This window comes from Neopsephotus bourkii, unplaced genomic scaffold (assembly GCF_033783945.1).
Source record: "Neopsephotus bourkii isolate Nb327-2 ecotype Australia unplaced genomic scaffold, CSIRO-AGI_Nbou_v1 NB_1358, whole genome shotgun sequence".
NCBI lineage: Eukaryota > Metazoa > Chordata > Aves > Psittaciformes > Psittacidae > Neopsephotus > Neopsephotus bourkii.
This window is the reverse complement of record NW_026901837.1, coordinates 3773095-4010961: the sequence shown is the minus strand read 5'-3', so window position 1 is coordinate 4010961 and position 237867 is coordinate 3773095. Positions and strand designations below refer to the sequence as shown.

The window sequence follows — 237867 nt, the reverse complement described above, 5'->3', positions numbered from 1 at the left end:
GTAAGAAGTTATAAATTATATGCGTGTAGAAATGCCCGGGGAGGGCATGTGGAACTCTGCCACACGGGAGAGGCAATGTCTGCCGGATGGAGCGGGTGCGTGTGCGGGTGCAAAGATTTAACTACCGCCAGTATTTCTTGTATCTAGAACACATTGTTGCAGACACCTTTATGGTCGTTTAAAACAATTTTTTTTTCATCTATATATATACATCAACGCGCATCAATACTTTATAGTTCAGAATTGCAATACTTCATCGTCCAAGAGAGGAACAGAAAGTACTATCTGCCCCAAGGAGCTTACAGTATAAAGCACGGGACAAGCAGCAGCAGATGGCTGAGGACAGATGAATGAGTCCCTGCTAGGAGACAGTGAGATAGTATCAAAGAACATAATAGGCAGTGGGCTCTGTCCACTCTGACTCACTGAGTCCTTGAGTCATTCCCAAGGCAGCTGGATGTGAATCATTCCCTAGGTGGCTAGTCTCCACTGCACGCACTCCGAGCACAGCCTTACAGCTGGCAGAGGAACATGTCCTCCAGTCCTGTGGTTTCACTGGCTTTCATTAACTTGTTACTACCATAAAAAAGGTCTTCCGTTTATTTCTGCCTGCACGCTGCCTCCTTCTTTTTGCCGATACGAGCACTTGTGAGCTACATAGGGGACTGCATCAGGTTTAATGGGAACTACTTAGTTTTAAGCATGGTTAATAGTTTTTAATTGTGATCAGATTAATGTGCATCAGTTTCCCAAGCTGATTCACATCCCAGCTACATAAATGCTCATGTTGGTATAAATAAGAATTTATGCTTGGACATGCACAAGAAATTATGGATGGGGAGTGCAGGACCACTTGTTTCAGTAGCCACGATGAATTATAATTGGCTTAAACTGCTTATGAAATTACAGTTAAGAGTTTGTAGACTCTGTCCAGCCATATTCCCAATTTTTTTTTAATATCAGTCCCCCCCATCCTTGTTTCTGGATCTGTAACACTTGTTCCTAAGTCCTGTGTCCTGCTGCTTTAATGTTAGTCTCTGGTTTTCACTCAGGTACTCAGTCCTGCTTTCTGCTTGCAAGTGATCTGTGTGTCACTGCCAGATGTCTCTTTCTTATCTTGGATCCTGTCTTATATGGAGTCTCTGACTTCCTGATCTTTGACTGTAGTGGGGTCTCACCATGTGTCTTGGACTATGTGCACACAAACTTCAGCATTTCCCAAAGTCTGGCTGTGCTTGTCTGCCCCATTTTAACTACTGCTTTCCCTGGCTTTTCCAATTCAGGACTTCAACCTCCTCTCATGTGCTACCAGCTGGAGCAGGCCTCACCTACTAGCTGTTACTGTTGTCTTGTGGTTTTAAAACACACCAATCATGTTTCTAAGACATTCCAGACAAGGGCAAGACTCAGAAAAACGAAGTCAGTTCTTTTTTATCTCTAGGAAGCATCTTGGTATGAAGGAGAACCTATGGAATAGTGTGAAGTACTCGTCTGAAAGTTTAACAAGGGACAGTATAGCCCAGTTATCATCAGCTGACATGAGCAGGGAAATGATCTCAATGTTGAGTAAGATGGAACAGTGAAAGAGTTTGAAAACAAAGACAATTACTTTGTCTGATGTGATAGAAAAGTAGCAGGGTGATGTAGTGTATTTGGAGCCAGAGAGTATGGCTGTGAACATCTAAAAAGAGATTTATATTAATGCTGAAGGCTGCAGGCCTTCCTTCATGAGAGGCTGGGATGCTGACAGATACGCACAAAACAGGTGGAGGAGGGAAACACTGAAAGCTCTTTTTTGAACTTGACTGACAACTAGACATGAACAAAGCATTGTCCGAGAGACAGGCTGAGGTTTCAGGAAGGACAGAAGGAGATTGTTGTGGATTAGAGCGAGGTTCTGTGAGTCATCGTTGGAAAGATGGTTGCTGAATTCATGTTTACAGCTGAGATTATCCAGGGATAAAGGGCAGAACAGGAGCTGAAGGACTATCAGGTTTGAAACTGTCCATTCAAAGGGACTGCACTAATTTAACTAGAACAGTTTTAAGACTGATTTAATAATATTAATCAGACGTTTGAATCTGGATGAAGGAAGGTTTGGGGGGACAGGAAGGCTCAGATATCATCATATGATTGTGAGACACAGAGCCAAAAATTGTTTATGATCTAGTTCCTTTGTAGTAAATTGTTGGCACAACAGGTACATTGCCCTGTGCGCAGGAGGAAATTCCACATAGGAAAACAATTTTGTAACTACATCAGCTCCGTTTGGCATATTTTTGTGTTAGGTGTGTGACCAAGCCCAACAGTCAGAGCAGTTCAGAGTTCCTGCATGCCAAAACAGAGCTTTGGGACAGTCACAAGTGGGATGCAAGCCTGTATGCTGCCAAAGCTGCTCCCCATTTTAATTGCTAAACCAGCTGTGGAACACAGAGCTCGTGGAGTTTGCATGAAGCAATATTTGTTCTTATCCATGTTCTTGAACAGGGCAAGCTTGGTGTCAATAAATAATCAAGTCCAGAAAGAAAGATAAGAAAGTATGAATGTTTTCTTGTACTGAAAGGACAATGATGAGTCCTGTATTCTTATCCAGTCTCTTTACACTTTCCCAGTAGCACAAAGGTGTCGTAGAGTTATTGAAATTTCTCCCTTGGGAATACTCCTTCTGTAGAGGTTTCCTCACTTTGAACAGCTATTTTGAGCTGCTGCGATGATCCATAGGGGGCTGTGGCAACAAAGTAATCTAGAGGTGCCAACTTAGATGAGAGGCATTGCCAAGAAAAATGAAGATTCAAATATGGAATACAGCCACCTTTACCAGCCCTCCACCCAATGGGCAGCAAAGAGTCGTGCTTGCAATTTGTGAAGGGAAACATTTATTGTTAATATTTATGTAAAGTTTATGTTACACTAATTCTATGCAACCCCAGTGTGGGATAGTGAGAAGCAGAAACTGCACTGTGCTGCGAGGAGGAGCACTTTTGCTGCCTTTCTCAATTGTTTTGATGGTTGCTACAAAAAGAACAGAAAAGCAAGTTGCTACAGAGACAGCGTAGGCACAGAGAATGCATAACTTTCAAGGCATTTTTTTTCTCTTCTTTCAAACCCAAAAGCACTAATCTCTAATATTGCCAACCTGGCACTGCTCCTCAGTTCCCATTCTAATTTACTTGCCCCACTTCTCAGATTTCTGCTTACGAAGACGACAGCAACCACAGCCAACTTCACAGTTCAGAGTCAAAAGTTGTGGAACAGAATTTCTCAGCAAATCTGGGCTGTTTTTCTACATGGTAGAAATCCTAAATTGTGTCATAGTAACAAGCAGCAATGACCTCAAGCTATTTTTAGTTCAAAATAGTCACTGCAGGCACCTTATATGATTATTTTCTACCAAATAAATGAACTTACTGTCTACAACCAGCCAATATCCTTCTAAATTGAATGAGGAAAGTAAATACAAAGAGTTGTCCTTTTCTGAAAGCCTTTCAGGATGCCATTATCTGAAGTTTTCTCTGCAGTTAGTTCAGATTTGACTGATACTTTTAAGTGTAGTACTGCCACACAGTTTATCTCCTGACAAATGACAATTGCTGACAAAAAAATTGACAACTAAATAAGTCCTGTAAAATTCTGTGTAAGTTAAATCATGGGAGTAGAAGTAGCATACATTTAATACTTGGACATTTGTATTATGTTTTATTGGAAACATGAAATCACCAAAGCTTCTCAAAGTTTAGCTCTCATATCCATCAACAAATATTTGGCAAATAGAATAATCACTCAATTACATCTGGAAAAGGTGAGTGAAATAAAAAGGCTAGGAATTTCAATTTTTGCCTAAACTGTAATTGCTATTAGTTCATGTGTGTTCTGCAGGCCTGGATGTCGCAATGATGGGCTATAAAAACACCACTGCTGGAATGAACTGCATTTTTGGTTATAGGTGTGAAATCTGCTCCTCTCCATTCACCTGGCAGCAGACCCATGAGCTCATGTGCTAATTCCTTTCAGGAATGGGGTGGGGAGGACGTGGTCTTTTGGACAGGCTGCATTCATGCTCTTGAGTTCTGCTCTACCTTTGTTCTGAATGATGCTTTTCTGCACACTCCTGCCATTATCTAAACTGTCTCTGGTCCCATGTACAGTCATTGAACTCATTAAAAAGCATGGCAAAGTATTTCTTACAGATCAATAGGGAAGTGCAGTTTATGTTTTGCCAGGATTATCTTCCATCTGTCTTGATTTCATATTCCATAGCACTACAGTCCTTTCTTTTAATGTCTTTTGTTTATGGGGATGAAGAATCTTTTTTGTTGTTTACTTTTCGTACCTTTTTGGAAGTCTACCTCAGTTTGACTTTTGGCAGTTTTCACTTTATCCTTCCTTTTCTTGATCCTTTAGAGAGCATTTCCTTTGTGCTTAATCATTTTTCCCATTTTGTAAATGTTCTGGCGTTTGCTTGTGGTTATTTATTCAACTAACTCTCTTTGACAGAACTTTTCCTGCTTTCTCGAGACACAAAGTCTGCATACTTTTATTCCTTTCACTTAATCATATTATCCTCGATATTTGAATTCCTCAGTCCCTGACTTCACAAGGGAGTTCCTTTGTTTATTAAAGCTTGTCCTTTTGAAACTGAGAATATTGTGTACTTTTGGAGTAGAAGATCTTACTATGTTTCCTTAAAACAGTTTTGACCTGATTGAATTGTTTTGTATCTGTTGTAGCCCTCTTCTGTCATTAGTGTTAACTTCTCTTTGTTAGGCAATGACTATCATGCCTATACACTCTTTCATATGCATTTGATTAATTAATACAGTGCACTGAATGGAATAATGAATGTCATTTATAATGTAAGGATTACAACATACAATTTTTGTCTTTTATCTGCGAAGTTTACTTATAAATTCTTTTAGTTCAGTTGCAGTTACCTTCACTTTCTATTTGTACCTAATGTATTATTCAACCATATTCAAAATAAGCTACAGGTGATTTTCAAAGAGGAACTTCCATCTTTTTTCAAGGAAAGAGAATTGGGTAATCCTGATTGTTTTCTCACTGATGTTATTTTTTCAGTGTTCTAAAAACTTGCGCCCATCTCTGCATTTGAGTAATTAACAAGACCCACTTAAACTTCCCTTATTCTTCCCTATGGCATCAGTTGCATTTTTTGAAGCAGTATTGATTCGCAGTCACTAATACAAATAAAGAAAATTACCATTTTTGGTCCTAAAAGTATCAAAGATTGCCTTACTAAATGAGGCAAATCAACTGCTTTCCTGTAGCAGTGTTTCTGTGGCACTTGTAAACAAAGCTATCAGTGAATAGAAAGCAAAACTCATGCTTTCTCCTCTTCCACAGTCTCTAAATCCCCTGGTAATCTAGGTAATTTTAGTCCAATCTAAAGGAAGTCAATACACAAACAAAGGCCTTGCTCCTGCAAAGATTTACATGTTTAACTTTTAAACTAGTTTTGAAGTTAATCATAGCACACAAAATCTATGAAGCTATTCATGTACAGAAGTATTAGTATGCATGATGGAATGAGAAAGGCAGATTCCTCTTAGCTCCTTTGAGAGGAAGAAAAAAAAGTAGTTTACAGTGTTATACATTGTCATCTGTTCCCAGGATACAGGATGATCAGAACTGTCTTTTGGAGAGGGGTTCCAGGGAGGAAAATGAACTGTGCCCTTGGTTCTTATTTATGATGGTTTTTTTACTTTGTTTTTTGTCAAAACACAATGTTATTCTCCTTATTTTTACAATAGGAATTCAGATTCTGTTCTCTCTACCTTCTCCCCTCCATTCACCCCTGGTGAGAGAGCAAGGGAAACATCACAAAAAATTAGATATTTGGTTAAATTACATCATTGCATTGTCATGTACTGTAGTTAAATACTGAACCAACACATAAGAGATCTTTAATAAAGTTTCTGTGTCTCGTTGCCTTGATGTAGATTGTTAAGAGTTCATGTCTGAGACCTCTCCGTTATCTTCTGATAAGCAGCTAAACCAAGAAAGGTGCATTAGGCAAAGGGAAAACATATTATCTGTTTCAGAAAAATAATTGTTTTTATACTTTAAGGAAAAGACAAAACCCCATCTTTTCAAACACCCAAACTGGACTGTATAGAAATTGTGATTTGAAGGAGCTGACCTGGAAGGCATGTGATACCAACTACACAGAGGAGTTTTATGTACATAGAGTAAACAAGATGCAACCCTTTTTTTATGACCCCATGTAGAAGGCCAATGGTCAAAGCTAAAAGGATTCTCAGGGAGACAACACTGTAATGCTGAAAGCCATGTTTCTCCCAAGAGTGCATAGGTATATCCAAAGTTCAGTTTAAAATTATATTCTTTTCTATTTCATTTGGTCTGTCTGGGAGGTAAAGCATGTTCTTTCCTTATTGACTTGATTGAAGAAAGCAGGCTGTCTCTCCTTTATACTGGTCGCTTCTGCAGGGAGTGATTGTGATTGATTTACAATCAGCCTTCCACAGGGAAAATTTCATCTTCTTTATGACAAAAGTAATGAAAAAATATTTGTATATCTTGTAATTGCTTACATTGTTTCTAATTGCTCATTTATATAAAGCAAGGATTTACACTGGTTATATTATTATAAATTGTAATAAGCCTAAGCATAAAAAATCACTAGTTAGGTCTTAAGCTAATGAGATTTGTTAAAAAATAATGAGATTTCACACATTAATAAATCAGGATTTGACCTCTGGGGTATTTGTCAATGCGTACATTCAAAATTTTAAAACTCTGAAGCTGAAGCCAAAAGAAAACACGAGGCTATCACATGGATAGAAGTACAAATCTTAAAATGAGACACTGGGAGATACTGATATGATAAAACCAAAATGGCTATTCATATGGCTTTATGCATACTGCTGTGTTTCATCCATAGCAGGAAAAACCTTTCTTATAAAAAAAGAGGAGTAGATATAAGATTTAACATATAATTAACTGGTCTAGAATTAAAATAATTTATTCTACTCTACCGTGACAGTGTCATTTAAGTCTCTCTGTAGTAGTGTTCCCTGTTGACAATGCTACAGCTGAGCTGGTGTCAGCATTTCAAAAAGAAAACCTTTAAACATAGGTTGTGACTCATTTCTGAAAGTTGCTCTGGGATAAACTGTGAGAGAAAGCATAGTTTTGGGTGTTTCAAAACAAACTCTAGCTGTTCTGGAGACTGGAAGGCAAAGCTTTTACACAGAGTTCTACAAAGTGGAGCTGATCATAACATCCAACAAGGTGCTGGCAAAAAAATACCAGTTTTTCATGGTTGCCCTCGTTTTTAGTTTGCTATGGACAGCATTAAACCGGAGTGTAGTTTGGGCCCTCAGTTTTCATACATATTTCCTTAGTAGTTTAATACTACCCTTGCCTCTGTGTTTTCAAAATACTTGCTAAAGTCTGAATTGCACAACTATCTTTGATTGCAGCTTTGAATCTGTGCACCAGCTAGGCCAACTGGTAGAAGACACACACTGAACTTTTATACGCTTACTACTGACTGCAAGTGCAGGAGACAGACATTTGACCAACGAAGTATCTCTTACTATTGGTTTCATTCTGTGTGCGATCATAGACTATATGCTGCCTGATTATGAAAAGAAAAGCAGATCTTAAGCAATATATTCCGTTTAAACACAATAATTTGATTTTATTTTTTTTAAACTCAATACATGCAACATATAACATACGTTGATTGTACATTTGAAATAAATAATAGCTTTTCTTCTCCTACCTATCATCCCTCTGGTCTCTTTAATCCCTGCTTCAGCAAGGTATTCAAGGCTTTTCATCTGAAGAATTCTTCTTAACTGGATATTCTACCCACACTTGCATCCAACAAGGAAGCTCAGTCCTTGTAGCAAGAGTGACATACATGAACAGCGGTAGGAGATAGGTACTGATTTTCTTGGTTCATAGTCACACAACAGTTGGTGTACAAGACGTTAATGACTTCAAAGTAGTTCTTCAAATTATAAAGCAACCTGTACAAACATTACTCTAGATTTCTCTTATTTACAGCAAGAAGTTAATTTGGACAATCTCTTCAATCTCGTAGTTTTATAAGGGAAATGGCAAGATTTAGACAAGTAACCTAAGAATTTATTTATCTTTCTTTGTATCCAGGCCTGTTTACATCAGGAAAATAATGTAAATCGGCATTCAAACACTATGTCATTTGAGGTAACCACTAGAGTGATAAAGTTTATTGTTTTCTCAGTTTAATTTTCTAGCCTAGGACAGGGTATATTTCAGTTTGAGGAACTTTCCATATTGAATTTTACACTGAAAACTGGAAAATTCTCTTTATCTAGACCCTCAGTCAGTTCTCTCCAGGTTTTACCTGTTTCCTCTGCCTCAGATTATCTGCTCCAGATCTCTCCATCTTTCCTTGCTGATGTATGCTTCTCAACCATGTCTGTGTGCATTTACTTTGTGGACAGTTTTAAGACTCTAATCATTCCACGGCAAAAAGATTAATAAAAAGGCTGATCAGTATTTTCCTTTGGTCAAAGAACTTTCAAGTCCTTCCTTGGCTTTCAAAAACCATATATTTGAGCTCTTTGGAAGGTGTCAGATGTTTCATTTTTGTCTATGAAAAATGCCTGAAGCAATTACAGACACCACCAGAGAAATTAATCTCATTTAACTTTTACATATGCAGTGCAGATGTTGATAACTAAGATGTGTCACCCAGGGCTTCCCTTGGTGGTCAATGCAGAAGAACAGGTAAGTTTAGGGCATGAATCACCTGACTTATTTTAGACAGGGATTCATTAAATTTTCTAGGTACACCAAAGGGTCTACTTGTTCTACTGGAAGAGTAGGCATAAGGGTGGCAGTGAAACTATATGGCCTATCTGGGAAGAGTGAGCAGAGAACTGAACTGCCTGTGCAGCAACACCAAGAGCTTCATTACACATTTCCAGGAACACTACAAACTATGTTATAATAAATAATAACCTATGAAACACTTTGTTTAATTAATATAATTAAACTGCTAGGAATTTTGCATGAAGGCTCCTTGAAACGACTGCATAAAAGCATGCCTTTCTGTTTCAGGGATTGAAAGACTGATGCATCTTTACTGCAGAGAAAATATGAATAAGTTTCTTAGAAAAAAATTAAAGAATGGCACAAATCCCCCTGCTGAACACTGATCTATGAGCATCTGTCTTCTGTCTTTACAGCATCGGCACTGGAATTTGTATTATCTCACTGTAGGTGTCTGCAGTACTGATGTCTGCGTCTGAGCTAGTTCTCCAGACTTTGAGTCAAAGCAGAGTTAACTGACAACCCCAAGGTTTCAAGATATGACTACATGAGAAAGTATGCTCTCAGCTTACAACTGCTGACACTGCAACATCAGAGTACATTCATACATAGCTGCTCATCCCGACACAGCCCAGCTTCTCCAAGTGTGGTTGTACTGGGTGGAGTCACACCAAAATCTGAGGAGGTCTCCCTGTGCTAACTTACACTGCATTCCTCTGTGCAGAATTGTTCCAGTGTCAAGGTACTGGAATCAGTTTCCCACAATTCTCCACTGCAAAGTATTTTCTAAGGTACAATTTTTCTTTCTTTTTTATGTTTATTTTTAATAAAAATCCATACTTCACAATTTTCTCTGTGCCATCAGCATGCATATGCCATCTGTAGAAGGTAATGTATCTTACATTTCTGGTTTGCATATCTTTCATATATGTGGAACTCAAGCGAGTCCTTCTAAAATGGTGATTAGCGATGGGACAAGAATGATGACATTTTGGGGAGGAGGAAAAAATAACTTCACGCTACTGAATAATGTTTCTAGGCCAAAAAACCAGCAGAAGGTGAAATAGTGTGTTGCAGGTTTGGGATGACTAGCAGTGGATGAGGTAATTCATACTGAAGAAAGCCACATAAATGAAATTGTATGCTGAAGAGGTACTGGCCCCAAACTTCATCAAAGAGACACCAGGGTGAGAGGCACTTTGATGACAGATAAGCAAATAGTGTTCGTGCTCTAGAAGTTAGCAATACCAGCCTGCTAACCAGATAGTGGGCAGCCAATGGGGCTGGAAAATCCCCAGTGAAAACAGTTGTTGTACAGGTCTGCAAGATCATCAAGCATCTCCTTCTTTCTTGAGATTATGAATCAGGGTGGTGCCTGGGGAACAGAGGAATCTGAAGCAGGGAATGGCAAGTTTGTGGTAGGGAAATAGGTTGGATACATCCTGAGTCTGCATCCTCTGATGACAAATGGGCATGTTTGATTTGTCCATGATGTAATCCTTGGTTGATCAAGGAAGATACACAGTATATAGAGGAAACACTTTTCTTTGACTGTTTTTTTATTGAAGCATGGGTAGTGAAACTTAGCCTTTGCTTCCCAGATGCAGAAAAACAAAAAGAAGAGGTTCAACATTTGTTCTAGCAAATGCAAGATGAATTTGGATTACTTACTTAAGATTCACAAGTAACACATTATATTAAGCGTAATCTGAGTGAAATAAGCATGCTGGTTGTAATTGTTGCATACTTTCAAGTCAGGTTTTGTGAGGCCTGCTTTAAGCAATAGAAAAGCATGGCAGTAGGTTGGCAGGTTGAGTAGGCAAGCAGCTGGTTAGTTACTATGGCATTGTTTGCCTAAGGAAACATTAGGGGGTCCTTGTAGAGCTGTGTTCTCAGAAGGGCTGTTTGCTCGTGGTCAGTTCTCCCATTATTGACTTTAGAAATAATAATCAGTTTCAAATTAACTACATTCATTACTGAAGTCTCTTCAGTTTGAGGTCAGAGTCCAGAGGCTGAGGAAGGGTTTGGAAATGTCCAGGAACACCAGGACACAGTCAGGAAGCAAAGAGAACATGCAGCACCAGTGCAGGGTACTTCTAGAGGGTCATCCCCTCTCTGACCCACACATGATGCACACCTCTAGGCATGGATCTGCAGAACAAAGATCTTCCACACCAAAATACTGATGTGGTTGCACTCTCTATATGGCCAGAATGTTCTCCCCAAGGCTCCCTCTCCTCTCTCCAAGCCTCCAGGAGTTCATCACTTCAGGCTTCGAAACCCCTTGCAACAACTGACAGGGGAGCAGTGTGCGGGAGGGGCCAATGGCAGGAACCATTTTACCTGCAGGAAGTCAAGAAGGACAAACAAAGGGCAAGACAGATTGGGCTGCCTGGAGTTAGAGCCGAGGTGTTTGAGGATGGAGTCAGGAGCCAGAACTGAGGGCCTTAGGCACCAGGGTGTTGTTACAAGGACTTGCGTGCAAGCTGGAAATGCGAGTGTTGTTATAGAAACTTCTGCTATGCAGTTAGCATTGCCATCACAAAGAGAAACCTATTTTTTTTTTGCTAAGGAAGCTGGTGGGGTTTGATTGCTCTTAATATTGGTAGATGAGCACTCAGTGTAGTGGTAGTGTACTCTGCAGTTTCCCATTCTCAGGGAGGAAAGCTGAACTGGTACTGCAGACAACTTCACAGGGAGTTAACTTTGTACTTCAAATATTCTTACTGAAAGTAAACAAAAAATCAGTGATTGAGTACCTGTGTGATCAGGAATTGATCAGCACTTTGTTGGGTTGTTGGATTAATGGATTAAACCTGATAGTGTGCTACTAAGGCAACTGTGTCTTTTCTCAGCTAGCCAGGATTGTTTCTGTACAGGTAATCCATTTTTTTCCTGGTTTCCCTGGCTGGGTGGTCAGGCTGGTAAGGAGGTTGGCAACAGCTGCTGTTTGCAGCTCTGCAGCCATGGATGTTTGAGAAATTCCAAGGAGGAATTTGAGCCTGAGGGAAAGCTTGTTTCTTTTGCTCCTAAACTTGTTGTCTAGAGAACTGATTGATAACAGATGCACCTATCTGCCTTTCTGTTTTTCTTGAAGCATGTTGGTTTCAGCAACAGGATTTTCCCTGTGATCTCCTCAGGATATTTCTCCCTCTACTGTGTATGCTCCCAGTCAGGTCAGCACTCTGTGTGGAATAAAGAGGCTCTGAAAGTGTATTATCCTTTGTTTGACCTGTTTTTCCCCTTAATATGCATCAGTCCTTCAGCAGTTAGGGAGGCTGTGTTTTTCCAGCACCCTCTGTCAAAGAAGAGATTGTTAGATTTGCTTGGTAACAGGAAAGAGAAGGAATTTGGAAACTCCCGAGACTTCTTTCCCCGCAGGAAGGTCTGTGTCCTCCCAGGCAGCTTGCTCTGGGTAAAGACATTGCTGCAGGGATGCAAAATTGCTGGGGATTGCATGAGTCTTATGAAAGGGGGAACTGATATAGAGGATCTTAATTCATGAGCACTGGAACAGTGTAGTCAATATAAAGCTTAGTACAAGCAGTAGTGGTTATGACCACCAGAATGTCCCCAGCAGTGACAAAGGCCCACCAGGTACACACTGTTGCAGGTTCCAAACCATGTATCTTGGGAAGATCCAAGGGCATATCTTCATGCAGTGAAGATAAGAAAAGCATAGGAACCTAAGAAAATTATGTGGAAGAATCAGAAAGGATCCAGGAGGATAAAAAGGCCATTTTTCTATACATAAAATATATGTTCCGAGGAAATCAGAAGTCTTCCCTTGTCTGGAAACCAAAGAAAAGCAAGCCACCATTAAAAGCCTGTTCCTTTGTTATGCTACGCTGCATAGGAAAAGTATGTTCCTTTGAAGAGAAAGAAGTCAAGTTCAAGTATTGCCACAAAAGAAAAAGCAGACTTTTTACAGTAAAATGCAGTAGGATATCCTTGAGCTTCTGTCCCCTTTCCTTACTGTACTCATTTTAACTATTTGGGAATGGGTCTCTAATCCCACACCATTTCAAATAATCTCTCCACACTGGTGCCTGCCCTGCCTTAACACTCTGCTCTCTGCTGGCTCTTCAGAGGTAGGGGTTTTGTTCCATTTCAAGTGTGTGGACTCTTGGGGAATTACATTATTCAGGCAACACGAAAGCTTAGTTTTCATTTCAGTTTGGTGGTGGAAATGTGGATAAATATGACACAAGTTAGCACTTTAATTGTGGTACAGTATGCACATTTTCATTATAGATTCAAGAGAATAAATAAAAAGCAACTCAGTGCTGTGCCATCACTATGAAGGTAAACCAGCAAATCATTCTCTCTGCAATCTTCTCTCATATGTTTTCATTATGATATAGTAATTAAAAGCAAATAGATTTATGATCAATAGTCTGTAGGTCATGGAAAAATAAATGGTAGTCCCTTCCAAGACCTGCTGTAGCAGAGAAATAAGAGGTACAAAATATTCCTAAACCTAAACAAGGTCTTTGGCTTCTAGAATTACATCCAGCTTTAATAGAAGCTGCAGCTATTAATGGGCTCTCACATAATACAACAGAATGACTTGAGCAGGATTGTTTATTCCCAATCCTACCAACAGCTCTGAGTGAGCCCAGTTTAGTCAGGTGTTAAATATGATTAACTGCAGTGGCTTTGGGTGGCTTAACATTTTATTTCCAACACCTAGATTCTTACAGTGCTGCAATACATGAGGCAATCTGAAGATAATACAGCTATTGATTTTTTTAAAAGGACACGAATGCATAAAAATACCACTATAAGAAAAGCGAGAGTATGTATGATTATTGTCAGTATGTAAGATGACGTAATAAATGTAACACAAAAGTAGCATTCCTGGTACAAGACTAAAGCGGCTAATTTTGCCGTGTAATTACAACTGATCATATGAAGACTATACAAAGGTTGAAACCATTCTGAAAACCTGCCCCCACACAGCTTAGGTGTTACATTGTATCAAAAATCAATAGACACAACAAATTCCTTATTCTCTGATTTCACCCTAGTTTTCTGGAAGTCACAACTGGCTCCCCTACAACACCTTAAGCCTGTAAATCGAATAACAGACTACCTTCCTGTCAAACCCTACCTCCAATGGGGCTCCTTTCATGGAATGGTAAAACTTGTGCATAGATTTGGTGCTCTGACATTAGGTTTGTTTAGCCTTCTGGGGCGTGTTGCTCCTTGTACTGGTTTAACGCAGTCTGTGAGACTTTATGCAAACAGCTACCAGGTATTTATGTGTATGAGGGACACACCCTGGACCAGCTGCTGTGCGTTCCCGCATTTTCTGCATAAATGTCACTGCAGTAGCAGATAGGCATCTCACTGGGATAATGCGAAGGCTCAGGGTCTGTGGTCCCTGGTACAGAACAGCCACACGTTGATCTACTTGAACTCTGGGCAGTGAGAAACACACGTCAAATGTGCCAGGAGTTGAGATCATCTGTTTTGAAATAAAGGGATATACCACTCCCTTATTTTCTATCAACAAATGTGATGGTACAGAGTGGCCTCTACAAATCACGAGAGTGCAGTGATGATGGGAGCTGCTGTAGCCTACTCAGAGTACCAAATGGTCCAGTTGTTTTGAGCTGCTGAGCAATTTGGAGTCGCATTCTGTCAAACCTTCTCTGACACAGTGTGCGTGCCAAGGTTTATTTTTGTCTTTGCTTTTAATTTGAAGTGCAATTTTTTTGCTTCAGGGGTAGTTCATCTTCAGGGTCCTTATTATGGGTTTCTGATTCCCGAGCTGGGAAGACATGTACATTTTCCATCAAACTCTCTCTGACAGACTTCATGCAAACGGATACCAGGGAAAAACAGGGAAGGATAGTGGTAATCTCATTAACTCCAGCAGGATTAAGTGACTATTATGCCTGTCACTGTCCAGACCCAGGATTTACCTCTACTCTGGGATACCTTACACAATGCACCATCATTATCAGAATGTCAGCTCCTGATACCTCTTTTTGGTACCTGTCAAAATGTTTTTATTCCAGTAAACTGAATCTTGGCTAGAAAAAATAGATAGATTCATGTCTTAAGACATCAGAAAGATCATACATTATCTAAATTGGTTTAATTCTGTATCTAAATAATTCAAATAAAGAAAGGAAGCTTCTTTCCTGCATATGCTGGGCTTGCTATTTTTTGTATTAGCAGGCTCTTTCTTTTTTGTATTAATTACAGTGGAGTTTTCAGAATGACTTAAGCTTCAAATCTTCTGACTAAGAAAGATATCAGAGTTTGCTATTTTCATGCAGAAATTGCCCCACAGGATAAAATGATTGGATTTGGATTTGTTGTAAGACTACAAAGAAGGAACCTCCTACCAGGATGAGTGTGCTGCAAAATATTTGCATTCCTAAGATATGTAGAGTGCCTAGGTGGAGCTTTTACTAAGTATTAAGTTTGGAGTCACTAACTCTTGTTCAGTAATGCTGCCTTTGGGAAGACTGTCACTCGGTTCTTACTCTGTTAAGGATTTGGGTGTCTGATGGCCACAGTATGGAATTACTTGCCTACCATGTGGCCACAGGCATTGGCAAGTACTTGATTATACACTACTTGTCTGCAAGTATTGGTTCTCCAGGTCTGCTGTACATGTATATAGCTTTACAACTCACCCCACTCAGCAGAAAGTTAAGTTCTGAGGAATTCATGATTCAGGTGAACTGAAAGGGAAGGGCAGACCCTTACAATGATATAGAAACACACAGAAGGCATGGTGCTAAAATGCACCTGAAGTTCACACTTCAAGCAATAATTCACCAGTTACAAGGCTCGTAACACAAAATGCTGTTATAAGGCACACCCACAAAGTAAATGTACAGGTAGAAGAATGAGGTAAGCAGCCTTACCATGTTAATGCAATCTTATGATTAGAAAAATATAATAATTTTACATGCTATGTATTTATGCATATAGTAATGATTTCTGGGAGGTTTCTCAAGGCAGATTTTTTTAAATAAGGAGCCTAATTTAGAAATATATTGTGTAATAATTACAATGCTGGGACTGAAGGATTTTAATGTCAAAAGTTATCCACTTAATCTGCTGGTTTACTTGGTTTCATGTTGTATCCTTTCAAGTGCCACAAAAAAGCATTCAGGAGTCCTGGCTACAGCTGAAGCCATTAGCACCCCTCAGTGTGGCACACTCCATGCCACTTAGCACGAGAACAATATGGTAATTTACAGCCTGTGCCTCCCAGCTCTGCTGCAGTTCATTTCGCTCTGCTCAGTGGGTTTTTTGGTGTTTTCTCCATTAAGCTAATAAAGGCCTCCTAGAACCACTTAAAAAGTGCACTACTTTACATTACAGTATAATTAGATAAAATTAAATTAAAATGGGCTTGTGAGAATGATGAAGAAAAGATGTAGATAAAGATCTAATCTTCTTTTGTGCTTACATATTGGCTCAGGATGCAGCACAACTTCCTGCTGTAGATTATGATAGAATAGCTATTGTATTAGAGATAAATTTATATGGATATCACATCAGTTAAAACAAACCCTTTAGAATGCTATAAATATGTTTGTACAAGGGGGTTTCCAGGTTAGCAGGATTTTCAAATCCATATAGCAAGAACAGTACACAAGGCTGTATGCAATCAAGGTTTTAGCATGGTTCCGATCTGTTTACACAGGTTTAGCCATCAGCAGGGCAGCAGACTGCAGTTTCCATCCCAGCATTCCTGGAACAGATGAAGATGACAATGTCTCACTATTTGTCACCATCCAGCAGCAGGTTACTGTACCCATACCTATTTTGTAGGTGCCCTTTGGACACTTCACTGAAGTCACTCACCAGCCTCACTGGCACCGAGGGACCCGTTTGAGCACAGGCTGGCAGAACTGTAGGTGGAAGTGGCTTTTTGCAAAAGGTCATTGGTGAGCAGCTGGCTGGGGAGTAGTAACGACTTTGAATGAAGCAACTGTTTGCAAGCTTAATTCATGTTTATGGTCTAAATCTATTGTCATAAACCTGACAGCTAAAAATAGTTTTAAGTCAATATAAGAGAGACCACACCAAAAAATGTGAGCTAATTCAGTTAATATTGCTTGAATTAAGTCCATATAACTTCTGTACATAGGAAATATGGGATTTGGCCTTCTGAAAGCTCTGCAGTGGCCACAGCTCTGCTTCTTATATGAACGGTTTGATCTGGGAAATAAAATTTCGCAAATTCTGTGGTTTTCCTCCATCTTTTATCCTTATTTTCAATATTGTTTCTCATATAGACGTGCAGAATTTCTTCATTAGCTCCTTCCTCTGTGAAAGTACATTATGTGCCCTGCTGCCTGACCAATACAAGCTATAGTCTCTGCACTACTGCTACATCAGTAACTGAGCAGATTTAGTCCTTGATTTTCACTGTACCCAGAACTGGTATACCAGTTAGATAGCTTTCAGGCATTAAGATCTTCTTAAACCTCTTTTTGACACTAGATGGCTTTTCCTAACATTTCAGTGACCCGACTTAGTCTTAATGAAATCTGAATTATTGACAGACAAAAATAAGTTCATTTGTAATGTCACTCAGTTCAGTTCATATCTTTGTCTTCATTCCATCATAGTCAAATCAAGGTCAATTTGACGTCTGCCTTCCCCCAGAACTCCCTTGAATGTGTTCTGGAAGGGATAATGATGACATGTGGTATCAATATTTAAGTGATATAAAGGAAAAAGAGATTACACACAAAAGAAAGCATGCAATTTTATCAGACTTTAGAACAGGTATCATGTTACCTGCACTGTGCCCAACCCAGTTCAGTAGTTTTTTGTATCTGAATTTAAGTCCGATACAGTCTACGAATTTGGAAATGTTAAGAAATAATGCACTTAATGTGAGGCAGAAAATCAAATCATACATACACAACCATATTATTCTTATCTGTGGATGCTCAGGTAGTAGATCTTTCATATGCAGGAAGTCTGAAAGGCAGTGAAAATACTGCATTCAGTAGAGTTGTGTGGTATGGACCTATGAGTACTTTAAATTTATTTTATTTTTATTTTATTTTTATATGTCCCCTCTCCCCTTAGGCTCTGACAGCAAACTACAATTTTATAGGTTTGGGAGATGATGCCTAGCTGCTTGGAGCAGAAACACTGAACAAAGGCTCATGTTATGCCTGTCTGCCAGGCTTTACTAATTAATGTATTAATCCAAACAACTCAAAACTACTGTATTTTTTTCTGCTGTGCTGCCACTAAATGCCTTTGGAGATCTCTCTTGAATGTTGTAAATGATATGGAAGCTCCCAAGACTGATACTTTGCATATTAGTCAGACCTTTCATCCTCAAACCTTGTTCATGAGCTGCTGGGAATTGTCTCTGTGAGCCTCAGGAAACAGGGTTTAGGTGATATGCTGTTTGCCTACCTATCATATCAGACACCCTTTAATAACTTTTGAACCCGTAAGTTCATTTCAATTACATTTGATGCAGAAACTTCAGGTTATGAAGTTCCTCCAAGTTTCATGAAATGTAACAGCTCAGTAGAGGAAAGACTATTTCCTTCAGATTACTGTGACTGAAAGGCTGTTGCTGGAGCTCTAAGGTTATTTATGATGTTTAGTTTGGGGGCAGCCAGTATATACCTAACTCAAAAGCAACCATATCTCCTTGTTTCTCACCCACCTGGTAGCTGGGAGGCAGGAGGAGGGAGCTGTGAACACAGGGGCAAAGGAAGACTCATGATGGGCAGGGAGCTGGAGCTGTGGTCACTGGGAAAGGAGGAAGAATGGAAACCAGGGCTTAATTTCTGCCATCTCTTAAGAATACAACTTATTCTCTACCTGGGAATGACTTGAGTCAAAAGTGACACATCAAAATTAAGCAGACTGAAATGATTAGCACCCAAAGTGCATTCTTAGTCTAACCAGCACACCAGCACAACAGTCACCATTTAAACAAATTTTCTTTATATTTGTTTATCTTCTTTTCCATAAGCATCCAGTTCACTACATACAGTGTTCAGGACTTCACTCCTGAGAACAATATGGTAATCTGATTATAGTCTACTGCTATTGTTTCTGTTGCCATTGATATCATAATTATTTCTACTTCAAGCATGCTTGCTTCTAAACCAAGCATACTAAAGTTACAGCTCCTTGTTTTGTGATACAGACTCCATTGCAAGTGATAGACTCAATAGGTTATTTGAAGAAACTTTTGTTTATGCTAGCACCTATCATTTTACAATAATAAAGTAATAGCAATAAAATAATGGTTAATAATCAGAGTATCCAAAGTTACCAATTAGATTTCAGATAATCCATGAAGGATATCTAAATGTTATTACTCCTACTTTATGGACCCAAGAATTGAAACACTATGATGTAATTTTTCTGTTGGTAACAATAAGGTTTTCAACAGACTCGGGATAAACATGGCTCCATTAAGTTACTACTGAAGCTCCATTTGATTTAAAGAGTGTATGGATTTCACTAAAATATAAGTCTCCTTACTATAAAATAGCAAAGAAAAAATCCATGTTTTTTGCTTTCACACAATCCTCAAAAACTCATGCATCTGTGGAATCCAAATTCCTACAGTTTCTCAGAAGTCACAGAGTTACTGGAAGAGTCTGTTTTGCCTTAGGTTTACCCAATGGTGAGAAAACTTCAGTCAGAGGAAGATTTTGGTTTGGCTCTCATGATATCAAACTGTGGCTGTGCAGTACCAAATACAACAGTTTCAGACTGAGGAAGAGGAGAGATTAACGCTCAAGTTCATGTGACATCTTGTCACACACACTAAAGAGAGCGCAAACTCTGTAAAATGACATTACAGGATGCTGGTAAGCATTCTGCTGGAGGGTGGACCTGCATCCAAGGCGATAGGGTAACGTTGGCTTCAGCAATGATTGTTTTTTTTCTGACAGCTGGACATATAGAATGTGCAGGAACTTCGTACTTGCACTGCCTGCTCTTTGTCATATGGTGTAGCTCTTGCAGAAGCCACACACAAGCTTCATAGGTTGCCTATGCCTGCATTAGATGTTGGATGGAGCAGCACATTTTCTTTGGTTGGTGCACACAAAAGGAAGTTATCACTTTGTTAATCCTTTTCTAATCCATGCTGTCTTCTTGCTGACACTAGTAGATGGAGAAGAGAAAATGACCTGTGACTTCTACCCCGTCCTAACAAAAAGGATTTGGTAGTTTCCACATACAGAGTAGAAAATGAGAGGCATGGCAATTAGCCTAGTAAGTCGCATCCCATCTCATTCTTACCCTAGAGCTTTCCTGCAGGTGGTGGGTTGACCCTGGCCAACAGCTAAACACCCACCTAGATGCTCACTTACTGCCCCCAAAGTGGGATGTGGGAGAGACTCCAAAGGGCAAAAGCAAGAAAAAATGCATGGGTTGAGATAAAGACAGTTTCCTGAGTCAAGAAAAGAAAAAAAGAAAAAAGAAAAAAAAAGACAAATAAATGATGGAAAGCCACTCACTCGCCACCTGTCACCAGCAGACTGATACCCAACCAGTCTGCAAGCAACAGCAACTGCAAACCCCCCCCCCCATTTTATCACTGAGCATGATGTTACATAGCATGCAGTATCTCACTGGTCAGGTCGTGTCAGCCTACTTGCTGTGGGGGCAGGATGAGAAAGAGAGAAGGCCTTGATGCTGTACAAGCACTGCTCAGCCATAGCTAAAACACTGGTGTGTTATCAACGTTGTTTAGGTCACAAATCTAAAACACAACACCATACAGGTTGCTATGAAGAAAATTAACCTCATCCCAACCAGACACAATATACTATCAGAGGCTACAGGGAACCAAGGGCACTTTATCCTTCAAAAAAACATTAACATGGCAGTTGAAAGTACTTCAGCTTAGAATTAAAACTAATTGAATAGTTTTGATTGCCTTAATTTTGCTGTGTAAAATTGGAGTGAGGAAAAGACAGAAACTAGTGACAAGAAGTCTTACTCAGCATCAAGGGCACTCATGTTCTGTAGTAAGAGCAGCTAGTGATTTTCTCTGTGTGCATCATCCCCATATTTCTCTTCCATCAACCCTTGTTTCTCCGCCTTCTGTGAGGTCAAAGTCACAGTCACCTTTTCCATGGTATTTTACCCAGCCAGCAGCGCTGTAGGGGTTTGACAATAACATTTTTGATGTCTGTGGTAAGGGTGTAAAGTATTTTTTGCTTCAACAGTCAGTGCTTAGTTTTTTTTATATATGACATTAGCACTAGGTATTTCTCTCCGGATAATCTCTTTTTTTTTCCAAGTTGTACTGACAAGATCATAGCCTGAAGTACAAAAAGATTTTGGTCAGTTTTTTTTTTTGAGGCTGAAATTTGGCTGACTGCAAATTTTTTCTGGTCAATGGACACAGCTAGTAGAGCTAACCGATATTTTCAGTAATACTTTAATCCAAAAGTTTTCCTAAGGATGTAGAAATATTGTGCCTTACATTACATATAGAAAACCTGGTCCTCAAAGAAATAAAAACCATGTAGGACAATGGAACTCCTGTTCCTCCTCTTGTTAAACCATCTGGCTTTCCTTTAAAATTCAGAGTTGCTCAACTTCTTCAGCTTTGTGAGCCAACAGCCAATGCTGTCATTTCCTACTTGGCTGTAAGTACAGTTCTGGAATCTAGATAATGTAGGATTTTGCCACTGAGGCAAGGATGGAGTTAGGAAATAATAAAATTAGGGTGGAAATAAGAAAACCAGAACTTCAGCAAAATATTGAGGCTTTTAGCCTCAATATTTTCCTAGGTTTTCTTGAATCTAATTCTGCCATAGTTTCACAAAGCACAGAATCATTCACAGGCAGGAGGCATTCAGCTCTTGGATCACTCATTTTCTCTGTTAGCACATCCATCTCCTCAGATTCTAACAAACTCTGTTCTGGTGAATTCCTGATCTGGAAGTTTCCTCTGGTACACAACAGCCACAAATGACACAGCATTAATTAAATATGCCTTTTGGCTAATTTTTTTTTTTAATCATTTATCACCCCCCCCCCCCCCCAATAACTTATTTTCCCAGCTAACAAATCCAAAAGTATTTAGCCTCTTCTTGTAGGATCGTAAGAATGGCTGTAGTAGATGAGACCAGGGGCCCATCTAGAACATGATGAGAGAGTATACAAAAAGGGCAAGCAGACAGCAACTTTCTCTTCTGTGTGCCTTCCCAGCTTCCAGTAATGTGAGTCCTTCAGAAGTACTAAAACAGGGACAGTATTTTGTATTTAAAAGCTGCTAATGTATTTGTATCCCATCATTTTGCCATTTAATATTTTTGAGTTTTAGTTATTTGAATGTTACTAATCCTAATTATGGATTCTGAGATGAGGTGACTACAACTGAAAGCAATATGCAAGCAGTGCACCACAGTTGTATGTAGTACTGTGGTTTATGTTTCTTTCCTTATCCTTTTTCTAAAAAAGTTTACCTTTCTTGTACTATCAACCACCTCTGAGAACTGAACCTTTTTTCATACAACTGCTCACAGTGACTTCAAGAGTTTTAACAACTGACACTAGCTTTTAGAGGTCACAGTCGTATCTGTATGTTTTTCCTCCATGTGTATTACACTGCACTTTGGAACACTGCTTTCCAACTATCACTACTCACACAATGCTGTGGGAGCCTGTGTATTTTCAATCAGCATTAGATCTGAATTATCAGATATGTTCTTCAAATTTTGTCACGTCATCATTCATTCCTTTTCCCAGTTCACTTACACACTGTAAACAGCTCAGCTTTAAGTACAAATCCTTGTGGGATAATCCTTCTGTCACAAAACCTCGTGGTTCACTTCTGTCTTTTGAGTTTTGTGTTTTAACTGATTATTCCATGAAATGAAGCTTCTTATGTCATATAGAATAACAGACTCGCCGAAAAATAGGGCTGGAAAGAAAACAAAGATATCCAATTTCTCTCTACTCTCCTCATCATGGTAATGCTACCTTACCTACAAAACTTCTAAAATAGGTTTATCTAACTTTTTCTTAAAAATATGTAATTATTTCAGTTTTAGTCTAATGATTACACATTATCTCCAGATAATTTTATTATATAACTGTCTTTATCACTCAAAGTTTTTCTTATGTATAAAGTGCACTTGGTATAACTGAAGTTTGTTATTTCTTGTACAAAGACAATTTATTAAAGCGCTTTTGAACATTTGTTGCTGAGAACACTTGTAATAAAACATCACTATTTGGCTAGGAGCAACACTAAAGTATAATAGTTCTCTATATAAATTATATATGTTCTATAGACTTGTCATGAAATACTGTTCTATAGCCATGGCTTGTCTTTAGGATGAATTTTACTGATAAAGTGATATAAAACATTATATCCAATGGAAAAAGTTGGAAGCCTAACAGTAGAACTTGATATGGTTTGGGTTATCTGTTTAGCACAGTTCTGTTTCTTCTGTGGGAATGGATTTAACTTCAGAATGCTATCAGACAGTGCAGTTTTGATGTATCCTCCTTTATACGCCTCAAGCAAACCATATCCTGGGCTGCATCAAAAGAATAATGACTGGCAGGCCAAGGGAAGTGATTCTCCCCCTCTACTCTGCTCTCTACTGTGCAGTACTGCATTCTGGGGTTCCCAACACAAGAGGGATGTGCAGCAGTTAGAGAGAGACCAGGGGATGGCCATGAAGATGCTCCAGAGGCTAGAACCCCTCTCCTGTGATGACAGGCTGAGAGAACTGGGCTTATTCAGGCTGGAGAAGAGAAGGCTCTGGACAGACCTTAGAGCAGCTGCCAGTGCCTAAAGGGACCTACAAGAAATTTGGAGAGAGACTTTTTACAAAGACATGGAGGGAGAGATGCATGCAGGGATAGGACAAGGGGCAATGGTTTTAAACTGAAAGAGGGTAGATTTAGATTAGATATTAGGAAGAAGTTCTTCACTATGAGGCTGGTGAGGCACTGGAATAGATTGCCCAGAGAAGTTGTAGATGCTCCATCCCTGGAAGTGTTCAAGGCCAGGGTGGACAGGGCTTTGAGCAACCTGGTCTAGTGAAAGGTGTGCCCGTTCATAGCACTGGAGTTGGAACTAGATGGTCTTTAAAGTCCATTCCAACCCAAACAAGTCTAGGAATCTGTATATCAAAGAAACATCATTCCTTTTCCATTACATGCTATTGATTTTCTCATTTCATGGAAAAAGATCAGTGGATTCTACAGGCAAATTTAGAATTATTTTAGCCTCTTATAACCTTAACAACTAGCAAGGAAATAGAGCAGGTGGAACATGGTGGTGCTAGAATAAGGATGCCAACAATGCAGGTGGATTGAAAGCATGTATATCGTCAAAGCCAAGGAAGCTCAGTTACACCAACAGTGCAGCTTCAAAATATGCAAAGTTTGGCTGTTATATTCAGAATTAGAGTTTATGCTTTCTCCATAATGGGCAACATCTACATTTTTAGAAATCCAGGTTTTCTCTACATCTCTGCTTTGGAGGTATTGACTCTAAACCAGCTGTCACGCTGATTCTCAAATGGGAATGCAATGGCATTGGTTGATAGTATCTTCTAGTTATTTGGATTTTTTTCTGGCAAATTTAAACACTACACTGCATGCTATATGGCAAATGAAATAAGCTCACGCATCTTGCTTCACGATTCACAGGGAGTAGGTGATATGCTAAGAAAGATATACACGTGGCTACACTTAGCTGATCAGCGATCAGCTTGAGTTGTAGTTGTGCAAAGATGAACTGTGGCACACCATGCAATGCAGGATTATTTCACTTCTACTTTGCTGTGTCCTACTGTTTTTAGTCGCTAAAGGCTGAATTCCATTGGTTATGTTATGTAACTGTTCAGTCTGGCCAGTCCATAAAGAGAAGGTAGGTAACGGCTTTTGTGATTTCGTGAGGGTTTTATTTTTCTCAGGAAAAATCATGAGGAAAAACAGTACAGCCTATTTTGAGATCAGGTTCTTGGATTACACTCAAGAAAAGCAGTACAAGGTTTCTATTTTAGTACTATTTGGATTATGGTGCTATAAAAATGAATTAAAAAACAAAAACAAAAACAAAGCTAGCCAAATAATTATATAATGAGAGCAGAAGTCAGAGCTCCAATCTTCTGTTCCTAGCATGCTCTCTAGATTTACTGTAAAATCTTGGTAGTGCCCCTTAGTAAGGTACTTCGTTTTCTAAACCTGTAAAATAATGTAAATAGTTTTATGATAGGTGTTTAGAAGTTAATGACATAAAAGATTCCAAAACTCAGAGTTTTACTGGGAATGACAATGTATGAACTTACAGCCAGTAGAAGACTTTCTAATCCACCCCTATGAGAAATTGTCTGGCATACTGTCCCACTTTTATTAGGCTCTTCACACTCTTACATTAACATGTTTAAAAATTAGTGTATTTATATATTAGTATATAAAATTAGTATATTTCTACTTTTATTGGAATAGAACTGTTAGTATTTCTCTGCTTCTGTAAAGATGATAATACAGTTCATGTAAGACCCATATTTGTTCTGAATTTCTCTAGTCTTATTCCTCAGACTTCTGAGATGTATTCTTTCATTCTTAAGTGAAGCAACATCAGCTTAAATGTGACAGATGTAAGTAAACACTGTTTGCATATGTTTATTAATGTCCCATTAAAGATCTACTGAAAAAATGCTTTATTGATCCATAAGAGTTCCAAATTTCCCACTGGATTAACAAGTAAAAGCTTATAGAGAGAGTAAGTTAAGAAAAGGTGCAAATACTTCCAGATGTGGCTTAGAAAAATAAAAAAAACAAAACCAAACCAAACCAGACCCCCCCCTCCCTCCCCCTCATTTTTTGGTCCCACTAATATATGAAGAGAGAATGCAGTGACTTGACATTCAGGAGAAATGGTGAATTGAATGAGCAACAGCCCAGCATATTCAGTTAGGCTGTCAGGCTGAAAAAAATCATGCTTGCAATCTGCAAGCCTGTCATTTTCTATTTTCTTTGGTGGGGCTACTCAGACATTCTACATCAGCACAATTAACAAATGATAGGGCATTAAGTATTAAAAACATCACAGTAATTTCCCTTCTGACTAGAATTGAATAATACAATAAAACACTTTAAAAACCTCCGTGAATGCTATTAAATATGTATTACCGGCGTCATAACCATTCTACAAACATGGAATAGCAACGGCAATATCATGGTACTGTTCTGCCTCCTTCTCTCAGCCCATTTGCCACTACTCAGAGATTCATCTGTGCTCTGTAAATAGCTGCCTGTCACTGGCCCTCCTCTGGGACCCACCTGGAGAGGAGATGTCAGGAAGCTGTACTTGAACAGGCCTGACACCATGTGCCCACAAAACAGTTTTCTTCACCTTCGTGAACTTGAAGTGGAATCCTGCCATGTGCTCCAACCTAAAGAAGAAACAAATGTGCCCATTTTCCATCTTTTAACCATGGATTGATAAAACTTCTGCATTATAAGAAGGCAGCTTCATTCTACTGGCCTCTGAGATGGCCTCCACTTGGAGCTGCTTAGTTGGTTCTACACTTTCAATGGCTTTTATGCGGCAAATGTAAGGATTCAGAAACCAGAAACAGGGCTTTGTCACAAGACAAGGAACCAGGGCACAGATCATGTTGTGTATTTTCCACAGTTAGCTTTGCATCAGTCCAGCTTCTGTTGGGGGGGCTCATGAGGGGAACGAGAAAAGCATGGCTTGTTTAGTCCAGCAAAATAAAGGCATGTGGGGATGAGATTGCTATCTATAAATACTTTTGGCAGGGGATACACACAGGAGAGCAAGAAAGGCTACTTCAAGACAGTACTTGCAGAGAAAGAAAAGATGGATGTGGACTGGTCACAGGAATTGTAGGTTTGAAATTTTAAAAAGTCTTCCAGCTGTTAGAGAGGTTTCTCTCAGACAGCCTCCTAGCAGCAGCAGCAAAGGCCAAAACTCACAATGATCAGTTTATGGAGGAAAGGATAAAATGGCTGCTTACAACACTAGGGAACTGAGTAGCATAGCTGTCTTGGCTTACAAATGCCAGCCTAGCTGGGCTTCCATAACCGGGGGTGCCGTTAAACCTCTCTCACCTGTGCTGTGGACATACAATAAATTACAGTGAACAACAACCTTTTCATTAAACGTTGGAATTGTAAGAGTAGAAAATGAAAACCTTAGTGATGAAAATGGGCAGTAACAGCTATTTTTTTTTTTTTTTTGTCCAAGAGGGCAAGGGGAACTACTTGACGAGTTTATTATTACCAACTGCAAGGTAGTCCTTATTCCTAATGACTTTAAGACTGAATTAATATATCTGTGTAGCATAACCTTCTACAGCTACATGCTTGCCCTTCTAAGTCTGTGTCCCTTTCTTCTCAGTGTTGGCTTTGACTACTAGGGGATCAAAGATGTGAACACTTTGCAAAATTTAAAGCTCTAACTTTAGCAAATATATTTAATGTTGACACTGAAAGATCAATGGTGTTCTCTCTCCTGTGCTCAGGAAATTTGCCAGATCATGATCAGGCCTTGTTCTGTACCTGCAACTGCAGAGAAAAGCTCTTGTAGTTCTCTGGAAAATATTATTTTGATAAAGGAGCGATTAAGTTTTATGAGAATTTAGGTTGTTATTTACCTGGCAAAAGGGACATTTTGAATCATCTATTACTTTCTGGAGGAAATAATCACTTCAAAATGGCTACACTCCCTCTGCCTTTGCTTGAGAAACAAACTTCTGGTTAGGACCTCACAGCTTAGCTATGCACTAGTAATCATATATAGTACCTTACCTCGTACTGCAGCTGACCCCTCCCTTTGCTTTATCAGCACTGACAGCTTCTCACCAGCTCGCCAATCCCTCCCATCCAGTGTGTCAGGCAGCGGGAGAACTTCCCATTTAGGTAACCAATGCTGGCTGAGCAGGTGATGAACCGAGATGGTCTCTGTATATGGACAGCTTCTGGTTTTACACTTTGCTTCTCTGATTTCATTCTGTTTCACTTATTTGCTGCTGTTATTAGCCAAGGTTGAATAGAGAAGGTGGGGATTATTACTTGCTTGTATGACAGGATATAACCTTGGTATTTTGTTAGTTCTGTGTGGTGCTTCCATAATGCAAATACACTTGCAGAGAGTGTTGTTTCTCACCAAGAAAAACCTGAGACAGACATAATTCCAAAATGCCTAAATATTTCTATCATTTCAAAATACTTAGCATGAAATCTGAACCTGAAAGTAACATCATGTTTGGCTAGAAAACTCTTTATGGGGCTGAAGGGACATAGCTTTGCTGTATTGAAGTAGAAAAGCCTCAGCAACAAGACCGAGCTCGTATTTGGATGCAAACACTGTAACCTGCCCCTGCGATCCTCACTTGAACGATCGTTTTATTCAGCAGCGCCTGGCTACATCCATCCGCCTTGCGAGGATCCTTGTTTCCAACATGGAACGGCAACCGCATAAAGGTTACTCCCGCTTTCCACTCCTCCTTCCCGTTTGCCCCAAACGGCCGTGGGCCTGCAGTGCAGCACCGCCGGACCGGCACGCACGGGACCGGGCCGGGCAGAGGCCCCCGCTCCGATGAGGAGCCGTTTGCTTTGGGCGGGCCGTAGCTCGAGAGCTGCCGGCCCTGGACGCGGCCCAACCGCCGCTTCCGCGCCACTTGTCACCAGTAGCAACCATCGCTCCTAAGGCCACACCAGCCCCCCTCAGCCGAGCAGTGGCTCTTCCCCAAAGCCGCAGCCCCACCGGGGGCGGAGCGAGATTGACCAATCAGAGGGCAACATCCAGCACGGGGGCGGGGCCGAGCCGTGAGTGGCAGCTCGCGAGATAAACAAGGTGCCGCACTATTCAGAGTCCCACAGCATGGTGCGCGTTGCGAGGCCCAGCGGTGGCGGGCGCGCTGTCTCCGTCCCTCCCCAGTGAGAGACCGGCCGCCCTCATCGCTGCCGCCCCTGCCTACAACGGGAAGAGTCAGCAAGTCCCCAAGGGCCGCTGAAACGCTGTCTCCCGGGAGCGCAGTGCGCCGACGCCGCTTAACCGGGGCGTCCCGGGGCATGCCGGGAGGTGTAGTTCTGCTGCCACGGCATCTCGCCCTCATCGCCGGGGCCGGCTCCCGCAGCCGCACTACGACTCCCGGCATCCCGCGCGCCGCGCCGCGAGGAACCCAGTTGAAGCGGGTGGCGGCCGAGCGCGCCCCCTCCCCCCGCCGAAAAGCCCCAAACCAAAACAAAAACAAACCGCCCCCCCTCTGCCCGCCCTCCAACCCCTCGCTCGCCCGCCGAGCCCCGGAAATGGCGGCGCCGGGAGGGGGCTCTGCCAGCCAGGGGTGCTGATCCGGCCGCCGTGTCTCCTGTCCGTCCCTCCCCGCCCATGGGTGAGACATGGACTACGAGTTCAAGTCGAAGCTGGCGGCCGAGCGCGAGCGGGTGGAGGACCTGTTCGAGTACGAAGGCTGCAAAGTGGGCAGAGGCACCTACGGGCACGTCTACAAGGCCCGTCGCAAGGACGGGTAAGGGCCGCGCCGAAAACGGCCGGCGGGACTCCCCCCTTCCTCCCGTAACCCCCCCTCCCCAGCCCTCCTCTCGTCTGTGCCCTGTCCCTGTCCCCTTCCCCTCCGCGGAAAGTTTCTGGCAGCGCGCAGGGGCCGGAACGCGAGCCTGCCCAGGCAGCCCCCGCCCCGCTCTGGGTGCGGGCCGCCGATGCCCTGGCCCCGTGGTGGGGGGAGCGGCCCGCGGCTGTGCGGTGCGTGTGCGACCGCCGGCGGGTGCCCCCCGAGCCCTGGTGGCTCGTGAGAGGGAAGCGGAGCTCGGTCACCCCTGCCCCACGGCTGCCGCGCCGCCCCCAACCTGTGCCCTCCATCCCGCCGGCCGTGACCGAGGCCGAGGTGGCGCGTCGTCTTCTGCACATTTCCCCCGCTCCTAACGCTGGCGTAGCGGGCAAGGGGTGCTGTGGCTGTAGGCTGTGCCGGTGGGATCGCCTTTGGTTTTCATACCAGGCTTCAGGTCATGGCTTTCGTCTTTTGTGTGACTGCGTTTGTGCTTTGGCGTTCTGATCTGAGAACTTGCAGGGCATTGAGAAACAAGCAAGTTTGATGCGAGGAGCATCTGGCTGGCCATCACCTTTCCCTGGGTTCTCCTGTTCAGGCCAATGCACCCAAGTGGTCCAGGAAACCCCTGGGAGTGTGTTGGTCACTGGTCTGGCCCCAGGTACTAGGCTGGATGGAGTCTGGCAGGCTTGGCTTGGTGATCTGTATGGAAGGCTCCAACAGGCAGAGCTGGCAGCACCTGTCAGTACCTACACAAGAGGTGTGTCTCCATCGGAACCTGTTTCACCTGTGAGAGCATGGCACTTGTCCGTATCCCCCAATACCTGGCTACTGGCTAGATCCTGAGGTTGTTTAGCCATTAAGCCCATGTGCGGTGGCTAAGCTACACTTCCTTCTTTTCCTCTGGGAGAAGACAGCTAGCACCATGGGATAGGTGTCCCGTGGATGGCTTTTTCTCTGTACTCTGGTTAAGAGAGCAATGGAGAACTCAGACTGTAATTTGGGATTGCTTGGCCGGTGCAGCTGTTGAAGAGGAGCAGTCCTGAGGCCTGCGTAAGGCTCTCAGGCAGGTGCAGGTTCCAGATACAACCCTTTTCTATCAGAAGGCCATTAAGCACTTTTTCACTGTTGTATGTGGACTGAAAAAACACGGACTGTATTTATAGAAGTGTTCTAAGCATACTTTAAAGTTTGATAAAATATGCTTGCAAATTGGAGGTATTACTTTTCTAACAGAAAGCCAAAGAGCATCTGTTGTAGGCAACTGAAAAAGAAAAGATCAAATACAGAAAAATGGCATTTTTTTTTCAGTAGAATTCTGAAACTGGTTAATGACTGCTGCTGTTTTAGATTAATAGAGAAGTCAGGGATTTTTCTGTAGGAGTAAATTGCATTCATGTGTGTCTTCAAAATTTAAACTCTTGAGTTAAGAGGATGTAGTATCAAGTGATTAATAACTGAAGGGTAGCACACTAAGTCAGGTGGAGGATTAAATGCTGAAAAATGAGCTCTGATTCTGACTAGCTTGCTTTGCAACCTTAAGAATACTAGAGCATAGCTAACTTGAAAAGGGAATGTTAAGTCTTTCATGGGTATCACAGCTGCCACTGAGGTCTTCTAATATTTATGGGTTTAGTAGTCATGTCCTTTTTTTAAAGTTTTCATTTATTTTTATTATCTACATATAAGAGAGGAAGTGGTAATAAAACCACCCAAAATGCTGGCTAAATTTTATTTTTTTGTTTTTGCTGTTCTTTGATACAGTAATTCTAAAGTTACTGCTTTTAAGAACATCATAGAAGAGGAAGAGCTTTGGGTTTACCATTTTATGGAAAAAAAATAAAGATGTCAGTTTCTGACATATCTGTTTCATTTGCATCATTGGCAATGGGAAGCCGTTGCAAGAATTGCATTGATACTGCAGAGCACCATAAAGGACATGTCTTCAGAATCCCTACATTAATAGTAGTGTTATAAATGCAAATGGATAATAAAGCAAAAGTAAATATGGTAAAAAGATAGCTAATCTGTCAGGGCTGGGAATAATCAAAGGGAGACCTTGAGCCATAACAAAACTGTCTGGTAAAGGAAGTGCAAAGTTTCAGTAGGCGGTATAGATTGAAATGTGATATGATATGGCATAAACGCAATTGTACTATATACTCAGTTTTTACTTCATGAAGCTTGGAAACTAGGTTATTCTCTCTTCATTTGGGTTTTCTTTTTATGGCACTGGTGAGTTTGCTCTCAGTTGCTTTAGTGTAACTTAGGTGAAAGCAAGTTGTGAGCAAGTTAGATGAAAATTAGAAAACAACCTGAATCATTGGGGTAAGGTGATTTTCTTATGAAAATATCCAGCTAAAATATCTCTGTGGGGTGGAGGATATTTAGTATAAGTTCTTCACTTTAAGGGGTCTTTAGTGGCAGAGAGAAACTTTTTCCACTGCTGGCAACAGAAACCTAGTAATGCTGCATATTTATAGTGTGCTGATCACTGGGGGATTTTGAGCCTCGTGTAAAGAAATTCTTCCTTGTCCGATCATAGAGACTGTTTTAGTATTTCAAGTTTGCAAAGCACTCCTGTGTAAAAGAAGAAGATCCTGGCTACTTGCTTCTTACAGTCAATTTACAGCATCAAGAGGGCTGAGGGCAGTAAGAGCCCCGTAGCTCTGCAGAAATTCCACTGAGAGCCTGTCACTTTGTGTTTCAAAAACTTGGCATATAAATTTTATGAAATAGTAAAATGTGTTTATACAGAGCTTGGCAAGCTGCTCGGTAAAATGCTTGTAAAAAAAAATAAAAGTGGTTGCATTGCTTAGATCTCCGTGAATGGCTTGGGCATAAAAGCAGTTTTTCAACAAAGTAACAGCTGAGTTTGGCTTTTTCAGCCTGGAGTAGAATATCACTTGAGCATGTTTCTAGTGAGCTGATTGATTTCTATGACAGTTTAAGATTATTATTCTGTTTTTTCATAGGCAGATTTGAACAGTGTTGGTGTGACATTTGCATGCACTGCATGAGCATATTTTTAAAGATGCTGGGTACCTGCAGCTTCCATTTATTTCAGTAGTATTTGTGTGGTCTGATAAGGTCTAGAGGTATTATCTAAATTAGGCACCTGGGTTTACAAAAGTAAGTATCTCTGTAGTCCAGAAAGAAAAAAAAAAAAAAAAAAAACCCAACCAAAAGCCCCACCAAAATTTATTTTGGTGTACACAGAAACTGGACCAGAGGCTTTTAGCAGGGGAAATAGTGATAATCAGCCTCATGATTCCAGTTCAGTAGTCAGTGTGAAGTTTCCAGCTTTTTATGTAGCTGAAAATCTTTTCGAATTTGTGTGTGCGCTGTCTCAAAACATCGTGTTGGTTTTCACTAACTTTTTTTGACGCTTGTTCACATTTGTCCAGTAAAAAAAATAATGCATTTTTTCCAGTCACAGTTAGGAAAATGTTACTTTTGACCTCTCCTCATGAAGTTTCTTGCCACTTCTTTGATCACAGTTTAAGTCCAATGTTGTGCTTAAATGTTTCATTTCCTTTATCTCCTTATCATATGAGAGGCAATTTTTAGGATGAAGTAAGTGTTGGAAATCCTGTTTGTTTAATGCACATGCATGAATTATTTCCATTTACTCTTTGGGAAAGATCAGTCTGTCAGTCCAGGCCACTACAGAGTATTTCTGTTCCTTGACCAGGATGTCAGCTCACCTGCAGGATGTTTGGATGAGTCAGCAAGCTGAAAAGATACTGCTGTTGGCTAGTCAGGAGTGCGCAAGGAATAATGGGATGCACAGTCAAACAGAAAATAGGCCACTCTGTTCCTAGTTCTGTAGCAGCAACAGCAGATGTAATGCTTGCAAAAGCTGAAATCTTCATGTGAATAATACCTTTCCAGTTATTGCTGCTTTTGCTTACCTTTAAACAAACAACTGAGCTGGTTGTTTTCTCTCACACTATACTATGGCTATGTGATATCTTTCTTTGACTCACACCTGGGATTTAGTTTATTAAAATAAAATTGCCTTTTTTTTTTTTTTCATTTCCAAGTAACTATGTAGGTAATACTTTTAATCTGTATATTTCAAAGTGCCTTTTGGAAAGCAGGTATGTGCTTTTTAATGTTGTTATGGGGGGAATGAGCAGACTTACCGAGTGACTAGCTTCCAAGATGATGGAAGAGGCAGGAGTTGTACCCTGGGCAGCTCTCAGACTCCTCTCCTTCTCAGCAGCTGGTGCTGCCCTGACAGCGATTCCTGACATGTTATCTTTTGGCAAGTATGAAAGGTCTGGCACTGCCCTGTGTTGTGTAATGTATCAGCTGAATGAAGTGTGTAGGTTTCTATGCTAGAATAGTAATATACTTCATTAAAAAAAAAAGGCATTATTCGTAACTGCTTGAAAGATACAAATACATTAACAGTGGAGTAATCGGACAAGAGAACTGGTATAAACTAGACTTCACCTTAGCTGCCAAACATGGAATTCCCTTTTGGAAATTGAACAATAGTAATGCAAGTCGGAAAACACCACTGTAAAGGACAGGCATAAGAGGGGGGAGACAAATGAAATCTTCTTTCCCCCTTTTGCCTCCAATTTTTTGAGTACCAAAAGCTTGCAACTGAAGAGGAGAGTCTGTTTTCCTCCTTGGACTAATACCAGTGTGCAGAAGCATTAATGTAAAGTTCTTAATGTGGATTTTAAGTCCTTAGAGCATCTAAATCCACACATGAGTTGAGTGAAAGTTAGAGCATGGGAAGAGAAACGAAAATGAAGTACATAGCCAAGGCAAGTGTATCACTGAACCTAGGAATGACTGTGGTCCTGGCCATGTAAGCTTTTGATTGTTTTCGATTTTTTGTTTGATGAATCTTATTTTTTGGAACAGAAGTGGAAAAATATTGATTAAAAGAGAAAAAGTAGTGTACTGTGAGGCATAGCTCTATTGGAAAAACGGGCTTTCTCCAAGGGCGATTTGCTGTGGTTGGGGTTTCTGCTAATATCGTTATGTTGTTCAGAGGTTGCATCTGGTCACAGTTAACTACTAAGATCACTGTGGTGGTAGAAAACTTTGAGTGTAGAAGAGGCAAAGGTAATCTGCTTAATCTCCTAAATCAGTATTCACACAGCAGTAATTTGTGTATTCTTCTCTCCAGATTGTTGTTCTACAGAACTTAAATTACTGAAGTCATCTAGCGTGAGTGTGTCAGGAAATGAAACTTGCACTCAAGTTGACTAAATGCTGCAAATGAACAATGTTGGTGGTAAAATCACAGGGGAATGGTTATGTGAGTACTGCCATTACATTTACTGTTAAGAGGGAAGCAACTCATTGATGTGGCAAGGATTATACTCTCTTGAATGTGAAACTGGAGTGTACCAATGCAAGTTCATACTTGTAAGATATTTAAGATTCTATAATACTTTATGTATTTACATCTTATTTCCTCTGAGATTGTCTTGACTGTCGGTAATTTGAGTTTGCAGCTGTAGTTGCTGTTTAGTAATGTATTCCTGTGACAGACTAAATTATAGAAATATTGACCCAAATCAGAAAGCAATGTATTTGATCCTGAACCTTTCTCTGCAGCAAAGTTTTAGAGCAGATTCACCTGGAAAGCATGCTAAGGCACATGAAAAACAACCAGGTGCTTGGTGACAGCCAGCATGGCTTCGCTAAGGGGAAATCCTGCCTGACCAATTTAGTGGCCTTCTATGATGGTGCTACGGAACTGATGGACAGTGGTAGAGGAGTTGACATAATCTACCTGTGCATTTACTTGTGCAAAGTGTTTGACACTGTCCCACATGACATCCTTGTCTCTGAATTGGAGAGACATCAATTTGATAGATGGACCACTTGGTGGATAAAGAAATGGCTGGATGGCCGCACACAAAGAGTTGTGGTCAATGGCTCAATGTCTGGCTGGAGACCAGTTACCAGTGGTGTCCCTCAGGGATCGGTGTTGGGATTGATCTTGTTCAACATCTTCGTCGGTGCACCCTCAGCCAGTTTGCCAATGACACCAACCTGTGTGGTTCGGTTGATACGCTGGAGGCAAGGAATGCCATCCGGAAGGACCTTGACACGCTTGTGAGATGGGCTGATGCCAACCTTATAAAGTTTAACCATGACAAGTGCAAGGTCCTGCACCTGGGTCAGAGCAATCCCAGGCACAGCTACAGGTTGGGCAGAGAAGAGATTCAGAGCAGCCCTGCAGAGAAGGACTTGAGGGTGCTGGTCAGTGAGAAACTGAACATGAGCCAGCTTCAGTGTGCACTTGCAGCCCAGAAAGCCAACCGTATCCTTGGCCGCATCAAAAGGAGTGTGACCAGCAGGTCAAAGGAGGTGATCCTGACCCTTTATTCTGCTCTCGTGAGACCTCATCTGGAGTATTGTGTGTAGTTCTGGTGTCCTCAACATAAAAAGGACATGGATCTGTTGGAGCAAGTCCAGAGGAGGGCCACGAGGATGATCAGGGGACTGGAGCACCTCCTGTATGAAGACAGGCTGAGAATGTTGGGGCTGTTCAGCCTGGAGAAGAGAAGGCTGCGTGGAGACCTCATAGCAGCCTTCCAGTATCTGAAGGGGGCCTATAGGGATGCTGGGGAGGGACTCTTCATTAGGGAGTGTAGTGATAGGACAAGGGGTAATGGGTTAAAACTTAAACAGGGGAAGTTTAGATTGGATATAAGGAAGAAATTCTTTCCTGTGAGGGTGGTGAGGCACTGGAATGGGCTGCCCATGGAGGTTGTGTATGATTCATCCCTGGCAGTGTTCAATGTTGGTCACGGCCTTGGGTGGCATGGTTTAGTGTGAGGTGTCCCTGCCCATGGCAGGGGGGTTTGAACTTGATGATCTTAAGGTCCTTTCCCAACCCTATCTGTTCTATGATTCTATGAAAGTCTCTACTAGTGATGGTGTCTGAATAGCTGTATTTCTTCCTACTTTCTTACTTTTTTTTTTTCTTGATGAAACTATCTTGAGGAAGGTAAAATGGCTGAAGGTGTTCAGACTTCACTGTAATGTCTCAATAGTTAAGTAAACCTAAATACTAGATAAACCTGCAAATCCTGAAAACACTTGTTACCACTAAGTGCTCATGTGTGAGAAGGAGCAGCAGAACTAACCCGAACCTGTCTAACTAGTTGCCTGCAATGAATTCTAATGAAAATACTAAGTCTAGGAAGAGATCATTAGTATTTCATAACTGCTTTACTGAGAGCTGCTCGTGCAACTATACTATGGCTTTGCTTCCTGCCCAAGAAGATATTGCAAGTGGTGATTGAGTAATTTCTCACAGACTCTTGCACACGACCTCTCCCATGGCTATTTTGTCCTTTCTTCTGTTATTCTCCCTGAAACTGAGTGCAGAAATGAGCCCCATAGCCTTTCAGAAAGGAAAATGCATTCAGCTGGTATTTTGTTTGCTACTGTGGGAAACACAAAGGTATTGTGGTGGTGGTAGGAGCTTGAGGAGAAAGGAGGTGAGTGTGGGTGATGAGACGTAAGGAGGTTAGATTTGAGAGGGGATCAGATAAAATTTTTTTGCCAAGCTTGCAGAGGAAGACTCATGCATAAATTAGCACATAATAAGCTGTGAGGCAAAACCTCTCAGGATTTAGTGTTTTGTTTTGTTTTTTGTGTTGTTTTTTTTTTTTTAAGAGATGAAGAGAATAAGAAATTTCCTGCTACAGTGTGAGGGGGTTAAGATTTTTCTAAATAGTGCTGCAGGAACAGGAGGTAAGAGCTTGAGGGGGAAGGAGAGAATCCCTTCTCCCCCCCCACTTGGTAAGAGGTTGCAAAGCAAGGTAGAACAGGGGCTAGTTCATGTGTGAACTACTTGACACAAATTTAGTATGTTGGTGTACTTCTGGGTCATCTAATCTGTTGTATTGTAGGTAGAAGTGTTGTAAAGTTTCATTCATAAATTCATGTTCAAGATGAATATTTTTACATCATGCATGATTTAAAACAACAAAAATCCCCAAGCCCCAGAAAATGCCATTATTCAGAATGCTACAGTTGTGTTCGCAAAAGTAACCAGAATTTCTGTGGTACGTTCTAACCAAATTTCACTAAAGATTTGTTAGTAACATTAAATTTCCCCATATCTTTTGGAAATACCTACTGAAATGATGTGTTTGCATCTTCTGTGGACTTAATCAAGGTCATGATTTGCATAGATGCCTTCTGACCCAAGTCTTTCTCCTCTATTTTTAACTGCCAAGTTCTGTGTTGTAAATAAGATTCTGTTTGCATGTGCTCAGTGCTGCTTAATGTACGGTTCAGGAGATGATGTGGTCTATAGGTATGATCAAGGAAGGGATTGTTAGTAGAAGTGATTGGCAGTTTTTACATTTTGCTTCCAAAGATGATGTTGTTTCTTGAGCTTCTTTGCTGGCATTTGAGAACTGAAACTGGCTGCAACTTTTTATTCTCTTTCACTGAAATAAAGTATTATAACTTGAAAAAGATTTATTTGTTTCAATAACAGCAGGAATGCTGAAACTGGTCCAGAAAAACTGCTTTTAGGATAAATTGGCTAACTCAACATGAGACTTTAGGAAATGAAGAACAGCTCTTGTTCTACTTCTATAGCAAATACAAAAACTGACAAGTCTGTTTTGACTTAAAAGTGTCATGCATCTAGATAATTAAGGTTTATAAAAGACCTTCCAGCTCTGGGGACTTGGTTTACATGCATCGCTTGACTGTAGGTTATATGGCTGACATATAAAAATGCTACTTGTGATATTAGAAATTATTATACCTCTTGTGAACTTCAGCTTTCTCAACGGCTTCAAGAAGGAAAAATACAGCAAAACTTTTAAATCAAAATCAGCTGTTAACAAAAGCCCTTGAAAGTCTTCAATAGATACTTAACTTCTGTATCTGAATTTCTTATTAATATTTTCTTAGCCTTGTCTGTGGGAGCACAATTCTTTCATTCAGCAGTGGGATTTTTTTCTTGAGAATTTATGAAATATTAGTATATTTAATAAGACTGTCTGAAAGGGAAGGAATGTTGTAGAAATAATACTAATTCACCTTTGCAAAATTGCTGTCTGTAAGTGTGGGTTAGGTTTTTTTGTTGGTGGAGGTTTTTGTGGGTGGTGGTTTTTTTGTTTTGTTTTGTTTTAATTAGCGAGCAGAAATTACTTTTCTGGTTGTGAGAAAGGTTGGAGATGAGATTACTGCAGTAGTAGATCTCTGAAGGGCATTATTCGTGTTTGCTTCTGTCTTTCCTCGGATTAGCAGTTTTAAATAAATATTTTCAGATGAGGCTATGCATAACTGCTTGTTTCTCCGTCAGTTGTCATCTGTTTTCTGCAGAGTTCATGATCTTGAAGTATCCTAGGGTTATTTATCTTGTAGATGGAGCCACACTGACCTTAGGCTTTCCAATAGGCAAAGCAACAGCTATAGATTCCTGCCTGTGCTTCCTGTGAGTATTCGACTGCTTGCTTAAGGATAAGGGTTCTGGGCTAACAAATAGCACAGATAGGAAATGGGGACAGTCTCAGACAGTATGGCTTCAAACATGTGTTGCCATAAACTTGGTCTTGTGTGATATGATTATTTTTTTGTTCATCCCCTGCTGACTTCAGTAGAAGAGGCTGTGGATTTCATTTTATAGTCAAGTGACAATAAGTGTTATAGGTAATTGACTTGGAGGCAGGAGCTAGATCTGCTAGAAATGCAATTATATCCAGAGGTGGTTTTCATTATTCTGAAGCAGTGTATCTGGTTTCCTCATGCGTTAATTTCAGGAAGAGTAAATCCTTTTCATGTGGCCAGAAGGTATTCTGCCTCATTTGGCCCTCCTTTCTTATCCTGTCCTTACTAGAGCACTTGGAATCATTCACACAGGTAATGCTGGGACTCTGCTCCAATTGCAGTTGTCCTTGTTTCTCCCATCTGTTTGGTATTTCATGGGGTCCAAGTGCCTGAAGAGATCTAATGATCCAAAGGCCACTCATGTATGGAATTCTACCAGCATGAGATTTATCATTTCACTCCCAAGGAGTTTGTTTTGAGGGATGCTTGCTTCTTATCTCATGAATTCTGCATATTCAGCGGTGTTTAGAGAAAATTCTTACCCCTATTAGTACTTCCATGCATTATCATAGATTCATGTTAAGATACAACACCTTGCTTACTCAAAATGCCATGTTTGTTGCTTTGGTTAATTATGTTAGTGCAGCTGACAGTGGGTTTTGAGTGTGTCTCTTCCTGGAACGGAGTTCCTGTGTGAGTTGTTGCCGTGTTCTCAAGGGTGTTGTAGACTTGAAAGTTAGCTTTATTTTCATACCTTTTAATTAAAACCACTCATTGCAGAGGATAACAAGTTGTTCCTTTGCCCAATTCTGTCATGCTCCAAATAAGGAACAGAGGCAGACAAATTATGAAATTTAATTTGATCTTCAGTTCTGAACAACCAAAAGACTGTTACATGTTGAATGCTATTTATTCTACCTTTACCATGATTTCAGTGGTGGGAAAAAAAATCAGTGTAAAACTTCATCCAAGTGATGCTCTTAAACTACAGAAGGAGCTTGAGAGGGCCTATTCTGACTACGGAGCATGCAGTTTTAAAGTTCAGAGGAAGTGGAACATGGCTTGCATTCCCTAGGAACAGATACGATGATTGCTAAATAAAGACCTTGTTTATTGTTGGAAGGTAGGAAGACTCTGTTAGTGGCTGGAATAAAGACATCTGTAACTTCATGAAATCCTGTTCCCCTGGCATTGAAATGAGGGGAAAAAAAGTGGAGATGTTGATTAGTAATTAAGTTTTTTTCAATTTAATTTTATTTATTTTTTTCCTCCACCATTGCAGAGTGAATTCCATTAGACCTCATGGTAACTCTGTAGTATTTGATTCTGCTCCTTATTCCTTCTTGTGAGGGTGTTTTTTCAACTCTGCAACTTTCCAGCTATAACAAATGTGCTCTGTCTCACTCTGCCTCTACAGACTGTTGGGTGTTGCTTGTTACTCGTGTTTTGGGTGCCAGGTTTTGTATCCAAAGGCTAGTTTGTTAGCTAAAAATTACATCCACATTGTGTTGGTGAGCTTTCATGTAGGTCTGGCCACAAGAACTGAAGATTTCACACCAGATCATTTGAGTTGGGAAGTCTGAAGAAAAAGAACAGAAATTGTGTGACAGATCTCTGATAAATCTGGGTGTTCAACATGCTGTGTAGGAAGCATTTGATTATGTTATGAGCTAGAAAAGAAAAAGTGAATAATTGTGTTTTTTAGGCCATTGTCCTTCTGATAGGTCTTGCATTGAGTCAAATTTTATTTTTTTTCTGCTACTGGTGAACCTAATGCTTGATAATGGTTTAGAAAAAACACCTGCATTTGGTGTTTCAAACAGGTTCTTACCAAAAAGACCCCAAAGAAATACAGGCTTCCTAGTATTTGATGACTTAATAGTAATTTTCTGCCTTTTGAAGTTGCAATACTTAGCCATGGAGAAAGGGATGTGGCGCACATTAAGCTGGACTGTGTAATTACGGTATGGTTTTACAGTATGGCTTTAGGATCTATCGCTATAAAATGACTGAAAACAGCTAATGTTCTTGATGTTTATAGTTAATCACAAACATTCTTCTTATAAGTGATTTTATAAAGCAACTGGCAGATGCTTCTCTGGCATAGTCTAGATGACCATGTGTCTGTGGCCTTGGTACATAATTCACTGATAAATAAACGTTTGTTTTGTCTTATTTCAGAGGTGTGTTTTTTTTCTTTGCTGCTGCTATTCCTTATTTTAGAGTAACAAATCCTTGGATGCAGTATTATTTCTGGAAGGGGAGGTATTTCCTTAATCTGTTAATTATCTATAATCAAGCCTGTCTGTAAGATTGAGTACAGCTCTATCCCCTGCTTTAATGTAGCAAATGCTGGAAGAAATTACCTGGAACAGCAGAATAATTTTACATCTTTCAAGGTTTAATACAAACGCTTCAGCTTTTACCTTTATAGATAGGCTGTCAAGTCTGCTTATGCCAATCTGTTATAAAATAAACCCATTTGTATGAATTTCACAGTTCTCAGTCACTCAGGGTATTTTAGAGCTAGTCTAATTAAAGCAATGGCAGCAACCATGTAGCTAGTTGAAGCTCCATGAATCTTCAACAGTAGGTTTGGGGTGAGGGTGCACTGATTGAACTTGAGTTCTCTTCTGTTACAAATGCATTTTTTTTTGTTATTACAGTGCAAATTTTACCACTAAATTTCCGTAAGATTGAGGTTAGTAAGATTGCCAATGGTTTGATACTACAGAGATGTTAAAAATCTGTGGTTGTGACTGTGAAATAGTCTGAAACTGTTGCTAACAGTTAGAAGGTATCTGTGCTACAAAGATTAGCTTTTAAATTTCTGAATTAGAAAGTACTGGAAAGATAGAAGACTACATAGTTAGGTTGTTTGTAATGGTTCTGGAATAGTTCCAATCTTCTCGTGTTGCTGTTAAGAGACCTATACTTCCCACTCCCTATTTATTGAAATTATAGCTGGGTTGATTTTTCTTTTAATAACAGAAAATTTTAGCTCAGATTCACAGTTTTGTTTTATTAATCAGCTGTCATCTTGTACAGAAAGAACACATCACCTACAGTAGGTAAAGATTGGATGGCATTTTAAAAGTATTTATCATCTTTTCTGAGACCGTGGAAGCACACAGTATGAATGTGTTTAATGGCCAGTAGCTTAGCATCACTTTAAGAACATGCACAATTCCTTCTGTTCATAGACTGGTTTACAGAGGAATAAACAGAAGGGTAGTCATATCAGCAGTGGCTTTTAAAGGTACATCTGGGGATATTCTATAGATAATAGAACAAAATCTGAGTATAGTTCACTTTTAAATATACTGTGATAACACTGTCAGTCCATTCATAATCTGATGCCAGTGGTGCTCTTAATATGATCTCATTTATATGGCTGGAACATGCCAGATTTTCCAGCAGGCTAAACTCTGTGTCGCCTCTGTGCTGCATGTTTCTTACAACATGTGTAATGAAAGTCAGATATTTTTAAGAAAAGGGTGATTGTTGTAATCAGTTGCTCTGTATTTGAATGCCTCTGTCAGTTTATAAACATTTATGGCAGACTTAATTTTAGAATGTTAATTTCAACCAACCAAATGTTATCCTTTTTAATTGGAAGTTTTTATTTTTAAACCAACAACAACAAAAAAAATCACTTTTAAAAATTCCCAGATTATAAATCCTGAGTTAGCCTTCTTTTGGGCATACATTTATGCAAGTACCTGACATTGGCAAGTGCATAACATTATCGGAAAATGGAGAAGGAAACTATGCATGGTGTTCAGTGCATTTTGGGAAGAGTAACATTTAAAATGACACAAACTTGTCTTTTATTACTGTTGTGTTCAGACATTCCAGAAGGGCTTAAAGTGTGAACCTGAAGTCTTGGGTGTAATGGAAGATAAAGTGCTGCCTTCTTGTGTTACTTTATGTATATGCTGAAGTAGCTGGTGTCACATGGGTTTTTTGAAGGGGGACCTAGCAGAGTTTAGTGCGATCATCAGGCAATGACACCAGTGAGCTGTGTAGCAGTCAGGACCCTTTTTGAAAATGGAGATTATAAGGACTTTGTGAGACAAAAGATTCAGAAACACAGTATGAAATGTAGCATATTGTTTTCATTCCATAGGGTGTTTTTCTTGTGTGTACCTGGATCAACCTTGGAGATTCTCTTCTCACTCCAGCTCTTTTGATATTGCATAGTAAAGACTGGCCTATTTGATTTGTTGCCTTGATCCCACCCCCCAGGTTTACTTTTAGGTGTTGTTTCAGACAAGATGAAAACTCAACTTTTAAAGATTGTATAGTCATTGCCTGCTAGGGAGGTTGGCTTCCTAAGAGGAAAGTCCAGGCCCAGGTTCGAGCAGATGACAAATGTGTCTTTCTGTATGAGGAGTGTCTTCCCGTGCCCTACACATGTGCTTTTCTGTTTGCAGCACAATATCCATGGACATGGTTTCACCATAGCAGAATGAGGTAAAAGTCTTCTTGTTTCATCCATTCTTTTCATGCCAAAACCAGCCAAATATAACTTGGGTATCCATGTCATATTGAACTTGTCTGGAACTGGGCTGTAGGAACAACTCGTAGCTGCTGTGAAGTTTTTTTAGCAGAGCAGCAAAGTGCTGCCCTTGAAGGTGAAGAAAGACAAACCTTTTAAAGGGCTGATGTGGTCATAGATTTTAGATGTCTGCTTACTGTACTTACTGTTTCACATTTTGAGTTTCCTATGTAGCCTCTCAAAATGAAATATGCATTGAAATTTAGCATGTGTACAGTTTTCTAGAAATAAGTTAAGATCAACTCATAGATTCCCAGCTTCTGTCACTTGTGACTGGTTGCTGCATGGATGAAAAGGAGCTGGCTGAACTGCTGACTGGGTAAAGCTTGATATGATTTGAGGATAATGATAAAAGAAAATTACTTTCCTAGTCTGTTGAAGAATGTGTGTCCTAGTGACACCATGTGTGGATTTTTTTGATGTTGTAATTTGTTGGGTTTAGTGGGTATTTCTATAGGCATAAAATACACTAAAGCATAGGAACTCATCACTTTTTGGGGAAGGATTTAGGTTTGTTTTCCCAGTCATTCATTCTGGTAATACTACCTTTGTAAAGGGCTGTGGCTATGTGCTATATGTGGAATTAAATCTGTGAGCAACTTGTGTTAAGTTAACCAGTGTTCAATGTGATCAGTGTAGTGGCTTTGCTGCCGTGTTTCAGATACCATGGAGAGTTTTTCAGTTAACTTCTAGGAGCACTTCAGTGTCATCGTTTTGCCTTTCTTTGGGGGGTGGGGGGAGGTGGGGGAAGAGGCGGCATGGGGAATAGTTTGTACTTCTTGATCTCCTGCTTCATGCTTTGTGGAAGCAATGAAACAAAGTGATTAGAGCATAACAAGATACTTGTATGGATGTTGTCCTTCCACTGTGTTTGAAGGACACTGAACTCAGTGTTCCCAGGCTTTCTCCTACAAAGTCACAAATGTTTAAATTCCGTTAGTGTTGCTTATAAGAATGAATTGTTGCTTTCTGTTACTTCTTTCTGTCTAGGTCCTTGAATGCATTTATGGTGCACTTCATTTGTATAAGAAAACATGCACTTTAATCATTATTTATGACAGTGTACACTTGACACAGTTTATACTGTAATGTTAATATCTATATTAACTGATGTGCTTCAGTGTGATTGCAGTCTTTCAAGCCAGTTCCTTGCGATGCATAAATAATTCTGAACTTGGGATGTATGTTAAAATATCTGTGAATTCAAGAGGGACTGTCATTAAAAGTTTTAAAATTTGGATAATAGGGATAAAACAATAGTTTGAACCATGCAGTATTTGCAAATCCTTCTTATGGTGTTGGGCAAGTTATTTCTAGTTTTCCACCGGCTTGTTTATAAAGTGGTTTCTCATATGATGGGAGCACTCTGAATTACAATTGCAATAGTTAAGACATTTTAACTCCTTTGAAATATTTTAATTATTTAGAATCTTCTGAACTGTACCCTTCTAAAGTGAATTTGTTACTTTGTTCTTTTCAAAGCTTTTGGAAAATGGAAGCTGAAAGTGTTATCCAGAACAAGTAATAATCATATTTTTGTTTTCTGCATTGAATACTGCAGTTGGACATAAGCCAGCTGAGTTAAATTTTTTGGGGGGCTAGAGGACAGAAATTTCCTCTGCACAGTACAAATTAAAATGTTAACATTAACCTGAAGTATTGTACAATGGAATATTTATCAGTGAGGGAGAAAAGATTCATTTCAAAGACCAAGTTACAGCCTTACACTGGTAAGTTTTTTTACAACAGAAGGATGTTCTCAGCTACTGCTGGTAGGCATGAGGAGTCTTCCATTTGGATGCTGCCTATGGCAATCTAAATTAGAGAACCAGGAAGTTTTCAGGATGGGGATATCTCATATCAGCACTTTATTTTTTTTGTGAGAAGTAAGTCCCTCTTAAAATAGCCTGAATTATAATGCTTCTGGAACTGGAAACAATGTTGATTTTAATCTTTACCCCTCGTTTTAGATAAGTGAACTGGAAGTGTGGAGAAGCCTGGTGGTGGTGTGACATGGTACTTGTTTTATCAGGCAGATTCTTCTGCATAATTTTGAAAAGGTTTAATAAAGATTGTGAAGTTGCAGCCTCTTAAGGAACAGTGTTCCCTTTCAGTTCTGTTTTGCTGTGTTTTTTGTCTCAGATTCAGTGAGCACGTTGCCACTGTTAGCTTGGGCTGGCTGTTTAATAGAACCTGCTTGATTACCCTGGCAGTGTTCTAAGGCCAGCTTGGACAGAGCTTTGGGCAGCATGGTCTAGTGTGAGGTGTCCCTGCCCATGGCAGGGGGGTTGGAACTAGATGATCTTAAGGTCCGTTACAGCCCTAACCATTCTATGATTCTATGATTCTATGATTAAACCTTGGTCTGTGCCTCTTGCTCCATGCCCTCAGGCAAACCCGCAACAGCAGGACCTTCAAGTTAGTTGGCCTGCTCCAAAGACAGTATTTCTGTGGACCAGATGAAAGTGATTATGGATACAAACCTTGATTCTCCTTGGCTATCCCTAGCATTGTGTTTCTTTTGCCTCATACCCGAGCTGTGTAGTTTGTCGTTGTTTGGGTTTGGTTTTTAAACTTGATCATGCTTGCTCTGCTCCCTAGTGAAAAATGTACTGCTATAGGATCTGTCAGAAAAGGATTATATGAGAACTCTCCTGCTGTATATATAATCTGTACAAGTTCTTGAAATGTGTTCAGAGTTCACTGGAGTTTTTCTGTATATTTGACATGAAGTAGAAATACTTCCCCCTGCCTCAAGTGTTTCACAAGAGCATAGGTCTTCAGGGAGTTAAATAGTGTACTTACCTATCTATCACACACACCATTTGACATTATTTACTGAATTTTTACAAGTCTAAGTAGAGTGCCTATTTTTTTCCTTTTTTCCTTTGGCCATTTAATATCATTTTGTTTAGTAACCTGAATTGTGTATTTCATCAGATTTCATTTGCATTCAAATTTTAAATGTATTTCTTTCTTTCCCAAATTATCTTGAGATTACTGTTAAGTAGGAAATATTTTTAGTTAAAATACCACTTGGTGAAAATCTGGAAAGTACTTTAAACAGCTATTGTATTTGCATAGTAAGGACAGTTAACTTTGGAAAAGTACTCATATAGACTTGCATTTCTGCCAAAGCAAGTAAATGGTATTTACGTATTTCAAGGAGGCTATGTTTATGATTCCAAAGCTGTTAGAGGGGAAAAAAAAAAAATAAAAATTGAGAGATCTAGAATATGGTATTTTTGGAGTTCTTTATCTTTGATACTCATTTACTTCAGGTATTTCGTTATCCCCATTTTCACTCATTGTTCATAAACCCCAGTGTCCTAGAAGTATCTTGTGTGCAGCTCTAAGATTATCTTCCCTCCTCCCCCTCCCATGCTGTAATGCCTTAAGTCGCTGGATTCTTTATTTTTTTTTAAGCATCTTTCGTAATTTCTTGTTTGTATCTTAAAATCCTGTGTAGAGTGGCTGGCTGTTAAGTGATGACAGACTTGCAGTGATAGGGGTGTTAAGTGGTGCTTTTGAAGGCAGTGTGTGCCAAATGGCATGCTCAGTCTCTGCACTGACCTTTAGTCTGTGAAAGTCTGAGTAAAGTGGAGGGCTGAGTAACTGAATGCAGTGCTTGCACCTGTAGAACTAGTTCCAGGGTAGCTGTATTAGTGGGGTGGTGTGCTGTGTTAAGTAGGCATGCTAAAAGAAAGGGTATACTACAGTGCTGTAGTGACTGCCTTGTTGGGGGATTCAAGACGGTATGTATGGGATTACTTTGTACCATGTTGTTTTAAGCATGACTGTAGTTTAAAAGCCATGACCAATTTTAAATGTCCAGAGTTGGTTTTGGTTCTGCAGACAGTATAATTTTGTCTTCACAGTCTCAGTAAGGGATCCAAATTGTGGAGTTAATACGTTACAGTTTACAGGCTTCTGCATAGATAGCAGAACAGTGTATGAGAGAGGATGGGTATTTATTATTTACACCTTAACATTTGAAATGATTAATAAAATAAAACCAGTTTCTGTGAGATAAGGTATGAACTGATTACCTGAAAACTTACATGGCTTTTGGTTCTGCCTCCACATCTTGAGGCAAGTTCTTTTAAATGACTCATTCATGAAAATACAGGGCAGCCCAGTGGGGAACAAAGAAGGAATCCAAATCACTGTATCAGTAGATTCTGGTGAATCCTTCTGCTTGGGAAGCTGACATGTATGCTTCTGAATTTACTCGTGAAAGTGTACTTATTGAACTACTCTGGTAAGGTGTTAATGCAGTATTTGGCCTAATTTTAGTGATGGTAACTTCTTTGGCTTTCTTTTGCCTTTGGTTTCTTTTGCCTCAGTACAGATTCAGAAGTTATATGCTTAAAATACTGCAATATGAAACTGCTTCATTCTAATTAGCATAGAGGAATAAGCCCCAGAACTTGGATTTCATAGTTGGAACAGCTGCTGAGTGACTCCTACTTCTTTGGAGGTGGGTTTACTTTTTGCAAAAGTTGCAGTACACTGAGTTTTCATGTGTAGTCAGGATGCTTCTGGAATTTTTCTTGGGTTTTTTTTGCGTCAAAAAACATAGTGCAAAATCGGAACCTAGCACAATGTTAACTATAGGTATGCTTTGTGGGTTTAGTTGCTACTGAAAATTACTGGGAATAATGATCACCTGTAGTCATTAAAACCATGGGGACAGCTCCCCACATTCCTCCGTTCAGCCACTTCACATCCAGTGAATTTCAGAGTTTTGGGGGTCTGGAAGAGGGTGGGAAAAGAAGATGGTGTTGCCCAGGATACAGGCCTTAAGTTAAAAGCTGTAGTGGCTGAAAGGAATTCAAGGTAACTTTTCAATGTAGCAAATCAAAATGGCATGGGACTAGTAGAAGGGGAAACTGAAGTTTACCAGAAATGCCATATGGAATTTGGATGGGGACTTGTGGTTTGTTTGCTTGTAATTGGCGAGTTTGCAGGAGTGCATCAGCACTGTGGGTAGTGGTGCTTAACATCTATTGATGACAGGTGAATCCTGCAAAACTGTACTGTAAGCAGTAAGCTGGTTACATTGTATTGCAAGGGCTTCAAGGTACTGCTTAATTTTCTTGTTCTGTTGGTCTTCTCTCTAAATCACTTCAAACTGTGATTATTTAATAGGATAGTACTAATGTTAATGTTGGACATTTTCATGCTCTCCAGCTTTGTACTTCAGAGCACACAGCTTCGTATGCCTTGAAGGGGTCTGTCAGTAGCCAGTGCTTATATAGGAAGTATAGTTCATTTAAAAGAACCGTATTTCAGAAGTAAAAGTGGATTGACAGTGGTTTGCAAAATTAAGCAAGAACCTTGTGGTTCCTGGGTATTTCTGGGAGATTCTTCCAGTCGTGGGATACTACTGCATGGCTCTTTCATGGCAGTAGATAGTATCCTGGAATTTCAGAAAAACTGTTCTTTGTAAACATATTTGCAGTTATCTGTATGCTTTCAGAAAGAAATGGCTATAGGTTAACAAAGTTTCTTTATGTTTGTTTGGAATTTCTGAAGTGTGTGTTAAAAGGAAACTTGCTTTTAATAATATGTAATTTATGTGTAAAAACAGATTGGCTTTTTAGCTTTGTGATCCAGACCAAATTAAAATAAATCATTAAACTTTTATTGGTTATTGTCATATGTCAGAGCTAAAAAATTTTTTTTTTTTTTTTTTTTTTTTTTTTTTTCAGAAAAGATGAAAAGGAGTATGCACTGAAACAAATTGAAGGTACAGGAATATCCATGTCGGCCTGTAGAGAGATTGCAGTAAGTGTACATAAATAAAAGTATTTTACTGACATTATTGTTCAACAAGTATTTTATTTTCTCTGAGTTAAGTAATATAAAGGTTATCTAAATGTTTTCTTTAAGTATGCAAGCATGAAAGTTATTCAAACATGACCTTTTCTTAAAATGCTTTCTCCAAATAATAGTAGTTTGTTTTTTGGTTTTCTTTTACTGGAGAGATCCAGGTAATACACCTCTTCCTGGTATAATTTTACTTTATCTACTTTTATGTGTTGAGAGGAGTATACATGTGAACCTTTTAACTAAGATTTATTTGTAATAAGGGATGTTTTTAAAATAACTTGTGGGAAAAAGTTCTGAAAGATTGCAACTGTCACTACAAGTCTTCTTGCTAATAATATATTCTGTTTCAAGCTAATGGTAGCTTACTGTTCTATAATACCTGAGAACAGTTTGTTTTCCTCATTCCTTGCTTGTTTTGTTAAGTAAGGAGAAATTTCATAGCAAGATAAAAAACAGTTTTGATTGTATTTTTATTGTATGTGTCTTAGGTAAAAAAATGGATTCAGAAATTATATGCTTTTGAGCACATATATAGGCATGAATGCCTATAATTCCTTCTAAGTATATGAAGCAAATAATTTGATCTTTAAATATTTATTTTATAGCTGAAAATTGTGCATTACTATCAGTGCTGGAAAGTGAGTACAATTTTGTAATGCTAAAATTTCTTGCATTGCAAAAGTGCACTTGCTTGATGAAGTATTTACCTTGTTTTAATGCTGTTGCTATGCTGAGGGCTGTTGAAATGTATGTTAAGATTGTGCCTTAAGCTTTTTATAATCCAGTAGTGTTCCATTTAAATAGAGCATTCAGGTGTGAGGTGCAATGTGAGGCATTAGAAACTCATGGTGTTCATGAACTGAATAAACCACTGTACTGTGGTGTTTAGTGCCCATGGTAATTGTATGAAGAGACTTAGCAGATAAAACTACATCCTTTTTAAGTGCTTGTCACTATAAGGTCAAGGTCACTTGTGGATTTGAGAGTTGCCTGCATTGCTGCCAGTCACTTTACACAAGAATCTGTGACCTTTTTGCTAATATTTCTGACTTCGGAAGAAATAAGTAATCCTCTTAACATCAATACTAGATTATGTTCTCGTTACTATAAAGTCGGTTTTGACAACATTGAGGTTTTTGTTTCTTGGTTTCTTGGATTCTTGTCCTTTGTTTTAAATTGTACTACTGTGGAGATGATGTGTGGAATAGTCTGAAGGAGACTTTCCTGTTGTCATAATAGCTCTGTGGTGTGTGGTATGGAGCTGGTTCTGTCATACCTGGACAGAACATTGTGTGGAAGTAGTGTGTGTCAAATTATTTTGTTTCTTTGGATGACACATCACCATTTCAGTCTTGATTAAAAAACAAAAACAACAAACAACACTTTTTTTTTTTCCTTGTTTCTTTTGACTGCTGGAGCTTTGTGCAAAGGTCAGGACAGCCTGGGAAATTTCACAACTTCTGTGTAAGTTGCTTGAGTCTTCTGAATGGTTTTTCCTGTAATTATTCCTTGAATGATACTTTACTCTTCTTCAGGCTTTATTGTAAAACTCAGTAACCTGAGATAATGTGGCAAACCACTGTTTGCCTCAGTGGAATTTCATGTTGGTCAAATATTAGAAATGTGAAAAAGCTAAAGGTGAATGAGTTGAAAAAGAAATCTGAACTTTGTCATACAGAAGTAAGCAGAATTAGGTGCATTTCCGATAAAGAGAACCAGACTTACAATTAGTGCATCAATAATTAATCTTGTATTTAAAGGTTTAGATAGGTAATAAAGAGGGTAATGTTTAGTGATTACATAATTAGCCTGGAAAGAGGCCAGGTTAAAATGCCATGACCGGTTCCTCTGACATTTAAGCCCCCATCCTACAGCCCTCACTCTCCAAACACCAAAAAAAAACAAACCCCAACTGCACCCACATTTTATAGAAGCTGAAAAAATGAAAGAAATGAAAGAAGCACTAATATATGTGGGTTTGTGTGTGTTCAGAATATTTTAATAATTCTGTAACCTGAAGATACTTGACAAATAACATACCACTGAACTAAAAGGAATTCAGTTTTGCAGTCCAAGATAATTTTGTGCTGTAGTATTTCCTTGATGCTCAGAATAAGGTCTTCAGGCTAACTTTCTTAAGAGAAAAGGCAGAGGACTCCTCTCTTCTGGCGTTACAGATCAAGTTGGTCTCTGTGCTTAGGATTTTTGAAAAACTTTCTTTTATCACTACTAATAGGACCTTTTCCTGGGAAGAGGCTTATGTCAGTGAAAACATCATATTGGCTTCTCAGGCAAGTGATGACTACTTTCAACTGTGGGGTAATACCTGCTGAAAGAACCCATATTTCAGCCAATTCTGTTGTATCAAATATGAAAGTACTGCAGAGGATTCTTATATAAAGAATTGGAGGGAAGGAGAAACTAATTTCTTCCTGATAACTCAAGTTTATTCTGAAAGGTAACTGAAATTTCAATTATTTCTGTGTTCTTGCTACATGGCAGACTATTGCTTGGCTTAAGCAACAGTGTTTTTGAAGAGCAGTGCTGTAGAATATGAATAAGAGTTATGAAATACAGAGTTTGCATTTTTACATGATTATTTTGTTAACATATACGACACCTCTTTCAGCTCAAGACTTATATTAGCTTATTGTGGAACAAGTGATGGTTCCAAATTATTGCTTGAACAACAGAGTGGAATTTCTGATTCTTTTGGTAAAGTGAGGAAATTTTTTTTTGTGAATTCTTAAAGCAATTTATAGACAAAGTGGCTCTAGGAATTTGGTACTACAGTTTACAGTATAGATGGTGGAAGAGAAAATACATTTTTAGCCGTTAAGACCTGAAGAAAACTGTTCCTTTCCATTCAGAGGTGGGACATCAGAGCATATGCATTGCAAGGTAGTTTAAGGGTACATCGGAAGCCTATGCAACAAAAGAGTATGTGATTGTGCTGCTGGGTGTTAGGATGAGGAACTAGATTTCTTGATGCAGAATGAACTTTTCTGTATCCTTTGATGTGGAATAAGAAAACTAAAGAGTTGAACATAATTGAATGTGAAGGTAGACAAGGATAATAAACTGGATTGAGAAATAATCCAGTGCATGTTTTGTGTAAGTTTTTTCTTCATTATGTTGAAAAAGTAAAAAAAAGTTAAGTACTTTATGGGGAAAGGTAAGACTTTTATTCAGTTCTGCTGCCTTTGTGTTTTATTCTTTGCGCCTCAACCTTATTAGGGTAGGCTTCTTGGAAGAGTGAGTGGAGCCAGAACAGACCTGAGGGGTGTTATTTGTTAGGGCTGTTTTCTTCTATGGAGTATCTTGGCCATCATCTGTTATGGACCTATAGCTATAACTTTAAAAGTTTGTGAACAGCTAATAGTAATGGAATTTTGTATTTATTTATCAAAATCACCAGAGTAATAGAGCTTTATCTGAGGTTTCTTGTCCCAAAGGCTTTACTTCCTGTGAGAGGATTATGCTGGTTACTTCAAGTGTTTTGCTTTCTACACTGAAAAGACTATCAAGTTCTGATTGTGGATTTTTGGAAAAACTGAGTCAGAGAAAGAAAAATATAACTCTTTTCTTAATCAGTGCTGTTCACTGGCTACTTTTAAAATACCTGGGTATGTAGCCTGTCCCTGAGCGTGGAAGAACTTCAGTGCAGTTGTTTCTAATGATGCAAGAAAAGTGCAGTCTCGTTGTGTTAATAAAAGGAGAGCAAAAAAAAGCAGTAAAATGTTTTTGCTTGATTTTTTTTTCTTAATTTAGGAAAAGAAATTTAGTGGCTGATTTGAACAGTGGGTTTTAGGTTTATGCTGCTGAACTGCACACTGTTTGCAGCTATCTCCATTGGAACTTATGTTAGTGGCTAAGTCACATTCAGAACTTGTGATTATATGTTGCTTTTCACATAAGGAACTGCAGAAACCAAAGACTGAATGGTAGTAGAGATTAATCTGTAAATCCTTAGAAGAATTGCAATCTCTAACAACTTGAGGAGCTACAGTATGATTATTGTTATCAGCTTATTTAGCTGAGATTGTGTAGTTTAGGATATTAAGTGAATGGAGCATGTCAAAAAGCAGGATCACAAACCTGGACTTCAGGAAAGCATACTTCAAGATATCTGCTTGGAAGAATCCTGTGATATCAATCCTGGAGAAAAGAGGGATCCAAGAGAGCTTGTTGATATTCAAGGATCACCATGTCCAAACCCAAGTTCCACCCCAACAAACAGGAAAGCAAGCAAGGGCAGGAGGAAACCTGCATGGATGAACAAAAAGCTCCTTTTTGAACTCTGACGTAAAAAGGGATCATACATGAGTTGGAATCAGGGATCGGTAGCACAAGGGGAATATAGAGTTGCTGTTTGATTCTGCGAGAATAGGAGTTAAGAAAGCCAAGGCTGGTCTGAAGTTATCTGTCAAGAGACCTGAAGGGCAGCAAGAAAGGATTTTAGAAGCACATAAACAGCAAAAGGAAAACTAAAGAAAATGTGAGCCTGCTGCTGAATGGGAACAAATGATACGGAAAAGCTCAAGGTACTCAATAACTTTTTGCTTCAGCTTTTACCAGTAAGACTAGCCTTCAGGAATCTCATGCTCTTGAGACCAGAGGGCAAGCCAAGCAAGGAAGATGTACCTTTGGTGGAAGAGGATCAGGTTAGGGAGCACTCAAACTAGACACACATGAGGCTGTGGCACCTGATGAGTTGCACCCACAAATGCTGAGGAAGCTACTCTCAATTATCTTTGGAAGATAGTGGTGATTGGAAGAGGTTCCTGAGGAATGGAAGAGAGCCAATATCATTTCTGTTTCCAAGAAAGAGGATCAGAGAAACTGCAGGTTGGTCAGCCATACCTCCTCAGTTGCTGGGAGGATGATGAAGAAAATCCTCCTGGAAACACATGGAGGACAAGAAGGTGATTTGGAGTAGTTGGCATGGATTTACAAAGGTGAAATCATCCTTGACCAACCTAATAGTCTTCTATGATGAGATGAACTGCTTGGTGAACAAGAAGAATGCTGCAGATGCTGTTTATTTTAGCAAGGCTTTTGATGTCTCCTGTAACAGTTTCACAGACAAGCTAGCAAAGTACAGATTGGATAAGTGGAAAATAAAGGGGACTGAAAACTGGCTGAACAGCTGGGCCCAGAGAATTGTGATCAGTGGTGCCAAGTCCACTTGGAGACAAGTCACTAGTAATGTACCCCAGAAGCTGATAGTAGGGATGATACAAAACTGTGAGACATAGCTGACACACCAGATGGTTGTGCTGCTGTTCAGAGGGACTTCAACAAGACGTAGAAATGGGCATTAAGCAGAGCATTGCCAGCAGGTCAAGGAAGGTGATCCTTCTCCTCTAATTTGGTACTGGTAAAGACATAACTGGAGTGCTGGGTCTAGCTCTGGGCTCCCCAGTACGAGGGAGGCATACAGCAACTGGAGTGAGCCCAGTGCAGAGCCATAAAGATGACAAAGCAACTGGAACATCTGGCGTAAGAGGAGAGGCTGAGAGAGCTGGGGTTGTTTAGCCTGGAAAACAGAAGGCTTGGGGAATCTTTATAATAATTATAAACTATAATTATAAATTATGAGAGGGAATGAAAAAGCAGGAACCAGACTCTTCTCTGTGGTGCCCAGTGACGGGACAGAAGGCAATGAGCATGCACTGAGATGCCTGAAATTTCATCTGAATACCAAGACACTCCTGTACTGCGAGGGTGGCCAAGCACTGGAACAGGTTAACCAGAGAGGGTGCAAAGTCTCCATCTGAGGAGATGCTCAGAGCTCGTCTGGATGAATCTGTGGGCAGCTTGCTCTACTTGGCTATGCTTGAGCACAGAGGTTGGCCTTAATCTCAAGAGGTCCCTTGAAACTAAAGATTCTGTGATTCTGTAGAACAGTCTTTTAGTATTTCTGTCCATTTACAGACATAGTCATACCTTTCAGGTGTATTTCTAGTAAGCAGATAAATGTTTTGTACTAATAAAATAGTATTATATACTGTTCAGCAGTGAAATACAATGAAGAAACATTGGTTTGCAAAGTTGCAATAAAAGCTGCAAGTCCCTTTTTTATCCTGAGGCTTCTGGCTGGTTGCTGAAGTTGGGTATCTTATGCAGAGTTGTTGGAAAATTTCTGAAGGGTCTGATCTTTATTCCTGAATATTTTTTTGGGGGGGTCTGTTTGTCACCAAAATACACAGACGGTCTAGTACTTACAACAGTTCCCTGATATGAGTTGTCCATATATTGAAAAAATTCAGTGGCAAATGAAAAATAAGTTCTGTTTTCCTCTGAAAACCAGTGGTTTTAGTGTATTCTGGCAGTTCTCTTATGGAGACAGTTCCATGGAAGTATATTGAATAAAATAGTAAAATGTCCTGGAAACCAGTGAAGTATTTGTAACAGTCACTTGTACTTCGGTGAGTACAGGCTTTCTCTGAAATTCTTAATCTGGAAGAGGGTAGTTTGTTTTATTGTAAGATCATTCCCCTCCCCCCCCATAAAGCACAGCCTGCTTTAGGTTTTGTATGAGCTAGTGGCTTGAGTTAGGTCCTAGGAGGCTCTTCTGTCAACTACTGATCTTTTCCAGCTTTTCTCACCATCCCCAACACTGAGACCTTCCCCTCTTGCAAGGATAAATTACCAACTCTAGCCACTTTCTCTGTTAATAGAGGTCTTAATTCTAAACTTCATTGGATTTTTCCTATGTCAGGATTTGTTTATAGCTCAGTAGTTTTTTGGGTTTTGTTTTTTTTCCTTGTGGGGAAAAATAATTAGACTAGGCTGTTACAGATGATTTAAATGGGAGAAGTGGAGGCAGAAACCAGCAGCATTTCTCTGATAGCCTTGGTTACGAGTGCCCTGAATTGCTGCAGTTTTGCCCTGCATGAATGTTATAGGTCTGGGATGTGTAACCATTTTAGTTGCCACATCCTGTGGGTGTGTGTGCTGGTTGTTGTGAAGCTGCTAGAGGTTGCTCCTTCTGGGAGACCTTGAAATGTTGCCAGTGCACTGTGGGACACTAGTGGGAACATTAGTTAGCCTTTGTGTTCATACTTGCATTTATGGGTACAGGCTAAAATAATTCAGACTGTAACACTGAGTTACTGAAAGCTCATTCAAACAATCTAGAGTGCACAAAATACTCTCAGGCCTTTTGCCTATTAATACAATGTATGTTGCAAAGTGCTAGGAGGTACAAATATTTTGGCATTCTCATTTTCTGAGGGTAGGCAAGGTTTCAGAAACCTTACAGGTTAAATGATGGGTTTTTGTAACTTTTGTGTGTGTGATTCTCTTGAGCAAGGCTCAGTCTCACTATAGTTATATTCTTATCTGCCTCCCTGCTGTCTGTGGCCTTCCTTCGTGAGTAGACAACCTTTCTGCGGCTGTGTATCCCTCCTCTTGACTTTGGGGGTCTGTGGTGTTGTGGTACTGAAGCTGAGCCAGGGAGGTCCAGCTATACTTACTGTGTCTCAGAGCACTTTGTGCCTTTGCTGTGTGATACTCAGCAGTGCTGCTGGCAGCATGGCACAGGGACACTCAAGGGGACATATCATGCCTTGCTGGTAGAGCTGGTAAAGCTTATTTGCTTTTACCTCTGTCAGGTGCTGCATGTCATTTACAAGCTGCTCTCAGCTGCCTGGTTTGAAACCGCTTAGTCAAATGAACTGAATGTGAAGTTACTTAATTTGAGGCTGGCCTTATAACTTGTTTGATGTGTCTTTGCATCTCTTAGGAATACAGAAAAGATCATCTGTACAGGAATAATGACAACTTTTCAGTATTAATAAGACTGAAGAGTTGTAATGCCATAGGCATTAAAAGGATAGTTAAGTAAAATTTCATAATAGGTATAAGTCTTCTTTGGCTGTATTGACCTTTTATTTAAGCTTGCTGTCGCAGCAGCTTGCAGTGTTTCCTGTTACGTAGAAAGATAGGTTTCCAGCCTTCATCCCTGGCTTTGTTTAAGGTGAAGTTAGGTGAAACAAGGCTTTAAAATGTCTGTGTCCCTGAGTACATTTGCTGTAGGAGATCCCTTTTGAATGTGAGAACTTCTTTTCCTTTGCCAAGATAACATAAATGTGTAGAATATTTGGCAGTATAACATCTCCCCATAAATTCTCTAGTTGCTAATTAGAGAAGATTGTTAGATTTGTTTGTGGAAACTTTGAAACTCCACTCCCTCATTCAATAGCTGGAGGTAGTATACATAAAAAAAAAAAAAGAAAAAAAAAGATTTTTATTCAAGAATTAAGGCATGTGTTGGCTAGAAGTGTCTGTGGATCATGATTTTATAAGTATGAATCAGCTGGAAGGAAGGTTTTGGTTCAGCTACATGACAACTCATGTTTTGCATGCCATAGGAAGAATAAGAGCTCTTTGCGATACATTGCCTAATCTTGTATAATCTGTCTAATTTGAATGCTTTTTGTATGAGAGAGTACTTGAATTTCTTCTTTGGTTATTCTTCAAAAGAGTTCTGTGGATTTTTTTGTTTTGTTTTATTTTACTGTATCTGAAAGAACAATTAACTTAAGTACACAGGTAGTAAATCTATGGAATAAAGAGATTTTTGTTTTAATCAATTAAATCTACTTTATTCTTACTGGCCCCACAACTGCACTGTGATGTTTATGAAAAGAAGTTTCACAGCTTGAAGTGTTTGGGGTTTTTTTTGTTTGTTTGTTTTTTGGTCAAGTAATTGTAATAAAAGTAGAACATCATGTGAGGCAGCTGTCAGCTCCATTGTCTAACTACAGCCACCTTTTCAAGCAATTTAACAACAATAAAGTGCATACAGAGGAGAAAGGAAAAGAGAAATACTGCTTTTAGTGCACCATTGCTTTCTAAATACAAAATTCTTTTTTTTTTTTTCCAAATTTTTTTTTTCTTATACAGAGGTTACTTTCTTTTTCTTGAAATTGTGTCTGCTCAAAGCAGGAGAACAATTTCAACAGATCTATGACAAGTATTTAAAAAAAAACCCAACAAACAATAAAAAGAAAGCTTTTTACCCCATTGTAACGCTGAGCAGAAGCAGCTTCTCTACAGATTTGGTGCTTGACATCAGTTACATATAATCTGAATTCCCAGTCCAGCTGGATAGAGAAAATGGCATTCAATGCTGTTCAGGCGTAGTCGTTTTCACTTTGAATTTGCTGTTCACTTCAGATCCTGAATGTTCTCAGAACACACAAATACAAAACCAACTGACGGTGCCGTCAACAGAAATGAATAGAAAAGCAAACCCAAGCCTCTTCAGGTTAAGCTCTAGGTAGCAATGCATTGAAAGCAAATAGGTGCTTTACAAATTTGATAAAGAACAACAGAGCTGTGGATGATGCAGGAAAGGCATTTTAAAAATACTTATTTGCCAAACTTAAATACTCCCTCCAAAATTGCATGTGTGTGTACACACATGAACATACACGTTTTAATGCTTCAGTTGGAATGTTGTAAATTTTGGGTTCTTTTCTGAATTTGTGCCATAAACCTTTCTTTGCCTCTTCTGTTTCTCACTGTCTGTTTCTCATTATATTTTTTTCCTTATGTTCCTCCGTTTGTACTTAATCTGTAGTTCAGTAAAATTAGTTTATACATGTTTTCAGTTTACTCTGTGGGGAGTTTTAAAATTGTGTGAATGGTATATTGACTTACATAGAATCATAGAATAGATGGGGTTGGAAAGAACCTTAAGATCATCAAGTTCCAACCCCCCTGCCATGGGCAGGGACACCTCACACTCAACCAGGTCACCCAAGGCTTCTTCCAACCTGGCTTTGAACACTGCCAGGGATGGAGCATTCACAACCACCCTGGGCAACCCATTCCAGTGCCTCACCACCCTCACAGGAAAGAATTTCTTCCTTATATCCAATCTAAACTTCCCCTGTTTAAGTTTTAACCCATTGCCCCTTGTCCTGTCACTACAGTCCCTAATGAAGAGTCCATCCCCAGCATCCCTATAGGCCTCCTTCAGATACTGGAAGGCTGCTATGAGGTCTCCATGCAGCCTTTTCTTCTCCAGGCTGAACAGCCCCAACTTTCTTAGCCTGTCTTCATACAGGAGGTGCTCCAGTCCCCTGATCATCCTCGTGGCCCTCCTCTGGACTTGTTCCAACAGTTCCATGTCCTTTTTACTTTGAGGACACCAGAACTGCACACAATACTCCAAGTGAGGTCTCACGAGAGCAGAATAAAGGGGCAGGATCACCTCCTTGGACCTGCTGGTCACGCTCCTTTTGATACAGCCCAGGATACGGTTGGCTTTCTGGGTTGCAAGTGCACACTGGAGCCAGCTCATGTTCAGTTTCTCACTGACCAGCACCCTCAAGTACTTCTCTGCAGGGCTGCTCTGAATCTCTTCTCTGCCAATCTGTAGTTGTGCCTGGGATTGCTCCAACCCAGGCGTAGGACCTTGCACTTGTCATGGTTAAACTTTATAAGGTTGGCATCAGCCCATCTCACAAGCGTGTCAAGGTCCTTCCGAATGGCATTCCTTCCCTTCAGCGTATCAACCGAACCACACAGCTTGGTGTCATCGGCAAACTTGCTTGAGGGCGCACTCAATCCCACTGTCCATGTCAGCAACTAAGACGTTAAACAAGACCGGTCCCAACACCGATCCCTGAGGGACATCACTTGTTATTGGTCTCCAGCTGGACATTGAGCCATGGACCCCAACTCTTTGTGTGCAGCCATCCAGCCAGTTCTTTATCCACCGAGTGGTCCATCCATCAAATTGATGTCTCTCCAATTTAGAGACAAGGATGTCATGAGGGCCAGTGTTGAACGCTCTGCACAATTCCAGGTAGATGACACTAACTGCTCTACCCCTGTCCATCAGTTCTGTAGCCACTAGAAGGTCACTAGATTGGTCAGGCAGGATTTCTCCTTAGTGAAGCCATGCTGGCTGTCACCAAGCACCTTGTTGTTTTTCATGTGCCTTAGCATGCCTTCCAGGAGAATTTGCTCCAAGACTTTGCCAAGCACGGAGGTGAGACTGACTGGTCTGTAATTCCCCGGGTCATCCGTTTTCCCCTTCTTGAAAATGGGGGTTATATTTCCCTTTTTCCAGCTGTTGGGAGCTTCACCTGACTGCCATGTTTTTTCAAATACGATGGACAGTGGCTTTGCAGCTTCATTCGCCAGCTCCTTCAGGACCCGTGGATGGATTTCATCAGGTCCCATGGACTTGTGTATGTTGAGGTTTTTAAGATGGTCTTGAACCAGATCCTCTCTTATACTGAGGCCAAGATCTTCATTCTCACAGTCCCTGCGTCTGCCTTCCAAGACTTAGGCGGTGTGGTCAGAGTATTTGCCAGTGAAGACCGAGGCAAAGAAGTAATTCAGAACCTCAGCCAGTTCTCCTGGTAGCTTTCGGAGGGGGCCTACGTTGTCCCTAGTCTGTCTTTTGCTACGTACCTATAGAATCCCTTCCTGTTATCCTTAACATCCCTAGCCCACATAACTCTAGAATGTGCCTTTATCAAATTTAACATTACATGTGACTGGTTTTGATGCCTCAGACTGAGAGGTGGCAGCATGGGTTTTCAGATTTTGGATTCTTTTTAAGTTGGGGACTCTGTCTTCAAATACTTTACTACATTGCCTGCTTCATTCAGCAACAGGCTCACATTTTCTCGTTTAGGCTTTCATAACTAATGTAGCAGAAGCTCTTCCTGATGCCCTCAATATTCTTTGCAAGTGTCAGTTCAAGGTGAACTTTGGCTTTACTGACCCTATAGTTGGTATAGGCAAAGCTGCCTTTGGTGGTCACATCTCCAAACAGTTCTTCATTGTTTGAGAACAGCTGTGTGCTGCCATTGGTGGCCCATCCAATATGTATTGTCCAGAAGTTGCCCCTGATATCCTCCAAAAATACCCTGAGTTGCTTGTACCCTGCTGTGTTGTCCTTCCAGTGGATGTCAGGGAGGTTAAGGTTTCTCATAAGTACCAGGGTTTGTGATTCAGATACTTTGAGTTGCAGAAAGACTTCACCCCATTCCTTTTCCTTAGGAGGCGGTTTTGTAATGTATTCTCAGCACAGTGTCATCCTCACTGGTGTCTTTGTTAATCCTGATCCACAAGCTGATGGAGGCTACTCTGCACCCATTGAGTCTTTGAGGCAGAAATAGAATGTTATTAGTATTACCTAAACTAGATACAGAACAGGGATGGCTGGATTGAAAAGACAACATTAGTGGAAAAATCTTTAGGGCTTGACCAAATGTTAATAAAAAAAGTTACTTTTTTCAATACATCGTTTGGCATTGGTTTCTGTCCTGTGTATGGCCAAGTGGATAGTGGTTTTAGTCTACAGTCATATTTTACTCTGCAGGTTTTTGTATGTAAGTTGTAGTCAGATTTGTTATTGAAGGCAAAATGTCATGTTACCTTCTACTGAAATTTTATTATATCTTCATTGAGTTTCGTTACAAGTTTCAGTGTGCTGTTCGTTTTCTTGTGAACCTCTCTCTATTTCTGTGGTAAGCTGAAAAATATATCTGATAAGTAAAGCTTCCACTGTATCATACTGAGTTTTTTCTAGTCTTTATGACGACTTTACATATTATTGTATGGGGATTTTGAGACTCAGGGAGGGCCTTCTGTTCTCATTAGTTCCCATTCCTGTAGTTGACAGTGCAAAGGTGACTGAATGGATAGCCTGGATGTCTTTAAGCCTGTGATGCATTTTCCACAGGCTTACAGTGTGAGATTTTTAATACGTAGGGTTTGCTTAGTTTGCATTTTGATAAGAAAGGTGTGAGAATCATGGTTTTGTTCTTTGCTCCACTTGTCCATCAGGCTGGCAAAATCCTCCTTTCCTGTAGAAAGAGCATCATGGTTATCCTTCCGATCTTATTAACAGTGTCAGTGTGCTTCCTCCCTGTTGCCTGTGTGCAGACTGTGTACTAAATTGTGGGTATATGTATATGCTCAATATACTTGACTTTGATTTTTTCATATGCTGCCACCCAAGGATACTGATGTTAGGGTAGTCCTGACAGGCCATACAGTTGGAGAAAGTAATAATTTTTTTTTCTTTTAATATGGGAACAACATATTGAAAGAAACTATCAGTATAATAATATTGATTATAAGCAGTTATGAAACACGACATCTGCTGCCAGTTCTTGAAGACATTTGAGGAAGCCTCTGCCTTTTCTTTCACTGCTAATGAATTTATCCCACCCCATGGCCCCTGCAGAGTTTGTTTCTCAACTTTCATTGTCTTTCCATATTTTTGATTATTGCTCTAGTTTCTTTTTTACCTCAGTTGCCTTCTGTACTATTTTCCTTGCTTTCTTGTCCCTTTATCTCCAGATGCCTTTAATATTTACAAGCAATACCGTTGCCCACTAGCTCTGTCTTGGATCCATTTTGGTTTGACAACTCTAAGCTTCTGCTCTGGAAGTTTCTTATTACTGTGATTAATGTTCTATCTCTGACCAAACTCCAGGGTTTGCTCAGTATCCGCATCCACCTTATGTCTGCACTTCAGACCAATAACTGTTCTTTCTTTTTTCACTTATTTTTGTTATGTATTAGTGATTTTGTTCTTGCCTAGGTTTTATCTAGACTGTTTTATTTTTCTGAGGATTAGTGATGCTTGCAGCTTTACATTCTAAGTATTTTATACATTAGGCCTAAAAATATTTTACAGCTACTAAATTGTCTTTTGTACCGTTACTGTTCCACATCAAAAATTTACTGAACTTGTTCGAAGATTTGTAGTCTAAGGAATTCTACTGTGGTTTTAAGTGTTAATCTTTTTCGGCTATCTCATTGTTCATATTTTCAGTTTGAGGCCAGATTATTTCAGTTTTCCTTCTTCTGGGCATCTCAAATGCAGACCATTTTCAAGCTTGTAGTTTCTTTCTTTAGTACTTTTAGAGAACTCATGGGCTTTTTTTCAGCACAGATGGGCCTGAGAAATGGATCTATATTCCTATCCCACTGGGATTATTTTAAATGTTGTCTTTCTCCTATGAAACCGTGCTGATAAGGTTCTTCTGTGAAAGCCTTCCTTTAAAGCCATTTCTGTCTTATCGAATTAAGTTGCTTTGAATTCCCTCTAAAAATGCAGAATCTGCAAAACAAACAAAACTCCACACTTATCTTCTGTGGCCAAACTTAATATATTCCTGGTTACTCTAGTTAATGCTCAAAATGCTATCTATTTGCTTATGACATGTTCATGTAATTATGTCTGTGTTGTTCTGCATACTAGTGGAAGTATAACTTGTCAGAGCATTCTCATAAAACCCAGTCATGTTTGCATTAGTAAAGTCCTTAAGTGTTTGTTTCTCTTGTGTGGTCTGTGGTGAGCTGCTTGCTTGCATTTTCGTTTAATAGCCTTTCTCCTTTACTTGCTTGGCATTTTCTGGTGCTATTGAGTTGTACTGATTGACACACCCAGAGCATGATTGCTATTGCATGTGCAACACTAAATATGAAAAAGCTTTTGAGCTTTTCTTACAGAAGATTCTCCCACAGCTACAGCATATGCATTTGAGGATAGACAGTGCTGCTCTTCATCTCCCAGCTGAGAAGAAGGTGAAGGAGGAGGGAAAGTTAGTTCAGGATACTGTCAGAAGGAAGATGAAGTGAGATGAAATTAGGGTGATAGTTGGGTGGTGGTTGTTGTTTTGCATCTTGTTCTGCCCCAGTGAGCTCTTTTCCTTTCTGAGTGATTAATCTTTAGGTTTCACACATCATGTGAGCTTCCATGTTCATTGGTCCTCCATCGCATGCACATGGGAAAAAAAAATCTATCCCTTTAACTAAAGAATGCAGAGGAATTTGTCAGCTGGTGCACTTCATTGTTGTTCATATTTCATCAATATTCATAAATTTGTGGTGAGTTTCCTGAGGCAACGAAACGCATCTTCTGAAGGTTAATTAGCTGCTGCTGTCCTTAATTTGGCTGGAGGACACTAGTGAGTGCCAGTATGGGATAAGTCCCAGTAGCACTTAAATATCTACAATAATCCAGCAGCATGGCACTGGAGGTGGCTGTTTCTATACCACATTCAAGGGGACTGAGCTGATATTTCTAAATTTTGTAAGGCTTGCTCTCAGAGTAATCATAAGATGCAGCATTTTCAGCTTGACAACTTGACAGTCATGGTGGTAGAAACTGTCTGGATACAAAGCCTCAGAGTGATTGTTGCTTTGCCAAGGGACAATAACGCAGCTGATATGTTTAATGCATGTGAAAGTGGACCTGAATTTATGTGATCTGATAAATGTGGGTTTAATGTTAAAAAGTCACAGCATTTGGTTGCATTAATGGTGATAAGGGAGCGATGGGGAGAACGAATATGAAGTGTGACTTAGGTTGGTATTTCCCTTTTATAGTGTATGATGCTCAGAAGGGTTCTGTTGTCTAGGTAACAGGGTCTGTACTTCATTTCTTAAGAAAGATGGAACAGATGTTCTTGCAAGAAGCAACCAATTATCACCACTGAGAATATTGGCAGTATTTAAACTAATTGCTCTGTTGTTGCATAAAGTCCAATTCATATGCTATGAATAGTAAAGAAAATTTAAAGGAAGGAATCTTCCTTGCATGGCTTTTCTTGAATGAGGTTTCTAAAATTTATATGCAGTTATGAAATAGCACTCATCAGTGTGTCTTTTCACACTTCCATTTATCATTGTATTTTCTTCAATATTATTCAGTCTTTTTGTTTGGTATTTGTAACATCTCAGTCATGATCACTGAGTCCCATTGCTCCGTCAAATCCGTGTCATATCACATTAAATTATTGTGTTTGGTTAAAATGCTTAAAATTCTGAAGGTAATGAGGTAAAATGATACAGTGGAATAAGAGACTGAAGGGTTTTTCTAAGTCATGTAAAGATCTAAGTCATGTTGAGATTTGATTTTATTATTTTGGTGGCAAAATCTAGGCACTGCTCAGATCTGCTCAGATTGGGGCTATGCCATAAAAAAGCTGGGGCAAAAGGGAAGCTATATAAGCATGTATATACATGAAACTTCTGTGTGCTGCTTAGGAGGGGACATAGCGTGTATGTGGTAGGATGAGCAGGTGGTAACAGTGGCAAAAAAGAGAGGAGAGCTGAAGGGGACTGTGAAACAAACTCTTTCACTGAAGCATTCATCAGCAGTGTGCCTTGTTTTTCGTGAAAGGCTGCGCTACAGCAACTTACTGTATTAAAGTATTTATCTTGCTTATGGGTATAGCTTTGTCTTCCTAGGAGATTACTTTTGTCTTTACAGAGTAGTATATGCTGTTGTCCTTTGTAAGAGGTCTGGGGGGAGATGTGTATGTAAATATGTTTTTATACCTTTGGGATAAAGTCTGACATTGGGTTTTAAATAAGAAAGGAGGGCACTGGGACCAGATTCTTGGGGCACTGTTTGTGGGTCCCCAGCAAAGCTCAGCCATACCATTATGCATTTTAACAAAACATCTGGCCCCTTGCCTGAACTTTTCCATGCTTCTTGCCAAATATAAAAGGTCTATGTTTTTTTTTAGGTAGAGCATTGCAGAAACATGTTTTCTCTCTTGGCAATAATAGGATAAAGGAAGAATCCTTGACCTACTCTGTTTTTATCGGCTCTGATAAAGGACGTGCTGTTTTGATTTTTATCCAACTGTGGAAAACGTCATGAGTGGAAAGAAAGTGCATGTTACACTTCTTAGTTTATTTGGCTGAGTTATCCTATTGTATAGTAGCAACATGTTGATTGGGACAAAATGTCTTTATTACATTCAGTTATTTCAATAGCCATTGTAAAACATTTGCTGTCTGAGTAGGGGAAAAATATTATTTGTAGGGTTTTTAAAATCCTTTTTACCAGCCTACTTGCATGCAAATTCTAATCTTTGGCTTGTCATCCTTCCTCTGACTCTGGCTCCTGGCTGTCTTTTTGTGGACTCTGCTGCATTCATTCTCTGTAATTTAATGCAGATGATGCATCTGGTCGCTTAACTGTATGTATGAGCTTGTGTTTGCCTCTGCAGTCAGGGGCAATACTACTTAAATGTTCATATTCACTAGCAGCGCTGCTCTTTTGTTGTCCTTTTCAAATGCTGTTGTCTCTAATTCCTGTTCTAAACCTTTTCTTTGTCATATGTTCTTCTTTGTGTAGTATCCTACATATTCCATTGCTTAGACTTTCTTATGGTATCTGGTGTGTAAGTATTTCTGACTTCTCATAACCTCTTGTTCCTGCTTGCTTTTCTTCTGTTGATACACTTTTTGATTTGCCTCATGTTTTCCTGTTTTATCACAGGGTCTGTCAGCAGCAATATTTACTACTTTTGCAGCTTCTTTTTTATGTTAGAATGTTTATAATGAAATCTTACAATCAGCTTCTGCAGATTGTTCCCCTGCTTTCCTGAGTTTTCTCCATTTTTACAGTTTAGTTGTATCACATATTGCTAGTCCCAGGTTCTTGTCACCACCCTTGACGTACTTTTTGAGCTTTCTTCTTTTTCTGCCTTCCCTTTTCATGTGAATCTGACTGATTTTATTCCTGAAGGTCATGCTGAAAGGATAAAAGAATTTGACAGGTGCTGTATATTTTACTGTTTTCTATCCTTGGAAATAGAAGCTTCTTCCTTATGGCCATTCTTTTCTCTGCAGTGGTTCCATTCCTTATGCCTCATTTTCTTCTTTTCAGCCTGCTCACAACACAGACATTAGCCTAAATAAGTTCAGTTTCATGGGAACTAATGCTAAAAAAAGGAGAAGGAGGAGGGCACTTTTGCCAGAGGGTTGGCAGGTTCTGGACTTGGTGCCAATATTAGGATGGGTGTTTGCTGTGTTAGACACTTCCCTGGGCTTTTCTCCTCTTTGACATTTTCAGTGTTTGCCCTTTGCTTTCCCCTTCAATAGCTTTTTGCCTCAGTCTTGTTTTTTATATGTAGTCCATTCCTTTTTGTACTCTTTGTCTCATTTCCCACTCCTTACCTCACCAACACCTTTATTCCCTTCTTCAGCTTTGATAGTGTGCCTTGCCCTCTGCCCCCCACCCTTTCCCTTCTGTTTCCACAGCCAGTCGCATTCCTCACCACTGATACACTATTGTAGTTCATGTATCCTTTTCACTTGATCTAGTGTCTTTCTCTAAGGTCTCATGTGTCTCCTCACTGCTGATTCCAGCTCTGCAGTTCCTCCCAGTCCTGTTGTTGCTGGCCAGAACAGACAGTAAGCTACAGCCTGTGTCCCTCTCCTTCTGCTGGTTTCCTTCTCCCTGGGGTAGTTCTGACCAACTCTTCCTTCACCTTCTTTTTACCTCTTCTCTTTCTGAAGTGAGGTTCATGTCCCTTGGCCTGGACAAAGTCAGCCTTATCCTCAGGGATTAAACTAAGCAGGAGAAAAATGGGGAAATCTTTCTCCTTTGTTTTAGTGCCAGAGCTGTCTCTCTGCATCGTTTAATAGTTCTGAAGGTCTTGTAAGTTCATTTCTACAATGTATGCACAAATAACTACCCCCGACCCTCCCCCCCCGGAAAGTGAAAAATCAAATGACAGTTCAACAGTACAAAATCATAGAATCATAGAATAGTTAGGGTTGGAAAGGACCTTAAGATCATCTAATTCCAACACCTCAAACTAAACCATGCCACCCAAGGCTTCGTCCAACCTGGCCTTGGACACTGCCAGGGACGGAGCATTCACAACCTCCCTGGGCAACCCATTCCAGTGCCTCACCACCCTCACAGGAAAGAATTTCTTCCTTATATCCAATCTAAACTTCCCCTGTTTAAGTTTTAACCCATTACCCCTTGTCCTATCACTACAATCCCTAATGAAGAGTCCATCCCCAGCATCCCTATATGCCCCCTTCAGATACTGGAAGGCTGCTATGAGGTCTCCACGCAGCCTTCTCTTCTCCAGGCTGAACAGCCCCAACTTTCTCAGCCTATCTTCATACAGGAGGTGCTCCAGTCCCCTGATCATTCTTGTGGCCCTCCTCTGGACTTGTTCCAACAGTTCCATGTCCTTTTTACTTTGAGGACACCAGAACTGCACACAATACTCCAAGTGAGGTCTCACAAGAGCAGAGTAGAGGGTCAGGATCACCTCCTTGGGCCTGCTGGTCAGGCTCCTCTTGATGCAGCCCAGGACACAGTTGGCTTTCTGGGCTGCAAGTGCACACTGCTGGCTCATTTTCATTTTCTCATCGACCAACACCCCCAAGTCCTTTGCAGGGCTGCTCTGAATCTCTTCTCTGCCCAACCTGTAGCTGTGCCTGGGATTGTTCTGACCCAGGCGTAGGACCTTGCACTTGTCATGGTTAAACTTTATAAGGTTGGCATCAGCCCACCTCACAAGCGTGTCAAGGTCCCTCTGGATGGCATTCCTTCCCTCCAGCGTATCAACCGAACCACACAGCTTGGTGTCATTGGCAAACTTGCTGAGGGCGCACTCAATCCCACTGTCCATGTCAGTGACAAAGTTGTTGAACTAGACCAGTCCCAGCACCAATCCCTGAAGGGCACCACTCGTTACTGGTCTCCAGCTGGACACTGAGCCATGGAACCCAACTCTTTGTGTGCAGCCATGAAGCCTGTTCTTTATTTTGTTTCATTGCTAACCTGTGCAGAAATGCAAAGTACCTCATACTGCTGAGCAGCTTGTGTGGTAAAATTGTGTTTGCGTCTATCAGCATTGAATTGTAGTGTACTGGAAATGGGAGAGAAACAACCCTAGCTATTTACAGACAGCGATGGCTTCTTGAGCAGTCATTACTGTGGTGCAGAATGAGGGTACGGGGAGAATATTTGAATCTTCATCACTATTCTTTCTTCTTGAAGCAGCTACAAGTTTAGGAGCTGTTAAAAAGTTAGATTCAAAGTAGAATGACTTTAAAGTGAATCACTAAAGACCTGAGAGCAGACTCTGTCAACATCATAAGTCCCTGCTTTGTTCACATGCTGAGTGTGCCACCCTGATCCCTTTCCACCTCAGAAAGGGTACAGTAACACTTGAAAAGGTAAAGAGAAGGGGACTCAAGAAAGTTGGTGATACTAAGCTACTTCCATATGAGCAATGAGAAAATAGATTGGGAATCTGTGGGTTGGAAGGAGATTATGCTGAAGGAAGATGCAGGAGGTCTAAAATCACAGACTTATATGGAAAAGTTAATTAAGGAAATGTTTTTCAGTGTTTATTGGAATCGAAGAACTAGGGCAACTAAAGGAAGATAGCCAGTCTCCTGCTAGTATAACTTGATTTTGAAACATAGCTTCCCATCTTGTAGAGATGAGTGTTAGGACTTTGGGAGGAGGAATGTGACCGGGGGCTAGTTGAACAAATTACAAAATCAGTGAAATGGCCTTGGTTTAAATTGGTTCTCTTATCTAGTGGCTTGCTGGAAGCTGACTGCTCATACTGCAAAAAGCTTGTACTGTTTGTGAGCTGTTCAGTGTGTTCTTTTCCTTATTGTTTGCCTCAGCTACACTGAGGCAGGAAAATAAGCAGGCTTGAAATGAATCTTGAGTCTGAATCAAGTACAGTAGCTCTTACTTCTTTGAGTAGGAACATACATATATTCCATGTTTTGTCCTCAGTGTTGTTCTTGTAAATGGGTGAGTGGCTTATGGGAACAATCAGATGTTCACTAGTGCCCAGACTGGAAAATCTCAGCCCAAACAATTAGCTTGGCAATGTTAGGAGCAACAAACATGCAGGAGGCTTGTATTCTCATGGGTTCTTAGCAGCGGGCGATGGCATAATTATGTAAGAAATGTTCCTAAATTCCGAGAGATGTATTTGTCTTTCTCTAGGCAGTCTGAATTTTTATTCCAGAAAGTGCTCCAGCCACACCACTCAAGTCTTGGAAGGCAGATGTGGGGTATGAAGACCTTAGGCCCACTGTAGGAGAAGATCAGGTTCAAGATTATCTTAGGAACCATAGGCCCTGATGAAATCCATCTGTGGGTTCTGAAGGAGCTGGCAAATGAAGTTGCTAAGCCACTGTCCATCGTATTTGAAAAATCATGGCAGTCAGGTGAAGTTCCCAATAACTGGAAAAAGGGAAATATAACCCCCATTTTCAAGAAAGGGAAAATGGAAGACCAGAAACTACAGAGCAGTCTCACCTCTGTGTCTGGCAGGATCACAGAGCAGATGGACATGGACAGTGGGATTGAGTGCACCCTCAGCAAGTTTGCTGATGACACCAAGCTTTGTGTTCCGGTTGATACGCTGGAGGGAAGGAATGCCATCCAGAGGGTCCTTGACACGCTTGTGAGGTGAGCCAGTGCCAGCCACATGAAGTTCAGCCAAACCAAGTGCAAGGTCCTACACCTGGGTCGGAGCAATCCCAGGCACAGCTACAGATTGGGCAGAGAAGAGATTCAGAGCAGCCCTGCAGAGAAGGACTTGGGGGTGCTGGTCGATGAGAGAATGAGCACAAGCCAGCTTCAGTGTGTGCTCTCAGCCCAGAAAGCCAACCGTGTCCTGGGCTGCATCAAAAGGAGTGTGACCAGCAGGTCGAAGGAGGTGATCCTGCCCCTCTACTCTGCTCTCGTGAGACCTCACTTGGAGTATTGTGTGCAGTTCTGGTGTCCTCAACATAAGGAGGATATGGAACTGTTGGAACAAGTCCAGAGGAGGGCCATGAGGGTAAGGGGTTGCAGCACTTCCCATATGAGGACATGCTGAGAAAGCTGAGGCTGTTCAGCCTGGAGAAGGCTGCATGGAGACCTCATAGCAGGCTTCCAGTATCTGAAGGGGGCCTATAAGAATGTTGGTGAGGGGCTCTTTGTCAGGCATGTAGCGAGAAGACAAGGGGTAATGGGTTCAAATTTAAACAGGCAAAATTCAGGTTAATTACAAAGAAGACGCTTTTTACTGTCAGGGTGGTGAGGCACTGGAACAGGTTGCCCAAGGAAGTGGTAAGTGCTTCATCCCTGGCTGTGTTCAAGAGCCTTGGGTGACATGGTATAGTGCAAGGTGTCCTTGCCCATGGCAGGGGGGTTGGAACTTGACGATCTTAAGGTCCTTTCCAACCGTAACTATTCTATGATTCTAAAGAAGATGTGCATCAACGAACACTGTAATTTTGCCTGGGATTTTAAAAATGATATTTGATAGTGCTAATTGCATGCTTACTGAGATGCACCAGATCTGAAAGAGTTCTGTTACACGTCTTGAGAGTGACTTCTTGTTACTCATTTTTGCGTACCTGGGACAGTATCTGCACTTAGCTCTTGGGAAGAGTCTAATGTGAGGTTTCATGGTGTGTTGTTTTCAGGGCCACATGGTGTCCTGGGTTTAGCAGTAGCAGTCATTTTTTTTCTCTTTCTTGGTAGCTGGTGCAGTGCTGTGTTTTGACTTTCGGGCTGTACCACAGCACGTCATGCCCAGGAGGTAACTGGGAGTTACCCGGAAGGACAGGGGGTCTTCTGGGTCAGACTCGTTGTTCGGGGGGTGGTATTGTACTCTTTTCCCTTGTTATTATCTCTCATCGTTGTTGGTGGTGGTAGCAGTGGTGACTTGTATTGTACATTGGTTGCTGGACTGTTCTTATCTCAACCTGTGGGAGTTGCATTCTTTCGATTCTCCTCCCCATCCCTCCGGGAGCAGGGAAGGGGGGGAGCCCCCGCAGGGGGGGGACACGGGCCTCGACTGCTTCCAGCCCAGCACCACTCACTGGGCATGAGTGGACGAGCTGTCTGGCTGGGTTTAAACCAAGACACATGGTTTTTGCTGCCTTGGGTAAAAAGTCAGTGCAGTACCTACTTACTTTCAGTAGAAGTTACTTTAGAGAACGGCTATATTCAGTGTAAGACTAAATGCAGAGCATCATATGCCCAACCTGTCATGGTGGTAAATATTTACCAGTTACTAGTTTCTACAAGTTACTAGTTTTTTCATCTTATTACCTACTGTTTTTTCAAAACCTCTCTTACAAAACCGATGTTGTTCTAAGTCTTTATGGGTTCTCATAAGAGCATATTTATCATATCTTGTTTATATTTTGATCTCTGCTCACCAGATTTCGTGAATTACATGAAGCCACCTTTTGAGCCTTCCCAAACTGTATCGTTCCTTATTGGGGAAAATACTGGTTTTGCTGCATTCATTGCTCATTGAAGATTTTTTTCTTAAATAATAGAAGAATGAGGAAATAGCAGGCTTTAGATTGCAAACTGACTTTTTTTATCCAGTTGCAGTCTGATCCTGAGAGTATGAGAGGAATCTTGTGGTAGGCGTTTAATGACTTGGGAGGCCGCCAATGAACATCTTGTTTTAGCTTGCTTCGCACATTACATTTATCTAACATGTAGCTAAAAAGATTGCATGAAATTTGGGTAAAAAATGAAAACCTATGAGCAAAGACAGAACAAATTTAATGGTAAATTGTGTTAATAAACACTAAGAATGTCCAAGCCTTGTGCTTCTGGAGTGAAATGTTAAATTTGTTGTAAATAACTGTCAACAGAATTACTCCTGTAATTCTTGGATAAAAGCTCTGAAAGAGTAATATTCTTAAGTGAATCTTTTCCTGAAACATTATACAAGAAACCTGATTGTAAAACTGTGTGCAAAACTTGCTATTTTAAACAGACCAGAGTTAATGAAAGGAAGTGAGGAACAAAAATATGCTCACACTCTCTCCTCTAGTCTGTTCGTCTGTTTCTCGCTTGGAGTGTAACATTAGGCTAAATTTATATTTACAGCTATAGGCTTGTCTATTAGCTTGTTTAGCTAGAGGTAAGACATTTAAACAGGTCAGTTGAATTACATCAGACTTTAATGGATACTGTCATTCAGAACTAAAGCAGCTTTGATTCCCATAAGGAACAGAGGTTTAATGTGCTTAACAGGTTTTGAATTCATACCTTGGATTTGATTTTATTTTCCATTTAAGGAAGACCTGAACTATAAATCATACATCTAAACTCCTGCCTCCCAGTCTGGAGTAAGCAGAATGAGTACATGTGAAAAATAATCATTACTTTTACTTCTTTTTTCTTTTTTTCTCTCTCTAACTGTACAAAGGTAATTTTAAATTTTAATCCTGAAATGCTAAAACCCATACAATTTATGTCACAATAGTGCTGTCACTGAAAACTTAGTTTGATCTTCAAGATTGTATTATTTCTCCCTAAAAAAATCTACTATTTCTGTAGCTTGGCATTATTGGAACAGGACCTGACAGAACTGTATCCTTGCTGGAGGTTGCTATTGTGTTGCTGGGTCCAGATTAGGGCATAGGCACCTGAGTTAATCTCTTTTTAGTTTATGCGAGTAAGGACTTCATGCTCACTGTAGGCTGACTGCAGAATAGTTCGTACCTGATCTAACATACGAAGAGTGGATACAAAGTTAAGACATCATTGATTTTATTGGGTTTTTTCCCCTCCCCAAACAGTTTTTAATCACAGGAGAGTGTTGGATTAATACTTTGCGTTATGAGGAGAGTGCCTTTTTAATATGTCATTGGAAATTCTAAATTATTGTTAGACTGTTCCCTAAGTATAGCAGTTGCTCTGTATTCCTGAGTGGTTTTGTATCAGGGAAGTAACTGTATACAACTTGAGGACTTGGATGTGACAGTACTGTGTAGCAGCATATTCTTTGACCTTGAATAATACACCAAGTCATTTACAAAGGAGGAATAGAGTCAAAATCTGGAGTTGGATTCATAGCATTCCACATGCACAGTTGAGAAGCTGAGTAGGACTGAAGTTACATGATGTATGTAACATTTCTTAGCTCTTTCCAGGCCTGGGATAGCTTTCTTCAGTCTACAGAGAGTCAGCTCTCTTTACTTGGATATGGTCCTGAAGTCTGTATGTGCTTGAGCTTTAAGGTCTGTACCTCTTCCATTCAGTAGGTCAGAGCTGTGGAAAAGGCTGAAGTCAGGTTTGCCGCCTGGTGCTTTGGTTATTAAGCAGTCAGATTAAGAGCTGATGCTGGCAGTCTCCCAGCCAGTCTGTTACCTGTCATCTGAGAACACCCCTCACCAATTGGATTTAACAGGTTTTGCCAGATTTTGAATCTTGGGTAGACGTGTTAGAAGGGTGTTGGTAGCTCACTACTGATGCACTCCGAGTTTATATAGAAGCAAACCCAGGAAATTTTCATATCATATGATGGTGAACTTCAGGATCAAAAGCGGAGGAATATTTCTGTGAATCCAATAGATGTGTTTATCAGGTTGGAAGTCTGGTTGTTACTAATAGTAACAACCCCAATAGTAACCCCCTCCCCCCGGATGCTAAAAGCTGCTTTAATACAACTTCAGGTTTGAGAGACTTTGTTAGTTTGATGGGAAATTTCTTCATCTCCTCAGTAGCACAATAAACTTCTAGTCAACCTAAATGTGAATTCAGGGTATCTCAAAATCTTAAGACGTGACAAATATTCCATATTTACTTTAGCAGGTTACTTTCTATAGATGTTTTCAGTTTAGTTATTGGTATTAGCTGAGTGGATGAATTCTTTTATTGTAGGCCAAATAAGGAGAAAAATCTCAGTTGAGAGAGACAGACCTTAAACTTCTCTATACTTTTCAGCTGTGAGGAAAATGGTTACTGTTAAGTCTCTCAGCCTGACCAAATTTGACTACAAGGCTGCCTTTAACAGAAGAAAGCACAGACTGTGATCATCTTAAAGGAAACAAGGTTTCCTTTAGGAAGATGCAAAAATTCAATAATAATTAAGATGTATTTTATGGGAGAGATGAAAATAAATTATATATTTAATCTGTGCAGTGGATTTAAATTGATATTGTATGATCTTAATGTTGGAATTCCTTACATATTTTTTATTAAAACATAACAGTTTTCTTTTGAAAGTCATTTTACAACAGCTCTTTCTTTCTATTTAGAAGTCTATGCCATGGTATACCATATTGGTAACTAAGAAGTGGAAACAGTCATTATACTGTATTTCTGACTATATTCTTCAAGAAAAGTGCTGAAGTCACTTAATTTTCTTTTGCTGGGAACCTCAAGAATTAAAAATGCAGTTACCCTGGTTTCTATCCCTTTATTTTAGTTAAAAAGTAATATTTATGAAAAGTCTTTTGCCAAGCTTTTGTTTGAGAATAATAATGTTATTTAGCAATGCCAGACCATTTTCAGCTCCTGAAATGAAAATATTTATAGAATAAATACTTTCTTAATCGTTGTCATAAGAGGAGGGTGGGGCAGGTTTTTGTCCTCTTTCCTGTCCTGACATTTGGCAATTTACGGGCTAAATTCTGTTCACTGTATTTTTACTTACTTATTTTTTAAAACTGCGGTTTTCTGTGGAAGTTTGGAACCCTCAGTTTGGGGGCTGTGTACTTTAGAGAGATGAAAGCATGAAGAAAGGAGAGGGTTGTAGGATGAGTTAGAGGGATGCTTCAATGTGGAGGACTGCTTGGGATAAAACTGATGAAAATTGGGTGCTTGTGTAGGAGAATTAGGGAGAAGAAGAGAGTCTGGTTGGACTCATGCTCTTAAATAGTTTGTTAATTTTAATTTGGAATGTGCCTTGTAAACTGGGGCAGCACTCCTAGCAGTTCATGTAAGAATAGCATTTCAGTCTGCATCCCCTACTTGATTTCATGTGCCAGATGCTGCCAAAACAGAGCTTGACCAGGCTGGTGTACAAAGAATGTGTCCTCTCTGAAGCAGAGCCTAAGTTGCAACTTTAAACTTTTACCTTTCTTCTTAGGTTCTTTGGACATTTTAATGTTTGTTTTCTTCCTTTTTTTTTTTTTCTTTTAATGTGTGTATGTGTATCCATGCCCATTTTTATGTTGTCTACATCTTTTTGAGGCCTCTTCAACAGTATGCCAGGCACAGACAGCTTGTACCTTGAAGGACTGATAAACTCCCTAAACCTGCTTAGTCTGAAGCTAGTACTAGGTAAAGATTAATTTATCTATTTATTTATTTATTTTGCTTCAGTTATGCAGTACCACTGTAAGTGGACTTTTCTCCAACTACAAAAGGGAATCCAAACTGGAAAATGCCAAACTTGACAATCACTAAACAAAGCTTAATTTTGAGTATTTTTTAAATGCGGTATGCTGTTTTAGTTCATTTCTTTTCTTCTTCCTCATAACTTTGAGACCTGTATTACAGTTAGTAAAGAATTCATACAAGTTTAAGAAAACTAATAGCTGCCTGCTCTGATTTTTTAATTTAAGAGTCCTATATATACATACCTCCCTGAAGGAGCAGCTGCAGCATGAGCTCAGTATGATCTGATGCTCAGTAGACATCAGAGAGGCTTTGTGGAAAGGATAATATTAATAACATGGAGGAGAGGATCTAGTCTTGATTAATAACATCTAAGTAAATGGGAATTTTTAAAGAGCTTCTGAAGAAGTAAAATGATGATGTTTAGGTTCCTTTGAAAACCTCAGCTTCAATTTAAAATTAACTTCAGTGACCCTAGAGGCTTTGAATATATTTATCACACCAAAGGCAACTTTAAAATTCTACACCGTACAATTGCTTTTCTGAACAATCAGGCTCATGCTTTGGTCTTTCCTTTGACTTCTTATGATCTGCATCTCTGCCTGTTAAAGGTTTTGGCTCCAGCCCTAAAAGTGGTTAAATGCATTACAGAGTGCATTTCCATCAAAGAAACTACCAAGGTTGTTCCAGATCAGTTTAAGCACATAGATGAAAAGACTGGAGTAAACTACATTAAAGATAGGGACACCTCTTAGAAGAGATTGACCTCAGAATAAATTTTTGAAGATGATTATAGGTTTTGTCATCACTGACACAGAAATACGTGTTTCCCGCAAGTTTTACTAGTGCCATAGTGAGAGCAGTGCTTATCTCCCAGTTTTCTCAAATTTTTCTTAGGTTTCCTTCACAGCAAGATGAAAGTGTCTGTCCTCACCCTGCTTTTGTAGGTGGTAGCTAGAAAGCATTATTCATCCTATGTTGTAACATTATTTCTGTGTGAGAGGTATTTCTTTGAGAAATGTGCTATTTTTACATGTGCTAAACACCTTCATAATTCACCATATTGTTTATATTAGTAACAGCGTAACTCTCTTCCTTCTGTCTCACAGAAGTCTTTTTGTTTGGGGGGAAAACAGCAGAACTTTCTATACCTTAGAAGAGCAAGAAGCTTTCTAGTTGTTTTTGCTGCTTCATGTAAAAGTTACTTGCTTTGTATGGCGATAGGAAGTTTGTAGGTGAAGTTGAAAGAGTTTAAACCAAATTACTGTGGAAGCTGACTGTCGATCAGTGCATGACTTGTTTCATCTGCTGGAGATGATCAGTACAAGCTCACCAAATCCACCTTTCATGAAGGCTTCTGAGAATTGCATAAACATTGCATTACTGAATCTACTGGCTTACTGTTATATCAAATTCATCAAGTAACTTTTTTCCAATGGTGATCAAACTGCAAACGAGATATGCTGTTTTCCCTGCTATTGCTACTATTCCTGGACCTTCCTGTTCATGAGATGCCATCTTGCAGGGTAAATTTGTCTCTTACCAGTTCTATCAGTTTGTTCTTGAACCATGATTGTCATTTAGTGTAATTATGTCTTTCATCTTTGATGCTAACACCTTTGTATATTAGTGGATGCCAATCTTCTTTCAATATTTGATCAGTTACAGTAATTGAGCAAGCTTTCTTCCCTGTTGATAGATTGTTTGCTCTTTTGGTCACGCTTTTCCTCTTTCAGGGTGAATTAATCTTTCGCTGTGCATGTAGAACAGAAGGTGTTTGAGCACAGGAAGAGAAAACTGCATTCATTATTATAAAAATATATCACAGAAACCTTTTGTGTGTTGATACCAATACATCCCTTTCTCTAAATACCTCAACTAGTATATGTAATACTAGATTTACCATCTTCATTTTCTTTATTTTATAGAAATCCAGCTCTACCATTTTGTCACTTTTTTCTGATGACTTCTCAGTTTATAGTAGAAACTCTTGGTTAGTTGTTAAGTGCATGAATTCAGATTTTGTGCTTTATCTCATTTCTGTTACCTTTTGTTTATTCAGTCATAGCATAAAGTATAGTAAAAGATAATGTATTATCACACTCCTTTGGGAATGCTGCCTTTATTTAATCAGATAATTTAACTCATGCTCATGGTTTGGATGCTAAGATGGATTTTATTAACAGTCATAATACCTACTCTTTTGTAACTCTGCAAACAGTTAATATATAGAACTCCTATACTTCGATTTTTTTTTTTTTCCATCATCAGCTGCCTTTTTAGGTAAGTTCTCGCTCACCTCAAAATTCTTCCCTTTGTCATCTTTCCCATCAGATAAAGTCTACTATTATAAAGTTGAAATCTGAACACAGATCTTCTGCTTGTATAGAAAATCAGTTATCAGAGAAGAAAATCGGTGTAGTTTGTTTCTAGTACATTTTTCTCTATATTCATTGTTTCAGAATTTTTTTTGCATGCTTTGGATTAGCAGGTCTGCAAATGGCTCGTCTCCCTTCCCCGTCCCCTCTATAAATCTATGTGCTCTCTTAATCATATGATACTGCCTCTGAGTTCTGCTTGTATCTGACTTGTGCTCATTTTCACTTTCTTAAATATGAGGCATTTCCATTATGTGTGTGTTCACTCCATGATCAGTATCATAGCTGTCATTAAAACATGGAGCAAAATATTTTTAGTTTTTTATTTTTCTATTAAAACTATACGATACACCACTTGTGCACTCCTGTGTTCCTTCTTTGGCTAGACAATCTTTACTGTTTTATTTTGACTTTCCATGCAAAGTCTGATTTAGCTGGGCTGCTGACACTATGTTTCCAATGTTTCAAGCTTCTGTATCAGTTCTGTTGCAAACGTAACTTTCTCAGGCATCAGATACTTCCCCATCGTGCCTCCAACCCCTCCACTGCTGTAAGAGGCATTCGCTTGTGAGGGAGATGGTTGGTGTCCCTTGTGAGAACTTCCTCATCAGACAGCAGAAGAAATTGCAATCAATTTTGTTTATAGTGTGTAGCTGCCTGGAATCCTACAAGTTGTTTCATACTACTTAAGCTATCCAAATGCAGCATTTTAAAATTTGAGACTGTGGCATCAGTGAAGAGCTGTGAATCATTCAGATAGTAGGACAGTATATTAATTTCTTCTTGTTATTTTTAGACTTGAATTAACCAAATCTCCAAACTGATTTGCTTCTGCACAAGACCTAAGAAGAATTGGTATTAGCTTTCATTTTTCTGTTTTGTATGTTTACCATTTATATGGCAATCTGTAGTGCAGAAAAGCTGTAGACAGTGATTTTCCATGTCTCTGCCGTGGTCCTTGGGCTTCTAGGTAGTACTAAAATGCACATTTATGGTGTTCAACAGAAGTTCAAAGGTTTCAGGAAAAGGTGCATGACAACTATTAAATGCATGTGGCATGTGATAGCTAATAAAGGGAGTAGTGGAAGGGTGAAACTGGAAGGTGAGCCATTAGATCAAGCTAAAGTCTTACCTAACTAGTCTTATGACACCACCCCTTCCCCCACTTCTGCCTGATATCTCCTATTTGGACAATATATTTAAAAGTTAGCTCTTTTGCTCCCTTATTCAAAGAATTTGAAGTCAGGTTTGTTCTCAGCCTGCACAAAAGCTATAGGAACCCCCAGGCCTTCACAGCAGAAGCTGGTGGAAAAGCACAAGTGGCAAATCTAGCATGAGATGAGTTGTTTTTGTTTTGTTTTCAAGATTAAGGTTAGCTGAAGAAGTAAGTGCTGCTCTGACATCCTTTAAAGCAATATGTGATTTTTAAGCCATTTAGACAAAAATTAATGACAGTACCATTAGGTGATTGGTGTAGAAGTTAAATATTGGCAAAATTCTAGTCAAATGTGAAAGTCATGAGAGTAGGTAGTTGATACAACCATGATGCAAGTAGCTTTAAATACATCCTCATGTTTTCACACAGTTGGCTTCCGCCTGTCTGCTTTAATGAAAATACTGTTTCCGAAATCTCTGACTTCTTTTAGCTAAACCTTAGATCAATACTTGTTGTCAAAACACTTGTCTCAGGTTTGCTGTCTCTTGATTTCCATAGCTGTGTGTTTGGTTCTACCCTATATTCCTTTCTGATAGCATCTTTCTGGTGCTTTTTGAATACTCTGCTGATCTCTACTCTTCATGTACTGGTGGATAACATCAGTTCAGTCCCTGTGGTCACCCTCTCTTCTGCTGTAGTTGTGTCTCTAGACGAGCTTAATTTTAGACATAAATCTGACCAACATTTCTGTTTGTGACTTGTGCTAGTTACTTGTACCCTAAGCTTTAGTTTCTGACCTCATCTAGTTGGCGTCTAGCAGCGTTGCAAGCATAGCGTAGCTAGATCAGAGCTCCCATTCTTGACCCAGTGCATTGGACCCTGGATCTGATATTTCCTTGGTCTGACTCCTGCTGCTGGAGCACTTGCTGCTGCAGTAATCCCAGTCATGATGGCCAGAATGTAACAAAGCCGTTCTGGTTTGCATCTGCACCACTTCTTTCCACTTGCAGCTTTCTACTTTACATGAAATTTCTTATGTCATCCTGTTACATTAGGGTTGTGGCTCAGCAGTAGAAGAAGGATAAAGGTCTGTTGTCTGCTGAAACTACAAAAGCACTTCCAAAATCACTGTACATAAGTGCTAAAGCATTCACTTAAGCTAGACATATGAGAAAAACATAAAAGTTAGTTGCCTTCTTCCTTGATTACAAGTGTGTTCATCTGATGGACACAAAAGTGATAACACAAAAACTTTTAAATATTCTTAGTAACTTAATCAGTATTTTCTATTACGTGCTGTTAGATGGAGGAAGGTGATTTGACAACTTTCAGTCTAGTGTTTAAAATTGGTTGGTGTATAAGTAATTACAGAATGAGTTTAAGTTGGGGAATCAAGTCCAGAAATGTTCTGAATAAATTATGAATATCTTAAATATAACTGTTAGAGAAGCTGTGTTTTGGTGAGCATTCATGCCTCTGAAATGTTTTGCTTTGTAAGTGCTCTTTTTGAGAGAAAAAATTATTATTATTTTATAAGGCTAATGTAGCTGCCGTGATTAATATGTTGGGAACATCTTGGCATCTTCTAGATTGCAGCTGTAAAAATAACCATATTGCTTTTAACATGTTCATTTACAACATGGCTTATTGAACATGAATTATTGCTAGCTTTTCTGAGCAGAGAAGACTTGAGAAGCAGGCGAGTGGAGAGTGTGCCTGTAACCTGCGGAATCAGACTTTGTTCATCTGGTGGGGTTCTTGCCATTTGTGGCTGCAACTGTAACCAGTGCTCCAGTAGCTGAAAAATAGAGCCTCTGAACTTCTTTGCAGCACCTGTTTGTTGGCCTTAGAGTGCTCTATTCTTCAGCTTCAGTTCAGATACAGATGTTCACTGTTAGAAATTCAGCGCATGTAGTATAAAAGTGACATGATCTCTTGCTCAGGTTCTCACGTTTTTTACAAAATTGCCATTTAAGATCATACCACTAATAATTTGGTTCTGTTGTGTGAAAAATGCTGTGTTTGAATAAGGGTGCTTGTTGTGTCATCTGTGTTGAATCAGAAAGGAGAATAATTCATTAGAAATAACTTACTCATTGAAAATGAGTGTATGTCATTGTTTTGGATAAGAAATGTACTGTTTTAATAAGAAAGTATCCTTTTTCACTGGTTTGCATGAAAGGAGAGATTTTGGGTTTCATTTATTAATCAGGCTGTTCTGATAAATGGTAACTACAGTGTGCACACAGCAGCTTTCTCTGTGTATCATGGTGTGAGCAGAGATGTTTGACAGCTGCAGAGTATACATATTCCTGTCTTGTTTTCATAGACCACCTTTCTCAAAATGCACAACACTTCAGGCATTCTTTTTAACGTTATGCTCAATATAATATTTCTTTTAACTTGTTTACTGTATGCTAGCATTTGTTATGGAACTATATACTCTCTGGCAAAACTGCAAAGTTTTACTTATTTATCTTGGGAGAATGCTTCTCCCCCCCCCGCCCTCCCCCAAAACTAGCAACAATTTGGAATTAAAAAAAATAATATGCCTACTATAACGTTTTTTAGTTAATAATTATCCTAAAATGAGAGATACTATTTATTAAAAAAAGCCAAGAAAAAAGGCATCAGCATCACATTCTCTACTGAAAAAGTTTTTTAATATTACTAAAGAAAAGCAGCATCTCTTGATGCATGTCAAAGAAACGGTTTCAATCTACAGCGTTCTGTTAGTTTATAATTCCACAAGTTGCTATGATTTGTTAAGTGGCAAAATTATTATAACTCTGTCTCATAAGTGTTACCTGGACATGACTGTTGACCAGTTCATTAGGGAGAAACTGTTTTTCTTTTACAGCTAGAAATGCTTAGTGTTAGGGAGAGGAAGAAATAAAAAGAAGAAAACATTTCCTACATGGGAGAAAAATTATTTAATTGATTTAATATTCTGAAAAGTGGAATAGATTTAAGCAGTTGTAATATTCTTTAGAAGATTTCTTGTGTTGACAGATATCTATATAGAAAAAGGATAATATAATTTCAAATTAATCCTTTTCCTTATTTTTCGCCCCAAATAAATGTATTGAGTCTTTTTCTGTCAGGTGAGAAAGGGGAAGATTAATTTCTCTCAAATGTGCCTTGGAACCTACTCCATTTACTGTTTTGCCATTATAAATTGATTCTTGGCAATTTATATACTAGTGCTGCAGATGCAAGCAATTTACAGATAAAACAGAAGTGATCAATCATTCTAGAGATGGCAGTATGGAGGGGAAAAAAAAGGCGATTTCATGGAAATTATATTTTTGGGGCTACTGCTTCCCAACTCCTCCTGAGACTGATTTAATCTGGCAGAAGGATGACTTCAACAGTGGTGCCTCCTTTAATGTGCTGTCTAATTAGTCATGAGACCTAGTTTTCATTCTTGCAACCAGTAAATAAGCTTGGGTTTATTTCTGGATTACAGGATAGTAGCTGCAACAACCATTAGGAAAATGGTTTTGGTAAACCTTCCTTTGAAAACGCCCTTACGTTCTGAGGGCAACAACCCAAGGGACTTCAAGGCAAGTCAGACAGGGATCCAATGCACAAAAAATTGTCAGTAATACAGTAATTAAGTGGTGATCAAGAATTGTGTTACCCACACAAAGAACTGGACGAGCTGCATAAGCTTCATTCTGGCATACTCAGATCGTGATGTTCACCTTTGGTAGTGGTTATGTTTGTGTGTAATAGTGTCTTGAAATAAAAAGTAGAAGCTGAGGGCATGTGGGATGGACAGCTGTATGCTGAGTATGGGACAAAGGTAGCTGGTTCAGGGTCAGCTATGCTGGCAGAACAGCAACCCATGCCACAGAGGCTGTGTATATCCTGATTTTGGCCTTTCTGAAGGTAAGGTACTCAATCAGTGATGTCTCCTCTAGGGCCTGTTTTAGCATTACTCATTTGCTGTTTGTGCTAAGATCTGTTGTGTTTTCTTCACAAGCATAGAAGTAACAAGAGCTTCTCTATTTTTCTGCAGCTTTTACGAGAGTTGAAGCACCCTAATGTGATTGCATTGCAGAAGGTTTTCCTTTCTCATAGTGACAGAAAGGTTTGGCTGCTGTTTGATTATGCTGAACATGATCTGTGGGTAAGTAGAGATTTACCTGAGTGTTTGAGATAGTGTAATATAATCTGTTTCAAAGTGACACGTATATGGCGTACGTTTGTATAGTGCAGAGATACAGGAATTTCTTTCTCTGTAATTAAAGGTCTAACTGACATCCTGTTGTTTGTATGTTTTAAAAACCTGCAAAAGGCTATGTAAATTTTTTTACAGTCAAGTTGTATTTTGAAGCTAAAGGAATTTTTATACAAGCTCTAATTAGACGTAAGGAAAGCATTCCTAAATTGAAACCTTCTAAACTAGAGTTTGGAAATGTATTTAATATTTTCTGGTTTTCTGCAGTTTCGCACATACTTGCACGCACACACACAAAGAAAACGAGGAGAGACTGCTTTACTGAGTCCTCTCACTGAGGTACAGTGGAAATGACCAACATTCAGTCATCTAATTCTAAACAGTGAATTTGCGACAGTATGAGTGGAAGGGAAATAAGTAAGCCCTGCTAATTTGACCTGCTAATGAAGTATCACTATGTGGAACAAGAGTAGAGACTTAGATGTCCATGTTTACGTTTCCAGCAAAATATGGTTTGATATAATTTGTTGTAGAGGTGGACATCAATGACATCATGAGTTGAACTGAGGTACAAATATTTAAGCTTCACACTTATTGATAAGGTATGAGTTGCTTGGACGTGGATTTGTGCTTAAACCCAAAAGAAATGAAACACTTACTAAGAACAATCAATATGCTTGTAATTCCTTTGAAAATACTGGCAAGGAGAGGAAGTGGCAATATTAATTCCAATATCATTTTTTTTACAGCTTCAGTAATATAGAAGTTGGTTTCACTAATGTTAGTAACAAATCGGTCAGTTTTTTTTTGTACTTAGCTCTCAAGACCTGATTAATGTGTGCCTGTAAATGACACAAATTTGTAATCTGGAAGGAAAATAAATTTAGACCATGTTAAAAGTTACTTTTGGCTCAGAACAAGTAAAATCATGGTATTTCATTCCTTTTCCTATGTTTTGAAAATATCATTTGATTTTTCAAATGTAGTAGCTTTGCATTTTAGAAGTTTTCTTCATCAGAGTTTAGTGTATGCTGAGAGTTTGTGTATTTCTCATAACTGGTGACAGTGATGATAAATAGGAATGCAGCAGCTAAAACCCCATGTGGACAGAATTTATTTCTGCATCAAATGAGTTTACACATTTTATAGAACAATCACAACAAATGCATTGAACTGCTACATTGAATAGCATGTTTAAAACACCTTTTTTTCTAACCTTTTCCATTTGAATTTATTTTGGGTGTGTGTTTTTTACAGTGTGTGGTGATTTTTCACATGATTAACAGCTTTAGATAAAGGCTGACTGCAGTCTAATGTTCTTACCCGTCCTCACATCTGGCTGGGTTTTAGTCATAATCACGGAGATGTTAATTATTTTCTATTGATTGAGACTGAAATGTTTGTTACACTAGTTATTTGATGTGAACTGGTCTCCCACTTCTTAACACTCTTTTATTTTTTTTCTTTCGTACATGCTACACAAATCATTTCTCCTTTCCTGTATAATTGCCCATGTTTCCTTGCTTCTTAAGCCCTTGCCAGGAATTCTTTTTCCTCCTTTGCATAAAGTTAGCCATGTTCAAGGCATTCTTGGTTCTGGCTTAAACTTGGTCTTCATTTCCTTTACTGTCAGCACTTCCCAAGCATCGCTCTTGATTCCCCTTTTGTCTCTTTTGCTCACTCCCAACTTTGTGTCTTTTTCCACGCTGCCTCCTACACATGGAACAGCCTCCCAATTAACGTACGTAAAGATCCTTCACTATCCTCCTTCAAAAACTCCTCAAAATCCACTTAATTTTGTAACGCATTTCAGTAATAACAACCACTTTTCATTCTGTCTGTGTTGTATTGTGTTTTGCATTTCCTGTGCTTTACAGCTTGCACCCTTTCAGCTCTTTGGGGTAGAAATTGTAGTAGGGGATTGGCACATTTTGTTATTGCTTAGTACCATGTGCTCCCCCAGCACTACATAAACGCAGTAAGTCTGTTCATTGTGCGTATCAGTTTAGAAGGGTTTAAGTTTTGGAATGTTGGATGTGCTGTCACTGGAGAGATGTAGATTTCCAGAGACCAACAGTTTCAAATGTAGGTAGCTTAGAGTTACTTAGCAAAACCTGTCTGTAAGTATGGGAATCATCCTTCTCTTCAAAGCTGCCCGGCTTTAGTGACTCCTATTGGCTTCAATGAGAAGTGTAAATGCTAATCACTTGCAAACATGAGATTAATTAAAATCATTACATTTTTCAGCTTCTGTACTGGAAACATTTGGCAAGAGATGAATAAACTATATTAGATGCTATCTTATTCTGTTCATGTTGTAATACTAAAAAAAAAAGTCCCATTCTAATGAGGAAATGTGATGGTGCCAGTTAAGCTTATTAAAAAGTTCTTTTATGGTGAGCAAGAACTTTTTTTTTTTTTTTACTTTGTATTTAATTCTCAAAGATTAGACTTAGCTGCATACTTTATAATTTGGTGTAACTTCTGTTTAATAACATTACCAAGGGATGAAGAAAGCTATGCTAATTTGAACTAAGTGATAGGTACTGATGAAGATGTATTATGTTGTCCTTCCCTTAAAGATATTCAGCTAAGACCATGAAAGACTTTTCCTTCATCAATTCTCAAGTTACATTACGCAAAACAATACAAAGCCATTCATGAGATTACAATAAGGAATAGACAAATACTTTTGACCAGTCGATTTATAACTCTTGTTTGCTTTAATTACCAACATTCTTACTGTAATCCACAAATGATTTCCTTATGATTTTTCTTGGCTATTAGTCTCTGTCAGCTGATAAAGTTCTTAGGCTGTTGGATGTACCACATATGTTCACTTATATTGTATTGTCTGCACTGTCATCGCTGCTTATATATGCTCCTGCTACAAAATGAATGCAAGATTTCTTAGCTTATACTTCAATGCAAAAAGAGCATCTGATGGAAGGTTAAAAATGTGTATGTCCACAGATGTCACAGTACATCTCATACATGATAGGCCACATCCTTTCTTAATTCTTGGTAACTTGCTTCAGTCTCATACCTTTATATTCCAATTGTCTGAAACTTCGAGTTTCAGATGTTTGTAGCCACAGAACCACCTCCTGTTCCTTCCCTTCTGAGGGATGCCTTTTTTAGTAGCTACTTGTAAGGTCTTGGATGCTTCTAATTCAAATTGTATCCAGGTTTTCTGCCTTGATTAATTTATATTGAAAGATACAGAATTACAAAAAAAAAAAAGTAATTCAGTTAACACATAGCTGAATTCATCTTAAGTCAACAGATCAAACTGATACCGTTTTTAAAGTTACGTTTTTCAATACACAGTTAGGACTTTAAAGTCTTACAAAACTATGCATGGATTAAATCTTTCCAAGAAAAAGTGTAATTTCTTCAACTGATAATGGTATTTTTCTGCTGTGTTTTGACCGTTGTTTTACATGCATGAATTTTTGCTGTTTTAGACTAGGGGATAACTTTTTTCCCATTTAACTTTCTTGTATGTTCTTATTTAACTCAGTCTTAAGTTGTATACTGCTGTGCAGACCTTTCTATATGATGCTTATGCACTTTTAATTATTCAAATTTCTATAAAATACATTAAATGCTTGATAATTAGTTAATTGGATTTTAAGAAAAGTTTGATATAAATGAGATTTGCTCTGGAGTCAACTGTTTGTTGTACTTTTACCCACCGGATAGGTTATAATACTAGAGCTTTTCTTTTGTTCCAAGCTACCCTCCTATACTTTTACAGCATCAGATTTTTAGTATTTCAAATACTTTCCGAAGCACACAGTTTCCTTTTTGTAATTCAGATAATCACACATTCAATATCTTCAACTCCACAGTCTCTATATTTTTAATTTTTGATTGTAAGCAACATTTTTGTAACTCTCTTTTTTTATATATTCTGAATTGATAGGGTATCCACCTTTTAATCTATGGTACAGTTAATTCGCTGACTCATTTAATATGTGTGTGTACCTTCAAAGCTTTAACATCCCCGTTTCTGGAAATCTGTTGTAACTGAAATCAGAAGCTTCTGGATTACTCTTTTCCTGTTTTTCATTTCATTCTGAAAAACAGTAATACTTTTATCACAGTAAAATGTGTTGAATCTGTTTTATAGCCATAAGAACTATTGTTGGTCACTTAATAAGTGAGTAAGTAAATTAACTATGGTTTGATAATATTGTATGTGATGATACATTCACTATCCAAGACCATTTAACCAGTATATGGGTTGGTTTTGTTGTTGTTTTTTTTATGGTTGGTTGAAAGTTTCTTTCTCGTTAACAGTTGACTGGAATCTTATAATAACTAACTTCTTAGCAGCAAATACTACTAAGAAACATGGAGTAAAATTCAGCTTGAAATTACGGTTGATAGTAACAAAAATATGTGGCCAGACTGGCTTTGTATTATGTGAAACACTTGTTACATATATATTCTGCTTTTTAAAAGCATAGGATAGAGATTATAGCGTAGCCAAATGTAGGTAAAAGTAATAATCAAATAATGGAAAATAGAAAATATTCTTCCTACATGTGGATTTCCTAGCACTACCTAACTCTCTCAATATGCAAATAAATTTACTTAATTTCAGCTAAGAACATTTTGAGTAACGTTCTTAAACGCTAAATGAAATTGTGTGGGTGTTGCATACTAATCTGTGGAATAAACCTGCACATTTGTTAAATCATGTGAATGTTTTCTGATATAACTGATTTTTAAAATATTCCTCAAGTATGGTGTAACCAGTTATAATTCTTCCACTAAGCTTCAGTTTAGCTCTTACCCTTGAGTCTAATTCAGATGCTAATTGATCAATAGCATTTTTTACATACATAGAAATACTTAGCGTAGCAGTGTTATTTTTTTTGTCTCTCTTAATTTTCTATAATCACATATACGCTTTTGTTTTAATTCAGTCCTGCTCCGCTAGGTGATTCTTTGTTCAGTCTGCTCTATAGTGCATATTTAGCAATATAGGATTGTGCTAGCTGGCAGAAGAAGGTAAGATTTGTTGGTACAGAAAGGAGTGTGCTAGCATAAGTTTTGGTTGCTTTAAAGTTACAAATTTTATTGTCAGCCACTATTACTGAAAGTCTTTACAGCATGATTTATCCTTTCCAAATAGAATGGATGGGGTTTTTTGACACTAAAGTGGTGGTTGGATTTCTTGCAGAGAGCAGCGACATTCCTTGCTGATAGCTGTCTGTTCTGAGAATGCACTTGTCACTCACAAAACTTGCTTTTTCTGCCAGAATTGTAGGGATTTGAGGGTATTTTGTGTGGGTTCATTTTTTGTACCCAAAGCATGAGAATTGGAGGAAACAACAGGTAGGGACAGACCTCAGAGACAGAAGCAGGTGTGCAAAAAAGGATGAAGTGTGTGAAGAATTAATGTGAAGAGTGGTGTGAATACTGAGTGTTGAAGAAAGGGTAGCTGAATTCTGATGGGTTTTCCTATCATTGTGTAGACTTAGTTTGACATATTTAGGTCTGAAAGATGTAGAAGGCCTGGAAAGATCCCAGCAAAACCTAGGAAAATGATACTGAATCTGTTTATATGTGCTCTGTGTTTCAAAGCTTAGGTATTTGAAGCAAGTTGGCATTAGCAAAATTTAGTGTATTAAAGCTCCTTTCAGTGTTTCTTAAAATGCTCACTTATTGTCACTTGGAATTGGATTTTTTGTTTGACACTTTGGTTAATGACATTCTAAGGGTGATACTTGATGATGGCCATGTACTGACACTGTTTAGAATGTGTCAAGGTGTATTTTTTTCCCCACCCTGTCTTTTAAAGGGCTGTTGTGTATTGGTTGTTGTAATGCTTTCAAAATTGGAAGCCTACATGATTGTTGTAGAAAGACTTTTACCCACTTTTGTTTTGATTTTATTAAATTTTATTTGTGATATACCCTTGACAATTATTTTTTGTGTGTGTGTCTGAACTGAGTCCTTAGTGTCGCCATAGGAATCTGTGATTTATTTTTTAAAAAGCAAACAAGTGTTGCTCAGGTTAGTTGGATCTATCTTTGCTGCTTCTTTTTTAAAATTGTGCAAACAATGCGTGGTTAGTTTTTATAGCCTCTTTAGATTTTGATTTATTCTCCCATAGCCTTTTAAGTGCTTTACATTTAGCACTCAACAATATTAGTTACCTTTTTGGGGGTATTGATTGCTGAAGAGAGAAGATGGAAATAGTTTTCTGTTTAAAGTGAGACTTGAAGCTGTATGATCTGTATCTTCCTCTTGACTTTGGCACAGATTTAACGTGCATCCAAGCTTCCATCTCTTTAATATTAAAATGTAATTTTACTTTGTATTGGGAAATTGACATAATTCTGTTTTATTCTCAAAGGTTGGGTTAGGATTGGATAGAAGGAAAGATTTTTGCTTCAGTGTGGGAGCAGACAGTTTATTTCAGCTGGGAGAAGCATCTGTGTTTACATGATTGCATTTTCGTTTGGTGGAGATGCATGGAAGTTTGAAACAAGCATTGCCTTAAACAGTAGAACTCAAGTAGTAAGGTTTTCTAGGGGGTTGTGCCTTGAGATCTATGAATCATCTTATGTGTGTTTAGGTGGGACCTCACACTGTATCTGCATTTAGTCAGACATGCATAAAATCTCTCCTTTAGCTGGCTTCTTACTTCCCATGAAGATTTTCCAGATCTGACTTGTTTGTTTTAACCTCTGTTATACTGAAGAGCAATTCTCAGGAATGAGATGACACAGAGAGTATGTTTGCATCAGCTTGGCTTCCTTGAAGCAGGCTCAAATTAGGATCTTTTTGAAAGCTTATTTAACTGCTTGGTAAATACTAGGGGTTTTCATGAAACCAAATGAGCTTGTTCTATATTGACATGCATTGTTTATGGTGAAGGATTTAGAAAATGTACATATTTCTTTCATCAGCCAATTTTCACATCAATCTCAACACATTAGGTAACGTAGAAGGCTGATTGAAGACTAGATTGAATATTGATTCATAAGTCACCACTGCATTTTCTTTCCCAGTGCTTAGCTCTTAATTTCTTTCTGTTATTTTTTATATGGTCTTGTCTTTGCAAAAGCTGAAATGGTCTTACTGAAATAAGCCAATTGATCCATTTTTTGTCTCAATTTTATTTTTTGGAGCTGGAAATAGGGAATAAGCAGTTAGGAAACAAAACCAGTAGTCCCAGATATTGCAAACAAAAAATTATAGCATGCCTCTGGAGGCTTCATTACTTTTCTAGAGTATTAATAAATTTCGTTCTATGTTTTTTAGTGTTCTTTGATGAAGTATTAATTTAGAGTATAGACTTAAAGCCACTGCCACGAAGTTAATGCCTTGTTTAAATTTAAAATGAAATATGTAAAACCAATAGAAATATTTTTACATAGAATCATAGAATAGTTAGGGTTGAAAAGGACCTTAAGATCATCAAGTTCCAACCCCCCTGCCATGGGCAGGGACACCTCACACTAAACCATATCACCCAAGGCTTCGTCCAACCTGGCCTTGAACAGTGCCAGGGATGGAGCATTCACAGCCTCCCTGGGCAACCCATTCCAGTGCCTCACCACCCTAACAGGAAAGAATTTCCTCCTTATATCCAATCAAAACTTCCCCTGTTTAAGTTTTAACCCATTACCCATTCTCCTATCACTACAGTCCCTAATGAAGAGTCCACCCCAGCATCCCTATAGGCCCCCTTCGGATACTGGAAGGCTGATATGAGGTCTCCACGCAGCCTTCTCTTCTCCAGGCTGAACAGTGCCAACTTTCTCAGCCTGTCTTCATACAGGAGGTGCTGCAGTCCCCTGATCATCCTCGTGGGCCTCCTCTGGACTTGCTCCAACAGTTCCATGTCCTTTTTATGTTGAGGACACCAGAACTGCACACAATGCTCCAAGTGAGGTCTCACGAGAGCAGAGTAGAGGGGCGGGATCACCTCCTTCGACCTGCTGGTCGCACTCCTTTTGATGCAGCCCAGGATACGGTTGGCTTTCTGGGCTGCAAGTGCACACTGAAGCTGGCTCATATTCATTCTCTCATTGACCAGCACCCCCAAGTCCTTCTCTGCAGGGCTGCTCTGAATCTCTTCTCTGCCCAGCCTGTAGCTGTGCCTGGAATTGCTACATTACATTATGTTTATTTTTAAAAGTGAATACTTAATTGGTTCACAATGTTTTTGGAATCCAGTCAGGGGCAGCATGCTTTTAAGATTTAGGAATATGAAAATACAGATGCACAGAAGGGAAAAGCAACTTGGCTACTTTTGCTGAATAGATTTGAATATTGCTTGGAATTTCATTTACCTCATATGACATATGTTCTTTCATTTTGAAGCTTTTTAGATGTATGAGAAGGAAAGCTTGCATCTGGAGTGTTCTAATGAACTAATTTAAATTAAATTATGACTGGATAATGGTGTGGGTGGCTTTCTGTTCTGTAGCACTGTGAATGGTATGGTGGGCACAGACAATTAAGGCTTCCTTAAACTTTTGGTGGAAGCGCCTGGGTATTTTCCAGCTTTTGTGGCCAGGTGATCTATCAGAATATGGGAATTAAGTCATCATTAGAGAGCAACAGTGAAAAAAGTTGTGGAGAATGCTGAAGCTATTTCATTCCGTCTGTCTTCTTGCTACAGACACTCCTCCCTGACTTGATTGAATTGTGGAAGTCCTTCTGCTTTATTCTTAGTGGTTATCCATTAGGCCTAAGATTCAGCAAAGAACTTGAGCATACCTAAAGCTGCAGTGTCCAAACACACCTCCTGGTTCCTGGAGAGAGATGCAGAAGGTTATTCTACATGTCAGGTTTCAAACCTGTATTCCTGAGTCGTGGGGCAGTCTTGATGCTCTGTGGTTCTGCAAAAAGATTTATTGAATGAGAGAAAGGAGGAGTGTGGTTTTGAAGCCTACTGGTTAGGGGAGTCATCTAGGGAATGGGAAACAGGTTACAATTCCTATAATTCCTGTAAGTTATTCGTACCTTTATTACGTCTAAGATTATAGCCTTTATATGCTGTACTTGAGGCTGTACTTTGTGACTGTTCAGGAAGTGAAGCTAGTAGAGTGCCTCATCACTTGCGTAGTGCAGTTCTGTATAAAGAACATACTAGTTTGTGCTTTTACCTGCATCCATTTCTATACCTGGGGTTTTGGATTTTAAGTGTTAAATATTTTGACTCAGAGCACATCTCCCTACCCTCTGAAATTCAGCAAAATTGCTTAAGAAATTCCTTTAGCATAATGGTACTGGTGTGCCCTTCAGTTTCTTAGATGCACACTGCCATTAAGATTACTGATTAGCACTGAGTATGTATGTTGGTCTTTCTTTGTGTGGGTAGTTCCCTACAAGAAATTGGATGAACTGCTTTTTCTACAAAACACTTGAGGGTAGGAGTTGATCACAACCACTGTGGATTCATTCTGCATGAAGCAAATGCAGCTTTTCAGTTCACTGTATTATTTGGCCTTGCAGTATGTTTTTAGTTTATTTTTTGTTCATTTCTTGAATCTAAACTGTGATAGGATTAAATCTGTGATTTGACAAATATACACTTCAGGAGAGTAAGTTGGCAACAATAATTTTTATTTGCTTTATTAGGAAATTTAATTTTATCTAATAGTGATAGTGTGTGCTTACTTAAAACTTTCAGTTTTAATTCACTTCTGCAATTCAATAACTCTTTCAAGAAAAGAGCTTGCTTTCTTAGCCTTTCTGAGTGGGACAAGCAAGCATCAAAACAAGATGATTTAAAAAATGTGTGTAAGTGGTATTTCAGAGGCAAATAAGAGCAATCTTTGTCATCTTCTGGAATGTGTGCCGGCTTTGGTCGATATGGTGGGAAGCCTCAGCTGTCAAGTCTGGTTGGGTAACTTAGCTTAATGTGCTGATTTAGTTACACTAGCTGTGGTTTAGAGGTAACTTGCATACCTAAAGTTCAGTGTAAGGGCAGATTATCTGCCTCAAGAATTCACTTAGGTGTTCCTTGGTAATGAGAGGAAGAAAGGGGATGCTGCTGCTATGAGTTGCTGCAGGAAAAAACCTTCCCCTACTCTACGCTTTCAGTGATTACATGCTTGTTGAAAAAGGGCTGGGTTTATGTGTCTTTGTGTTGTGACCTTTGCCCTTTGGTGCTCCTGTATTTTTTTTTTTTTATACCATGTATTAATAAAGATATTCACTTGGAAGTTTATAGTATCATTACTGATTTATAAATCATATTGTAATTACATGTGAAGGTCATTACCTGGTGAGCATTGTGCAGTACTGGAAGGCAGGGACTCCTAGTTGAAATTTTGACACCACCTTCTTGTGATACGACAAGAAAAAACTTTTCTAAGGAAATGATCCCTTGAGGTTTTCCATTATAGTTTTCAGAGTGATTGCATAATTAAAGGATCGGGTACTAAGAACTTGTTTTGTTTACTGATGCTCATTTGGATATTAAAAACTGATAATCATGTAGATTTCTTTTCCGTACTTTTTTTAATATTCAGCCATCACTGTTGTCCATGTAGTGTGGAAGGCTCAGGGGGAATATTGCAGTTGGTAAGGCAGAACTCAGGCTGTTATCCTGATGTGTTTTGCTCTTTTTTTTATTTTTATTTTTTAATTTCTTTTAAAGCAGTATTTTCTACACCTTTGCTAAGCACAGTTTGGCAGCAGCTAGAGAACTGGTCAGCATTTACCATGAGGAAACATTAACCCGTTACCATTTGCATTGGGAACAGTAGTGACAGACTTGGCGGGTGGTGATGGTGGAGGGAGCAGAGGTCTAATGAAAGCACAGCCATTGGCTACCTTTAACCTGGAGAGGGGTATGATCTTGAACTAGACAAATGCTGTTTAAAGAACGGGGTAATTAGTAGTCTTGTCAGTCTACAAATTAGCATTTTGAATCGCTTTCACTAAAAATGCAAACTGCCTTTATTATTTCTGTCTTTCAAAAAGCACATAATTGAAAACTATTTTCTTATCTGAGATGCTTCTTTGAATTGCCTTCAAAAAGGACTTTTTTTTTTTTCCATCAGAACAAATGGATTTAGTAGTTCACTGAATGGCAATATGTTAAGATTGGGTTTGTGCCTTGCATAGCCCCACCTTGTCTGAGGTTTGAAAAGGTAGAGTGGCCTCACCCCACTTTATTTCTTCTACAGAGTAGCAAAACCAGCCTAACTTACCATCTCCACATTGATCTTACAATGAATATTAATTGGGTTATGAATATTTCTTGATATCTCCATAATCTTTCAATGAATTATTTTTTTTTCATTCTTCAACTGACTAATGCTGGTTTCCTTTTCTGCATTCCCTGTTTTCAAGTGGTATTTGTCCTCTAATGGTTTGACTGACTTCTGTAATCCAAAAGCCACTAGCTGGTCATCATCAGTGAAGTAATAGACCCAAAACTTGGAATGAAGAATATAACCATTTTTAGATGTTTGAACATGATCTCACCCTAATGTGGTGTGGGGTTTTTGAAGTTGTGTCCCGTTGTGTGCCTCCTGCTCCCAATTTATTTAAGTATTTATTTAATCTCTCTTTACTGGGTTTCTGATTTAGGGGGGAAACACTAAAGTAGTTGTGAGTGCAGTGTCCTGGTGCTTTTGGAGAGGAGGAGGGAAAGTGTGAAAGCACAGAGTGTGGTCCTCTTTTTGGTAGATACTGCTGGTTTGGAAGTTTCTGCTCTAGCTGCTGAGGATAAGAGGATCCCAAATGGGGAGGAGGGAGGGAGGAGAAAGTCTAAGACCCTTTACTGGAGGTAAGTAGCCAGTCTTTAGATATTAACAAAAGCTTGGCAGCTGTGTTTTTAAAGCAGCTCAGTAAAAACACTTTAAGAAAATTGTGAGCACATCACTATTACTTTCAATTGCAAAGTTTAACAAACTTTGAATTTCATTCCATTATTTAGTGTTAATAGTTTGTAAAAAAAGCAGTGCAACAAAAAACTTATATAACATGCTTCATGTTTCTGCTTGTTTTATTTCTAGCATATTATCAAGTTTCACCGTGCCTCAAAAGCAAATAAAAAGCCCATGCAGTTGCCAAGATCTATGGTTAAATCCCTACTCTACCAGATCCTCGACGGAATCCATTACCTCCATGCAAACTGGGTGCTTCACAGAGATCTGGTAAGCATCACATGTATTACCTAGTTAAGAAAGTTTCACATGCATATAGTTGGATAGGAGAAGAAAAGTCCCTATTAGTAGTCTTCCATATCGATCCATACAGCTCTTCCTGTTATTGTAGCAGGAAGACCAATGGAGACTTTAAACATGAAAACAAACTATGTTTTCACATTGTTTTAATCTGAGTCATCTGAGCTCAGACAATGATGCTAGATCCGGTAAAAGGTTTGCAGATACCAATATCCGAAAACAGTACATGAGTCAGCTGATACGGGATGGTTGAACATGCTTATAAGTTTGTGCACAACTTTGAAAAGGCATTTAAGTAGGAAAGTTATTGATACCCTTGTACATTGTTTGGCTTTCGTGCAAGTTACCGTAAAAGCTAGTGAAAAAGTAGTTTTTTCATGGAGTATTTCTTTTCCATGTGTTATTTTTTCTGACCGTGGGAAGAGAAAGAACTATGAAAGGGTTGTCATCTTGAAATTTCTCATGACCTGAAGTGTCTCTGAAGATTGATTGCAGATTACAAGGGCAGCTGGTTGCCTTGTCTTAGTTACCCTTTTCCCCTTGAAAGTTTCCCACCACTCCTCATACTTCAGTGAAGTGCTACCAAGGGTTGCAAAAAGACTACTACCAATATGGGTGTAGTGTTTTCTGCCACTTGCATTGTAACTAGAATCTGTGGCATGAGACAACACAATGGTTAATGTGTCAGAACCGTTCTGAGAGTTATGCTATTGCAACATCAGTAGTAACTATGGTAGGAAGTGTAGTGTAATCTGTGTGTAACACCACTGCTTTTATTTGGTTATTTTTCCATAGTTGACCTAGTGCATCAAAATAGGGATGTATATCTAGAGACTTATAATCACCAATAAAGTTTGGTGAGGCATAAATTTTTCTTGAGTCTTTAATAGCAAATAGGGGCTTGGATTAGTTTTTGAATGTAGAGCAAAAGCTTTCTTAAAAGATACTAAAAAAACTAAGGCAAGCCTGAAATAGAAGTCACATACATCTTCTGAAATAAATTTTATTTCTTTTTTTCATAATACCTAATAACAGTGGCCAGCAGTGGGGTTTCAGGCTTTGGTATGCATTATTTATTTATTTATATATTTATTTATTACCTTTTTCCTTGGTATTTATTATAAGTTTTTCTGTTAAATTCCAGATATTAGTATACTTGGTAGGAGGGGGGAGGTCACCTTTGGAATAGTAACTGTAAGCAAAAGCAGGAAGCAAGTACAACCCTGATTCTCATGCTACAATTACTACTTTCCTTAGGAGACAGCTGTTGCTTTGGCAGAGTTCTGAGATGTAATTAGATACAACTTGAGAAGGAACACCTGAAAAATCTATATTCAGCTATGTTTAGGGGAAGTATGTGTGTTCATGGAACTATTAAGTATATGTACATTCAGGTGCCATACACGAACTTGGTATCTCAGTAGGAAATGCAAGATGGTATTTAATATAATAATAATGAATACTCTTGAGAACTATCTTGCTGGTGTTGCTATTTCCAGCTTGCAGCACCAGGTGTTTTGTGTGCCTAGTGCTGCTAGTTTATAAGTCTTATCCAGTGTTGAAGAGTTGCAGCAAAGCTGATGCCTAGTATCTCCATCTTTTTTCTTGGAACTTCAGGAGGCGATAGCTCCTGTTATAAAAAGATGGCTGTTTTTCTTGTCTCTGGAATGAGAGTGCTTGATGATGTTGGCATAGTGGAAACGGGAGAACAGAAATTTTTGAAGTCTTTATGGGTTCTTGGTATGCAGATAACTTTAAGATAATGAATTCTGGGGTACCTCAGTGAGAGAAAGGAAGCCATTTAAAAACCTGCTCTGGTACATTAGTGATTAAAAGGCATATTCAGAGTCTTTGCGTTTTTAAAAATTGTTGTGAATTCCTGAAGCATTCAGGTATTTCAAATAGTTATTTTGTACCTTGAACACAGTAAGGAAAACCTGATATTATTCTGGATGTGTCCTGTCTGCTCTTGAAATTTAGTAACCAACTTAAATTCTTAACCAAAATTTTATATTCCCCTAATTTTTATTCATACACTCAGACCTGTGATTTTTGCTTCTAAGAGTGGTATCTCAGGCATGGTTTCACTGGGATCAGTTTCTTACATAATACATACATACCAACTGTTCAGTGTCTTAAGGTGGGGTGCAGTTTGTCTGGTGTTTTTCTCTTAGTTGTTTTAATTTACATCTGCTGGAAAAAATATTAAATTTTGCATCAAGACACCTTGTACTTTGATGGTTAATATGACTGTTCTTACTATTTTTAGCATGTGTTTGGATGTAGACCAAAGATGGCAACATCCATGAAAGTCATGATACGCTTATTTCGTTGCTTAAAAAAAAATAAAATAAAATATTCTCCAAGAATATTTATCATAACATTAGTCAATTCCTCCTGAGCCATGGAAATGACCTTCAGAATCTATTTAACAGATTTTGCAATGAAAAAACAGAAACATGGGAGGTAAGCTATTTGTGACAGTACTTGCTTGGAGGTATTTGGAGAACGTTGTTTAAAAACTCTATGACAGTAACAAATTAAGATTTAAAGAAGCTAGAATACCAAATGTGCTTTTCAAAAACCCGTGGTTCTCAGAATACTAAATGGTTTTTAGAAACCCCTTGTTCTCAATGGATCTGTATTTTTTGATACCTTAAAAGTGTTACTCAAGTTATTTTTAAGGTCAGCAGTAGCTGGCAAATGCATAACAGAGTAATAAAACTGATGAACAGTGTGAACTTGCAGTCTTGCAATACTATGGCCTGTCCTTTGGCTGGGCTAATGGATAGTTTCTACCACAAGGAGACAGTCTTGTTCCCTTCTTCAACTCCACTAGGCATTGCCATCCATTCTGATGGCCTGGCAGATGGCACATGCGACTCATGGTGAGCTCATTCAGGGAGCTAAACCTTCAGAAAGTACTCACTTTTCTCCTGCAGAACTCAATTTCTGCAGGATTAACTCCCTGAGGGATCTCACCAGGAGCTTATGGCTTAGGTGTGCATGAGTTGGCACAGAGGAAACGCGAGGCTGGAGGTAGTGGCAGTAAGTGCAACAGGTCATTCCAGCATCACCTGCCATTACATCAGATTATTTCATTGTTAAAATGCACTTTTTTAAATTCTTAGATAAAATTAAAGTGTTTTTAGAAACTTAAATTCAGTTGTGGTTCTAAATCACTGTAAATTTTATGTTCACCTTGAATCTCTTCTGATGTGAGACTTATGTCAACTTAAACTTTCCCAACACAAGTCCAAATGTAGAAGAGTGTCCAAACTTAGGCAAATTATAACACCAAATGCACTCTTGCTTACGCTTCTAGAAATCTGAAAATAATTTAGTGTACTGTATCTTGCAGCTTCTTGTAATACCAAGAGTGTTTCTGGCTTTCTTATCCTGAAGGTAGCTAAAAGGTCCTAAGTGACTGTTTAGATATATTTTTTTGGCCAACATGTTACTTTCTGTCAGCTAAAAGAATTCTCAGTAGTAACTTTCTTTACGGCAAGATTCAAACTAATACAGAATATGGGACAGGAGCATTAGAGTTTTGGTTTCTTTGAGTAGCATTATGGCAATTTATACACCTTGGAGGTGGTGCAAGTCTGTAAAAAACCGTACGCTTGTTCTCTTATCAAGCCATTTGGAGTGCAGTTTTGTTGTGGAATTGCATGTTGTTGGGCAATGATAATTTTGCCTTTTCAACATAGCAGCATTCCTGAAAGCCGCATGTGGGAGGAAGGAGGCTTTGCTGGCTCTGCTAACTGCTGGGGCATTTCATTATGAGCAGGAGCTTAATATAGATAGACATTAGAGAAATAACCCTTTAGTACTAAGCTTTTGATTTTTAAAGTGCTCTGTATACAGAGTGTCCACTTGAAGGTCCAAAATTGTGCTCTGTACCCTGAGTCAGTAGCAAGCTAGAAGATGCAGCACATGGAGTATAGTATTTCGGGGTGTTATGATATCTTTATCCCCTCCTCCCCCAAATGTGAGTTAGATTCTACAGGAACATTCAGCAGAGGCCTTACTTCGCAGAGACATCTAAAAATGGAAGTCTTCCATACAGTGTTCACGGTGTGTGCTCATGTTAGTAACAGAAAGGATTCTGGCACTTTTTCTTGTGCTAATAACCCTTCTGTAGTTGTTAGTTGCTTAAGGACAAAAGCAGGCAGAGACCATTTCCCTTAGAACTTGATAAAAGCAATTTCTATACGTAATAGGATGTGTTTTCCTGGAGGGAGGTATTATCTATGAGATGTTTTAAGTGCACAGAAACCATATTGAGGAATTCGTTTAAGACTCCACTTATATCCTTGAGCATTTCTTTAGAATACTGCTTAATGTTATTAAAACTACTGGTTGGAAAAGGAATGTTGGAAAACAAACTCACTAGAGAAATGCAGTTTACCCCCCTTCCTCCTAGGATTGTGTTAAATGGTTGCTTTCAGCATTCTGAAATCAGAAACTTGCTCATTGCAATAGTCATATAAACTACCTTTGTAAAATGAGCCAAGTTCCTAAATTTTAAATACTTACTAAGAATTTCTCAACTTTCTCTTGTATTGGCCCTCTACAACTTTAGAATGTTAAAGCTGACTGTGTTTTTTTTACCAGTAAAACAGATTAGCTTACAGCAGCAGTCTTTTAGATGGAACGTCAGTAATAGAAGTGAAAGTATGCAATCTTTGACACATGTTTGAACTCAAAATTTGATTGTATGCAGAAGTCACAGTTCACATGTCCTGGTGGAACAGAAGGTGTCCATGAGTCTTAAATTGCATATATATATATATATATAAAAATATTCTTTTCACTTTAATAATTGATTTGTATTATTCTGTTTAGAAGAGATTTAGGTGTCTAAAATATAAGGGTGCCAGATTATAGATGACATGGTTCTCTGGGCAGGGTTGGGTGCGTAACTTACTGTTGATGCAGGAGGAGGCCATGCTGCTTCTACTTCTCCCTGTTCCACTATATTTCTCTTCCAAGCTGGGGATTGGCAAGGTTTGTGAAGAAGAAGTTGACCTGTATTCAAGTTCGTTCCCCAGTCTGGTTTGGCATACAATTGCATAAATGTTTAGGTAAGGTGGATATATGGGCAAGATGGATGTATGTGTGGAAGCCCAGTGGTCAAAGATGGGACATAAGAGAAGGATAGATTCCCATTTTCAGTGGCATTATCCTACTCTGCTGGCGGTGTTAAATATATGATTTGTAATCCTTCTCCTTAACCATTCTGGTACCTGTAAATTTGTTGGTGCCTGCTTCATTTGCAGGTGAAGATCATGTATGTGATCTGTAGTTTACTTCACTGTTGTATTTATTAGCAGAAGCTATTTTTATTGTGTGCTTAAGCTTATCAGTTTGTGTTTCTTTCTGGAGTGGATTGTGGAATGTTCATACACTTCTGCCACTTGCAGAATTTATGGAGTGCTAATCTGGGCATTTTTTGTGGAAGACATAGCAGGCAGCTGAGGTTTGATATAATTTTGACTCTGCCTATCTGCTTATATAGCAAATTTCTATAGACAGCCTTTGGGATGATCAGACATGAGTTCCTAGATTCAGGCTTTTAACAGGTCCTGTGAATATCTAGCTGCTGCAGTAATAGTAAACCCTGTATCTTTCAAGGGTAAGCTGTAAGCAGGGACAAGAGACACTGTTGCAGTGACTGGTGCATGCTCCAGTTGGCCAGAACAAGGTTTTTTCCTTGGTGCTCCAGCTCAGTATCTCTTATGGAGTGGTGTGTAGTGGCCAGTGTAATAGTTGTTCTCTCTCAGGGTTGTCTGGAGACTGTGGGGTTTTTTTCTGTCAGAAGTAAAGTGGAAAGGGAAAGGCCAAACTGAAGGGGCCAGACATGACTTTATGTGGCAGTCAGCAACTTCTGTCTTCCTCAGAGGTGCAGCCAGTTCAGAAATGATTAAACTAATTAGTGTTTCATCTTCTAACTGAAAATTTGTGATTTAAAAAAAGAAATCTATTCTCAATTTATTCAGAATATTTTAAGTGATCCATCATGATGTTTGTTTAGAATAACAAGATTTTAGTAGATTTTGAGTAATTCAATTGTATTCAATAAAGCTCCAGCAGTTTTCAGATTTTTAGTTGACTGGTTGACTTCCATTTAAGGGGTTAATTAAAAAAAACAATCATTTTCTCATAAGAATCCTCCTCTAACCAGTATGTAAATCAGCAGTCTCTTACCATGGACCTGTACCTGGACTCTGCTCTGGGGCTTTGCTTCCACATTGTACAACTCACTTCAACTGCTTTTGCCTCTGTTTCCCAATCAGTTAGCTATTTATGGGGCTAATTTATACGTTTACTGCTTTATGTGCTATGAAATTTTCGAGTGAAAGCTGTGTAATATCTGTGGTTTATGTAGTTAACTTGTTTTTGTTGCTTGATACTCTTCTTCTAATGAGCTGGAAGCATTAACAAAGACTGAGAATTTAAAATAATATGCATATTGTATGAAGACACCAGAAAGTTTCCTAAAACTTTGTTAATTGGATACTTTTTACTTCTGCTTTCATGTGAGAGCCTTCAAAAATTGAAAAAAGTCTCTCTGTGCTTATTATTATTAGCTTATAGTATTTAACTACTCTCTCCTTTTCCTCTCTGTGCTCTTGCAGGAAGATTTTCCAGGCCAATAAATAATCAGAAAAATCACCTAAAAAGCAGCAGAACCAATTTTAATTTTTTTTTTAATGTTCCACCTACATTTTGCTAAGCAAGCAAACTGAGGGTTTGAAAGATAAAATGAAAAATGATGAGTGTGGGAAACCCCCCTTTTACCAGCAATTCTGAGAAAGGGTTTTTATGTGCTGCTATCAAAGGTGAATTTAGACATAGGTTCATGCATCCCTCCCTTGACAAACAGCTGCTGTGTAGGAATGCAGAACTGTTGGATCCTGCCGTGTGCCAATAATTTTGCACTGGCTTGAAAAGCTCCTTGGCCCTGTTGCACTCATTTGGGTGCACACACGCCTCCTATAAATAAATAACAAGTCAACCTGTCTGCCAGTTTCTTCACACTTCTTAAAAACAGTCTAATTATGGTGCCTACCATTCTGTGTCATCGTGTGTGTGTGTTGTGTGCGTGAGAAGGGTACACACATGTGTGTGAACATGCACTCCCAACTCTCTTCTCTAGCTGTATATGGGTTTGGGCCTCTTAATCCTTGCTTATTTTATCTGCATGATCTCTTTTGGGTGAAGAGGACTTTCCACAGTGTCAAACACTCTTACGAATGATCATACTCAGTTTTCAGATTTACCAGAAGAAAGGAAATGCAAGCTAAACCTTCATATTTTGAGAGATTAGGCTTTGTGATGAATTTATTAGCTGGAAGGTTAATGCATTTTTCCTCTTTTGTATCTGGTTAGAGGGTCCCTTATAGTCACTGGTACAGGCTCCAGCCAGCTCTTTTCCCTGGTTCTCCAGCTCCACATCTCTTCTGGAGTGGTGTGTAGTGGCCAATGCAATAGTTGTTCATTCTCAGGGTTGTCTGGAGACTGTTAGAGAGAGGGTACACTTTTTTTATTTACTGCAGAGGAACAACAGCATGTGGATGCTTTCCATATGGATACATGCTTCTAGGTAGATAAACGAACCAGAAATGTTACATAATGAATAGCAAACTGAGTTTTGTTACCATACCCTATATTGTTTTTCTGTTTAAACATTAAGCATATATTGAGGGGCACCTACTCAAAAATGGTGCATTTCTCATTACTCAGAACTTCAATTTTCTCCTTCAGTTGTAAAAAACTAATATTCGTGTGATTTAGAAAGGTGTATGAAGACATATTCAGAGTATTACCTCTTCTGAGTACATGGAAACAGCAATTTTTCTGAGGCTGACTAATGCATACCTTTTGGTTTGTGGCAAGAGTATTAAGAAGATGTTTGTAGATTAATTTTACTAATAAAAATAATTACAGTTGAAGAAAAAATGTTTTACCTCAGGATCTGAAACAAGTTTATGAACAAGCTTATGCCCATAAAACCCTGACTGTATATAAATTCAGATGAGTCAGAAGAAACAAAGGGACTGATTTAATGTTCTTTTGGCTGTGTTTTGCTGCTAAAGTCAACAGATGACATATGGCTCCTGTGAGGTTCATATCTCTCTTCCTGAGGTGGAAAAAGGGTGAGATGGAAGCAAAAGTATTGAAGTAATACTAGAATTTATTGAGGACTTTTTGTTTGGTTTTTTTTTCCTCTGTACAGAAAAAAACAGAAGGAAAATGTCATCTTTTCTAATAGCCCCAATTCAGATACCATCTGCTGTATGAAGGTTTCTAGTAAATACATGATGTATTTGGCTTATTGATGCAACTGACCATTTGGAGTGACCAAACTGGGCTTTGCACTTTAATTGAAAAAATGCAAGGTTCAGAAGAAGCCTTTAGAAGTTTTTCTTTTGTAAAAGAATTGTCACTTCTGTTGGGGAAGGTACTCTTGGAATGATGGGATTGCCTATAATATTGGCCACGTCTGTCAGATTATTTCTGTTTGGACTCATTGCCCCTTCTGAATAAGGCAACAAGGGTTGGCATCATGTTGTTGACATGTTCATATTACAGTAATAGAAATTAATGAAGCTTAAAAGTAGCACGTTAAAATCAATGAAGGCAGCTAATGTAACAACATATAATCAAGAAAAATGAAAACACTGCATTTGTTCCTCACGTTCCTTGCCATCTTTCTTTTGTGCATTTCTTTTCATTTGCAAGCATACTGTAGTTATTAGTGCTCTACTAAGATGTTGCAATAATGCTGCAGATTGTCTTGCATTTAAATTAAGCATCTTTGTTCGGCGGTCGAGGAAGCTGCAGTGACTAGCAAAGGATGTTAGTTTACTCTTCAGTTCTGATATGTCAGAGCCTTGTCAAAGGAACTGGCTCTGCTGCAGAAAATGACCCATCAGCTGTTATTTCACCAATGGCTTATCTCAGGGTCTCTGTCTTCTCTAACCTTCGTTCTTTCTGCTTTCTGGCTAATGTTTCAAAAACTACCGGCCTTACTATACGTGTGATACCAAATACCGCAGTTATGTCAGTTAAAGAAAATGAAGGAAATCCTTCATGCAGTCTGTGAAGTAGTCCTCTCGGGAACTGGGCATTAGGTCTTCAAATTTATCTTTATTGATGGTTATGGTAGTCTTTTAGTTCTGTTTTCCTGACTTTTATGTAAAACTTGGAAAGCTTGGAAATAAATTTTCAAGGCATTTTAATAAACACAGGAACAGCACACCTAGGCAGCTGGTAAAAGTATAATTTTCTTTCCCCTATTGACAGTGAAGTTGCGAACATTTCCAGACGAGAAAGGGTTGTCATAGTGCAAGTAGTCATAGAGTCATAGAATAGTTAGGGTTGGAAAGGACCTTAAGATCATCTAGTTCCAATCCCCCTGCCATGGGCAGGGACACCACACACTAAACCATGTCACCCAAGTGCTCTCTCCACAGTGTCAGATGTCTTAAATGCATGCAGTTCTCTGTAGACCAAACCCCTGTACTAACAGAATTTCTTTAACTGTTCTTTTTGTCTCTGTTGTTCTTCTGCCCTCTGGAAGCTAAAGCCCATGTGAATACATGACAGTCATTTTGACAGATGTCCATTCCACTTTGTTCAGCACCTCAGTGGTGTTAGAGCACAACTCGCTATTACCTTCTGTTTTCCTTTCAGTGGTGTGTAGAAGCACTTGCCCAGCAGTTCAGTAACTGTCCTGTGCTGCTTTGTAAAGTAGTGAAAAACAGTGTGGAAATTCTTTTATTCTATTTAAGTAGGCTGATGCCATCTGAAAAAAGGTTTTTGTATTGGGATTACGGATTTGCATTCTCAAACAACCCCTTCCTTCCACCTTCAGGCTAGTCCCCCTCTGTGATGCTTTGGCTCCTTCTGCTGTAATAAACTTTGAATATAAATTTTGGTTGGGTTTATATCACTTCTATGTTTTTTATGTTGAAGAAGGAGGGAGGGGACGGGGGACACACGGACCAAACCCACCAAAAACCCAAACACCACTCCCTTCCTCCCTCCCTTCCCCCTTAAAATAGTAATAAAAATGAAGTAAGATGGCATTAAAAGTTTCTGCTTGCTTATTCTGCTAGCTTAAATGTTGAGTCCATGTAGTTCTGTAGACAATATTTTTCATTCCTGAAATTCCCCTTGGAATGGGGGATTTTCAGCTACTCAAGCCATTTTATTTCACACTGTAATTGCTGCCAAAGAGTGGGTTTTTCGCAGATGTCTTCTGTTCTACATTTTTCTTTAATCCATGGAACACACTTGTACATTTTTACTTTGATTTGCCTTTCATATAGTTACTTTTGATCTAGCAGTTGTAGATGATGATTGTTAGAATTGTGAATTAAGTGCAAACACCAGTAGGTTACATTTTAATGAGCTGATACTGACATCTAATGCTATCAAAGAAATTTTTGTGGCTGTTGAACTGTATGATTAGCTCTTTGCCAGCTCATCTGAAATCAAGTTTCTTGAATGGGGTTTTGACTTTGGTTTGGCTTCCTGAAATTCAGGGTGTGAATTCCAGTCTCAGCCCTAAAACAGATTGCTTGTCAAGTAAATATTAATTTGGATTCTTGGTAGCTAGACGCAAAAGCATTGCAGACCCATCGAGGTCCTGAGTACTGTGTGTGCTTGAAATTCTGTTTATCTGGATAGTTCAATTATTTTGCAGTCGCTTTCTACTAATTTTACTGTCAGCAAATGCATATGCTGTGACTGGTTGACTGCTGCTGTCTGCTAGGATGTAGGATTTACTTGGAAGCGTATTTCTTTATGCATGTCTCCTTGCTTTGGTAGGGAGCTGCTGTTCTTTGGTGCAGGCTTCTGTAGAGGGATTCAAAGGGCTTACAGTAGCAGTGAACATTTTAAGGGACCTAAAAGTAATCTTTTCTGTGTGATATAAAAATACCTTAACAAGTGGAGTGCTAAGTTTGAAAAACATGTTAAACAAATCGGGCAGTTTTCTGTTTTATTTTCAAGGTGTTTCGCCTCCTGCAGTATTGAAGTTTAGATGCTTATTGTATTCCTATCTATAGTGTTATATACCCCTTTATGCTCTGTAGTTTACTGAAGTGCTGATCCCACAGTTCTGCTCACTTCCAACTTTTTGCTTCACTGGAAAAATTCTTGGTGCTAATCTCTCTCTTTGGGATGGTATACATGGGAACACTCAGCAAAGTCTGCATTAACCATTGGACTAGATTAACTAAATTACGTTCAGCTTCTTTGTAGCTATTCTGTTGTATCTTTCTGTCTGAAAACTGAGTTGGGCTCAATTCAGCTGTGCCCGTGTGAAGTGGTGCTGTCTTAGACCATCCAGCTCTCTACTGCACTGGAGGTGGTGCTGGGTACCACACAGTCAGTGATACACATATGCTCCTCCACTTCAGCTGTCCCAGCCCATGGTCCCAGTGCTAACTTTTGCCCTTGACAAAGGAATATTTATTCTTGCTGAGGTGCTGCAGTGGACTGGAGAGCTGCAGCAGAGGAGTATGTTCACTGCAACAGTCTGCTGTCCAGGTGATTATCTCCAGCAGAGAGACAGTGTGGACTGCTAGAGGCAGTAACGTCTGAAACCGTACAGCTGCTTTTCTTGGTGCACACAACTTGGAAGCCTTCTTCAGTATTTAGGTAGTTTTAATTTAATTTGGTAGAAAAACTTAAACTAAAGTGGAGGGTATGGCTACATGAACAAGTTACAGCAAGGCAGTCTAGGGTGTGGGTTTATTCTGCATTAGTTGCTCTGTAGTAACTGCTCACCTGCGTGTTTTTATCCTGCAGAAAATGTGTAGTCCTTTGATATCTCTCTCCTTAATGAGAGTAAGATAAAATTACCAAATGTACCATCATTAAAACTGGACAGTTACTGCTTTAATTTCTAAGTGCCTTACATTGTTTCTGAGGATGATTTAATGAAAATGCTGGTAGCCAACATGTCAATATAATAATGACTGTATATTTGTCTTTTGTGATTTAATTTTTTTTCCTAACTGGTATCCAAATGTTGAGCTTGTAGAACAATTCAACCTTTTGGGTACAGTCCTCCTACAGTGCAAGTCTAGTTTAGTCTTTAGTATGCAAGCACCACTTCAGTCTTACATAAAATTGTGTTCAGAATTCGGGGGTGGGGTGTGTTAGTATCCCTTTTCATCTCATTAAATCAGATTTAAAGTTGTCAAATGAGTTCATAGCTTCTGGATTTTTAACAGTAGGGTCATTACAGCTATTAAATCTGTTAAAACTTCCTAGGCTTTCATCCTGGTCCTAAATTTGTAATGTGACTATTTTCAGAATGGGTACTGCAAACTATAGAGAAGAATTTCAGCTGATGGTCGTAGCATATACAAAACATGAGCCAGTGTAACAGGGTGTGGAAAGTGCTCTTGGTGGTGGTTTCTGAAAGCTAGGGGTTTTCTCAAAGTCATTTTGTTGCACAGAAGGCTTTTCAGAAGTCATAATCTGGCTTAGAGGAACAGGAGTTGAGTGCCTAGCCTATATATGCAGCTTGAAACAAAGACACTAAAAATTCCCACAGGGAGTTTTATTTGCACTTTAAGCACTTGATATTTTGTTGGAATGTCCAAGGACTCATTGGCAGCATCAACACTGAGGTAAATTGTAAAACTTGAGCACTAAAATCATAGATGTTTTTCCTAGTAAACTGGGGCCAATTTTCTGTAGGATGAACAATAACGTCTTTCTTTCAGAAGTGTACTGTGTGTTTGGAGCTGTTTAATGTAAGAAAACCCAAAACAAATCAAAACAAAACACCCCAAAAAATTGGGACAGCTTGACCTGCCGCACTTTAACATGCTTATGTTTTTGGCGTGAATCACAGAACGTTTCTCATGAGTTTGGCGGTATCTCACAGCCACTGCATGTCTTTGCAGGTTGGTTTTAATTTTTTAAAAGGGTATAATTGTTGAATGGAAAAATATTATAATTAGTTCTGAACTATCTCAGGTTTTGTTTTCGGCACGTAGAGCCTTCTTCACAACTCTTCTCTGTTTTCTTTCTTGACACAAATCTTTCATTTGCTTCCAGCTTCCTTCTCCTCTGCCCACGTTCCTGTATCTGTTGATCTGCCTTTTCCCACCTCTAGCATTACTCATATAACCTTGACTCAGCTTTGACTTTCCTGAAATACTCCTCTTTCTTCATCTTCACAACCTTAATTACTGCTTCTCCTTTTGGTCTTTGTAACTTCAAGCTCTGCAGTGGCTGGTACAGGTACAATGTTTCATACCTTGACCAACACAGGGGGGAAAGCTCACACATTCCAGGTGAAGTGACCCTCCTTTATTTTAGGTTCTTGTTAAAAGTACCCATCTCATCTAAAAACTTCATAGACTCATTAAAATGGAAGGGTCTCTAGATGCTGAGGTTGGCAACGGCCCCTACTGTGGTGCATCTGCCTCAGAAAAGATGTTGAGACCATCTTTTCTAAGGCTTTTGCCTCCCAAAACAGATGATATGTACCAAGCCTTCTTTGCCTGTGACTTCTAGCTTATGACTTCCATTAGTAGCTTTAAGAATGAATAGTGTGATCATGTTCATGTATTTTTAAGCTGCTACAGTCTAAGGCGTGTCTGTAGTTCTGACATGCCTTAGTCTATATCTAATTCCTGTACAGCATTTGGGGATTATTCTTTACAAAATAAAAAAAAGGTTTTTATCCATTTTGGCTTTGACAGGCTGTTTTTTTTTTCTTTTTAGCAGTAGGTAACTTTTTGTCCTTACACTTCAAAAATATAAAAGCAACAAACAACAACAACAACCATTTTATTTGCCAGAAATGTTTGTGTTATTTATATTATTTGGAGCATATGTATTACTGACTACATAGGTGATCCTATATCATAATTAACTTGCAGTTATTTTGCGAGGCAAGTTAGTAATGTGTCCGAAAATCTTCAAACACAGACTTTGTTCCAGAATCATCCTCAATTGGCAATTGATTGAAAAAAGCTTTCAATAGTTGGTGCTGAAAACTGTAGGCATTCCAAGTCAATAACTAATTAACTCTTCCACATGGTATTAGATACAATACAGCAGCTTCAATTCAGTGTGTAAGAGGAGTCTTGATGCTTACTATAGAACTACTGAAAAAGTGTTGCAATTAACTTGAGACACGAACAAGTTAATAAATAAATGATGATGTGTTAGGTTAATTTTTTCTAAGATGACTTAATGACTTTTTTGGTTCTGTGTTGCATATGTCACTTGGAATGAGCCTAATCTTCAAAAGCAGTTAATGATCGGACTCCCACACCTTGTCTTAGGTTGGCTACCTAAAATATTTAAGTACCACCTGTTTATATTCTGCCAAGAACTGCTTTTTTGTTTGCAGTTAATTAATGAGGACAAGTAATAATAGTACCTAATGTATTTGTTCATGAAAGCATCTGTTAACATAATTGTCTTTTGATGTGTCTTTATTATTAAAATAAAAATGAAGATATTAGCAATATACTGCAAAACCCAACATCTAGAATCTGAAATGCCATGTTGTAGCAGTACATTACACCAAGTATTGTAAAATAAATGTATTAAATGTACTTACTGAAAAAAGAAAACTCTTCTATACTTCTGAAGAAATTACTTGTTTCTTGTGTAAATTACTCTGGCCTGGTTGCCTTCATACATAGATGGAACAGAGGGAGCAATGTTTTCAGCTCTAAAGTGGCAGTGTTGTGGCGTTACAAATCTCTTAGTTGTGCCCATTATACTTTTTTATCACAGTGTCTGCAGAATCCTTATTTTTGAAATTTTGGAGGTGCTGGTTTGAAATGAATGGCTGCAAAGTGTTCTGCAGAAAGAAAGACTTCTCTGGATAAAGCAATGATGTGAGTTTTCTGAGTGAAAACCTGGAAAGAGTAGAAGCAGTTATGGGCAGGGAAAAATACTTCTCATGCCCAAGATGGCAGAGTCCCTAACAGCACTTGCAGCCTTTGCTTCCAATATGTCTTAGGCTGTATGGTTGACACTAAAACATAAATAACAAATGCTATTCTACAAAGTGACACTGTTCTATGTTAACCAAAAGAAAAAAAAAAAAAAAGAAAAGAAAAACTGGTGTTTATCCAGCTGTGTAAATACTGTTGTATCTGAGAAACGAAAATATTCCTCTTTTCCAAGACAAGAAAACTTTACTGTCTTGAACTATACTATATACATGCAGCAGCTAAGTAACTTAGATAAATGCTTCAGACTCTTAAAAGATAATTTGTGGTCTCCATAACTTTTTAATTGGTGTATTAAATCTTAACTTTAAATAGCTTCTCTTTTCTTGAACCAAGTTCAGGTTTTTAATCTCTGTACTCGAAGGCAATTCTTCCCCTATTGCTCATATACCTTTCCCAGCCTCCATAAACTATACCCATGGCTGCAGACATTTTCCTTGCTCTGTCCCTTCCTCCTGCACCTCTCTTTTTTTTTTTCTTTTTTCTTTTTTTTTTTCTTATTAATTTATTTATTTTAATGGGTTGGTCTCTGCCCAAAAGAATCTCTCTGCTTACTGTTCTCCAGGTTCTCTCCATCCTTGACACCAAACCCCTGAGCCTCATCTTTGCAGTTGCTGTTTCTTCCCCACACAATGTGCACTTCTCTGTGTTCACTCCTGTGTCCTGTTGCTGCACTGGCATCTCTCAGACTGGAGCTTTCCAAAGCAGGAGCCGTTTATTCAGTACTCTACCCATTGTGTCCTTTGTGTACAAGAAGGGTTGCATAAATGAACGATAAAATGCTTGAATTGGGTTGTTGTGTAGGCGGTGTTCACTCATGTTTGGAATAGCAGTATTCTAGACCTGTATCTTTCAGTTGTATATGGTTGTTAACAAAAGCACATTATGAATGGAGATTGTTTATGCTTGCTCCTGCCTCATCTGTTAGAAGATTATTTTAAATTGGTGCTGCTTAAGCACAGTAACCTTTACTTTACCTGAGGAATTGTCTTAATGAGAAGGTTTCAGATTGTTTTCACATGCTGATAATTCTGAATTATTGTTGATTTAAGCATTATGTCTTCAATTCTTCAGTCAGATCTAGACCATAGAGAGCATTATTGTCAGCCTGAGCTTTTGCTACAGTAAAGATTGGAGCTTATACTACAGAAGGAATACCATAAAAATCTGAATGCCAGGTGAACATTCAGGCTCATTTTCATAGTATTTACTTATTAAATAAGCAGAAAGGGAGTGCAGCATTCTTCTAAATTTTATAGAGGGTGCATACATTAAAAATACTTTGTATTGAGAAACATTATAAAATCATAATGTAAAAACAAGCAGATGAGCTGCTGAATATCTCAGTCTCATCTGTGTGTAGGAGTATCTGAAACTGGCAGGTAATGTATAAATCTCAGGCTTCAGAAAACAAATAGAAATCTTGTAACTTGTAAGTCTGTCTGTAAACATTTAGTTACCTTGGCCTAACTTTTTCTTCTACATGAAAATAGCCTGTTGTCTTTTGCTAACATCGTAATATTGAAGTCTAATACTGAAGACTCGTGTAACAGTGTATCCAGAAATGTTTTGCTATGTCTCTTGTTGAAAGGTTCACCACCATAAAATCTCATTAGTGCCTTATTATCTAAAGGAATCATTGCAGCCCAGCCATGACGGAGCACCTTGAGCACAAGAGCAAACTGTTGGTGCAGGGGCAGAGCATATCAGATACCCAGGAGGCCTGTTTTGTAGTGCACAGTTGTGGCGCTGCAGGTTGTGTGATGCTAGACAGCTCTTGAGATGGTGTGGGCGTCCTGCTCTCCTGTAAGTTCTGGTTAATGTTGTGAAACAGTTGCACTTCTAAATAACTGAAATGAAATTGTAGCCACAGTTGTGGCAAGCTCTAGGCACAACACAATTACTCTGTAGCTGCTTGTTCAGATGGAGACACCCAGGAGGAAACTAGGAGAATCCATTTTCCTCAAAGTTGTAAGACTGGGTCTACTGTTGCTAGAGAACCTGGCCATTGCTGCTCAGCTCCCTAAAAATTAGCACCTGAGTGGGCCTCAGGATCCCCCAAAAGTCAGAAAACTGAGAAGTGAGGGAGTAGCTTCAGCGTGAACTCAGTGGGAGATGGAGAGAGATGTAATCCAGTGCCTGAGGCGAAACAGTGGTGGTGAATTAGGGAAAGAGTTTCTATTAGGATGGATTTTAAAGGGTATGTTTTGCTTATGTTTGTTTGTAATGAGCATGTCAGCTGAGCAGTGGTACTTTGTCAGTCTGTTTGCTTTGCAGTTCATAGTTGCTTTTTAGCACGGCAAGCCACGTGAGATTGTGCTGCCCCGACTGATACATTAATAAGTTGTTTGGAACATGGTAACTGGATGATGAGTTTAAGACCTTACAGTCCAGTGGACTGTTAAATCCCCATTAGTATTGCTGTAGCTGTCAAGGCTTATATTAGGGTTATAAAATTTCTTCCTGAAGTCTGAAAACTGATCTGCTGGACAAATCATGATGAAAAAGGAAAACTTAACTTAGCCTTACAGATACTGGAAGCTGAGTGCTTGCTTCAAGGAGATACTCTTGAGAAGGACTATAGAAAGATTTGGGTTACATTGTAAATCACCATTCTAGATTGTTTCCACACAAAGGAAAAGTTGATGCTATAGTAAAACAGGCATTTAAATTCATCATGTAGGGTCAGGTTTTTCAGTTGTTAGACTCCACATTAAAGGAGGAAGGGAGAAGAGATAGGATCTCACCTTTTTTTTCTTGAGATTGTAAGCATAGAAAACCAGCACATATGAAAAGTGGATAAAAAATGTAGCTTGATGCTACAAAGTAATGTATGTAGTAAACTGACATGAGCTAATTAAACGTTATGAAATATTATTAGACGTAAACTTTTGTTAAAATCCTGTAAAACTTAATTCATTTATTGCTTTTCAAAGTCTTGCCAAAAGTTTATACCCTAAAATAATAAAAGGAAAACTGTTCTGTAGCTCTGAGTTCCTTCAGCTATATTCCCATGTCCATTTGCAGACAAAAAGGGACTTGTAAGAGCCACTCAACATGGAACTAGTGTCTCTAGGTAACCATGATACCTTATTCTTTTCCTCCTCTGAAATTTACATTAAAGGACTTCCAATATTTCAAGCTAATTCAGTCCATCTAAGCTATCCAAGCAGAAGCTCGTGTGTAACGAAAATGAGGTACATTTATATCTGTTCATTTGGTATTATGTTATTTATTGCAGTCAGAAAAGCTTTGTTAATTCTTTGACTCTACCAGACTCTCAGGGGAATGGAGGTATTGGAGTTTTACTGCCAAAGATACTTAGTGAAAGGCAATTAACAAAATGGTTTATGACAGTGTCAGCAGTCTCACTTTCAGTCATTTGTCCTTTGATTGGATAGAGGCTTCATCCTCCTATCTTAATAACCCTACTAAGCCAAGAGGAGTAGTCTGATATTGTGTAAAACAAATACCAGGATTTGGCGGTGGTGGAATTTAGTGCTGCAACTGAAAGAATTACCAGATATAGCAATTGCAGTATCTAATTTTCATGCTGCTGTAACAGAAAGTAATATAGAGTGCCAACAGCTGGATCAGGTGAGAACTGCATCATCTTGTTTCCCCCTCCTTTCATATTCTAGTCCGAAGGTTAGTACGGTCCTAGGCTTTCTTATGTTAGTGTTCTTTCAGACTTACTGTCTTTCTGCTCCTTCCTTTAAAAAGGTGAAGTGACAGTGTTTGTAATGTTTCACACATGGAAATATCTTCTCAGTTTACTTGCCTTACCGTAGTTAGTCTGAGTAAAGACCATGTATGATGAATATCTAATAAGGACTCAATGGGAGAGATGCATAGACTTGGCTTGACTGCAGTATCTTGGAGCATTCAGGATGTCTCTTGAAGCCCCAACAGAGTTTGACTGTACTTTTATGGAATTAAATTTATTTATCCATTTCCTCTTTGTAATACATTACAAAGCAGAACATTCTTCCAAATTATTTCTGAGGTGAGTCTTTGTTCTGTTCCCATATACGATGGGCCTGCACATCTGCACTGCTTAGAAATGGGGTAGCAGAGGCTGAGCAATCTATTCTGTCCTGTGCTGTATTTGATGCTCCGAAAGAGCTCAGGCAGTGTCTAAAGACAAGGCCCTAGATAATTGCTGAGTAGCTTCATGGGTATTTTGCTGGAGTGTGTACTGTAATGTGTTAAAAATCCCAGGGGTAATGTGAATTTACTGTATTAAACATGCGCTTTATGACATTTTATTTTCATTGATAATTTATAATAATATTTTTCTCTTTGTTTCTGCTTTTCCTGTTCTTTGTCCTTCTCAAGGCTGCAGGTAACATTTAAAGTTCAAGTATGCTATTGCAGCACTAGTACCGACAGAATGCTTTGGATAATGTTGCATAGGAACACAAAATTTAATTTGTGTCAATGTTTTGGCATTCTCCTAATTGAGGGGTTTTCATTCTTTTCTTTTTCACTTGAACTGCATTGTCATTGATTTGGGTACGCTAGGACATTGTGAAGATTATTATAATAGAAGCGATGCCCAGGATCCAAAGTTGTCTGGATTTTTCTTTTTTGTCTTGTAGTAATTTAATGCTCTGTCAGCCTTAAGAAGGGTGAAAGAAATGGCGTGTGAAAGGATTGTTTCGTTTCTGAACTTTTATGTAACCCAGAATTATATTCTCCTCTTGTGATTACTTTTATTTCATATTCCCCTTGTGTTTGCAGTCAATTTTCCAGCGACATTACTACAACTATATTATCCATTGATTAACCAGGGAATAGAGTTTGGTGAATAGTCTTTTCCTGTTTCAACAACAATCAAACACCTTGAGTTTGTAAATTAAATCTCTTTTCTAGCAATTGCTTTAGAAACCATTGTTTCAGATGGTTTTTGGAGGAGAGTATTCTTACAAGGAACATTAATATTTTGGCCACTTCTGAGGTGTGCCTGGATACGATTGAGGGGAGTGAATTTAAAGAATTTGTCAGTTGAGGTATATACTTAATTACTTCTCAAGAGAACATCTAACCCATGAAAAATGAAGTAATTTCATTATTGTAAGGGTGGTTATATACGAGAATAACTGAAGTCAAACCACCTTGAATAGAATGTATTGGGCAGTTCTTTGTGTGGTTATATGTAATTTAGTTAACATGAAGGCAGGGGAAGGAGGAAGGGTCTCTCTTTCCCATGGTGAAATATGTTTGTTCTAGACTCTGGACTTCCAGGCTGATGCTGTCATCGCAAATATGTATTTCCAGTGTTAAGCATAGAGCTATGTACCTATTCAGCCAAAGGTTCAATACAAACACAACAGGGTGACAGAGATATCATTGTGTGCATAAACTGTACTGCCACTGCACTCAACAGCAAGCAGTGTTTCCAGAGTGGACTTTAACTGCCTGCGGGGGGCTGTAGAGAAGATAAGATGTGCAGAGGAAGGAGAAGGGGGAACACACGATTCAACAGGAGACATTTTATTAGGTGATGGGAAACTTACTTTTCATCAGCCAGTGCCAGGAAATAAATGCCCACCAGGAAGACTGAGGAGCTGCCATGAAGAATTACAGCTCCCTTGGTTATGACACTCGGCAAGCTTATGCAGCTTCAAAGTTGGCTCTGACTTTGAAGTTGGCCCTGTTATGAGCAGGGTTGGCATGAGATGACCTCCAGATGTCCTGTCCATCCCAAATCATTGTATGATTTTGTCTGATCCTCCAAGTAAGTATCCACATTCATGGACTGTTTAAAATCAGTCTGTAATGAAGCCTGCATAATCACATCTTTGCTGTTGTTGTAAGCTAGGTAACCTTAAATTCATTTCAGGGACCTTTTTTAAATGTGTGCAGATCTGTGGTTGCACTGCGGACATAGTTTTAGTATTTCTGCTTTCTTTTGCTTTTTGTGCAGAGAAAAGTTTTATAAAAATACATAAACATGAAAGATTTCTTTGGTATCAAAACAGTACATTTCCCCTCTCAACATGTAACAGATACAGGCAAGGAATGTGTTTAACCAAAATCTTCATCTGAGGCATTCCAAAGAAATATTTCAGATATTTTACATGCAGTTTGTTCTGACTTCTAGCTAGTGATAGTTTTTACCATCAGTCTCAGAGCTTGAGGTAAATTCTGTACTTCAGTAGCTCTTAGAGTTTTTGTTATCTGGAATTATTGACTATTTTGACTGTATAATTTCAGCAGCTATGAAATACGTAAGCCTGTAAAGTAATCTGACAGCATGTTTTATGATTGAATATCCAGTTTCTAGCTCTCAGAACTGCGTAAAGGGTTTTTTTCCCCTCTCAAATAGTGGCACATGCTTCCATGCCTCTGTCAGTTCTGTATGCAGTTCACTTTGAAATCATAAGAAAGAAGAATGGAGCTAAAACTAAATGCTACCGTATATGTATTATTATCATATTAATAACTATTTAAATGCGTTCATTTCCTCCATGCTATGAGTACATTTTCAATTGTTTTTGTTGTCACTAATGTTCCTCTAATGATAATCAAATACAATTTTTAAACTTTTTTAAAATAACAGTCTGGTGACAGCTGTAAAATTTTATGTGTACACGTTTGTATTTTCATTTTTTTATTGCATAGTAACTTTTGGACTGGTTTGTTGTTGTTTTTTTTTTTTTTATCTATTTACCTATAAAGGTCTTCTTTGGTACTCTTTGCTTTCTGTGTTGTCATATATTTACTTAATGTGTTTGCTTCTGTTTTCCCTCCTTTTTAGATATAAACAAGTTTTGAGTTCAGTTGAATAATATACCACTTCAAAGCATTTTGCATTCCTTGTGATTTTGCTGCCTTTTTAGTTCATGCAGCTTTATATTTGGCCTTTCTCAATTTGATAATATCTGTAGAAACGTTACTGATTTGAATGGAATGACAAGTATCTTGATGGGCTTTGCTAATGACACTGCTTTGCAAGGTCAATCATATCAACAGTGTAGAGAAACAGTGGAAGTAAACTGTATGGATTACAAGGGTATGCAAAAATATAATGGGATAGAGTGGAAATTTTTGAAAATTAAGGGTAACAGCTGACAAAACAAGTTGGAAGTGATTGTGTAATCAGAGCAGTGACTCTTAATGAGTTTGCAGTGTGTATGGATAACAATATTTCTGTATGTATTTCAATATATGTAAGGTAATTAAAATGCAAATTATAATGATTTTGAGGTTTGCAGTGCATAATAAAATCTTTTAAGAACCATTTATTTTTTAAAGCCTACATAAATTAGATCAGCTGTTATCCAAAAGCATTGGTGCCAGTGTGCCACTATACTGATCTCAAGACAATTTTATTAAAACCTGTTTTTTTACAAAACCAGTTTGAACAGTGTTCACATAAGGCAGGAAAGTTCCTACATTTCTTTGCAGGTGAGAAGAACAAAAGCTTCGTTTGCAAATTTCTGTGAACAATCTGCAGCTCCTTCCTAGTGCTGAACCTGAGGGCTCAGTGGTCTTTTGAGTAGTGTCCATGGAGTAGAACACTGTCATCACACTTAGGACCTTTGCCATTTCTGGAGCAGTGTACTAAAAGCTAAGATAAAATCACCACTGCTCTTGTTTTGACTTGTGAGATGAGAAGTATGTTTATGTACCAACACTGTGCTGTTTACAATGGCTTTTTTGAAATAATTGAGACTTGAAAAGACCTCATCACAAGCCAGTTTCTTTAATTGTGGTGGGAGCTTTTATCTGGAAGACTTTCAATCTCTTTTACAATAGAAGGATCCTAATTTCAGATTATTCTTTGTCCACTGATACATTCCAAAAGGGAAACACATTTGTTTGGATATAAACAATAAAGAATGGTGTATGGAAAAGTGGTATGTCCCTATGGACGTTTTCTCACAGGACTGTAATTCTGCACCAAATCTCCGAAGAATTGTGTCACTACTGTACTTAAGGAGATAACAACAATAACCATTAAAACTAAAGTATTGCCATCTATTGTTAGGCTGTTTTTCCTGTTTTGATCCATTATGCTCTTTCAAGACCATAAATGGTTTCTTTTCCTTCAGCATTTCTTCAAATACACTACCTAAATATTTGAATAGGCAGCGTATTGATTAAGGTAACACGGATGTCCTTATGAGTCCCATTCATGACAGTTATTTATGAAAACATAGTTCTTAGCCCAACATTTTCGTTTCTCTCCCACCAAGATCTGTTAATTGCTTTATTCCCACTTTCTGCTGATACAGGAAAGTAAATACTATTATCCATGTGTGTTATTTGTAATGAAACTATTATCAACTACATCTCTTTTTGCAGATATTTCAAGTTTTTGCTCCAGTTGTTTGTTGCTATTTACTTTGCTCTTTTTGCAGATGTTCTTTAGACAGTGCAGCCTCAACTGTATTTCTCAGCAGGGATTTGTCTCTTCATTTTTATAGCTGATCTTAAGTGTGAGGTTTCTAACTCTTACTGTTTCTGTTGTTTCTATAGTAACTAGGTAGGTGAAGATGCAGCATCGTCACTTTGCTTCACAAATGGTGTTTTGTGTTCTCAGCAAAGAGGGAGTTTGAGGAAAATAGGCTATTAATTGGGATGTAACTGATTCAGAAGTGTAATACTTGTTAAGTTACCTTTACCCTTTATTAAGGAGTTATTTAATGATTTTAAGCAGGGCATTGCAAACTTTAATAAAATTCTGTCCTCTCAGAGACAGATATGTGTCAGGTTTTGGTCTCTTAGCTGCTTGGGCCTTCATTTTTTTTTCCTCCTAAAATCCTGTTTTCTTCATAACATGAACAGCAATAGGATTTGTTTCAGGAACTAGACAGGTGCTTATAACCTGCATGTAGCCTCAACATACATGCAGTGAAGGGCTTTTTAATTTATCAGATTCCTACTTTTTAAATCTGTTTTTTGCAGCTGTATAGTAACTATACGATATTAGACTGTAGTTCTTTAGTAGACTATTGAGTGTTGACCTCAGAGTAAATGTTTTGATACTGAAACTGCTATATATCCAGAGATTAGACTAACACATTCTTCCTTCTCCAAAAAGCAGAATTTGTTTGCATTCCCTTTAGCAGTCCTCTCTTACCTCATGATGGAAACATTAATTGCCTACTTCCTTGAGGATTTCTTTTGCCAAATTAATCCCTCTGAAATAACCCAAGGTCTTTCCTCCATACCTGAGCACCTGAAGTTCTGCTACTCTGCCTTGGTGCCACATGTTCAGCCAAGCATTCCTGATCCATGAGCGTTAGATTTCCCTCAGCATGGCTTGTGTATCATGAGGACTCTGGGGGAGGTGAGGAGTTTTACTTTACAGTGTGTAACCTACTATTATGTACTAGGTAACCACACAAAAAATAGCCTAAGTTTTAAGCTCCCCTGAAGCTATTTATTTTTATTAAGTAAAAATTCTTGGGTACACAGAGTGGATAATGTTTGCCTCGTCTCATAAGGTTAGGTCCTATCAAGTTAGTGTTATTCTTAACTGGTTCAGTGTACATACAGTTGAAAATGCTTTCCTAACCAGAACAACTCTGATCAGCAAGGGGAATTTGGAAAGTTCTTACCTTTTTAGCAGCTGATAATCAAGTGGTTAATTTGCTGTCTTGGAAAATAAGGAGTTCAGATGTTTTCTCCTTCTGACTTAAGGAACAAGTTTGAACCAAGACATTTCACCTTGCAGGAAGCTGCCATGGTGCAAGCCGTTATTGAGACAACAGCCTGTGGATCAGTGAGGATCCTGCAGGCATCAGGATGCCATCTATAATATGCCTGTCATCTCCACATTGGTGGTGGTATCTCAGGAGAAGCACTTGCTCTTTTGGAAATAAGACCAAGTTTTCAGTTGTTTCCGACTTTATTCCTTCTCTGTGTTCCCCTCTCTCTTTCCCTTGCCATGACTCTCTCAGATGGAGAAAGTCACAAGAGCTAATGAACATGAAATCTGATAAGTTTATAAATCAGTGTGCTTCTCTGCTGGCTTTCTCAGCAGGGTTCTGATCCTCAGTGGATTACATATTTAAATTTAAAATGGAACAACATTTCTTCAAAACATTCTGATGTAAAAATACATTCATGTACAAATCTCTTTCTTTCCACAGATTTTAGTCTAGTGTATCCACTGGCCATTAAGTTGCTTATGGATACACAGTGTCTTACTGAGACTGTTCAGCCTTAAGAGGAGAAGCTTTAGAGAGGATCTTTGTCAATGTGTATGCATACCTGATAAGGAGAAGTAAAGAAAACTGAGCTGGTCTCTTCTCAGTGTTATCCAGTGACAGTTTGAGAGGCAATAGGTGTAAATCAGATGTATGAAGAAATTGTTTTTCACTGTGAGGGTGGTCAAACACTGGGATGGTGTTGAGAATTATCCTGGGATTAAAAAAGGAGGAATAAAAGAGGCAATGGCAAAGATGAGGAAAGAGCGGCTGTGAGTGGAGCCAGGGAAGAAGCACTGTCTAGCACTGGGGGTGAGGTGGGAAGGGTTTTTTATTTGTTTGGTTTTCCTTTTAAAAAACACTAAGGTTTTGTAATTTTGAGCCAAATTAAGTTTGTGTGTCTTATTTCAGGTAAATAGTGGCAAGTGTTACGAACTCAGAAATTGGGATTATTATGTTGGCTTTCTGGACATCTCTTCTAGATTCTTGAATAACTCCTGCTCGAGCAGACCTCTTCAGGCATTAGTGATTTTAAATATAATTAATGTTCTGATGAACCTTCCAAAAATTCTGCTTTGAATGTGTCTCTTCATTCAGATCACTTAATAATTTCAAACTTGTTTACTTTTTTACAGCTGTTAACACAATAGGGGAAAAGGTTCCAAGGAATGACTATTGATGTCTGAGGGAACCTAGGTCCTAATTGCAGAACAATTGCTGTGATGTCATGTGCAGATTTTATATGATGTTCACAAGAGGCTGCTTGTGAACAACTGCATATTGCATAAAATGCTTATAAAGGTTTTGTTCTACTCTAAAGCTGCTGTCTACACTGTCAAAAGCTTGTGGTTGTAGCTGTCTGTACATACTTAAGTGAATTCTCATAGCGTGAAATCAACTTACTTTATGGAAAAAAAGCACTTTTGCCAATGTGATTTTAATCAGTCATACACCAAAGCCAAGCACAGCTCCAAAAATGTAGTTCTATATGATGATAACAAAAGCAACTCTTATCTGTGCATTTGAATACCAAGATTTGGCATAATTTTAAATATGTTATACGAGCAAAAGTAGTTCTTGCCAGATCACTGATGTGTAGCATAACTTTTATCCTGGTGTAAAATTTTCCTGTAGAAGAAAATCTCCCCAGTGAATGTGACCATTTCGGTAAAAATGGGAATGCAAACTTAAAGATTGTATTTCTTACTGTGAAATATCAAAACGCTTTACTATTTTTCTAAATTGGTAACTAGGGATAAAAACTAAATGTCATGAAAACATAAAGATATGGTAATTTTAGACTTCTAAGGGTATTCATAGAAATGGTTTCATTATAGAATAAACGTATTCTTGAAGATAATCATCAGACTGGTGAACTAAATGCCTGCTTTTTGTTTTCCAGAAACCAGCAAACATTCTGGTAATGGGTGAAGGTCCTGAAAGAGGAAGAGTCAAAATAGGTAAACATTTTGAAACAAATTCATTGCACAGCTAAGAAGTTACTTAAAAATGCATTTTCAGTGTAAGATGGAAACAAATCTTTGTTGTTCTTGGAGCATATGTATGCACAATATCTAGTTCAATTATTCATTGAGTTTACAGGCTTGAGAGATTCCAAACATAGATAAAAGATGAGATAAAAGCATCTGCAGTAAACAAGAAAGTAATAACTACGTAGAACAATGATTATAGCCAGGGTTCTTTGCACTCCTACTGTGATTAGTTAGTACAACTTTGTTATTTATGTATTATATTTGTTCTTAATTATTTGTATATAAATAACATCAATGCATGTGTTTGTAGAGGTCCAAAGATTTGCTATGCAAAAGGGTATTTGGCATCAAGGTGGGAAACACATGTAATTGTAATGGTCTTTATCCAAAATCTAATTACCTCTTTAGATCGTAAGCCTTAGTCACATGAATGTAAAGTTTTTAATAAAGCATGTGGCAGTCATTGAGAAAGTAACGTACTGGAGCCTCTTTTCTATTAATTGACTTCTGTATTTTGAAAATATTCAGCTGATCATTTTTGATACATATGCTTATATTAGTATGGGTAACTGCAAGAAAATTATGCTCTGTATTTTATAACTTTGGAGACAAAGATTTAAGTGAAGTTGTGTAAAAGAGAAGTTTCAGACTTGGGTTAAAATATGTGGCTTTGAATGTAGACCCAAATTTGTATTTTCTTATCTAGCATTTCTTAAGGTTACTTACAAGGTTGTTTCTAGAGGGAATTTTTGAGTTATGTAAATTAAATGCTTGCATTTAAAATACGCTTTTGCAGCAGTGAACACTGACTGATTTCATTGGTTACAGTTAAAAACTTGTTCCTGCATCTGGAGGTTGTTCCTCCAAATTATGTCTCAGGTACACCTACAAAAATAGTGCAAAATAATCTACATTGTAGTCATTTTGGTTTTGCACTATGGGTGAATATTTAGCAGTCACAAAGGCTCACAGTTCTATAAACATATATAAAAATGAAAGAGAAAATGTACATTACAGATCTATTATTGACTCCAGTTAAACAGGTTTCTGTTAGTTCTGTTTAAATTGATAGGCATCTGCGTTATGTAAAGTTTTACAATATCATGATGAAAACACTTAAAAGTCTAACATCATCCTTCATAGTCTTATAAATAAAGTAAATGGAATTTAATCTTAGATCAATTTGGCCCAGTATTGATATGAGTAGCTTGTTGCTTTCTCAGAAACTTTGATTTGTAAGTTTTAATGTTTTTTTGAGCTTGTGTTATAAGTGCTTGTAGGCAATACTGTTAAATTCTGCTTTCTTTGTATTAAAATTTTACATGTTCTCCCCCTGCTGCTGCCCCCAGCTGATATGGGTTTTGCAAGATTGTTCAACTCGCCTTTGAAGCCATTGGCAGATTTGGATCCAGTTGTGGTGACATTCTGGTACAGAGCTCCAGAGCTGTTACTTGGAGCCAGACATTACACAAAGGCTATTGGTACGTTCCTCCGTAAGAGAGTTTTTGCTTTAAGTTTTGTAAAGGAGGGTAGCCTTGTAGTAGATCCGGTGATCAACTAACCAGCTGGGTTTCTTTTTGCTGAAGTAGCAGCAGATGTCATATGATCCAATCCATAAAAGGTTAATCCAGATTGAAGCTTTGAGGATTGTGCTTTTATTTTTCAATGTAAGTTAAGGTTAATGTTAGACAATTTAAATTTTTTCATTCTGTTTTTAAAATTAAAATATTCTTTGCGTTGGTTTATATGGTTTTCTGACATGGGTTTAGAAATCTTGTATTCGTGTAAGCCTTCAAAAGGGAAGGCTGTTTAAGTGGTGTTCTTCTAGGGTGCCTCATGTCCAGATGCTTTTATGAAGTGTAGCAGGATAAGGAGAAGCGCTGTCTCCTGCACTGCCCACAGTCTTCAGATCATTCACTCCTGACAACTTAGGAAGCTGGAAGTTCAGGAAATCCTGGCGGCCAGGCTCTTTCAGCTTAGGAAGTTCCATAAGCACAGTCAACTTTAATGCCTAGCTGTTCAGAGAATGAAGACACTGAGATGCACAGGAACCAGTCTGCCTGCATGATTAGGTTATATACTGTAGAGAAATACAAAGGAAATGGTATATCTTTGTTAGTGGGGTTAAATCAGTCTTATGTGTACAGAGGTGGCTTTCTTGGCAGGTGCAGGCGTTTTCCTGTTAGAGAAGCTCTTGGAGATGCCTTTGTTCAAGGAGTTATGTAACACGTGTGTTACACAAAGAGTTATGTAACACATGTGTTACACTAGCATCTCAGTTGGTGGACCAACATATCCCCAACCAGTTCTTCCTTCTTCCTGAGTAACTGAGCTGGGAGATGACACGTGCAATATCTGCATAAAGAAAATTAGCCCATTATGCTCCAGAAATCTTTGCAGGGTCCCTGAGGAGATACTGTTTGTGTCCTCTTTCTTCATGATGTTGCAGAGTCTGTTCACCTCCTCCCACAGCTCCTTTTGTTGGTGACTCAGCGACTCAACCAGAGGGTTGTCTGTTGTAAGGCCATTTTCACCCAGAATTGTGAGTTCTGGGTGGCAGCACCCACCTTCTGGAGCTCTGTCTCAGTTGAGGCTTCTGATTTCCTAGAATGTCTTCCTAGGGTGCTGGGGATGGAGCCTTGTAGTGTTCCCCCTTCATGGTTGTGGCACAATCCGGTGTTGTCTGAAGCAGATTCTTAGGGCCTGCTTTTCATCTGCCATCATGTAAACAGGGCTGATAACTTGTAAAGTCTCTGTTTGCTGCACCCTGTAGTGAGTAAAAAGAGTTACTAGAAGTGTTCAAAGAAAATGCTAACAGTATTACTTTAAACCTCTGTAAATTGGGTGCTTAAACTGCCCTGACTGTTGATTTTGTAAAACACGAGTGGACCAGATTACTGACCTGTGTGGGTGGTATTGGGGAGTTACCTTAATTGACAGTTACGTATTTTTGATAGTATATTGTTTGTAGATTTAGGTGACTGATATGTACCATTATCTCAGGATATCTCTTTGAAGAATGAATTAGTATAATGCTATTGTTTTTTTAATTATGTCATAAATTACTTGATTTTTGCCTTGAGGGATCTGTAGTCTACACTACAACACAGAGAAGGAGTCCCTATGAAACTTTAGAGGGTGATCTCTAGGGAGATCTGGTTTTGCTAGTAGTTTATTATTTCTGAGGCTTTTATTTCTTGTATCCGACACACACCAGTGAATCCCCAGGAGGGGTGCAAATGGGTCATATAATACCTGGTGTGCAGTGTGAGTGCTGAGGGCACTCAAAATGGTTTGGACAGCAAACTAAAAATTACAGAAATGAAAACAAGGGAAGCTGGAAGATAAGATTTGTAGGCTGACTGAAGCATTAGAAGAACATGTGACTGAAAAGAATAAAATTACATGGAGGTGATCTATGTGCAGCTTTAAGGCAAAGGGAGGAAGCGGTAACAAAATGACAGCAGGGATTTTTTTGCAGTTTATGAGTCCAGGCTTGTGTTTTGCTTCTAGCATTATAAGCACTTAAAAGAAGGTAATCTTAATGAGCTAAGCACGCTAGTGAGAGTTTAACTTGAATGCTAATGTTTTTGGCAAAGGATGCAATTCTTAAAGCTCTCTCTCTCAAATCTCTGTGCAAGAAATAGAATTCTAACATCTCTTAATATTACATAAATCTCAGGAGCCTTAATGCATTGCTTTTAATAATAACTCATAAATTATATAAGATTCTCATTTAACTGTTCTTCAGTTGGAAGTAATAATTTAGAAAAAAAGGTGATTAGATACAACAATTTATGGAAAATGAAAGGACATGTTATTTGGTATAGCTGCTTATTTTCCATAGTTGTTTTCTCATGCCTTTTATATAGTGTGTAATTTTGTATAATTTTAAAATATCAATAAAATCAGGCTAAAAGCAATGTCATGCCAGCTTTAGTCTGTTCTCTTCCAGTTTTGTCATCGTGAGAAGTATTTTTGTTTGCATGGACTAGAAGTGCATTGTCATCAGTTCCCTACTGCAGCACACTGGATATTGTCCAACGATTGCTGCATCATTCAGATGTTTGCTTAGGTTTTTACTTAGTCTTGATTTTATTTTCAATGTATTTTATATATTCTGTATCTAGTACCCTCTTCCCTATCTTAGCTTCATATGTAATTTTAATTATTAACAATGTATTCTTAATATCCTGGACACTGTCTACTATAGTGTCCATTTTGGTTTTGTTCTTCTGATAAAGCCTTGCTTGCATGTAAAATAATTCTCATACATGATCAAAGAATGAAATTGGAATTTGACTGTTGTCTCATTCAGGATTTTTGTCCTTGTTTTCTGGACTTGATCTTAGTTACATTTTGTGGGTTTAACTTTAGGAAAAAACAGGACTTAAACACGGTCTGTTTAGAAAGTACTATCTATTATGCAAAACCATTTATATTTCATTAATTTAGAGGTAGTTTTTCAGTGACATTTTCCCCTTTAATTTGTCCCTTAATACTCATGAAATAGTCTACTGTTCATTCATTTGCTTGCAGAACAAGTAGTTGTTCATCACATCTGTAACGTAATTTTTAAAAGAGATACAGGAGTTAGGAAAATAATGTTGGTGAAAACCAGAAATAGCTTTTACTTTCTGCATGTTTAAAGGATAGTAAAAAGCCCATGTTAGGGTTTCATGGGGAATAACATTTAGTTGCCTGAACTGTGAACATTTATAATATAAGCCATAGTTGTTAATGAAGTTTCCTATATAATCTGCTACCATAGTTACAAGCAACTAATTTACCAGATAAATACAAATTGGGAAAATGGTGTTGTAGAAGCCAAAGGTCACTCTACATTCTGTTACCACAATATAAATCCCTAGTAAATTCAGTGTAGCCTGTGGAAGTTGGTCCCCATTTCCAGTACCATAAATTAAAAGCAGAATCTGTTTCCGTGTGTTCATCAAATCCTAATACTTTTGCAAAGAAGTAAAACATGCAAATAAAAGTAACCTGAACTGCAAAAATATGAAATGCTTGCAATCATGGATGCATTGATAAAATTACTGAACTTTTAGAAAGTCTCCAGCACAGAAGGAAATGCCTTTATACTCAAAATACTAAAGAAATAAGGCTGAAGTGTGTGGCAAGGTACAGTGCTCCTTTCATTTGTAGGCAAAGACTTCAGTGCTATAATTTTAAGGAAAGTAAAGGAAATGGCTGTGGTAAAATGAAGGAAAAGGTAAGCTCACCTTGAAAGGAGACATTAATCAGGTTTTTACTTTTATTTTTCATTCTGGGAACGTCAAAATAGGAAAAGATATTTTAGCAAGGAACTGGTAAGAACTAGTAAGAACTCCTTCATTATAGGTTAAGAAGGCATATGACAGTCCTTACGATGATTCATTCTGGGGCAACTTGTAGCATGATATCAAGGCATAATTAAGTCTTGTTTTTTATCAAGTTGCAGCTTGTACAGTTAGCAGTGCTATCAAATAGGAACATGTTATCTTACCTTTCTTTGCCACTCGCATTAATTAAAGTATATTTGATTAGTGGCATTGGATGGCTTATAGTATTCTAGATCGGTGGATTTTGTTGTTGAAAGAGCTCTTCAGAATGATCATTCAACCACCGGTTAAGCAGGGCTAAAGCATTGTCCTGCACTGGAGAAGGATGGAATTATTTAGTGTGAAAAATAAGTCTGGGAACCTGAGAAATCTGTATTGCTTAGTTACCTTTCCTTTCTTGTCTAGTTTGTAAGTCAGCAGGAATGTCAGAAATGGCCATGTGGCAACTGCATTTACCAGCCTGAACAAGATATAGGTAAAGAGAAACTGTAACTCAAAACTTGGGCAGCACACTGCCACCTCATTCTATTTCCAGACTAACATATGGTTATGGAAGCTGGAAACATGTGAAAGATATAAGCAGATATCAAAATGCCTTTGAAAACAAATGTCACAGGAAAATATTAGGTATATCAAAGGGAATGAATTTATAATGAATGTTGGGATACATCGGAGTTTCAACAACTCCATTTGACTTCATGCAGGAAAAAAAAATAGGGGAAATTTCATAGGGTGTATTATGTAGGATTTAGGATGGAAATATGTGCATATGTGTTCCATATTGCCTATGCAGCAAGCCCTACATGTTCCGAGTGCATCAGACGTCCTTGCTGCATGCACACAGATTGTTGGCACGCTGGATGGCCTGTAGGGCCTCTGGAAATCTTGGACTAATGCCTAAAGCTTTTCTGGTCTCTTGTTCTTGGAGGGTTGGGAAGAAGGAGTTAAAAACTAAGACCTCTCTGGAAAATCTGGTAAACCAGTAATTATAAAGGAAGCCAACCAGAAGACTGAAAAGTCTTCAGGAAAAATGTACAGGGGAGGTGCCTACCTATGGGCTGTGGAGCCATGGGAATATGGGCACTGGTTTTAAACATCTGTTAAGAGCAGATCTGAAATCAGTCAGTTTCTGTTTGCTGCATAGGAATCCATGTTCCTATTTGTGAGAAGTTGTGATTTTGGGGATGGGGTTGTGGAAAAACAAGAAAAGTAGAGAAGTTTAGAAAATATTAATTCATTGCTCTGAAAAGAAAAACTTGGGCTACACCATGAGGGGAGCCTTGTTAATGCCCTGGGCAATGTTATACGACATGGGAAGTAATTGGATTCAGATGATACTTTGTGGTAAACTTGTTTTGGCATGTGGTAAACATTTTTCATTTTGATTATCACAGTTGTTTTCATGCTTTTTCTGAGAGGCAAAATATTTTACTACCAAAGATTAATTATTGCTCTTTTATCTAGTTACTGTAGGTGCTGGATGATTTACTGCTGGTTTTTCCTCTTGCTTGACAGTGATCTCTAAAATTTATACAAGTTTCTTCTTCAGAAGGAGAAAAAAAAAAAAAGAAAATCATTTGCTATACTCCACAATCTAATCACTGCAATTGTGTAAGAAATGTGAAGTTTTATAAACACTTGTTAGGTCACATTTTGAAGGTACTTTAATAAGTATTTTGGGAAGCTTGAGATGCTGACAACTCAAGGAATACCATCCACAGGATTCATAGACTCACAGAACAGTTAGGGTTGGAAAGGACCTTAAAATCATTTAGTTCCAACCTCCTTGCATGGGCAGGGACACCTCACACTAGCTCATGTTGCCCAAAGCTCTGTCCAGTCTGGCCTTGAACACTGCAGGGATGGAGCATTTACCACTTCTTTGGGAAAATTGTTCTAGTTACCACCCCCACAGTAAAGAACTTCCTTGTATCTAACCTGAACTTCCCCTGTTTAAGTTTAAATCTGTTACCCCCTAGTCCTATCATTGTTACATATTTGAATACATTAACTGTTTTGAGATCCAGTATACTAGTTCCTGCCTTCTTCTAACTGTTCTTCCGTCTTCTAACTGTTCTTCTAATTGCTCTTCCTTCTAAAACAGTGTTGATTAACTAGTACAGCTGGCATCTGCTGCCAGCTCGTTTTTTGTACAGTGCAGTGTGTTAGACCTGTCTCTGCTGTTGTAAAACCAACGGAGATACTCTAATGTGAGACAGACAGTAAAGTTTCATCTCTTACTATAGTAAGCTGGGTCTCAGGACACTTGGATGTAAATACTGATTCAGTCCCAAGTGTTTTATGTAGCATACAGCGTGTAATTTAATTCATCCTGTGTGTTTTATCATTAGCTATAAAAGTGGAGATGCTAGTTAATGGTGTTGTCCTGAAGATAAAAACTGTTAATAGTAATAGGGAACTCCAGTACAAGTGTGTTAAGAATTACTTTTGTTAACTCAGTGAATGGATTAATTTGTATGAGAACCTGGGATGTCACTTAGCATCTGCAGTTAGCTTGAGAAATACACACATTCTGGACATCTGAATAAAAAAAAAAGGAAAACAAAACCATTGGATCTTCAGTCACAAGTAGAATCTACTAATTGTCCTACTTAGGTTACTCTGTAAGTTAACCTGTAAACTTATGCCCATAGTCACACAATACTTTTTCACATGTTTGTGATTCTCTACCCTTGCAAAACATACAAAGAGAAGAATCAGGTGCTTTTGCCTTTTCATTCAGTATTTTGGCAGATTTGCTATTGCGTGATGATGATGATGACCTAACTGTATATGGATTAATTTAGAGCAGGAAAAATAACAAAAAAAAGTATGTGGAAGGCAGAATATCCTCTGTACTAATAGCTTTGTGATTCAAAGCCACTTTTGAGCAAGAGGTGTCTTCAGAAATCCACCTGTGCTTAGTTCCATGTACATCAAAAACTGGGGGCCAAAATCCCCTACCTGCCAGTAATAGTCTGTTCCCTTTTTCCTTCTAATTATGTTCCACTCAGAGTATCGTCTTCATGTTCTTCCCAACTCCTGATAACCATAGGGCCTCTTGTATGAGCAAGCTTTTCATTCCCTAGTATCTCAGTGACTTTGACCTTTACCAGGCAGATGAGCTTTGCAGCAAGCAGGATTGATTCTCTAACCTCCACAAGCAACCTAGGCTGTGAGCTCAGCTGAAAAACAAAGATTTAGTGTAGTAAGGAAGGAGTTGTTCTTGCAGTGTCTGTCATAGCCCAGAGCAAATAATGGATCCTATTGTGGAAATGGAATAGGAATGATGACATGAGAAAGCACAACTCAGCGTTTAGAGAAGGTTAGGAGATGCATTTTGCCTGCTTTCTCATCATAGTCAGTTCCATTCTATACATGTCAGTTGGGATGTATTGTGATTCTTTGCGATATACTGCAAATACGTTGTTTCTTTTGTATATGAGCGTGAATGAGATGAATGATTTGCTGTGGAGTTGAACTCGCAGCTCAGAGATGTTTGACTCAGTTTTGTATTTTTTTAAGGCTTCCTTTAACAAAGCAGTGGACTAAAGGATGATTTCTTTTTCTTAAATGAAACCTGAGGTTGCCATTTAAAGGTCCAGAAGGATGTCTGTCGTAAAACCTGATTCCATAAACATTTTATCCTCACTAACTAGTGCTCTGCTTACTACCATATCTGAAAAGTTCACTCATGAAAGTTGACTTTGGATGCAAACCAGTTATCTGCTATCATAACAAGATGCATACTTCTGGTGCAGAGGAATTTTTTTAGCTAGTCTATCAGTTTGATCTTCAGGCACAATTATTTCAGCAATATCAACTGAAACAACACTGCAGCACTGATGGAGTAGTATGACTTGTTCTCAAGACAGGTGCGATTGCTTTGCAAGTAGACTTCTTGGCAATAGCTGTGACTGACAGCAGATTTACATTTCATAATAGTTTATTTTATTGCTTATCCAATGGAGTTGCTTATATTTATGTTGGAGTTATTGCCAGTGCTTTATTAGAAATAGCAGTGAGGCTGAACCCCTTAGTAACAGATATTAGCATACTGTACAGCACTCTGTTTAGAAGGACAAATAAGCTTCTCTGTGCTAAGAGGCAAGATACCTTCACGTGCATTCCTCTCTGTTGACTGAAATAAGGTAGGTATCAAAAGCTTGAATAACTCCCAGAAAATACTGTCATGGCTTGTGAATTGGAACAGGCCAGGAAAGCGCTCTTCACACATGTTCCTTTCTATAGCTCAATATGCCAGATAGCAGGCTTTTTGCTCACCTTATGTTAGCTCTGAAGGTGTTGACATGTTGGACCTAGTAAAAAGTTGTAGTATTTAATTACAGAAGCCAAGTGAGAGCATACAACAGATTATAAACTCACTGTCCCTCTTCATTTAGTATGGAGTTAACCTCCAAAGAACTCCACTGTGTATAGAAAAGCTGGTTTGTTAAAATAGTCTGCATTTAATTAGGAAAAAAGTATTTCTCATTCAAAAAATATGTACTGCTCTCTTCTCATTTGTTATAGTTCAGAAGAGCACAGAAAATAGCAACAGTTTGCTAATATGCTATGCTATTTGTACAAAATAGATTATATGATATTGGAGACTTACCTGCAGTGATGGGAAAAGATGGGGAAAAGAAATGGTGGAGGAGGGGGGAAATTAATGCTAAAGCACCATGGTTGGGAATCGGGAGCTCCTGGCTTTCCAGTCCTATGATTGGATGTTGCCATCACTCAATTTTTTTTTCCCAATAATTTTTTCATATGATAAATTGCAAATACAAAGCTGTGAATGTTCCCTGAAAAGCTTTGTAAATACTGTTGTACCACACAGCAGCACATCTTGACTGTTCTTCATTCATCATTACAGGAGGAAATGGTAACAATTTCTGTATTAGATCTGCCTAATGCTTTGCAGGATAGAAGAAACTTGTAACCTTTGCAGTGAGAAGCTTTCATATTTCCTTTACTTGTTTCAGTTGCTTGATACTTGGTAGGGGGAAGTAGCCCTAAGGCTATGAAGCTGCCTTTTCTGTCACCCCTTACATTCCTGTGCTTTTGTTGAGTTGTCACTAAATGAACATTTCTCTTTTTGTTTCCCTGAAAAGCTTTGGCAGCCTGCCAGAGTACCTCTTGGACCCTCTGAGGTATAAGCACTGCTGGTTGCTGGAACAAAAGCAGTACTGTATCTTCGAGATACAGGAATTGGCATAAAAATAATAGCCCTTGGCCATCTGCAATGCATCTGATAATTTAGGATTAGGGAGAAGATGAGGCTGTGGCACACTTTCCTTGCCTGAACTCAGTACTCATCCCAGTGACCTAATTTCCCTGCCCTAAAGCGACATCACCTGAGGCTGGAGCCCACCCCAGTTTCTGAAGAAGAACTGAGAGAAGAAAGAGGATGGAACCATCAGTCTGTTATGCATTCATGCAACCATCACTCTGTGCTGTCTGTCAAGGATGTTAGCCTGCTCTATTGCTAGCTAATGTAGTTAATCTGTAGTTTATGGAATATTAGTCTTGGTAACACAAGCGAAGAGTTAAAGAATTGATGATGAAAATGTAGTATGTAGGATTTGGGAGCAGGTAGGGGAGGAGTATTAGGGAAGACAAGCACTGAAAATCGTTACAAATCCTTTCAGTATTATATTGCTAAAAGTTTACTTCTTGAGCTTCTGATGTTGGTAAGAGTTGAATTCTTGTGCTCTGTGTACAGTTGTTAAGACTGCATTTTCCCCACCTTGAGTACATAGGTTGCACAAGTTAAATAGAGTTGTATAGAGGAAGGTTGCTTGTGTATCTGTTGTATAGAACCATAAAGCTAGAATTTCCAAAATTTTGGATCTGAAGTTCTGTAAATTAAATATTAAAGTTCCTTAACAGGGTTTCTTTGTTGGCAATCATTTTTGCTGCATGAGAGACCTACTTAGGGACTCTGGTCCTATTGCCACTCCCTGTATTAAATTTATTGTATCTGTATTGTCAAGCTTGCCACAGTAATTTAAGTGTAATGTTGCAAGCTAGATAATGTGTTTGATGTGCAGCAGAAGACTGAAATCATATGATCCAGGATCTTTGTTTAATGGTGATATACTGAAGAATAGGAATTTAAGTGAGGAAAATAAATAATTTGACAACCTAAAATAACTCTGCTTAGGGAGAATGAAGAAGTCCTTGCCCACTAAAGCCCTGTAGAAAATTACAGTTTATTTCCATGAACTCAGAATTTCAGTCAAAATGCTTAAAAATATATAAGGTTGTATTAATTGAAATTCATTAAATTTGTATTACAAATATGAGAAGAGGGCAGCTTAGTTTAAAAGACTAGGATGGAGGCAAACAGGTAAAAAAACCTGGGGTAATGGTTTTCATGACTAATTTGAATGAATATAGTTTTGCCTTTAAAAGTTTTGAATTATTGTGACTCTGCACCATGTCACTCTTGAAATACTGCTCTTAGATACATGTTTGGCTGGCTGTGAGCATCCTTCAGATTACTGGGAGGTATTATTTCTCTGCTGAACAGTCATCTTTGTGGCTTTACAGTATAGACTCCTGTTCTTCAGTCAAGCTCTGTTGAGATACTGTTAAAGATTGGTAAACATTGCCTAACTTACCAATGAGTGATAGCAGATTTCTGACCCTTAGCCTACTGACACCAATTTTTTTCTTCCCTTTGAAAAAGCTGTCATCTGTAAATGTTTGACCGGTGATTCTCAGTTCTCAGTAGAAAATGTCAGATTTAACAGGCTAGTTACTGTTTCGCTGACGTTTAAATGAAGCGTACAAAAATTGAGGCCTTAATGTACAAATAGGAAGATCTTTCCCGAGTGTCTGTATGTGATAGAAACAGGTATATAGTGGGTATGTTCTGTTCACCTTATTGGACCAAACAAATGACAAATTCCCCTTGAAAATATATTACTCTCTTAAATAAATAAATTCTTTTTCTATAGTATCTCTGTGCTCCTAGGTCACTGTGTGTAAATATTCTGGGTAAGTTTAGAATCTGCAGCTGTGGTCGGTGTACGATACAAGATTTTTTATAAAGAGGTCCCTCAGCTCCTTTACTTCTTTTACCAGATTTGGATGTGTCCTAGAGCCTAGACTTTGTGTTCAAATGACACAAAAAAAAGCACGTTGTTTGAAGTACTGGTGCTACTAAACCAAACATCACTAATGATGAATTCCTCTGGTCAGTTGCAGATAAACAGATGTTTTCCAATTCTTGACTTAACTTTCTTTAACATAATTTTATTACAGAATTATATGAGACTAAGTTTATGCATGTATTTCTTAGATATAGTTAAGAATCATGACGTATTTCATCTTGGACTCTGTCCTGTGTTCAGTGAAACATTTTAGTTAAAATGCATGGGAAAAGATTTTTCATTTTGAGAATCAAGGCTATTGCTCAATAAATTGTCCTGATGTCTTCAATGGTCATAATATTCTTAATGTTTCAAAAAATCCTGGAGAAATACAAAAATGAGGTTGTTGTTCCATAGAAAGGGAAGGATACGTGAGCATTTGTATGCTTAATCAGCCCTATCATTAAAACAGCTATGTCAGCATCCTTTTGTACATGCTTCTTGGCTACAGCAGGAAATAGAAATAGAGCAAGACATGCAGGCTTTTTCTCAGCTTTAGTAGCTGACCTGTAGAGCTATTAAAGTCACAGGTTTGAAAACTGAGACATGGACAGACATACAAATATTCTAATAATCTGTGCACTCAGGCTTATATATGTAAAGTCTGTTTACCAACCATAAGTGACCATCTTTAAAAGGCTGTTTTATCCTTTTATAAAATTATGTGGTACTTAAGAAAGGTTGTTACACTGGAAAGACATTTCACTGATGAATAGTTTGAATGGGACCTGAGCAAGCTGTTTGGTGAGGAGTCTAGGGAAAGGAGTATGCTACAAAGACTTTCACTCCCACCCTTCTTTGAAGAGCCAGGGAGCAAGAGTGGTGTGCACTCAGGTTCAGTGTAAATTGAAGTAAAAACCTTTTACCACTGATCATTCCTGAAACCTGATGATAGTAGAAGAGACTGTAGGAAACAGGACCATCCATGCAGGAAGGGTTATGTTACTGTAGTAAATATACTAGAATCCTCATAGGACATCAAATGGGAAAAGGTTTGGTATTCAGTGCAACTTTGTGGGACCTTTATGTCCCAATTTTCAATGGGTCTGGAACATAACAAGTTAAAGTAGATACTGTCTGTAGGCCAGCTTTGCCTTGGGAACAGTGAGTTGATCATTAGTAGAGGGGGGGAGCAGAGAACCAATCATTGGATAATTTTTGCCCCTTATTTTTGATGGTTGCTTTAAAAAAGTAACTGTTAAATAGCATTATAAGAAGTCCCTTTTGTGCTAGAGACAGGTGACATGCACTAAACTAATAATGCACTGTACTCATAAAATACTGCTTACATATTTTAAGCCTTGTCCATGTAAATGCCCAGTTCTGAGGGATAGCATGTTTTATTTGGAATAGATGTAATAACTTTGGTTTCGGTTTTGGTTTGTTTTTTTTTTTTTGGGGGGGGGTGTGACAAAGATGGAGAGGAACAGACACCATAAACTGAAAACATATGAAATGGCCCTGTATAGGGAAGTTGCTAGTTATTGACACATTTTTCCATACTTACAGCTGAAATTTGAATTTGGTTAACTAATATGAACAGTGTAGGAGATAAATACCTATTAGGACTGCTTGTACTTATGGAGCTTTTAAACTTGCCAGATTTTAATTGAGGTGTTCCTGCTAGAAAATTGCCACATGGTAAAAAATCACTGTAAATGATAAAATGTCATTTCAATTAAAAAAAAAAAAAAAAGGACTAGCCAAACATGACAGAAAATAATTAACTGTGAGAATGGTTTCAGTATGTACCGAGGATGTGTTCAAGATCAGGTTACATAAAAGTTAGATTCACAAAAGGAAGACCCTGACCTGCTTGAGCTGCATAGCTATAAGGCCTTTTCCAGCTGTTCAGTCTTCACATACAGATGTTAGTTTAGTTTTTTCTATATTAAGTATTCTGGGTTACTTTAGATTAGTTCTTTGAAGCTAAAAAGTATCTGGCAAGAAACCCAGCACTATCAACTACTAGAGAATATAATGACTGATCAGAATTAAAGAAAATACACCACCAGCTTGGCCGTTGCCGGTGTTTATTCAGATCTTACATCCAGTTGGTACATTGTCTGTCTTTCTGAATTCTCAAAGGATTTAAAATGTGCTCTCTGTATTAACCCCAGAGTCAGGAAGTGGGACTGTGTTGCCACAGTGGTTCTGTTTTCCGATGAACAAGGAATGAGTTTTGACGTTTGACACGTCACATCAGGGAGATTTTGCAGTTCCACTTCACTGTCAACAAGAATACTAGGTTTTATTTTTGTGGTTGTTGAAAAGGTCAGCCTGGATAGAGCAGTAATAGAATAATAAGCAGTGGCCCAGCCCCTCTCTCCCTATGTGATGGACAGTGAGCACTGCAGAAAGCAGTGAAAACCAAGAGGTCTGCAACATTTTGGCCTCTAGATAAACCAATTCCCAAAGGATTTGCTATCTGTTATGAAAATGACTGAATAGATACTGTTAAATGAAGATGCTATTCTTCAAATAATAAGTAATTTCCATTCTGGAGCTGGTAATTTATTCTGACTACCCAGGTAGGAATTGTGATTAATATGCTGCATTAGCAGCTTGAGCAGAACAAGTCTTAAGAAGTAAATATCTTGTTTTTATGCAGATAAGGCTAATAAGAAAATCAAAGGAAGATAAAACCCTGGAAAAGTGATGTAATGCACAGAGCAAGTTATACCGTGTTGAAACTGTGAAGTCTGAACAAAATGTTATCAGACTTTCCTGTGAAGGAGGTAGGGAGAAAGGCTTGTAAATTGAGGTACACCAAGCTCCACACCTAAAACATAGTAGAAATGGAACTGACCTGTTTTAGCAAAGAGAGTGAGAGTATGATAGCTTTTTTTTAATGTGTTCCGTACATAGAGAGAGCAGTGTTTTTTTAATTTCTTCAGGGCACCATGTGTCTTTTGGGTGGCACAGACCACCGTTGACAGCAGGTAGTGTTTTGAGTCTCAGATAGTTGCAACAAACAAGAGACTTGGTCTTCTCCAGTAAACCAAATTCCATGCGTTTGTGTTCAGCAATCTATGCGCATTACTCATCTGATCTCAACATATTTTTCCAGAGTTATCCCAGACATGTATTTGTCAATGTAGCAAATCCATTTCTTTTCTGCTATTAACCTTCTCACTGAGAAATTCACACTTTCATTTTAAGATGCATAATAAAGCATTTAGGTCATACAGAACACTAAGATGGGTGTTGATAGTAGTAACTAGAATGAATACATGTAACCGAGAAATGTCTTCTGTAAATGACATTAATGTTCTTGCCCACAGTAGATTTAATTTTGAAAAGCATATTAATGAGAAATTAATGAAATAGAAGTCATTTTCTTTCATTAAAACATCAGTATATCACCCTGTTATTTTCTGTATATACATGACATGTGGATGAGACAATTCCAGTGGGAGTCAGTTGTCAAGCAGGATTTTGTTTTAAATTTTTTTAAAGTTTGGCAATCACGCTTCTATTCTTGATTAAAATAAAGATCTTGTTTCTCCATTTTAACTAGTTTGCATTATTTGGCTAAATGTATGAATCATTAGTCTTTTCCTTTTTAGTACTTATTTGATTATCAATTATCTGTTTGGAAATGTTCTGAAATATGAGACAGAACTCTTTCAGTGTATCTTTATGGGGGATCTATAGTTTGGTTTTGATGGTCAGTTGAATGCCCTTTAAGCTGTGTAGGTTTCTGCCGTAACTGTGAATAGATTAAGTACTGCACTGGCAGTGTACAACTTGAAACAGAATTTGGAGACTCTTAATTTCGAGTGAAAAACTTTTATCTCCAGATTTTACCCTTTTTAATGTATTACACTGATGCATTATTTTTAAAGTACTGTAATTACACTGAGAGGCATTTTATCTTATTCTGGTTATAGGTGTTGAGAAATTAAACAAACACTGATGAAGTACAGTAAACTTGCATGAGTTATTCTTCTTTTTTCTTAGATATTTGGGCAATTGGCTGCATATTTGCTGAACTGTTGACTTCAGAACCTATATTTCACTGTCGTCAGGAGGACATCAAAACAAGTAATCCTTTTCATCATGATCAGCTAGATCGCATTTTCAGTGTAATGGGATTCCCTGCAGGTAATTTATTTTCATTAAAGTGTCAGATGGAATGCTACAGAGTTGATTTTTTTGCTGAAGGAGATGACTAGTTGTTTGTATAGGTATGAAGAAGCTGTCAGTTTGATGGATTTGGAAATGCTGGCAATTGTGGAACAGTAGTACTGGCCAACAGAGTCAGGCAACTGCTGTAGTTATTCCTTCTTGTGTATTACTTAATCTACACTTTCAGAATTGTAAATGCTTCTTCTTTTCCCCCCACCAAAGATAAAGATTGGGAAGACATAAGGAAGATGCCAGAATACCCAACTCTTCAGAAAGATTTTAGGAGAACAACGTAAGTGATGATCATGCAACAACAGTTCAGTGAATGTAGCAGAAGATGGGCAGAAATTGGCTCCTACCCTCTGAGTTTATTGGAGGAAGGGGGCAGTTTTGTAATTTTTGGGTTCTAAAGCTGTGACTGCTGTCCTATTTGAATTAGCCATTTTGCTTGAATGGTGTTCTCTTCTTCAGCTGCTTGTTAAAAGCATCAGCTGTGTGGCCTCCTCATTTCTGTAGAAGGGGGTTTTCGTAAGTGCCATTTAATCTATGGCAGGCATAGACAAATGAGCTTGCTTAAACCACTTCTATTAGCTGTTAAGGATAACATAATTCTTTTTGCATGAGAAAAGATAGGGAAACAGCTCCCTGGTGCTTTTTACCAGCTTTTTTTACTGTGGAGACAATAAAGCAGTGGACAGAAACTTCTAGAGAGAATAATGTGTTCAATAGTTAATGATGCAAAGCCTTTTGCACTTTACAAAGAACTGTACACTTTTAGTGTTCACTGGTGCTTTGGCTAAATTATTCAAGTGGTGCTAATAGATCAGAGAGTGTAAGGAGCAGCACAGACTCTGTTGTAAAGCAGAGGACATGGATTCAGGAGTTTTGGATTCTGTTTCCAGCTCTGCCATGGATTCATTGTACTGGCTTTAGGCAATATATGAAGCTTATCTGTGCACAAAGCTTCTTTCTTTTGAAGATGACTGTAGATGATTTCTGGATTTGCGGATTAAAGACAAAACACAGGTCGTATGTATCTGAGGCATTTTTGAGCTTGAAACTACAAAAGACTGTGTGGTTTGCTGCAGGTTGGGGTCAAGGAGAGAGAATGGTAAACGACTGCTTTGCCAGATTGCAGTTGGAAACAACTTAATATAGCTTAGATTTGCACTGTTACAAACTGCTCTACACTTTCTGTGGCAGAAATGCTTTAGAAAACTAGAGTATAAACTTCAGCTTAGTTTTTCTGTCATATGCCCATGTCAACAGCTTATCTGTATGCTACAGGAGTTGCATGTTCCATGTAAATAATCTGTACACAGTTATTCCTGTTGTGAAAAGCATGTTTTGTGTACAACTGCTTGATAAGTATCTGACATGTTTTTTGATAGCAGTTCTTTTTACAGCTCATTTATTAAAGACCAGTAAACGTTTTTGTGATCATTTGGTACAATTTAGTACATTTGTACAATTTGTACATGTGGTACAATCCATATTCTTAATGCTGTATTATTTCAGAAATGTCTTTGTTTAACTGTATTTTTCAGATATGCCAATAGTAGCCTCATAAAATACATGGAGAAACACAAAGTCAAGCCTGACAGCAAAGTTTTTCTTTTGGTAGGTACAACTTTAAAATCACAGTGATTATAAGAATGAAATGCAATTCTGATGATAATATCTGTGTTTATTGTTCTATCTCATTCTAATGAACACTGATATTAAAGATATTTATCACTAACTGGCAATTTTTGAGATGTGTTTTCTTCACATACGCACATGCTGAGGGTGTGCTTGAAGTGCTGGTATTGAAGATCTGAAGGTCTTATCTAACTATGAGCTGCAAGGCACTGGTATACCCAGCCTTACCCTTATATCTGCTGTGCAAATAGGGTAGTGTTATATCCCTTGATTCCATGTTGTTTCAGAGAGGTAGAAAGTTTTGTGAAGGAAGGGAAGAGGAAAGGAGAAATTTAATTATTTCCTGTAGTAATTTTTTTCTTTTTTTTTTCCTTTACCTTTTTTCTTTTTCTTCCCTCTAACAATAGTCCACCTCTGTTCTGTGGGTGATTCCAAACAACATCCATAAACATTTATTTGCTGGTTGAGTCATTCACTGTCGGTGAATATAGAGTTACTGTAATACAGCATCATTTTTAGATGCCTCTGTGATGACTTAGTGCTGTCTGAATTTAGAAATGAAGTTCAAAGTGACTTTGCTAGTACTATAAAAAGGGAGTCTTTGTAATGAGGCTGTTAGTGCAGCTTGAGTTCTAGTGGCCTGTTCTCAGTTATGGATTCAGCATGGTGGTCTTCTCTCTGGGTCCTGGTGAAGACTTGTTAGTAGCTGCTGGGTGATGACACAAATAGCTGTGGAAACAGAATAGGTTTGTCCAGGTGGGTGGAAGGGAAGTGTTCCCCTAAGAAGTGTGAGACTTCAAGAAAAAAATAGTTAATATTTCTCAAACTCAACTTACTGGGCACACATTGGAATCAGCTGGAGGAAGAGTCTAACTGGAATGATGATAACTGTAAAAGACATTGTTAGTACCTGAATTTCCTCATTTTCCTACTCAAAGTGGAAGTCATCAGAAAGCCTGGTGAAAAGCCAAAGAAGCAAATGGGTTGCTATCAGCTTGTATGGCTAATTCATCAAGGCTATGAACACTAAGTTAAGAGTCATTTTCTGTGGGTAAGCTACTTTTTCAGGGGAAATATTAACCAGATGTCTAAACAACACAAAACTAACCATATTTTGCCACCCTGTAGCATAGTATATATGTTTATGTATATAAACAAAGGAACTCTTCATGATGGAGAACTGGTGAGGCAAAGTTGTTATAGGGTGACTGAACAAATAGGTAGGTGTCTACCTGCGAATTCCCCAGTCTGATTGTGAGAATGAGAACTTACCCAAAAGGATAAGGGCTCTTTCTGGAGATTGTGAAGAAGACTCAGTTCACTTAGCAAGGTAGGTTCTCTTAGTCAAATTTTTCTTGCTGTTCATAAATGGGGATGAATAAGGGTGGTTTTAGTGATCAGCCATGAACATGGAGTCTGGTTTTAAATAGGTCAGTCTCGCAGAGCTGTGCATAAGAATGCCCAGGAACATGGACAGTTTTCTTGGTATCTCATTGCTGCACTGAGGAGGTCCATGTATCTGCACAAAGTCCTTAGGCTTTGTGCTAATGGACACAGAAAGTGTGGCACGTAAGAGAAAACAGGGCATTGAGTAGACCAGTGCAGGATAGCAAGTGATTCTTCACAAAGAGGAGGATATTGACATTGAATGGTAATATCTACATGAAGGGCAGAATGTTTTCCATCCAGAAGAGGCTGTCCTGGAAAAGTTATTTATATATGTCATATCAGGCCAGTAGAATCTGAGAGCAAGCAATCTTGAGAGCTGTTGAGAAGTATGAGGCTGTTGATGAAGTCCAGTCTCACAAGCTTTCTGTACTGTGTTAGCAGCAGATTATGTCCAGACATTTTTATTCACTTCCGTAGGAGCAACAGAAGCTACAGAAAACCAGACTTTGTCAAAGAAAGTTGGTTCACAGTAGCCTCACTGATGGGCAGGATATCTCATTTGGAGTGGTATCGTGTGTTGCATCATCTGGAATGCGCAAATAGGTTATATGCTTGGGTATGGAGGGAAATTACTAAGGGGATGAGCAGACTATTAAAAAGTGTAAGATATGTTTAGATCTTCTGCTGTGGTACATCAGCCTTATATTTGAATGATGAAGAATACAGGTCATACTTGGAGGCGGGTTGTGATACAGTGTTACATGGCAGAAAACTGGAGCTTTCTCTTGAGTAGTACTGCAGCAACCAATTCTGAGGTAGGAGTCCAGGGAGCAGAGGCTGATCTCCTGTACACTTCTGTCAATGATGACAGCTGGTACGAAAGACCAGGAGTGGCCCTACACATAAGTATTTGTCTGTGGGGTCACTGTGGAGGAACTGGGGAGAAGAAACCTGTATCATCTGTAATGGTGCCGCAAGCCACTAAAACTGCCAAATTTTGCCTGTAGGGAGAGATTGTGATTTGGAATAAAGGTACTGGATACCAAAACTGTTGTCTGTATTAACTGCATCATTTGAGGTCATTGTGTAGATAGCAAACACCACATTAGAAGTTGAATCTGTTAAGATACACAGGAAAAGTAGGGTTAAGGGTTATCTGATAATACAAAACACCGTAAATAAGTGTACCATGCAAACTCCAGGTGTCTGCAATGCAAAAACATCTTGAGGTGTATTTCTGCAGAAGCATCCAGAATCAGTTCAGGAGTTGGTTGCAATTGAACTGATAGGTGGAGACAGCCAAAATGGCTCTTTGTTGTGTTGTCAGTCTGTTGAGATCCATAGCCCACAAAATATGGGAATAAGGAGGGATGGAAAGAAAGTGGCAAAAGTACAGAGAATTTTGAGATGTAATCTACAAGGTAGGGTTAACTACTATTCAGAAAGGAAATGCAGGGAATCATCTTACTGATGAGGATGACTATTTTTACTGAGGTTGTTTACTGTACCATATATATAGAATATAGAATTGTTATCAGATTTTTTTATTTCTTGGGTGGAAAGGCCCAAACACCAGCCTAAAATCGCATTCTTTTGCTGAATATCCAGGGAATTTATGTTGGAGGCCTGGAAGATAGAGTTTGAGCTAAGATGCGCTTTGCAGAAAGAATTTTATTTTCACTGTTGATATGAATTAAGGATACTGTGTAATGTAATTTGAGCCTCAGATTTCCTACTGTGACTTTATCAGAATGTGATAAATAAGTACCTATTTAAAATAGCACATTATCCCTATAATTCCTGGTTTAAGCTACTAATATATTGTAATCCTTTTATAGCCTGTTGCAGTCAACGGCATTCCAGCTAAAAAATTTATTATTGCCTTCCTCCTAGCAAGGAAGAAAGGTTACTAGGGAGGGTCTGCTCCTCCTCTTTCTCATTTCAATACCAATTAGAGTGGGACTGGGAGCTGTGTGAGTGGCAGAGAGCTCTGACTCTCAAATGTTGCCAGTATGAGAAATGAAGATTTATTGTTTCTGTCCCTAAAGCGATATGGAGAGTTCTGGTCATGTTCAGTCTCTTCTGACACTTTTTTCCTGTTGTGTCAGCAGTACAGAACAGTATAAAAACTATACATGTGCCACAACAAAGCATCATTATTTAGAAGTAATGCTTTATGAGCCTGTAATAGCTGAATTTAGTGTTGCTTTAGCACAGTGGTTCAGCCTTAGCAATTAATATTGCCTCATGGACTTAACTGTATGTCTTACGTGAGAAGTGCTTCACAGCCATCATGCTTTGATGGATGCACATTCTAATTCTTGGGAACTTCACTGAACAAGCAATGATAACTTAGGCTTGTCTGGACAAGCTGCAAATAATACAGCAATCCACAATCCAAGGCATGTAAGGCATAGTTTGAAAAATGATACTTTGATAAGCTTTTTGCTATTTCTAATGTTTTGCTTTTCAGCTTCAGAAGCTTCTTACTATGGACCCTACAAAGAGAATTACCTCAGAGCAGGCTTTGCAGGACCCCTACTTTCAAGAGGATCCTCTGCCTACATCAGAGTATGTATTCCTTCTTCTGTGCTCTTCAGGGGTGTCTTTTTTTCTGCTAAATGCTAATCCTTGAAACAAGATGACAGCTGAAAGTTTCAGATATCTGCCTATATCCACAAGAAGTAGTAGCTCAGGCGCACTCAGTTGAAACTATTACGGTAGTACTGAAGTGTCTGTAGCTACTGGTGCCAGAACTGAATGGTCATGGACAGTGACCCAGTACCTCATTAATGTTGTAATTCTGAATGTACTACCAAAGCTAGTGTGACAATATTCTTGCAGTAGAGAATCCATCTGTGCCCTGTTCTGTTCTGCCTTGCACAGCCTCACAGAGCCCTGTTCTGCATTGCCTGGTTTCATTGCACATCTCTGTAGGACTACGAGAGTTCTCTGACCTACAAACCATGCCCTCTTGCACATGGTAATAATAAGAGGAGAGAAAAGTAAAGAGATCAGTGACTGCCTAAAATCCCACAGGTCCCTTGTTCAGAAGGCTTGAGAGTGCAGATTTTATATCTCTATATATTTTATTGTCATGAGAAATTAAAATTATATATTCAGTTCCTACTGGCAGACTTTCCTCTTCCAATTTCTCTTCCCAATTTTTGGAAGCATGATGGTTGGTAGCATTATGATCTGTAGGAGCTGGATGGAGGGAGATTTACACCTTTGCTTTCACTGCTTCCTCAGCTAGCAGGCAACACTAAAAAGAGGGAACAGCCACTGGAGTGCAAAGGAGTGTAGCTGAGAATAGTTGTTGTCAGGGTTGGTTTTCTTTTCTTTCTTTTTCTGTTTGGATAAGGCAAATGTTGTATAGCAGCTAGGTATGTTTACACACTTTAAAAAATCATGTCGTGCTGATTGTATTCTGAATGCTGGCACAGAAATCTAAGAAACTGATACTGGTCAAGACTGACCAGTAATTTTCTATTTAGTGTTTATCTGATACTGTCCTATGTAGTGCTATAGCTCCCCATGGATTACAAGATAACATTATGATAAAGTCTCTGCCATAAAAATTAAGTGAGGAATGTTCCAAATCTCATTAGCCAGCTGAATTTAGAAGCTATCTTTTTTTTTCTCTAAACAAGACCTGAGAAGCTAATTGAAAGTAACTCTGCAGTTGTGATTGGCAAATATATTTAAGCCCGCTGTAAGCCAAGACAGGATTATAAGACATTAATACTTTTTGGATCAGGTCTCCTATTCAGTGAGCCATGCATGTTCCAACTAGGTGTTATGGAACCTCTGACGCTGTGTTTGTTCATTTTGCCATCTGGATCAACAAAGGGTCGTTCTAGCATTTGGGCATGCTCAACCATGCCGTGATTTCTAAATTATGACCTTGTGCCAACAGCAAAGAAAGAGATCCAACTTTCTGATCAGCACCTAGTTGCTAGTATCTTCTGTTGTCGTGGGCGCTCACGCTGCCACTTAGGGAAACAGGACTCATGAAATGCATGAAATTAAATTGTGTTATATTCACTTGTTCTTAATACAGTGTTAAGTAACTGTATGTCATGTGTATATATTTGTGGAAGTGTTTAATGTTTACTGTGTTTCAGTGTATTTGCTGGCTGTCAGATTCCATATCCTAAAAGAGAATTCCTCAATGAAGATGAACCTGAAGAGAAAGGGGATAAGGTATAATAGTTTAATTTTTCCCCCCCTTTAAGTATGCAATAAGAAAGAATCATGGTGCTATCAAATGACAACTAATGAAATTTGAGGAGTTAACAAAAAACATGTTTTCCAGGCAAGGCTCTCTCAAAACTGCTTCCCAGATGGATTATCAGGTGGTTTTGGAGTGTCTCAGGCAGTATCACCAGCACAGTTTGCCCTGACCTCTGGGGAATGAACTGGATGGGTTGTTTGGTCAGCAGTAGCTTGGTTTCAGCTGCCAGCATTCCAAGAGGAACTTGCTACCTCCTCCTGCATCACATGGTGAAAATACATTGTGATCATACGAAAAGAATGGCATTTCCAGTGGATGACTGGCATACATCCAGCCATTTGAAAGTTGATGGTTGTCAGGGTCTCAAGTAAATAGTGGCAGCCTGCTTCTGGCACTACATCAGAACATTTCATCCATCTACACAGTTTCCTGATCATGTTTTAAGGGCCCTCAGACAAAGGAGTAATAAGGATCATGAGCTGTTCTGGTAACGACAGTCTGCCCTGATTCCTGTCTTTCCCATAGACCCAAAGACATGGGCAAGAACTTGTTTGTGTGCATAGTAAATTGTGGCATGTTTGCAGCATAATCTGACCTGCTTTGTGCATGTAGCTCAGCTGTGCTACGTGACTGCAGTGATTGCCCCATCATGCTGTGAAGCCTGGACAATAGTGCTGTAGTGCATGAAGGGGCTTGCTATTTTCACGTATACAGTAGTGTACAGAAAGACACCACCAGTAATGTATAGCTAGTAAAATGTAAAGGAAATAGCCTTAAATGGTAATTATCTGAGGAGTACATGAGAAGGACTGTTAATCTTTTGGAGAAACCATTTGACTACATGCATCTTTTGTTTTCAGATTTTTCTGCGTAACATGAGATGCTAGCTGGATTTAGAAGTATGCCTATCACAATACATTTCAGACAGCAGATTTTGGTTTCAGAACAGGCATTTTAGGTTTTTCTGTAGTGAGAACAAATGGTGACATCCTGGACTTTTGTGTCCAGGTAGTTGGGGTGTTTTGTTTGTTTGGGTTTGTTTTTTTAAAGAGGAAACAGACACCTAAGCAAAAATAAAATACCTGATTTGATTGTAAATTAGTTACTAGCTTTATTTCAACTCAGCTTCAAAACAAGAACAAATCTTATGAATTGAAATTACTCTGCCTTCTGTTGAGTCAGTGTATTTAAAAGTAGGTACCTGCCTTTTTCCTGGGAGTGTTGGGGGGGGAACAATGACATATTTATATTCAAAACAGCCATTGTATAAATGGTCTTTGAAATTGCTGGGGACAGTCACGTATTATACACGCTCCAAATTAAACTTTTGTGAAACCTTTTAGGTAATACAACTCACACATTACTCATTGAATGTGTTCCTACAGTGCAGAAAATGTACAGGTAAAGGATATCCTGAAAGTTGGATTGGTGCCATATTCTGTTTCTTTATGATGTTGCAAGTAAAAGGATTTCAGTTTCTTTTTTAATAGTACTAGTTTCTAGTTTGTTTTTAAAACCATAAATATCTGTATAGTTTTTTGGAAGCCTAGAGATGTTCTCTGTATATGCTCATTTGGAACTCGCATCTGAGCTAAGTGACCTTTAATGTAAGCGTGTCTACTTCAAAAGGGTTAATCTTTAGTTAGAAAAGCTAAAATGAGTGTTTGTGAAGCAACCTCAAATTGTGTTAGGCAAGTTTCTGCTGGGTTCCTTTGGAGGTAGGACTGGAATTTCATTTTTGTAATTTGTACCTGTGAGTTGACACAAGGTATTATGTTGCTACCTGTAGACATTTTACTGGTTTATTTATTTAGGGACCACCGTGAGCTAGACTGACCTGAAGACAGTGTTTTTGCTGGCATAAGCTGGTTTTATACACTGAGGAGGTGCAGCTAGAACCCCACCAGAGCCTGCAAAGTAGATCCCAGTCTTTATCCAGGCAGTAGCAGTAGTTGCTGCACAAAAGAGCAAGCTCAGAGTAGTCAGGTAAATTTTGTGCTAATATCCAAAGCGCAAAACATAGGATCTATGACAAACTCCTGCCTTTAACTATGAAAGTTCCTGCAATATTTGTTTACACATAACAAAACTGCATTTTTCAGCTCTCACAGTAGCAACCACCTCATTTGCCTCCAAACAGCCCTATGAAAACACAAGTTTTGGAATTCTGGCACGAATACTGCCTTAGTTGTTTGTATAAGTGAAGTTCAAACCATTATGAAAAGATAAATTGCTTCTTAACATTTATTTATTTTTTTACAAGCTAGCTTCATTAACTTTTAATATTACTGAAGTTCAGATCTCCTGGGAAACAGAATCTGACTGAGATGGGATTTGAGGACTGTAAGCAGGAGGATACATTATTGGTTTTGCTAAATGTGAAATGGCACAAGCAAGCCACCTGTGAGTCCTTGAAGATCCTTTGTAATCCTAAATGAATACATCATTACAAATTTCATCTGGTTGTATCTTGGGAGACCATTGTGATGCATGGCATAGATACAGATCTTTTATGTCATTTATCTGAGGTAACTAAATGCCTTTTGGTAATAAGGGGCATCAGGAATTTTCTGCTGGTGGCAACTGGTTGTCATGATTTCTGAGAAACTAATAAAGTGAGGCTTTTATAAAAGGATGCCATACTAAAGCTTTTATAATTACATAATATATTCTAGGGGAAAGAAGACTATCCTAGAATATTCCCTGGAGGGTACTGGGGGGAGGGTAGTTTCTAATTCGAGCCATGCCAATTGTTGTTTCTTTTCCATGATGAACAAGTGACATACCTCACATTTGGAGAGAAATTGCTTTTCTCTGCAGTTCTCTTACGTGCTTTAGTGCTCTGATGGAGGAGCCATCCCTGGTGTTTGAAAGCAGACAAATGGGTGGTCTTTCCTTGTAACTGTCTGACCATGGAGGGCAGAGTTGCACCCTGCTGTTTTTCTGACCTTCCCTCCAGTTCCCCAATGCTCTTTTTAGTCTGTAGCCCTCTGAAGCCAGAACAATACAATGTCTTTGGCTCTTATGTTTCCCTTCTTAACTTTTTTCTCCCCTCTGTGGCCCTTTTCTCTTTGTCTCTCTTCCTGCTAGGTCCCAATGTCATCTTAATTGTTTGGCTTCCCTTCCCTTGCCAAATTCTTCTTTCAGCTGTTTCCTCCTCTTTTTGTCTTCAACTATTTGTCTCTGGTCAATTTTCACTTTTCTGCTATTTCAGTAAGATTTTCTGATCCTGTACGTAGTGCACTATGCTGGACCGTGTTCCTAGTATACCACTCTCACAAGGTACCTAAAAGCACAGTAGAGCGAAACAGTAATGAAACCTGTTTCTGGTTCTACTACAGAATTTCCTCTCAATCTGGAAGAAATTAGGTAATTTCTCTGGTCTCAATTTGCTTACCTTTCCGGCAGTAAAGCTCCAACCTCCATCGTGTTATTGTAGCACGTCATTTGTGGAAGTTTGAAAAGTGGGTTTGATTCTGAGTGAACAGGGCTGTTGAAACACTTAGAGTAATTTATCGTGGTTCACCACATGTGCCCCTGAGCTCTAGTGAAATTTTGGGGAGTTTGATTCAGTTCATTAGGCAATTACTGCTTTATAAATTGTTCCTTCCATCCTCTTCTCTGAGTGCTTGGCTAGCTGTAGGAGGCATTAGTCTTTCCTTCCGGTTTTACTCTAGCGTGCTTTGTTAAAACTACAAAATGACCACAAATGGGATACCCCACAAAGCGTGTGTGAGTGTACTGAGGACACATTTCTCCTGACATGCAGATTTGCTGTGTTTTCCCATTGAGCAAGCAGGCCTGCCTCCTTCTCCACTGGCACAGGGGCCGGCAACTCCATAAGGCTCCCAGGCTAGCTCAGAGCAAGTGATGATCTGTGTTGCTTCTTCCCCTAGAATCAACAGCAGCAGAATCAACATCAGCAGCAAACAGCACCTCAGCAGCAGCCACAGGCAGCACCGCAGCAGCCACAGCCACAGCAGCAGAACAGCACCCAGACCAATGGGACAGCCGGGGCCGCTGGCGCAGGAGGAGGAGGAGCAGGTGCAGGGCTCCAGCACAGCCAGGACTCCAGCCTCAACCAGGTGCCTCCCAACAAGAAACCACGCATAGGGCCTTCAGGCGCTAACTCAGGCGGGCCTGTCATGCCTTCAGATTATCAGGTACCTCTGGAGTTTTTGCTGCTTCTGATACTGTATGGCCAAAATGTTGTTTTCTGCCTTCCCCACTGCAAGCATAAATCAGGTTTTAATGAATTTCCCATGTAACTTCAGCAGGTGTGCTGTGATATATTGGACAGAAATGTGGGCCTGAAGCTTTAAAGTTAAAAGGTTATGTTCTGTTGTTAGTAATTTTCAATTGAATGCCAGTACGAGTTGTATTTGGTGCACCCTGTGAAGTGTCAAGCACTAGTCCTCTCCAGGAAAGCACTTCAACATATGACTAATTTTATGTTCGGGAGTAATCTTGTTGAAGCCAATAGAACTATTTCATGCATGTAAGTGCTGCGTGAGATCAAGTTTAGGGTATTCTTCTCTCTGCAGTATTAAATTCTGTTCTGTGAATAGCAGAAGAAAAGTTAGAACCAGGCTCTCACATTTGATTCCTGCTTCATTTTACCTGATACCATCACACGTATAGAGTGTTTCTGTAGTTTATTCTGCAATCTTGCTAAGTCTACTTCTGATGTTAAAGAAAAAGAGCATGTTAGCATAGGAATGATGTTTTGGTTCATCAGTATGATTCATGCTGAAGTAGGGCAGAAAGACAAGTATTGTTTCTAATGTGACCAAAGTTGAACAGCTTTCATGTTTTCCAGTACAGTAGCATTCATGAGTAAAAGCATGAAACATTTTTGGATTTGCATATTTGTGTTTGCTTACTGGAATTGTGTTTTCCAGTGAAAAAGTGACTCACACTAAATACAGAAAGCATTGAACTTACCAGGATCTTCAATACTTGAGTTTATACTTGCTGGGATAGTAACGAGTTGAAAACAGGATAAGAAAAATGTAGATATTAAGGGTAGCTTTTAAAAGATGTTAGGGATTTTGTTTGCCACTGGCCTTCAAGAGGATCCCACCATGAAGAATAGTCTTGTCAGGCAGCTTTAACCCTAAAATAAGTAGCTTTTTAAAATAAAAAGCCAGCTCTGGAGTTGCCTTGACTGAAGCTGCCTCCAGAGCACCACAGACAATTGATTTCTCAGTGCCAAACATTTTTCTCCCATTTCTGTCTTACTCTTTTAATTACAAATGATCATGAAGACATTGAGGGCAGTGTAAGGGTAAGGACAACTAGGTTTCTTTTTTGAAGAGTTCCAGACAGGCTTGAGGTCTGGACAGATAGCTACAGCTGTCTGACTGTGCAGTATTTATGGTTGGCCTGGTTTGGTCTGTGTTTTGAGGACTGGTGAGCTGCATTTGATAATACCCATTATAGAATCCTTATGCAGCTCTCTGAATTGTTGGCAGACTTCCCCCTTATAAGTTGTTAGCAGTCTAAATATCCTGTGGGGTTCTTTTTTTTGTGATAGTTAGATTATTATTTTTTATCCCGTGGCTCTTTCCTTCAAAAGTTTAACAGCATAGGCATAAAAATGATGATCTGTATGTTTCCTGTATGTCACTCGCTAAATTGTATGATGTGATTATCCATTTTTACACTTGCATTTGGCTATCTGCCCTTAAATTCTACTTGACTGTCTTCTGTTCCAGAAAGGAATGTCTGCAATTTGTCAAAGTCTGACTTTGTTAAAAACAAATTTTCTTCCGTGAACAAAAATAAGCATGGGCAAGTTAATACATTCTTGTTGTCTTATGGCAATGATTTTATTCCATTATACCTTATTGAGAAGTTTGAAGATGATTCCGTTTAAGGTTCATTTAGCTGTGATTTAAAGTCTCCATTGAAATTTTTTGTGTTCACCAACTTCAGTGTATGCTGCTTCCACAAGTGTCAGTCCAAATTCTGTGTTGAATTTTACTGAGCATTCCTTATGTGACTTTGGGTGTTCTGCTCGGCTCACAATGCTAATGTTTTTCATCCAGAACTAGTTCCTATAAAGTCATAGAACTTATTACAGTTCTTTTCCTTTTATGTTAGAAGTTGCAAAAACTTTCAGAATTTTGAGACAGATTTCAGTATTCCAGGTTTCAGATACTGTTAATCTAATCGTGCAGGCCAAGCATAATTTGGTTATTAACGGCATACATGCTACTGGAAGACATCTCTTCCAAAGCCAGTGTGCTGAGCTGTTAACTCCCAAACTGACCTTTTCAAACAAGTGAAGTTACTCCATACAACCATTAGTTATATTAATATTATATTCCTGCATACATATAATATTCCTACATTAGACAGAACACAGAAAAAGTAATGTGATCTTTTTCAGGTTTAGTATGTTTTACAATTTGTGTAAAATTAAAGGTATGAACCTATGTACAAAAGCAACAGGCAGAAGCTTTACACTGCCTGAACTTTAGGTTCCTGCTCTTCATCATCCAGCTGAAAAGTTGCCAGGAGGCTTTCACAGCTCTCCTGGTTGGGATCTAATGGTTAAATGAGATCACTGACTGAGGTGTTGCTTTCGCTGAGTAGATTCTTAGTCAGCAGAGCATGTGGTGTTCTTACAGGCCCACTGTCTCCATGGAATTTCCTTTCAGAATTCAAACTTCTCCAGAGGCTTTCTGTAACTCATAATCCTGATATTTAATCAGAATGTAGGTTCTTAACACTTTTCCTAGATGATTGCTGTTGGCCACAGTCTTGCTGATGACCCCTGGAAACAGCCAAGAACAACCATTAACTAGACAGTGAACAGAACTCTACTGAATGGCTGCCTGACACTGCACTTAACTTGGCTAGAAGCAAATTGTTTGTTGATTGCAAATAGTTTTTGGGGTTTTTTTTGTAAACTCTCTTGTGGATTAGGGTGGGGTATACCTTGCTGGAGAGTCTCCTATCCATCGAGGAGTACTTCTCAGGCAAAGTGATTTTGCAACTTGCATTAGTTTGCAGCTTCACTTTATTGCAGCTCATTATTAATTCTGGACAGGGAATGGATATGGTAATAAAAGGCAAATTCAGCAAACTATAGGCAGCAAATGATCCATGAATTTGGCTTGCTGAGCTTGTAGTCCACCCACACAGTGAAGGGGGAAAAAAAAAAGCATTCAGGAAAATTAATGTTAGGTTATTGCACATACACACGCCCATCTTTAAGCAGTTGTCCTTGCTTCTAGTAGTTATGGCAGCAGATTGAAAGACTCACCTAAAATTGTTTTATTCTATCCCACTGGACATTTTTCATTTAGATAAATTGAGTAGCTCTTAGGTCATGGTTGTCTTTTTCTCAGGAACAGAACAAACTGTTACTCTATAATGTTTCATATTGCCTATCTCAAAAAGGGTGCTTGTGGCCTTAGCAGTTTGGTTTTCTGCTTATAATGATAGATATAAATTTAAGCAACAGCTGAATTCTGAGATGGAATCTGCCCTCTCTTGTGTCTTGTGTATTTTTCCCTCAAAAAATAGGTGTGTACATGCTGTACTTCTAGGTGTCTGCCAGTGACCTTGTGTATTTTGTGTGCTGTGCTAAGGCTGATTGCAGATCAGATTGATTGATTACTTGTTTTATAGGACCTTAAATAGTAACAGTGTTTAGTCAGCTTCTCCAACAGTCACGTTTTAATGAGCTTCAGGGGGGTTAAAAGTTTCCTGAGTTGCATAGGCCTAACAGGCTGGTTTTCATTCCCATGTTCCTGTTTTATTTTCCTGCAGCACTCCAGCTCACGCCTGAGTTACCAAAGCAACATTCAGGGATCTTCTCAGTCCCAGAGTACAATGGGCTATTCCACTTCGTCTCAGCAGAGCTCCCAGTATCACCAGTCTCATCAGTCTCACAGGTACTGAGAGGGCTGACTCAAAGGAAAGGACTAAAAGCCAGAAGACTCCAGCAATATGAAGTTCATAACAATGAGAAGAACCAAAAATACAAACTTATGATGCAGAATTAAATTCACGATGACAAAAGGAAAACTTCACTCACTGAAGACTCTCCCCATAGCCTCCCCATCCCTTTATTGCCATAAAAGAGATTCTTGTGAAGTTTTCCTTCCTCCCTGCCCTTGCATGTGCTCCATTGTGGTTACTCTAATGAACTCTTCTGATCTGAACCCAGCACTTAACTTCTTTAACCTTTGGAATTTTGAAGGATTCCTGGTGCACCTTCCTTATGCTGTAGTGATTGCCATAAATCTGTCTTTTCAATCTCTTTGATGGGATTTTAAAGTTTTAAAATCTTGAACTCCCAGGCTTTCAAGCTTGTATATAGTTAGTTTTATACTAGGCAAACCAGTTTAGCTATACAGGTATATTGCACCTTTTTAAAGCACTATGTTATTTTCACAGGATATTACTGTTTTGCTCATGGATGTCAAGAACAGCAAGATTTTACTGTTCCAGAGTATTTTACTATTCTGTTTTTATTAGTCTAGTTTTCAGGCGAGGTCTTAAAAATAGAAAATTTTAAAAAGAAATAAAATTTAAAAAAGAAAAGAACAAAAAAAGAAAAAACCCACCCAAGTCTCTGCAGTGAAAGATATGCTTCATGCTACTGGACTGAACGCCAAACAGAAGATTGCTGATATTTCTTAACTCATTCACATTGAATTCTTGAAATCACAGTGATCGTGCTCTGACTAGTTTTAAACTAAGCGTTATTTTAAATGAAACCAGGACAGTCACATGGAAAGGAGATGCTTTCAGAATCTGTTGGAACAGAAGAATGGAATGTCTTCCCAGGCTGGACACCAAAATAGTCAGGAAAAGGTATTTACTGCCCTCAAGTCTCAGTAGGAATGTGGATGATGGTCTTGTTTTTCTGTTAAGCAGCTGATTAATGTACATGAGGGTTCTATAAATTTAGCTTTCTTTCACATTCCTGAGCCAGTTCTCTAAATGTAAAGGTGACAGAAATACTAAGACTTGAGGAAACAAATGCATTTAATAATTTTATATTAGAATTAATAATTAAGAGAAACTATTGTGCAGTTTGAAAAGCATGTTGAAAATTGTTCCTTTTTCATGTTTATAATGCATATTCTGTGTCCCTCATATTGCTGTGATTAACCCAGATTAGTTACACCAGATGCGCTTGATTGCACTGAGATGTTTCTTTTTCCCTAGAGCAAACATGTTTTGATTGTGCCTAAGGATTGTAAGTGGATGGGTAGCTGGCAGAAAATCCCCAGTAATTAAGCAAGAGTTCAGAAGCATAATCAGAGGATTATTGTCCAACTTCTGCAACCACAGTTACTCGGGGAGACACAACATGTAATTTGGGACCGCTTCATTTTTCTTTCTGCTTTCAGAAATAAGGCTGGTTCTTGTTGCAGAAAACCTGGAAAAAATGCTTTTCGAAAGCTACTAGCAATGTAACGTCAGTGAACTTCTATAACTAGTGTCCAGAGAAGAGATGAAGTGAGTAGAGTTCATCTGTAAATGGTTAATGTAACAGGCTTTTATACTGCAGTGTGTTCTCTTCTGTATTGTATCCATACCAAAAAAAATCGTATATGCACATATACATTCACACTCAAGTTATGATCAGACCTAGCAAGATGAGTAACTCTGTTTGCTCTGAGGAGAATGTTTTTCATCACAGCTACACGTGTACATGTTTCTACTGGATTTGATCTCCCAGTCGCTTTTAGCGCTCCGTTCCTCCTCAAACAGGTGTTGTTTTCATACTTTCTGTGAGCAGTTAGTTGGCTTACCTTGGCTCTGTCTACCACAGTGTGGTTTTGACAATACCCAGCTTCCCTGGAAAAGCAACCAAAACTTGCTTTTGTCATCAACTGGGCAAGAAGGTGGTGAAAATGAAATTAAGCAACTTGAAGGAAAAAAATATTTCTGGGGAGAAGTAATCTCGCACAAGGTACTTCCAATGAGTAACCTTTGAACTGCTACATACTATACGTACCCTAGTAGCCTGTTTGAAAGAACAGATTTTAATTGTTCCTTTATTTTATTTCAATGAGCCTGGGCTTACATTCTTCCCTTAAGTGGGATGTCTCACCTCTTACTGAGCTTAGGATGGGGTACCTTTTAGGCAATGGATATTTGGGCAGTACCATAAAGTAACATTTATTTGTATTTCTGTGACTTGAATGTCACATTTCTGGAAATGAACCTTTGGCAGAGTTATTTTTGTCCCCTCCTGTTCTTTTCACCCTTCTGTTCTCTGAAAATCTTTTGTCTTCTCCATTACAGTTACCTAGCAATTCTCCCTACTGCATCTGATCATCAAAATTAATATAATGTCAGGCAGGAGGAAGTGTTACCATACGGTTAATTAAGGTGGGCTCCTGTGCCAATAAGGCAAAATCATGGTGTAGATTAATCTGTATGTAGAGTATGAAACTTCACAGCAATGTAAGGTACTTTAATGGAGTGAGCTTCCAGCTTCTAGAATGACTGCCATGACCTCTCTCTAAGCTGAACTGATGTTTCTGCCTTGGTTTGATAGACGACCACATGCCATTCCTCTCTAGCTTTTGTGTGCACGCATGAAGCCGAGCTGACTTCCTCTGTTGCCTTCAAACTCACAACTGGGAGGAGAGTGTATCAAAGCAAACGTGTTTTCTGCAAAACTTAAGCTGTGCGCACTCTTCTAGTTGCTTCCTGGTGGTGGAATAGTTCGCCTGTCCTTGTGAGCTTGACATGTGTTGCCGCGGTGGGTGGCAGTTGTAGCAGAAGAAGCCTTGCTTTCCAGGGGTCATCCCGTGAGGTAAAAATGCTCTGCTTTCAGAAGTGAATCGTGCAGTGTGTCATGGGAAGCCAGGACCACGTAATTTTCATGTTATTTTCTACCTGTGCAGTTTCATTAGTACTCATAGCTCTGTCTCTGCCCATAACTTCACACCCTGACCAAAGTGTTTCACACCAGTACCAAGAGAGGCGGATGACACCGGCAGAGCTGTCTTCTCCATCCTGGTTGCCTGGTGGGAGAGCGGCAGCTGAGTACAGCTTTTCCCATCATGGCTCAGAGGAAACAAATGTGTGGAGAATGAATGGGATGAGCAGCCTGGTCCGCATTGGTGGAGTTTTTATGTAGCACAAACTGCACAATGAAGGAAAAATATAGGGAAAGCTCCGAGTCCCGCACTGTATCTGTGACACTGTAACTGGGGAGGGGGAGGGAAGAGCATTCGTAGCGGAAGGGGTGGCGGGAAGCTAGAAGTGTTCAAATATGTATAATATTTTATATAAGCATAATAAGCTTAGTCCCCCTTCATAATCTTCAGGAATGGTACTTTAACACCATTAAGCAAAGAATTGTTTTAGGATTAAATAAATGTATTGTACATAAGGCCATACATAATCTTCTAAAAATGTCGCCAGACAGGAGCGATGTGTATTACTATATGAAAAAAAAAAAAAGTCCTTAATGCACTGTTATCTCCTAAATATTTAGTAGTAAATTAATACTATTTAATTTTTTTAAAAATTTGTCTTGTGTAGACACTAAAAAGTATTACACAAAATGTGGACAGAACGTGTCCTTTTTAACAGCAATTTAAAGAACTTTTTATATATGTAAGGTAGTAACTTTTCAAATTGTTCTAGTTGTATTTTCCCATGTTTACTATTTGTGGAAGTGTGCCTGTCTCTCTTCAGTTATTTTTTTTTTTCCTAATAATTTCATGCACGCATCTTTCATTTTTGTAGTTTTCATTAGAAATTACTGTGTATGTGCCTCATGCTGCCACAAAATTTTGCCGCTGTAGGTCTGTGGTGGCCACATTTGGCAGTGCCCGTGCCAATGGGCTAGAAAAACCACAAAGCAAAATACTTGTTTCTCATTCTGGAGTTGAGAGTTTACTGCTTTTAAGTTGTCCTGATGTCACTCTTGAAATGACTGTTAAAACTAAACTATGAGTTCATTGCATTTATTTTATATTCTTGGTTGTAATGAAATGGAATTGACTTTGCTTCAGTGTGAATTTTTTTAATAAAATAATATACATTTGTAATAATAATAATAAAAAGTTCAAATCAAATGAGCGTGCTGAAAAGTTTCTGTAAACATTGGCTTTGGACTACCAAGAGGGAAAATATAGCCCACAAAATTGCAGTTGTAATTATATTCAGGATGTTTATGATATCATACACCACACAAAACAAAGCTTGCAAAACCTCAGATGAAATTGCAGCTTTTAAAATGCCCACAAGGATATTCATGGGTATGTGTCTATCAAAATAGAATGAAGCCTTACGGAAAACAGAATCGATGGAGTGGTTGTCTTAGTTTTTGCCCTCTGCTTAAAAGTATCCTGCCATGCCACGCTGATGGCACTTGCTGAGATTATTACTTGTGTGATGATCCTATAGACATGTATTCTGAAAAAAACCCCAACAAAAAACCTTGGGTTACTGCATTCTAAAGCTAAATGCCCTCTTACCTTTTCCTCATGTGGGAACTTGGAAGATTTCAAGTATTTCAGGTGACAACATGGAAAGCACAGGCTGGAGCATATTGGTGGGTTTTCGAAGTGGGGTTTTGTGTGCTTTGCTAGTCTGTGTGTTTCTGTTTCATCTAACTGTTGTTTCACAGATGGACGGGTGATAGGGTAGGATGGATAGGTAACTTCTCCCAGAACTTCAACTTGTCTTCTCCATAATAGTTACACAGGTAAGAATGATTGGGGTTTACTTACGCTACCAATCCTGTTAAGAAAGATGTTTGATTTCTGATGTGCCTTTTGCACAAGGGTGGGAGCAGAAGTAGCCTTTCGCCTGAAAAGCTTAGTCTGCATCTCTGACACCTCATGGATAAAGAGCTGTTGCTTCAGCCTCAGTGCAACTGAGCACCCCCCAGCTCTATAATCCTCATAGTTTCCTTTCTGCATCTGTTGTCCTGTTTGTTGTGCTTATTCAGCAGCTTTGACTTGGATGTCTTTCCTAAAACCTATGTTGGCTCTATCCCAGTCTTTGTTCTTCTACAGCATCTCTCACTGTTTTTTCTACCTGGTCATGCAATTTACAGTCTAATCCAGCCTCATCATACTGATCTGAATTATGGTGTAATTTCTTTTTCTGTCCTTAACAGCTAGGCAACTTAGATTTCAGAGTCATTCAGAAAGTTGCAGAGTAGGTTGTTTATTAGTCTCTTGCTTTGACTTGTTGCTTCCCGCTTTGTGTTACTGCCCTGGCTTTGCCATCTCTGTTGCATTAGATGTAAGCTACTCTCTTTCTTCACTTGCACATCACTGCCAAAGCCTGCTGTTGCCCCATCCATCTTACTCAAATTAAGACGTTATCTAAGGTCAAGCTCTACTCCACCCATTTTGGATTTCCAAATAAGCATTTTTATGCTGTTTCCAATTGCCCATTTTTCCTGAAGACCCGATGCATAAATTCCTGAAAAATTCCCTCCTAGGTGTCTGCGGCATCACTCATTGAAGCCCTTTGGCTTTGATGTTTCCAGCAGCTTAGTATTTTAAGCTACTTGTGGGCCATGAGTTGTACCTGTTGTGTCAGTGAAAACTATCCCAGTGTTTCATTACGCTCTCCAGTCCATATGCGTTTGTCTGTCACCTCCCTGTGCACCTGTTGTAAGCTCCCTGAGACAGGAATGTGTGTTTTGTCTTGAAGCAGTAGCTTCAAGACTGGCATTGCAGCCACTTTGCAATGCAGATAATAATCACTGTAGTCTCACGGGGTTTTACTACTGGCCAACACATAGTAGTAGTGTGAGGAGTAATTTCCATGTACTGTTTGAACACAAAAAACCCCCATCATTTTGTTGCCACATATCAATCTGATCTGGCTAAACACAGAACTTGAAGCAAACATTGTTCCGATAGCCATCAAAGGTTGACAGTGGCTTACCTGTAATGTTTTTTAACAGGTAATACAGCTTTTTTAAGTTCCAGAGAACTTCATGCCTTTGCTTAAGATCACAGTAAGAACAGAAGCTTTGATTTATTTTATTTTTATTGTAATGTAGAAAAATATTATTGCATGATTACTACAATTATTTTTTCATTTGCAAGAAATATTTATTAGAACAATAATTGTTTGAGGTAGATTAAAGCCACCAATAAGGTTATGAAAGATGTTTGTACAGTCATAGCTGAGCTGCTGAAATTGCTGTGGGAGTACCACAGTTATGTAACAGATACCCAAGATAATCCAGAGTAGGTGTTTAAAATAATAATAATAATAATTTGAAGTCTGAAAGTAATGCCAACCTACCTAATAATTTTTATGTAGTGTGCTTGCCTTGGAATACGGCTATAGGGTCATTTTTCCAGTTTTCTATACTGGCATACTGCTTCAGGGTATTGTATAGACTCTTAACAGGCCATTTCTGTGATAATTTTGTAGTCTGTTTTCCAAGGTATCTTTGAAGACCTTTAAAAGAGGATGGAGAACTTGAGAGTATGTAACTTTTATGTGTACATTGCACACATTTTGAATACATGCCTGAATGAAATACTCAACAATACATTCCTTTAGCTAAATTCTCTTCTGATGATATCCAGTAAGAAGTTGGTGAAACCTTAAACTGGTGTTTGAAGTCATTGCAGCAAGGTTACCTTTGCTCCAGTCCAGTGTCAGAACAGAGTTTTGCTTTGCTTACTTAGCAGTAAATGTTACAAATAAGTTAGCACAGGAAAATCTGCATTATTTTTTAAATAGGACTTTTTAAAATAAGCAACAACAACAAAAATACAACATCAGGTATTTGCTACCAAGTCTTGGGTGTGACCTACTAGCCAGCAGTAATGCAGTTTGTGTGGTCTCCATCCCAGAAGACTAATCATGTGTCTTAAGTATTGAAAAACCCAATATGTGAAGCACTGAAGAAAGAAAATCTTCACATCTATCAGCAGCAGACAAACTTTTAATTATGGACCAGATCCTGCTAAATGATGTATGGTTCGGATGTCATTTCCACAGCCCGCAATTGAGCCTGCATTGGGAAGATTCTTCCCTACATCCACAAATTCCTTGGAATGTTGGGGTAGGGGGGAAGGAGTGGAAGTGTGCAGCCTTCTGATTTTGTAACAAAGTTTTGATGCTATCAGGTTCAGGTGTCTGAAATTCTCCAGAAAATGGCATGCTTTTAAATACATTTAAATGTGCATTTTTAAGTTGTTAAAAATACTTCCTATCCTTATGTGGGCAGCATGGAAGGGTGACCTCTAACGCTACATGCCTGACCTGGTGAGGGCCATGGTTGTCAATTTGGAACCTTGCAGACAACTTGTGCAAGTGGACGCTGAACTTTTAACCTGTAAGCTTGGGTCACTCAGGTCTATGGAAAAGAAATCAGCTTTTAAAGAAAACATACTTCCCTGGCTGAAAGGTGGGACAGAGAACTGCAGTACTAAAGGGTTGAAGTCTTACTGCAGAAGGCTTCTGTAGTCCTCCAGTATGACAGGTAGTGCTATGAGATGATAGTGAATAGTTTGCTTTAGTATTGGTAGGCTGTACAGTTCAGAAACATCTGTTGTTGGTCTTGCCATTATCTAATATGATACAGAATGAGTAGTTTGCAAAATCACGATTTTCTTTTTTCAACCTATCTTAATTGTATGATTTGTTCTTGCAGTGGGAGACAAGAAAGATGAGTTTCTAGTGGTTTGGTTTTGGCTGTAAAACTCAGAACATTAACCTGCTAATGAAGAGGAACCAAAGGAGATCAGGCTTCCTTTTAAATCCTATTTCATCCTATTTAAACAACACACGTGAGTAGGAAGGAAAGATTCTCAAAAAGGGATGAGAGGTTGCACGAGGAGTTCAACCATGTTACGGCTACACACCAGTGCAAAACACAGGGGAAGTTTAGATTGGATATAAGGAGGAAATTCTTTCCTGTTAGGGTGGTGAGGCACTGGAATGGGTTGCCCAAGGAGCTTGTGAATCCTCCATCTTTGGCAGTGTTCAAGGCCAGGTTGGACGAGGCCTTGGGTGATATGGTTTAGAGCGAGGTGTCCCTGCCAATGGCAGGGGGGTTGGGACTTGATGATCTTAAGGTCCTTTCCAACCCTAACTGTTCTGTGATTCTATGATTCTCCCTTGCTGGTGTCCTCTTTTCACTGTAGCAGAGGAGATTCAAGCAGGCAGATCGTATTGTAGTGTTGTGCAGTAACTGCAGCTCTTGGGAAACATTTGAGTTTGAAAGAGAAAGGTTTATCTCCCAAGTATCACATCACAACTGTAGAAGGTATGCCTAGAGAAGTTGACAGGAGTGAGTCACCATTACCAAATTCCTTGCACATAGCAAGCGGACTGACTTAATCATGTCAAGGAGTTTATAGACTGTGGTGTTACCCACCTGTTTGCATGAGAATCTGCATAGTTTATGGTTTCAAAATACAACACACACACACACACACACACCCCGGTAATAATGAAGCTTTTGTTTAAACATTTAAAAGTTTCTTGTATTTGCAGTATCCCACAAGCATAGAAATAAAACCCTACCCATTTCAGAAACAATGGGGACATCTACTAACACGCCCTGGTGGGTATGTCCCAATGGGGATTATCAAGACTTGCTTCTACAGTCATGCTGCTGCTGGTTGAAAGCTGGAAGTCCCCTGTGACTTTGGGACAGTCAGTTCTGGGAAGCAGGAATGAGGTAACGTTTCTTATCACCCAGAGTGATATTGGAGCTGTTTAAGTGTATTTGAGTCATCTGAGATTGTGACGTGTATCATATTTGCACAGTGGCCGTACGCTTTCATCTCCCAAGAACTCCATCTTGCATGATAACATTTACATACATTGTCTGTGGAGAAATGCTCAACTGTGGCTTGTTAATGTAGATCTTATAAAATGCTTGTCAGGGGATTGTGTGTGCTGGAGGATGTAAGAATGACCTGCCAGCTAGATCAGAAGCAGACATGTTCTTTCCAACCTAACGTGCCAAACTCATGTGTCAGTCGCTGTGCGTCATGCTTTTATTAATACACAGTGATGGTACTATTCCAAGACCGTGTTATCACTGCAGCTTCTCACATATCACAGCTGAGATAATCCATTTATATTCTACCTAGCGCCTTCATGATGCGCCTTTGGTGTGTGACTGGGGAGACCAGCAATTCCCTGGTCTGTGACTCTGGGTAGTCTGTACACTACCTTGAGAATGAAATCAATGCACTGTAGCAGTATTCAGTCTTGCTCTGGTGTGGAATAAAATTCCAATGCATGTGACGAGGCACACTTGCAGAGAGCAGCACAGTGGGGAAAAAGTGGGAAGGATCCCTACTTCTGGGGGATGAAGAATGGTCTCTGCATGTTGATGTCAAAACAAAACACACTTTGCTTTTGGATTTCAGGATCTTGCCAGACTGGTGAACTCTAGCAGTATGCTCATTTAAATTAATAGGATATGTCCTAAATTTGTTTAGGACAGTGTGGCTAACGAAACTGTACTGACATTGGTAGTCATCTGTCACACCTTAAATATAAAAAGAAAGGTCAACCAAGTTTCATAGAATCACAGAATGGTTTGGGTTGGAAGGGACCTTAAAGATCATCTACAACCTTCCAAGAGACCAGGTAGATCCAGCCTGGCCTCGAACAGGGATGGGGCAGCCACAGCTTCTCCAGGCAACCTGTCCCAGTACCTCAGCACCTTCACAGTACAGAATTTCTTCCCAATAGCTAATCTTAATCTCCCCACTGTCAATTTAAAGCCATTCCCCTTTGTCCTATCCCTACATGCCCTTGTAAAAAGTTCCTCTCCTGATTTCTTGTATGCCCCTTTAGGTGCACACGTTTCCTACGTCTTGTTCCTCTCATGCACATATCCAAATGTGGAGCTAAGGAATAATCCATTTGCCAAACATGCAGTGAGAAAACAGGATACCATGTGTAGCCAGCTAATATACATGTAGTTCATGCTAAATATAACGGTGCTGAGCATTCACAGAGCAGGTTTCAGTTTTGTGCCATGTACTGCAGCTTAGGATGTCAGGGGCCAGACATCCCTTCTGTGTAAGATGAGGGACCCAGCTCCACAGCTGCCGGTGGGCAATGCGCCAGACCCAGCTCCTCATAACCAGAACCATCCCTCCTGCACGAGGAGGGCAGATGTGTCAGCCCCTGCATGGACCATGGCACCCACCTGATGTGGAGGTTTGCTACTGTGGAGATATTGCACAGTATTGAGTGGGCCGGTGCTCTGAGAGGGTTTGGAAGCAGTGGGGTCAGTGCAGACATCACCTCTTGGGTTCTGCCTGCAGTGGTGAATGCAAGGGGTGGTGAACATAATGCACCATCGTGGAGCTGCTCCAACTGTGAGACCCGCGTGTGGAGATGGGGAGATTATCCAACCCCCAGGAGCAACAGGCCCACTTTACGCAAGCTGTCAGCACATGTTGCAGGCAGTGGGTGTCTTGGGAAGGTACCAGAAGCGCCTGGGGTGAGCTAGGAGAGGGTAGCGCTGCTGCTGCGCTGCTCTGCCATCTGGGACAGAGAGGGTCTGGCAGCGGGTTTGTGTTCTCAGGTGCTTTGCGAACACCTTGGTGCTTCACAAGAGCTCTGTGGATCCCACCCCTGCAAATTAGAGCACAAGCAGCTGAAAGCATGAAAACGACTGAAGCCAGAAGCAAGGTGCCAGCCTGCTCAGCGATGGGCATGTTGCACACTGCCTCCGCTCCCCACGTATGCCGCTCCCGAGGGCCTCCGGGCGGGAGAGGCAGAGGTGGAAGGTGCCACGTGAGGACCACGGTGACGCACTGAGCTCCGTGGTTGCGTGCCTCCATGGGGTGTGCCTGCAGTACCCATCTTCTAACATGTTTTAGGCCCTGATGTTTCTTGGAGGATCTGACGAGTCCCGCATGTGGGCGAGGGTAGGACTTTTTGATGTTTTCTGAAGCGTGTTCTCCTGTTTCTCTGCAGTGCCCCAGGTCCAGACCTTGCTTTGCTGTGTTTAAGGTCTGTTCTGCAGGAGTGTCACACAGTAGCTGGCAGTTCACTGGATTTGGATGTAGTTGTGGGAGGTCTGATTCCATCCAATGTTTATCCCCCACTGTGTTCTCACTTGCAAGGCTGCTCTACGCTTTGGCTGAAATGCCCTTCTTCACACTGTGCCTCACTCTGGCCAGTCCTGCACAAATCCCCTTCTCCAGACACCTGGCAGCCTGCACTTGAGGAGGACATTGGACTAGATCATCTCCAGAGATCCTTCCAACCCTAATGATTCTGTGATACCATTTTATGGCTAATGGTAGATGCATCTAAAGCAAACACCATATTCAGAGAGCCCTTGGGTGGTTTGCTTCACTTGGGGCTTTTACTGATGGAGAGGGTTTGCTGCTGCCAGTGCTGCCTGGGTTGTGGCTGTCCTGGGGAGCTGTCTGACAGCTCTGGTGTTTGTCCATCAGGACATCTGATGATCCAGCACACATTTCAGAGCACGGCATGAGCCCTCTTGGGATTACTGTCTTCAAATGTTCTTTGTGGAAGCATCATGGGTCTTGTGGGAGACTACTGAGGAAGTTAGAAAGAAAATGGGAGGGAGCCAGCCAGTTCAGCAGTATGGCAGGCATCATCTGCCATGAAGCTGGATCTTCTGTGTCATGTGTCATGTGTCATTTCCTTGCTGAGGAAATGCACCTCACTGACCAGCAAGTCAAACATAAAGGACTGATGGAAAATTGGATCCCTTGGCCATGACAAAGGTAGGTCTGTAAATGCTGTGCTGACATGGGGCTCCTGGTGAGGTGAGTTGAGGTTCATGCAAGCCCTCCATAAATCATGGAGTGTTAATGGAGCAGCAGCTCCGTAAATCATCCACTGGGCCAACAGCCCCCTGCTGAGGGAGGGAGGGGAGACAGTAGAGGGGCTGAAGCAAGAAGGGAGTCTCTGGCATCACGTTGCAGGGCTGTAGGATGATTTGCTGCCTCAGATGACAGGCAGGGGCTTGTCCTTTGCGCTTTGCAGAAGGGGACCCTTATCACCCACAAGCATCATTGCCTTGGCCTCCTTCTGCAGCCCTGCCTGCCCTATGTGGCAGCTGCTTTGGGGAAAAACTATCAGCAGAAGACCTACACTGACTCAAATGACTTTCCCAGTGCAAAAGAGGGCACGAGCTGGACCTTCCTGGGAAGCCCCTTGGAAATGAACACTTCTTCCATTTGCAGGTGCTGGCAGGGAATGAGCATGGGGTCACTCAGGGATGATGTGAACAAACCCCACCAGAACCCACGAAAGGGACTGACATCCTTGGGGGGGGGGAGAGAGGTGGGGAAGGCTGGCAGCCCTCATGGGATGCTCCTTCACATTTCATTTATGATCTGCTGATTTCCACCTGGCTGGGGTCCGAGCCCACATGAGTCACATTCACATGGGTAGGTGGGAGCGGCTCCATTGTTTTCTTTTGAATCACCCCACATTTCTCTGTCACCAGAACACTCTTCAGCAGCCACGTGTACATGCGTGTGTGTGTGTGTGAGACACACCGGGCCTGGCGGGAACAGGCTGGGCTGGCTTTGTCTCAGCTTGGTGCACTTGGCAGTGTTGCGTTTACGGTTGGACTGGATTTTAAATGTCTTTTCCAACGTAAGTGATTCTATGAGCAAATGCCATTCTGCAGGAGTTTCTCCTGGCTTCTGTTTTTCACATGAGGTTCTCCAATGAGGAGTCAGGAGCCCCTTTCTAACTCCTCTACTGGGCTCTTGGAACACCAGCATGCTTATTCTCCTTGTTGCACAGTTGGGCAGTGTAAGCCTGCAGCAGTCACCGCTGTCAGAGCTCAGTGGTGGTGGGGTCATCACAGACCAGTGGCTCCCACCCAGTCCAAAGACAAGTCAAGCGAGTCCACAGAAGGGCCATGACGATGATCAGAGGGCTATGAAGACAGGCTGAGAGAGCTGGGCTTGTTCAGCCTGGACAAGAGAAGGCTCCGGTGAGACTTCAGAGCAAATTTCCAGCACATAAAGGGGCCAACAAGAAGTCTGGAGAGGGACTTTTTGCAGGGACATGTGGTGACAGGACAAAGGGGAATGGCTTCAAGCTGAAAGAGGGGAGATTTATATCAGATATTAGGAAGAAATTCTTCCTTGTGAGGGTGGTGAGGCACTGGCACAGTTGCCCAGAGTTGTGGCTGTCCTGTTCCTGGCGGTGTTCAAGGCCAGGTTGGCTGGGGACCAGGAGTAACCTGGTCTAGTGGAAGGTGTCCCTGCCCATGGCAGGGGGCTGGAACTGGGTGAGCTTTAAGGTCCTTTCCAACCCAAACCATTCCATCATCAGAATTCTATGATGCTGTGATTCTATGACTCTATGATTCTAAAATCTTCTTGCCTGTTGTATTGTGAAGTGTAAGGGAATAAGTGAGCTCTGACCTGTTTAATGTAAAAAGTCTAACTAAATCTAGCTGCATGTGAGCAGGGCTGTGTCAGGCAGCAGCACCTCGGGAGGTAGGTTTGGAGTTGGAAGAAGGGATTATCATTTCTTACTGCTGTGTTTAGGAGAGCACAACTCTGAGGCAGCAGCCTCAGTTGGGGACACACCCAGGCCAAGAGACACACTGGTGGTATGGCTCACAGCAGCAGTCCGACAGTGTTCACCAGAAGCTGCTCCTCACAAACCTTCTCTAAGGAGGGCTGTTGAAAGCTCCAGAAAGCCTGCATCTGGGAGAAAAAGACCTGGAATCTGAGCCACTGCTGGCCCAAAGGCACAGGACCGTCTGGTGGGTTCCAGGTGCAGGGCTGCCCAGGGCTGGGCTGCAGCAAGTTGAGGCATCAGGACAGTAGAGCTGTCATTGTCCCAGACCCCAGCTCTGCTGGGAGGACAGGTGCCCACTGGGCGCTGCTGCAGAGCAGTGGCTGTCCTGGCTCAGAGGAGCTGGTACAGTCCCCAAGGGAACATGTGTGGAAGAGGAGAGGTGCAGGTATCGCGCACTGTGCGGGCAGAGCTGGTCCCTCGAGGGCTGTGCCACAGCTCCTGTCATGCCTGGGAGGCGAGTGCAGCTGTACTGGAAGCATGCCAGCCTGCTTGGTGTGTGTGTGCAGGTGGGGTGGAGGTGGCCAGGCTGGTGGATGCTGCAGTCAGCAGTCCTCCTGTGTGCCAGCCAACCACTGCAATGCCAATGGGAGGGCAAAAGCCCACTGGTCATGCTGGTTAACCAAAACTGGGAGAGATGCTCAACTCCTCTGTGCACCCACAAGAGGAGAGCCGCAGTGAGAAATAAGCACCCAGGCTCTGCACATCCAAGGTGCCAGAGCATGAATAACATACAGGCTCCATATGATGCTCTTTGGCAGCTGGTGGGAGAGTGTGCAAGCTGGAGGAGAGGGAAGAGCCATGAAGCCCTGCTGCCCTGCCCAGCAACCCACAGTTGAGTTGAAATGGCTTCAAAGGCAGTGCTGTCTCACTGGTACCAGCTGGGGCTCCCAATGAGCCTGGGTGTCCAGGGAGACAGCCAGGCTTTGCAGCTCTGCCAACAGGTTCTTCAGGCACCTGGTGCTGTTTATCAGTGAGGGGGGTTGTTTTATGGGTTTTTCCCTTCTTAATGGTCAGGTACATACAAATGTTGAAATTCACATTTCTCAACAGGAGTTCGGCTAAATGCTTTCCATCACATAAACTGTGAACAATTTGAGCACAGGTCTGAGCCAATTCCTTTCCTAGAGCCTTTCAGATCAGACTTGTCCCTGGTTTCATGGGAGGCTTCAGAACAAAGCTGGTGCAGTCCGACTTTGCTTTTGCAAACAGCTGCTTGAGAATGAGCTGTCTGTCCCTAGCCACTGTCATCTTCTGCTCTGTCTGTGTCTCTGCCAGCAGCCTCCATGGCGTTATGTTTTTGTTTGCCTGTGTCCTGGGCAATGCCCAACCAGGGTGAGTAGGTTTGGGGGCCCTGAAACAGAAGTCTGCGGTGCAGTATCTGTTTGGCCTTGACATGGTGTCCCATGTCAACACTAACGGGCCTCTTTTTCATTACATAACCCCCCACTCTTTAATATCAAAGGCTGATGTGAGCAGATAAACCTGCACAGGGTCCGAGGCCTGCTCTTTCTTTAGTCTAAATTTTAGCGCAGAAGTGTTTCTCTGGGCTAAATGGCTATCGGGTAGCTGAGTGCTCTCTTCTGCACACTGCTGGTCTGGTGTTGGAGCCAAACACCTCAGCGCAGCCTTAGCTGAGCACCGGCCCTTTCCTGTCCACGGTGCTGCAAACTCCCCCAGGTCCGGGTGGTTGGCTCAGTGCTGCGCCTGGTGTGGGCGCGGGTGTGGGGATGACCAGGGAAGGGGCAGGAAAGCTCGGGGGAAACCTTTCTGTTGTTTGGATGAGACCGAGGAGCTCCGCAGCCAAGTGTTTCTGGCCTGGACCTCTGTGGCTGGCGAGCACCTCTGCCAGGGGTTGCCTGCCATCTGCTGGCAAATCCCATGGGATGGCTGGAACCCAGGAGGGAGCTGGAAAAGGAAAGCACTTGTGGTTTGGTGGTATCAGTCTGACCAGAGACAATACTATGTTTTTCTGGTGGGGCCCATCAGAGTGATGGTTCCAGCTGGCAAGACTGAAGGCAGCATTACCATTCAACCTGTTTCCATAACCTCATCGTTCTGGCTGGGCTGCAGAGGGATGTGGCCCTGGCAAAGCAAAGCCCTGAAATGCCAGATCTGCACTGCCTGGCACCCACATTCATCCTGGTGCTCTGTGTCCAACATCTGCCCACCTTCAGAAAAGTGCACAGTGACCACCCCCCCAGGGTCCGCCTGTTCTCTGCAGAGCTTCATAGCCCCAAACTGTGCTGGGTTCGGGGCTATGGCACTTTCTTGCCAAAGCAGGCGTCATCAGTGCCTTTTCTCTGGGGCTGGAGGAGGATGACATGAGGATGATCCCACAGAAGAGTGTTGGCTTCGGGGCCAGGGGGCAAGGACACAGAGGTGAGTGGCCTCCAGGGATGAGCCCCTGACCTGCCCACACTAGGACCAGTGCCAGAGCTGAGTCTGATCTCCCTGAGGCTGGGAAGGGGCTGCTGGCTGGGGCATGCAGAGCAGTGAGGTCTGTCTGGTCAAGGGTGAGCAGGCAGCTGGGCACCGGCAATGCGATGGGGTAGATGTCAGTGAGTTCACAGTGCCTGGCTGAGAGTCCTGTGCCTCTCAACAGCAGTGCCTGAATCTATTTACATACCAGAGTGTTCTTGTGGTCTGGGGCCTGGGTAACCAGGCAAAGAGGATCTGTACGTGTTCCTGGTGCAGAACAACACTGTGATTTACAGCAAATGCCTCTCTCTCCCTATCTCTGCCATGGAGATAAGCAGTGTTTTACTGCTTGCACAGGGAACCTGTTTTCCACATTACTGGGTACGTATTTTAGCTTTTTTCATGTCTGAGTTGTCAGATAACACTGGAGACTAAGTTAACGTGCTGAGGAAAGGCACCGCGAGAGCCCAGGCCTGCCGGGTCAAGCACCATTAGCACCATCAACGGGTGTAGCAGATTTGACCACATGAGCATCTTGCCAACAGCAAGGCCAGCCCCAGGTATCACAGGGGCTTCAGAAGGAGAGCAAGAACCAGCCCCTGCTCTAGAAAGCACTGCTGGTTGTGCTGTTGGCTCAGTCTTGCTCCCTACTCTATGTTAAGCTGGGCTGAGATAAACTGCACAGCACTGCCCACCGTAGCCATGGTTCCTATTTCTCTGTTGCTTTCATTTTTTTCCCCACTAGGACTGGATTAGGCTCAGTTTTGTGGCTGGACAGCCTGGGGTAGTGCCGGACCCTGGCTGTGAGCAGTGGCAGTCATGTGAGACACATTTTGGTGAGGTTTTCTAGAAGTTTGTGGCATTCCAGCACATCTGTCCATGCAAAACCAGGCAGTGAATCTGCTCTGGCCCTTCTGTTCTTTTAGAACCATCTCTGAGTTAAAGCTTTGTGTGGGCAGCTCAGAAATGAACCCAGGAGTAGTTCTGTTACCAGGAGATAGGCACCCTCAGGTATCAGCTCTGGCTGCTGCAACAGTCACTCCTTTAGCTCTGAGAGTGACAGCAGCCAGTATCTGTGATGCTTGTTGCTCCATCTTAACTGTAATTTTTTTACCCACAAATTGTCCCTGTCTGACTCCTGTCTCACCCAGGTGTGCTAGCTGTGCCTATTCTGTAATGAACAAATCAACACTTGCAAACACGATCGCATCCCTAACCTGGAGAGGGGATTATTACTGATGACTTAGAGTTCCCATCTGGCAGCAGCAAACCCCACTGCAATTGCTTTGTAACAGCACCTGGAGGCAGACGTGGCTTTGATATAAGGCAAGTATTTGTGAGTGGAAGAAGTGCTGCGACTATAAAAAGAAGGAAGACCCTGTTTAATGAGGTGACCTGTACTATGTATATGTGTGACATTGGCTGCAAAGCTATAAAAACTGTCCATCTTTCTCTCCAAGCTACTTTCTGGCTGTGTTTCTGTGTACCCCCTGATTCAGAGCTGTTGAAACAGTTCTAAACATCAGGGGTATTGCACAACTTGAGATAACGCTGCAAATCTTGCTCAATGGCAAAGGGATAATAGTGGCAGGCTCTTACAAAAAAATACCTGCAGGGAGAGATCCTGGTTTCATTTGCTTGTTTGTTTAAAGCTGAACTCCCGTATTTGCATTTGTTGGTGCCAAATTCTTTTGCTCCTGCCACATAACTGAGTGCTTGTTTAGTAACCACAAAATGCAGCCTGAAACAATTCCTACTTCATCAGCTGCTGGAAATCATACAGCTGAGGAGAAAAGAGTCCAGGCATTTTCAGGAGATACTTTGGCAGTGAAAGGGGAAGGTGGTGCTCAGGGGTTTGGCACCTCACATGCAGCTCTCCAAGTGTGGGGGAAAGGAGTCAACAGCTCTTCTTTGCTTCACTTGCCGAGCTGCAGACTTGGTAATGCTGCTTTTCCTGAGCCACCTCTTGACCCACTTATTGTTACCTTTAAAACTCATACCCTATTAATCACTGCCATTAAGAATAGAGGGCTTTCTGCCCTGTGCCAGTAGAGAGGGTGTTAGCCCCTGAGTCCCTTGGCAGTGGCACAAGAGCTCCCATCGATCCAGTGGGTGCTGGCTCCTGGCCCTGGATGGCCGCCACAGCCAAGAGCTGTGCTGCCGCCTGCTATCCAAGCGAGAACCCAATACCAGGGCAGAGCCCAGGACAGCTGCAGCAGTCACACACCAGCTCACTGTTTGGAGACTTTACACAGCGGCACAAAAATGAGCTGCCCCTCAATATAACTTATTACAGCCAGCTAAGCCACGCTTTGCAGGAGGAAACTGCATCCTCCGCCATGTATCCTGAAGCTGCTGCTGCATCGAAGCATTCTGAAGGCACAAGAAGAGCTTAAAAATGCATCAAAATGATACAGTTTTCTTCTAGTGTCACAGAAATCCCAATTAGGGCTATAACGCATGAATGTGTGAGGTACGTGGTTTCTTAAATGGGGCTGTTTATGCACGCGGTTCCTTGCTGTGCGTGCTGGGAATACAGCCTTGACAGGAAAATGACATTTGCAAACAAATGAGCAGAGAGACACCAAGTTCTCTCGGAGGGAAATTAGCATTTTAATATTCTGCACGAGGCTTTGCTGGACAGCCCGGGCTCATAGGTGCTCTGTAATAATGGCATCAGTTGTTAATAATAAATCTGACACTGAAATGCCATGAGTCGGGGCCGTCTGCATCCCTGGCATGTGGGGGGGGGGGCTCAGGGTGGGAGCCACTCTCATGGCAAATACCTCCCTGAGAGTATTTTACAAATGGGGATAAATTAAGGGGATAAATTACAATGGCTAAAATTAAGGGATAAGAGGGGTGACTAAGAGAGCTGAGAGGCATGGAAGTAGTGAAAAACTTTGGTGCCGAGGGAATGGAGGATGAAGGTATCGCAGGTCTGGTGCTCCTCCTGATGTTGCACTGGGACTGAGTGTCCTTTGGCAGCGTTTCCACCCCTTGAAACAGCTGGTCCCCTCCAGGCAGAGACAGCAGGGACATGGGGCTTGCAGGATGGGGAGTGGGATGATGTCCTGGTTTTGGCAAGGATGGAGGCAGGGGGCAATCAGGTCCCCGCACCTCACAGGTGGTGAGTGACACAGTGGGACAGAGGGAAGGCAGACGGGATGGAGCCTGACCCAGGGGACATCTCTGAGGCTTTGCCCAGAAGAAGGAGCTGTAGGCTAGCAGGAAGAACCCCCCTGTACCTGCAGGGAAGTGAATGTTGCCAGTCTGGGTTCGAGTGTCTGGTCTGAGGATTCACATTTCTCTTCCACAGCCTTGTACAGATCTGGGAGGAGATGCTGCTGCAGCTCCCCCTGCCCCAGCTCTGCCATTCATCACAACATGGTGTGATATATCTTGTATATTATCATACGGAGCAGTTTGTGTGGGGAGCATCTCCCACGAGCAGCTCCTCCTGTGCCTGTGTCAAGACCACTGACTTAATATGATGAAAGTTTGAAACCCCCCTGGCACTGGTGGTTGAACCGTCAACTGGCCCAGACCCATCCCGGAACTGCAGGATCCAGGCTAACTGGGAGTGTATGTCCCACCAGACAGCTTGAGGGGTGTTACTCCACAGCAGGCTGCTTAGCGGGATGCACTGAGTGAAAGCTTGTCACAGGCTAGGCACATCCTGTAACATCATGGTACATCGCATTGCCATGGTGAGGGGTTTCTAGCGGCGTCTGACACTGTGGCAATTGATTAACAGTGAGTGCAGCAGGTGCCTCTTTAGCCCAAAGCTGCAATTTCACCACAGGCCTTTCCCCATAACCTGCTCCTCGTGTCAAATGTATCTGTTGCTCCCGCTATTATTTTTTTTATCACTCTAATGACAGCTTTTACCGCTCTGCCCAGAGCCGTTTGCCAGCTGCCGCAGTTCACTATTCCCCACACAGGCAGCAGAGGCTCAAAGCGGGACTTCATTCCACAGAAGGCGAGAAACGCACAGATTGGGGCTGCTGACCAGCACTGCTCCCTCACCGGGGTGCTCCCAGAGCCCTAACTGCTGTTTTCTCTCCCTCCTGGGCCTGGCCAGCATAATCTCAGCCTTACCGCTGCGGGCGGGAGTGTCTCGGGACTGATGGCACTTCATTGTTTTATCTCCTATTTCTGTATGTGTATTTTGGAGGTCTTTCTCTGAGGTCTACCAGGGCGGCTTTTGCCTCTTTTATGGGATTCTAAAATTATCGGCTGATGCTTATTCTCTTGGTTGGGTGAAAGGTTTACCGCCTCTTGCTAAATCGGAACAGTTCCTCTCTAATTTGCGTTTCTGTCTTCGTCAAACCCTAAAAAGAGAGAGATATTTTGAGTCCAAATTAGTTGTCTGGAAATTGTACTTTGAGGGAAAAACCATACTGCTAACTGTGCAGTAGGTAAGGCCGAAACCCAACCGATAGCCATGTCTGCTAGTTGTGGAGATTCAATCAAGACCGCTGTCTTCTCAGACGCCCATTTCCCTGGGCTACGTGGACTGTTTATGTAAGAGGGAGAACTGATTTTAGATCCCTGTTTTCATAATGTGGGCTCATATTGGTAGTATCTTAATGCCGCATGCAAACTAAGGAATTGAGCCCAGCCTCTTGTGTTCTGAGTTGTGCACTGCCCTCCCTACCATGGTTTAGCATCTGCTGTTGAAGACCACAAGCTGGAAAATCCCAAGCTATGAAATACCTGCACAGGCTGGTGGCACAGGTGCCACAACCTGGAACACCTGTGGAGTGGATACAGACAAAACAAGGATGAGTTAGTGAGGAGGCTGTAAGGTAATTTCTTCAGGCAATGGAGACAGGAACATCTAAGAAATGCACCTGCCAAAAAATGGCTCCCAGCTGAATGGGTAAGAATCTGTTAGCAATGGTCTTAGGACAGACAAAATGATCATGCATGTAACCCACAGAACTTCTGGGACAGGAAGATCAGGCCTGTAATTGAAGCAATAGCAGGGGAAAGATCTGCTGGGTCCATATTTTTCAGGCACTCCTATCGTGCCTGCAAGGTGGCTGGCCATGTGGCTTAGCGTTAGGCAGGGCTTTCTTATCCTGCCTCCTGCTGCCTGTGCTTAAGACCACATCATTCACGACCACACCAGTCTTGCCCCAAAGTAAATGACAGATCAATAAATTAGGAATGACAAAAATGTTGCCATTGCAATTTCAGGCAGGGTTAGCCAGATCTGCTCTGCTTTTTTTCCCTTATGATCAGGTTAGTTGCTGCACAAGCACAGCTCTTAGGGCCATTTGTAAGAGCTGGAAGTGTGAGAGTACATTTTCCACAGAGGACTATGCAGATCAGGGTTTTACACCGTTTTTTTCACTTGCTGCAAAAGAGAAATCTGTAAAATAGAGGGAGCTTTTCAAGAGAATGTGATCATCAAACACACCTCCAGGATTTTGCTTTGTTAGAGATGGTTAGCATGATATTTGCATTCTCAGCAATAAACAGTTTTCCTTTATCTCTCTGGTGCCCAGGCTGTGAAGCTTCCATGAAGTGCTGTGCTCCTCTCATGTGCTCATTCAAACACACACAAAGGATCGCACCAGGAAGCAAGTGATGCAGTTGAAGACGCAGCTTTTGTAGCTCTGGAAATCTAGCCAAGATCCCTGAGTGAGGCTGGGGATATTAGCTAGACCTCCAAAATCAATGTCTGCACAAGCAGGGGGTTCTCTGAAGCCCGACTTTAGGATTTATATGCATTTTGTTATTTTCAATCTCCCCTCAGACAGGCTACCACGCTGCTTCCCTGCCTCTCCAGGGCACACACACATGCTAGAGGGAGATAAAGTATCACCATCTACTGGCAGCTGAAAGGATAACGAAAGAGCATTTTAGCAAGTAATGAGATACAAGAATTGGCTGTGCTTTTCCCAGGTAACCATGTAAGATGCTGCAAAGAGTCCTACTCCAAGGGAGGGGAAGGAGGCTCTGCACTGCCTCACCCTGCAGGTTCCCCCCCTGAAGCCTCCTTGGATGCATTAGAGCAGCTGAAGCCTGGCAGGGTATTTGTAACTCACCCTTGCTGTGGTTGTACCTGCCCTTTGGTCTTGGGTGCAGGAAAGGGTGACGCTCCTGGCACTGCATGACACTGGGTGACACTTCGATGGGCTGGAGCACTTGTGGTTTGGTTGTCTGGAGATGGAAATGAAGGCTGTAGCCATGAACCATGCTACACCAGGAAACGGCTGCCCTTTCTGGCTGGAGCTGGTCTCAGGCCTCTGGACAGCTCCCAGGCTGTCCCAGCCAGGTGTCAAGTACAGAGAAGATTCTGTTTCTGGTACACCCTTTGCAGCAAGGTGACCTGTGTATCCAGAGCAGAGGTGTATGAAGATAGGAAGATGCTATTTGCTGCTTTGATTCACACCTCTCGATGGGCTGTTGAGATCAGACAGGGATGTGACAAGCTGCCATGGCCTGGAGAACAGGGAGGAAGTGGGATCATCTCCTGGTGACAGGGAGAGTGCTCCACAGCCCACAGCTTTGCTGCTGTCCTTGACTAAAGTTGGGAAAGCACAACCATGGCTTGGCTTGCACTCTCCAGAAGTGCCCCAGGGGAGTTGTTGTGTCTCGCAGCCCAGGCACAGCTCTCAGCAGGTGAGCATGGCTGGAGACAGGGATAAAGGGAGCAGTGCTGGGGATGGAATCTCTTTGTTCCCATAGCCATCAAGTCCCATCTGCTGAAGGCAGGAAGAGGCAATGGTGTATAGGCAGTGGCACCGAAACAGACCTGTGGCATGGGCACGCTTTTGTTGAACTGAGGGCATGGAGCCCATGGAGCTGACCACCAGCAGCAAGCAAGGGACTACTCTCACCCACCTGGGCAATAACTTCCCCAAGGGGCTGCTGACACGTCCTAGCCCATCTTTGGCCAGTGCTCACAGGGACCTGCAGGGTCTGGGGGAGACGGAGCAGTGGAGCAAGGGAGATGGTGGGAGGAAATAGAGTGAAGTGACATCAGAAAGCAGCTGGGAAACTGACTGAGGATTTCATGGCACTGTTGGGGGATCTCCTTCAATAGCAGCAGCTCTTGCCCTATTTCCCCAAAGTACTTGTGTGACTTGGCCTTGTAATAAAACCTTACCTTTGGTTTACATGCAGAGCATGTCAAGGTGGCAGTCACCCTGGAGGCTACAGTACAATGTAGGCTCACATCTTTATTCCTTACACAGTCACTTCCCCTACTTGCTGGATGGGTTATGAAGCCTAGGCTGAACTTTGTGTTGCTGCAGCTGCCTGAGACAGCAGGATAGAAACTGCATACATTTATGCCACTTGTCAGTAAAGATGCACAGGAGATGTGTCTCTTATTCCCAAGCTACTTGGACCTGTTGTGTTGAATACATTAAGAGGAATTCCTGGGAACACCAGCACCCAGCAGATGTGTCATGTGGACTTCTAGGATAGACACCACTGAACTCTACTAAATCTTGACCTTGCTTCTGATTGCCAGCTAAAAAGCAATTATGAAGGAAGAGGGACTAAGAGTCACCCTATCTTTAGGTCTTTTACTTTTTTCTTACTGAGGACATTATGACTTCTTTTTAAGCACCATCATCTCCCCCCTCTTTGCAAAAGGCCATCATAAAGCAGAGAAACACCTCTGTGCTTCAAGAAAATACTGTTCAGATCCTCTCTGTCCCCCCATCACTGCTGTCTCCCTCTTCAGTCCATTGTTCTGGGCATTTGCAATCTGCCACAGCTACCACAACCTGTGTCCCTGTCTGAGCAATGCCTGCTGCTTACACTAGGTTGCAAGTGCCCAGCAGCTGGTGGAGCAACTGCTGAGTTAGGAGGAAGCAGGTTGCACTGGGGGCCTCCTCTGGCACCGCCACAGGGTGTTTTAGTGTCCTGGCTTTGTTCCACCTAGCCACAAAACTCCAGTGTGTCAGACTTTCTGTGAAAGGGACTGCAGCCTTGGCTCTGGGGAAAGCAGCAAGCCTCAGACCCTGGAAATTATGGGACTGTGGGTTCCTATGGAATTGAAAATACAGCCACTTGTGTTGCTGGGTGCATGACTCCTTGTCAGGCAGCCAGGCAACAGTGCTGAGGGACTGTGTAGGACATGTGTGGGCTTTGCTGGATCTGTGTCAAAGTCACAGTCTTTTCACAGAATGTTTCAACATCACTGAATAGGCAAATTCTAATGAAAGAAATATTTCAGCTGATTTTATTTCAACAGGGAAGGGACACAGGCTGTTGGAACACACTTTGGTGACATACCCAAAGCACTGTCCCTTGTGCCTGTTTCGTGTGCGCTTCAAATCAATCATAGTTTGACGTTTCTCAAATAAATGGAAGAAAATCCAGAGCCTCATTATTTTACTTCTTTCATTTCACAATTCTCTGCCCTTTTTCTCCACCTGAATTGAAGCAGCAATGGAGGATGGCAGACCTGATTTTTCCCTTTACCCAAGTTTATGTTGGGAGTAACAGTCCTGGGATGATTTGTGTTTGTATGTTGGGGAATCTCAGAGAAGCGTGAGATGTATAATAAGTGCACGAAATTACTCCTTTAGTTTCCTGAGTTGCTGATATTACAGCTGTCAAAATACTGAGTGATTTGGTTTTGCAATCAAGTGCCTGTGTTAAGCCTTGAGTGTTTTAATGATGCCCTTCAGAAAACTCAGCTGTGTACCCTGTGCTATTTGTTCTGAACAGAAACAATATTTAGTACCTTAAAATAATTACCTTGAGAGGACTGAAGTCCTTGAGCATGTGCAAATTTAGTTCAGTGCCTCCCGAGTCAGCCAAGCAAATTCAAAACCAACAGAAGCAGCATTCTGAATAATCACTGCTTTCTGCTAGAAATCCCACACAGGCCAGCGTGACAGGGTGTAGGAGGAATACTAAACAAACTGTTCACCCCAAAGGCTTGGCAAGGACTTGCTGAGCATACCTGCCCCACTGTGGTCTTTCAGCGTATAGCAGGCATCAGTACATCCAGTTAAAGACAAACTGGGTCAACTGGGAGAAAAGCAACTCCAAAAAAGGAAAAGAAAAAAACTGGGTGTAATTCAGATCATTTCCACTGCAAGGTTTAAGAGCCAAGTGCATTAAAGGGACAGTAAAGCAGCAGAAATGCTGTAAGGACATTGGCTTTGCTACTATGCTCCCGAAGTTCACATTGTATTTCACTTTAACAGCAATGTTTGTCCAAAGAGCACCAGGACTCTGCGAATCTTGAAGAATCACACGTACCAATTTCAGAAGTGAAAAGAAATGACAGCTTCAGCTGGCACCATGTTAAACTAGCAGTGGGGTTTGATAGCTCACTGAAGGGAGGCACTGGAAATGCATTGATTTTTCGGTTCAGCATGTGTGCTACAGGGTGTGAAATTCCATCTGCTGTGGGACTCTCTACACAGACATGAATTACCCTGTGCAGGAAACTGAAGAGTCCCAGTTACGTGCACAGTTCCCAAACTTGCCAGCAAACCTTGACAAAATGTGTAATTTCTGGCCTCTGTTGTCCAGGAGTGATGGTGTGCCTGCAAGGAGAGATAAGACCATTGCTTGGTAGGGTTTCTCCTGGAAGGTCCTTGCTGCAGTGTTTGCCATCTGTGTTGCTTAACTTTGGCATTATCTTCACCTGCTTCTGCTTCCCTTGCGCTATTTCTGTGTAGAAAAAACCCACTGAGAGTATTGCTTGAGGAGAGTGGCTCTTGCGTACCTCTGAAGAAAGAGTGAATGTGGCAACAGGACTTGGTATGAGGTTTTCTATGGGGTTGTGCTTGGACAAGGCCGTACAGTTAGAATATGGATTTGCTTTCCAGCCTTTTGTGGATTTCACCTGGCTCAGCTCTGCAGTAATCTTTAAAACTGTAAAAAGTTTACATAGCCAACGTCAGCCTGAGATTGGACTTCCTGAGTGAGGCATGCTTGCGTGTGTCTTTGGAGACTCACCTTAACAAGCCTCTTTTTGTTTTGGCTCTTCATAGCTTAAATAGAATCAGTCCAGTGAATGCTAACTCACCTGTGGAGTTTTGTATCCCTAACCGGTACACAGAATGCAAGTGATTCTATAATTGTGTGTAGCAATAGCTTTGGAAGCTGTTGGCAAAGCAGTCTAAACTTTTTGCCTTCAAATGGGAATTTTTAGTGAGAATATCTGGCATTACCTGGCTGCATATCCATGCCTAATCCCTGTCTGATTTTTGCCCAAACAGGCACAAAATATACCTCTCCTTTTTAGTGCATTACTTGTGAGGAATTGTTTTTCTCAAAAATTTCAGTTACGCTTCATTGCTTTTCATGCTATGTTAAAGTCATCTTACATTAGGAAATAAGTAGCTCCTGCTGACGTGTGTAATGTAATTTCTGCTTGTCTGCTTTATTAGCCAGGGTGCTATTTTGCTGTACACAGTACACACAGTATGTATTCCAGACCCCTGAGGCATTTGTTCTTGGCACCCTTTCTCCTCTGAAATCTGTGCTGCCACTTCCTCATTGCTGAGACCACCAACAGACAGGATCTGGGAGTCCAAAATGCAGTGGTTTTAAGACACGACTGGCACTCAGGTCCAACCCATGTTTCTGCCAACATAGGGCCAAATAATATGAAATCTGTACCTCAGTCAGCCTGCTTCATAGACCATATATTTGCTGAGGCATGAAGCAGAGGTCTGTGGAACAGACAGCTGGTACTGGTATCATCTCTAGTCACTTCATCTGAATCTGTCACATCTCTCTTGACTCTGTCCTTGGTTATCCATGCTAAATAGCTTAAACTAACATCATATGTTTGCTGGGTTTTTTTCTGCACTGTTAAGAAACCACAATGCTTGTCTGTGATGTCCCAGAGAACCCCCAGTTGTCAGAAACAGCTCCATATATTGGCGTGGAACCAATGTGAGGAATTCTGTAATTGCTGGCATGGTTTACCTTATCAACTGCAACAAAAAAAATGTCTCATCGATTTCCTCTCTGCATACATTTATAAACTAGAAGGCACTATTTGCATGCCTGATCACTTACATAAATAACAAAGAATACAGAATTTCTACTTGTCTTATTATCTAATTTGATAAATATCTGTCTATATTAGAATATCCCTGTCAGAGATTATCTATCTATCCAAGGAGAAATACATCCATTTAATGATGATGCTTAGAAAATTTCAAGGGGTGGAGAATTTCATCAATTCCTTTGATTGATGGTTCCAATAGTTATTTACACTTTCTCGTATTGGCATGGACCTTGTTTCTCATTTCAACGAATCTGGCTTTAACTCTCAGCTTCTGTTTTATGTTGTCTCTGTCTCTGCTTAATGTATAGGACCACTTGGTAACTATATTTTTTTCTTTTTCAGGTTCAAATACAGCATAAATTCTAGTCACTTCTTAATTTTACTTCTAAAGAGATTACAAAATAGAACTGTGAGCTCCCTTCCCCCTCTTCAAAACATTTTCTTATCAATATCTTTTATTGGTATGCAGAAAACAGCAAAACATAACCAGCACAAAATGCAAGATATTCTATATGACACATATTCTAAAGATGCCTTCTCTGTTCCGCAGTTAAGTACAGACTGGCAGAGAACAATTTTGTAACCCTGCTAAAGGTGCTGCTGCTGTCATAGGATCATGGAATCATTGAATAGTTAGGGTTGGAAAGGACCTTAAGATCATCAAGTTCCAATCCCCCTGCCATGGGCAGGGACACCTCACACTAAACCAGGTCACCCAAGGCTCTGTCCAGCCTGGCCGTGAACACCACCAGGGATGGAGCATTCACAACTTCCCTGGGCAACCCAGTCCAGTGCCTCACCGCCCTAACAGGAAAGAATTTCCTCCTTATATCCAATCTAAACTTCCCCTGTTTAAGTTTTAACCTGTTACCCCTTGTCCTATCACTACAGTCCCTAATGAAGAGTCCATCCCCAGCATCCCTACATCCCCCCTTCAAATAACTGGAAGGCTGCTATGAGGTCTCCACGCAGCCTTCTCTTCCCCAGGCTGAACAGCCCCAACTTTCTCAGCTTTCTTTTTCATATGGGAGGTGCTCCAGTCCCCTGATCATTCTCGTGGCCTCATCTGGACTTGTTCCAACAGATCCATGTCCTTTTTATGTTGAGGACACCAGAACTGCACACAATACTCCAAGTGAGGTCTCACGAGGGGCAGTCATACATACTGCTGTTTTAGGAGGGTTCTAGGAAGTTTGCAAGGTCACGTTGTCACCCTTCTGGTCACACTAATGGTGAGAAAGTTGTAATGAAAACCTTGGAGCAGACAGATCTAGAGAGAATATTGCCCAGACTTTGCTACTGTGTCCCTAGGTGTGCTTTCTGATGCTGTGCCTTAGCTAATACATGATCACTGATCTTACAGGAGAGGGGAAACATACTAAAATAATAATAATTAGAACAAATCCAAAGGTGGGCTTTTGAGTGTACCATGTTATGTTTAATTAGAGCTTTCCCTTTGGAATTTCTATTTAGATTAAACTTTCACTAAAAGTATTTTTAAGATGTCTATTGTATTTCTCTGAGTCTCATAAGGCACCCCTGAAGAACTCTATTGTAAAGACATCGTAAGAGTTTAGCTCCTGCTTTCCCTAGAAGGCAAAGTCTATTTGTACACCCTGTAGCTGTAGTCCAAAATGGAAACCATTTTCAGATAAATTCTCATTGCCAAATTCCTTTCAAACTAGTGGGCCTCTGTTACCCTGAAGAGTTTATATGAAGTAATGACTTGTAAGGCTCTCATTGTTTTCCTGCACATTCAACTTGCTTTTCTGAATTTCTGAATTCTTTTTAGATTATTCAAGAAGGGTGTTTATTCATATTGGACCATTAAAGAAAGTTCCTATGATGAAGTACTCTGTTCACATGCATTCACCATCTGTATGGCTGGAATAACTCCAGACAAAAGGATACTGTGGAGGAAGAGCTCTTGAAAACATGAAACTGAAGTAGCCCCCACTGAAGTATCATGGTTGGATGCATCCTTGCAGATGTCTACAGTACAACTAGGAGACACTCTATAGGCTTCCAAAATCCTATCTGGACCTTTACTGCACTGAATACGAAACCTGAGTGAGCTCTCTAGAGGAGTTTCTTGTGATTATTCCAGAGTCCCATCCAGGAGAGAGTGGAAGAAAAAATTTAGCCAAAGCCATAGCAAATACTTTGGACTGCTACAATTGCCTTTTGCCTGCCTGGCCTGTGGTTTGAGTAGCAGCAGGCAGGAAAAGAAGGTGTATTGAGCCTATTTGTCATGTAGCAGCTGCTGAAAAACCACTCTCCCACTAGAGAGAGGTTATGACTCTGGCTCTAGTTCCATAAGGTTGATGAGAAAATGCTTGGAGTGTCATGAGGAAACAGCAAATTGCAGGCTTCCTTCCTCATAGTTCAGGAGAATCACAAAGGTTTTTGCATAGCTGGGTGCATATGCTTTATGTGCTCTATCAACCTACTTGCTGCACTACTAACCATGTTTTTAAGTCTGTTAAGTGTATAATGACACACAAGTGATTGCAATCCAATTGCAGAACCCCAAAACCACTGAAGTCAAACTCATATAATGCCTTACTTTACTTCCCAGAAGACAAAAACTTTGCATTACTTCACTACTTTTAATGAAGACAAAATTTCTGTGAGCTTTTTTCAACACCAGCAATTCAATGGCTGACAGACATTTATGCAAGTAAGATTCATTTGCGGCTTACTCTCTAGAAGATTTCATTATGTTTTCATTGATAAATGCTTTTGCAATGGTCCTGCAGTTTTTCCCTGGAAGAGAAGATAAATGGGTAACTTCATGACAGGAGGTGAGAGAATGTTACATTCAAGCTATGCTGTGATTGATTTCAGGGAGGTTTTTTTCACTAGCGTGATAAGAGCAGACATTGGAGACTAGTAAGGGGTGGACTCCACCTGCATGCTTGACTCAAGTGCTTGTGGCAGTAGTAAGATGATCTGTGTTTCTTGTTTGGTACAGCTGCACTTCCTGCACTCCCTGTAAATACTGCTCCTCATCTGTGTGTTACAAGTCTTGTCAAAGGGAGTGAGGAAACAGATGGGTCAGAAACTATCTCCATTTATGAATAGTCCATGGAAAGCTGTTGGCAACACTACCAGTTATCTGCCATCCACATCACTTGGGTGTTGAAGGTTCAGCTGTAATTTGAAGCTTAGTGTTCATGTATGAATGTATCAGAACCATGTCACAGGCATGTTCCTCATATACCTCTCGTATTTTGGTGATACTACAATCTGACTTAAAAAAATGGGAGACCAGAAATAGCCCTTGCCAGTAGATGTCAGATTTTTCCTAGTGGGAATGACAAACTGAAGGAGATTATTTTGTAAACTGTGTCTTCTCCCATTACAAGTTAAGATCACTTTTTTCCTCAAGGATTGTGCAATATTAATTGACTCAGTTAAAAAACAGCCTTCTGAGTGCCAGAAATTAGGTTAAACCTGTAACTGAAGGTTTCCTTGTGGTGAGCCATTACATACTCCCCTTGCAGGATTAAAAGACCAACATTTGAAACCTCTGGAATGTCTTGAAGAGTGTTGTCTGTTGTGGACACCCTCAATTTTTCCATCCCAGTGGTTTGCAAAGACATTATAGGAACGAGATCATAACCTCCTTTCAGTTCCTTCTGCTAATAAAAGCCCTAACATTCTGGAGTAAGTAGAGCTTGGGTGTAGACAGTCTCAGCACATTTTAATTATAGGTAACTTTCCCTTCTTTAGATATTCCCTGAATTTTCTGTAGTACAGAGTTTATCACACAGCACAATCCTTTGTAAAGAGAGACATGTAGTCTATGTGAACTGTACTATGACTATTTCTAGGTGACTCTGGTGAAAAACAGCTTAGTGAAGAGGGACTAAAAGCACAGTTATTGCTTCATGTAGCACTGGTGTAACACGATAGGAGGAAGGCAGGCTTAAAGCATGTTGAGCATCTCTTCAGGCTTGAAAGGAGCAAGGCAAATTTGACCACCACATGTTTAAGAGAGTAGACATTGCAGACATCACATTAATAACCTTTACAAATGGAGGCATGTGGGAGTTTGATATTAACTTCAATAGGAGTGAGTACAAATTTCCTTTTTCAACTCTGATACGGGCAGTAAAGTCATAATATTATCAAAGGCAAGCATAGAGAGAAGTTTGTGCAAGGATGCCTGTGAGAGATTCCACAGAAAGAAAACTATTTATGGATCATTTTAGGTGTGTATATATGTATATATATAATATATATATATATATGGTGCTGAAAGGGATTTATCTGTTTCTTCCTGCTTGACTTTTACACCAAAAAATAGATATTCCCTGTACCATAATGCTGTTGAAAACTGGTGAATTTATTTGCTGTAAGAAACAAGACACTAAAACCAGGCACATGAGTAGCAATGCAGTATTTAGCTGGAATGTTTACTATTCATTGGTATTTGTTTTTGCAAATAGCTATTTAACTAGTGTGGCTCTTTGGAGAAAGAAAGACTTTGTTAAAGTACCAGTGCTGCGCTCAAGCACATACTATTTCAAACCTGGAAAACATTCTCCAGAAAAAAAAACAGGATGATTAAATTTAATGCTATATTTATAAACTAAACCCCAAGCAACTAAAAAAAAAATCTTACTGAAAGCAAACAAATCTGCCCTTAGACTTACTAGTTTATACATCCTAAGAAAGTAACTGCAACAAACTCCCTAAGAAAGTAGCTGCAACAAACTCTAGAATCTGTGTTAAAACTCTTCAGATGCACAAGCATGTGTGGGGAGCATTGTCAAAAGCAGCAATGCCTTCAAAGCTCTTGGGTGAGGTGAGGGGCCTAACAACATGGTAGCTGTGAGAAGCAATCCTCTGCTGAACTTATTATTCATATTCTGAGTTGTGTAACGTGATGTTTGCTCATTTTGCTGGTCTGGTCAGGAGTCACTCGGAGCCAAGGAGCCTGAGGAACATCTGCTTTTTCAGGTCTACATTGGAACACATTGTCATCCCAAAGCCCCAACATCTGCTCTGTGTAGAGGAACAGCTGTGGTGCTTGCTTGGTGCCAGAGCCTCTTAAAGGCACATTTCCTTGTGAAACGGTGGAGCCTGACAGCCTATGAGGTAGCAGAAGTACTTGGGTCAGATTTTGGAAAAGGCAGGTTGACTTCCAGTGGTTTAACAGGGGTTTTACGTCTCAATTTTTTCTGCGCTTCCTAAAAATGAAGTATGAATATAATAAGATTGAATTGACTCTGCTTTTTTGTTTCTGTTGTTTTCGGGAGGTGGGTTTTTGTCTTGTGGTTTTGTTTGTTTGGTTTGTTTTTTTCCCCTGTGTTTTTCAATAGGGCATCCCAGAAGGAGCTCATGCAATCTGGTGGAAATGCGCCTCATCACAGAATCATAGAATTGTTTAGGTTGGAAGGAGACTTTGGCCAGCCTCTGATCCACCTCCTCACTCAGTGCAGGGACAACTTCGAACTTTGATCTGCTCAAGAAGGGAAATCAGATGCTGCGGGGAGGAAAAATCTTAAATATGAGAGCTGCAGCTCCACCAGTTTTTTGTATATCTTGCCTAATTGAGACTCAGAGCCCAGAGTGACTGGGCTGCTCGAGCCTAGCTGCTCCAACAAACCCCACTAAATAAATACAACAATCTCCCATTGTAACTCACTTTGCTAATCCTTAAACAAGTTCAAATTTATTATCTGGGTAAGACAGAAAAGTAAGCCCAAACATAGTTAAGGCTTTGTGACAAATTAGAGTACTAATGGCAGTCATACAGATACAGGACAGAGTAGGTATTTTATCTTTATTAAATTATATTATTTTACATCGTGTGCTATAACTTTGGAAAAACAAACATGTAATATATTCGAATAACAGAGCAGGTTATAAGGCTACTAAAAATAATGAACAGTGCGGTAATGTCCTGAGGAAAAAAAAATGTTTATACCTTTCTCTAATTGAAAACATCCATATGAAATACGCAAGAGCCTAAATACATTAGATTATACATGATTGCCACAGGAAGATGTAAGCATACAATTGCCCCCTTTAATTTTCGTTTTAGTGTGGAAAACAGAGATGCCGCTCGGCGGCGTGGGCAGAGACCCACCTTTTAGAGGGAGCTGCCCGAGGCACCCGGCCTGGGCGAGGGATCGAGCCACTCGCTCAGGAGCGAGCGCTCTGAAGCGGGACAGTAGTTTCGTGCCGCCGAGGTACGCCCGCCCCGCCGGGCAGCCGGTGCTCAGGCAAGCGGCGCCGCCAGCTGCTGACCGGCTCCGTCCGGGTGACTGACCGTTGGCAGCGGGGCGGTGACCGTTATGCCCGCCCCCCGTCCCGCCCCGCCCCGCCCGCTGAGGCGGAGGGGCCGCCCACACAGCCCTTGCCGCGGGGCTGCGGGCGGGGCGCTGGACCCCGCCGCGGCACGGCACGGGACGGGACGGCACGGGGCAGAAAAGAAGGTGTCTGTTCTCCGCACCGCCGGGACAGCGACAAGGAGGTTCCTGGGTTGCTGCCGTCCCGCCATGGCTCTCGGCTCCGAGCTGCTCTTCGACTCCCTGGGACACTTCGGCAGGTACCGGCGCAGCCCCGTCCCGTCCCGAGTGGGGACCGCGGCGGTGGGCTGCGTCCTGTGCTCTGCTCACACGGGCACCGTCACAGCCGCAGTCACGCATCCGCGCTTAGGGACTGACGGACAGTCGCGCAACAGGGTAGCAAGCTACCCTCGGCACTCAGGCACACGAGGGCAGGCGCAGGAACACGTTACCGTGTGTAGCGGCTTGTACTGCAGGGGCAGGCACAGGCACAGGCACAAGGACCGACTCACACACGGAGGGGCTGACACATGCATTATACACGTGCACATACACTGCACACACACAGAGGAGCTGACACATGCACTACACATATATTAACATACACACACACACAGAAACTGACACACACTGCAACCCGGTGTATAAAGTCACACTCTAGAGCTAGGCACTGATGCATCTATTCGCAGCACTCTACACATCCCCATATATAGTCTTTTATACGTCTGTTGTGAACCATGCATATGCTCACACAAGCTATGCATGCACATACATACATGCCACTTTCACATATGCATGCACACACTAGCAGTCACACTAGGCTCACACACCTGTAGGCATTCGTACACACTATTTATGCAGTCACACATTCGTGTACATGCACTCTTAGGCACTTCGTGTTCACACGTTTCTTGCACATGTGAGCATGCAGCCCCACACACATGTAGCCTCACACACAGAGTCCCAGGCCTGAAACAGCCTGAGCTCTTCAGGGGTGACAGGAGGTACAAGCAGCATGCATAGGAGTATTGTGCGACACACAAGCAGGCTGTTTCTGCACAGAGGCATGGGGTAGACAGTGTGTTTTTATTGTTGTCTTGTATGTCATACATGGATATGTAATATATGTATGCGTATTTATCAGCAGGGGATTATCTATATGGTAAATGGTGGGTTGCATAGTGGCAAGTTTTCTTCAATGTGGTTTGTGGCTCTGATGTGTGTGTATGCAGGCCTGGGCTAATTAGATGGGATACACTGATGTGGTATGGGTGCGTGTATGCTTCTGTAGATGTGGATGCAGGGCTGGTGTATGAGACTCTGCTTATAGCAAGTAATGGAGAGGAAATGTTTCATGAGGAAATGAAATTTTAGATGTGAGCTTAAGAGGCGCATATCTTCACAGTGGGTTCTGTCCTGTACTTTCATGATGTGCTGGTCAGCATGGATCTCGCAGACACATACTCCTCAGAGCAGATACCTGGGACAGACCCGTGTGTCACAATTTGGCTACAAGCTCAAGCAATTGAATTGCAATGTTGCACTTTCTAGCTCAGTCACCAGTGGGCTAGCCTAACCCACAATGTTGATCTCCTGTCTATGGGGGTAGGAGCAGTGTTTTGAACAAGTAGTGGGAGCTCCTTTTTAATGGTAGAAGAGCATACCTGAGCTTCACATCAGAAGTGGCTCTTTAGTATCATGTGCAAGCAGTAGTGGTGGGTATCAATAACCTCTGCAGATACCTAGGATGGAAAGACTTGTTTCTTTGCTTTAACGGGGACCTATGCTTAAATTACATGTTTGGCTAAGTTGTGATTTACAGGCCTATCTGAACAGTATCTCATTCATTATCAGTTCTAGATCAGCAACAAAACGTTGTTCTGTGCAAACTAGGAGAGAAATCCTAGCAATCAGTTTATTTCACTGTTGCTGTTGTTCTTCTGTCCTGTGTGGTCTGTGGAAAGCACGCATTTGACTCTGAATACTGAAATAACTACTTATTTCTAACTACTGAAGTAGTTTTCCTACTTGGGAACATTTATCTATGCTTCAGATAAAGGTTTCACAACTACTTCTTGCAACTAAATGGAGAACAATTCTACAGTGATAACCTCACATCTAGGGGCCAGAATATTTGAGATGCAGTTCAATAGGGTTTGCGTAGACATCTTAGACTCTTGGCTGTTTGAGATTTCAAAGATCATGTGCTAGGAGTAAGTATAATTGTAGCTTATGGTAGATGCACCTATTCAAACAAATACAAAAACCTCCTTCTAATCCCTCAGTACTGCTAGGCAAATGATAAGCTGTTCTTAACTATAACTCTGAAGTTAGTTCTGATTATTTGGTATTTATGCATCATCATGACTGACAGATAATTGATCATTTCTTCAGTTTGATCAGTTCTTATAAGGCCTATATAAGCTATGCGTATAGATTCTGTAGATCTGCCACAAAGTCTGAGCAATCCCAGCATGAGTGTTAGTATTTTGCGGCTGTTTTTATTTTCTTAAAACCTGACAGATGCAGTAAAAATTGGTCAGCTGTTTATCTACATAAATATATACACGGGTAGAGTATGTATGCTTTATATGTATGTAATGTATATAATATATAGTTATATAAACATTATTTTCATACACATATGTAAAACTTTCACTGTAAGACTGCGAATTTTGCAGAATTGACATTCGTATGGATGCTGAGAATATTTTGCTTTCCAGTTGACTCTACTTCAGAAGTCTCAGTGATGCTATAGTTCTTTCAGGGGTCTTGAGACTGAGATCTTTCATGAACAATCATGAAAACATAATGGCTTCTGTATCCTTTGCCATTAAAGGAAAACTTTATGCCTGTCTTTGAATTTGGACATGGGTAGCATCTGTGGCCTGAAAATTCAAGTTTTTTTTAAACCTTGTTCTTGAATCTGACTCTGGAGCATGAGATCACTGCTCGCTATTGCAGAGTTGAATGAAAAAAAATAGTCCTGACTGCCTCAAATGGCCTCATCTCTAATGTGCTGCCAGGCCTTATAGTGCCCAGTGTGCCTGTATTGAACTGCACCCTTCTCCCATGCCTGACTATACCTATGGGCTTTGCCTTTCTGCCCCCTGCCCCTTCCACAGCCTCTTTCTGCCCACCCACTTCAACTGCAAACACCCGCACAGGGCCTGTCAGATAGAGAGGATATATTCAGGCAGTTGCCATCATTGGCAAGCCCCCGTGCTTTGAAAGAGGTAACATGACTAATGGGTGTAAGGTTGGTAGCAGAACATGTGCATAATTGTGAGGTGTGCCTTGGAGTCTGGCTGGCTCACACTGCCCATCCATCTAGTTCCCAGGTAAGCTAAAGGACTTACAATTACTTTAGTGACTTTAAACTACCATTAGGACACAGAACTTACTATCTGCTTGCTGGTGAGAAACAGTCTATGCATATTGCATCTCTGATCTACAACATGACAGAGTGCTGAACGGAGACATAATCTAATCAGGAATAGCTGTCTAGAGAGAAATCTGGTTAGGTACTTCCTATTGTGTGGTAAGAGTAAGGATTTGGTTTCCCAGCTGGAATGTCTGGTAGCTATGAGATGCAGCTTACATTATGTGTAGAGTTTTCCCTATCATTTACAGTTTTCAAGACTTGGCTTATACTTTAGCTAAAAGCAGGTGGTGAAAATTGTCAGGGAGAGGGAAAGATTGAGTGCCATTGACACTATTTCTGGGATTTGTGATGAAGTATTTCTAGAATCGTTTAAAGGATTGCCTTTTATCTTAAAATATTCTGCCTTTTACAAAGTTGAGTAAGTTATCCAGATTTCCAAATGCTGGTATTATAATGTATTTTATTATTAGTTAGACTATCTAATAAATTAACAATAACTGCTCTTTACTGAAATGTTTGTGTATTTATTCACTTTTTGATATCTTTACGTTGTTGTCCTATATGAACTTGTTGCCTGGTCAGTGGAGTTCCTACAATTTGGACTTTAGAAGCAACCAATACAAGGATTAGCAGTGGCTGCTACTTCAGATACAGCTCACCTGTTGCAGCCAAACGTGGAGTTTAGTAGAGGGTAATAAAATTACCAACACTTTCAACATTTTTTGTTAATTTCCCCAAAATTCAGACAGTAGTGTTCATAAAATAGACCAGAGATTATGCTTAGTTTATGAAAAAATAAAGGAACACAAGAGGTTCCACTTAAACTTGAGAAGAAACTTCTTCTCAGTGAGGGTGACGGAACACTGGAACAGGCTGCCCAGGGAGGTTGTGGAGTCTCCTTCTCTGGAGACATTCAAAACCCGCCTGGACACGTTCCTGTGTAACCTTATCTAGGTGTTTCTGCTCCGGCAGGGGGATTGGACTAGATGATCTTTTGAGGTCCCTTCCAATCTCTAACATACTGTGATACTGTGTGTGTGTGTGATTGACTTTTGTAGAGAGAGATTCTTGCAATGGACTTCTACAATGCAGGCCCTGCTGGTCAGTGCCATAGTAGCCACATTAGAACACTTGGTGTTAATGCCATTTCTCTTTTCCCTCCTTTGTCGTGTTCTTGGTTCACTTTTAAAGTCCTACATCAAATGGTCTACCTTCTTTTCACATCTCAGAACTTTTCCAGGCTCCTGTTTTCACACTGATGCCCTTATCCTTCTTGTTTTATAGCTCACAGCCCATGTGATCGGATTGCATCTTCTGCAAATTGCGGTGTGTTCATACTACTTCCAGGAATTCTTGGGTTTTTATCAAATAACAAAGAATCCCAAGTATCTCAAAGATCAATCTCACCACTTCTTCTCACACACACACACACACACACACACACACAAATAAAACAAAAATACTTTCAAGCGATTATTTTTCAAACTGAAATATTTTACAGATGTCTTGAAAGCTTCTTCCCCAAGAAAAGTAAATACTTCAATTGGAGAAGTGTACTTGCTGGACATGCAAAGAAATTGGTTTTTCTTTTCCAAGTTAGTATGGAGAAATGGACAGTCATATTCAGCATTTGAACAGATGATTAGCTTTGACTTAGAAAATGGAAGCATTACCAGCTTTTTCTGGAATGGGGCTTTGAGTAGCTTGGTCTAGTGGAAAGTGCCCCTGCCTGTGGTAGGTGATCTCCTAGGGTTCCCTTCGAACTCTAACAGTTCTGTGATATACTGGCTATTTTATACAGTGGAAAAGTTTATCACAACATATCTGTCATTCACTTTTCAAAATGTGCAAGCGGACAGCTGTTTGCATTTACTGGAATGTACCAGACAAGAATCACAAATCAAAGTCCTCCTTTGGCTCCTAGCCAGGGGTGGTGTTTGACAGAAATGTTTGATAAGTGTTCTTCAGCTTTATAGCTATGCTATATTATAAAAGCTGAGTCAGTCTGTGCTCATCTCAGATGTTCATAGGATAAAATAAGTGGATCTGACTGCATTTCGGTTTTTTTTTTTCCTTTTCTTGGGGGTGGTGGTGGTGTCTGAATATTTTGCAAACAGTACTTGATCGTGTTTCTGAATGGTATCATAACCTTGGAGAAGCAAGACAAGCCGTGTGTTTTTACAGGGCAGACTCTAAAACTTAAACAAAGACCTTATTATCTCTGCCCGACCAGACAAAAGTAGAAATACACTCAAGTCTTATAATCAGTTGGATACTGGCAACTGCTCCTGTATAATGGTGACAACACACTTTCAGTGTGGCCTGCAAATGGTACTAACCGTACTTGCTGGGATCCAGGTCGTACTGGAAGCAGTCTAATGCAGGATCTGCGTAGACATAAGTGTACAGCAGCAGAATGTGGTGGCAATATCACCCTGCCTATTTCTGGATTGAAAAAGTAGATTATAACAGTAGAAGTAGATTAAAAAGTAGGTCACAATAACAGAAAAATAACCACATAAAACCAGGAGGAAATGACACTTGTACTATCCATTACTCCTTGAAGGGTAAAACCTGCAATACAAGCCACAGTTAAGGCTAGTAAATCAATTACGATTTGTAAAACAGCTGCTGAGATCAGACTGCACCTCTGAAATGTTGGCAGCCCCCCAGGGTGTCTTCTACATAAAGCATGGATATAGTTATGGCAGCATGAGGCAATTATCACAGGCATCAAGGAGCTAATGATCAGCTGTCCCATCCCAAAATATTATGGTATGAATGAAAATGAAATATATAAGGCACTGCACAGTGTGTTTCCTGTAATACAATGCCTGGGACTGAGATACTACTCTTACGAAAGTTTCTGTCAATAGTTTTTTTCACAGTAGTCATGATTTTCAGTGCTAAGATATCTCAAAGTTGGAAGGAAATGTTTTATTAAAGGGCTTACTCATGGAAAATTTGACCAGTTTATTGCAGGAAGTGAAATGATACAAGTAAAAAACAATGTTAAATTTAGAGAGTTTTTCTAAGGCCCCAGAAGCTTTCAGCACATGCTATGAAAATTGCTGTGCTACCATTTTGCTATACACAAGAAGAATGGAAGTTAGATGCATACACAGATGACATTTTATTTAAGGTGGCTTGAGGCATGAAGCTGTAGCAGCTGAGGGAGAACATGAGATTCTCAAATTCTCGGAAATATGGAAAAAATAGCAAGCCAGAAAAAATACCAAGTGAAGTAGCTATGTCTCAATTGCAAGGCCAAGGCTGTCAGACATCAGAGGAACTGCCGCGTATGCAACAATACTACTGTTACAATGCTTGCTATGTTGTTAGCCTTCCATTAACACTTGCTGTCAGTTCCTTGAATACAGGTAATTCCAGGAAAGATTTTGTTGAATTGTTGAATGAAGAGCATTAAGATCAGAGAAATAAGAGATCAAGCCTGTTCTGGAAACATGAAATCCCAAAGGTATGGAAAGTGAGGGAATAAAACCTTAAACTTTCTGAGAAGGAAAAAGGAAGATTAATGCACTCATTTAGAACTTAAAAAGTAGACAGAAATATTTTTTTTAGCCCTTAAATTGCAGGCGTAGATCTTTGCGTCCTTGGTGAAAGGTTGGAAAATATTACTAATAATACTCATTTAGCCCTTGTTCTGTAAATAAACATTATGGTATCTATGATATAATATTTAATTTGGTGGATGTCTGCCTAGTGCTAGAGAGCAAGTCAAAAACAAAAAGTGAAAAATGAGCAATACTAGATAAGAACTATCCAAAAGCATTCTCTGACACGAAGCCATTGGATATATGGTGAGATTATACTGAAGAGACCACATTTAAATTAAGTGATTTATATTAATGTCTCATATTCCAGAACAAGTTATTGTTTGGATTTTTCTTTTTCTTTTTTGTATTTTTTTTTTTTTTTAGTCTTTGTAACTGGTGTAGGTCAGCAGAGCTGGGAAATACCATAAGCTTGTTACTGCTCCACCCTTCAGAGAGAGATAATATGTGTTAGTTCCAGGGTCAGAGCAACTGGGACCTCATCTCACTTATGTTTGTATTTTAGGCTCCTCAGATAAGTGTCATTGTTTGTAGATCAGAGTAGTCAAGCTCAGTTCTGTCTCACTTATCCACTGAGAATAGAGGGAGAAGCTGGTACAAAACCAGATATAAGCAGAAGGATCCTGGTAGGTCTGAGCAGAATCCAGCTTCTTTACTGGATTCTTGTGGAGAATGGGACCTGTATATTGCTTGTAAATATTTACGTAAGGTTAGAAAACAGCATTATTCCAGACCATTCACTTGTATCAGCTGCCATAAGAGAAACACTCAAGGAAAGAACCTGACAGTACTCTGGTATAAGCAGGTAGAATAAGTGTTACAGAATATATTTTATAAGAAACCAAAATGCATTCTTAGCCTTAGGAACAGTCAAATCTGCAATTTACATTTCTTTGGTTTTAATTTAAATTGCTTCCAATTTTAACAGTTTAAAGAGGAAGGTAGTACAATCATCTTCCTTGAAGCTGACAGGAAATTAAAAGATTACTTTCCATTAAGAAATCAAGAAAAATATAGAATAGCTCTGTCTGTGGGTCATGGAAGAGATAAGCAACCAATAAAATAAATGAAAATATTTTTTCCTTTGAAAGATTGGTATTTACTGTTAAGAATTTGGCAAGAGATGATGTAGAAAAGCTCTTTGTCTTTGTCTAGTTAAAATCAAGGGAGTATGCCAAATATCCCAGCTCTATTAAATCAACTTTCGGCATTTCATACTGTTTTATATACTCTGCAATGTGTAAATCTCTCACAGGAGATAAAACAGGAATATTTTTCTTGTCTTGTGAAGAAACAGGCAAGCCTCATATTTAGGACTGAAACTGGAAGGGGATATAAGTAACTAAAAATTGGACAGAAGTTCATGACCAAGTTGCTAACCAAAACAAAACAAACTGGAAAGCTCTCCAGTGGGAATTAATCAATTAATAACATTTTATTATGGGGCAGACTCCCATGACCATTTGGCAAAAATGGGTTAAGAACTTCCAGGCAAAGAGTGGGTTACACATCTGCAGTGAAAAGGAACGGTTTGGAGGGAAGTGGGGCTACAAACCTGCAAAAAGATGCTGCAAGTCCTCTTGTGCTCATTAACCTTCTTTTATAGGGATTTAGAGGTAACCTGCCTTGCCTTGGAGAAGATAGCCTGTCAGGGATACTAACCTGGATTAGTAAGAACGTGGGCGGGACAGACTGATCTTGGAAGAGCCTTTGTTCTGAACAGCCCTTGTAAGAGCTGATGAACTGTTGGTGGATCATCAGTGTAGACTTCTGAAAAGAGACAAACAAGGGGGCTATGTTTTGTTCTTGTCCTAACCAGACTTTAACTAAGTAGAAGATACAAGCTACCCTGTTACACAAAGAGAGAAGTTGGCGTGGAGGCTATTTTCCCTTTAAATGTAGTATGTAGCTGCTAAATAAGGATGTACTTAAACAATTCATACATAAGCAAAACCAAATTAAATAGATATTATTTAGAAATACTATAATACTATACTATGCAATAGTGAGGCTTAATTATTTTGCAAAATTACTATTTTCTTCAGTATGGACAATTTTCACCAGCTTATTCAATCACTGGTATTCAATCCATGTATTTGTACCTTCATCTATACCAGGTTCAGAGTTTTGCAACAGAAATATGTAACTAGAATAACAAATAAGTAAGAACACAATTAATATGAAAACCAGTTAGTTTTATTTCAGGATTACAGACAGAAAAAAAATCGGATAAAAAAATGTAAATTTACATAGTTTCAACAAAGCTAATGCAATGTGTCATCAAGGTAAGCAGCAGAAAACATCAGATTTCCTAAATGGGAAAAGGAGAATGAAATATAACTGTTTATAATGAAGTACTGCCTATGTCTATAATTGCATGGAATCTCAATAAAAGCATTTAACTTCCATTAGACACTTCACAGATTATGATGTGAAATGATTTGCTTACATAAGCTGTTGGAAACACTACAATGTGGAAGTGAATTAAATAACTGATTTGTATTTGTTCTCTATAAAGACGCTGACCAAAGGAAAACAGTGTTACCAAAGATTTGAGTTTTCGCTGTGAGAAATTACACTAGTAATAGCAGGCAGAGAGAGTACATGCTAATTTTCCAGATGTTAGATGTTTATAGAGCCTGAAGTGTTGCCACTGTTCAAGTGTAACCATCATAGATCATAAAATAGTTAGGGTTGTAAAGGACTTTAAGATCATCAAGTTCCAACCCCCCTGCCACGGGCAGGGACACCTCACACTAATTCCAAAACAAACCTAAATAACTTAAAAACTGCATGATTGTGTTCTTTTCTAATTAATTTACCTTGTATATGCCCTTGACACATGTAAAGCAGAAAAGAGTAGTGGAAAACTAGAATGAAGTAGACTGACTGCAGCTCTGCCATAGGAAGGTGTTGGAATTACTGTTGGAATCACAGTCCATTCCTGCTTGCCAGCCTTGTTCCCACTGTGATTGCTGCTCCACTGGTAACTGCTGTAGACCCATTTGGAGCCATGACCTCAAGTTCAATGCCTGCTTTGCGGGTTCCTCTGTGGGTGCAAATTTACCAGAATTACAAAAATTTGTTTCATACTGATTTTGATAATCAGGAAGAAGGCTGACCAGAAGAGGGTTAGAAGTTAATGTACACCACTTCATGTTTGACCAGTGTTTTTGGTGATAGTTTTAAATGCCCATTTTTTATTTCCCTTTTATTGCTTTATTTCTACTAGTTGTACGATAGATACCATAAATACGTGAAGGAGAAAAACTGCAGTTTCTCCTGACAGCAAGCAAGATGTCAGGATTTTTTTCTTGCTTCCCTTTAAGGGTATCTTTAATGGCAGCTGCCCTTTCTGCTGTCCATGGCTGTCCATAGATGAAAGCTATGCTACTAAACTGTTGAAACCCAGCAGTATTTATCAACTGGATTATTTTAGTCACAAGTGATGACAGAAAGCTAATATGCCTGATTAAACAGTCACAGAACTGTTCCCTTAACTGCCAAAAAAGAGAGTACTTTAAAAGTATGGCTTTTAATTCCGTAGCACTAATTCTTGATTTTTACACTGTGACCTGCTTACCGCAAATGTGCACTAGTGAGCAGCCAGTGTATTTTTCTTCTTGACTCTGATGAATAAATATTGGGCATGTGTTAATCAGAGCGAAACATACATAAATTCAATGGGATAGAAGTGTTACAGTTCTTCAGAGAATCAGGTTTACATGATAGTAAGAGCGATTTGGTAAATATCTGCTGTGTGGTGGCTGCATGTTGATACATACATATACTATCACCAGTGATGATACATAATGCCTGGGCCCTTTCTGATCCCTACAGGTTCTCTTATTCCTATTGCATCTGTGCTGTTGGTATGTCCATCCCATCTTCTGCCCCTGAAAGCAAATTCTGGAAATAATCATCTTGCTTATGTGGGCTGAGACCAAGCCTTACTGGTAGTTTAAACTACCCTTAGGAGGGAAGAAAGTTTAATTTTGACACTGTAAGTCAAATAAGGCAATGTTTGTTGTATATTTAAAGCTCCTTCCAAATCTGCATCATAACAAAAATACTGCTCCTGAGATTCATTCAGCTCCTTTCCTCTCACAAACCGAGTGTGAAAGTGCATCATAGCTTTTTGGTTTAGAGTGGAAAGAATGCTGTATGGCTTTTCTCACATTAAAAAGTAAAAAAAGAACAAACCAGGATGGGCTACAGAGGTGAAAGCGGTTACTGAAAACAAGTTCTTTCAGAAATAGTAAGTATCTGGAAATTTCTTTCCACTGAAGCCATCCTGTTGAGTGTACCCTGCACAACAAAAACAGGCTGTATTTTCTGACTAAGCAGTGTGCTAAGAAAGTTGTTGGAAAGACAAACAACAGTAAAATAGTTCTTGTAAAATCTGTGGAATTGTACTAATCTTTTGCTAATCACAGAACAGCCTTCTGATTCTATCCTACACTAAAAGGATTTTTAAACTTTTATATTAACTTTTGATGAATACGTAGTAATTCCCTCTCTCCTCTTTTTGACGGACAGACAAGGAAACATGTATTATCAGAAACATCTTCTATTTAACATTAGTGTCCAACAGTATGTTTTCTCCCTGCAATAAGTGACAAGGTAAAAGTAGTCTGAGGTGGGGGGGGGTTACTCTCTAATGCATATGCAGCAATGCCCACTTCAGGTATTTTTGCATGAGAGTTATACCACCTTTTAAATACACTGGTGCAGATCATTTGCATGGATGCAGTACAAATTGGATCAAGCAACTAATGTGGCTTGGTTTATTTTTTTTTAGTCATCATCTATTTTGACTTTTTTATTTTTCCAAGTTAGATCATTTTCCCAGATAAAATTCACAGGTGTTCCACATAAAAAGTACCACTGTGACTGAGGATAGAGTGCACTGTGTGTCAGGGGATGCACGAACAGCAGGAAAGGAGAAGGGAGGAAATACCTTACAGTGACAGGATCACAGAGATGTTGTGTCATGAGACTACAGACAGAGTGCCAGTGCTCTGAGATCTGGTTAATTATCTTTATGGAATAATACTTCTTCAAGTCAACATTGACATTATGCTATTACCTGTTGCTTTTCTTACTGGTGAGATCTTAAAACTTGTGAGAAGTTAGGAAATGTAAAGTCTTGTTTACTATAAGCTGTAAACTGAAAAAAGAATAATTGGGAGGAAATTTCTCAGAAATACTTAAGAAAGACTAGAACATTTTCATGTTGTATCTTGCTGAAGCTTTTGTGAAGACAGTTTTATGCTCATTTGACTTCTGGCATTCATTAGGAGTCTCTATACTAGAGCAGTAACCTACAAAGTCTTCTTGACTTCTATATTTGACACTCTTGGCAAGAGTGACGAAATGTGCTTGCCAAATGATTATCTCCCATGGCAAGTCACTGAAGAGATGGAAAAACACTGGGAGAGATTATCAAACCTTTTAGGATAATCTTCATGTTTACAGATCTTAAAGAATGCAAAAAGTATGTTTATTTTAAAAGAAAAAAAAGTCTGTAAAATAGGTCATTGGAAACTACTGTTTGCAGCAATATATGTTATCTGGTGGGTGCATGTGAAAATAACTGGTTTATAAATTACCCTTGCCAAAACCTGCCCTTTTTGAGATCAGCTCAGGAAAACAGATCACAGACTTTGCTCTTTTTTGGTGAATTTACAGAGTATTTATTGATGCTGCAGTAGTATTTTTTTTTTCAGGGAAATGTAACTTTAGAATGGAGTTTGGTGAAGTTACTAAAAGGTTTATATTACATGTTTGCCTGTAACAGACAGATTAAATCTTAGTAATCAAGGAGTTACTTATCAGTCCAGTGTTCTTAAGAATTCAGGAAAAGAGTTAATAATTTACAGTAGGTATCAAGGATAGCATAAACTTTAACCTGTGCCTCAGGTCAGTGAAGTGTATGACCTGTGTATGTTTTCCTGAGACCTCCTGACACAGCAAAACCTTTCCAGGGGCTGCTCCTGTTTCCCCAGGCAGGTGGGCAGTGCTTCCCCAGCATCAAGTTCTCCCACCAGGAAGAGAAGCCGTGACTCTGGGGTTTTAAGATTAGGGAAGAACATTGAAATGGCCACAGACAAGAGGGCTGAGAAAAAAAAATCATGCACCCAAAGGTCCAAAAGAGGAGTCCCAAATTAGCAGCAGAGCAGGCAAAAGCTTTATGTTCCTCTGTGTTCAGCACTGTCTGCTGCCTCAAACTCCCTTCTAGAAAACTGCGGTCTACCATGTCTACCATAGGGCCAGGCCTGTGTCTATTCCTTTTCAATCTTCAGCTGTTCTGGAAAGCAAAGTTCAATGCATCTATAGTAGTCTTCCATCCCACATAGCAACCTCCCCACATACTTTTCATGCTTTCTTTATGTTTGCACTAATGGCCAAATTAATTCCTTTTTGGTAACTATGCAAGCTAACAAATTTTCTGACCTCTGTCCGACTGGTCTTTCTAGAAAAGCTCTTCCCACCCAGAGGAGAGTCTCCGCTGCTCATGATGTTGGGCTCTTCAATCTAGCATCTAGTGGGGATGACTACATGACTACTGCAGCTGGCAATGGATTTTGCCTTCAGAGCAAAAGAGGGCTTTCAGAATACTTTGTGTTTTTTACATATATATATATGTGTAACTATATCTGTATGTATGTATACAGAGAGAGTCTTAGCCCAGCCCAGCATGGAATTTTACTGGAGAGAGCAGTACTTAAGTTTTACAAGCAGGGGAGAAGTCCATTAGTGAGGTGGCAGTCTGCCTGTGTAGTTTGGGATGCCTCCAGCCACTGCTGCTACCAAATACGTTTCTAGCTTCATATCAGGCCTCATTCTGTCCTGTTCCTTCTCCCCCTGCCTACTCCTTGGCCTTTTTATTGAGCATGTAGAGGTTAAAAACTGCAGTTCAATCAGCCTTGCAGCATTCTGCAGCAACATGGCCATTTTGTTGTAAAAAACACGTTTTTCTGTTCTTAAATGAATTCATAGGCAGCATAAATTACATCTATTAATGTGTATCTGGCATTCTGTTTGACTTTTTCTGTTTGCTTAGCGAAGGTGCCTCAAATTAGGTAGGAAAAATAATAACTGCAGAGTGGATTTCTTCATTGGAGATAAAAAAGGAAAAGAAAAATGAAAGAACAGTTTTATGAGAATCAGTTATATCATTTTCTAAGTTAAACCCTTGAAAGATGAATGAAATATGGCATGACACAGATGTTTCTTTAAAATAAATCCTTTATTGCTTTTTATAGGGGTGGAAACTGTGCTATATGACAAAAAGAAAAAATGAGGAAAGGGTAAGGAACTGTAATGTACATAGTTTTAGTAAGTAGAGGGGGATAACTGATAAATCTGTACAAAGAAATTATAAAAAACAGGGAAGATTTATCTAAGGTTGCATAAGGATGTTTTATAAGCTGGTAATAGCCTTATACTGGAAAAAGAGACATCAAGATTAGATTTAATGAGAAACTTTCCAATCAAAAGATTTGACAGTGGAGCAGTCTATCACAATGGTTATTAAAGTATGATCACAAGCATCATTCAGGAAGAGATAAGATGAAACCCTCAAGGGAGCAGTTAGTTCAGAGATTAGCTAGACCTGATTCAAATCAGAGCCCTGGTGATGCTCTTGGGTTTTGGGTTTTAAAAATTAGTGTGGTGCACTGGTTCATGCCATCTTCTCAGTCTGTATCCTTAGAAGTTGTTATCGTCTTTGAAGCCTCTCCAACAAGAAAGGACATAAATATAATTGTCTTGCTCACTCTTACTGGGTGGAAGAGATTATATTTCCTCATATTTCTTGTACTGCAAGAGCTAATTAGGAAACTTGAGAAGACCATATGGGAGTTTGAAATAATTTCATTCTTCCTCTGTCTGGGAAATACCAACTGGAGACTGCAGTTTCCTGATGCATAATGACAGGTGCTGCAAATACTGGGGATCCTGGCACCAGGTATACCACTTTTTATTAGCTAGTAGATGTAACTGCACAAGTTCTAGGGATTTAATTTGCTACTTGCTAGTGGTCTTCTAGTCCTGATTTCAGTCATTCTGCATGCTGCAACAATACCCAAAGTTGTTGATTTTCGGTCTTGCTTTGTTATTTTTAAAATGTGCTTGTGACTTTTGATGGGAACAGTTAAAATGAAACTAGAGAATAATAACTAAAAACTGTTGTTGACCATATTTGTCTGTAGTAATAGGACAACAGAGGTTACGTTTCAGATAACCTTTACTTTTTTTGTGGTCCAAGATAGCCTCAAAGCCTTTCAGAACTGTTTTAGCCTTGCTTTGATTTATGGCTAGCTACTTAATCCTCAAGAAGCTGTTCTCTTGAGAGGGAATTGATAGGCTTAAGGGATGCTGTGGGTATGTTTAGCTTCTCTTTACAGTATCTCTCACAGGGTTTGTTGGGAAAAAGCAGCACAGCACCTCTGAGAGATTGCCTTGGAGTGTCATCAAGACGGAAGTGGGGGCAAATTTTAGGCTTCCATGATGGGTTTAGCAATAGAAAACGCTGCACCTGAAGAGCAACAATGCTATTGGAAATACAGGATGGGCAACTGGGTTTACATTTATCAAGGAAAGAAAGAGGAATCATGAGATAAAAGACAAAGGAGAATGGGGATGGTGAATGGAGTTATGTTACACGAGAGAACTGTTCAATTGCAGGAATTAATTGGACATTCAGACAATGTATTCAGCAAATTCTATTTAAATACTTTGGTTATAGATAGTTTAGAAATAGATTGGAAATTGTGCTGATAGAGGATTTTAAAGTCCTAGGCTAGATACTGCTGCAATCTTAATAATGGGAATTCAAAGGTAGATTTTGGAGATCGTTTTGGAGAGGAGCAACCTAGAGGTCACGTTTGTTATGGGGACTGGCATTGCTCTGACTTTTCCCGTAAGACATTTCAAGGCAATTATTTTTTAGACACCATTTCCTTGAACTTCAGCAGAGATAGTCTCTGATAATAAAAAAAAAAAAATAAAGCTGCTTTTCTTTTCATATGATCAAGGCCCACCATGTACTGCAGTAAGGATGTACATGTAGAAGCTCACTGAATAATAATTGCTTCTTCGATTAGTGCAATTGATTTGCCTTCAGAAAACAAAAAGTGGAAGAGAAGACAAAGCTATGTTGTTTTTGCTGAACAGATGTACTAATTATGTGCATAGTTTTCACATTTAATTGAGGAAAAGTCTCCTTATGCTTAGATTATCAGAAACTGTCTAGAATTTGCATTCAGTGATCCTAGACTTCATTGCAAGTCTTTAAAAATTCAGAATACATGTGCAGTTTATATACTGAGATATACTTGCATGTCAAGCATGTTTTTAAAGCTGTTAAAATGCCAAAGTTCAGGCTATGCATAAAACATTCTTTTACCACATTTGCTTTATGATACAATCTTTAATGGTGAACTGCACACCCTGTTTAAGCCAAAACCCAACCCAGTTTACAGCTATGTTTTGGTACCAAACATTTCATGCTGTTCAGATTCTATCTTCCTCTGCGTGTATCTACATGCATTCTCTCTTTGCCTTTTGGAGACAAAATAGGGAGATGGAAGATAGACGGAACACACTTATATGGGTAAATTAGGTGAAATGAAGTGCATAATGTGTTTGGTTTGTTTTATTTGATGCACATACCTCCATCCCTCAGAACCTGTGGTTTTTCTAACCAATCAAGTAATCTAAGGCCTTATTTTGAGGGAATATACTATACAGAATTGAGAGGGTAGAAGGTTGCTTCAAATTAAGTGCTTAAATTCAAAATTGTTTCTTTTTAAATGGTCTTCTCTGTGTATGGCTAAACACATGACTAAAAGTAATACTATATTCTGGCAACAGATTACTGTGGATCTCATCTTTGGTCTCTTGCAGGGCTTAGGTAATACTGAAGCAGCACTATGTAACAAAATACTAGACACTTGAATGATGTCTCCATTTACTGATCCTAGCAAAATAATTCTGTTGATTTATTCTTTTTTCATGTATAGAGGGCTTTTCTTTGGTAAACTTTTTTCTTTCCCTTTACAGATTTCAAGCATGTGTTTATTTTGCAACTGTCTTTCAAGCTATGTCATGTGGCATCCATTACTTAGCATCTGTGTTCATGGCTGTTACTCCTAAATTTGTATGTGGGATCCCTGGAAATGTGAGTAGTATTCTTTTCCACAACTCCTCTGAATCAAGTATAGAGGACATCTGGACACTATGGGCATCAGCAGAAAATTACGTTGTAGTCCACCTGGAAAATGGAGAAATTTGGGAACTTGATCAGTGCAGCAGGTCCAAACGAGAAGTCAGTTTGGATCTGACGTATGAATACGAAGGCAACAAGTCCATATTTTCTTGTTCTGATGGATTTCTCTATGATGATACGAAGTGGAAGAGCACTGTTGTTACACAGTGGGATCTGGTCTGTGACCGAGAATGGCTTGCAAAATTAATCCAGCCTACATTCATGCTTGGAGTCTTGTTTGGAGCAGTGATTTTTGGTGACATTGCTGACAGGTAAATTGCCATCCTCTGAAAACTGTACCTTCAGATTGCAGTAGCTTCACATATATCTGCCTGTTTGTTGTTCTCATTCATCGTGTATTCATAATTATGTACTCCTAATTCAGGAGTTTTGGATATTGTTTTATTCACAGTTATGTTTAACTTAATTTCTTTTCTGATATGATTTTAAAATGTATTTGCAAATCATCTACTTTTAGATTTTTTTCCCCCACTTCATATCATCAATTGTTCTAGGCCATTGCTCTGTGCAGCTAGCATTTTAGGCTCTTTGTTTAACGGGAATAGCAATAGTTAGTAGTAATAGCAACAGTAAAACCTGGGAGTAGGTTTTCATTTCATTTTCCTTGAGGAGCGATTCCTTATGGAAACGTAATTTTTTACTTCTGGATATTATAAACAGCCAAAGGGCTACTGGAAGATTAAAAATAGTGTATTTCAAAATCACAAATTTCTTAATGTACGTCATGAATAGAGCTCTGTGGGGCTGATGAAAAGGCTTTCAGGGTTTGATCAGGCCCCATGTTCTTAAAATAAATACCCATACAGTATTTTTCCTTGCTGTCCAAATATAGTTTTTCCCTGAATAGTTAAACTTTAGTCTCTTGGAGGTTACTCCAGATGGGAGGAAAAATGGTTGTCAGTGAGCTGAGCTGTAGTTTCACTTACTTACCAGCACATACAGAGTTCTGGTTGAGTAAGAGGAGAGCCAGTCCATGGCGGGACTCAACCTGAGCAGTCTCTTTCTCACAGTACTGAGGCTGTTGCTGTCTTTCAGCCCTCCACCCTCCAGCACTTCCTCCCTGGATGTTATCTCAGATCACGCACTGAGATCCAGCATCAGAGCTGGTCTCAGAAGCATTAGAGATTCGGTTTGTACATCTGTATCCTGCTTCTCTTGGTTTTCTCTCTCAACACAAGAACACACATTCCTACCTGAGAAGAATACCCAGCTATGCCCCTCAATCCATATCAAACACCCAACCTATGTTGTATTTGGTTTTGTCTCAGGCAGTTTATGTACCTGTGTTTTGCTTTGAAGGCTTGTTTAGTGTTATTTATCTCTTTCTATAGAGGAGCTTGTTGACTAACAGCTCTGTCAGGTGAAGGGTGATGTTTTATCCTGCAGTCAACAGTTTAAGAGGAAAAAGGAGACTAGGCATGTAAATTTCTGATTTCCTTCATTAGCACAATGCTATGGTGGGATAGTTACAACATGGCAATGTAAAAGTAAAGATGAGCCTTTTTTTAATTTGGCTTTCAGAACACATGGGCTCAATCGTGCTTTCCGATCCAAGGCTTTGTAAAACTGTGTTTAATACAAAACCAGAATATAGTGCCAACATTTGCTCTGGATCCCTTTAAATCATTCATAGCTTCATTAATTAATATTCAGATGTGATTTATAAGGTTATGATCATATTGTTCTGATTTCCATTAATTCAAGCTGTGGACAGCCAGTAAAGATAATACATACATTCTGAGTTGCAGATTTACAACTGTAGATTTTACAGCTGAAAGTGATTATTTTCTGACCATTCTGGCTGGTGGGAAGTAAGTTTATGGGTCTCTTCCATTCCCAATTAACAGATTTCCCAACAGAATTGTTCTGTCAGCTAGGATTCACTGGGATCTCTTCTGGCAGGGATCACAAGCCAAACATGCATGACTCCAGGTCAAGACTGAAGAAAAATAGTGTTTGTTTCAATACAGTACCAAATACTCATGAAATAAAACTGATAAATGAGCCCACATCCCTGAAAGTCTTCAGATTGTCTGTGAAAACGCAATATCCACATCTGTGAAAAGCTGTTGGCAGTGGACTAGGTAATAAGAGTCCAAGAGAATATTATCAGGGAAAAAAGGGGTTTTGTACTACACACATTTTGTATTACAGAACATTTGTAGATAAAATATAATGAATCCTCAATAGCGTCTTGTAGATATACTGCCGATTTCTACGTTTTCTCCTCAGATGAGCTTCTTATTGCTAGTATTCGCTCCCTTATTTAGGGGGAACTGGTTCTATTCAGTATATTTTCTCTGTCAGATATGAGAAGAAGATAAACAAATAGAAGTTTCTTTCTACTTAATGTCTCCTTTTACACTGGAAATTACTATGTTGTTGATGTATTTGACATACTTTTTTTGCTTTTAATAAATGATCTTCCTGATCTTCTTGAATTTCTCTATTTGTACATGCATGCTTCTGTGCTGTGATGCAATCAGAAAATTCAGGGGAACTATGTAATTGTCATTTTTGGGGGAATTCAACTTTAAATAAGTGGACAGAGATACGTTACAGAAGCCTTTCATTACGATCCAAATCAGTTGCTTGGCAAGAGATGTCGTGTTATCACAGCTAAATTGTGTTAGAAATTATTAACTATATACTACTTAATATAAAATATGTGAAAAAATTAGTCTTACCTACTGTCCTCATACATAACAGAGTACATTTGCAGATTAGTTATGTAGAAGTTAAACCTGAAACTGGAGATGAGCAGTAAGTAATTCTCACTTCTGCGCGTTGCTTCTAGCTAAGAATTGTGGAATGGAAGTTCTGTCCGTAGGAGTTTCCTTTTTCTTGAAGGTTGAAAGTACTGAAAAATTAATACAGGTAACTAAACTAATGTTTTTGTGGTGAGTGAAAGTATTAATTACAGTATTTTCAGGGTCACTTCCAGATAGGCTTTCTGGAGTTGCAGAAAAATACAACTCCTTTTTTGTTGTCGTATTTTAATGGAATGTTCATGGTTATTCATAATTTTGTTACTGCTGTGATTTGCAGACTGGGAAGACAGCGTGTTATATGGTTCACAAGTACTGGTCAATTTGTATTTGGCATTGCAGTGGCCTTCACATTTGACTACTACAGTTTTGTGATTGTGCGCTTCCTCCTTGCTATGGTAAGAAAGGATGTTCATCCTGGTTCTTTCTACTTGTCATTTCCTACCCCTTCTCAGGAGAACCTCCCTTTATGTTATTACCTGCCTACTTCATTGTTCTAAAGTCCCCTCTGTTGCACTTATTTCAGCAGAGCAGGGAGAGTCTGAATGTTCTTGGACCACAGCACTTTACCTCTTTGAATTAATAGAAAGCGTCTGTATGAAGCAGTGTTTGGTCCTTCCTCCGTCCCAACCTCTGCTGGACTGGTAATTAAATACCAAGTGTGAGCAGCAAACTTTGATTTCCACATTGTGGCTGCCATTGCGTTTCTCCTTATTGTTAGAATTGGAGTATATTTTTCTTAAGATAACGAATCTATAACTATGATTTTTATCTCTACTGTTTTGAGTGATGGAGGAGAAATGCACATTTTTTCTTCCATGTATCTCTTTGGTGTTTTAAGCTACACCTGAAATACTAAATACATAGGTAGACTTGTTAAACACCTAGATGTCTATACTGTACTTACGATTATTCCAGTATATGTGTTTGTGCATAATGACACACATAATTTTATATATGTGTATGATATATATCCAGTATCCAATATTCAATATTTTTACATAGTAACCAATTTTGAGTTGCTATTTTACATCCAAAAGTGTGTTTGTAGTCTTCCATTATATGATGCATAAAGAAATTAGAATGCTATCACAAGAAAAATGATGCAACTTATTTAAAGTAGGTTAGAAATTTGAAAATAATCACATAATTTATTTTGTTCCTGCTGACAGTACATTAGGCAAGACAGCACTGGCATCTGGGGCACCTTTTTCCTGATAAGAGCTCAGAAGGATTTCCTAGCAGGAAAAACTGCATGGGCATTTGAGCCTCAAACAGTGAGATCATCAGGAATTCCTCTTCTGACTCCTTTGGCTGTTAGTGCTAGAGGCTGTGGTCATTTAGAAAAGCAAAAAGCTCTGACTAGACCAATTCTGTAGGTTTTAACTGCCCACTGTGACTGACCTGTGAGATGGAGGTCTAAAGCTCTAGCCCCATGCCACTAAGATCAGCGCAGCTTTCCTGCCAGGTTCAGTAGTCTGAGAATCAGAAATTATTAACTGGAATATTTTTAATCAGAAAATTGATTAATCTAAACAATATACTGGAATATTTTCTGGTCTAGATTTTCTAGCTGTGTGTTGAAATGTTTTGAGATACCAAGAGTTTGACTGTTGCTAGAGAAATTGAAATATATATTCAATAATATATATATTCAGTGAAGAAATACTATAATGCAGAATATGCCAGTAATTGCATTCACTAGATAACATATAAGAACCTATAACCATATGAGATTCTCTTCCAAAATTGTCAAACTTCGATTTAATGAGAATTTACAAGGGTCTGGAAGGTAATTCTCAGTAAATTTGCAGTTCCTTGATGTACAGATTATTAATAGTCTACTTAAAAGCCAAGGTTAGGATTTTCAGAAATGGCAATTAGTTCACAGGACCTCACTTTTCCCCAGCATCCAGTTTGTTATGTCCTGAAAGGACGTGATATTTGGAGGTGAGGGGCTTAGTGACACCAGCAGATTAGGCTCTTTTTCAGGTGTTTCTTGCTGACTCTCCCCCACTACAGAGAAGCATACAAAAATCACATTTTTAAATACAGTGCCTGGGCATTCTGAAGCTCTGAGTGAACTTTTTCTCCATCTGATTTGTTTGCAGGGTTTTTTCTGTCAGTGTGGGACATGCCAGTGCAGTGACAATTAAGTGTACACGAATGTGGAAGACTGTTAGCTGTTTGTTTTTACTGCTGATGTACAAAGAAAGTAGATACAAACCTCACTACTGTTTTTGTTTCTCTCTCCCACCCCAAACCCCTAGGTTTCAAGTGGCTATCTGGTTGTGGCTTTTGTTTATGTGACTGAATTTGTTGGCATTAAAGCACGAACCTGGGCTTCTATGCATGTCCATGCTTTTTTTGCTATGGGAATTATGGTTGTGGCACTCGTGGGATTTTTGGTTCGGACCTGGTGGGTCTATCAGATATTTCTCTCCATAGCAACTCTTCCCTTTATCTTGTGCTGCTGGATGCTCCCAGAAACACCTTTTTGGCTCCTGTCAAAGGAAAGATACGAAGATGCGCAAAAAGTAATTCATATAATGGCAAGATGGAATAAAGTAAGCACTCCCTGCAAAGTTTCTGAACTCTACTCTGTCCAGCAAGATGATCTAGTGAGTGGCAGAATGGGTGACAGTGACACATCCTCAACAAAGAAGCACAACATCTTAGACCTGTTTTGTAACTGGCACATTGCAAGAAGGACCATCACAGTCTGGCTGATCTGGTTCACTGGGAGCTTGGGGTACTATGTCTTCTCCCTCAGTTCTGTCAGTCTAGGAGGCAATGAATATTTAAATCTCTTTCTGATAGGTAAATATTTTTGTACCTTATTCTGTTTATGACAGAACTAGAACATAACATTTAGAAATGTCTATAGATTTAACAGCCAATTTTAAAACTGTTTTCATTCAATTATGAACCCTCTTCAAAAAGTTTCTTGCTAACTCTTCAGAAAGTCGACTAGAACAGAAATGCCATTCACTCCAAATCTTACTGTATCTGGGGAAAAAAAAAAAAAAGGGAGAATTTTAAATTTTTGGTGTACAGAATTCTTCTCCATCTATCTTTGCTTGTAAAACTGTATTCTTCTTGTCTCCTCTTTGCCCTGCAAGCATATAGCAGATCTACACAAACACCAAGGGAGGCAGTCCAGCAACACAGAATTTAGGTGGCTCTGTTAAGGGCACAAACTAGGAAAATTACAGAAAAAATATCATTCTAATCACTTATAATCATGATATTTTGTGTCTGTGTAGAAAATAGTTTCATAATTCTCAGAAACAAGAGTAACTTTATTTTTCACAAAAGTGTATTTTTAATTTAGTTGAAGTAGTATTCTTTTAATTTTAATTACAGTCTGGCTATAGTCTTCCTCTGGGACGTAAGTTGTTTATAAAGGCAGCTCAGTGCATCAAAGGCCTGACCCAAAGCTTGTTAAGATCAGTGGAAATATTCCATTGACTTCTAGATCAGGCACGCAGCTCTGAGCCAGTGAAGAGCTGAATCATGTGCTTTGCTTTATGCAACTCAGTAGAGTGAATTCACATCAGTAGAGTGAACACGACTCTTCATATACATAGACATACAGAAGGACTGGTCTCTCCTGAATTCAGTTTGTGTTGTCATGTATGATAGCATATTCATAGACTGATACGTTGAAGAGAGGATGCTAGTATTGCACAGATAAGTAAACTGTCATGGTGGGGTACAGTGTGTAAATCACTGTATCTACCTCTTCCAAAAATATTTTAGCAGACTAACAAACACAGAATAATTGCAACCTGCTTTTACCAACACAAGATCAAAATAGTCTCACGCTATTACAGATGTATTGACATACTACATGTGCTTAGTGAAGGGATGCAACATATTCGTTCAGGGCTGTATCTTACATTCTTCCTTGACTTTACATAGGAGATAATAGCATTCTTCACAAGCAAGTTGAGTTTAAGACATGTCTGAACTGGCTTAGGTTCAGTATAATTTGTCTAGGTGCAAATCATGTTTACACATGGTTAGTGAACAGTTGTAGCCTGTTCTTTTAAAGAAACCCCAGTTCCATTAGACCTGCAGAAGTTTTTCTCTGGAAAGAGACATTAGGAAGAGATGATCTGAGTGGGATATTGTAAGCAACTGCCCTCTTTTTAACGGACTCAAAAACTGGACTTGGAGAGACCTTGCTTGACTTATACGTTGGGGTGATTCTGGGCTGAAGCTGGGGGATGCAGCTGTGCCTTCAGCTCTATGTCCAGGTGGAAGCTGGCAAATCCTGAGAGGTGTGTCAGTGCAACACTGGCAGTATTCTTTGTGGGGGTACGTAAGCTGTTGATGTGCAGAAGAGCAGCAAATAGAGAGCTTTCAGTCACAAGTGCCAGGGTCATGGCCTTGCTGTTTTGTGTAATTTTCCACCCGAAAGAGAAACAGGGCTGGTCTGCATTGTGAAACCCATTTCCTTTGTCCTGTATCCCCTCCTGCTGTATTTTAGGCCATGTTTTCTGCCTTCTGCTGCCATTTCTGTTAACAAATGAACTAGCCCAACACACTGCTTATCTCTAGATTTCAGTTATTTATTACCCTCTAGATTAAACTAATCCTCATAAAGAGGAAGTTAGAGTTACAACATGAATGTGTGTAATCATGACTTAAAATAATTTCATACTGACAGGTGCTGTGGAGTTGCCTTGCTATGTCATTGCTTGCATTGGGATGGACAAACTGGGAAGGAGAAACACACTCATTCCGTTCCTTATTTTAAGTGCACTGATCTGTGTTTTAATTATGTTCATACCTCAGGTTAGTCATGTATTGTTGAAAGTGTTCCTATAGTCAAAATCGATTTTAAAGGCTCTTGTCTGTAGATGCAGCTGCTCTTTCTGAATCATGTAGCTGATTAAAGGTGGTTTTTAAATTGCAGCTATCAGTCTAAGACAGAATTTTGTATTTTCAGTGCAGGCTTCACTATTATTGCTTGTTTAAAGAAGGATCACAACTTTTGAAGGATTTAAATGAAGTTTGGGACAGTGTTACTTCCTGGTGATTTACTTAATTGTGCTCTCTTTCAATAGGAATTCAATATATTAATTATCTTGGCAAATATGGCTGGAAAATTTTCAATAGGTGTGGCATTTGGCCTTATATATCTCTACACGGCAGAACTATACCCAACAATTGTAAGGTAAGAACTTTTGCCAGTTATGTATTTCTTATTACTTTGCTTTTACTTCTTTTCCATTGTTATGCTCTTCTGCTAGATCAAGCAGCTCTTGGCATCAGTAGCAGTGGTCTGAAAGATTTGGGATGGGATGAGTTCCTTGGCTGCTTCAGAGATGTCTAGGGGTCAGCTGTACCATAAATTTTGACTCAGTTTTCATTCCATGTGCATTGATTTCATTGCAGAAGTAGAAGAATACTCAGTGGGAACTAGAAGAATACTTAGTAGTTTCTAAACATTATTTATGCCTTTCTTAGAAGTCCTGGTTTCTTACGTAGTCCTGTGGTGGATGCTGAATGATAATTCTGGTTTTAATCTTAATTATAGAAGCAGCTGAATTTTGCTACAATATAAATTTACATCAGTGTAGCAATAGCTTCCTGGTGTAATTGCTTAAAGACACATGGACATTTTACTGATGTTTTAAGTGGCTGTGCATTTCTAATTGTTTCCTTTATCTGCCAGAATTTTTATCAAAGTTTTTGTTTTATGTATAGATCACTTGCTGTTGGAAGTGGAAGCATGATGTGTCGTGTAGGAAGTGTGGTTGCTCCTTTCTGTGTATATCTGAGAAGTGTCTGGATTTTCATGCCACTTGTAAGTATTTATTTCAATGGTGAACATTTCTGGTTTTGAAAATGCATCCTGAAAATTTCAGGAACCAAAAGCTGAACTTGTATCTTGAAAAGGAAATGGAGTGAACCATTCCCGTTAGAAATTTTAAGTCTCAAAGATTAGTAACTTCATATTGTTAAAAATATGCAGCTAAAGCAAAAGGGAAACTTTGAGTCACTGAAATCTGTTGAAATGGAAGACATAAAAATACTTATGCACTGAATCCTAGTATAAAATTGCTAAAAATACTTTCCATAAAAATATACTTCATCTACTATATAACATTTGGGAAGCATCTTAGTCTGTAGTTATTTACTTTGCAGGCCTAGAACTTCTTGACCTTGCTCCTGATTTATTGTCACCTTTTTTCAAAGGCACGGTTCTTCCATTCTGGAATTCACCATGGGTGGCTGTTTTTTCATTGCATCCTTGCAATAGCCTTCCAAAAGATCAAGAGTATCTTACGCTTACTATACTTGGTCTTCACAGCTGACCCAAAGCTTCCTTTTTGTGTTTTTCATTTACAAGAACTGAACAAAACAATTCGTGAGATAGAAAAAGAGAAACAAATTGTACGTTGATGAGGTTCATGGTGACTTTGACAAGCAACAGAACCTTAGATTCATTAAGCACATTAAGCTCCAGGTCATGCTACCATTAGGTTTTGTCTCATATCAGAAGGTGAAAATGTAACGGGATGTGTCTTTAATCTTACTCTAATTTTGTTTACCAGTTTGGAATTTCCTGAAAAAGTGGAACTGTATTCCTTTGATTTTGCAACTATAAAATCTTCAATTACAGATGCTAGAGATTGGTTTCACATAATTCTTGGGAACTTGTTCCATTATTTAAACTAATTACTTTCAGTTGTTTTGGATTAAAATTAAGAGGATGAAGGAGACCACAAATTAATTTATTCCCTCAAGCTCCCATACCAGCCAAGATATCATCCCAGGAAAGACAAAGAAACATTTGCACAACAGAGTGGTCATGGGAGAGCATTCTTTTTCTGTTTTGCCTTTACTGGCTGAGATAAGCTTTATCTGTGCAGCAGCACTGCAGTTAAACCACAGACGGGGAAATGCTCGAACATGCTGGAGAGCAGTGCAAATGGCAGTATAAACAGAGGATTATTTCAGCTATGAACAATTCTCAGTGTACAAAAAGTATCAGAGTATTTGTAGAGTTGTGTAATAGTTCACAGTGAGTATGTTTTCATTATTAACTCCTATTATAAAACTTTTTTCAGTTTATTAAATAGGCTTGCCTTGAGTTGGAGCATAGTGTGGCAAGTCTCAGGTTACTTAAGTGTTTTGGAATGGAAATGAAATCAAATGGAATACATTTGTAAGTAAACTGATATACATTGTGTTGTTCTGTTGTATACACCACACATTGTCAAGCAGTTACTACTGCCATTTGTTTGAGTCTGTCTCATGTACAGTTATGCCACCTGTGAATAATGCAAGCATCTCATCTGAATGTCTATAAATCTAGAGTAATTTGCCAAGTATGTTTTTCATGTGACAACTTTCTAGCAAACTTACAGTAAAGCAACTGCTCTATGTATAGCCTATTTCTGCTTCTAAGCTGTTAAGAATTATGTTACAGTAGCCTTTTAAAAGGCTTGATTTTTCTCTCAGATAAGCTATAAATTATAAATTAAAAAGATCTCTGCTGAGGTCAGTAAAGTAAATGAATGCAAATCCTTTGTCTTTGATTTTCAGGACAAAATTTAACCTTTTTATGTTGAAATAGGAATTTTGTAGATAAGATCATATCTAGATTAGTTCAGAGCCATCAGATGTGGATATAAATATGAGCAGCAGACTAGAATAATCATTTGTTCTCCAAAGTAAAAGTATTATTTTGTAGGGATATTTAATTAAAATTATCTTTGCTCTAGACTAAATGTATTAAATCCTGATCTTAGACCACTGTGAAGTTAAAACTATTGCTCCACGTAGGGAGGACATAAGAAAAACGGTGGTAAACCTTATTTTGAAGTTTTTCATGGCAGCTGTTAGAAGCTGCTGGCTGTACTGAAATGCTGGGAATACTCTGAGAATTTGACTAAGCAGAAAGTCAGATTTCAAATTAAGACCCTGAAAAAGCAATGAATTTAAGCAGGTACTTCTATCAAATTAACTTCAATGGGACTTAAATATACTTAAATGCTTTGTGCAATATCTTAATCCATAAGCATTTAATTCACTGATTATATCAAAAGGACATTTTGTGATGCTAAATTATGTATGTAAAATAGGACATAAATACAAAATATACACATTTTTTATGAGCAAGCAAAGGGCTAAATTATGTCAGATGCCTCGTGAAGAAGTATGCCAAGATAAGACTGCAGACTTGTTTTGACTAAATGTGAGTAACTTCATTGGTAAGTGTGATTACTGACCCTGAAAAGGTAGATGACATTTGAGAAGTTCTTTCATTCCTATAGTGTGACTTCATTGTTTTATAGGCTCTTTTTTGTAGGAAAGTTTGGAAGATGCTTTGTAGGGGGAGGGAGAAGGAAAATACACTGAATTAGTCAGCATGCAGTAGTTTTCCCATTGGAAAAAAAAAAAAAAGAAAACTAACACGTGATGAAGTTAGAGTTAAGATAGCTGAGATGAAAAGGCAGGAAAGCTGGTGGTGTATACACTTACCGAATAGTGGGGGTTCACAGGGAAATAAGAGGTAGGTTCATGAGGAAGGAAAATGTGAAAAGAATGCAAAGTGTCTAAAAGACTAACCAAAACAGAGAAGACACACATACTTGAAGCACACAGGGTTGCTTTAACCATGTTCAGTTGGAAATCAGTAGTGATTCTGTTCTCATAAACTCCAAATGTATGAGTGTCCATAGGCTTCAATATCCTTTACAGCCCTTAATATCCTCAAATATAAACTTATAGCAACCTAAAGGATGTCTAGAAGAAAGGTTACTGTGGAATAGCTGCCATGTGTCAATTTATCCTGTCTTAGAATCATAGAGTCATAGAATAGTTAGGGTTGGAAAGGACCTTAAGATCATCAACTTCCAACCCCCCTGCCATGGGCAGGGACACCTCGCTCTAAACCATATTACCCAAGGCCTCATCCAACGTGGCCGTGAACACTGCCAGGGATGGAGCATTCACAACCTCCCTGGACAACCTATTCCAGTGCCTCATCACCCTAACAGGAAAGAATTTCCTCCTTATATCCAATCTAAACTTCCCCTGTTTAAGTTTTAACCCATTACCCCTTGTCCTACCACTACAGTCCCTAATGAAGAGTCCATCCCCAGCATCCATATATGCCCCCTTCAGATACTGGAAGGCTGCTATGAGGTCTAACCATGTCTTACCATGTCAGAAAATCACATTTTGATGTCTTACCATGACAGAAAATCACATTTTGATAGTGGAGAAGAGTTTTGACACTCAGAGGTGAGACCTTAATATTTTGGAATTAAGTTTTAAAGATCGCTCCTGCCACATATCTATGTCTACAAGGATTTCCTTCAGTTTGCCAGTCATTGCCACTTCCAATGGTCGTATTACTGCTAGGATTTTTTAAAGTTTATTTTTCATGGTAAAAGCATGACTATTTCATTTCCACTGCAGTTTGTAGTATTTGACAGTATTTTGCTTACTTTTGTATTTTGTCAGCCTCTATATTTTAATAGATGACAGTATGCAACAGCGTGGCTTCTGATTTTTGAAAGGTTCTGCTTCTGCTTAAGATAAGTTGTCCTCTTCTGTCAGAGGGGAGGGGAAGCAAAAGCAGCATGCTGCATGTGCATGAAAATAGCACAGCTCAAGGCTACAATGGAGAATTTCTATTTTAGAGCACCTTTCTGACTTAAAGAGATAAGTCTGGCTTAACTGCAGATGATAGCTGGCCAGTTCTTGTCTCAAGCTGTGTGTTGAGACAGAGGCATAGTGATTCCAAATGTTCTCTCTCACACTTGGAAAGTATTAAACAGACAGGACAGACCTGAGAGTCATCATAGGGCAAGACAAGGATAATACAGCATCAAATTGCACAGTCATAAAATGGAAAAACACTGAGGCCAAGCCTGATGTGCTGTGCAGAAGTTTTTCTATCAAGAGAGATTTGGGTCATTTATAACCTAATGTAGGAAGAATGTCAGAGTTTTAATGTTGTTCTGTATTCAGAGGAGGAAAGTGGGCATTGTTCTCATTGAACAAGTCACAGAAATTAAGGGAAAGATACTCCCAGAGCATGTGTGTGCTTCTGTATCTACCCCACAAAATCCTGATCCTTGCACCACTCATGCTGAAGTAAGCTGTCGTTATGGAGCAGTGTATACCATGGACAAATCCAAGATGTGATCCCACTGCAAATTTCAGTTAATGCCTGCACCCTTAACAGCTCCTTGAAACTGATTTTAGCAAAATGTTCCTGTTGAGAGCTAGCTCATTATCTCCTGAAGAGCTCTCCAGAGCAGAGATATACACTTTTGTGCAACATCAGGCAAACAAGCCATACTGAAGAATTCTGATCTGGCTGTGTGAAGGAGGAACACACACACAGGTACAGGAGGAACAGGTTCAGGAGCTGGAGTATGGATTGAGATTACAGGTGGCAGGGAAATTGTACCTCTGTGAACATGCATGTAAAAATAAATGTATGAAATCCTAGAATCAGTTCTTAAATACATACCTGATAGTAGAAATACCAGATTAAGATATATTTATTGTTTTCTCAAAATGATTCCTCCTTGTGCTGTATTGATCTCTTGCGAACAAAACACTTCACTTGCTCTTCATTAGTTCCGCTGCATAATCTTTCATTTATGCAACAAAAAGGCAGATCTTTTACACAGCCAACATTTAAGACTTAGTCTTTGCTTTAAATTACAGCTCTTTGTGCTTAATTTAAACATACTCTCAAGCGAGACTGAAGATATGCATAATTTGAAAGACATTTCTACCTTTACAGCTACTGTTTATTTCTTCTAGTTGCTTGTTGGGATCATGGCTCTTCTGAGTGGAATATTAACAATAATGCTTCCAGAAACACTGGGAAAACCATTGACTAATACTTTGGTGGAAGCTACAGAAATGGGAAGAAACAAGAAAAGCTGTTCAGAAAAGACTCCTCCAGCACACAGTGGTGCGCCATTAGAAAAGATAGAGATGTTTGGTCAAGAAAACAGTCAGCACTGAGAAATAAAGCAACAGCAAAATGGCTGTTCCCAATTTTAATCAGTAGCTAATTTATAAGATGTTTTTATTCATAAAATGTTACTGTACTATAATATCTGTCCCTTTTACTTTGTTTCCAGTTTTGCCTTTCCATTAGAGCAAGCATGTATGACCTTTGCGACTGAGGTACTGCATAAACTTTGATAGGATTTCTAGTTCCTTACCCAGACTTTAGAAACTTACCCAGACTTTAGAAAACCACCTGACTTGCTGTGGAGAGTTGGAAGGATTACTGTAAATGTTGCAACATACCTGATTACACATAGGTGAAAAATATGCCAATTCTTTGCTTCACGGTTTCTGCTGTTAGATTTGCAAAACCACCACAAAGTGCCCTGTCCACTCTCGTCCTATTGCAGCTGACAGTTACAGGCTTAAGACTTCAAGGCACAGTAAACTCAGGCAGTTATGATTCAGGACAGGAGCCCTAATGTTGCATCAAGTCATATCAATAATTTTAAACTAATTTATTATTCTTTTTTTTTCCCCCAAGGTTTTTTACTAGAAAAGGTGCCATTACTAATAAAGTATTCCGTGGAACAGCTTCAGACTGAAAAAACAATACTAAGTTTGCAAAATGTGCAAATAGTTTGTATATTCATTCTGTTGAATGGCAAATATATTTTTATTAGTGGTTTAGAAAAATGGGTCTCATTCAGGCTCTCTGCACAGAGGTAGACTTCTTAGTAGAGATGGTATCTACACCATTTTCCTCATAGATCAGTTGTCTCTAGCTCAGTTTTTCCTTATACTACACAAAATCAGTTAGAAAAATACAATTTTCAAAATTCTAGCTGGAGGACACTGATCAACACAAACAAAAGTTACCAGTTACTCTTGTAGTTTTAGTCAGTGTCTGCAAATGTCCCGCTGTTGATCTGCACCTGTAGATCAACACTTATTTGCTGGGCTCTCTCTTGCTTGGGCTGTGTGAACCCTGTCATCCCTGATATGAAATCAGAGTTCTTCTCATCTTAGGCACATACCCTTACGCTAGCTGGTACAATTTCATCAAAACAAGTCATCCTTGTTAACTTCTTTGCCATCTACCCCAAAATCTGACATCTATATTACTGTAGACAGCTATTCTATATGCTGTAAAGATTAGTGGCCACATTTTTCAATTGTATCTGCACAGTTAAATTATTTCCAATTACTGCTGAAACCAGAATAATGACTTACACCCCCTTATAAAAGGTTTTTCTTTTCTTTACTGCATTGTCCTAGAGTGTCAAATAGCATTTTGGTCCTGGTGTTAGGACAAAATCATATCCTACATTAGGACTAAAATGCTTCAAAGCAAAAACCAGTAAGTTTAAGTTCAGGGATTTTCTGTGTAATAATTACATGGAAAGCAGAAAGGAATCTTCATGCTTCCTTCAGTTGTGTGGGTGTTCCAGTATTTGCAGAGAAATCCTCTGAAGAGAATGGCATAGAATACTGTGGCTTCTGTCCAAATATATTAGTTCAACAAAAGCATGTGCTTAACCTTACCCGCATGAGTAACCACATCTTTATTCAGAGAATGACTTGAATACATACTTTTATGAGTGAAGATACAATTACTCACATGCTGTGGGTTTTTGTTTTGCTGAAGAACAGACCTAGTATTCTTCCACTGCTTTCAGATCCCCCTCCAGTTCACAGAGCAGAACAACTCTCCTTATCTGCAAGATCCGTTGGCTAACCCTGCATGCTCTGCCTTAAACAAGGGTTTAACCGTGCTAAGGGAAAATGTCATGCAATACACCTAACATGGAATTGAATTGGTACTGTCTGGCATTGCAACCACCCTGCCCCTTGACAGCTCCAAGTAATTGATTATTTTGGGTTTTTTCCACACTGATAACTCCCTCTTTTATTAGTACAAGGTCCTGTCTTAAACTCCTTAGTCTTAAATGCAGGGGACAGTAAGTCTGTTTCTAGCAAGGTAGTAAAGAGCTATTAAAATTAATTTTTCTACTTCCTTACCTGCTGAATAACTGATTTGGGAGTCACCCTACTAAGAACAGACAGTGCACGTTCCGTGTTCCTTTGACTTGAGGGATTCAGGACCCAGTCATCTTTTACTGGTATACATAACATTAAAAAAAGACGAAAGCAAAAACTTACATGAACCAGTGATACTGAGCAATGCTTACCAGCTAAAATCTAATGATGATTCTGAAATACAATGTAGTTTGATAGCTTTTAATCCCAAAAGTCAGTTCCTCCTGTCACTGAAGTCAGTTGGTACTTGGTCTTTGATTTAAATTAGATCTGAATTTCACTGAACTAATGATGTTACTTTTTGCCCTAGAAATAAAATTGTTATCGATCCACAGGTACACCTTTTGTGATTTTATGCCTGAATAGCTTAAAGGATGCCTCGGGTTATCCTATTCTTTAACCTCAGAAAGCACATTACTGTAAAGAAGGAAATAGCATGTGTCTATATGTCTCTGGCATTTCTGTTTGCTTGTTTGTTCCATATGGACAAAAATATGTTTAACACTAGTTACACATTATAAACGTAGTGTTGACAAGGTGAGTTGATGTCTTTCTTTTAAATATTCATAGATTATCTAAATCTTTCATAAGAGGACATTGAGTTTGAGAAGGCTTCTGTCCCTGTGTGGTATATTTAACTGCTGTTGCTCATGAAGAGAATTACTTCTCAGAGTTTCTTATCTGAGTCCTTAAGTTCCTTTATGTTTGCATTTCCCATCTCTATCTTGGTGCAAATTGTGCTGATCAATGTCTCGGTTACATAATGGTTTTATGAGGTAGATTAGGTAGATTAGAATTCTTACCTGTCTTAATTGCTGGTCACTACTGCACAATGACAAATGGTTTTGTCCTAAATTTCATATCATGTTTTATTAGACAGTCTTGCAGTTTGTTAAGGACATACTTTCTGGGTTAAATATAGGAATGAAGGCAATTATCACTGGTTTAACAATAACTAAGGAAAAATAATGACTAAATGTGTTTGATATTTTGAATCTGTATTTTGAAACTGGTAAGATGTATTTTCTACTTTAACAACTCACTTAAATTTCTTTGTGGAAATTTCTATAGTTTAAACATCAATGTAAAAAAAAAAAAGCTATGCAAACTTTGTGCAATCTGTAAAATGTTTTGGGTGGTGCCCCAAATGTTTGAACAAGGGGGTGAATCCTGCCTGAAGGCTGAGGGCTTTTGTGTAATGGCTCTATGGAAAAAACATGGTCTCATATCCCAGGTCTGGGATGGAGTGGAAGACTCATTGGCATTCTCCTGTATCTTCCATAGCTTATTTTTGCCAACTTCTTAGGTGCAGTCACTTATGAAGCCTCCACAGCATTGGGCTCATCAACACGCGAAGCCTGTGAGTGTCTTTTGCAAGGGCTTATAAAACGCATGTAAGCATGATGCCAAAAGGCATTTGTGGCTGCAAACAGGAGGGTCTGGATTCCTTCTATACCTTTTACAAACATCTTAAAGATGCTTGTCTCAATCTCAGAACAGATTTGTAGGGAACAAATTAAATGCAAAGATTATTTTATTTTACTTTTTAAAAAGTGTTGCCAAAAGAACAAGTTTATTCTAGTAATGCAGTCAAGCATTATCTGCATTGTTGCATCTCACATGAAGGAAGATTAAAGCACATCTATGCTCTGGTAATCTAATAATTTTGTACAAGGGTCTGTACCAGGTGCCGAGTGCATTTTGGTAATGTGGAGGAAGTATGTACTCATAGGAAGGTGTTTGTTTGCCCAGAATATATGGATTTAATTCAACATATGTTAATTTTTTTCAGGTGTGTTTATTATCTACAGTTATGTGCAAGAATAAAATCAAACACACGTTATTTAATCTTAATGCTTTTATGAAATTCAATGAACTGTAATCAGCAGCGCTGAGTTTGGTACATGCTCCCTTGCAACATCTGGGCTGGGGCTTCAGCCTTCCACGAAGAGCCCATGGTTTAGGCTGACAGGCATCGTGTGTGTCTTTTCCCTGTTTGTGTTTGCAGGTGTAAATGAAGGTTTGGGTAATGTGTTAGGTGGCGACTATGACAAAATGTGCAATAAAACGTCACATGTTTTGGATTTCAGTTGCAGGATGAATATGGTTCTTTTTTACCTATATTTGTGTAAGCTGACCGGGACAGTAGTCCCTCAGACACATTCAGTACTGACAAAAATGGCTGCAGATATTGTAGAAATGGTATGAGTTGATCAGAAGAGAGAGTAGGTAACTGCAGGACTGACAAAACAATATAACTTGTAACCACTTGGTGTTCAGTGGATGTGAAAACTTACTGTAACTTCATCACACAGGAACTGGAGTGGGCAGACAGTGCAAGGAAAATGAGAGCAGCAGCAATTTACAGCCCTATTTGTGATATGTCCCCTTAGCTCATTTCAGGAACCTATTTATTTTCCACTTCCATTAAGCCTCTAATTAGTGCAAATTATTAATTTTTCCATGCATATTTTATTAATGTTATGTTTTCTGATCAAGTTACACCCATCAGTTGGTTTAATCATTTGTGTTTTAATGACGCTATATGTCCTTGTCAGGTGATTTATGTTTCTCCCTGAAAGTAACCATAATGAATGGTTCAAATATTTGCTCAAGTTGAGAAATTTGAATCATCCCTGATATACCGATTTCAAAAGCACCAAGTTCAATCAAGCTGAGAAAAATCAAGTCTAAAAAATATATACCTCAAACAGAGAGGCATCCTTTTTTCAATATGACTGATACATAAAAATGATTGCAGAGAGGTTTGTACACAAAATCAGCTCTTTCAAAGAAATTACTAACCTGGGTTTGTGAGTAATGAGAAGCAATGGGAAACATCTCATTTAGTGACAAACCAACTCCTTTTTCTGTATTCTTGTCTAGCACACAGGCTTGCATACTGCTTGGGTGCTTGTTTCAGATGAGCAGGATCCAGCTATGGAGTGCTTACAGGCATCTAGGTATTAACATTGCCTCATTATGTTCCAAGTAAAGATGAACTGACTTGCACAGGAATAAGAAAAAAAACAGCACCCAGGGGTGATTCTTGTGAAGATTCTCTCCACAGTCTCAGTGCAGTGATGAGAATGAAAAGCTGTTTTGACTGAAGTGATCAGCTGGTCCACATGCTTTGCGTGCTGTTGCTGTATGTACAGATGCCCTTCGGATGGCTACTGTTCCGTATTTAAAAGGCTATGAAGAATAGGCACCTGCTTGGAAGTTGCATGGCAAATGCTGTTCGACAGCGTCAGGGAGGGAAATGGTCTTGCAAACACTGCCTTACTGAGTCTGCTTAGGGACAAATGCTCAGGCTGTCAAATATTAGCCAAAATGTCCTGCTAATGGCAAATGCCCTGGAGCCAGGAAGCCTTGGCCTACAATTTCATCCCAGTGATCCTCCAGACAGGTTCGCTTTTGACAAATTTGTGGGTTTCTGCTGAAAAGGCTAATCCAAACAGCCCTGCCTGGCTGTGCTCGTTAGGCATTTGCGGTTTAGCAGGGATTCATTCATCACTGATCTTTGATGACTGAAATGATTGGCCCCAGGGACACGCTCGTGTTGCTGCCATCCTCACTGCTAGCACGACTGCACAAGCACTGTGGCAGTCCTGGGACAGCTTCAGAACACAGTTAACTGCTCGCAGGAGAGTTAAAAGGACAACGTGTTCCGTGCAGGGCAGCACCAGCGCTGGAGCGCACGGGGGAAATCACCCAGGAAAAGTTATCAGCAGGCAGCGAACGGCAAAGCTCCGGCAGCGCCAACGCGCGGCGGCCGGGCCGGACGCTGCGGGAGAGGTGCCAGCGCTGGACGTGGCCTTTGCCTGGGCACAAACAGCTCCTTCATTAGCAGAGGGACGGGGAGCTGGGTGCTCGGGGAGCCACCTCGGGGAAAGGGAGCTGCGAGCAGCCCCTCAGCTTCCTCCCCGGCAACGCGCTCCGTGCTCTCCTGCCCTACTCCCCCGCGCTTCCCGGGAAGGTGTCTCTTGCAGCAGGACGAGGGCCTCCTCCTCACCAGGTATTGCCTTCTCTGCCCACTTGTTTGTTCTGTTTTGGTGGTTTTTTGGACTACTTCCAGTCGAAGAGGGAAATGTTAGAGAACGGAGCCCTTCTCGGCCGGGGGGGCCCGCACAGTGACCTGGCACAAACCAGCTCCGTCAGCTCAGGCAGGGAGGGGTTCAGGCCACAGACAGAGGCAGCTGCGCAGTGTGAACGCGGTGGCTGTCACGGGTGGCTGTGGCGTGAGCCGCAGGGTTTGGCTGGGGCTGCTCTGCCTTACCCTGCCCCCCCCACGGGGGGAGCCAAGGGCCTGCCAAACCTCCTCCTCTCCCTGCTTCCCCTCTCCCCGCACAGAGAGGCAGCAGGCTCAACAGCGCCCTGCAGGGAAAGAGGGTTGCAGACCTCCCTGGGTTTGGGGAAAAGCAAGCACATTGCTCTGTGTGTAGGTGCTGCTAGGGGAGGTTACTGCTGCTGGTGGCTCATAGGGTGGGTATAACCTGCTGTCCTTTAAGAGGTGTTTCTTGTGCATGCATAGGGGAACACCTATCTGAAAGAGGAGCTGAGGCCTCCCTGAGAGCCCTGGGGTCTCCGGTGATGGTGGATCAGACTCCTGCTTTCTGGCAGTGGTGCTGTGTGTGCAGAAAGGCTGAGGGGATCCCAAGGAGTTTCCAGAGTTGTTTGGTGAAGAGAGCGCACCCTCGCCTTCTTCCTGGGGCAGGTCCCAAATGTATATCTCACAAAGCAGCCCAGATGATGGAAGAGAGACCAGGTCAGAGTCAAAAAACAAAACGGGCCACCTCCTTAGCAAACTCAAGAATGGCTCAAGCTTCATGAGCATCTCTAACTACCTTTAGCAAAGAGCATGACAGAACCCCACTCGGGTCAGGCAAAAGGATACAACACTTCAGGAGCTTGTAAACTGGGGGAGTGAATAAGCAAAAGAGTGAACTGCAAAAAAAAGGAAGGGATAAAGTGTTCCACATTAGACACGGACAGGGTCAGTCGGTGCAGCAGCCCTGGTAGATAAGGAGCCCTCTATGGTAGTTCAGAAAGGCTGGAGCCTTTGCTCCCCGGTATTGTAAGCTTCAGGAGATCCAAAGCAATGTTTCACCACTTCTATATAGCGAGAGTCAATAAGAAACCCAATCCCTACAGGGCTTCAAATGTAACATGTTTTGGTTACTTCCTGTTTACCCATTTTCTGGTCAGCAGTTCAATTGGGCTTTTTCAGCTGCTTATTTGCATGTGTAAAATGCTTTGCTTAGTAGGTCAGCCAGGTTGCAACACAAGCTAAGAGTATCCAGCCTGCCAGAGAAGCATGCACATGGAGTTGAGCCATAGGGAGAAAAGGGTATGGTAAGTGGCTCTGTCTGTAATGCAGTGATGCCAAAGTGAGAGCATTTGTGCAGCTCTTCCAGCTGAGGGATGCCAGTATCCCAAGGTCTGTTACAGCTTGGAGGAACCAAGGGCCAAGAGGCTACAGCTGCAGCTGGCAGTTGGGTGTGCATGTTTCTCTGTGTATAATAGAATCACAGAATCACATGGTTGGGTTTGAAGAGACCTTAAAGGTCATCTGGTTCCAGCCACCCTGCTGGGACAGCTTCCACTTGACCAGGCTGCTCCAGGCCTCATCCAACCTGGCCTTGAACACTGCCAGAGGTGGGGCAGCCACAGCTTCTATGGGCAGCCTGTGCCAGTGTCTCACCACCCTCACAGTAAAGAACTTATTCCTAATATCTAATTTCAGTCTACACTCTTGTCAGTTTAAAGCCATTCCTCCTTGGCTTATCCCTACATGCCCTTGTTAAAAGTCCCTCTCCAGATTTCTTGTGTGTGCATGTATGTGTGCTGTTGACCAGTGTATTTATGCATACTGATCTATCCACTGCTAGAATGATGTAAGGCTGAAGGTTGGTGGCACTCAGTGGTGATATACATCTACATGAGGCAAAAGAAGATAAGTACCTGCTTGCATCACATGAGGCTGACACTGTCAGCATTGTCAGTTGTGGGAGTTGGATCATTAAGTCACATCACAAAGTACCTCAATTTAAAAAATACCTATTCATTCTGGGAGGAGCAGGAGGGCAGCAGGGGCATGAAGCCTGTGTCAGGCAGCTGGTGTCCTCTTTGCTGGGGAATTACAGCTCCAGGTGGCTTTGTCTGGCTTCTGTCCCATTCTGACACTAAGAAAAGACAGAGATAAGCAGTACCTGACATCCTTTGCCTGCCTTCCCAACACCTACTGAAACTGATTAGCCTTTTCAACACTGATTTTTGCAGCCCCCTCAGCACAAGCAAGTCTGAGGGAGCAAGAGATGTCACCCTTGCTGGCACTAAGCTGCCCTGCCACATCAGCTTAATACCGTTTCTCCTCCTGTGCTCTCCCAGAAGGTACAAGGCTCCCAGCTGAGGCAGGCTGTGCAGGACAGTCCTGCAGAGGTTACCTGCAGGTCATCAGACAGTTACCTGCAGAGGTAAGTGGCTCTGCAAAGCCCGAGCTGCGCTTGCTGATACAAACTGCGTAGCTCCTGCTTTGCAGCCCGTCAGTTTTTGGCACATTAACACATTAGGGCTTGATGTGCTCCTGGGCTGCAACAGTAAGTGCTTGAAAAATGATGAGTTCAATAGGTGCCCATCACAGCCTTCTGAGCCATTCCTGCAGGCTGCAGACCCACCAGCAGCCCCTCCTCGCCCTAGCTGGCTTTTGCAACATCGAGATCAGTGGATACAGAAAACACCATCCAGACCGGGAAGACCTGTGAAACCTGACCCCTCCGCCGAGCTGCAGCTCCCCTTTCTCCCTCAGCAACACCGAGGTCACTCAGGAAATTCAATCTCCATCACCATTCAAGGGCTTGTACGAATGAGAGTGGCGAGGGACAGTGAAGAGCACATCTCTCGCAGATGCGTAATGTACCTGTCACGTATGTCCCAGGGGCAGCTGAAAAAGCAGGACTCTGGTCATCCATGAACAGCTGGGAGGCTCGCTGGGCATGCTAAGAGCCACATGCTATTTCCACAGCTGCCAAGGCTGAGTGAGAAGGTTTGTTAATAAAAGCGTGTTTAGAGACCTCTCTCAGAACCAATTTTCCTAAGTATTTTTAGCATTATTACCCCTCCCATTTCTTGTTGCTAATATCTCCCTTTCCCCTTTCTCTTCCTTTTTCATTTCTCTTCCCCTTCCCCTTCCTTTTCCTTTTCCCCTTCCTCTTCCCCTTCTTCCCCTTGCCCCAGCCCTTTTTCAGATGCGGTTTGTGGGCAGCAACCCATGCAGGCCAGTGATTCTGGTTGAGGTTCAGAGTACATTCTACCTCTGCTCTGCATCTTCTTTCCTACTGTGTGGGGGAAACTTTTACAGTCAGGTTGTAAAAGATGTAATAATTAACAGGAAGAAACTTAAACTTTGCCCTTGGAAGAAGAGGGGTTGTAGCAACCCTTGGCTGTGATGCAGAAGGAATGCAATGATGGGCAACAATGCCTGCTTCTCTCTCTCTTCCTACATAGTAGAACATCAAATTTTAAGTAGGAAAACCTCAGGGGTGAGAAGCTGTGTGAAGAGTTGTGAGTAAGGATCTCATAAATAAACCTGACCTATCATAATCCCACACAGTCTGCTTGCCTGAATTTACATCAGACGCCAAAAGCCACAGGAAGATGAGAAATCAGCCTGTCCTTAAAACTGCAGGCACTGGTTTCCAGGAAAAGTCCTTAGAAAGCAATTAGTAAGGCTGGATTTCGACAGTCAGGGGTGAGTGAGTACCATAACAGGAAGCAACACCATAAGGGGGCAAGACCAAAGGTCCATCTTGCTCAGCATCCTTTCCAAGAGTGAATATTGGTAGAATACTCCAGGCAAATGTTAAAACCCATAGGCCAAGGAGATTCTCCTCCTACATCCATGCTCAGCTTTTCACAGTGATCCCTTGAAGGAGCACCTGAGACAGCAACTGCATCCAAATCACCTGTTTCAAAGCTGCTGAGGGATTTATCGCCCCTGAGATTGCCTGGTCTCTTTTGGACATTTAGTTCCTGCCTTCAGGGAGTTTGCAGGGTGCACTGAGTTGCACAGTTCGGTTGTGCTTCATGTCTCCACTGGTGTGAAACCTGCTGGGTGGCTGTGGCCAGGCACGTAGGCTGGCAACTCCCTGGGATGGGCAGCCAGGCGATTATTAACCAGGAGATGTGCACCGCTCATTAGGACAGGTGCCAAGCTCCCAGACTTGGTCAGGACTAGGGAAAGCAGACATGTTGCACCTCCTGGAGTAGCGATCAGCAGTTGAAGAAGCTGAGGAGTAGAGTGGAGCTACTCCAGGACATAAAGCAAGGCAAAGAGAGGCAAATATACAGGCTCTTGGGGCAGCAAGGCTGGCTGGTTTCTGGGGACCACCATGTGCTGCTGGGAAAGTGGCAGCCTCAGATCCCCACAAATCTGTCCAAGGCAGGGGGTCACACTGGCAGGGACAGGGGGCCAAGGATAGGTTGGAGACCTCAGGTTACTAGGGGCACAGAATCCCCTAGGGTACAGGTAGCTTCTCATACTTTTCCCACCAAGGCATCATTGCCCAAGCAAGTTTTATATGTGGGAGTGTAAACAGTCAGGCTGTACCCATGAAACTGTGCATTGTGTTTCATAGCTAAACCTCATGCTTTCTAGGACAGACCTATGCAGCTAACCCAGTCCTCAGGGTCAGAGGGGGAGCCCTGCACAGCAGAGGAGCTGAGATGCATGTTAAGAAAAACATCATCCATGATGCACTGAACTCTTTGCTCTGCATAACGAGTTTGCCTCCTGTGCAATTTGCTTCTGCTGCCCATGCAGTGACAAACCTCATTGCTGGAGATCCTGATGTTCAAACAACCCTTTTGCTCCTGGTGCCTGAAAGCTGATTTCCCCAGAGCTCCGGTTTTTGCCTCTGGCATGATAGAAAAATTGATGGGTGCCTCACTGCCACAGGTACATTGAAAAAACCTTGCCCCAGATTGCTAGTGCCTAAACACCGGTGCTGTACATACAGATAGTTCCCTTGCCTTTGCTCTTGTGCTGAGGATGGGGTAGTGGCTATTGGAATACGTCTCAAAAATCTGGATATGTGATTTCCAAATGCAGGGTAGGTACTTCTCTCCTCTGGCGCTTCATCCTGGGGATGGCAGCACCCAAGGTTGCAGTGGTTGGTGCGGGAGTCATCGGCCTGTCCACAGCACTGTGCATCGTGGAGACTTATCCCAGCTGCTCTGTGACCATCCTTTCAGAGCAGTTCAGCCCCAACACAACAAGTGATGTTGCAGCTGGGATGCTCATCCCTCACACCTACCCAGGTATGTGTAGCCCAGCATGGTGCTGCTCATGGCACCTCATGCAGCTGTGTGCTCACATGTGCAGAGGTGCACAGAGGTTCAGGAAGAAGAGTGCCATGACCTGCGTTCATCAACACTGGATCGTGTATTTCTGTTCTTTGCATTATTCCTCCCTGCATGGTTTTGATTTGGTTTTGATTACTTGCAGACACACCGATCCACGTGCAGAAGCAGTGGTTCAAAGAGACCTTTACTTACCTTTTTGCCATCAGCAACTCATCTGAGGCATCGGAGGCTGGCATTCACCTTGTTTCTGGGTAAGAACAGCCCCCTGGGGCAGCCTTCAGTATGTTTGTACTGTGTGCTGGAGCAAAGAGGTCTTCCTTGCCAGATTTCAGTCGTATTCCTTCACAGAGTAACTCTTATGACCATATTCCCAAGAAACTGAATTACAGCTGCTCAGATATGATGTATTTTGAAGCAAAAATCGTTCATAGGTGCACACAGAGAAATCACTCAAGACTGGCCAGCACCAAATGTCTTTTAATAACTTACGTTTTCCATACTGTCATCCACCGGTTGCTTGCAGCAGAGGTGGTCTCTATAGGGATGGGGCTGCAGGATCTTCCAGCTTCAGCAGCTAGGTATAGGGATGCAATTGCAGGGGGGGTGTTGGGTTTTTTTTTTATAATGCCTATTACGTGCAGAAATTCACCTCTTGGGAGTGTTGAGGTTGGTCACTGTAGCTTTACAGGTACCCAGAAAGCTGTGACCAGGTGTGCAAGTGACCCTATGTGCAGGTCCAGCCAGGGTGGCTGCAACCATGGTGAGGGGACTTTGTAGTTCTACGGCTGGAAGTATATGCAGTATAGCTGGAAGAACTCTCTCCGTTTACCATGGTGTGTCACCCACAAGCTCAGCTGTGGCAGCCCTCTGCCTGTTTGCCAAGGCAGGTATTGCAGTAGCAGACAGCAATATTCCCTGTTGCTGTTGAGCTTGCTGAGCTACACTGATGTGTGGGAAACAGGTTCCTGAATCCCTGGGTTTGTGCAGAAATTGCTGTGACACATAACATGGCAGAGCAATAGCACTAAGTTTTGCAGCTTTTGTCTTGTGTCCTTTTAGGTGGCAGGTCTTTAAAAACACTCCCAAGGAAGAGTTACCCTTCTGGTCGGATGTTGTCCTGGGATTTCGACCAATGTCCAAAGCAGAACTCCAAAAGTTTCCACAGCATCAATCTGGTCAGGCCTTTACAACACTGAAATGTGACTGTCCGCCCTACCTGTTGTGGCTGGAGAAAAGGTTGGTTTTGCTGCAGGATGCACACATGGAGAGAAACACAGGCAGAGGGACTGGGGGCAAGCTGGGGATTTCTTGAGAGCCTTAGGTTTGAGCAAAACTGGCAAAGGGCTGTTTCTCACTGGGGAAAATGCAGCAAGTTCTCCCTTGGGGAGAAGCACCAGAAATAAATAACTGAGTTTTCAAAATGTGAAAGGCCCCAGTTATGCAATGTCGACTTTCTACCACTGTGGCTGTACAGTTGGGCTTAGAGCAGGAGTGCCTCTGGGCATAGAACTGACACAACCACAGGGCCACACTTGGCCAGCCAGACCTGGGAGGTACATTGGACACCTGCCATCTCCTAAGAAAACTTGTGGGTGCTCCTCATTTGTCAAACTTCCCAAATAATACCCCTCTGTTCTTGAAGATACATCCAACCCCTGGATAATGGGCATGTCTAGGAAGATGTCTTATCTCTGAAGCCTGCACTTAAGAAGTAAGATGGACCAATTAAGCTCAAATTTGGTCAACAATTGGACTAATTTCTTAATCCAGACAGGTGAAAAATGGTCAAATAGCATCATCTTGTAGCAAACCTTTTGGAAATGCTTGGCTGTATAAGACAGTTGGTGCCCTCACTCTCATGAGTTCATGCCTGGATTGACATAAGGTTAGAAAATCTGCCAGTTTCCAAGTTTCCCCAAAATACGTGGATTTTAGATAGCCATAGGAAAGTCAGAATGCAGATCTAAAAAGGTTTTGACACCCGGCATGTGCATTTAATCCACTTAAGTACCCATAAAGTGAGCCAATAGCTGTCTCCTCTTGGGAGAAAGCAATAGGCTGCAAGCTGATTTGAGGTTAAGTGAAGAGACGTGTACTGACACCATGGTACAAACTGCCAGCTCAGCTGGCTTCTTGCATGCCTCTCATCTCACTGCAAAATGTGAAAAACCGAGTCCTGTTCTAGCAGCCAGCCAGGCTGGAAGTACTCCAGTGCTGTCAGTGCCATGTGAGGTCTTTGCTGTCTCCTTGGTGCAAATGCTCCGTCATGTTTCATTATCTAACTGAGTTAGAAATATCTGCTGAAGCACAACTGAGTTGTACAATGCATTTAGTATCTTCCACGTGATTTCTGCTCTCATTATTCCTGCTATAGCCAATTTAATTCTCAAAAGATGTAGTCTAATAAGATGATCAAGCTCCTTTTCTTTCTCTTCTCCCTGGTGATGAGAAGTGAAAGCATATTAAACATGTAACTAATTCTCAAACCCCTAGTGACTCAAGCAGTATTTATAGACCATTCTCCTGGCAATCCACAAGGAAAATTGTCTCTTTGCCCACCCTTCTTGTCCAAAAATGGGCTTCAGGAATTTTTTCCTGCTTTCTTGCCTGAATTTAGGAGTTTTCAGTTTTTTTATTGGTGTACCTTTTTATGTCATGCTGACAAAGTCCCAATTACAATACTTATGAGCTCTCCCAGCAACTTGCCCAGCCAGAGCTGCTGCATGAGACCTCCCCTGTTCTTCCCAGCCAGCCTCAGTGTCTTGCCGAACCAAACCCTCAGAGCATCAGCTGTGCCTTGGATCCTCTGCTAACTCACTGCTTTGAGGGAAACCACTGGGTTTATAGTCGGGTTGATCACTTTGCCAGCTGCCAGACTATTGCAAACGACAGGATCTCCTACTTGGTACCCCCACTAAAGACCCCCAGCAACTGGATCCAGCTGGCAGGATGCAGGGCTCCATCTCATGCCAATGTTTTTCCACAGGGAAGGGCTTCAAGCTTCAGACAAGTTTTGGGTGGAATTTGGCTTGAACGTGAGGACCTGTCTGTCTGCCTAGGGTCTTATGCCAGACCCTTGTCTAATATTGATCAACCAGATGCATCTTTTCCAGCCCAAGTATGCTAAAAAAAAAAAATAGCTTTGATGAGATCAAATCAAACAAATAACATACATAAACCTCACAGCATTATTTTTTTTTTGCTTTTTGTCCAACCTGTTTGGTTTTGACCGCTATGTTAAAGGCAATCTGTCTCATTTACTGAATGTCCATAATAATTACATGAGGGTTTAGGGATTTCTTCTCTGCCTCACTTCTGCGGTCTTTTGCAGGTTGAAAGCAACCGGTGTCCAGATGTACACCAGAAAAGTTGCAGACTTGTGGGAGCTGCATAGCAAATATGACATCGTCGTCAACTGTGCGGGCATTGGAGCCCACCAGCTGGTAGGGGACAAGAAGCTCCTTCCTGTCAGAGGACAAGTACTCAAGGTTCATGCTCCTTGGGTGAAAAACTTCATCCGGGATGGGGATGGCTTAACTTACATCTACCCAGGGATACACAGGATAACCCTGGGGGGAACCAGGGAAAAGGAGAACTGGAGTCTCTCCCCTGACCCTGGCACTACCAAAGACATCTTTAACAGATGCTGCTCCCTTGAGCCCTCACTGCGGGGAGCTCAAGACATTCAAGTGAAGGTGGGCTTGAGGCCATCCAGGCAGTGTGTGAGACTGCAGAGAGAGGTCTTGAGTCAAGGAAGAGTTAAGCTCCTGGTGGTCCACAACTATGGTCATGGTGCAGGTGGCTTTTCAGTGCACAGGGGCACAGCCAAAGAAGCTGCTTGCCTCGTGGAAGAGAGCATTGCTGCCCTGCAAGGCTCCTCATCAAAGGCCAAGCTTTGAATCCCAGAGGCTCCCTTTCCATTTACAACAGGCTAGTGTGGCATCTCCTAGTAGCAGCTTTGGACTTTTATTCCATTACTGGATAGAAGAAACATAAGATACCAGTTTGTGCCATTGCAGAGGCTGAGTGGTATCTCACCTGGCTTCCAGCTGCTGCTTTGGAAACGCACGATGAGTTGATTCAAATATTTGTCCAGTATTTGATCCTCCTCCATCTGGCATTGTTTCTGTCCCTGAGCATTTCTTCTAGCCTCATGTTAAAGAGAAGGCAGGATATTTAAATATTCTTCACATAATGGGGGTCACATTGCTGCAGTATTTAGCATTTCTTCATGTGCAGCTGGAGGATATCAGATGCACTAGGTTCTCATTCAGTAAAAACTAGTTGTTTCCTCTTGTGCCAAATCTAATCTAGTATTGCCTTTACTCTTGCCATCTTGGTAACAAACTTTACAATTTTCCATATGTTTACAAGGAAAAGAAGATTCCTGGAGTGCTGCATTTCAGTGCTCAGGGTCAGCTCTTACAGAAAGCAATGATAGTGCACAGTGACCAGGCAAGTGTGATTTTAAGAGCAGGTATGGGACACTGATTATTGCATTCGCCCGTATTACACCTCAGGGAGCTTAATGAAAAGCTTTGAGAGAAGGTGCCCTGTATGAGCTGTGGGTTTACACATCTTTTCTCACACCTGTTTCCAAATCTCTTTTCTTTGTCCCCAAGCCCCTCAGATTTTGCTCACAGACACAGATCAAGTTTTCCTTCCAAGAGCAGCATTGACACAGCCTATGTTTGACAGAGGGTTTATCAGGGTGGTCTTGGGAGTGCAAGCGTCTCCTACTATGCATTGGCACTGGCTGCTTTCCTTGCAACAGCTGGTATGAATGAATCTGAGACAAACCAACAAGGATCTTAACATCAGCTTCAGAGGCCACCAGAACCCAGACACTCCATGGCACAGGCTAAGTGGGCTTCTCAGCAATTCCCCAAGCGTTTGATGTGGCTGAAGGTAGTCGCTCCTAAATCTGAACTTACTGTCGAAGTATAGGTCTGACAGGGATTAAGCCACTTATTAGATCTTAACTGGCTTATTCAGAAGGATTAACATCCACTTTTGCCTAGGGTTTGGGGTTTTTTTACCTTATAGTTACAAACCAAATCAAAGAATTCATGTAAGTAAAATGAACTGATAAATAAAGTTCTAATAATAGAGCAAAGGTCACTTCTCTAGTGTTCCTTTCATAAAGTGTTTTCTTTCATTTGTGATGACCTGACAGGGCCAAGAAAGGCCACATTCAGGCATGGCTGCCACCTCCTGCTGTTCTCAGGGGGTATGAGGATGGTTTCTGTCACAAGGGACACAAGGGACAGCTGTCAGAAGAAACATCACCAAATTAACTATAAGTCAATAAGCACCTGGGATCAGCTTAAGCCAGCCCTGCCTTCAGCAGCCTTGCCCTCTTCTCCTCAGCTCTGAAGGCTAATTCTTCATTCCCCCACCCATCATTTGTCCTTTCCAGCAGTACAAAAGGGCAGAGCTGCTGCTTTGGCAGCAGTATTGGCGTAAGGCTTGTCAAACTGTAGCTTTGTCCTCAGCTAACATGGAATGTAAAAATACATGGGAAAAGGTATGAGACCGTCTGTGGAACCTGAGGGTGCACAAGTCCATGGGAACTGATGAGATGCAGTTGCAGGTCCTGAAGGAGCTGGTGGGTGAGTTGGCTTAAGCCACTGTCCTTCATATTTGAGAAGTCGTGGCAGTCCAGTGAAGTTCCCACTGGCTGGAAAAAGGGAAATGTCGGGGTTGTTTAGGCTGGAGAAGGCTCCAGTGATGATGATTTTTGTAGCTCCTTGCAGGCTGTTTTGCATTTTACTACCTTGAACAAGCTGGTACCGCCACAGACTGAGACACTTCACCATTTACTGCCTGACTGATGGCTCTCTGAATTAGCCCACCGATCCTTACAAGATGTCACTGGTGACTTCTCTCTACTGTGAAAAACAGATGATTTATTGTTACCTCGTCTCTCTATCCTATATGCAGCTGCTGACTCATGAGAGGATCTTCCCTCTTACCTCTTGGAGGATTAGCTTCTTTATGAACCCTTGGTGACAGATGTTACTAAGGGCTTTCCAGAAGCTGAGTAGATCATACTGAGTGGTTGCTGTAGTCTGCAGCTTCACTGTTTCCTCTGAAGCCGTAAGAGGGTCATGAAGCACATCTTCATAGCTCCTCACTGCAAAACTCTGCCAAGTCTTCCCTCTTGGTATGTATCTCTCCTTGCAACTATTGTATTACCATGGCTTTTACCATTTGCCTGTTACCAGTATTAGATTTAGTGGTTTGCATTTCTCCAGATCCCTCACAGCACTTAAAGCAAAGCAATGTCATGAACCATCCTCCTTTTTTTCCAGCTGTTTCAAGTAGAAGTTTGTACACCAGTCCTAATAGTGCAACGGTTTCCCATTAGCATTCCTTAAAATCTGCTTCTCATGAATTTGCTACTCTCCCTTGCATCTGTTTGTTCTAAAACCTCATCTAATGGCCTTTCAATCTGAGGCAGCTTCTCTGCATTATTCCCTTAACAAATAGCTCTGCCGTTGGAATTTCACTAAACTTTTCTACACTGAATGCAGACACAAGTAATCTGTTTAACTGCTGTGTTAGGACTAGTTTTCTCTCAGGCTCCTTTGTCATGCTGATCATCTGCTGACTGCATATCCTGGTCACCTGCAAAACCTTCCAGCAAGCCCCTGCTCCTGCTGGGGTAGAGGAAGCTTTTTGTCTATTAGCAAGTTATTTCCTCAAAATCTTTTTTTAGCCTGCCTTTCTGTTTCTGCTTTTAATTTGACAGAGTTCATGTCCTTTTTCTCATTTGGAAGTGATCTATTTTGGTTCTTTGCCATGTAATTTTTTTTTATGCTATTACAATGAACCAGTAATTATCTTTCTGGAATGTCTCTGATATTTCAATATCCTTACATAAAAATCAAGCACTTTAGACCCATATCTTATATTCAGACTGATAGCAGATAGAAACAAGTGTACATTCAGCCTGTTTGCTCCACTTCCTGTGCCCTGTTAAAAGGGGATTTATTTGTCCAGATTGCACCATGTCATTTCCCGCTTACTTGCTGTTATTAGGAAGTCAAAATGGCACCATTAAGGACATGCCATCATGAACTCTTGCTCCTTTCTGCCTGCTCACTTTCCCCATCTCCAGAATGATATTCCTTTTAAACCTTACTGTCTCACATAGAGGTTTTCTTCCCTGCCAAGGTGATGCCACACAAGGGCTGAACACCCTACTCGGATGTCTCTGCTTTTTGTTCCAGAAGCCTTCAACTTGCCAAGAATATGTCCTAATATTTTGGGAATAATCACATATCCCTCTCTCATTTTTCTCCCTAGGCATGGCAAATTTAAATATTCTAAAATATATCCATAGATATATAGTGACACTGCCCTGTGCCAACTATACATCTGCCTGCAAAGGTGAGTCATGCTGTTTCAGTATCTGAAAGCTGGCTCACTGACACGGCCTGCTTGGCTTTTAGGCAGCTGAAGTTTGTTGAGATGAATTCTTTCTTACTTCAG

General features: G+C 40.1%; 4 protein-coding genes across 5 annotated transcripts; 3 read left to right on the top strand and 1 right to left on the bottom strand.

The window, feature by feature from the left end:
* Window positions 1-16617: 16617 nt before the first annotated feature.
* Window positions 16618-28859, bottom strand: LOC133219498 (uncharacterized). The gene is made up of 6 exons (XM_061366856.1): window positions 28550-28859; window positions 28211-28462; window positions 27592-27801; window positions 20077-20227; window positions 18439-18506; window positions 16618-17769 (listed from the first exon to the last, which is right to left on the bottom strand). The coding sequence occupies exons 1-6, from the start codon at window positions 28857-28859 to the stop codon at window positions 17495-17497; spliced, it is 1266 nt and encodes a 421-aa protein (XP_061222840.1). The 3' UTR covers window positions 16618-17494.
* Window positions 28860-29046: 187 nt separating this feature from the next.
* CDK19 (cyclin dependent kinase 19) lies at window positions 29047-158750 on the top strand. 2 transcript variants are annotated; one of them, XM_061366832.1, is made up of 13 exons: window positions 29047-29312; window positions 49182-49257; window positions 83787-83897; window positions 95951-96091; window positions 122695-122752; window positions 124135-124266; window positions 139251-139394; window positions 139641-139710; window positions 140966-141038; window positions 144922-145019; window positions 146576-146654; window positions 150582-150848; window positions 154468-158750. In XM_061366832.1, exons 1-13 carry the CDS (start codon window positions 29185-29187, stop codon window positions 154597-154599), a joined length of 1509 nt encoding a protein of 502 aa, XP_061222816.1. In that variant the 5' UTR covers window positions 29047-29184; the 3' UTR covers window positions 154600-158750. The 2 variants fall into 2 exon arrangements, with proteins under 2 accessions (XP_061222816.1, XP_061222817.1); XM_061366833.1 differs by lacking the exons at window positions 29047-29312; window positions 49182-49257 and adding an exon at window positions 85677-85689.
* A 29321-nt stretch (window positions 158751-188071) lies between these two features.
* SLC22A16 (solute carrier family 22 member 16) lies at window positions 188072-219024 on the top strand. The gene is made up of 8 exons (XM_061366820.1): window positions 188072-188204; window positions 204973-205449; window positions 208247-208364; window positions 210237-210786; window positions 212642-212769; window positions 213042-213151; window positions 213685-213784; window positions 218773-219024. Exons 1-8 carry the CDS (start codon window positions 188155-188157, stop codon window positions 218977-218979), a joined length of 1740 nt encoding a protein of 579 aa, XP_061222804.1. The 5' UTR covers window positions 188072-188154; the 3' UTR covers window positions 218980-219024.
* Window positions 219025-224728: 5704 nt separating this feature from the next.
* DDO (D-aspartate oxidase) lies at window positions 224729-237411 on the top strand. Its single transcript, XM_061366817.1, has 5 exons — window positions 224729-225025; window positions 230117-230325; window positions 230513-230621; window positions 231430-231606; window positions 233702-237411. The coding sequence occupies exons 2-5, from the start codon at window positions 230154-230156 to the stop codon at window positions 234267-234269; spliced, it is 1026 nt and encodes a 341-aa protein (XP_061222801.1). The 5' UTR covers window positions 224729-225025; window positions 230117-230153; the 3' UTR covers window positions 234270-237411.
* Window positions 237412-237867: the final 456 nt, after the last annotated feature.

Coding starts and splice junctions, on each gene's coding strand:
- CDK19 (XM_061366832.1), top strand. CDS start 29,185: ATGGACTACGAGTTCAAGTCGAAGCTGGCGGCCGAGCGCGAGCGGGTG. Junction 29,313..49,181: donor AAGGCCCGTCGCAAGGACGG/GTAAGGGCCGCG, acceptor TTTTTTTTTCAG/AAAAGATGAAAAGGAGTATG. Junction 96,092..122,694: donor GGGTGCTTCACAGAGATCTG/GTAAGCATCACA, acceptor TTTGTTTTCCAG/AAACCAGCAAACATTCTGGT.
- DDO (XM_061366817.1), top strand. CDS start 230,154: ATGGCAGCACCCAAGGTTGCAGTGGTTGGTGCGGGAGTCATCGGCCTG. Junction 230,622..231,429: donor GGCATTCACCTTGTTTCTGG/GTAAGAACAGCC, acceptor GTGTCCTTTTAG/GTGGCAGGTCTTTAAAAACA. Junction 231,607..233,701: donor CTGTTGTGGCTGGAGAAAAG/GTTGGTTTTGCT, acceptor GGTCTTTTGCAG/GTTGAAAGCAACCGGTGTCC.
- SLC22A16 (XM_061366820.1), top strand. CDS start 188,155: ATGGCTCTCGGCTCCGAGCTGCTCTTCGACTCCCTGGGACACTTCGGC. Junction 208,365..210,236: donor TGCGCTTCCTCCTTGCTATG/GTAAGAAAGGAT, acceptor CCAAACCCCTAG/GTTTCAAGTGGCTATCTGGT. Junction 213,152..213,684: donor CTATACCCAACAATTGTAAG/GTAAGAACTTTT, acceptor TTTTATGTATAG/ATCACTTGCTGTTGGAAGTG.
- LOC133219498 (XM_061366856.1), bottom strand. CDS start 28,859: ATGCCCCGGGACGCCCCGGTTAAGCGGCGTCGGCGCACTGCGCTCCCG. Junction 20,228..27,591: donor GGGGTCAGCTGCAGTACGAG/GTAAGGTACTAT, acceptor TTCTTGACTCAG/GAAACTGTCTTTATCTCAAC. Junction 18,507..20,076: donor ACCTGCAGGAAAGCTCTAGG/GTAAGAATGAGA, acceptor CTGTGTTCACAG/CTCCCTCCTCCTGCCTCCCA.